Genomic DNA, 288,358 nt, shown 5'->3' on the forward strand with positions numbered 1-288,358 from the left:
ATTAATGATAGACATGGATTTGGTGAATTGTACATCCATGTCCATAGGGGGAGAGATGTACTCTCCACATGATAATCTCTGACTTGGAGATGTTGGGACAACAGGTGAAGCAGAAGGAGATGGCTCAGGTTGGGAAAGGGGAAAAGACATAGGACAACACAATTGGGAAAGGAAAGGAAATTTACATACAAAATTTCTCTAAAAAGCAGAAAATCCTGCAAGCTGGCTAATACGAGTTCTTGCTGAATAAGGCAAATGGGAAGGGCATGGGATGAAAAAGGACAAAGAAAAGTAAGAAATAAGATGGTCTGGCTGGAGTGGCTCAGTTGAGCATCATCCCACACACCGAAAGGTTGCCTGTTCGCTTTCTGGTTAAGGCACATAGCTGGATTTCAGGGTTCGATCCCCAGTTGGGGTATATACAGAAGGCAAATGATTATTGTTTATATTTCTCTCTCTCCCTCTCTCTGTTTTCCCCTGTCCCTCCCATTCTCTAACATGTCCTCAGGCAAGGATTAAAAATAAATATGTAAATAAAGTTAAAGAACATTGAAGATTTAAAAAGAAAAATAAGATGAATAGAAATTATTGAAGGAAGCCCCAGGAATATTCTAAAAGTGATTATATTATTGGCTGAACAACTTTGTAAATGTACTAGATGCCTCTGAATTGTACACTCTAAATGGGTGACTTGTACACCATAAATGGTATGTTAATTATATTTCTGCAAAGTTGTTACTTAAAGAAGAAAAAGGAAAACTCCCTTATAGGATGAAGGGGGCAAAGTGAGGATGGGAAATGTAGTCTCCAACCATACTGCCTTATTCCTAGCCCTGTTACAAAATGGAAGAAGTCAGGATGGATACACAATGACTAGACTCTGCCACCAATCCCACCCCCACCATGCTGTGCTCTCTGATAGCCTTTATGTGCAGCACAGAGCAGAAGTCCTGCCTCAGGATTGGGGGACTCTGCCCACCTGTTAGCAGACAGAACCATTTCCCAGCAGACCTAGCTCCACTCGACTGCAACTCATCTACCACTGAGATGACCTATTTTTCCAAGATGGAATTGTTTTTATTCAAAATGGAAAGGACATGGCCAAATCTAGTGAGACATCTCCTTTAGCCTACACCCAACATCCTGGCCGTTGAATTCTGTGCACTGAAGGCAAGGTAGAGTCTGTCTGGCACTTTGGGTTTAATACTTCTTCGATAGAAAAATTACTCCAAGTTTCTGAGGGCTTCAGCATGCCCTATGGATAACTGTCTGGTGTCAAACTCTGCATTTCTCATCATCCCTCACCCCTCATCTTTAGTGAGCTTCCATCTGGAGGTGAGCTCTCCAGTATTTTTAGTATCCCATGGAGGTTGGGAGGGCCTCCAGCTTAATCACCATCACATTACACCTAGGACACGAATATGAGGGTTCTTCTTTCAGGAAGACATGAAGTCCCTGATTTCAATGATAGATTCTTCTGTAATCCTTGTTATACATGGAAAAGAAGATCTAGTAAGTATCATATAATGCTGGTTAATGTATTGATTCATCCTCAGCATAGAACTGATGAAAATTTAGTTTAAAAAGAAATGAACTAGTGCTGGAGGTCTACAGTAAAGGATAGTTTGGGGTGTCACCACAGTACTTCAGCTTTCCCATCTGTTAAATGAAGATGTTATTTTTGATGTGCCTGAGCATCTTCAGATAAATGTAACACATTGGGGAAATGGATGCAGCATCTGAGTGCCTGACAGTGGCTGGAGTTGGCTAAAAAGCATCTCCTCCTCAGCAGCCCTCTCTACAACACAGGGGAGGTTGTTCTTCAGCAATGTCAGGGGAAACTAAGAGGGAGACTCAACAGACATCCTTTTCCTTCCTTTCTCTCTCTTCTTGCTTGAGCAAAGTTAAAATTAAGTGTCCTGCTGAGTAGGTTTTCCCACAGTATTAGCTAATGTGGACAGTAATTGGGATACATTTGTCCATGTAAGAAGCTAAAATCATAAGTTCAAACTAAAATAAGTCTGATATAGGCCTAGCTGCTTTATCTCAGTGGATAGAGCTTCAGCCTGCAGATTGAAGGGCCCTGGGTTCCATTCCTGTCACGGACATATGCCCAGGCTGTGGCCTCAATCCCCAGGAGGCAGCCAATCAATGATTCTCTCTCATCATTGATGTTTCTATTTCTCTATCCCTCTCCCTTCTTCTCTGAAATCAATAAAATATATTAAAAATAAGTATGCTATAAAAAGGTCTTCAGAGATCTTTAACCCAGACCATACTTAGATTCCTGGAAACCTGAGCATCGGCCTCAGGAATGAAGGAGTAAATATTTACTCCTTCATTCCTGAGGCCGATGCTCAGGTTTCTTCCATGCTGGTTCTCTTTCCAGCACACTCGGTGTTTTGGAAACAACACCATCAAGGCCAGCATCAAAGGAGTACAACGTGCGCAGTCACACAGGGCCCTGTGCTGGAAGGACCCCACACTTAGAAAAGCCCCACACTTGGTTTAATGTTTTGCTGTCATCATCTTGAAATTCTTAATTTTTGAACATGGGCCACATTTTCGTTTTGCACTTGGTCCTGCAAATTATGCAGTGGGACTGAACACAATGCTTGGGGTTTCCAACTTGAGCTTTTGTCCGTATTAGCTTTGTGACCTTGGACAAGTTTCTCAACCTCTCTCAACTTTATTTTCCTCAATTGTCAAACACAGAAAGAACAACATCTGTTCCACAGACTTGCTGTAAGAATTACATGGGATAGAAAACCTATCAGTGCCGGGACATAGAACTAATAACTAACACTCATTAATTTCTTACTCTGTGCCAGAAACTGGGCCAAGCAATTTATAGAGATTAGCTCATTTATTCCCTGCAACCATGCTGATGATCAGCCAGCACACTCTGGTTTGCACTTATAAGTGTTTTATAGCCAGTGTCTGTTTCCACTGGTCCAGCCTTTATTTTGTTTGGTCAGTGTCTGTGAACACCGTGGTTATCACTACTGTTCTCAATCTCTATGTCAATGGTAGGCAAATTCATTAGTCAACAGAGCCAAATATCAACAGTACAACAATTGAAATTTCTTTTGAGGGCCAAATTTTTTAAACTTAAACTATATAGGTAGGTACATTGTTATTAACTTAATTAGGGTACTTCTAAGCTGGTCTTTGCTGAAAACTCAAGGGACCAAAGAGCTGCATGTGGCTCAAGTTTGCTGACCACTGCTCTATATGATCTGTAGTGTTTTATAAATGAGAGAACTGAGGCACAGACATTGAGTAATGTGCCCAAGACCACAGAACTTATAAGTAGACCCTTAACTATAAATGTCATAACCTCTAGTAAAGAGCTAAGACTCTAGTAAAAGTGAGGAATTTTAACTTGAAACTTAATGTTCCTTTCTATGGTCCCAAATTCCTCTACCCTCAAGGGCTTAATAATCAAGTGAAAGTGACAAGGCACATAAGAACATGGCTACTGCACCAGGCCATGTGCTCCTAGCAGCCCAAACTCACCTGCATGCACATATACTCTAAGCAACTTGCAGTTGCCCTTCCAACTTACTTTCCCAGGTCTCCAAGCCTTTTTTTTTTTTTTTTTTTTTTTTTAATATATGTTTTTATTGATCTCAGAGATGAATGGAGAGAGTGAGAGAAATAGAAACATCAATGATGAGAGAGACTCATTGATCAGCTGCTTCCTGCATGTCCCCTACTGGGGATTGAGCCCACAATCGGGCATATGCCCTTTACTGGAATCAAACTGGGGGCACTTCGATCCACAGGCTGACGCTCTATCCACTGAGCAAACTGGTTAGGCAGGTCTGCAAGCCTTTGGTTAAGTTTTCCCTTCTTCTGAAGGCTCTTTTCTACTTTCCAATCCTCATCACTTTCTACCTAATTCCTCATTTTCCTTCAAGACTCAACTGAGGTGCTCCATCCCTCCTCTGAGATACTTAGTGTACTGTGCATGGCTCTATTATAGCACTTCCTATTATACATAACTGCTAATTGCTGCTTTTCTTATCTGACTTCCTTCAGGCCTAAAATATCTCCTTTTCCTTTTTACTTAATTTTTGACTTTTCAATTACAGATGACATACAATATTATAATAGTTTCAGGTGAACAACCCAGTAATTAAGCATTAAATAACTTACTAAGTGATCATCCTGATAAATCTCATACCTGTCTGACACCATAAATAGTTATTACAATATTATTGACTATATTCCCTATGCTGTACTTTACATACCCGTGACTATTCTGTAACTACCAATGTGAACTTCTTGATCACTTTTTCACCCTAGCTGGGCACTCCAGGTGCAACCCCTATTTGAGCTATGTTCATCCTCTTGTAGTTGAGCCTTGATTGCTGTTGGCATGCCAATGGGAGGGATTTACCCCTAGGCTAATTGACAGCAAGGACTGGCCACAACCACTGTGGAGACTCAGCTGTGCAGGGTCCCACCCCATGGAGAAAGATTTACGTTAGCAGGGCTCTGGTGCCTGTTGAGTCTGCCCCCTTGAGTGTGTCACTTGTGGAAGTGGTTGGATGGTGCTTTGACATGATTTGAAGCTGCCCACCAGGTGTGTTGGCTCTGGGGCCTCCCAGGAGGTACAGGCCAAAGTCAGCCACCACCTGCAATCAGTTCTGAGTTGAACACATCTCCTATGTGAAAGGAACTAGGTTAGGCACTGGAAAGAGATCAAGATGACTAATATTTCAAGGCAGTAAAACAAGCATTGAAACACAGCACCAGCATACAAGGCAGAATGAGATACATGTAGAGGAGAAGTACCAACCAACTAGAGTCAAGGGTACACAGAGGAAGAAGGGTAAATTCTGGGAGGAGGTCAGGAAAGACTTTCTGGAAAAGGAGACCTTGAGAGGTAAGGAGGATTTGGGCTGGAGGAGAACAGGAGAAAGTCCCTCTAGCATGAGTCAGCAAAGAGCAGTCCCTATTATTTTATTACTTAATTTATAAATGTTTTATTGAATCAACTTTCTGTCTTCCTCTTTATCTCCCCAAATCATGACTTTGAGCATATACAGTTCTACTTAAAACTCAACCATAGTGCTCCATGTCCCATTGTTGGTTGCATGAATTTCAAACTCTTCATTGGACATTTAAGATTTTTCTCACCCAACCTATCCCTCCTGCTTTGAGCTGACTGATGTCTAATATCAGATGTCACTAAATGAAAGACTATGGACCACATCCACATCCACAACGTTGTTTAAATGTTTGAATTCATTTTCTACATTTTATAGTCAAGATACTTATTCTCCAATAAGAAGAACCAATGTTTCTTGGAGAAATGCTTGATGAGCTTGGAACATCGTGTATATTAGAAAATAAGGGAGTGCACAAAAAAGATGAGGCATGTCAAATGACATAGGAGCCAACCTGGAGAAACTCTCCATGGAGAAATTTGGACAGTTAGAACAACAAAATAATAATGATAAGTATTAGATTATAACCCACAAAATGATTATTCATTACTTCATACTAACATTATATATATAAAAGCCTAAGTGATGTTATGACTGGTCAACCAGTCACTATGACTATGCACTGACTACCAGGGGGGCAGACACTCAATATAGGAGCTGCCCCCTGGTGGTCAATGCACTCCCACAGCCAACCTCCCATGGCCAGCCAACCTACCATGCTCCTTCCCCCCTGGCTGGCCGGATGGCCCTGATTAGCCATGATGACCAACCAGGACAAGCGACCCCACCCATACACAAAATCGTGCACTGGGCCTCTAGTAATTGAGTAAGTAAGTAAATGGAAGGGGTGGGTTAGGCAGAGAGGGCTAGCTTTTCCTTACAGAAGAATTCTAATACAAATAAAATGAATGAAGGACATACAAAATCATCTTTAGGCAACATCACAATAATAATTGATGTAGGCAAGATTAACTGATGGTTGGTAAAAATCAGTGGACAAAAGTTTGAGAAGAAATAGGTTATTTTGGTAGTCTCAAAATAACTCTCCAAATATTTATCACTTACAGAGGTATAAATGGCAACTTTACAGTGAAAAACTCAATAGATACCACCTTAACCAAGTGGCCACAGTGGGCATCAACAGTAAATAAGATGTATTGACATCATGATCTGATGCCCTGAGAAGAACAAAACATCATTTCCATGGTGTTTTGGCCAAAAATGCATAATCTCAAGTTAATCATGAGAAAACATCAAACACAAATGGAGAGATACTCTACAAAATAACTGACCAGTTTTCACCCAAAATGCCAAGATCATAAAAGACAAGGAAAGACTGAGGAACTGAACAGATTAGAGGAGACCAAAGAAATAATTACTAAAAGAAACGTGAGATCCTGGAACAGAAAAGGACATTAGGAGAAAAAAAAAAGTGAAATTTGAATAAACACTAGAGTTTAATTCTCTTATAGCAATGTTAATTTTGTAGTTTTTATCAATCTAGGATGGACACACACACACACACACACACACACCTTGGATTTCCATATTATCTGGGAAATTGAAAGGTCTACATATGACCATATGACATGGAGCAGCAGTGGGGCATGTGTTTTCCAATTTGCTACAGTCCCTTCCTCTCCCTAATGTGCTATATCCAGCCATGCTTTATTTACCTATTGTGCTATAAACCTGGTTCCAAGAAGCATTTGAGTTTTTAATGCATTGCTCAATAAAAAAAGCCAAGTTTCCAGCCAAAAGGTTTACTTGCTCTTCTCTAAACAAGCTTTGTCTTAATCCTTGCCATATTCCTACTTTTTCTCAAGCTGTTTCTTCTGTCTGAACTGATTTCCTGGCTCTATTCCACAATCTTTTTAATTTATTTCAATCTTTCTCATCCTTTAAGAGCTAGCATGGAGATCACTTCCTCCATGAGGGTTCTGTCCTTCATTTAAGTTCATCTTTCTCTCTTTTGAACAAACAGAACACTGGGTATTTCTTAGAAAATAGCATCATTTTTTTTTTTTTTTTTTTTTTGCATCAGTCACTTCTTGAACAATAGCTATGTGTCAAGCATATTTTTTCTTAAGTGCTGAGGACACCCAAATAAGCAATATGTCAACTTCAATCTTCAAATTCTTTCAGGCCTGGGCCTCTGGTCAAGATGGCAGCATAGATAAATTTGGTACTCGCATTCTCCCTTAACCACATCAAAATTACAACTAAACTACAGAACAGCCATCATTCAAAACCACCTGGAATCTAGTTGAACAGAAATCCTATAACTAAAGATTTAAAAAAGAAACCACATTGAGGCTGGTAAAAGGAGAGAAGACTCTGAACAAGCTGGTCCCACACCCACATGTGGGAGAGATATCTCAGCTGTAGAGGTGCCCCTAAGGAGCAGGTGTTCCAGCTCCACACCAGGCCCCACTAGCCCAGGGTTCTGGTGCCAGGAAGAGAAATCCTCATAACTTCTGGCTGTAAAACCAGTAGGTAGTGAGTTTAAGATTGAGGGCTGCTGAAGTCCCAAGCAGTTCTTCTTAAAAGGCCTGTACATGGACTTACTTAAACTCCCTCACTCACTCTGCGCTCCAAGACTGGGGCAGCAGCTCAAAAGGTAGCAGGGACATAGAGGGAAGAACTGAATTGTTTGCATCATGGCAAGAGTTAGAAGGACAGCTTTGTTCCAGACAGAAGTGCTGGTAGAGGCCGTTGTTCCTTTTTGAGCCCTCCCTCCCAGAGATCCAGCAGGCAGACACCAAATCTAAGTCTCCTTCACCTGGCTAACACTAATTGTTCCCCTTGGTGATTCCCTCAGACCCCACCCCACCCAACTTGTGGGCCCACACAAGCTATTTCCAGTGATTTCCCCCCCCCCCCTCCTACAAATAGTCCATCTTGGCTCATGCTTAGGACTTTCCTAAAATTTTTCAGGCCTCAGTGTGCCCTGTCCCACTTACAAAGTGGCCCCAGACCTGGCACTAGTGGCAGCTGGCCTTGGTTCACAGCTTAGACTCTCCTGGGCATGTCCAAGCCAAGCACAAGTAGCAACCATCTGCAGATCACTTTGTAACTCATGCTGGTTACCAGAACCATTTATATCACTTTGAGATGCTGGATAAATGAAAACAAAATGCAACTCTATGCAAATTTCTTTGAAGACATACAATTTTTCAGTAAAAAAAATGTTTGTTTTTTTTCTGACAACTAACTCCAGCTTAACGTATAAGGCAGCACAAGTGTTTGAGAGCACAACAGTAAGAGCATTAAACACACACATACACACACACACACACACACACACACACACAGAGAGAGAGAGAGAGAGAGAGAGAGAGAGAGAGAGAGAGAGACTTTCTGAGCCCTCCAAGTAAACCTATATTTAACATCAAGTAAGTTTCATAATAAAAACAATTTTTCTTATGGGGATACAAGAGTTACATCTTAGAAAGTCCATTTGAAAGGTGTCTCTAGGACCACACTGAGCCTTTTGAAAGCACAGCACACCTCCCTTCCCTTTTTGAATGACAGCTTTCCTCAAGTTCTCAATAGAAATAAACTCCATGGTTATCATGGGTCCTCTTTAGAGTTGTGCTCTTACAGAAATAGCTTTCTCTTCAAAGTATGATTCAAAGCTATGCTTCAAACGTAGAAAATATTTTACAATAAAACTTCACTCCCAAAATTTTAAAGAAGAGAATGATAGTCAATAAGGCAGCTACTCTGCAGAAAATTGGATTCTGTGATAATAAAATTGTCAAGGAGATAGCATGAAGGCTACAGGTTCTGCCAGCCTCCTTTCCCGCACTCCTGCTGAATTTTGCAGTTACCCTTCTGGAAGCAGCTATTTCTGTGATGGTTGGCACCTTGAGTCAGGAAGAAAGGGAGGAAAGGAAAAAAAGAAAGGAGAAGAGAAGGGGGAAGCAAGGACCCCAAGAGAGAAGCCATTAACTTTCATTTTCTACCAGGTACACTCACTGGCCAGCACAGGATCATGCGGAGAGGCAGGACTACAGAGGAAGGGCAAAAGTGCAGAGCAAGAAAAGGCCAAAGAAAAGAGCACAGAAGTAAGGCCTGTGGGGAAAGTAGACCTCTGCAGGGTGGGGAACAGAGCAGATGACTCAGCCCTAGGGATTTGGGATGGGATAACATTTTGTCAAACTAACCCAAGTCCCCTCATCCTGCCACTTGTTGCAATGACTTCCCTCTTCCCTGCCTCCTAAGTCAGCTGCATTCATTTGGATCAGACACACCATTATTGTGGATGAGGTGTATCATTCATTGGCCCCAAAGAAAGGAAAGAATGGGAAAGAACAAGAAAGTCCACTTTCTGCGTTTGAACTTCTAAACACATGTTCTAAACTCATAGCACAGACAATAACTTTGAGGAAGCAGCTAAGGTCCTGGCACCGAAACTGATTTCTAAGAACATGATACTCAAATACAGCCCAGGCAGTGTGCTGCAGGAGCAAGGCAGGAAAGATGGAAACTTTCACAGTCCTCAGACACTCCTGCACACCCACAGGAGGAAGTTTGCTTTGCTCCTGGGAGTGTCAAAGGGGTGACTAAAAAAGTAAAGTGTTATGTTTTAATTCACATAATAACTTGGATTTTAAAAGTCTTACCTGTTGTATAATTATGGAGCTATATTATTACTCATATATCAAACTTGCACTGAATGAGGTTAATTGTATGTCTAAGTTCAGGCTTCTAAGAGCATAAAAGCAGTAGAGCTGTATCAAAGGGCAGAAAAAACTTTTTTTTTTTTTTTTTTTTTTTTGCATTCTCTAGCTGTGCTAACCAAGAGGTGAAGGTCCCTCACTTCTCACCTCAGGCAACCTTATTGAAAGTAATTTGCTCCAATGTGTTGGGTCATGACTCATTAGATAAGAGTTTTCATTAGCCTCATGTGGGTATTAAAAGTCCACATCATCTAAGGTCAAGACTGAGATGAAAAGAACATAGAGGTGATGCAATTATACTGACTTCAGAGCCGAGCTGTTTTCTGGAGGGAAATGATACATAAAACACGCAAACAATGAACAACTTGAGAGGGAAATTCTCCATGGCAATCACGGCTATAAACTTACACAAAGTGACTCAGTCGTAGAACCGGTGCCGTGTTGAGAAGCATTAGGGAAAACAAGAGGCATCTGTGCGGTGATGAGGCATCCTGCCTGGACTCAAAGAAGGAAAGGCATTAGGTGGGTGCAGGTATGCATATTTCTGTATTACCCACGGCCAAGGTTCTGGCACTGACAATCGATTTTTAAGAACATGGTCCTCGAAGACAGCCCAGGAAGTGTGGTGCAGGAGCAATACAGAAGGAAAGATGCAAACAAAAGGGAACTTTTACACAGTCCTCGGGCTCTCTCCTGCGCACACACACAGGAGGAGGTTTGCCTTGTTCCCAGGAGACTAAGGAGGGTGGGAGGAAGGGCCCTGGAACCAAAGAGGCTTTCAGTGGGGTGAAGTAAGTGTCCATGGAGTGTGTGGACAGGATAATCTGAAGCCAGAGAGGGACCAAAGACACTGGGCTGTGACCAGAGATCATGTGGAACATGACGGTACAAGCTACATCTTACTGAACCCTAAGTCATACTGAATCTCAGTTCACAAACTCAGTTGTGGACAAAGTAAATTAACTTTTCTATAAATGAAGTCAATACTTATATTAAAGTATTATCTACTCTTTCTTGCAAACAGTAGAAACTTAATTTTAGTTACTTCTGAGTTCCTACCCTTTCTCTGTGATTGCCTCTCAGTCTGAGGCCCACGAATGAAGGTTAGGGGTGTGAGGAGCACACTGCTTGAGTCAGCTAACTCTCAGGACCCTCTTGGGCACACAAGATATCTGACCCAAGGACACTTTGATATGGCTTATACAAGGGGTGACTTAGTCATGATGAGCAAGGGTCCACATTCCATCTCAGCAGCTGTGCTGGTGAAGAGCGATGCCCACTCTTTGTTGAGAGGCAATCACAGAGAAAGGGTAGGAACTCAGAAGCAACTAAACTAGAGGAAATTTGTCCCAGAATTGATAAATCCACAGTCATTTGTCACTTATGTAGCACCCTTGGGTACAAAAAGAATCATTTCATGCCCTCAGCTATCTCTTTTACCCCTTCCATTCACAGGTCTACTCCAAGGGTTTTTCAAATTCATTAGCCAGGACAGAGTGGACAGCCGTACTTCCCTGGGGATCTTGCCTCTTTCCTAGAGCCTATCTGGAAAAGTAAACCCAAATGTCCTCTGTGGTGTCATTCCCAAATGTACCTGGAGTTTCTGTTGTGGAACCTTCTCCTTGCTTCATCCCAGGAAGGGAGCATGGTACAGAGCTTTTCCATCAAGGAGTCATCACCATCTAAGCTCTCCTCTCTTCTCCTAGCTTCCTTTGTTTTCCTGGGTGGGGGGAGGGGAGGGGGGCACTTTAGCCTAGAGGAGGGGGAGCAGTTTGGATTGGGGGAGCTTCTTTGTTATTACTCATTACTTCTCCCACGTCTCTTATACACACGTCAGTTCTTTCTGTTCTTTTGAGGCCAAGATATTAAAAGCCAAAAAGCTAATAATTGAGTCCTTTTGTGTTATTTGCTGTCTGTGGAGTCATCCCTTCCCTGAGACAGTGATGCTGACTAAGTCGTTGGGAAAAGGATTACAAGGTTAAAGGAGAGCTGAAAAATTAGTTATATATTCCAGCCACATATAGACAAGCGCTCCCCGGCCCAGACCTTGCTAAGATTAGTCACAACCCATAGTGCACTCTGGGAAGAAATCAAACACTGTGGTGTAAGGATTTAGCAGCTAGATTAACTGCTTGCAGAGATCCTGATTCCCAGGAATTGGGATCTGATGCAGGTATGATTCTAGTTGTGGGGATTGGATGCCAAAGGCAAACTCCTATGACTTGGGGCTGAGAGAGAAGAGGCTGTTGAAAACTCAGGCCTTATCAGCCAAAACTGCCCTGGCTCTACCCTACCAGCCAGCTAGGCATTGGTTAGGGCCCAGGCAACATTATTTGTCTTAAAGAATTAACTGGTTTTGTAGCTAAACGGGCAGCAGCAGTGGTACTGCTATCCGGAGCTCTATCAAGGAAGGAACAGAAAAGCTCAGACCACAAGTGTGGGGTCTGAATTTCCAGATATTCACCACAGAAACTGAAAAATTACCCTTCCCTGGCAAACATCAACCAACTCAGACAAATCTGAGCCTTTTGTTAAAGTTAGTCTTGCCTCCTCCTATTCCTTCCTCAGTGAGCCTAATTCACTACCTAGTTCCTTAAAATCAGGACCAGGGACTTTTAGAATTCAAAGCTAAGTGGAAGATCTCTTTGGGTGAGCAGAAAAGTACTATTTTGGGACCCTGTTTATGTTATAATTTTGCATATAAAGAGTAGGCAGATAGAAATACAAACAATCTACTTTTCCCCCCTATTCTATTCTTTTCAACATAATTCACATTAGAGTTAAACAATATTATTTTTAAAATCACTAAGTAGTGGATACAACTAACAAGCAAAGTGATGTGGCATAAACCCCATCACCAACAAATACACAGACTATAAGGCACCCTCACACTGCCCTATATTTCTTTTAAAAATACACTTCCTTTCCCTACCTCACACATGTTCTCATATTCTCTCACTCTCAACTTTGGTATGGTGACCACTTTTTGATTTGGCCAAGATCTTAAGAATCTTACCAAAGATAATCAGTCCTATTTCGACAAGATGCCACTAATAAAGGAACTTGGGAAATTATAAATCTCAACAACGAACAAGAGAAGCAAGCTCGAATTAGTGAGCCACACTACACAGATGGTCTTTGAGGGCTCCATGAAAGGAGGTTCAGGCTCAAGACCTTGGGACCTACAAACTGGCCAAACAAACATCAATTTGTGTCTCAAAGTGCCTCTGAATTACAAATGAGCAAAACCCAGTTGTCTTGGGATCTGAGTAATTTGGCTTTAAATTTAATCAGCAGTACATTAACTATTGACCTGTTACTTATGATGATTTAGAACAAGACTTTGATGGAAGCTACTAGAACCTAGTCAATGTCTTTTATAAAACAATCTTAGCCATGGATTATCCATGTGCTCATTGGCAAGACTTCACTGAGGATAGATCTCATCAGGCTTGAATTCACTGAGTATTCATAGTATTGAAAACCTCCTATGAAACCCAGGTCACTTAAATTTCTACTTATCTGACCATTGCACACATCGCCTTAATACTGAGGACTTGGTACACTGTGACTCTAATATGCTAATAAAAAGAAAGTGTGAATCATTTTCATATGTTCCCTTTTCTGGGAGATGAATCAGTCTCTTGCCCTAGTGCTTGTGTTCAAAGTTTATTTAAAAACCAGAGTAACTGGAACATTTCTCTAGGTGGGAAATGTAAATGTTCTTATGCCAGAGCAGAAACACAAGTCAGTCCCATGGGGCAGGGGTTGGGGACCCTGTTGGCATAGTCAGGACCAAGCGAGGAGAAATGCTATATGCGCTCCTGTATAGCAGGTCCTTAGTGGGTGTTTGGCCTCTCACAACCTTCTCTTCACTTTCATAAGCCTTATTTTTCTTTCACCCAACAGACCCACCAGACTCCCTGCCTCCTTGTTAAGAGACAGAGGTCTAGGTTTCTGTAAGCAAACAGTCCTATCATTGACTTTCATCATTACCATATTTTGGGTAGAAGCCCATCTCATTGGGCTGAAGATACTTTGCAAGCTGAGTGTTTGTATGAAAAGGAGCAACAGGCCTCCTTGGATATCTTTAGACTCAGTCCCAATATGCCCTTAACTGTTCCCTCGATGCCACACCCTGCTCAGTTCAACATGCAAACGATCCTCTTCCACAGCCCACTGCTCTTTGTTTGTGCTTAGCCTCTCCTGGGCATCTCCAAGATGCTCAAGATGGTCAAGATGGCAGCATAGGTAAATGTGGTCAAGATTTATTTGTGTTTTTTAAAAATTTTTATTCCTCACCTGAGGCTATTTTTCCATTGATTTTTAGAGAGAGTGGAAGGAAGAGGGAAAGACAGAGAAAAACATTGATGTGAGAGAAACACTGATTGATTGCCTCCTGCATGAGCCCCAACCAGGGCCTGGGTCAGGAAGGAGCCTGCAACCGAGGTACATGCTCTTGACCAGAATCAAATCCAGGACCTTTACGTTTACAGACCAATGCTCAATCCACTGAGCCATATGGGCTAGAGCATCACTGCTCTTTGAAAAAAAAAAAGTTTCTAGATAAATTAAGAAAAGACAATGCAAATTATTAATAAATAGATTAATAACATGTGATCTCATGAAGGATTAAGGAACAGCAAAATATAAACAAAATAAAGATGCTCTTTTGCATGTGAGTCGATTTGGAAAAGATTTTTATTAATCATAATGCTGGTGTTGCAGTTAGAATGCTTTTAGGCTGCAGAAATGAAACAACCAAATCAAACTTCTTAAATAACATGTATATTAAATAATTTCAAATGAAAAAAGTCCTAAGGAAGGGTGGCTCCTGGGTAGATTAATTCAGGGTTTTAGCAGTTGAATTAAGTTTCCCTCCTTTATTGGTATTGTACCTAGGCTGCTCTGGTTCAATGTCCAGTGAAAGAAGGGACATTATTTCTTTCTTGTCTTTTTTTTTTTAATTAAAAAAAGTTTACCCAGTAAACCTTACTTCTCATCTCATTAGCCAGAAGTGGGTCATATGGCTACTTCTAAACCAGCCACTGGCAAGAGAAATGAGGTTACTAAGATTAATTTAGACTAATCCAGATTTATACCCAGAAGGAGCAGGGACATCTGAACAAAACAAGGCTCTATCAACAGGGAAAATAATGTCTCATGGGTAGGCAACCTGTGGTGTCTTCTCTGACTGCTAAGGGTGTGATGAGACAGGCCACACAAGTGTCTGAATTTTGGAAAGTAATTTGGCTAACTACCTATCGAGATGTGTCAAAGTATCCATACCTTTTGATGTAGTAATTCCACTTCTAGGAATAAAGTCCATAGAAATTATACCTAAATGCAGATAAAGCTTTATGTTTAAAGATGTAGCATCCTTTCTAATACTAAAAAAGGGAGGAAAAAAAACAACCAAAAATACTTCAGGGTCCCAAATAAAGAAATATGTATGTAATTACAGTATATCCTTTTTGATGGACTATTCTCTAGCATTTAAAAATGATGTCAACAGTTTTATAGAACATGGGAAGATGTTTATCCTATATAATAAAAGCCTAGGTGGTGGCATGTGACATTGTCACAAGATGGCCACCATAACACCATCACAAGTTGGTTACCAAAAGATAGCCGCCATCATGTCACAAAATGGCCACCACAAGATGGCTGGCAGGGGAGGGCAGTTGGGTGCAACCAGGCCATCAGGGGAAGGCAGTTGGGGGTGAGATTAAGTCTTCAGGAGAGGGAGTTGGGGACAACCACTCTGCAGGGGAAGATAATTAGGGGTGACCAGGCTGGCAGGGGAGGGCAGTTGGGGGCAACAAGGCTGGCAGGGGAGAGCAGTTGGGGGCGATCAGGCCAGTTAGGCATCAATCGGGCTGGCAGGAGAGCAGTTAGGGGGCGACCAGGATGGCAGGCAGAAGTGGTTAGGAAAAATCAGGTAGGCAGGCAGGCGAGTGATTAAGAGCCGATCCCTGTGGGGATTAAATCTGTAGTCGGACATCCTCCTAGGTGTCCCAGATTGGAGAGGGTGCAGTTTGGGCTGAGGTATACACTCCCACCCCCGTGCACGAATTTTGTGCACCAGGCCTCTATTATTACATATAGGGTTAAATGAGAAAGCAGGATGTCAAATTGTATATATACTACAACTCTATGTAAAATATTTATAGCAGCCCTCTCCTCAACATTTATGATAAGCCAGGAACCTGCGCACTACCTCTAATCCTGCAGCAACCCTGAAATGCCCATTTTAATATCCAGGCAACCAAGGTTTTATCAGAATCACTCAGCTAGCAAAAGGCAGAGCAGGGATCCAAAGTCTAGGTGTTTTGTGTGAACCATGGCCTCACAATTTAGGGGCAATCCTCTTTCTTTTCCCCTTTTCCTGTCTGTCTTCTCCACTGTGGATGGGCAAATTATTCCTGACATCAGCTGCACGAATATTCCATATAGTATAGATAAACACTAGTATTTAGTGAAGTGGAATTGAACAAGGACAATGGGAAATTGTGTGGGACAAACAGACAGCAGGAGCAGGAAAAAAGAGAGGTCACTACAGTGATTATCCAGAGAACCAGGAAGTGACTGTTCACCAAACCAACCAGAATTCCTTGACTTCCTTGTTAGCTGACATTGTTCTCTAATGGCCTCCTTCAGTCCACAGGCCTTGCTGCCATGGATGGTCCTCCTCAATTCACCAAGAGCTTTTCGTGCCCCAGAGGCTTCTCTCAATGTTGGATCCTGGTCTCACTCTTATGCTGATCAGAAATCTCTCCTACCATGGTTGTCCAGCTTAGGAGGGGATGGTGTACATGTTGTGATCATAGGGATAAAGAAAGCAATTGATAAAGCTGTAAAAGATGGCAGAGGGGAACCAATACATTAGAGATCATACATTTTTTCCCCTTAGAACAGTACTTACAGCCCCAAACTGGGGGGTATACTTGTTACTAATAAATGCCAATTATTAATTTAAGGAGAAAAAAAAAAAGAAAGATGATCCTCTGGACATCTATTCCTCACAGCTGTCTTTGCTAATCCATATCTAGATAGAATCCTGTCAGGCACATTGATCAAAGAAAGTCTGTTTAGATTCGATCTAAATACGGACAAGTTTTGCCGAAACAGATTTGGCTCAGTGGATAGAGCATCAGCCTGCGGACTGAAAGGTCCCAGGTTCGATTCTGGTCAAGGGTAGATACCTTGGTTGCGGGCACATCCCCAGTGGGGGGTATGCAGGAGGCAGCTGATCGATGTTTCTTTCTCATCGATGTTTCTAGCTCTCCATCCTTTTCCCTTCCTCTCTGTAATATTTAATAAAATAAAATAAAATAAAATAAAATAAAATAAAATAAAATAAAATAAAATAAAATAAAATAAAATAAAATAAAATACAGACAAGCTTTGTTTAGTGTTTATCTGATGACCTACAGGACCCTCCATCAGGCCTCAGTGCTGTCGTTTTGCTACTGTTTCCACTGGACAAGCCTTGTCACTGTATGAGGGTTATGGAGCGATTAGCATCCCCACGCCCCCTGGTTCCCTTGTTTGTTTAAGAAATGCGAGAATAGATCAACCAGGCAAGAGTAATGAGACTCGTATCTGATTTCAGAAAGCCGATACAATCACATATGAGAAATGTCTCCAATAAAAATGACTGGAGATAAGAATCATGGAAAGATTTTTTTTTTTTTTTAAGGGAATGATGTATACTTTGTGGGTTTTTTTGTTTTGTTTTTTTAATGCTGAGGTTTTTAAAAGCCTGTTTTTGCTTTCATTTAATATTCTTGGGTTTATGTCTGTTATTTCAGAGCTAGTGATGCATTAAAAACTAGAAGAGAAGAAACCCCTCTGTGGTAAAATCCTCCTCTTGGCCATCTTTATACGATATGTCTATGCCAATCTCTCGGTCAGCATTTTACCTCCAGAGCCCTTCACAGTCATCAACCCAGACATCACACAAGCAGCACCGAGTTCCAGGACTCCTCCCACAAGCCCAAAGGAAAGTTCTTGGGAGCTTGGAAAAGTGAGATAACTTCTGGGCTCCAAGCTCCAGAAATGTCCCTCATTCCTACCAGTGAGCAGAACTGTATCAGGGCCAGTGACGTGTGAGGCACGTGGTGGTGACCAGGAGTGCTGGAAGCAGATAGAGCCTGGGACTTCAGGGCAAACCAGCTTTGAGGAGCTTCCCCAAGGAGAGCGGGGAGGCCAGCTCTGCCTTCATGTCCAAGAGCTCATTTCGGGCCAGAAACAGGAAGCAAGTCTGAAAGGTCAGGAGACTGAGTAATCCAGAGATGGAGCGGTAGAGATGGGGAAAGGTGGGAATGAATCTCCAGGGTTCAAGGCTTGAGTCTCCCAAGCTCTTTCTTTTTCTTTCTTTCTTTCTTTCTTTCTTTCTTTCTTTCTTTCTTTCTTTCTTTCTTTCTTTCTTTCTTAAAATATATTTTATTGATTTTTTTACAGAGAGGAAGGGAGAGAGATAGAGAGCTAGAAACGTCGATGAGAGAGAAACATCGACCAGCTGCCTCCTGCACACCCCTTACCGGGGATGTGCCCGTAACCAATGTATATGCCCTTGACCGGAATGGAACCTGGGACTTTTCAGTCTGCAGGGCGATGCTCTACCACTGAGCCAAACAGGCTTCAGCCCAAGCTCTTTCTTATCAAATGTCAACTACAAAGATTTAAAAGCCTCATGTTCTCAGAGGGAACCTTAAAAACCATACACCAAGGGCCAGATGCTGGGTGTTCACACAGAGAATGCTCCAGAGAAGACTGAAATGGCTACTCTCATCCAGAAATTGTAACAATTTGTCCTTACAGTTTCTGTCCCTCTGAGGTTGCTCTGAAATAAAAAATGTGTAGGTAAATAAGTGGGCTTTGTCACAGAAGGCGGCAGTGAGTGACATGTTGAGGGCCCGAGTAGAATAAGTATTCTGTGAATGCTTGCCCATGTAAATTGTCACCACCAGTAATATTTTTGACATTTCCACCTCAGAAAGATATGCTTCCATAAACGACTGCCATTCCTGATGAGTCATTGGCTATGAGGTGAATGGAATTGTCAGGAGTGGAATCTGAGAGCCAGGGCCGCTCCTCAAGGGGGAGAAGCCAGAGGGAGCCCCTACACCAAGTATTTCTATCCCTGTGGGATCTGTTGAATAGATAGATAGACAGCTCCCTCTGCCCCTGGCTGGTCTGCTTTGCACTGCCCTGGTCAGCTCTGCTCTGCTCCAGAGAGACACCTTCTGTGCTTCAGCTCAGCCCATGAAAACCCAGTGTTCAGTGGAAAGGGAAAGTGCCAAGCCACAGGGGAGCTGGCTATATATACAGAAGTCCTACCCCTAGTCCCTGATTGGTCTGACCTCATGCAAATGAGGACTCCAAATCCACACAGTTTGATTGGTCCAAGGGACACTGGTCACAATGGAGCCACTCTGATTGATAGGTGAAGAAGCTGATGGGGATATAGTTGCCTAGCTCCAATTGAATGGGGGAAATCCTCAGCCCTATTGGTTGAATAGAATTTCAGGGACTCCATTATGAAGACTGGCTCAGAGGGCAGAAACATTGCCTCGGTGCAGGCAGGCAGTTCAGAGCAGAGGCAGGGAGTGCTCCCTGAGGTCAAGTTTGTATGAGAGGCCCCTGTGTAGAAAAAGGCTGTGTTTTTGGTTTGTTTGTTTGTTTGTTTTGCTTTTTTTTTTTTTTTTTTTTTAAATGTGAGCCCAAATAGCCATTGGGAGCCATTTTTAGTAGATATCTTCTTTCTCTGGGTCCACATTGTCAAGTGAAGGAGGACTGTCCCCTACGGGCTCAGGAATTCTGCCACCAAGATCCTCATTTACAAGATAACACAAGTGAGCAATGAATAAGACATCACATAAGATGCTGCAGAAGCAGCACTGAGCATTGAAGCTTCTCACAAAAAGAGGGATGAACTCCCATTCCTCTCTCGGTGGGCATCTGCTTGATGCGTAGAAAACCCACCGCAGGAATGCTGAGACCCAGGGACATCAGACTTTCTGGAGTCCAGAATGAGACGCTCACAGGATGATCAATGTAAATGTACTGCGGGGATGTTTATCTCCTGTGGGGCACCACCACTTCCTATCGGCAGATCTAAACAACTCGCGTTATACAAGAAAACAAATCAGGGCACAAGTGGACACATGCTGCTTAATGCTCTTCCGACTGGAGTTTCCTTCCCTTTTAAGGGGTCAATTAGAGGCCACTCCACAAGAAAAAGATAAGCCAGGTCCCTGATGGTTGTTACGGAGTAGTTTTTACTTATACAAGTCCTTGTTATCAAAAGCATTTTTCCCCCCCCTAAAATGCATGTACTATATAGTTTCTCAGTTGTAAAATCTGGCATGATAATCAGACAATTATTCTCTTCATTTGCTCTGCGGAAGATCTCACTTCAAGCATGCGAGGGCCTTGCTGAGCCTGCAGCACAGCAGATACTGTACCCCCCTCATTTGCTGCTTTGCAAACACATGCCCTTAAAAAAAGGACAGCAATTCCATCACAACGTTAAAACAGCAACAGGAGAGCAAAGCCCCGTGGCCGAGACTCCCCCAACCAGAATGCATTGCTATTTTTATCCCCAGAGCAGAGCATATTGAGGGAACACAGAATTACTTTTGTGATTAAACGCAGCCAAAAAACCTCACAAGTGCTAATCTCTGGAAATCTGTTACAGATTGGATGACAAGTGCCAGCAAACTGCTATTTTTTTAAGTCTAAAAATAATTCTCAACACTCATGTGTGTAAGTAATGTAGCTGAAAGGAAATTTAATTTGAGTGGTTAGAGAGGTTTGGTTTTTATTCAATTCCTCAATTCCTAAATAGAATAGTGGGCATGGTTCTGGAAAAGCTCCCAAAAGGAGAGGAGGTCTGAGGCAGAGGTCCTGGCAGTTCTTAGCATTTACAAATCCCAGTCATTCTAGCCCAGGGAGCTGGGCTCTGTAACCTGAAACATTTTAATTCCTTCCTTCCTTCCTTCCTTCCTTCCTTCCTTCCTTCCTTCCTTCCTTCCTTCCTTCCTTCCTTCCTTCCTTCCTCCTTTCTTTCTCCCTTCCTCCCTACCTCCCTTCCTACCTTCTTCCTTCCTTCCTTCCTTCCTTCCTTCCTTCCTTCCTTCCTTCCTTCCTTCCTTCATTTTTTGAGAATTTATGTGATTGTGATGGAAGTAGGGTCAGACATGGGCAAAGCATGTCTGACCTAGTCATTGACCAGGTAGTACTGTTTGAATCAGTGATGAATGGATTGGTCATATAAGGCCAGATGGCCCCATTTTCTCTGGTTAAAACCCTTTGGAAATCAGGTCCTTTTTGTTCTGTCACAGAAGAAAATGGGGTTTTTAATCCATGGGGAGTGGATGGTGCCAAACCAGTTGATTCACAGTCATCTTGAGACCCAAGTGGGATAGCACAATCCTTCAACCATCCACGTGTATGCCCTTCACAAGCACCTTCCTGAACACTCACTCCAGGGCTCAGTCCCGCATTTACTTTTCATTCCTTGTCCACTTTGAGGAGCCCAGCCACACTTTAACAGCTTCCTTTTTGCTTGGGTTGAGACCCTAGACCCTCTCATGTCCATTGATGTTCTTCCTCCCTTATTCAGTAACATCTAGTGTGCCTGTCCATATTCCTGGGGTCTCTGTTCTATTTCCCCGTTACACTCCAGTTCTGTGCTTGCACCTGAAAACCTACCTGAACTTTGGAAGCCCTTTCTTCCTAAAGCCAGGCCCTATGTTTTCACTCCATCTACCAACAGGAATCCTGCTTCAATCTGAATAGACTCTCTTGGGACCTCCTCTGTCTAGAGCTTTCTCATGCCAGGCCTGATCTATCAGATTCCCATCTGGAGGGAAGAGGTATTTTTTCCATGATAGCACAGTGGAAAAACATGGTCTTTACAGCTATCCTGCCTTTTCAGTATTAAATATATTTTAGGGCTTCCAACTCATTGACAAGGGCAAACTTTTCTTTATAGAGTTCCAGCTAATAAATGCATAAGGAACAGTGGAGTTAGAAAATTATCATTTTGGAACACCCAGTTTAATAATGGGTCTATTCTAGACAATGATCAATAACTACTCAAAGTATTGGGTAAAATTTTCATGGGGAATTTTATAAATGGATGTATCAAGTTGACAGCACCTGATCTGACTGATCAGTCTTAAAGGCATTAGTGGAAAAACAGGCAGGCATGATGAGCCTTTTGATGTGATTCAATGGAAAGTCATAGCCCCTCCTACAAGGTATCCTTTAAAAAATGTTGAATTTGAATTTAATCAAGCCTTTAGATGTAAATACTAGTTTACAAATTATGCAGAATAGAGAAATGTCATCAGGTAGACTCATCAGCCAAATCTAGAATGAGATTCTACCACAAAGTGAATGATCCAGTTTAAAAAAAAAAAAAGAAAAAAAAGAGGGTTAATAGTTACAGATTTTAAACGACTTAATACCATATCAACCAAATGAAACATATGGAATGATTGTGCTTAGTAAATGGTCACATTGTTAAACATTAGGACTTATCATAACAACTATTGTCCTGTTCCTCAGTTCCAGACCCCACAATCGCAAATATTCATCATTAAAATAAACTTCAAAAACCTGTACACTTTATTCCCCAAAATTTGTGTTTAGAATATTTGAAGAATCTTAGATTTACGAGGGAAATATAATTTCCTAATGGGCAAGGGGAAGCTCTGGCAAACAGATAATAGCTGCATCGTTAAGCAATGGCAAAACTGAAAATCTAACCAGCTCATAATATGTAAACCTTCACACACTTTTTAAAAGCCTTCTGATCACAGAAAAATATGGATGTCCACATATGCACATCCATATGTACTCACTTCAAACAGTATGGAAATGTTCTATGCTTATATATGTACATACATATGTTGCCAAAATTCACTAACATATGTTTGTATATACACATACCTATAGCCATGAATAGATAATAAACGTTTTGATTTTTTTTCTCTTTCAAATAAAATCTCATATAGTAAAGCACTGGTTATGGTATTCTCATGGGAAATGAGTTCATCTGGACGGTTTTATCTCTTTAATTGCCAATTTTAGTTTTTGTATTTCTAGATGATAATCTTTCTAAAATGTGCTTCACTCTTCCTTGAATCTTAGGAAGAGAATCCCAAGCACTTCCTGGATACCTTTGAGTGGTCAGTGTGGACATGATTACACTAGGATGTAATCTATGCCCTTGAAGTTTATTTGAGGAACTTGAAGTGCTGACTATTTTCCAATATATGAAATAACCGCAGCCCTTTGTGCTCTTTCAATTCTTATTTCTACATTCTATAGCATTTATTTCTACTCCTGTGTTTCAACTTCCATCTGTGGTAGCGACCTGGACATCCCTTCTGATCGCTGTTTCCAATCTGTTTTATAACCAGAAAATCAAGCTTGTTGATTTGTGGGCAAAATAGGGAGGGAAAGGCTCTGCTGAGCATCAGAGATTTTTTTGTAGGTCAAGTACATGACCTTGAGTACCTGGACTTTGTGAACATTACTTTTTGTTTCTTATAAAAAGCTATGCTTCACATAACTTAAAAAGGCTGCCAAAAAACAAAAACAAAACAAAACAAAACAAAAAACACACAATTGTTCAGAAGCACCAGATAGAAATGTATCAGAGTGTCCTTGAAGTGGAGGCTTTTATTAACTCCTTTTAGGAAAACCATGACTTATTTCCCATGGAAAAGTGAATATTGCTTTTCTTAAATTCACAATGAAACTCTATAGCACCATTATGCTGAGACCTCAAACACAGATTAGAAATTATCCTTTTAAAGTGAAAACAGATGTAATATCTTCCTTAGATCTTATTTGTATAAATTCCCTGTACATACCAGACCTCTGACAAATGCAACTTTACAATGACTATATATATATTAAAGTCTCCTTCACATACAAATACCTGGCACTAATACGAGCATCTGATACTCTTGAATGATTTTCTGATTAAAGAAAGAGAATTTTCTTGGCCCCAATTGGAGTGAACCTTAGATATAGTTAGAAGAGGCCTGTGAAATGGATTTTATGAAGTACCTGGTTGAAGTAGATGATTCTAGCCCTTTCAGCCTGTGTGAACCTGGCTCTCTCACTCTCTTCTTCGTCCACTGTATAAATCAATACTGGTCCCCCATACAATACCATATCATGTCCTCAATCCCAACCGCTTTTAATTAGAGCTTGGGTGCCCTCCATTCATCCAGACTAGATAAATAGTTTAAGTGCTTGAAAATAACAACTTGAAATCTTCAGGCTCTCATCTACTGGAGATTGCTACTACATAATACTTGAATGCTCATCCCAGTTACAATGGGCTTACACCGCTCCTTACCATCTGAAGTGGAGCATCTGTGAATTTAGTGTGTGTAGAGCGATGCATGCATGGCTTAAGAACACCAGGTAGGTAATCCCTAGGCTTTTCTAAGCTCCGCAGCTCAGATGCACACAGAAATCATGAGTGTATTACTATAGAACAAAGCATTTCCATCTGAAAAGAGATGTCCATTAGCATGTCCTTACCACACTCTCTTCCTCTCCACAAGACTGGAGAATGCACAGGAGGAAGCTGAGCTGATGTGATGAGATCCAAATCGCTTCTAACTATGGCGAATGACCTAGCTCCTATTAGTATTTGAGTCGAACAAATGTATCATAACCACCACTCATGAGTTCTTTCTTTTAAAATGACAAATATCTTTATAGCAATAAACTGTTCCTAATCTTGGGAAATAGAAATTCTTCAATTGTATTTTCTGTGTTATTGGCCCACCTCTGGGACATTCAGCTTTTACTCACATTGTAATAAAGTGTCAGTGGGTGATGGGAATATGAAAATTGCAAAAGATTTCTGTTTTCAGGATTGAGAGCATTCCCATTATTTTAATTTCAAAAAGAATTTGCAGGCTCCCGCTTCCCTGTCTGCATATATTACACCAAATTAACGGAATTTATTTTTTTAAGATCTATAGAAAATTCAGTGCTGCTAGAGTGAGTTGAAGGGTCTGAGTTACCTCATTCAGACCAAGGCAAAAGTTTAACCTCAGTGAAACCCATGAGTGACCCACTCATCCTAAAAGCGTATGTTTTATTGTTGATGGACCGATCTTAGGTTTACCCTTGAATATTAAGGACTGAAGAGTCTACATTAGTATGAGCTGATTTCAGATGGAGAGCAAGAATCAATAATGTGTAGTTGTTAAGTGCCTAGGCTTTGCAGTCTGGTACATGTGGGTTCAAATTCAGATCACCCCTTAATAGTTGGGTGATCTTGAGTGTGGTACTTAACTTCTTTGAGCCTCAGTGGCCTCATCTACAAAGTGGAAATGTTAGTAGCATACAATAGAAAAAATATTGTTTATTGTTTAATATACAATAGAAAAAAAAATTGCAGGTATTTCAAACAGAGATGACTCTAATACAGGGAAATAGTGCTTATAAAATTGGAGGGTAGGCTAGAGTAGCAGATAAGCCACCAATGGCCCAAAAACTTCAAGGGCACAGCACCATTGCTGATGTCCTTGGGCTATGAGGACATTGTGCTGCTGTCACCACTGTTCTCATCCTTCCAAAGCTGGTGATTTGATGTTGAAATTATGGAATTCCCTATGGTAAATACGCACATTCATCTGACCTTACTTCTCAGCACCAGCAGTAGCAAGTGAATAGTCACCACCTTCCAGATCTTGGGCCATTGCCTCTCACAGGTAGAACTTTCTGGCATCCAGAACCCTAGCTTCATGGGCATCTGGGAAATGTAGCTTTCATGTTTCTCATACCAGCAACACAGGAAGGTACATAGAACAAGATGTGGATGATATGAAATGGCTATACCACATGACATCTACCTCCTTGAGTTGTAACGATTATATGAGACAATATGGATAAAGCACTTAGCACAGTGCCTAGGACATAGAAAACACCTAACAGTTATATGGCTGTTTATATTTATATGATTGCTGTATTATAGAAATTGAGGCAATTCCTGAGCATGAAAAATGTCCCTCACTCCATTGTGTTTTCCTACAAGCAGAATCTCTCTCTCCTTGGACAAGTTTTCCAACATTAATTCCTTGATGCCCAAGGCCCTGTCTAAAAGCCATCTCTTCAGACACTTCAACTTGCCCAGCCTTTTCTCCCCAGTTATACCCTATTTTATTCCTCAACATACCCTAGCTGGCAAAGGCATTCTCTTATTCTTTACCAATAGAGTCAAAATTATCAGCAACCAACCAAACAACCCAACAAAAAGTGACCCCCCCTTCCTTCAAAGCAAAGAGGACTTAATCTTCAAATGTTCCCAGGGTGTGGGAAATTTTTACTCTCTAATGCAGGTAAGAAAGGGGAGAACTATAAAACAATTACCTATGGAAGCACATTGAAGCAGACTGACAAGTAGTTATAGTCAGATCTCAATGGGCAGGTGTTCCTAAGGTTTCTACCTCAGAATTTTAACCGTGTTCCACCTCACCACCTGCCCGAGATTGTAAAGCCCTGAGATCATTGACAGTTCAGGTTGTATCTCCAAATTCAAGATGGTAAATTGAGTGTATATCATTTCCTCTCCTTCCTCTCAAGATTTGATAGAAATGGTGGCAAAATTTAACAGGAAAAAATACCTATGGCAGCCTTGAAAACAGTAAGGATACTATAAGCAGATCAGATTTTTTTTCTGAATTTCCTAAAGAGAAAGTAAACAGGGATTATATGGATGGGTAAATTGAAGTAACAGAAGAGGAAGTTGGAACATGTGTAGAAGGCTTGGCAGAGAGGAGAGCTGTTCGTGGCAGAGAAGGGAGTGGTTTTCTTGACAGAACCAGGCTCCAAATTGGGACAGCCAAGGCAGGGGAGGTACTGCCCACTTCCTGGCTGCCGCTCCCTCCTTCCCACCTGGCAGAAAGTGAGACCTGCAGGAAGTAATAGTAAATAGAATAGGGTGCTGCTTGGAAAAGGGCCGTGGTGAGAGGGGTCTGGGGGAACTCCAGATCTTTGCAACAGAGAAAGAGGGAGATGAAGTCTCTCCAGAAGGAAATACACCCAAGAACTTCCCACACTGTCCACCTAGTGTGAAGTCAGCTTTATTCTGGTTGCAGTGGAGGTATTCTTTACCCTTTCTTCTTGAGAGGAAGCCATTTGTTGACATGACCCCTCCACTTTCATGGAAGCCAGAGTCACTCCAAACACTCAGGTGAGAAGCCAGAGAAGAGACAGAGGGCCCTACATATGAGCATGGCCCTTCACAAGGTGTCAGGCATTTGAGGAAAAATAATAGAATGGATTAAGAAGGAATATTAAGAATACAAAGAAGAAGAGGAGAAGGAAGCGGGGGGGGGGGGGGGGGAGAAGAAAAACACATGTTCTGGAGAAAACAGAGATTCTATCAGATACAGAAAACAGTTTGAAAATTTTGCATCAGTTGAGAATTTTGCATCCATAAACAAGAATATGGAAAAAGCAACATTCTTAAAAATTAGTATCATTACTAAAATAAAATAATTTATTAGAAAATTTGGTAAGATGTCACCTGAAACACAATAAATACCCAAAGGTGTAAAATATAAGAGAAAACAATAAACATGACAGATTACTCTGAGAACGTCAACACTCCACTAATAAGAGTTTAAGATGTAACAGAAAATTAGGGGAGATAATTATTCTTTAAATTATACAAGCAAGTTTCCTAGAGTTGAAGATCTTTGAGTATTTTATATCAGAAACACAGCCAGCTTGCACGGTCAGAAACCAAGAGAAGATGAAATGAGAGATTCTCAGATTCTCATGTTGTAATTTGTTTTATAATACTATTATTCCTATGATGCATGCTTTATATTTTTACTTTTATCCTTACATTTAAGTAAGAGTCAGATGAACCCAGGAGAGTGAGTTTTACTCCTGGATCCTGAAAGACACCCACCCAGTTCTTGCCTCACCATTGGGTGGCCTGGTTGTGAATGAGTCCCAGTCCTCCTGGATTGTCCAAAGGTGGCTTGTGCTTTTGGCTCTGCTGTCTCCCTTCACACAAGGGAGACAGGGATGAAACAGGGATGTCTGAGAAAAAGCACTACATCCCAGCTGGTTGTGAACCTGTGTCTCATCACGGGATTCAGACACATCAGTCCTTCTACTGATGTGTACTTGTCCAGCCAACTGTGTAAAGGATTAACCCTCACTTACTTCCAAACCCCAGTTTTAAGAATTTGCATTAAGCCCAGTAGATGTTGGATGAGTACAATATCTTAGCAAATTTCCAAACAAGTAAGAATAAAGCCATCTTTCCGGGCTGTCTCCGGGAAAGGCCCAAGTTCTTCTTAATGACTCACTTTTCCAGGCCAGTAAGGAGTCGTGGCACTCAAGAGAGCCTGGGTGCTAGGTTTTTGGCCACCTGCACCTCATAGTTAACTGCAGCCTGCAGTTAAGACCTACATTCACCCAAGCCTCGGCTTTGAATAGCCTGTTTGAGAGAGAAATGTGAAGGGAGAGACTGAGACCCAGAACTGCAGCTCCAACAGGCCCGAAGGTTTCTGCCAAGCTATGGGGTTCTTTCTTCAGCTGCTCAGCCTGGCACACTGGCTCAGGGCTCAGACTCTGAGCAGACAGGCCTGAGTTTTAATTCTCACCTGCCCTTTTGAGCTCTGAAATTTTGGTGAGTCACACAGCTTTCCTGAGCCTCATTCTCTCCATCTGTAAAATGGAGACTATGGATAGCATGGATTTCACGAATTTGTTACGAGGATTAAATGGAATGATGTTTATATATGCCTACAACGTGGCTGGCATGTATTCACTGAATGTTAGTTTTTAATATCAATAATGTTGTTTTTGCTGTTATTACATTTGGCATACCGATGCATCCAATTCATTACATTGCCCAGGAGACAGAAGTGCATGCATAAGCCCCTGGGAAATAGGGAGAGTCAAATCCAGAAACTAATCCTTTCAATGGGAAAGTGCCTCCACGCAGAAGGTCTGCAAAGAACCCTGTGCCGTTTGGGTCACACCCAACTCTCCCTAATCATAGCGACTTTGCATGGGTCACACGAAGGGCATCCCAAACGAAAAGCGAGAAGGACCAACTCTAGCAAAAGCCAGGGGAGATGCTCATGGCGCTGAAAGGCCCCGGGAGGGGTTAACCATCCTGGGGCAGAGCAAAGCAGTGCTGGCAACTTCCCAAGCAGCTATTTTTAGCTTGTGTTTTGAGCAGCTGACTCAAACTGGGAAAAAGGGTTTATTTTCTCACTTGGAAAGTTTTCAGAACACCAAAAGGATTAAGTCAAGAGGGAAATACACCCACTCCAGCCAAATCTTTTCCAATGGTCAAAACAAACAAACAAACAAACAAACAAACAAACAAAACCAAACAGCAAAAAATTAATTGCAGATCTGCTTGAGGCAATGTATGGAGGCACTGGGGAAGTCGTCATTTGTTTATCAGTAGCGGACAGCAGCTTCCTGCAACAGCAGCTGCCACCCTGCGAAAGGACATCTTTCCATTTTCATGAAGAGTAGCAAAAACGTCGAGGGAAAGCAAATTACAGAATATTTGACTGCATTTATCTCTTTTGGCTATTTTTACCCCTGTGCCATGCAAACACCTTCCAGACCTCCCTGACTTTTCATCCACATCTTGCTTAGCCGCCCAGGCACAAGTCTGGTCATTTATATTTCACATATGGAGGAGCTGAGACCCTGACGTTTAAGTAACATGAACACAGGAGGGCCAGGCAGAGCTAGAAGCCGCATCATGGTTGGCTTAAAACCACCTAACTCCAAAGGAAGAGACACCAATTCCATGAATGCCAGCTTGGAGCAGGGCAAAGTGGTAAATGTGGTGACCTAGAAAAATGTAGAGCCCGGCCGATGCTTTCTTCCCCAGGGAAGAACTTGATATAGAGCACACAGAGCATCATCTGTTTCCTATGAATTTTGTTTTCCTCAGCTAAGGATAAAGTAAGAGAGCCTTTATTATCAGTGCAATCACTCCCCATAATTCCATTTGAAAAAAATTGTATTGATTGATGACAGAGAGACATCGATTTTGTTATTTGACCCATCTATGGATTCATTGGTTGCTTCCTGCATGTGCCCTGACCAGAGATCGAACTCGCAACCTTGGCATATTGGGATGATGCTATAACCAACTGAGCAATCCAGCCGGGCCCATGATTCTTTTTTTTATATATTCATAATTTGTGTAATTTTTTTTATATGTTTCTGCCAAGCTATGGGGTTCTTTCTTCAAAAGGACTTACCCTAATTATTTTTGCTAAAGTGCCCAAACCCATTCATTCATTTATTGACCTTATACTGAGTCCCTGCTTTTGAACCTAGAGACACACAGATCTGCCATCAAAGGTTCAAAGTCTACCGGGCAAAATGGATGTGGAAGTAAGTAGGAGGGTTTATAAATAAATGTTCTAGGACCTGTGGAAGTGATCATTTCTGATAGGTGAGGAGCACTCTTGCTTGTCTCACTTTGACTCTCACCTCTGCCCAACCCCTTTGGTGTTGATATTTCCTCTCACATCTCCTTTACTGTGCTTCAGATCTCTAGCAACCCTGCAAGGTATTCCAGGCCACTGAGAACAGGTTTGTCCCTACAGTACATATTTTTCCAGATGTCTTCCTCATAAATCCTTTCATTGAGTAAGTCAATGCTAATTATTTAAAGCAAAGAAATGGTAAGGTCTCTTTTTTCCCCTTAAACACATTCCAAAGATTATGATCTACGAGAATACTATATTGAGAAAGAATTCCTGGGCCTAGCTTGTTACTAATTTTTATTTGCTGATTTATAGAGTTGATAGGTGAGGCAATGTCCTTCCTGTCTTTGGAATGAGGATATGCCTGGCAGCTTCATCCATCAAGCAAGCTGTCAGAGCATGATGCTGCCCAGAAGTTGTTCATCAGAGGTCCAGCCGGTGAACACTTCCAGGTGATGAGAAAGAAGGGAGTTAACGTTGGTGCCCATAGAAAACCTCTTCACTCACCAGCAAAGAAATGCACACAGCAGTAAGGTCAGAGGCATTCAAATTTAAAGACAAATCCCAAATGCATCTCTGTAATTCTGCTTCCTTTATTATGAAACACACTGCTAAATAATCAGCCAGTGATGGTAATCTCACTGAAACATGGATCTATCTTCATTAGCAAATTTAAACACATTTATGTCTATCAATATGGGGCAGAGCAAGTGGAGGAGATGTAATTCCAAGGCCACAGGTACCCTGGTCCACGGAAGAGCTGGGCCACAGCCAGGCATCTCTAGCAAGCAGGGGCACAAGGGAAGGATAGTGGCCATTTACACAACCACATTAATCGTTTGGTGGGTGATCATTTTTAGAGTTGTTTAAAGAATTGTAAGCGCATGCAAAATATCAAATGGATGAATTTAGCTACTAGGCTCAGTATATTTTCTTTCTTTCTTCATCTTTAACACCTTTGAACAGTTTTAGATCCTTCTGAGTTTTAGATAATAAAGTTCCTCAAGGACGGAAAAAGGTTCCATGAGGCCATGAGAGAAACTCAGAGAATGACCTCTTCTGAAGTCTAATTCAGGGACACAGCCTCCCTGCACAGTATCCTGTGTTCAGTCTCCAAAGGCCTCAAAGATCCAGGCCATGCTTGGGGCCCAGAGAATAGCTTCTAGAAAAAGGCCAGTACAAGGTAATATAACAACTCAAGTAATAACAAGTGTTGGAGAGATTGGTGAACCTTCATTCACTGGGAACGTAGACTGGTACAGTCACTATGGAAAGAGTCTGGTGGTTCCTCAAAAAATTGTAAATAGAGTTGTTATATCCCTCTCCTGGTATCTGCCCGAAAGACTGGAAAACATTTATTAGCAAAGGTATATGTACCCCTATGTTCATTGTAGCATTTTCATGGTGGCCAACTGTCAAGAACCAATTCTAGCATGTAATAATTACAAGAGTTTCATCAAAAGGTTGATGAGACTTGGGCGGTTCAATAAGAGTGAGCCACACATGTAGTTTTCTTGTTGGAAACAGCTAAAAGCCACTTCCCCCAAACCTGAATAGGATAATAGTTTGCTGCCAGTCAGCTCAGGGCATTTTATTGCCTCCTGTTGGCCAAACACCTGAACTGCTGTAGGCTATTCTCCAAACTGATGCTTCTGTATATCCTTTGATACCTTACCCTTTAAAGTGTATATTTCCACCTTGCCTTGGGACAAATTGTACTAATAAAAGCGTGGGTCCTTGATCAAGGAAGAGTCTTCAGTTCCCTTTAGCTGAAGCTCCTCTAACTCCCAATGCCTTTCAAAACTATCTTTCGTCCTTGGACTCCTTGAATCTATGCACAGCCCCTTTCTCCAGAATGCTGAACCCTTTGTAAAGCTGGGAAAAGAACTCCGGCAGCCAACATATAAAACCAACCAAAGTGTCCTTCAATAGATGATTGGATTAAGGAAATGTGGTACAGATATACTTCAGAATACTACTCAAGCCATAAGAAAAGATGAAATATTGACATTTGTGACAACATGGATGGACCTTGAGAATATTAAGCTAAGTGAAAAAAGTCAGACAGAAAGAGCTAAGAACCATATGATTTCACTCATATGTGGGATATAAAACTGAAACTGAGAGGCACAGACGATAGTATGGTGGTTACCAGAGGGAAGGAGGGTGGGTATTATAAGGGGTAAAGGGAGCCAAATATATGGGACACAAGATGATTTGACTTTGGGTGGTGGTCACACAATGCAATATACAGATCATGTATCATAGTAATATACACTTGAAACGCATATAATCTTATTAACCAATGTCACTCAATAAATTTAATTTAAAAATTACTATATTCTCCACCCCCCAAAACACAATAAAATGCTAATTAGTCTGTACAAAAAAAAAAAGGTAATACAAAAGGGCCCCAGACAACAGGCAACACTGCAAATCTGAGCAATTTCAGCTTTATGGATACACTCTAATAATGACCTCTATTCACTGCTCTAATCAAAAAGTTGTAATTCCCTTTGATTGTCTTCTCTGCCTTCCCTTGACTTTGCTGAGTCATTCCATGCTGTGTCATGGAACTCTGGGATGCAGCAGGAGACTCAAAAGAAGCTCAAAGCCCTTTGTGGCCAGCTTCCAGGCTAACTAGCTCATCTTCTATGGGGCAGGGTGTCAAGTTCAAGAACCACAGAGAGTGGCAGAGGAGAAGGTCTGTGTCCATTCATGGGGATAGTTCAAACCTGATGGTAATGTAGCCTCTCCAAGGGTTTGAGGACTTAAAGTACATTTCCTGTTCTCTCCCAGCTAGCAAAGGCTCTGGGGGTTCTATATTGCATCTACAAGTGCATCTCCACCCCCATCTTCCCAAAAGGTCCCAGAGCACCATACTTCATCCAAGTGGCAGTGGTGATATCATAGCCCATCTGTGATCAACCTTAGAGAACTCAGAAGGAGAAGAAGGAAACTTCCCATTGCCCACCTATGCCTGGGCTAGCCTTGCACGGAGAGAAAAAGAATCTCACTGAGGGGAAAGGTGGACCACAATCTTCCCAAAGACAAATCTCCTCCCCTAAAGAGAATCTCTACCGGAGTTTGTGGCAAGGTGGGGTGAGAGTGGGGAATAGAAAATGATTTTACAACTCTCCTGATTTGTAATGAGAAATTTTCCCAAAGAAAACTCCTTCGTTGCTGGAGGAAGATGGAGGTGCTAGATTGCTTCAGGTCAGAGGATACAAATTGGCGGGTAAGGCACCTGAATTCTTCAGGATTAGCGGAACAGACTAAGAAAAAAAAATGGTGGCAGAAGACAGGATGACAGAGGAGAGAGGGAAACAACAAAGGTGGAGATTTATTAGGAGATGTGTTGCTGTGCAGTGTGTGATATAATCTCTTCTCTGTCTGCCATGAAGCAGCCTGAAAATCAACATTTGCAACTAATGCCTTTGTAGTTCTGTTGAGGGGGCAGGGTTGGAAAGGAGGGGCTCAGTCTTTGAGACAGTGCCTCTGAGGGAGCAAGGACTGCCTATAGAACTAACTAAGCCTGAACCAGACAGCACAGCATGAAGAGCAAAGGGTGTGTGAGGACCAGCTCTCCACTGGCCTGTGATGGCTATGGCCTGGGTGACTTTAAGGGGACAGGGCTACTCTCCAGATGAATTATAGAGAGGCAGCACAAAACATCTGAAGAAACAGTGTCTCTCAAACACCTCTGCTACTCTGTGATCTGAGAACAAAAGACCCTCTCAGGCTGGAAGCAGGAAGTTCATGGGTTTTAATGGAAGCTTTTCTCTTTATAACAAACTGTTTTAAGGCCCAATGTTTGGTATGATGGTGCCATGTGCCTTATGACTTGGGCCCAGATATTTGGTTACTTAGTGGCTCTCTAAGTGTGAGCCCTAGGTGATAAACATCAGAATCACCAGGGAAATTGCTAGAAATCCCAATTCTCAGGTCCCACCCAAATCTACCAAACCAGACACTTGGGAGGTAAACTCAGTGATTTGGTTAAATAAGACCCCTGGTTAATTTCAATGCACGTGACATCCTATATAATAAAAACCTAATATGCTAAGTGATAAGTCATCCAGTGACCGGTCAACTGTTCAACCAATCAAAGCATAATATGTTAATGATATGCTAAGGCTGCTCAACCACTCGCTATGATGTGCACTGACCACCAGGGGACAAATGATCCAACCAGTAGGTTAGCTTGCTGCTGGAGTCTGGCTGATAGGGACTGAGCAAGATGGGCCTGACATGCCCTGGAGCCCTCCTGCAGTCCCTCTCTGGCCCTGATTGTGCGCCAATAGGTCCCTTGACCTGGCCTGCACTCTCTCGCAATCCAGGACCCCTTGGGGGATGTCCCAGAGCTGGGTTTTGGCCCTATCTCACAGGCCACTTCCCTCAGGAGGGTACCAGACGCAGGGCTCATGGCTGGTAAGCACAGCTGTGGAGGCATAAGCCTCTCTTGATCAGGACTGATTGGGTGTGAGCTGGTGGCAGGTGCAGTGGGGCCGGGATGAGCAGGAGCAGCAGGCAGAAACTGCAGATTGAGTTGGACTGCGGGTTTCAGCCAGATTCCTGCAGGTCACCTGAGAGACCCTGCCCATGCACGGATTGGGCCTCTAGTTTGAGAATAACTGGCTTATGTAATGTTTGGTGGCACCTGAAGCCCCAAGAGAGCTTGTGAAATACACAGTTATAGGTTCCCTGGCACAGACACCATGAGTTTTGGCTGCATGGGCCCAGGATGAATATGGCATCCTATGTTTAGAAGCTGTGCTGATGACAGAGTGCCCGTCTAAGTTTGAGGATCAACAGAGCAATAGTTTAAGACGAAACTGAGTCCCACAGTCTGAAATGATGAGCCAGAGTTGCTGGCAAACTAAATAAATATTGAAGAAATTGAGGTCCTCCCGAATAGGTGAAGGAGCTTGATTAATGATCCTAATTAATACACGGTGTCCTGCAGCCCACCAGGAGGAAGCCTCAGAGGTCACACACAGGGAAGAATTCTTCATTTGCAAGCCTACAGCTTCACCCATGAGAACTTACATAGCTCTGGAAGGAACCCCAAGAGTGACCCCAAGTCTTATTCCTGTCTCACAGGTCTTTCAGTGCTCAAAGTGCAGGTCCTCAGAATCACCTCGGAGACTGTTACAGATTCAGATTCCACCCTTATCACACCCCACTCCCTCCCCGCCCTGGGCTGTTGAATCAATTGTGGGATTGGGACTGGAACCTAAATTCTTCATTAGTACCTTGAATGTCTCTTATGCAGATTCGAGTTTGAAAACCACTGGACACTGAGTCTGTACGAAGACTTGTTAGCATCATTCACATTTTCATAAAAGGCAGAGAGAATTAGTGAAGTTCTGGGACCAGGAGCTTTGCCACCTGAATGGAGATGCAAAGAAGGTCCTTGTTTCACATTCCCACCCAGGAAGGGCAAAGAGCCATTGGTTGTGGGTGAGTTCACTTATGAATCACTGGCTTCCATGTGTAGGCAAAGCACTTAAGTGAGGACATATGTACTGTATAGTATTCTAAGTACATTAAATTTAAAATGTCTCTGTGCATGTCTGGTATTTAAAATATTCCCAAGGGTGAATATGAAACAATGCCTAGCCAGCAATATGCCATAAAATTTCCTGGGGGAAATTGCTCTGATAGAAGTAAAAGATTTCCCATAATATTTAATCTCCTCATTTCTTGTTCTTTTTGTTAATCCCATTTCCTTCTGGTGCCCAGTTGAAAAATTCATTAAGTATTTAAAAAGAAATGAGCTATGCACATTTCTGAGAGAAGAAGGGGTGAGGTTAGGGGAGCTGGAGAGTCTGTGTTCCTTCTGGCAGAGTTCGGGGGTGGGGGAGGGACAGGAGGAAGGCCAACAGGTGCAGGAACCAGGAGGGCAGCCCAGGGCAAGGAAGGTGCCCTGTTCCCCCAGTCCCCCAGACGTGACTACTGGGAGAAGCTGCCCAAGTGTCCCATTGCTACCCCAAAGGATTCTTCCTAAAACCGGTGCTGGCTGATCCACAATTTACATTTCTGTCACTATTCTAACAATAGGTGTTGGAATGCATATGGCTGTCAGACCCCAACGTTTTAGGAGTCACCAGACCTCTCCCCTATTTCCCCCCTAAATATTTGCATGTCTGCTTCTATAGAGTATAGACTTGTGATGTCTTTTTAAAAATCTACTCCCTCAAGGGCAGCTTCATTAGAAGTCAGGGGGCCTTCTGACTAGCATTTCGGAGTCTGCTCTTTACACCAAAACCCATTAAACACATAAAATCTCCTTTTGGAACCCCAATTAAACCTCAAGTCTCATAAAAGAGAATGGAGTGATTATGGGAAAGTGGTCTAATACTGTGCCAAGTGTTGGGAGTAATCATGCTGGGGATTTATGCAGAGCCTTCGCCCAAGGAGCTGAAAGCATTTTCTAACCTTTGTCTGCTGGGGTAGGTTTTGATTCCTATTTGGTTAATTATTTGGCCTTGCTTATATCCATGTTTTTCCACCTGTAAAATGGGGATAAGAAAAAACTGCTTAAGCTAAGACACGGAGATAATGGGTGTAAATGTTTTATGAAATGTCAGGGAATAGGCACTGTTGCTGCCATAGAAACCAAGGTACGGCTGTTCCTCCGTCTTTAGGCATCTAGCTTGTGTGGTCCAGCCTATTAGTGTACTGGTCAGCAACCATGCCCAGTAGCACAATGGTTCTCTCAACTGACTGTGTCTAAGAACCATCTGAGGATGCTGATGTTAAAAATGCAGATTCTTGGAATTTGTGTCCAGAGATTTTAATTCAATGGTTTGGACTTGGCTCAAGAAATTAATTTGCCCAGCAATTATGTTTGCTGGCCACTGCTAAAGACACTAGGCAAATGCAAATGAAAAGACAGTCAAAATCCACTCGTGGTCTATCTGAATTTGTAGCAACCCTCAAGGTGATGCTGAGACTGATAGTCTCCCCAAGGTCACACCTTGAAGGCTAGAGCAGCAGCACATGGCAGCTGGCGACAAGTCTAGTCTCTGCCGTACCGATGGCCATGATAATGGAAACTTAAACACATTTCCAAACTCTGATTCTTCTTCTGCATTGGGACCTATTCTTCTTCTTCTTTTTAAAATCCTCACCTGAAGTTACGCTTTTCTTGATTTTGAGAGAGACAGAAGAGAGAGAGAGAGAGAGAGAGAGAGAGAGAGAGAGAGAGAGAGAGAGAGAGAGAGAGAGACATCATCAGTTCCCATACTCACCCCAACTGGGGATCAAACCCACAACCTGGGTATGTGAACCTGCAACCTTTCTGGACACATAAGGTTTGCTGGAGTAAAGCGAATTTTTTTTTTTTTTTTTTTAATACTGGCCTGAGGATATTTTTCCACTAATTTTTAGAGAAAGTGGAAGGGAGGTAAGGAGAGAGAGAGAGGAGAAAGACACATTGATTAGTTGCCTCCCACATGCTCCTCACCCTGGAAGTGGGACCTGCAACTTAGATAAATGGCCTTGACATTGCTCTAACCCAGTGGTCGGTAAACTCATTAGTCAACAGAACCAACTATCAACGGTACAATGATTGAAATTTCTTTTGAGAGCCGAAAACCGACTTCTGTGCATGAGCCACGATGTTTCAATCACACTGTATGTATTTCGTGGAAGAGCTACACTCAAGGGGCCAAAGAGCCGCATGTGGCTCATGAGCCGCGGTTTGCTGACCACTGTTCTAACCAATTGAATCACCCAGCTGGGGCACTGGGACCTATTCTTTGGCCATTATATTCTAGAATCTTTTTACTCAGGAACAGTGGGTTCATTTTGGACCTTCTCAGCGAGTTTGTTTGCTCCGAGTTTGTTGCTCTCTCACTATTTATATTGATTTCTCAAGGGATATCCTTAATACCAAAGTTTTTAAGGAAACACATCACTTAGGGACTCTGGCAACAGGAATGACCCAGAATAGGTTTGGATTTGACCTTGGAAGATAATTAGTTTGTCTAGTTCTAACCTAACCTAAGGGCTTACCTTGAATGGAAATTAGGCTTGGATTCGACTGACTCCAAGCCATATTCATTTTTATATTATAACATTTTGCAATGGGGGGAAAGGAGCTTTTGTTAATGACGCACACATCCTGTGGAATGAAGGCTCCATTCTGGAATGCAGCTGATTAATTTCTCCTAGTCCTTTGATGCTTCGGTCCTAAGGAGGCATTGAACTTGTAGGTGACCCAGGCCAACCGAGCACATGAATTACAGATGCACAAAAGCGTGGCACTTTTTTGAAAGAATACTGTTCTTATGTGCAATATCTTTACAAAAGCAAAAAAAACGTCCTAATAAAAAGAGCTGAATTATAAAAAATACATTTTAGCCCTGGCCGGTGTTCTCAATGGTTAGAGCGTCTGCCCATACACTGAAGGGTGGCAGGTTCAATTCCCTGACAAGGCCATTTATCTAGGTTGCAGATCCCAGTCCCAGGGTGGGGAGCGTGTGGGAGGCAACTAATCAATGTGTCTTTCTCAGATCTCTCTCTCTCTCTCTCTCTCTCTCTCTCTCTCTCTCTCTCTCTCTCTCTCTCTCTCTCCCTCCCTCCCTCTCCCTTTTCCTACCTCTCTTCCACTTTCTCTAAAAATTAGTGGAAAAATATCCACTATCCAGGATTAAAACAAAATTTACTTTACTCCAGCAAACCTTAGGTGTCCAAAGCTGACAAGAAATGGTTCAACAACTAAACTATAGGCAGAGCAAATAAGACTTTCAGTTAGCAAAGAAAATGAAGAACTAAAACATACCTAATAGATTTCATTGAAAAATGTGTCTAGGGAGATTGCTTAAGTAACATTTCATTTAGTCCATATTTTACTTGTTATTTGTGTGCTGTTTCCCTCCTCAAAGGATTGGAGGCTGCCCATTTATTCTCTGTACCCAAGGTGAGATAACATTTTAAAGGGAAAGATCATCTCTTCATCTTCATCTCCTTCCTCCTCTCAAGTTCTCCAGCCACTTAGGAATTTCAAGCAGGATAAGAAAAGCACATTACTTATCCTATAATATGTTTCCTAGCATCCAGCAAATTCTCGGTCATTTTAATAGGTATTTTTATCAATCTTAGCAGCCTTCCCAGCTCTAAGAAACTGAGTCTATGTGTACGTATTGGGTTTATAATTGAAGGCACAGGTAAACATCTTGCTTTCTTTCCTTTTTTTTTTTTTTTTTTTAAGTAACTGCAAAACTTAAAAAGGTGTGTGATTTTTGGAAAGTTTCTTTTCCCAAGTCTCTCAGGGCCTTGACCTCATGAGTCCAAATTTTACAGGCATGCATGTCTAATGGGCAACTGTCATGGAACAGTATATTCTAAATATTTTTCCACATTGTTACACATTTTAACTTGAAAAGTTAAAATTTTTATTTTGTTAATCCTCACCTGGGGACATTTCCCCATTGATTTTTAGGGAGAGTGGGAGAGAGAGGGACATAAAGAGAGAAACATCGATGTGAGAAAAACACATTGCGCCCTGACCAAGGCCCAGGCCAGGGAGGAGCCTGCAACCACGATGTGTGCCCTTGACCGGAATTGAACCCGGGTCCCTTTGGTCTGCAGGCCAATGTTCTATCTACTGAGCCAAGCCGGGGAGGGTGAAAAGTTGCCATTTTTTAAGGCATCATACTAGTCCACATAGTCGATGAGCCATTGTAACACAGGAGAAGGAAGGGAGACATTTGAGCAGATGTCATGATATAGTTCGTGAAGTGAGTCACATTAACATTACAGAGAAAGAGATCAGGTACCAAAAATCTTATTACTGGGGATGTTTATTTATCAGCGATGCTTAAGAGAAGAGCTGCCTTGGTCTCAGTTTTGTTTTGAAACTCCTCTTCCTTTATTTCCTGTATCCTTTAAGGAACAGAAAGTTCTGCAAAAAAAAACAAAACAAACAAAACACAAAAAAACAAAACAGAGAAAAGCTGAAATGAGACAACTCATCCCAGCACAGGAGTGAGAGGTGAGGGCTGGGTGCCCTGTGACACCCCAACACGCACAGGTACCCCACTTCAATCGAGTCACTGAGTAGAGGGAATCCAGGACATGAGGCAGAAGAGCAGTGGCGACGGGCAAGTGCTCCGGAACATGACTGCCCATTTGTAAAAATGGGGACATAACAGCATTCGCTCCAATCTCCACTTGGTGGGATTATAGAAAGTAACATACAAAAATGAAAATAAAGGGACGTGGCACATGGTAAACACCCCAAAAGTCTTTATTGTTCTCCTAGTTTCCCACTCACAGATCAGAGCAGAGGTCAAATGCCAAGGGACTAAGTAGGCAGCCACCCGGTCAATGTCAGGAAAGGGTAAAATTTCCAGTGCAATCCTGGCTCCTTTTACCTGTATGTACTTGCTTTACGATAATTTTAATTCAGGGACAATACCCGAGACTCTGTGTGTGCATTTTAAGCTCAGAACAACTCCTGAAGGTACAAGCTTTGGTTTCAACTTGATGCACCACCTCACCTATCTGAATGAGGCTGGCCTTGGGTTGGGACCAGACTCCATCACCACCATTCCTGCCTGCCACTTGTTCATCACCTACCATATGCCAGGACTCCACCAGACACTTCGTAGAACTGCATAGAGGGTCTCCAACAATCTAACGGAATAGATATTACTGTGATTATTATTCCCATTTCAAAGATGTTGGAACTTGGGTCCAGAGAGATAGTGATTTGCTTAAAGCCAAGTGAACCCAGAGTTTGGAACTGAAATCCATTTCTGTAAGGCTCCCAAGTCCACTCTGTTTCCACGGCTCCCACTCCTGTGCGTGGTGACACTTGCACAAAGATGACGAGCCTTGGTGGGAACGCTGCTGATTAAGGAAACTGGCTAATGCCTGCAGCTGTTTTGCTGAACTTGCTCAGTGCTTCCCACACGACCTGGGCGCTGTGCCAGCCCTACAAACACCCCCTTACCTCCCCATGCCCACACCTGCGACCCAACCACTGCACCCATGCTCCTGGGCCTGACTGCAGTGCTCCCCCTCACCCCCTGCTAATGAACAGCTGACACACAAACCATCAGACACAGCCCTCTGGTTCTGGTCCAACCTGCCTACCACCTCCCCCTCTGTTCTCATGTCTGGTGACCTTCCATCTCACCTTCTCTCCGCCTCAGTATGCTCTCTACTTTCTCCTTCTTGCTGAAAAGCAGGCTCTGGGGTTTGTGAAGGTACAAGACGAAGACCTCTCTATTCTGTCTCCTTTAATCCGCAGTTAGCACTGGGCAGGAGAACCCCTGCTCACACCCCTGGAATGAGAGTGCACACACCACCCAGGGACAGGAGTGGAAAGGAGGGAAGTGAGAGAAGTGCAGAGGGCTCATGCTGAGCTGCTCTCTGCAACCTCAGGCCTACGGGGCTCTCACTCGAAGCCCCTACTTAGAACACAGGGTCAGTGTGAACTGCTGGGTTGGGACCAACTTGTGCCCCCCAATATTCATATGTTGAAATTCCAGCTCCCAGCACCTCAAAATGTGCCCTTAGTTGGAAGCAGGGTGGGTGCAGATGTAATGAGTTAAGATGAGGTCATACTGGGTGGCCCCTAATTTAGTAACTGGTGTCTGTATGAAGAGGGGGAATTTGGACACAGACACGCTCACAGAGAGAACGCCATGTGAAGATGAAGGCAGAGGTCAGGGCGATGCCACAGAAGCCAGGAGCGGCTGGGACAGACTCCTCCTCGCAGCTCTGGGGAGGAGCCAGCCTGCCCCCACCTTGGTTTAAACTTCTGGCCTCCGGGACTGTGGGGAACGAGTGTGACTGTGTAAGCTCCCCAGTGTGCGGTGCTTTGTTATGGCAGCCCCAGGGAACACTGCCCGGAGAGCCGCCCACAGGGCACTGGGAGGTCATGTGATGCTGAGGTGGGGTGCAGATAGAATTGGTTGTAGGAGCATTTTCTGGATGCGCAAAGGGGTCTGTTTCACAGATGGTCCCCATCCCTCCCTGAGGTTCTTCAAAGATGGTTCTAGACCAGGAACATCGCACCCTCCCCAAAGGCCCCATCCACGGTCTGGGCCTGCCTGGGGAGACAGCAGTTCGATTTTAAGCCTAACATAGGGACACATTGTGACTTTCATGGGCTGCCTGCATTGTGTGTGTGTGTGTGTGTGTGTGTGTGTGTGTGTGTGCGCGCGCTCCTTCCCCCAGTTAAAAATAACATTAACATTTTTTGACAACTTCATTAATGCAAAAACAATTATCAGCTCTCCTGGATCCATCATTATTTACAATCTTCATTATTATTATATTCATTTTTATCTTCTGATTGTAAGAGAAACTTAAAACATTTTTGTGGTTCCAGGCACAGCACCTACTGTTCCTATTGAATAAGTCATCCCTGCCCCACAGGAGAAATGAGAGAATGACCAGGGATTCAAACATCTCACCTCCACTGTGTGATAATGCCCCCAGGAAATCGAGTCTTGGCAAGATCTGGAGAGAAGTGTGTTGTATCTCAACTCCTTCCCCATCCTTTAGAAGCTATGTAATCACCACACAGGTTGCATTTATGTCAAAAAGCCCATAGTTTACCTTATACTTTGCCTTCACCTCAGGATGAACCAAAAAATAAATACTCCCAGGTACAGACAGAGAGCTACAACGTATTAGCTGCCACCACCTGCAAGAATGAGACCATAAATCCACACCCTCTCGGCAAGGCAGCCTTCGTACGCTGTCTGGACCATACATAAAACACGCCCCATGCAGGGTATCATCAGCCTTCCTGATTTACTGTATATACAGTCTCCAAGTTAAATACCAGCAGAGGCGCCCGAAAATATTTCTCACCCAGTCCCTGTCTGCAAACCGCATTGCCCCAGTAATGTCCGCGCATTCATCACTGACTTCCCGACACGGACTGTCATCCCCAGAAATACATCCCTACAGCAGCGCTCCGTGAAATCTGAGCACAGGGAAGGGGAAGCGGAGTCTCCGGATTTAAGGCCCAAGCGTTTAAAAAATAGTCTCGTGTTTCAAAAACGAGACTAATAGCAGTTCAAACAGTAGTATCTGACTCCCCTGTAGTGTGGCTTATAGCGCCTTCCCTAATGTAGTATTTGATTCTGTCTTCCTTTGGTGCATGCCTGCTAGCAATAGGAGCAGTGAGACCACATTGTATAAAGGCAGGAAGTGTCTGCATTTATACAGAATTCCAACTGCTTTCTGTGGCAGATCCAGGAGCCCAGATTTCTAGTCGGTAACAACCCACTGGAAGAACACAAGAGTCGGGGGCACAAGGCAGTTCCCAGTTTCAGGTTATCGATACAGAATGGGAGTGTCCCTGTGGGAGTGTGCTGGTTTAGCTGATTAAACTGGGTTTGAATTATTAGCTGTATGGCAGCTGTACAGAGAACATCTTGGCGTGCCTGATTCCTCAAGGACACCGAGGTGGACAATGTTGATTGGGGAATTCAATCTCTACCCCCCTCCTTTCTAACAGGCCCCTGATCTTGTTAGGTCAGTGGTCGGCAAACTGTGGCTCACAAGAGCCACTGTTTGCCACTCTGTTGACTAATGAGTACTGACCACTGGGATAGGGGCTTAATTACAAGGAACAACAACAGCCTGTAATTATTGAAATCGAGAGTCTAGGTCACTGGTAGGCAAACTCACTAGTCAACAGAGCGATCCACTTGGCAATGGCTTCATGGGCATGTACTCCATGGAATATAGAACCTTTAAAAAGATAATGTATAGCCCTGGCTGGTGTGGCTCTGTCAGTTGAGTATCATCCTGGACAATAAATGGTCATGGATCCTATTCCTGGTCAGGGCACAAACCTAGGCTGCAAGTTCCATCCCCAGTCAGGACGCATATGGGAGGCAACCAACCAATGTTTCTCTTCCTCTCCCTTCTTCTCTCTCTAAAATCAATTAAAGAAAAGATAATGTACAGAGGTTCCCATGGTAACTCATCAAGGTGTAATTCTGCTCTTTCCTGGGCAAGAGCCTAGAAAGGAGAAGACAAGCACTCTGGGTAAGACAGCCGCACCAGAAATCAAATTAATCTGTGACGTAAGTTCTCTGTGATTTTGTCTGCTAGCTACTCACCCCGTGGAGGAAAATCAGAGTAAGTAGGCGTAAAAGATTTCCTTTCAAAGCTCCCTAAAATGCCAGCTCCACTCCATAGCTGATTCTCATCAGAGGAGGAAATGGGAGGCAGTGCAGAGAGATGACGCTGTCAGAAAACTCGGAGCCCCAAGGACGAGTGGCATCATTGCTTCTGAATGGCAGCAAGCCGTGCTTCCCCAGGCCAAGGATTCTGCCTGATCCTTAGATTAGAACTCACCTTCAATCCAGTGGCCCAGGATGCTGACAACCTGGAACAAGGCAGAAGCCAGAGCCCAGCCCACAGCCTGCAGGCACTCTCCCTACCTACTGCCTCTTGCATTTGGGACCGGCATTTATCCAACACTGAGGACTCTCACCCTCCTAGGGCTGCTGATCATAGTGTGGAGATCACACAGTGGACATCAACTCCCACTTCCCTGCTTTGTTAAGTTGGGCACAATAGATGGAAACTTTTTTGCCTTTTGGTGTAATTTTTCACTTTTGCCCTCACATTATTCAAACTTCTTTGAATCAGGGTTCTCTGAGATGGTCTTCCCCACCAGTATATCAGTCCCAATTTCTGTTTAAAATATTTGTATGGAAACTGATGGATCAGCCCTAGCTGGTGTGGTGGCTCAGTGGATAGGGCGTAGGCCTGCAGACTGAAAGGCCACAAGTTCGATTCAGGTCAAGGGTACATGCCCGGGTTGTGGGCTCGATCCCCAATAGGGGATCATGCAGGAGGCAGCTGATTAATTATTCTCTCTTCATTGATATTTCTGTCTCTCTCTCCCTCTCTCTTCCTCTCTGAAATCAATAAAAAATATATTTTAGAAAACTTGATGGATCAAATCTATTTTTTTGCACCAACCATGAATGATTTTATTGAAGACTGGCCAGTGAAATGCTGATTATAACATATACACCGAGGCACCCACCTTGAACTTATTAGAAGGTCCCCCAGCCCCTGCTTTAGGCTTCGCAGCAGTGTGCTTTCATCTCACCCAGAACACGTAGCCAGGCCTCAGACCTCAGCCACTGTTCTCAGGCAACTGAGTACAGACCCGTGGCTTTCACTTCCACGATCCCACCAACTCTCTAATGCAGCTGAACCACAAAATGGGCCCTTGCTTCTTTCCTAACCCAGCTCCATTTTCATAAACTGTAACAGATAAACAGGAGTCCCCAAGGGTGCAAAATATTTCCTTCCAGATAATTTTTAAGGAGATGGGGGGAAATGACTACTAGTATGAGCGAATGAAGCTTCTATGGCTGAAACAATGGATCTGCAGATGTGCTGACCAGCCACACAGACGGATGGGTTACTCTACTGTAAGTGAAATTTATAACTGTTTTGAAGGCAGTGAGAAGTGCTGTGTCTACCTAGAGTTGGGGTCAGGGTTGTATCCACTATACTAAGCTGGCCCTAACTGATACTTTTTAGAATTACCCCAATTCAGTGAAATTTCCAACTTTCTGAAATATTTTCTCTCAGACTCTATGCTGGTCTCTAAGATTTGACTAGAAAGAAAAGAAAAATACCACAATTAAAGTTATAATTTAAGAGTTTAGCCTGGCCGGTGTGGCTCAGTGGTTGAGTGTCGACCCATGCACGAAGAGATCATTGGTTGGATTTTAGTCAGGGTACATCTGCAGAAGGGGGCATGCAGGAGGCAACCAATCAATGTTGATGTTTCTCTCATCAGTGTTTCTGTCTCTCTCTACCTCTCCATTCCTCTATCTCTAAAAACAATAAAACAATATATTTTTTTTTTAAAAAAAGAGTTGATTATGAAGAGAAAAAATAGGTTATTCTATATAATAAAGAGGGAATATGCAAATTGACCCTCATGCCCTTTCACAAGATGGCTGCCCCCTGTGGTCAAAGATGACCATCACAAGATAGCTGGCAGGGGGAGGGCAGTTAGGGGGATCAGGCCTGCAGGGGAAGGCAGTTGAGGGAGACCAGGCCTGCAGGGGAAGGCAGTTGAGGGGGACCATGCCTGCAGGGAAGGACAGTTGGGGGCAACCAGGTCAGCAAGGGAGGGCAGTTGGGGTCAACTGGGCTGGCAGGGGAGGACATTTGGGGATGGTTAGGGGGTGTTCAGGCTGACAGGCAGAAGTGGTTAGGGGCAGGTGAGTGGTTGGAAGCCAGCAGTCCCGGATTGTGAGAGGGATGTCTAACTGCCGGTTTAGGCCTGACCCCATATCCCTGAGAGGGTCCCAGATTGGAGAAGGTGAAGGATGGCTGAGGGATATCCACCCCCCCCCCCCCCGTGCATAAATTTTGTGCACCAGGCCTCTAGTTTTTTATAATCCCAAAACTGGGGGTGGGGGGGGGGGAGTTCCAGGGAGAAAATCAGGAGAGGCAAGAGCAGGAAAGCACGCTTTAGTACTCGCCTGTTCTTGGCATTGTGCTAGTAACATCAGCACACATCCAAGCGGGGTCTAGAAGGGTCAGAACACTGAAATGTCATTTGAAATTTGCCTGAGGCTGGTGTTTAGGAGTATCTGGACCTGGGCTAGGATTTTCTAAGGAAGCAAAGCAATAGGGTTAGGTGTAAATTCTGGGAGGTCCAGCCCACATGATAACTAACTCCTGTTCTAGGAAGCCCTGGGGAGAGCAGTCAATGGGTTTTGATCTTCCTTTGAGCTCTGGTGATTCCTGCTGGTTTGGGCTAAAAAGAATATGCTGGAGGGTATGCCCTCCTTTACCCTCATCTTTAAGCCAAGAGAAAGATCTGTGACAATGCTGAGGTACCATTTAAGTGCTTCTAAGAAAGCTTTACCAGAGCTCTGGGCTAGGGGCAGAAAGCCTCAGAGAAACCATACAACACAACCCATAGGGCACCATTATATTCCCTTGTTCCTGGAATCCCACACTCAGACTAAACCACACCTCATGACTACTAAGCAGTTTCTGAGACTGTGCCCTGAGCTCTGAGGGTGTGCCTCAGCCTGGGGGAAGGCGGGAAAGTGGTTGAGCCAACCACAGAAAGTGCTTCACCTCCGTGCCACGGTGAAAGTGGGAAGAGTCCACAGTGGAAACCAGACCTTATTTGTAATGGTCTTATCTGAAAAGCTATGTAGCAAATAGCTGCAATAAGCATGTCAAACTCTTGGGCCGTGGGCCGCAAGCCTCATTTTTTTGGCCCGTGTTAGCCTTTGAGTTTGACATGTTTGCTCTACAAACAAGTCTCAGGTCCTATTGCCTCGATGGTTAAAATACCTGGTAGCATCTAAACTTCGGGCTGTTAGGTTTCTAAAGATGTCAGGAGAAAGAGAGAGTCTCTGAAGATATTTGGCCTAGAGCTGCTGTATCTCTCATGACTCTCTCCTGTGTGGCTGCAAATGTGAACGAGATGAAGTCTTCACCATCAGCAGAGAGAAGGATCTAGAGTCACACAGCATTTCAATAGGAGTGAGGCCGAAAGTCTGCTGACCTGTACTGAGCCTTAGTTTGCCACTGCAGAGAAGTACGTCTCTTTTTTTTGTTTTGTTTTTCAACAACAGATGCTACATAGCGTTTCTGGTAAGAGAGGCAGATCCTGAGAGGGTGGATCCACTGGAGGGGATTTCTTTCAGTCAGTTTCCCAGATAAATTTCCAGTTCCTTAGAGTGCTGATACGTTTCCTTTTACCGTTGTAAGTTCTGTCTTTAAGGGGAGCTGGTGTGCTGCTGGATTTGGGTAGCGTCGCTGACCACTTAACAGACTGGGCATCTGGAGTTTCCAGGGCTGTGGGGTCATCACAGACACCGGATGGAGGCTTTTGAATTCTTGGATAAAGGGCCTTCCAGGCCTTCCACCTTGACCACTGCTATTAGCTGTTTACAAGAGCCCTCTGTTTTGGTGACAGATATCTGGGGAAAGACTTTCAATTCACTTTTTCCTCTCTGCTGTATGTAACAGAGCACTGAAAGCAGAGTAACCACTCTAATTTTCACTCACTGTTATAGGAAATTCCTCCTTCAACATGACTTCTCTAAACATCAAGCCAATGATATACTCATCAGACTTTGAAGAAGGAGAAATGCTGGTAAACAAGTCAGTTTCACTAAAAAAGAGATGTTGACAGGAAGCCAGGAAGGCTGGTCAACAACCTTAATTGCTCTAACCTTTAGTTGAGATATTGTCAGCTGAAGCAGAATCTACCTTGTTTGTCCCGTGAAAGTTTCTGTTATTTCCTGCCTAAGGGCTACATGTAAATTTCTGTTTATGTTGCCTGAGATGTTTCCCCCAAAGCCTCAATAAAAGGGGATGGCAGGGCCAGAGCAGGGGTAGTTCTCCCACTAGAGTTGGACTACTGCCTGGCCCCACATATCACCAAATTGAATTTCTTCAAGTCTCTTTTCATTTGTGTGCGGCCCTTCTCCAGAACCTGAACCCTGAATTGGAACTCTTTCTACGCGGGCCGTGAAAGAGAGTCCTATAAAATTTCTCTGTCAAGAGACAGATACCTCTTGGTCTTTCACTACTCTCTAATTGAATTTGCTGGATGTTTGGCATACATGATGGATTGATAGAATAGATAAAAGTTGTAAGTATTGGAAGCCACTGCTACAACCTTTGCTTTTAGATCAAATGCTATTAGATCAGGAGCCAGATGCCTGAAATGGTGACTCTTTTGGTCCAGGTCACCTCTTTCTCAAAGATCACAAGGACCACGTGTGAAGAACCCAGGTCAGTTCCTGTCAAGTAGTCCTTTTTTCTTAGATCAGTGGTCGGCAAACCACTGAGTGTTCTAACACCACTTCTTCAAAATAGACTTGCTCAGGCCAAAAACCAACTTCTGCTCATGGGCCACGAAGTTTCAATCACACTGTACGTGCACACCCACATGTGGTATTTTGTAGAAGGTCCAATGACCTTTGAATCCCCAAACTTGGCCACTCCACTCTGAAGCTGTACATCAGTCAGTACTAACTGCTTCCCATGGGTCCAGACAAGGCCGTGTGTTAGGTGTATTGCCTGATACAAGGCATTCAGCCCGCTCCTGAGAAGTTTTCCTTTTTCCAGCTCCATCCTTTCTGAGGAAGGTTATTTCACATGGATCCAAAGTCCACAGTGAGTATTGGAAGCATCGACTCCAAGGCCTCTGATAGGCCAGCGAAGCTCTCATAAATCTATTTACTTGCCATATAACTTGTTTTGTGTGGTCAGGAAATGTGAAAAACTAACCGAAAGGACATAATGAACTGCAAGGATCTAAACTATTTAGCTTTTAAAATTCCAAATGTTCCCGACAATGGAATTGATTGCGTGGCAGTTATCAATAGTGTTGCTCCCGTGTTCTTTTATTTGTATGGAGGAAACTTCTCCCAGGCCTGGGAATACTGGGGATGTTGCTCTTTTGCAAAGTCAGTGACATTAGAACTGTGACAAGAGGGGGGTCAGAGGGAGGTTCTCTTCTTAGAGATGTTAAGAGTGATGAAGTCCTAGTTGGTTTGGCTCACTGGATAGAGCATAGGCCTGAAAATTGGAGGATCCCAGGTTCAATTCTGGCTAAGGGCACATGCCTGAGTTGCAGGCACGATGCTCCCGATTCCTAATAGGGGGTGTGAAGAACACAGCCAATTAATGATTCTCTCATCATTGATGTTTCTCTCTCTACCTCTCTCCCTTTCTCTCTGAAATCAATGGGGGGAAAAAAAAAGAGTGATGAATGTGTCTGCAATGCAGTTGCAGACAACACATTGGCAAATACAATAAATAATTTCTCAATTACCAGGACAATGGCAATTTTACTGGAGTTATGTTGGAGACCATTTCATTTAGTAAGAGTTGACTCCTAAGAGGAATTTACTCAACTTTCTAATTTTGCACTGGGGAGTTATTTATGAAACAGCCAATTGGAGCTGGAAAGACACCTCAATGCGAGGTTAATGGGCCACACTGGAGCCAAAGGGCATGGGACGTGCTCATAAGCCACGGTTGTAACAAAAGGCATGCAGCTGCATGAAACACATGTGCCAGCTGCTACCACGGGGCATGAAAGGTGCAGCAGGCATCTTTGCTCGCAATGGATCACTTTCCATCCTGGATTCCACAGAATTACCTCCAGTTCCCTCTGACCACATTCACCAGAGGAAAAACTTAGCTGACGTTAGCTTGATGGTTACACAACATGTGAATGTACTTAATGCCATTGATTTGTACACTTAAACATGATTAAAATGGCAAACTTCATGTGACATATATTTTAACTAAATTAAAATGTACTTATCAAGCTTTTTAAAAAAGGTATTATATGGCCAAAACCGGTTTGGCTCAGTGGATAGAGCGTCGGCCCGGTCAAGGGCATGTACCTTGGTTGTGGGCACATCGCCAGTAGAGGGTGTGCAAGAGGCAGCTGATCGATGATTCTTTCTCATCAATGTTTCTAACTCTCTATCCCTCTCTCTTCCTCTCTATAAAAAATCAATAAAATAATATTAAAAAAGGTATTATATGTATGATATGTAGGAACTATGCATGTATATATATATATGCATATACATACACTAATGGCCTGGTGCACAAAATTCATGCACATTAAAAGGGAATTAATTTAGAGGAAATATTTTAATATTGCTATTTGTCAGGGACACAGGCAGGCAGTGTCATATCCCTGGCCGGGGACACAGGCAGGCAGCTTCACCTCAGGGCTGGGCAGGCCTGGGTGAGCCTCTGCTGGTGGCCACTTGGCTGCTCCACCTCAGCACAGGACTGGGATGCTGCAAGACTGCTCATGACCCCCAGCTGGGCAGCCTCTGGGCTGGGCCTGTGTGCACCCCCACCGATGGCCGCTTCCACCAGAGGCTGCTCCCAGGCCAGGCCTGACTGGTTGTGACTATTACAGCATCCCGGCTAATTAGCATATCCTTCTGTTATTATATAGGATAAGCCATTTATATGTCTTCTTTGGGAAAAAAGTCTAGTCAGTTCCTCTGCCCCCTTTTTAATTGGGTTGTTTGTTTTATGGCTATTGAATTATGTGAGTTCTTTGTATATTTTGAATATTAACTCCTGATCATACATGATTTGCAAATATTTCCTCCCATCCCTTAGTTTGCCTTTTCATTTTGTAGACGATTTCAAGTGGGGATCCTAATTAAATTTGTAGCTATAAATTTTCCTGTTGTCACAAAACCATTCAACCCTGCCAATTTTTAGTCTAGCAGGGGCTCCAATGATTAGGAAAGTATTTCCTTTTCTGTCACAAAACACGAATTCTCGGGAAGCTCAGAAGGAAGGATTTCATGCACTCTGGTTTTTTGTTATGGTTGTTTCAAAGGTTGCAATATAAACTCCCAAGGAAAAGGTTGCCTCTCCCCCTCCCTAAAAACTGTAATAATGAGGGTGTGAGCAGCAGGACGGTCCTTCAGCCAACTCCAGGCTTATTCTTCAAGTGAGACAAACAAGCCCTGGATGACCTAGGATCCAGGCTCCCAAGGCCAAACCACAGAGCCTCACACTGAGAAATGATCTCATTCCCACTCCAGAGTGCTTGGGGATGGTTTCTCTTCTCTCACAAGATCTTCAGTACTTCCTTTAGGTTTATCAACCTCAACACACAAGAGAGTTCTGAGGAAATTGTGGGGGCCGGAAGTGCAGCTTCAGGTGGTTGGTTGACTATGTGCTATTTCTGCTGACTTGTCCTTCACACACACACACCCTCCCCGACTCCTCTCCCCTTCTCCCTCTTCCCCCTCCCCCCTCCCAGGTGCCCTGGTGATTCACCCACACCAGTCAGAAACTAAAGGACGATATATGATTTTCAAAAGCTACATAGTCTACGAGGAGGAGGATTTTAACTGGCCTCTCAGATTCAGTATCAGAATCACTTAGGGTCTTTTTTTTCTTCTGCTAAATTATGGCCATTCACTAACACCCTCCTGCTAACACATGCAGTCCCCCATGTATTGTAGATAAGCACCCACTCCTTATGGAGATGACTGGGGCATGTGTGACAGAACTTCTACGCAATGACCAGTCCCAGGTGCTGGGGCTTATTTCCCGTCCAAGCAGGCCTGGGGCTCCCTGCTCCCCGCGGAAACCAGGAGGTGCGGTCCCTCCCAGCTCTGCCACCTCAAGGCCAGGTCACCCACCACTGCTCAGTCAGTGCCAGCATTGGGGGTGTTGGGAGGGCCTGGGAAACAATAGGGTGAGGGTGGGTTGAGGATGCGAAACACTAAATGTAATTTGTAAGCATTTTGAGTAATAATCTTATCCAATGTGGGCACTGGTGTGGGCACAGGACAGGGTCTGGAGACTGAATGGCAAACAGTGGCAAGTAAATGATGCCCTGCTTTATGAAAAGAAGCTGCTCTTTCTTGCTATAGAAAAGAGAGAACACATGGAAATGAAGAACACCAGTGACTCTGAGGTAAGCTGGCTACTCTCTGAGAAGTTTGAAAACCTAGTGTCAAGGCAGAATCAGCCTACCTTTGCGAAAGGGAGGTGATTGTTTTCTTTCTCAAAGGGACTAGGAGCTCCGGAGTTTTCTGTTTGACTTCCTTGCTGTTTCCTTCTGACTTACTCTACTGAAAACATGTGGGTCTGGAAGAGAAAGAGGACAGGCACGCCACCACTAGGACCGGTGGTGGTCATGGAGAGGAGTAGGATGTAGGCACCTACATGGGGAAGTGTGACCAAGCCAGTTAGATGCCTTCAAGGACTTGGCATTGTCTGTTGTCTAGATGTCACACCCTATTGTCAAAGGCAATCTCATGAGCTTTTCAGGACTTAAAATAACAAATCAAATAATTACACTAATGCCCACACAGACCTGTTGGGGTTGTTTGCTATTCGTGTGATATTTTAAGTTCTTTGCATAATTGGATTAAGCAACGTGGTGAGCACACAACTGCAGAGCTAAAGGCCACGGTCAGACCAGGAGAGACCAGCATTAGCAAACAGATTAATTCCTGGGCGAACCAGAGAGAAAGGAGTTAAGGTTTGATCCAAGGCTGCTTATTTTCAAACCAACTCCCAGTGACGTTGAAGATGGATCTCTTGGAACGAATCACTGGAAACCAGGGTATACGCTGCACCCCCTTCATCGTCGCTAGTGTCCCACTGAAGGAAACATGCTGTTGAGACTGCTGACCTGCCAAGTGAGAAAGCACATTGATGGAGCGTGAGGAGAACCGACAGCCCATTTTGGAAGAGTTTGCCATTGTTTCCTTTGGGTAAATGACTTTAGCTCCTTTGAGCAGGGGCTGCCTTCCCTGCACTATGAAATGGCTGTAACGTCTTATCCATCACGCAGCAGTGCCATGAGGCTTAATTTATTAGTTCATGTTCATGTTAACGTCCTGCGGCTCTCAGGCGGAAGGCCTTATAGAAACACAAAGCAGATGTATATTATCTAAACATCTGTCTCCTGCAATGGATCTCCAGGAAGTGTTCATCGCTTTCGCACAAATGATTCCTCCAGAAGTGGCTGCTTTTGTCCAGGTCTTTCTCGGCCGATGCATCAGTCCCTCTCCTTTCAGTATAGACTGTCCGTGCAGATTGTACTGCGGGGCAGTGCTGTCCATCTTCTCCCTGGGAAGGTCGCTGTGGATGCTGCACCCCTGGGAGTGAGCACTGCTGTTACAGGCCTGCCCTTTTCCTCACCTGTCTGCCCTCTTCACTCTACTCCCCAAAGCTGTTATAAGTTGGCTTTTTTTTTTTGATGCTTAATTTTTCGCGTGGACATGGTACATCCAACCCAAGGGCTTGGTGTTTTTAAATTAGGCAGTAAAAGCAAGAGAAATCACTTAAAAAGTTATTGAAAACTAAGAAGATGAAAAAGAAAAAAAAAAGGACTGGTCCAAGTTTGTTCAAACTTATTGTGATGACATTAACTGATGAATTTTAAAGGTTATATTGAAGGTGATTTTTGCTACTCTTAATGCTGTCCATAATTTTGTTAAAACTCTGGTAAGTACCCGAGAGCACACCAACATTTATTCCTATAGAAATTCCACAGTTCCAATATGTATCTGCTGGAACTTATTTTCTAAACTCAAATAGATAAAATGAATAATAAATTGTCAGCATATTGTGTTCAAAGGTTTTCCTCTTCCCATCTTTTTACTTCCACTTCAATTGTGAGAGTACATTTTTTCTTTGCTTAGTAGTCTTCAGTGCTCTTACTGGTGGTTATAGGGGGTCTTAAACGTACCCAGGATATATTTAATCAGGTATTCTGAGATGCCTATTTCTGACAGACTGAATAGGACCTTTTTGTGAAAAGCCAGACCTTTTGTGTGTCTGGCTTCTTTCACTTCACATGTTTCCAAGTTCATGAATGTTGTAATATTTATCAGTTCATTAATTTTCATAGCCACATAACATTCCATTGTATAGATACATGACATTTTACCTATGCATCAGTTGATGAACTTTTGAGTCATTTCTACTTTTTGGTAACTATAAATACTATTATGAAGATTCGTTTATAAATTTTGTGTCAATACATTTTTAATTCTTCTGGGTATATACCTCAGAGTGAAAATGCTGTCACAAGGTAGCTGTATATTCTTCCTTTTGTGGAACTGCCAACCTGTGTTCCAAAGCAGTTGTAGTTTTATAATCCCACCAACAGTGTAAGGTTCTAATTTTTCAACAAATTGCCAATACTTGTTACTTTTTCATTTTAGCCATCCTAATGGCTATAAAATGAAAATTCATGGTTTGTAGTTCCCTAAAGGCTAATGATATTGAGAATCTTTTTATGTCCTTATTAGTCATTTGTATATTTTCTTTGGAAAAATATCCAAATGTTTTCATCATCTTTAAACGGGGCTTTTTATTGATATGTATTCACATATTTTGGATACAAATCTCTTAACAGGTTTACAAATATCTTCTTCCATTTTGTGGGTGTCTTTTTACTTTGACTGTGTCCTTGGATGTTACAAAACATTTTAATTTTGATGAAGTCAAATTTATCTTTTTCTTTGTTGGTTGTAGGTTTTGGTGTTGTATTTAAGAAATCATTGACTAACCCAAGGTCACAAAGATTTACTCCGCTTTATTCTAAGAATTCTAGTGTTTGCCCTTTGACCTAGTGAGATTTAATTTTGTATATTGTGTAAGGTAGGTAAGTGTCCGACTTCATTCTTTTGCATGTAAATATTTAGTTGTTCCAACTCCATCTGTTGAACACTGCTCTTTCCCCATGAATACTGTACCCCTGTGAATGGGATGCATCTTCTTACAATTATAACTATCTTCATCCATAATAACACATCTTACAACTCATGGTATGATAGATTTGCTCAAGTATGGAACACTTAACTCCTGAAATAAAAGCCCACATAAATGTGCATTTTCTTTGGTGGAAGTGAAAAATCTGTCTCAACAATACTAAGATGCTTTAAATATCAAAGTGATGGAAAAAATTATCATAAATACATATATTTTCTTACGAAAGACATCAGCTTAAGGCCTGAAGGCTTACAAATAATCCTTATGTTGTTAAACGTGAATGAAGATTTTCACAAAAGTAGCAATATGACTTTAATGGTCAGAAAGAGAATCCATTAATCCTACAAGCCAGGTGAAGATCTCCTAAAAGTTAGATTTATTTGAGAGGGATATAATGTCACAAGAAATAGTAATATAAGCACCGATGAAGTTTTTTTCCATAAGAAAATTAAGGGGTTTTTCAGTATCCATGTTTTAATATATCTGCACTGTGTGGAATATAAAACAATAATAAGCTTAAATATAGGAATCAAGTCTGCTTTTGTATTAGCTTCCTAGTGAATGTCCTGATGAACCAGGATAGCCATAGTCTGAAGACAACCACTCAGAAACATACTGAGATCTGTTTAATAGTTTTTGAAGGTTTTTTTTCCTGTAAAATGGCTTGTATTTCCACAGGTACAATAGTGAAGAAATAAATTTTTCAATTTGACATGAAATATAAAAGAACAGTTTTACAAATATAGCCATAAAATTTAACTGCTCATAATACTATACATGGTAAATAGGACCACCCCTTAATTTCTAGACTATTTAATACAGGGAAGCAATTTGTCATTTCCACTAAAAAAAAAAACCAACAAAAACCCCCACAAAAAAACAAAAACCCAGCTTCCTTTTCATTGAGTTTATTTTGTTTAGAAAGTTAAGTAGAACTGGAAAAATATTTGCTTTTCCCTATCTTCCTCTAAGGGTTGTTCATGAGGGCTAACATTTACTTGAGAGGATATAAGTTTTACAAAAATGAAATACTGAGAAGTCCTGTTTTACTGCTTTGATAATTCTTACACTCTTTCCAAAAGATCCTAATCTCCTCACTGGCTTTTGACTGGGTCATAAAGAAGTGATCACAGGGTGGCTCCATTTCCAGCATTGATGACAGACCTTCATACCTTCAGCCCATGGAGGCTGGGCTGTGGGGATGTAAGGTTGACAGGCAAGGGAAGGGAGCTGGGCCTGGCTTAGAATCAAGGTTCCGTGGCTTGTCTATCAGAAATTCCATGTCACAAGGCAGGATCACTCGAAGATAGCTAGGTAGTAGCCAGCATTAACAATGGTGTGATCATAACTCTTTCATGCAAGTCCAAAGAACAGAATGGCTTTTAAAGACAAGATCAAAATCATAGGACAACAGGTGACAATTCTGTGACCTATGTCACACTTAAATCAAATGAGGGAAATGCTTCCCTTACACTCTCAAAAGTGCCCAAACAACAATACTGAGCTCCCACATCACAGGAGTTGGAGTTTTTCTATGTAAGCAAAAATAAAGCATTGAAGCTTTATGAAAGCACTCTCCTCAGCTCTCCTGATACAGTATATGGCAAAACTTAAAAATAATTTCCCTATTGATACTGGAAATAAATTCTACTACAATCATGTGTATGCCAGTTCATGGCATATTTCTGCATCCAGATTCATTAGTCTCCTTAATGGAGCCCATCGTTTTTCCAATGGCTTTCTCCTTTCTCTAAACCCTAACCCTGAAATTCTATAACCAGTTATATCACGTGGCTTCCCTGAGGCACAAAGGTACCAAACTCTATAATTAACTATCGAGGAATGATAAATATGCTCTATTTATATTAAAGGGTTTTAATTCTTTGGGGCCACAGTGGGGGGAAAAAACACAGAAAGCTTAATACTCTGCAGTGTGAACTGTAGCCCTTTTTGCAAAAAGCATAACCAAATAAGGGAAATGTTATGAGTTGCAGCATGCATGACCCAGCAGCACCGATTATTATATAAAAAAATTCCGGACTAGAAAAATATTGAGTTGTAACCCCATTCACTCTTAATTTTTTTTTTTTTTTTTTGATAATAAACAACTGAAAGAAAAATACCAATGGGAATACATCACTGGGGCCAAACTTCTGGAAACCTATTCACAAAAGGCATTTCGGTCAGGCCGAGATGGGGATAATTGGTCAGTAATTTCCTATGAATGCACATAGGGGAGTGAGACTCACCCTTCAATGTGGTGGCAAGCAAGACATAAAAACACAAGTGACCTCCGAGAGGTTACCTTTTCTGAACTAGATTACTCTACTTTGGTGATTAGAGTTCTTTATTCCTACACACTGACACTCTCAACTCTGAGAAAGAAATCTCATAGCCAAGATCATAAGGGGATCTGACTAGACATGGCCCAGATGAACATGGTTTTCTTTTTGCAGACTTGCCCCCGCACTGTGGGGTCCCAGGAAGGTGGGAGGGGCCGTGCGTGGAGGTCAAAGGACAAGATGTAGCGCCTTCCAAGAGTTTGAAATTTATTTTCCAAGTTTCAGCTGCCATTCAGCTATCCAAATTTGCTAAAAGTCAGAAACTTTTCAGGTTGGAATATAATTTTGTTTTGAGGCATATGTTGTATGCAGAACTGCCAGACTTGTAGTTTTTGAAATGGAAAATTATATCAGAGCACAACTTTTCTGGGGGGAAAAAGATTTTTTTTTTTTGATAGGCAAAAATCCAGCCTTTTTGGATGCTAGATTAATTTACCTTACAAGATACCTTTTGGGTATCTAGAGTCCTCAAACCTCCTTCTAGCTCTAAAGCAAGAAGAAGGGCTGTGTGCCTCCTTTACCATTTTGTGGAGCCCAAAGAATCACAGAATGAAAGGACACACTCATCAGTGAAAGCTAATCACCGGAGACTCTGGCTAAATTAGGAGGCATTTGACGTATTAGTTAGGCAGCCCCACTGCTTTCTTTTCTGTCTGCGGGTAGAGTACACTACATAGAACAGGGTAAGCGATCAGTAAGAGGACTGTTGTTGGATTTTCACATCACTTAAAACCTACCGAAACAAAAACATCTCAGCCTACACAATAGTCTCCATGGAAGAGTAAAGCTATTTTATAACAGAGGCTGAACTTCTTACATATTAAGTCAAATTAAGCAGCAGCAATCAAGAGTAATATAGCTTACCACTGTAAGGAAGAGGACATTCAAAAATGGGTCAGAACAATTGAAAATAGGCAAAATATTTGCCAGTAGGCAAAATAAGGAAAAACCAATTCAAGTACAGATATAGTATATTAGAACCATATAAATTAGATATCTTTACAAAGGTTAAAAATGTAGTACGGGTGTGCAGTGGTCAATTGAAGAGGATGTTAGCTTAAATAAATACTTGTCCATGTGGCAGGGACCCACCATCTCAGCCAGTTCTGTCCTGCAGGATTTCCATTCTGGGAGCAGTGATGCTCCTGGTACACACAGAACGGCACCCACAGATTATTATTCCAAGTGGAAGGGAAAAAACAGAGAGGGTTGGAGGGGCTCATCTGAAATTTCAATTTAATTATTCCTCAGTAAACACTCATTTGCTCTCTTGAAATCAAGAATTTCAAATTATCTCTGCAGATGTACTACTTGGTGTTGTGTATATCTAATGATCACATTTAAACGTAGCTTGATTTGCAAACATTTTCAAAACTTCCAGGGCTCTGTAAGCTGCGAGGGAAGGTGACAGATGGCGGAGAGGGAGTAGATAAAAACGCCTGTGTCATTGGGACGTGTTGCTCTTAGGCTCATAGAATTTTGGCTTTCTTTAGGAAGAAAAGTAAACTTATGAAACCCCAACGAGTGGTCTTATAAAGTAAAATCTCACTTTTAATCGCTCTTAAATCTTAAGCAATCCAGTAAGCAAATAAACTTGGTATTATAGTACCTAGGCCATGTTTACTGCTGCAATAATCACCCTCAGTGAATGGATTTTTAAAAGTTGCTACATTTTAATAAACTGAACAGTGCTGGCCATGCATGATGAGTATCGGGGACGAAATATATTAGAAATAACAAAAGGCAAACTAAAAAGTTATGGAAAGTTCTTTGTTTGAAATGCCAAGGTATTTGGTGAATGTGTGTATAAAATAACTATATTCCACCAAAGTTAAAAAGAAAACAGGACAATATATGAATATTCTCTCCCCAAAAAAGTAAGAAAAATAAATCAGGAAAGAGCCCCAGATTTCAAAACCACCACCACCTGTGCCTAAGGTCTCCTGACCATCGGTAACACTTAATAGAGCCACCTTCGGTATCCGGTCAGATTCTAGCCTGATGTGTCAAGTATTTCCAGACATCGTGGGTCATTCAGGTAACACCTACACCCTGCAGCACGGACCATGGCGTATTACGAGCCAACAACTTTTGAATAAATTTCTTCATTTGTAAAATATGATTTAAAGTTTTATCCAACGCTACAAAGGGGAAAAGACTTGTTAAAAACCCAAGGTTGAAATGAAAGCATGGCGCTCTCAGTCCGATCATTACAGAGATCATGTGGTTGGCCAGGCCGATTTCAAGAACGATGCCGCCGTGTGGAGCATGCAACACACCACTGGCCTCCAACTCCCAGCGCGTCTCCTCACCACGCTCCCCCTCCTCCCAGCCTCGGGCCCCCTCCCTTAACAAACAACACTATAAAAAGGTAAAATCGAGAGTTAGTGGCAAAAATCTTCACAGTAACGTGTTAATAAAGTCGTAGATGGCTGCCAAGGGCATCAGTCGACTGGACCCTGGAAAATTAATTTGATGCAGTTCTGCTCCCCAGCCAGCTGCGTGGCACAGAAGGGGCAGGCGGCATGAAACGCGTGAGTTCCGTGGGGCAGCGGGATCTGAGACCAGTACTTGGCAGACTTCTCCGAGCACACGTGTCCACACGGGGTGAACGCGTGTGTTGGCGGTCCTGCGTCCACGTAAAACCCGGCCTCACAGCCGAGCCAGAGAGGCACGTAGGGGCCCACAGTCCTGCACATGGGGCACTCCCGCTCGTTGGCCTCCGTGTCACTGCGGTGGCCCCAGTTGTGGTAGCCGTGCACGTGGCCGCAGCTGAGGTAGGCCCAGGGCTGCTTCTCCTCCACCACCTCCTTCCGGTTGATGCTGGGGAAGGCCAGGGTGTTGAGCCCCACGGGGCACTGCGGCCGCGCCGCGTTGATCTCCTGCCGCAGGGCCTCGATGTGCTTCTGGGTGGGAGCGTGGAAGAGGCCGTCGGCTGTCCGCCAGAGCAGGGTGGCCCCGCACAGGTCGATGAGGGAGCCGTCCTGAAGCACGTTGGTCTCACTTTCCACCTAGAGCAAGTGGACAGACAGGCCTTTGAAAAACAAAATTTGGCAAAGCTCTGACATTCTCTCATTTCAAAATAAACACGTCATCTTTGAAGTAAGCATGGGGAGACAGTTTATTGCACTAAAGAAGGGACTGAGGGAGTAACTTACTCTCCCTGAGCCTTAGTTCCCTCTCTTGAACACTGGATATCCTATATAATAAAGAGGTAATATGCAAATTGACTGTCACGCTCTCACAAAATGGCTGCCTGCAACCAGGCTGGCAGAGGGTTTAGTGAGGGATGACCAAACGACTGAACAAGCAGGATGCATGGGGCAACCAGGCCAGCAGGAGGGGCAGTTAGAGATGACCAGGCAATCAGAGAGGGGCAGTTAGGAGCGACCAGGCCGGCAGGGGTGAGGACAGTTAAGGGTGACCAGGCCGGCAGGGGAGGCAGTTAGGGGTGACCAGGCAGGCAGGTGAGCGATTAGGAGCCAAGGGTCCAGGATTGTGAGAGCAATGTCCAAACCGGGATTGGGCCTAAATCAGCAGTCAGACATCCCGAGGGATCCCTGATTGGAGAGGATGCAGGCTGGATGACACATAAAAATGGGCAACAGTGTGGGGCTAGCCAGAAGGGAAGGTGGGAGGGGGAGGTGGAAATGGGCAAAGGGGGGTTAAATGGGGATGGAAAGAGATTTGACTTTGGGTGATCAGCATGTGATTTGGTGTGCAGATGATATTTTATTGAATTGTACACTTGAAACCAATGTCACCCGAATTAATTCAATTTAAAAAACCTTGCACACTGTGCCCTATAGCTGTGGCAAGATCATTCTCCATAGAAGAAAGGGTTAAAGAACCAACTGCTTTAGGGAATTTAGGATAAGTAATAATAGTTCTAGGAAAATATTAGCATGCCAAGTCAATGCACATATGACTTATTTCAAATAAAAAGCTATAACTACGATTCTGGCGATATATATATATATATATATATATATATATATATATATATATATATATGGAATTATGTATTAATTTTCTTATTACAAACTCAAAAAAAGCTAATTATCTTTTAGTTCCAAAAGGGCTAGTAAATAGTTCTGTAAATCAAAATTTTCACTAATTAGTCTTAGACTGTTTAAGTTTTTTTTTTCCAAATTAGTAAAGTTTTACACTAAAAATAAGTTTATTCTTAGTGAATTTAAGGGGAATTTTGTGGCGAAGGACATAATAAATGATTATGCTCTTAAGGTTGTAAGGAGCAAAAGATAATGTATTCTGCTATGAGGAAAGCTCAATCATTAGAGCAAATGGGGTTATTTCCCTCATGCTTTCAGGGCCTGCAGAATTCTTACCCAACTGGGCCAGTGGTACCCAGCACGCATACCTGTACAAAGCTTCTGAATTTCGGGGAGGAAAATGACAGTCCTCAAGTTAGGTTTTTGCAGCCGGTTGCATTTTTTCAGAGTGAAGTCTACTCACCAGCTTTCCCCTCTGCTGGGCTGACCTGGTTTCTCGCAAGGTGTACACATCTCCACAGACCGAGATCTCACGCCAGACCCCGGGCTGGGACTCCTCCGTGAAGCCCCCTCTGGGGTGCATCACCAGGACCCCGTTTGTAGTGAGCCCGTCCATGTGGCCATCGGGGTTTTTCCATTTTGCTGCCTTTTCCTGGAGAGTGGAGAAAGCATGCTCAATGAAGGGATTCTAGAACCTCTTTAAAATATTGGGTAGGTGTGGAGGGGATGGAAGTAGTGAATTTTCATTTTCAATTTAAAGCCAATCAGAATAAAATATCCAGTTAGTCCAACAGTATGGAAGAAGTGGTAAAATGGATGAATAATTTATCTCCAGAGACACAGTCTATTTATCTCAGGAGCTTAAAAACAAACAACCTGAAGCCTGGGCCTCTCCCTCACAGATTCTTTTTTACAACAAACCCACCTCCCTCCAGGTGATTCCGGAATCTGCAGTTTATTTGTGCAGTGCTTTCATCTCATCAGCTAAAGATGCTTTGTAAGAACTCATTATCATGGAAATGTGCAGAGGAAGGAAAACATTTCTATTAAACATACAAAATTTCAACAAATGTGAAGCCAACCTGCGGCCACTATGTTTTCCGATGACTCGGGACAGGGGCTGTGAGGAAGGCTCAGCAGCTTTTGTAACAGCAGGACAGACACCTGGATGACTGACTGTGCTGCAGGGACTTTGCTCCTCTCTGGAGGCGGATACTGTTCACATGACTTAGGGGTAAACCCTGAGTACGATAAGCCAGGTATGATGATTCCAGTGCCTTGCTAATGGCTGGTTTAGGGGTGGGCATGTGGCGGATCTGGCCAATGGGACCTGACTGAGTCTCCCGGGAGGCTGCCTGGGAAAATTTCTAGTAAGAGACAAGAGACAAGGGATAAGCTGCCTCTGCCGCCTCCTCTTCGGCCAGAAGCTGCCGCGCTGCAGGGGTGTGTGGTAACGCAGAAGCATCTCTCACCCATGGGACGACCGCACCTGAGAAAGCTAATGTGCCCAGAGGGAGAGGGCAAGACAGAAAAAAAAAAAACTGGTTCCTCAGATGTCACAGAAACACTGAACCAAGCAACCCTGCAGTTGGCCTTGCTTGGCACTTGCTGTAGTGTGGGATAATGTATTTTTATTATGGTTTAGGCCATGTTGAGTGTTTTTATTTTCTCTACAAAAATATCCTGATTCAAAAAGGAACTATATGGGCTGGCCGGTTGGCTTAGTGGTTGAGCATCGACCTATGAACCAGGAAGTTACAGTTTGATTCCCAGTCAGGCCATATGCCAGGTGCCCAGGTTGCGGGCTCAATCTCCAGTGTGTGGCCTGCAGGAGGCAGCCAATCAATGATTCTCTCTCATCATTGATGTTTCTATCTCTCTCTCCCTTTTTCTTCCTCTCTAAAATCAATAAAAATATATTTTAAAAAGAACTATAGGAAAACTGGATATTCACTAAACCTTTTAGGTTTAAATTACATGGAACCCTATGAGAGCAGAACTTTTAATAATTTGTTCTTTGTGATATCACATCTATAACCCAATATGGAACACAGCAAACACTCAAATTCTGAAAGAATGAATAATTAACATTTTCCTTTGAACTCTAATTATCTAGTTTTATACATTTATTTTCCCTATAAAATAAACCCCCTTAAAACTATCATAAATACATTATGCACAATGTTGAGATATACTTTAAAATTTAATTACTATACATATTATAATTATTATAGCAAATAAAACAAGTAATGGCAATTATTTTCAGATTTTTAATAACAGCTTTTCGAACTGGCCATCTGAAAATTAAAATCTCAAAATTTAAGTAGAGGCATCACATAAAACACATTTTTTGGTCACAATTATATGTCATATATGATAATAATGGGTGCTTTTTCTTTTTATATTTTTATTGATTTCAGAGAGGAAGGGATAGACAGAGAGAGAGAGAGAGAAACATCAATGACGAGAATCACTGATCGTTATCTCCTATAGGCCCCACACTGGGGATCAAGCCCACAACCTGGGCATGAGCCCTGACTGGGAATCGAACCATGACCTCCTGGTTCATAGGTCAATGCTCAACCACTGAGCAACACTGGCCAGACAGTGGGTGTTTTTCTTGAAACAAGGTACTTAGTAATAGCGCTTACTCCAAGAAATATGTTTTTGGAAGAGTCGAATCCGGCTGCGAATATCCGTGCTGTATAAGGCTCATTTCTGTCACAGACAATCCTGCAGGCAAACCTGGATATGGTGCTTTGTGTGATCTGGGCTTCGTCACTGTTCTGACCGCCAGAAACTGTGTCTGTGACGACAAAGTCGATAGGGCTCTCTGTTGATCTGCCCACCTGAGTAAATAAAAGCACTCATAACTCACTTAAAAAATACGATGTCATCATACTTTGCTCAAATGGAGTGAAAGTTCAGGACCCTTTAACATTCCTTATCTCTGCTCTGAAGGTCAGAATTTAAGGGGGGGAAAAATAGCCCTAACTCAGACCCAAGATAAAAACCTGTTCCTGTTTCTCAGTGTGAGGAGGATGTAAGGGCTATCCAAGTCAGTGAAGTTTGGATGCAGTCACATGAAAGATTAAAAAGCTCGTCTTAATATTTCAATTAGGGGTTTTTAAAAAATTCTCTTGGGGAAGTCTAAAAGTTGCCAATTATATTATATTGGCTTTCTTTCCTTGGTAAGTTTAAATGCTGCCAAAAAGCATATATTCCATTGGCCAGAAATATGAAAAGCTTCTAATAAAGCTTTTCATATTCAATAAATCCAAATAAGATAGGAATTGTTCTGTTCTGTGAACAGAAGTACTTGTTTACAAATAAGGAAATCTCAAGACAAAAGAGTAAAATGTTTATGTAATGATTTTCTATGAATCTCTACTGGAAAACGGTGATGTTATATATGACAAAGAGACTTCTTAATTTAAAATCACTTATATGTAGGTGAATAATTTCTTGCTAAACATATTAACGTTCTAACAATAGTGACTTTGATTCCGAAGCTGCCAATGGGAAGAGCACAGATGTGTACATGTAAGGTCCCCAAAAGGCAATTTCCCAGAAATTTTTATCTGGATCTCAAAATTCTATTTAAAATATAAATGATATAATATACTTTTTATCCAAGTGTATAAAAGGGAAAGTATTAATATATAGTGCATAAATTTAGCTCTGCTTGCTTCCTGAAATAATATTATATTTCTTTTGTAAGTCTTAGATATACATTCTCATACATAGACTATTGCAAACCAACCAACAACAGACATCACTTTTCTCCTGTTTTTTTTTTCTTTTTCCTTTTCTTTTATAAACCTTAATTTCTTGTCCTAATGAAATGTGCCTGGAATAAACTAAACCACTGGGCTCACGGAAACTTATCAACTTAACTAGATGCATATTTCCTAAATGTATGCATTTCAGGTTTAGAAAGCCTGTAACTTGTTTAAAAATGCAACATAAAATGTAAATTAGAGGTATTACAAAATCATATCATCATACAATTCATCTTTCTCAAGAGGCAGACTCTCCTCTCTGCTAGATTCATTTAAAAGCTGGGTATATAACTCAGAAGTTCTGAATCAGACCACTCTAATTTTTTAAAGTCCCTTTAAATCTATTTTCTTAGCTACTTTCAAGTATATAATCAGCATTATTAACTATAATCACTGTGTGGTACATCGAATCCCCAGAACTTATTCATCTTCCATCTGTAAGTTTATATTGTTTGACCAACATCTCTACCCCCAGCCCCTGGAAACCACCATTCTAGTCTCTGTTTCTATGATTTTTATTTTTTTAAAGATTACACATATAAGTGATATTATACTGCCTTTGTCTTTCTCTGATTTATTTCACTTCAAAATACGTTTATTCAATTAAAGTAGTAAAAAAACACTTATGCAAAATATTTCACAAATATAGGGAAGCATAAAGGAGAAAATAAAGCTCAGAAACAAACCCATCATGAACCTCTATTCCAATGAAGCTTAGAAAATGTGAACAATTCTAAAACTGCCTGGTCACAAAACCCAGAGTTCTCAAAACGACACAGTCTCTGACCTCATTTGTCACCTCCATGCCTTTTTAAGTTCTGTCGTAAGTTCAAAGCTAAAACCATGCTCCAATAGAATGTCACACAACTGCTCCTTGTCTACAGAGATTATTCTCTTCAAGAAAGGCCATTCTGATCTCATCCCAAGGTATTAAGTTAGTGTCTTGATGAATTAACTGAAATTGACTGTAATACATGACATTTTATTTCAGCTGGAACATACTGCTAGGATCAATTATTTCAAGTCATGATACTTATCTGACTGGTCATATAAGATTTGTTTATCAATTCACTTCCACTTAAAATTAACCTGCAGAGTGCTAGTATAATTTTACTAGAAGCCTGATGCACAAAATCGGTGCAAGAGTAGGCCTTCCTTCCCCTGGCTGCTGGCACGGGCTTCCCTCTGGCACCCAGGACCGGGGGCTTCCCTCACAGCTCCACTTCATCCCTAAAGAATGTCTGGTCTAATTAGCTTTTATTATTCTAGATACTGTGAACACAAACTTCAGGGGGCTTTTGCCAGGAAAAAAATTGAGCCACTTTCTACTGAAAACTCACCCACTGTGGAAAGACTTGGTCCTGTTTTTTCTTTTGTTTACTGGATCAACTTTACATTATTTTAAGAGCAGTCATGTAGATAAGCCAAGATGTTTCTGTATTTCATCTGATATTCATACAGTGCTGATATTCATACAGTAGCCACATGGAGAACTTTAACCCTTACTACTGATACAGACCCAGCATCACTCAGCACTTTACATTTTAATACATCTGAGAAGAGTCTGGGTTTGCCTGATTGTCAGTCGAAGCCAGTATGGGTAAGATAGTATGGGAGCACCTGAAAGGGCCTCCCTCAGGTTTCCCAGGCCAATCCTTCCCACGCCCCTGCACTTGTAACATCATCTGGCTTCCCTCCTATGGCAAGAATGACATATTGCCGCTGCTGTTCAGCACCAATCTCTTCACTGATGCCTGAGATCCCAATGTTCTCTGCCTCCTAAGGATTTTGCTCCCAATATTTGCTCCTGCCACCCCTCTCTCCTGAATCATCAATTTCTCTCTGGAGCCTGGATCATGCCATCAGCTATCAAACACATGCTGGAGCTTCTCAAACTGTGCCTCTGTGGAGGAAAGAACCAGTTTTTTTTTGTTTTGTTTTGTTTTTGTACAATTCAACTTGTCACAGATACCTTATAAAAATACAATAACATGAGTATTAGAAAAGTGATCACCTATTCCGATGCTTCAGGAATACCAAACTGTTGTAACAGCTTCCAATTTCCTACTCATCTCACTGCACAAACTTCGGTTCTCAAACAGCTCCCATCTTGAACAATTCGGTTCTCCACCAAGTTTTTCATAAAAAAAGTCTTGGTTGACCAAAACCTTCAGTTTGGGACCTGATAACCCTTTCATCCTGATACTTCAGCATGATTAAAAGCATCTCTCAGGCAACAAACTAAAGAGAATGCTTTTGTTGCTGGCCAAATATACTATTAGCACAATTAAAATGAAGAGGCCATCAGGAGTGCTAATGTTCTAAGGGTGTGAAAATGCTCACAAAACAACCACAGGCAATTGAATAGGTAGGAAAACTGCTGTTGACTGGATCAAGGAAAAGCAGTTAGCTGGTGATAGCATTTCTGAGGCAGTGATATATGAAAAATTCACTTAAAGCTAGTAGTGGGTGGTTTGATAAATTTCAGAAGTGTATATTTATAAATTTAAACAGTAAATTAGACATGTAGTATATATAAGGAAGGTTAAAACCGAATCATTTTGGGGTCTGGAACAGATTAATTCAATTTACATGATTTCTAATGGAAAAAACACTTTGCTTCTCAAACAGCCTTCCAAAACAAATTAAGTTTGAGAAACGAGGTCCCAATTACTGTTAACAGACTTTTTGCTGCTCTGCCCAGGAGTTTGAGTAGCCCTGTTCTAGTCTCTCATCTTTAAAAGACACTTTCCTTTGCCTGCAGGCAACCCTCAAACTATTACCTCATTTCTGATTCATTTAACAGCAATAGTTTTTGAAAACCCCCCACTAGTTACTGCTTCCATTTCCTTACTCATTCCCTTAACATCTCTCCTCAGCCCACTGCAACAGAGCTTCTCCCCTCAAGGCTCTTGCTGAGGTTTCCAGGGCTTATAATCAGCCAGCATATGCTGACACATTCGTACCTGGTATTCAAATAATAAAACCCTTCTAGACTATTGGTAAATAGCTCCCTTTCCTACTCTTTTTGTTCTCTCTCTGGGTAATCTAATAAAATCCCAGCTATTAGCCACAAAGCCCTGATCTCTCCCCGAGCTTCAGACTAGCACACCCAATGCACACACTTGGATGTCTAATAAGCATATCAAATGTAACATGTTCCAAACAGAACCTAGATCCCCTTCCACTCCTGGGTTCCCTAAGTCAATGATTGGCATCCAATTTGCTCAAGCTAAAAATCAATACCCAGGAATTATCTTTGATTCCTTCGTCCACACCCATGTTTCATCTTGTTGAAATCCTGTCCACACTACCTTCAAAACACATCTTTCCTCACCTTTGTTCCAGTTACCTCCAACTCTTATTTGGATTGCATTACCTTAGCCTCCAAACTGGTTTTCCAGTTTCACACTGGCCTCCTACATTCTCCTCTATAGAAAGTAGCTGGAGACATCTTTTAAAAACAGAAATCAGATTGTAGCTCTCTCTTACTTAAAATCCTCCAGCAGCTTCTCCCAAACTCCTAGGATAAAACCCAAGTTCTTTACTTGGCTGAAAGGCCCTGCCTCTCCCCACCTCTGCCTACCTTTCCAAGGTCATCTCAGGTCGTTTTCCTCCTCCTTCACTCTGCTCCTACCCCTGAGGCCTTGGCCTTTGGCCTGGAATGCCAGCTTGTTTGTGGTCTATTTGACTCTAGAATGTAAGCTCCATGAGAGGTAGCCTTAGCGGTCTATGTACAGGAACTAGGTGAGCATCTGACACACAGTAGGCACTCATGAAATGAAACTGATGAATGGAGGATTATGACAGTGAGCTTGAGCACTGTGAAATAAACACACTCACATGTTTTAAAAAATAACTGTTGAAAAAATATTGATATTCTTAAACATTTTCCTCAACTATGTAGATACTAATGTTACCATCTAAAACTACTAAGAGATTTTATTCAGTAGAATGAGAAAATAATTGGGAATATTATAAAATAAAATGGCATGAAGAGTAAAACCACTTAATATTTTGTCTGAATTTGGTAAATCTTACTTTTGAGTTCAAACTAGCACTTAAATACTATGTCTATACCTATGACTTTGACTATGATGATGGCTCTATCTACCCATAATTGTTTAGCTTTTTATAAAATAGCTAATACATTAACATCATTCAAGAAATAAAGAAGTATGAAATACTTCCCTGTATATCATCTGCCTAGCCCTCTTCCCCAAAGGCAACTGCTTTACTCTATGCATGTAAGCATTATTTAAACATTTAATAATACTTATTTAATGATTAATATGCTATTTACAATTTAATATATTTAATATTATTTACATCACTAACATTTAACATTAATATTAACTGAATATAATATCAATGATATCTGACTCAGTATAAATATATTTAATAGTATTAGTATTTAATTCTTTAAATGTTTGTAACTCTTTCTGAGTCTTATTCTGTTTTATAGTCTTGGAGGCCCTGACTATGTCCCCAAATTCATGGAACTGGTCCCCTACTAAAGTATATTTAGGTTGTTTGTAATCTTTTGTTAGTAAACCATGCGTCAAAGAGTAACTGGATAAAAATATTATTTTGTAAGTATGCAGGGTTATATCTGAGGTAAATCTCTAGGAATGGAAGAGCTTTAGGAGAAGTGCTGAGTCTAAAAGTGTAAACATTTTGTATTTTTCATAGGTATTTCCAAATCACCGTCCTATAGAGATCATACGAATTTATAGCTTGTAGAAGCCTGTCTCCCAAATCTTTGACAAAACCTTTTGGAGTTCTGCCAGTCTGATAAATTGAGCATATTTTCTTATTTGCAAGAGTTATTTTAATGCTTTTTGATGTATCTATACTTTTTTTGACATTTGTTTCTAACATTTAATAATTTAACTCTCCATATATAAATGTAAAGCCTTATGGCTTCCAATTTGTGTTTGCTTTTTAAAAAATTTTTATTAGCCTTGATTTTAATTTTCTGTTGTTTTAAAGTACCAAATCTTGGATATAGTAATTCTCTTTTAAAATTAATGATGATATTTCTCCCTTAATTACTTCCTTCCTCCTCCTTTCTTTTGATGTATTTCTGGACATTCTAATATATATCATTAATTCCTGAACCTCTACTTTCTTAATGTCATTTTTTTAAACAAAACTTTTTTGAGATAAATATTCAGTTCCCTGGTCCTTTGACCCTCTCTGCTTCCCTCCTCCTCTTCCTTGCTTCCTCCCGTCCAAATAATAAAAGCACTTAAGTTTTTATATTTCTTTTGAGTATGCTGTCAGTCATATCAAATGAGTTTTGCTATATAATGTTCCCAGTTGTTTTTAAAAAGGCCTAAAATTGTATTTTAGATGTCACCTTTCATTCAAATGTTATTTAGGAAGTATTTTAAACATGTTGACTTTTAAAAGTAGCTGGCTATAAAAATTTTATTCTTGTTATTAAAGTCTATGTTTATTACATTGAAATCTGAGAATGTAGCCTTTATAATTCCTTCTGCAGTTTTAGAATTAAGTTTTCTTAGTTTCTCAAAAACAAAATAATTTTTATATTATCCTCACCTCTTTCCCCTTGGGCATAATCAAAAGCTAATATGCTAGAAGGTATGATCACATATCAAAATATAGAACTGAAGGAATAATGTCCTAAAATTTCCACTAAGAAAACAACAACCATGTTACCTGAAACATATCCGTATCTTTATCATGTGTATATTCGACCACCACAGTCTGATTCCTTGACAGAGTGTATGATATACTGTGTTGACCTTTGCAGCTGATTGCCTAATAATGAAATAGAAAAAGTAAAAATTTGTTAAAATTTAATTTCAACAACTTACAATTCAGTCTGTAGTAGAGACATCATTCTACCAGCAAAACCCAAAACAAGTCAGCATTTTTCTAACACTCAGAGCCTGTCCCTGTGCTGTGCTCTGATTACAGAGCAGCCAAAAGTCGAAATTATTACCCAATATTCGATCTTAATATGAAAAATGTTTTAGTTATTTCAATTCAAAGCTAATACACTAGCGTGCAATTCTTGATTTAATCATAGCCCAGAAACACATCCACTTTCTGTTACCTTAATTCAGTGATAAAATTTTAGACTAATATGATTGATTTAAAATTTTAAAACTTATTTTACATTACATAAGTCAATAACATTTTAATGGTATTTTCCTGTCTAATAGAGATTATAATCATAGTAAAAGATTCTCTGAAAAAATTGGTAATGTTCTGTAAAGAATTTCTATATAATGTACTTTCCTAGCTGATAATTATACTGTTCTACATCTTATTTAAATCTTCTATAAGCAGTTGCTTAACCCAGATAGTTATTGAATTAATAAATAAGGTAGCTAAGTTAGTTTTACCTTTATATTTTTAGACTGAAGTTAAAATAGTCTTATTCAAAAAAATCTAGAAATCAATACAATATTGTTCTTATTTCCTCCATAATGATATATTTGCATACATCTTAAGTTGTGATCACATAGTTTTACATTTCCAAATTAACAACAAAGTTTACTTAAGTTGTACTTCAAAATATTTCAATGATATTTTATCCATTCTACTTTATCTTCATTTCCACTCCTTTACATTAAGTACAATAAAACTTTAATAAGCCTACCTATTAGACACTTACTAAAGATGATACTGTCTGAAGATCAAGAAAGCATTTGGAAGTAGCTGGACATACACTGTGCTACTGAAAATGTCTGAACATTTATATTTGGCTCACATAATTGCTTGGAGTAATAAATAGTATAACATTCCAAATCAAGTTAGAAGATAGCCTGGTTTATCTCATGCTTAATCAGCTGCCCTGAGAAACTGCATGAGCAAACTGATGTTCTATCATATGGGCTTCATTAGATAATATTAAGCATTAAAAATAAAAATAAATATATTTTATAAGACCAGGAACCTAAAAAATACTTCTTATACTACTCCACTTTGGCAACAAACATAATCTTAAATTTTTATTGGTACGAATTAGATAAATTCAATGGTATTGATAAAATGACATTTTTAGAAAGTCAAATTAATATAGCACTATTTCCAATTTAAGATGAGTTGATGTTTATCTTTTAGTTAAGTGACAAAAGTCCACTTTAAGAAAAAGAACTTTATTAAACTCAAACTTTCAAAACTAATAACTAGGGAGTATGTATACAATAATTTATTTTAAGGTTTTTTAAAAAGTGTTTATGGCATTTACAAGTATTCAATTTACAAATCAATCAACTCCAACATACTAGGTGTACTGGTTAATAATGGCAGATTTTATAATCAAAGAAAACATTATAATTTTAAGAGAAACATCAAAAGTGCTTTATTCAAAATAATGTCCATTGCTAGCTACACATTTCCCCCATCTTTCAGGTAATGTGTGGATACCGTCCCAATAGAACTTTTCTTGTTTTGAGGCAAACCATTCAAAGATCCAATTTTCCTCTTCTTTATATGTTTTGAAGTGCTGCTCTGAAAGTGTGTGCCATCAATCGGAACAAGTGGTAATCTGAAGGAGCAAGGTCTGGTGAATACAGCAGGTGGGTTAATACTTCGCAGGCAAGATCTTTTAACGTGTCTTCAACTGGTTTTAAAGTGTGTGATGGTGCATCATCATGAAGCAAAATTACTTTGCTGTGTCTTCTGGAACATTCTGGTCATTTCACAATCAAAGCGTGGTTCAAATTGATTATTTGTTGTTGGTAGCCATCAGTATTAATGATTTCACCTGGTTTTAGAAAAGCTCATAATACACCACACCTTCCTGATCCCATCAAACGCAGAGCATTGTCTTCTTTCCAAAACGATTTGGTCTTGCAGTGGATGTTAATGGTGGACCTGTATCAACCTATGATTTTGTGCATTTGGGATTCTCAAAATAAATCCACTTTTCATCGCCAGTCACAATTCGATGCAAAAAAGACTTTCTTTCAAGACACTGAGTAACATTTTACTGATGATTTTTTGGTTTTCCAATTGTCTTTCGTTCAGTTGATGTGGCACCCATTTTCCTTCCTTTAAAATCTTTCCCATTGCTTGTAAACGATCAGAAATTGCTTGTTGAACAACATTTAATATTTCTGCAAGTTGCTTTTGAGTTTGATATGCATCTTCATCCAATAATATTCTTAAAGCATTTAAACCTGCATTCACAGGTATCTTGAGATAAAGCATGTTTAATCATAAGCTTCCCAAGGTATACGAAACTTTTTCTTCAAAAGAATGAAAACTTGCCACAAATGCTCTTTTTTTTGGCATGAAATTTGACATTTTTTAAGCATAAAAATATCTATGATGTTAACACCTTCAGCAAATTTGACATATGAAGTTTTGAAGCTTGCTGTCAATACAACAAAATAGCATATATATCAAATTGCATACATATCAACATTTTGTAACTCCATCTATTGAAAAAAGTCCACATTAACTGGTACATCTAGTAACTTCCTTGGCACACATGCTACATAAAACAAGAATATCTGTAGTTTTCCAAGTATCTGCAGAATAAGGAGTAACCAATGCCATAACATAACACCTTTTACAAGTTACACATCTTTGTATGATGGTACTTTCTTAGGCACAGTGTTTCTCAAACTTCAATCATATTTGCCTTAACTGACCCCCTGGAGCCATCTGGGATAGCAGCCCTGACATGAAACTCTTCATGAGTAAAACATCCTACCTTAAAATTATTATAAACTTTGTAGTCTACTCCATAGCATGCTTGTAGTTTTAACATTTAAACAGGTCTTCCAAATTTGCTGGGACATCGGTGCCCCAGGTAGACTCCTTGTACTCACCCCATGACCTCAGCACCCCACCCCCCCACCCCCCGCACCTCTGTGCTATCCAGCAGGCACCAGAAATAGCCCTTTTATAGGCCCTAAGTTGTTATTGGACCCAATTCTTCTAGGTGTTTTATTCTAAAATTATTCTTCGGATATAAACTATTATATGCTTAAAACATATTAAAAAGTCTATTTATAGGAAGTGGTGCCAAACCTGGGAAATGCCCACAGAAAGAGAAACTCAAAGATGTAAGCGAACCCCTGCTGGCCAACCCCAAACAGGGAAGAAAGCTCAGGGACTCTGGGGCCTTGAATGCCTGACCCAGGACACCCATTAAACAAAGTTTATAATTTCAAACTTCTACCCGTTTTTTTTTTTGTTTGTTTATTTATGTTTTTCTTGTTGTTATTTGTTTTTTTAATATGGCTAAACCTGAATCACCAGGGTTAGGAAAGGTGGATGATTTGGGATTAGAAAAACACTTTTCTGAGACTTTGTGATTAAGGAAGTCCTATCTCAGGGTTACATTCTGGAAGCCTCTGGATGTGGGAAAGACTGGGAAGTAGGAAAAGAGATTCTGCAGGGAGAAGCTAGTCCAGGAAGGTGGTGGGTGGCCCCAGCCAGCAGGCAATGCAGTGCCCTGTAGCAGGGATGGCAGAGGAGCGAGGGGTGCCAGCCACCTCTAACTCACTCTGCAGTGATTTCCCCTGTTAGTGCTGAGCAAGAGAGGAGGCTGGCCATAACAGAGCCCTTAATGCCAGTACCCTAGGGCCCAAACAGGCTGTACCCACAGCGGGGAGAGGCATGGCAATGAGAGTGCCCTAGAAGCCTGGGATTCAATCCAGGATTGAGATTTGGAGCCGAAAGTGGCAGTCAAAACCAGGACACCTAAGGCCACCACTGGGAGAGGTGCCCGATTCCCCTGATGACATGAATTAGGGCTCATGTAATCTTCATTACATATTAAAGTGTAGAGTGGAGCCAGATCTGCATGGTTAGGGGAAGAAAAGGGGAGAAGTTTAGGCTTGACATCAGTTTTTGCTTACTTTCTAGAAGTATATAAGGCATTAAACTTTTTTATTTTGGTTAGAAATATCAAATTTTCAACAATAATTATAACATTTAAAACAGGACTTTTAGAAATACACCTTTTAGTAAATGGCAGAGTCATTGACTTGAGTCAATATTTTCAGGTATTATGGAAATGAAAATTTCTCTAAGGCACCAAGTTGCTTTGAAATCTATTTCTGAAACATCAGAGTGGCTAAGGCCTTCTCTTGGCACTCACTATAATTTAGTTCAAACACAATTACTGTAACATAATGTGATTTTACTATACCAATTCAAATTTGAAAATTAAACACTTTAAAATTATAAGGAAAACCAGCTCAACTATTGATAGCTTGCTGGTAGACACTAGTGACTTCCCACATTCACTTTCTACAGTGATGAGAAGGCAGGGTGGCTGCCAGTGCCTCAGAGGCAGACCTGGTCTGGTCTCTCCTTCCGTGCCCAGCACTGTGCGCTTGTGGACATGCAATGGATGCCAGAGGAAGCATGCACTGCTCCAGATGCAAGACGAGAGTCAGGGCTTCTTTCCTCGGGTCTTCTCCTCCTCCACCTACTGTTCGCCAGCAAAGGTACCATTAGTGACACTCTCAGCCCCAATTTATTATATGTGAATCTTATCCAGTTAAAAATATCACCACTGGACAATTACAGCAGAGACCATTACAATTACAGACCCACAGAATAAAGGACTTCCAACTTTACCCAGCTTAGGAATGTAAGCAATGCTCTGCAATTCCAGGTGCCTACACTATGCCAGTTCTGAGCCCAAACACTTCCTTTCTCTAGCTGAGACCTATGCTTTCTGAGTTTTACTCTGCTTGTGCCACGGGCCTGGCTCAGTCATCCTCTGCCATTCAGGGGAACAGAGAATTGGTTGTCCTCGATTCTGAAACAAACAAGGTTCATAATGTCTATGAAATTCTCTTTCTCTTACAAACTCTCACACACAGAAGGCACTTAGAAAGATGTATAACATGTAATGATACCAGAAAGGCAATCCTGCACAATGCCTAATGGGATGGATATATGTCTTCATGGCAGCCAAAGAGCTTTCATTCATATTTTAAAAGTGTAAGGAAAATAACCAAATCTTTTTATTTGTTAAGAAGCAGTGAGTTAGCTCTCAATCACAAAAAGAGAAAAAGCCCACTGAGAAACTGGTTTCTAAAAAATACTAATTTATCGTAGTTATGATTTAGCCCATTTAGTTCAAGCTCTACTAGAATAAGGCTGCTCAGTGAGCCTAGAGAGAGAAAATGGAACTCATCACTGAGGCAGACGCTAGTTTCCTACCTAATGCCTTTCTCCCTATTAGCAGAGCCAGCTACCCATTAATTAAAAAGCCAAAGCACGCCATGACCAGCTCTCCCAGGCTCCTCTGAAGCCAGCACGTGGGATGTGACCCAATCTTGACCACTGTGGAGCTCTTAGGGATGGGAGACATCAAGAGGGATCCTTTCCTTTCTCTATCAATAAAAAAATTATTGTGATGCTTGGAGCCGAGGTCGCTATCTTGCAATAAGAGAAGAAGGCCAAAGATGCTCAGAAAAGCAGCCTGGGGCCGGACATCTTTGAGTTGAACCAAATCTGAAACTATCTGCCCAGACTTCCATGAGAAAATTGAGGGTTTTAGATTGCCTTTGGTTGGGTATTTTGTTACCTGCAGTAGAAAGTATCATTACATTGCTGGGCCCAAATGTTTTGTCTCCTCCTGGGTTTCCTATTTCAGTCAAAAGTACAAGTACATTCCCAATCACTCCAATTTAAAAGCTTCTTGTCATCTCGGAGCCCTCTCTTGCCACTGCTGTCCATATACAATTAGCACTATTCCCATACTTAAACTAATGGTGAGTCAAAGCCAGGGTCACCAATTTTACTGCATTAAGCAAAAATCAAATACAAAATAGAAGAAACCATATGCAACATTTCACTTTTCTCCTCAAATACGAAGTAGTTGTTGGGCAACCAGTAATTACAAAACTGATTGATTCCCCAAAGGAGATTTACAATCAGCTCCTTGACAGCCCATAATTTCTACTTTGGAGATTAGGTGTCATCTATTTCATCTTCCCTTGAATCTGGGCTGCCCTCAGTAACTTGTTGACCAACAGAAGGCAGCATAAGTGACATCTGGAACTTAGAGGCTAGGTCAGAAGGAGCCTTGCAGCTTCCCCTTGCCACCCTTAAATGCTTGCTCTTGGAGTCCTGAGCCATCGCATAAGAAAGCCAGGCCAGGAGATGAGTCCCTGGAGACTGAAATGACATAGGAGAGAAAGAGCCACCATGGACACAAGTCCTTCAGTTTCAGCTGCCTCAGCATTTGCCATGTGTATCAGAAACAAAAGGCCCACGTGTACCCTTCAAAATTCCCGACCCTCACAAAAATTATGAACAAAATTAAATGTTGTTTTCCTAAACCACTAAGTTTTGCAGTAGTTAGCTACACAACAGAAGATCACTTAACCAAGCAGTTCTCAAGGCCTACTGGTGCCAGGGCATTTATTTATTTATTTATTTATTTGATAAATCACAAAAAACATTATGGTAATCTGTGTGCTCACCTTCCCCATGCCCAAGGACACAGGACAGGTATGGGGAGCAGCGTGCAATTACAAAGGGAGGGGCTGTGTTCCTGAAGGAAGTTTCATGTGCTCCTGAACACAGGAAGGCATCATCTGTGGGATAATCTTCAGTTGTTGGATGAGTGAGATGTGAGGAAAATTTTATATTACGAGTCATATTGTAAAATGAATCTTTATAGATCAACATACAAAAGGAATCTGGAGCGTATTCAAAGAATTTTCAGAGGAAGCAAAAGCATGTTATATGGACAATTTTTAGTCCTTATATATTTGGAACAGGTATAGAAGAGATACAAGAAAGACAGGAGAAGAAAATAACTAGTTATGTCAGATGTTATGAAGCCAAACTTTGCAAACCGCCTATATTAGGTATACAAATGGGGCTTCCTTACCTAGACGCAGTGTGTGTGTGTGAGAGTTTCAAATGAAATGAAATTATTTTTCTTCACATCCACACCTAATTTTCTGTTACTGTGTCTTAGAAGCAAATGACTCAAGGGCTGACCAACCCCTCTTGTCCAGACGTCCTGGATGCTGGCGGCTACAGAAGGGCGGTCCCTGCTCCTGTGTTACACAGCACCTGACTAAATCAAATGAATGCGATTCTGGAAGCACCAGCAACCTGCATACGTTCTTTACTCACGAGTAGATATAATTAGTGTTGTTTTTGTCTCTCAAAAGAGAGGGCCTTGGTGAGGCTTATGTGTTGAAGGACCTTTTCTAGATGAATCTCGTTTTCACAGAGCTGCTCTGAAGAGCTCTGCATCACATGCCAGAATACAGCAGTGTTCTCTGATGCTATTCACTGCACCCCATCCCTCGGTGCCCAGCAGAACCCCTCAGAAAGAAGTCAGAGATGTGCCGATAGCCTATCTGCTGGGGAAAGATCTAGGAAATGTCCTGTACACTCTCCTTGGGGAGCCAGTGACCGCTTTGTCTTTCGAGTTCCACCAAGGAATGTAATCTGAGCTTGTGTTCCCAATAACCTTCAAAAGGATGCCCACAACTTGCTCTCTTAAATAAGGCATGATAGAATAAGTACCGACTCCCTGGACAATTACTCTGCATGTTTTAGGCAGGTTTAATTTCAGCCACTTTAACTGTTCATTTATTTCAGCCCAGTATACTAGTACAGTTTAAAGAAATAACTGCAAAACTATTGCTGTAAGAAAGGAACTGATAAAATGGAATATAATTACATTGGCCTCTCACAGACGTTCTGGTTCCTAAGTACAAGCATTCAATGACAGGGTGCACTGCTGCAGAAACAACATTTTAATCGGTGTGGGAAAACATAATAATGGAATCTGTCTGGGGCAGGACTGAATGAGGCCAATGAATCGAACCTTTTCTGTTCAAAAAGAACTTCTGATGTTTATGTTTATGGCAGAAATGTGCACATTTGTGAGCAAATGAATGTGTTTGTGGTGAACTGTGCAGCAATAACTGCTGAACAATTTTCCTACACAGCACTGTGTACACTGTGGTCTGAACAGTGGCAGGGGGTTGTACTGGAGGCTATCAGCATACGGTCACATGCCAGCTGCCCCAGGCGGTCACTGGCAGTACATGGCTTCACTGCACTACCTACTGATAACCCAGCACATAACTGAACGTTGGGCAAAAGAAAACATTCGTGCCAGATGGTTGTCTCAATATGACTACCTGGTTTGTCCTGCTGAGCTCCAGGTTTATATGTACTGAAGGAAGACAGAATAACACCACGTGTGGACACTGCAGAGATCAACTTGGTTAGTGCAGTTGATGTTGAGAAAAGAACACACTGGGCTCCAGGTCTGAATTCTGGTTGAGTCACTCACCAACTATAATCAAATCACACAATCTCTCTGAGTTTTTACTATAGTAGTTATTATCTTTACATTGTATCAACAGAGGGAGTCGATGTCCATAACATTGATTTCACTGCATTCAGAGAAGAGGAAATAGTTTATAACATGGGATAGTCTCTCCTCTGATACAAGCCTGTTCCGAGACCACTGCCTCACAACCCAAAAGGGCTTACCATAAGTTCCTCATAGTCTGTAACATACACTTGGGAGATTACTACTCTGTTTAGCTTAAAATATATATTCGGTATTGACTACATTAATTAGAGATACTCCCAGTATGACAAACATGTTTTTCCAGAACTAATGACTTTTATGTCAGGCTGACAAGTATAATTAGGCAATAAATCCTCAATCAGTCTGGTTCAAACTGTTATGGGGAAGACAAGGTCTCTGCCATCCTTGTCAATTTATGTATAAAATATGTATGAGTGCTATTTCTAAACAGAGGAACTGGCTAAAGGAATTCCTAATTTATTTTTGCATGAATATGCTCTTTCAAATATTCTATCTTTTCAATAGTTCATATTTCAAACAAGTGTCCAAATCATAGCTATGATTAGAAAGTCACAAAATGTGAACTTGGTTTTCATCAAAACCAAGAGTGTTTTATATGTAAATAAAAAGTGATGTCTATTTGTTAGAGGCAATGACTCTGAACTTGGCATGGGGCCATTCCCATGCCCATCTGGGATCAGCTCCCTGAGCTACTTATTGGATAAACCTTGGCAGAGAACCTATTACTTGCACAGTGCTGGACAGGGGCTAGGGCGGAGGCAGGCAATTTAGCACACATGGATAACAGAGAGGGCAAGAACGTTGGAGGAAACCCTGTTTTTAATTTGGAGTCGCTCCTAATTGCACTGAGGGTGAACTTGGTTGGTGGTGCACCAGTTCACAGGGATGACCTGACTCAGATACGTACAATTCAGGAAACATAACATAGCGAGCATTGCAATTGGAAAGCTGGACAGGAACACAATCACATGCCTGGCGGACATCTATCCCAAGGAATCCCACCATTACATCGGATGGAAAGCCCTTTGAGGGCAGGAGCTCCTGTCTTTTTAAACCAGTCTTCAATGCAGGCAGTATACTGCATGGCTGACAGTACAGGTCAGGCTGGACTCCCACTCCATCAATGACTGGCTGAGGGCTCGGCACCTTACTTAAGCCCCCTGAGCCTCAGTTTTGTCATCTTACAGGTGCTGGTACTGTGTCCAGGAAAGTCATTGCTATCTAAGGGCAAAGATGCTTCAGCTACTTCTATATCCACACAGTTCATCACAAAGTGCTGAACAATGAGAGGCTCACATTCAAGTTTTTATAGATCATGTCTTTGTACTTTTAAAACATATTAAGCTAACCTAATGTACAATCTCCTCTTTCAGTTACTTCATCTCATCTCCTTTGGAAGTAGGGGTGAAGTGCAGTTTTCCCACACAGGGACACACGTCTATATACATAAACATATTACATTACCAACCACATTGGCTGCACTAGTTACCAAAATGACACCTATTACTTAAAAACAAACAAAAAAAACCCTCACCTTTATTGCTGAGAATATTCCAGATGTCCCCCCACTGTCCCTCTTCTACCCAGATCCCACCCCACCCCAGAACTTCAACACCCTTGGTAATGTATGTATGTATGTATGTATGTATACATATAAGTATATATGTATACATACACACATTATGTATACATATAAGTTCTTTATGTATGGGTAATGTATGTATACATATAAGTTCTTTAATCTCTTCCCACCCCATCTCCTTCCTCTGAGATTTGTCACTCTGTTCCATGTTTCTATGCCTCTGGTTCTATTTTATTCATCAGTTTATTTTGTTCATTAGATTCCTTGTTCACTAATTTTGATTTTTAGATTTAATTATTGATAGATATGCATTTATTGCTATTTTATTGTTCATATTTTTTATCTTTTTTTTTCTTCTTCAAGAAGACCCCTCAACATTTCATGTAATATTGGTTTGGTGGTGATGAACTCCTTTAGCTTTTTCTTACCTGTGAAGCTCTTTATCTGACTTTCAATTAAAAATGATAGCTTTGCTGGGAAGAGTAATCTTAGTTGTAGGTCTTTGCTTTTTATTACTTCGAATATTTCTTGTCACTCCCTTCTTGACCTGCAAAGTTTCTGTTGAGAAATCAGCTGACAGTCGTATGGGTGCTCCCTTATAGATAACTGCTTTTCTCTTGCTGCTTTTAAGATTCTCTGTTTTAAAACTTTGGCATTTTAATTATGATGTATCTTGGTTCATCTTGGTTGGGACTTTCTGCACTTCCTGGACTTGTATATGTATTTCTTTCACCAGGTAAGAGAAGTTTCCTGTCATTTTTTTTTTCAAATAGGTTTTCAATTCCTGGCTCCCTCTCTTCCCCTTCTGCTAACCCCATAATGCAAATGTTGGTATGCTTGAAGTTGGCTTCCGGTCAAGCTGGGAGTGTAGATAAATGCAGTACTTGCATACTGCCACAACCACATCAAAATTGCAGCTAAATCAGAACAACCATCATTCAGAACCACCTGAAATCGGGCTGAACAGAAGTCCTTCAACTACAAAATTATAGAAGCCACATTGAGACTGGTATGAGGAGCAGAGGCACAAAACAGGCTAGTCTGACACCCCCATGTGGCATTTTATGTGGGAAGGCTATCTTGGCTGTGGAGGCCTCTTGTGATGAACAAGGGGTCCTAGCCCCACTCAGACTCCTCAGCCCAGGGTTGCAATAATGGGAAGAGAAGTTCCTATAACTTTGGGCTGTAAAAACCAGCAGGAATTGTGGCTGAGTGATAGGGAGAGTTGCTGCAGTCCCAGGCAGTTCCTCTTAAAGGACCAGTGATGAACTTACTTGGACTCACTCTCTCTGAGCTTCAGTACTAGGGCAGCAGCTTAAATGGGAGGAACTAAATTGTCTGGCAACAGAGCAAGAAGTAGGGGGCAGCTTTCTCTCAGACAAAAATGACAGCAGAGGTCATTGTTCCTTTGATGACATTCCCCTGCCACAGTGCCAACAGGCAGTCACTAAATCTGAATCTCCATCAATCTGGCCCATACTGTTTGCCCCACCCTAGTGATTACCTGAGACCCTGCCCCACCCAATTTGCAGCCCCACCCAAGCTGTTTGCAGTAGCTTTTCCATATGAATGGCCTGTCCTAACTCAGGCTTCAGATTTTCCCAAAATCTCTCAAACAAGTAGCAGCTGGCTTCAGTGTGCCCCATACCTCTTGGTAAGTGGCTCTAGGGCCGGAACTAGCACATTCTGCATTAGTTCACAGGTTGGCCTCTCCTGAGCACCTCGAAGCCCAACACAAGTAGCAGCCATCTGCGGATCACTCCGTACCTTGTGTTGGGTCACCCCAGGCAGGGCACAGGCAGTTAGCTGACTTTGTATCTCCCTGGAGACCCCAGAGCTAGTGCACCCAGTGGTCAGCTTCAGACCACACTACCACATCCACAAGCAACACACTCAAGGGGCAGACTTGAAGAGCACCAAAGCCTCATTGAAGCAAATCCTACTCCAAAGGGGAATCTCCTACACAGCAGCCCTTCTGCTGTAGTCACAGCTGGTGTGTAGAGCCAATTGGTGTGGGGCCATCAATCCCTCCCTGTGATGCCAACAGCAATCAATGTCCAACAACAACAGGACAGTGCACACAGCCACACAGGACACACCAAAAGTGCCCAGCTCAGGTGATTGGAGAGGCTGAGCCACTGGGCTCCTTTAGGATTCCTCCTTCAACTTTGTGTCACGGTGAGTCAATAGTAAATGCCCTAATTTGTTGCCATGAGCAGGCAAACTTCCAGATGCTATAAACTGAATCTGACATAAATCGATTTCATACTGAGATACCCAAAGACCTGCCATATAATTATTTTAATATAGGCTGGTTTATCAGCTGTCAAAGTGATCCCTTGAGTACTGAAGAATAAAAAGACTGAAATTTAGCCTTGCTAAAATAAAACAAAATACAAAACCCTATTGATTATTTATAGTGCCAGAAGCAAAAGCCTTCATTTAAAAGAGGGGATGTTTTCAATTCTTCCCCCTCATTTTACTTGGATTTTTATTTTTAAGGATTGGCCTACATTTAAAATTTGTCCATCTGCTAAAGAATCTCATTTTCTTTATGGAATAAAACCAGTTCAAGAAGGCCACATCATAGTTATATAGAAACATGAAAATATTTACTCTCTAAGAAAACATTTATTTGGCACTTGGTATTTTCAAGATGTTGAGCCTGCTGGAATCATACAAGTTCCAATCCTAATAAAAAATTTTAAGTAAGACAATAACTGTCTTTCCTTGCAAGTACAGGAAACTTACATGTAACTGACTTGTGTGGTCTGCCACTGCACATGCCACTCACAAATGTTATGGATAGAAGCTTGGATATATCTTTGGATGTTACTCCTCAAGTCTTAATCAACTGACTTTTAAAAGAGCCTTAGTATCTGTGTGTCCTTGGGTGATATTGTGAATCTATTTCTTAACCTGTAAAGTACCCCAACTATCTTGAAGGTTTATTGGAAAACTGAAATTGTATTTGTAAAGGACCCAGAGTGCAGTGCCTAACATACAATAATTACTGTTATATTTAGCTATTTTTTATTACTAAACATTAATAAGCTTTATCAGATAAGTTAATACTTACTTTTGTAAGGTCCTCCAGGTTCTGGACTGATTTCTAAGGCAAAGAATATTTTTAATTAGTTAATATGTACAGAAAGTATCAAAAGCTCCTTCCAATTCTAGATCTGAATCAGACAGCACTACTATTACTAGATTCATGTGGATTGTTTCAGGGAAAATCTACGTCTATACTAGCACCGAATATGCATAAGAAATGATAACATACTGTACAGGGCATTCTGTTCCCTGCTTCTTTCACTTAACAGAACAGTTTGTAGAGTGGTCAATATCCTTAGCTATTAGTGCTGTCTCATTCTTTTTGGTGCATAGACATAGCCTTATTTATCCAATAAATCTCATTTTTAATTTACGCAATAAAAGATTATTTTTTTCTATTTTACAAACAATGCTGCAAAGAACATCCATGTATTCATTTTGCATATGGGAGGATATATCTATAGGGTAAATTCTTACAAATAAAATTGCTAGATCACATGGTATGTGAACTTTCAATATTAAAAGCTACTATCAATCTACTTTTCACAGAAGTTACACCAAATTAAGTTCCCACCAGATGTGCACAAAAGTGGGTTTCCCCCACACTCAAGTGAATTATTAAGTGTTATGGTCCGTACTGCCTGGTATGTGAAAAATCACATCACTGTGTTTTTAATGAACATTTCTATTGTGACTGAAGCTTAACATGTGTTTTTTTTTTTATTATTATTTTCTTTTATCCTCACCTGAGGATATGTTTTTCTATTAGAGATAAACCCATAGATGCTTCCTCACCGTGCCCTTCCAACCACTTCCTCATGCCTAGGCAGCCAATGATTTCTGGTCTGTCACCATAGGCTAGACTGCATTTCCTAATGTTTCATAGAAATGAAATATTACACTATGTATTTTTTTATTTTTGGTTTGGCTTCTTTTGCTTATCATTACTCTGAGATTTATCCATATTGTTGCATGTATCAATAGACCATTTCTTTTAGTGCTAAGTAATATTCCCTTGGTAAGGGTAAACCGCAATTGTTCATCCATTCACTTGCTGATGGACATCAGGTTAGTTCTGATTCTTGACTATTGCAAATAAGGCTGTTATAAATATTTATGTACAAGTATTTTTTATGAATACACTAGTGTCCTGGTGCACAGATTCGTGCACACTGAAAGGAAATTAATTAGAAGAAATGTTTTAATATTGCTAGTCACCCTTCCTCTATAACAGAAGTGTCAACCAAATTCACAACCAACAATGAAAAATCAACACACACACATTTGATTGGCGCCAGTGAGAGCTTAATATTGTAACATGCTCAGGCATGAGTCAACTTAGCCATATATATATATTAAAGTTGCTTAATTATACCTGCTTTCTGATGCAGCTAAACTTTTTCCAGTGTGAAATTTGAAACAAAAAGGCAGAGCGTTGCCTTGTTCAACCTCAGCTAGCAATTCCAAATTTTTACTAAGCTATTCATGTCCAAAACTGGTTGGGAAAGTGTCACAAGTATTGATTTGAGGGTTACAAATAAATTTTAGTGAGCAGGTGAATTTGCAAATATGGACTCTGCAAATAATGAGGCTCATTACATGTTTGAGTGCTTTAAAAAAGCACTTCTGCAGTGCCTTAAAAAAAGAACAAAACCCTCACATTATGGTCCATGCTAATTTTGCCTTATATTCTATATTTTACATGTTTACTCAGAAGAGCTACATTTCTACTTTTGTTGTTACTTTTATATATACAACTACATAAACATGGTTGCACTCATTTACTCTCTCATAAGAGCAATGATAAATGAGATTTTTTTCATTTCCTCTCTACCATCCTCCTCCATACACTTTTTATTGATTTTATAATGTTGCTTGTAGTTTGCTTTTTTAAACCATTGACTATATCTTTCTATTTTAAATTAAAGGTATTGTCTCCTAGATATAAAATGAGGATATTAACATGCACACACTACCCCTCACCTTTCCCTCTCTTACCTTTTATTTTATTATTTATTATTTCTACATTGTCAGACTTTATAACCTTTATATCCTATTCTGTAGCAATCACTATTGTTTTAGTTCTTCAGAGCACACTGAATTTAATTATTAGATGCTAGTCTCTTTGAGAGTCTCCATTCACCTCCTATTTGGCTGAAATTTGCCTTCTGGTAATTTCTTCAGTAAGAGCTTAAAAAAATTATATGTCCTGAGTTCTTACATGTTCACCAATATTTGTCTGTTGTCTATATATTTAAAAGAAATTTGGGATAAGTAAAGAAAGCTTGGGTCCCTAGATTATTAAATCATTGGGCAAAAGAATCAGAGCATCTAGCATTGTGCAATAACCTTTTGAACAATCCTCAGATGAAGAGTCACTAACAAAAATGAATAGAAGGTGTTATTTACAAAAAAACTTTCTCCTATGCATATTCTATCTTAAAACTTACATTCTAGCTACTGTTGATGAGAAGACGAATGTATTCAAAGGAATAGGGATATCATATAATCAAAAATCCAATGGTGACCAGGATAGCACTGGAACATCTCAGAGAAAACAGTCTGATGTGGAAAATCTGTAGACAATCCATCCTATATAAGCCTAACACATAAGTGTCAGGCCATCTGGCCGTCGTTCAACCAATCAAAGCGCAATATGCTAATGATATGCTAAGGCTGCTCAACCACTCACTATGACATGCACTGACCACCAGGGAGCAGACACTCTGACCAGTAGGTTAGTTTGCTGCTGGGGTCTGGCCGATCGGGACTGAGCGAGATGGGCTAGACATACCCTGGAGCCCTCCCATGGCCCCTCCCTGACCCCGATGGTGCACTGGTGGGGGCCCTCAGCCTGGCTTTCACCCTCTCGCAATCTGGGACCCCTTGGGGGATGTCAGAGAACCAGTTTCAGCTCGATCCTGCAGGCCAAGCCAAGGGACCTCAGTAGTGCACGAATTCATGCATTAGGCCTCTAGTTTATACATAATCAAAAATCACTGGGAAAGTAAAATGGCTTGATATTGAGAATAATGGGATTCAAATCTGAATTGGTTATGAAGTAATAAGATTATTACCACTGATTAGAACATCTATCCAGGCAGTAAAAAGCACAATGTTTACTTCTTGGGTGATGCTGTGGACAAAACTCCTAGAACTGCAGCTAAAAATGACCAAGGCTAATGCTGTAATATTGCTAGCTAAAGGAAGACAAATGAAAGGATGGATTTGCCTTAGGACTTTGCCTGTAGACTGCTGCTTAAAATAAACAGTCCTAACTCTAATTTTTGGGAAGAGACAATGTGAATATATTTGACCCAAAATATGTGTTGCTACCTAGTGGTTAAAGCCTGTGCTGAAGATGCCACCTAAAAGCAACTTTTCAAGAATAAAATTATATAATCAGAGTACACAAGTCTCATTTATAGTACTTGAAAAGCCAACACTCAGCCATATGTTTATGTGTTAAGTTTAATTAGATTATCAATCTACCTGTATAAAATCATCTGCTTGCATACACTCTAGAAATAAGGAACCAAAAACAGATTTATAAAATAAATATTTGTACCCATAACCAAATTAGTAATAATTTCTGCATATATAGTGACTTTTCAAAGTAGAGCATTTTCATGTATATTTTACTTAATAATTCGTGCACACAGCAACCATGACATAGGTATAATTATCCCCATTTTGTAAAATAAGAAAACTGACTTGGTGTGGCTAAGTGATTTCCTAAGTGAATGGGCAAGTCTACATTGCAGTACATACTCTGCTATTATGCTTCATTTTTTTTAAAGAGAAGAATGACAAGTTTTGGGGATAAGGTTTATATAAACTTTCATAATCTAATTTATGAGGTCACAGCTTTTGGCATCACTTTGAAAGCAATGTAGTTCAGTTACCTATCAAACCCTCTTTCCATCATCAAAAACTAAAAAGAAGAAGTGAGGAAGAATCAGGAAAATATGGCATTGTATGCAAGTAAAATTTATGAGAATGAGTTACAAAAAACAAGCAGTAATCAAAACTGTCACCTGGGGCAGAGATTAAGCAGGAGAAATCAGGGAAGCCAATTAATTTAAGTCATTTGTGCAACCACAGTATACAGTTTAAAAATATCAACTCAAGTTAAAATTGAGGCATATTACTAGTGTTCAGTAGTTTCTAGAATTTCCTTGATAGCATACTATCCTGGCCCAAACCATCCAGTCCAAAAATTTGCCCAACATGAACAACTGAAAAACCTTTTTTTTTTTTTTTTTTTTTTTTTTTTTTCTTTTCTCTATAGCAAGAACATTCAGGGGCAGAGGGAATTCCCAACTCCATACAAATGTTTAGAGATAGCTGCTTTGCACATCACCTACAGTGCCTCCTTTCCCCCCTCCCCCCTTTTAAAAAAAATACTTTTACTGATTTCAGAGAGAAAGGGAGATAGATAGAAACATCAATGGTGAGATAGAATCATTGATTGGCTGCCTCCTGCACACCCCCTACTGGGCAGGGGGGGGGGGGGGGGAGGGACTAGCCCACAAACCAGGCATGTGCCCTTGCCCAGAATTGAACCTGGGACCCTTTAGTCCACAGGCTGGCACTCTATCCACTGAGCCAAACTGGCTAGGGCAGTGCCTCCTTTTCTTAGTGAAACCTCTCATTTCTGATTTTCTTGAAAACATACATCTCCCATTTTCTTTACTATCCTGGTTATCCTTTCCTAAACACAGACATGCCTGTCCACATTCATTTTGAAGTCTCCATAACTGAACATCTCAGCCAACTAAATGCTGTACTACCTTGGCATAAGATTATGTGAGCTTCTGGAGGTATTCATCATACTATTTAATCTCACAAAGGTGATCACCAAACCCTCAAATACAGTTTATAAAGACCTGTTTTGCATACTTTAAAATCAATTTTACTTAAATATAATTTACATTTAATAAAATCCACCAATTTTAAGTGCACAATTAGATGAGTTTTGACAAATGAATATCATGTAATTATTTCTTCAATCTAAGATATAGAAAGGATCCATCATCCCATTTCCCCCATGATTTTGACAGCCAATCCCCCTTTCTTTCCTCTTTCCTCTTTCCCAACAACCACTTATTTGCTTTCTATCACTAGAGTTATGTCTTTTCTAAAATATCATATACATGAAAACTTAATGTATAGTCATTTGTATTTGGCTTCTTTAAATTATTAAAACCTTTTGAGATTTATCTATGTTGTGTGTATAGTTATGTAGTTTGTTCCTTTTTCTATTTATTAGTGGTATTCCATTGTATGGATATACTATGACTTGCTTATCCATTCATTAGCTGATAGATATTAACATTACTAGAGGCCCGGTGCACGAAGTTCGTGCACTAGGGAAGGGGTGTCCCTCAGCCAGTCTACATTCTTTCCAGTCTGGGACAATTCAGGACTGCTGGCTCCCAACCACTTGCCTGCCTGCCTAATTGTCCTAACCACTCCCCTGCCAGCCTGATCAATGCCTAACTACTCCCCTGCTAGCCTGATTGCCCACAACTGCCCTCCACTGCTGGCCTGGTCACCCCCACCTGCCCTCCCCTGTTGACCTTGTAGCCCCCAACTGCCCTCTGCTTCCAGCCTGGTCACTCCTAACTTCCCTCCCCTGTATGCCTGGTCATCCCCAACTGCCCTCCCCTGCCAGCCTGATCACCCCCAACTGCCCTCCCCTGCCAGCCTGGTCACCCCTAACAGCCCTCCTCTACCAGCCTGGTTGTCCTCAACTGCCTTCTCCTGCAGGCCTGGTAGCCCCCAACTGCCCATACCTGCTGGCCTGACACCCCACCCCCCAACTTCCCTCCCTCCCCTGCAGGCCTGATCACCCACAACTGCCCTCCCCTGCCGAACATCTTGTGATCACATGGGGGTGGCCATCTTTTGACCACATAGGGTGGCCATCTTGTGCAGGGGCATGATGGTCAATTTGTATATTATCTCTTTATATATATATATAATTTATATTTAATAAAATCCACCAATTTTAAGTGCACAATTAGATGAGTTTTGACAAATGAATTTAGAGTTAGCTGCTTTGCACATCACCTACAGTGCCTCCATATATATATATATATATATATATATATATATATATATATATATATATATATATATATAAACCTGTTTATATAACTATAAACAGGTTTCCAGTTTCTGCCCATTATAAACAAGGCTGTGAATACTATTTCCATTTTTCCTGGGTAAATACCTAAAAGAGTGTTACTGTATTGCATGGTGAGCAGGTGAAAAACTCTTCTGTTATTTCTTTACTAGAGGCCCATTGCACGAAATTCATGCTCGGGGGGAGGGGGTTGTGTCCTTCAGCCCAGTCTGCACCCTCTCCAATCTGGGACAAAGCTCTCACAATCCAGGACTGCTGGCTCCCAAATGCTCATCTGCCTGTCTTCTTGATTGCCCCTAACCACTTCTTCCTGTCAGCCTGATCACCCCCTAACCACTCCCCTGCCAGCCTGATTGATACCTAACTGCTCCTCTGCCAGCTTGTTTGCCCCTAACTGCCCTCCCATGCAGGCCTGGTCCCTCCCAACTGCTCTCCCCTGCAGGCCTGGTCCCCCCAACTGTCCTCCCTTGCAGGCCTGGTCCCTCCCAACTGCCCTTCCCTGCTGGCCTGATTGCCCACAACTGCCCTACCTTGCAGGCCTGGTCACCCCAACTGCCCTCTCCTGCCAACCATCTTATCATGGCCATCTTATGTCCACATGGGGGCAGCCATTTTTGTGTTGGAGTGATGGTCAATTTGCATATTACATTTTTATTAGATAATATTCACACTTTTTATGCATCTATTAAGATGATCATATGGATTGTGTTGTGTGTTTTTTTCTTAGTCAGTGGATACGGTGAATTACATCAACTTTTTAAAAAATGATAAACCAACCTTGCATTCCCAGGATAAACAATGCAAGAATCCTACAATTTCCTCCCTCCTACCCTTAATGTTATTGTCATACAGTTTACTTCTCTATGTGTTATAAGCCCCATACATTATTATTCATTTGCTTTAACTAGCTAATTATCTTTTAAAGAGATAAGAAATAAGAAAGGTCTTTTATATTTAACCTCATCCTTATCATGTCTAAAATACTTTGTGTAAAGTCAAATTTACATCTGGTATCTTTTTTCTTCTGCCTGAAAAACTAACATTTCTTGTGCTGGTTTGCTGGCACTATTTATCACTTTGTTTAAAATAGGATTTTATTTTCCTTTCCTTTTTGATAGATTTTTATGGTAGGTATAGAATTCTAGGTTGACAGTTTCCTTTTTCTGCTCCATCTTTCTGTCCTTCCCTTCCAATACTTTAAAGATGTTGACCCTATGTCTTTTTGCTTGAAGCATTTCTGATAAATATTTTTGGTTTTTCAGTCTTTGTTCTTCTGCACATACTGCCTCATTTTTCTCTAGGTCCTTTCTAGATTTTTTTTTTCATTTTTGTTTTCAGCAATTTGACTGTAATATGTCTTAATGTGGTTTCTCTTATATGTTGCTTCTCTTTGGGGATCATTGACCATGTTAAATCTTGGATTTATCACTTTAATCAAATTTAGGAAAAAAATTATGGCCAATCTGTTCTTTCCTCTTCTAACCCCCATTTTTCTAAGACACAAATTACACATATTTGAGACCACATAATATTCTTCCACAGTTTATAGTGTTTGTCTTCATTTTATTTAATCATTTTCCTCTCTATGCCTTATACTTGATACTTTCTGTTGATGTTTCTTTAAGTCAGTGATCTTTTCTTCTTCAGTTTCCAATGTGTTACTATCTCAACTAGTGCATTTTCTATGGCAGACATTTCATTTTTCACTTTTGGAAGTTTTGGTTGGGTCTTTTTTGTACTTTCATTTCTCTCAACATGTTTGTTTTCCTCTACACTCTTGATCATAACGACTATAAACTTCTACTAATTCCATCTTGAATTTCTGGGTTTGTTTCTATTAATTGATCCCCCCCCCCCCCCCCCCCACACACACACCATCAGTCATATTTTATTGTTTTTTTGCAGTATTGCTTTTTTGCATTTCTAGTAACTTTTTATTGGATTCCAAATACTTAGCTTTGTTTGTGGGTGCTGGATTTGTTAAAGGTAGACTTGTTCTGGCAAGCAGATAAGTTACTTCAGATCAGTTTTCTCTCTCAAGGCTTGCTTTTAAGCTTTGTTGGGACAAGTCCAGAGCAGACTTTGATCTAGGGATAATTCATCCTCATTACTTAGGTGATACTCTTCTGTAGCCTTTATCCTACTTCCCTTGTTTTATGAGGTCTTTCCACACTGCAGGTGGGAACATGAACTAATCCCTTTGTGAGCTGCAGAAAATACTTGACCTATTGCTTTCCAGTGGTTCTTTTTTAAAAATATATTTTTGTTGATTTCAGAGAGGAAGGGGGAGAGAGAGATAGAATCACCAATGATGAAAGAATCATTTATCTGCAGCCTCCTGCACGCCCCTACTGGGGATCAAGCCCACACACAAGTATGTGCCCTTGACCAGAATCGAGCCTGGGACCCTTCAGTCCTCAGGCTCAGTGCTCTATCCACTGAGCCAAACCAGCTAGGGCTTTTTCTACCCTGTGGGGTTTTGTCCTATACATGAGCAAAGTAGTACTTACTTAGCCAAGGGCTTAAGGGGCACGCTCTGAAGGCATGCAGAACTCTTTCTCCCTAGGAAGCCTTCTCACCTCTGGTGCTCTCCCTCACAAAGCCTGGCTGCCTCAGCTGTAATTAGTGAGATCACAGGGCTATCTGGTTCCTCATCCCTGTGCCTGTGCCTGGAAACTGCCTTCAGGCAACAAGATTCGGGAGGACGCTTCACTCCTTTATTTCCCTTCTCTTAGGGATCGCAGCCCTGAGCTGCCTGTTGTGCAGTCCCTGCAAACAGTTATTTAAAATATTTTGTCCAGTGTTCCAATTGTTTGCAGCAGGGGGAGAGGGAGAATTTCTGTAGCAGTTAGTTTTCCATGGGCAGAAACAGAGCCCTGCTTTGTATAGGTTTAGGAAATCTCGAGGAGGGTTTAGGGCAGTGATTCTCAATGCTGCGACCCTTTAATACAGCTCCTCATGTTGTGGTGAACCCCAACCATAAAATTATTTTCGTTGCTACTTCATAACTGTAATTTTGCTACTGTTAATGAATTGTAATGTAAATATCTGTGTTTTCCGATGGTCTTAGGCTCTATAGTCGCGACCCACAGGTTGAGAGCCACTGCTGTAGAGCCTAAGACCATCGGAAAACACAAATTTTTTACATTATGATTCATAACAGTAGAAAAGTTGAGAACCACTGGTTTAGGGGATAGAAATTTTAAGTGATGACAACTTTAACCACAAGCAATTCAACTTCTTGCATGATAACATTCCTAATAACATTAAATATTAATTATACTCTAATAGTAATCTAGTTCTCACTAATACTATTTTATTTTCTTCTGGGCACTTAATAGCCTATATTTATTTTATTGCTTACTGTCTTTCTTCCAGCTTACATTAGAAACTGAGCTCTGAGAAGGTGGGAACTTTTTCTATGTTGTTCACCACTTTTATCTCCAATACTTAGAAAAGTTTCTGGTATACAGACACATATGCAGTATGTGTCTACTTTAACAAGAATTGCATACATCTATAGTAGAAAACATACTTATTTGCTATAAAACTAATTTTGGTTAAGGCATATCCTACTTGTCCTTGATTGTCCACTATACATTTTTAAAATAGGGTCCTATATATGCAGGCAGATATGAAGAAAAAGATAAACACTCAAACTCAGATTCTGAAAGGAAAAATAACTTTGATGCTTGTCAAAGTAAATATTATGTAATAATGCAGAACATCCTAGGGAACTACTATTAGGCACCTGGTACCTTTTAACAGCACACATAGTACAAATCTGAAAATAAAGGCTATGTACAGAAAACAGGACATATGTTCTCAAAAGCTGTCACTTTAAAAGATATGACCTATATTAACATGCTAACAGATTCAGGGACAAATTAAAGTTCATTTTTATTTTCAATAAGGTTTTAATAAATGTTTTCTAGATACCCCCTTTCTCCAGAACCACACCTGGCTTCTGACATTTCTCATTATTTTTTATTTTGAACTGGATGATTTTTGTCGCACCTAACTCAAACTGACTCCATCATGCATATGTTACAGGTTAGATGTCCAGATTAGATATGTTTTCACATAAATAATGTTATGACTGTATTTCCCAAGACTTCTTTCAAAACTGGTTGATGTGGCAAATGACATGATTGGGTTATTCTCACACCATAGCTGTTCTAATAAAGATTGTTGTGTTAATGAATGCAGTGTAGGAGCGAACATATTTTGTTTTGGTCAATCTTACTTTAAAACAGGGATTTACTATCATTGGCTAAAAGCATAATTTTAAAGGCCAAAATTCCCTTTCTTAATATTTACTTGTCCATACACTGTCACATCCTCACTGTCTAGTGAGCACAATGTCGGCACAGAGCACTCAACAGTGCTTGCCAAACTAATCAATTATTGAGCCATAGTACCCTATCCTCTCAAGCATTCTAGATGCCCAAGATATTACCCTGTGCTATTCTCAAATTAAATTAACTAAAACTTCTAAGAGTTCCACCTCACAATCCATTTATGATTCCCTATAAAAAAAAAAAAACAAGATATTATGGTACGCAGTGCCTGAAGTTTCAAGCTGTCATGTCAATCAAGACAGGAATACAAAATGAACATAAATTGAACAACTAAAATATCACAAATGTCACCCTGACTAGTGTGACTCAGTGGATAGAGTGTCGGCCTGCGGACTGAAGGGTCCCAGGATCGATTCCAGTCAAGGGCATGTACCTTGGTTGTGGGCACATCTCCAGTAGGGGGTGTGTAGGAAGCAGCTGATCGATGCTTCTCTCTCATCGATGTTTCTAAACTCTCTATCCCTCTCCCTTCCTCTCTGTAACAAATCAATAAAATATTTTTAAAAAATAAATAAAAATAAAATATCACAAATGTGGCTACTACTGATGTAGCAACCCCAGAGCTTTAACAACTCCGTCCGATATGCTATGCTAGCTTTACCCAATGGAGGCACTTAGAATTTTTTGCTAGATGGACCCTCATTTATGCTTAGCGGCCTCTTTCTAAGAGCTGTAGATGTCAAAAACTTGGGATTGGGACTTGGCTTTGCCTACCCACCGCAGAGGCTGCAAGTTATGGCGGGTCTAACGCAGGTGTGGAGTCAGGCAGGCTCCACTGCACACCAGCTCTGCGAATGCAGGAATGTCACTCACCTCCCTGCATCTCAACTTCTGGGGCTAACAATCCCCACCCCACAGGACTGCTGCAGCGTTAAGCCAAGTACCCAGTGAACACTACTGCTACCTGACCTGAAGTCACTTACCCTTCATATGCTACAACATTTTCATGTGAAACATCGATAATAACTATCCTATTCTCCTTATACAGTTTTGAAGATAAACTTAATTTTTTTAAGTTCAAAGTGCTACACAAATACTATACCATTATCTTCCTAGGAGGGTAACTCCACTTGTAATGGAAGGAGACACACTCAGGGGAACAAGTACAAATGTTGGCTTCTGTTTATAAAGACCGCCTGCATCAGTGGAGGGCTGTGCGCCTATCCCGATCCCTGCAGGTTGTGTGGGCAGCAAGTGTTGGCTACTGATGGTTCACAATGGAGCCCTTTTCTGGGGAAGGTCCCGCGTACCACCTAGTTCAGAAATGACTGGAAGGTAATGCTCTTCCCCCGGGAGCAGCCTGCAGCCCGTGGTAATGAAAAAGGCCAAGCCCCTGCCACACACACAGTGGGCAGCACGTGGCCCCATGTTTCGGAGCTCCCTGGGATCAGGCTGGGGCTACACTTGAGCTAGAAGCACATTTTCTCAGCTTCTTCTCTGGCTCTCTCCTGCTCCCCACACTTCCTTCTGCTTCTTATCAATTCCTCGATAAACCACTTAGAGACATTTGGAGCCCCTGCTCCGCTCCAGGCTGAGGTTATAAAGATGAAGTCAGACACAGTTCTTGCCCCCAGGCCACTCACCTAGGACCTTGTACCTGACAGAATGCTCCGGAAGTATTTGTTGAATTAAAATGACCATGGGTCGGAAAATAAGGATTCTGGGAAGATGTGGTTTTTGAGGGGGATGCTAGATATCAAGGTTTAGACAGAATAAGAAAAGAGTATCTTGAGGGAAGGGAAGGCATTCACAGTGAGACAAGACTTGTAAATACGAACAGCCAAGCACTGTGACAAGGGCTGACAGACAAATACAGAACATAAGTAAATGATGCCAAACAAACAGAGGAACTATAAACTGCCTGAGGACTTGCCTTACTTTTCTCCCCTCCCACTCTGACAGGTGCCTGGAACAGAGTAAATGCTTAATATTGTTTGAATTTTAGTAGACATTAATTCCTTAAGCTTAGACATCACACATGTGAATTTTCAGAAACCAAAAGGTACCCATATCAATCTTTTAAACCAATAAATACATCTGAGCATCAAGTAATCCTCCTCCCATGGCCAACTCACAGAGCTACTACTGCAGGGGGAGCTGATAAAGCACTCACACCTGCATGTGACAGGCACCACAGAAGCATGCAAACAGAAGGCGGGGTAACAACTGGGAGAGAAGACTGTGCACTTTATTTCTGAACTGGCAAGCAACCATGTTTATGAAGTGTTCACTCAGAGGAAAACCTTCTTCTAAAACGGTATGGTGAATACAGACAACTAGCATGTGGTGTCCTTCCCTTGGGCAATAAAATATTTGTAGGTTTTAAACAACTAACCCTAGGAATAGTAAGTAGCAGCAGGTGTCTACTGTGTTCTGGCCCTAACAGAGCCATTCTCCTTCCTTAATCCTCTCAACTGGCTTCTCCCTGTTGCCGATGCAAGCCCAATTCCTGAACAAGGCACTCAGGACTCCTTAGGAAGTGGCCTCACATTACCCTTTGGCCCAATCTCCCAATATGTGGCGGCCACTCTGCTTTCCAACCCCTCCTGGGGTTTTCCATGCTTCCCTGCCTTGGCTCTGCTAGGTCTCACGCCCCCTTTCACAACCAGCCCTTAACAAAATGGTAAGCCCTGGTTCAAAGCTACCTCATGTGTGAAGGTCTCCATGACTTTCCCGATGATCAGAAGGAATCACCTCTTTTTCTGGGCAGTTATTTTATTTCTCTGTGCATCACTCCCTTCAACTTAAAAATGGGAATAATAAGCTGTATTCTGTCACATTAGAGTTCTTTGAAAGGTTCAAATCAGGGGATATATGAGTTCCTAACTTCTAAAACCTAAAAAAGTGCAAGACTGAATAAAATGATGCACAAAACTTAATGTTCTCATCATTGAATATGTTGAATGAAGCCAATGTTCAGTTGGGTCATGTGACATGTTCATTGCATAATAACAGCATAGTAGACACTGAAAATTATTTTTGTGTGCTATTTTACATTCATGAAGCCACTTTTAATGAGATTAAATCAACTCAATATTCTGAAAAAATATATATTTTTTAAATATATTTTATTGATTTTTTACAGAGAGGAAGGGAGAGAGATAGAGAGCCAGAAACGTCGATGAGAGAGAAACATCGACCAGCTGCCTCCTGCACACACCCCACTGGGGATGTGCCTGCAACCATTGTACATGCCCTTGACCGGAATCGAACCTGGGACCTTTCAGTCTGCAGACCGACGCTCTACCACTCAGCCAAACCGATTTCAGCTGAAAAAATATTTTGACTAATTATATTAACAGTGGGGGGCAAGGGCCTGGAGTGAGGTGGGAGCTGGGTGGAGCAGAGCTATGGGGGGTGGGCGGGGGAGAGGAGCATCTTCAATAACCTGAACAATAAAGATTTTTTTTAATTGTATATATTATAAATTCTTAAAAAAATAATAAATTTCAGCTTGAGAAAAAAATTCCAAATAGAAACTTGCAAATGCCTGTGTCAGTTATGTGGCAGGTAGCCTAACAGAATCAAAATAGCACTCATAATCTGTGTGTGTGTGTGTGTGTGTGTGTGTGTGTGTGTAATAAAACTGTGGGCATTTTTAGACATTTTTCAGACACTTGCCAAACTATAGACATCTGTTGTTTATATTTCAAGTTTCCCCAAATTTAGAGTAATTTATCATTCTTCCAGACTGAGTAGCAAAGTCTATTCACTAAATGACTACTTTCTTAACAAGATTTGATGAAGCATCTAATAAGGTCTGCCATGTCATTCTTTTACATACAATGGAGAAATATAGCTAGAAAATGATTAACAATTGGGTGAATAATTACGCCTAAAAGATCAGTTTCAACCTAACAGGAGCCCTCTGACGGCAAATATAGAATTTTATTCTAACCTCTTCTAAATTCAACCTTTTTAATCCACAATTTTCAAGATGTCAAGGAGAGTAAGTTGATCATTAAAAAAAAAGACATAAAACCAAAGACAGTGAATTAATTCACTGGATGTCAGGGTCAAAATCTATCCAATGATGATAAAAACAGGTCAAGTCAACCAAGATAAAATATTTCTAAGAGACAAATGTAAATTTCTCAATGTAGGTTCAGACAATCAAGCCTCATGAATGAAGATATGTATGAAGACTGCTCCCTACATCATTGTTTGTAATAGCATGAAGTCAACCTGAATATCCATCAAGAAGGGAAGAGCTAAATAAATTAACTGAATATACTTCACTATACTAATATATAATGATATGGAAGACTATGATACATTTTAGTTGATTGAAGCAGGTTGGGAGTATTATATACAGACTTCTCCCATTCTTATTTTGATTTTAAAGAATTCCCACATATGTACCTTTTTCATTTTTAAAAAAATATTGGAACATCTACCATGGCATTGAATTCATTATAATTACTTAGATATAATTATATTTTATTTATTTTCTTACTCCTTTCTATTTGTCCTACCTGTGGAAATGTCCTACCTGTGGAAAAGGTAGTTAGTTATTGATAAACAGGAAGAGAGCAAGGGGAGTCAGACATTGTTGAGCCAAATGGTTCTGGGACACTGAGCCTGTTTGCTTCACCAGGAAGTTACAGCTTCCCCCACCCCAGCCCACCCCCATTCTCTGCAGAACACTGGAGGAGTGGAGAGAACAAAAGGGGGAGGCAAACATATGTACAACAGAAATCAAGATGGCAGAGGGGAAGTGCTTAATGATAGAGGCCTGTCGGTCTAACCAGGGAACAAGATCATTGGTTAGGTGGTAGACCCAATGCAAGCCCGCCATAGCTGGGAAGTTGATTGGCTATTTTGAAAAAGCTCCTGATTATAATCCTGTAGGATGGGGGAGGGGGAGGGGAAAGCTCTTCTCTTCCTCACCTAATAAGGCACTTGCCCCATTCAGCTTTCTCTCCCACCCGGAACACTCGATCATGTGGGTCTAGCAGCTACTGAACCCACAGCAGACCAAGTGGGCTTCAAAGGACTAAGATGAAGCAGAAACTCTAGACATTGGCCTTTGTGTTGGCCTTGCTAAAAACAGGGTTGTGCTTTTTCCATGGTGGGATAAACAGAGATGGGACCTTGGGAATCCTGGAGGGGAACTCCTTTGATTTTCCATCACATATAAATTACCTTACCACAATCTCCTGTGTGGATCAGTGAAATGCTTTTCTTATGATCCCATGGAAGAGACTAATTTCAACCTATTTTAATAACTTTTCAAGCTTTATTTTTAATTGATTAAGCAGTTTTTAAATTATTTTATGACTTCTTTTTATTCTGGATATTTTCTTATACTGATTCTAATCTGTCTCTAAATTATTGTTAAACTCTTTCATTCAGGTGTTTCTTTTTTAAAGGAAAAGAGTTCTATTAGCCTGTGTGGGGAAGCCCTTTCTACCCCTCCCTCTCCTGTTTTAAATGAGATATAGTTGACATATAACACTGTGTAAGTTTAAGGTGTACAATGTGTTGATTTGATACACATTTATATTGTGAAATGATTACCACAATAATGCTAGTTAACATATTTATCACCGTCCATAACTACTGTTGTGTTTTGTTTTTTTTAAGTGAGAACATTTAAGACCTACAGTCTCATCAACTCTGAATTATATAATACAGTATTAACTATAGTCACATGCTTTCTAGTATAGTAGACCTCCAGAACTTATTCATCTTACAACTACAAGTTTGTACCCTTTGACCAACATTTCCCCATTTTGCACACCCCAGAAACCACCATTCTGCTGTTTCTATGACATCAGCTTTTTTTTTAGATTGCACATATAAATGATATCATGCAGTATTTGTCTTTCTATCTGATGTACTTTACTTAGCATTACTCCCTCAAGGTTCATTCATGTTGTTTCATATTGAAGAATTTCCTTTTTTATGGCTAAGTAATATCTCACATTTTCCTTATCTGTTCATCCACTGATAATCACTTAGGTTCTTTTTATAACTTGGATATAGTAAATAATGCTTCAGTGAACATGGGTGCAGATATCTCTTCAAGATGGTGATTTCATTTCCTTTGGATATGGATTGCTGGATCATATGGTAGGTTCTATTTTATTTATTTTTTTAGGAACTTCCATACTTTTTTCCATAGTGGAAATCTACATTTCCACCAACAGTGTACAAGGATTCTTTTCTCCATATCCTCACCTCTTACCTCTTGCCTTTTTGATGATAGCAAGTGTGATGACAGCCATACATCTCATTGTAGTTTTGATTTGCATTTCCCTGATAATTAGTGATTTTGAGCATCTTTTCATGTACAAGTTGGCCATTTGTATATTTTCTTTGGAAAAATACCTATTCTGGTTTTCTACCTCTTTTTAAACTGGATTTGAGTTGTATGAGTTCCTCATATATTTTGGAAATTAACTTATCTGACCTGTGGTTTGCAAATACTTCTCCCATTCTGCACACTGCCTCTTCATTTTGTTGTTTCTTTTGTTGCTCAGCACAATTTTAGTCTGCTACAGTCCCATCTATTTGCTTTCATTACTTGGGCTTTGGTATCATATCTAAAAACTCATTGCCAAGAACCAGTGTCAGGGAGCTCTTTCCCTATGTTTTCTCACGGGAGCTTTATGGGTTCAGGCATTATGTGTAAGTCTTTAACACATTTCAAGTTAAATTTTTTATATAAATCTTTATTGTTGAAAGTATTACATATGTCCCTTTCCCCCCCCCCCCCCCCGTTGCCCTCTCCCCTCACAAGCCTTCACCACTCTATTGTCTGTATCTTATCAAGTTAATTTTTATGAGTGATGTATGGCAGGTTCCAATTTCATTCTTTTGCATGTGGTATTCCAGTTTTCCCAACACTGTTTATTTAAAAGACTATCCTTTCTCTATTAGGTATTCTTGGCTTGCTTGTCAAATATTAGTTGACTGTAGTGTATTTATTTTCATATATATATGAATATCCATGTGTTTGTCTAAAAAAGAGAAACTAACATTTGAGCTCTTATATGTTCCAGACACTATTCTATATATCCTTTATATATCAACTTGTTCAATCCTTACAATGAAACAGATACATATTCTTATCTTCATTTTATTTATTACATTCTTGCTCTACCACAGAAATCGAGTGGTAGAGCAAGAATGTAAAAAGCTATCATATTTCACACTACCAGCAGAGTTACTGGGGTGAAATTATATTTCTGTATAATTTCAACATTTTCAGAATCCATGTAATACTTTTAATTCAAAAAGGGTTTCTTATATTTTCTTAAGTGTAAAAAAGGTTGTGCAATATGAGTCAAAATGGTGCAATGAAATAGTAAAAGGGAATAGGAGACAAGGCTCTGTTACTTCCTGGGTAAGTTACCTCGAGCAATTTACTTAATATCTAAGTCTTAGCTACCTTATCAGTGTTGTCTCTAATCAAGACTATAGGCAAAGTTATATGGGTTAAATAACACAGGACTGTGCCAAGCCTACACTTCCTGGCACATAGTTGGCTTGCCTCAGTAAACACTACTTCTTACACAACAAGAAAATCAGTTAAATCAATATAGCTAAAGCACAATTGTCCTGAGGAGCACTCGGATGAAGAGACACAGGAGAAAGAGAACAGAGGAGATGTGAAACAGACAGGAAGAAGGGTTGAAAGAAATAGAGCAATTTGCCTTGGGAGTGATATTTTATAGAAGGGTTAATAGCTGACTTTAAATAATTAAAAGGCTATTAATTTAAATTTTTTTAATGTTTGGCTTTGATGGTCAGAACAAAAGCCAATATATAAAGGTTGCAGGAAAGAGATCAGATTTATATGTAAACTTTCTAAGCATTTCAGCTATTGAAAATGGAACTGAGTTGCCCAGCACTGGACCCACCATCCTTCCCACGTGATGGAAGCTTCACTTGCTGTGCCTCCCCATGAGGGAAAGTTCACAGAAAAAATGCATCAGGTGTGCTACAGGGAGATGTGTGCCTACTGACAAAGGGTGGAAAAGATGCTTTTAAAGTCTCCTGTTACTTTAAGATTCATAGGGTCTGTGACATTCAAAGGAGCTATTCAGTTGGAAAAAATCTATCAGTTTAGTAAGTACTAATATGTTAATGAGTGAAACTGTCTGGCTTATTCCCCCTTTATAGATGAAGAAACAGTTCCCATAGGAAAAAAATTTGCCTGTACAGATTTAATAAGATAGGTCGAATACCAGACCAGAATAATAACCTACTAACCTCTAAGGCAGCATACCTCAAATTTGGCCAGCTATACATTCACTCAGTGGGCATATGGTACACATGCAGATGAATGAGGGTAATCAACAAATTTTATATGTTCATCATAAATATCTGAATATCAATAAAGCACAATATTTAAAAATAAGACATCCAGGTTCAATTACATTATTAGCTTGAGCATTAGTCTGCATCTACATCTAAATCAATTAATATATTTTAATTTAAATAAATTAGAAAATCATAACTCACTGTGACATAGACAGCTGGGAATGGATACAGTGTTTTGTTCCAGTATGTTGTACAGATATTGGCATTAAGGATAAACCCAGGTATCATGGAGAAACTTCTTAAAGATTTTTTTTTTGTATCTCTTAGAAACCTAAGTCATCCTTAAAAGCTGGGAAATGGAATGCTTCACCCTGGGAGGAAGTGGTGAATAGCTTCTTCATTCACTGTTTTGTGTGCACTTGCCTCATATTTTTTGAATGAAAATCAGCATATGCTAGAAATGAGTCAAATTCTTAGTGATCAAGTTGTCAGCATATTCATCCAGTTTTTTAAAATTCTTAGTATTTGATTTCTGTCATTGACAAGGAAGAGAAAGATTAAATTAAAAAAGATAAGACCTGCTGGGTGGCTCAGCTGGTTGAAGCATCATTCTGTACACGAAAGAGTTGCAGGTTTGATTCCCAGTCAAGGCACATGCAGGAGGCAACCAATTAATATTTGTCTCTCACATCAATATTTTTCTCCTCCCCACCCTTCTCTCTTCCTCCCTCTCTCTACCTCTCTCTCCCTTCCTCCTCCTTTTTCTCCCTCTCCTTCCCTCCCTCCCTCCCTTCTTCCCTCTCTCCTTCTCTGTCTCTAAAATTGAGAGGACTTAAAAAAAAATGTGATATACCACCTGACTAAACCAAGTGATATCATAGAAATGGTTTTTACTCACAACAGGACCATGAACACATATATTATTGATATCTAGCAAAATTCAAGGTAGAAAAGCTGAGATATTTATTTGATGAATATATCTTCCTACAGCCCAGTGGAAAATACATATTTAATGATGGAGCCTTCATCATCCTCTTGATGGAAAAAGTGGAATGTGGACAATTATTTGTAGTGACCTCTTCTTGGTTGCTTGCTTATTGGTGCTTTGTCATCAGGAATGTCAAAGAACTTTTTGACTGACATTAGAGCCCACAAAAAGGCAACTAAAAACTCTCTCCTTCTAAAGCAAAGTTTTTCAATGAAAAATCATTGATCACTATTCCCTGATATGTGTTACCAGGCATATGCTAAGAGCTGACTCATATGAGTGAGTTCAACGAACTATAGTAAAATACTCCTTCAATACACGTGGTATGCTCCCATATTACCACACCACAGATATTACGTGACAAGCAAGGGCAGCATTTGATAAAGGGATTTTTCTATAATCTGTTCCTCTTTCCCTTTGAGTATGTTTGCCATCAGCTTTGAGGTTGATGATGCAAACTTCTCAGAAAATCTGCTTTTGCTAGGATGAATGTAACTTTGATGTCTCTGAGGTTTTGTTCTATTCTGGGTTCCTAGTAAAATAATTCATAAACCTCATGCTGGAAAACATTATGTTCTTGATCTGAGAGGATTCAACTGGTTTACTAGAAAGGCCGCTGTACTTTGCCTGAAAATGACTCAAAAGCATGAGGGTTTCCTGCCACTATCTGACAACATCTCATAACAGAGAAGGCTTTGGAGACTATAACAAATAAATCATCTGCCAGTAAATTCAATTTTCAGAGAGCTGCAATTCTTTGTTTACAATTCTTCTCTTTCTGTTACTTGAGTGAAATAATCAACCTGGTAGATCCACTGGTCCCTGGACATTAAGATTCACATTCTATAATTACTGAGTTTCTGTTCACTATGTTTATGATGTTATTTTGAGCTGTAGTGTTTTATTTCTATTTCTGTCATTCTATTTTTTTTTTACTTCAATGAACCACTTCTGAATTAGTGATCCATTTTTTTGTGTGTGAACTGAATAAAGAAAACACAATAGTAACAGCAAAAAATTAAAAAATATTAAAATGTACAATTGTATGTTTGCTATGCACTAGTTGATTTAATATATATTAACTGATTTACTCTTCAAAACCATCTAAGAAGGAGGTAGTATTATTATCCCATTTTATAAATGGAAAACTGAGGTGTGACTTCACTTGCCCAAGGTCACAAAGAACCAGGATTTGGGAGCAGACAGTCCAGCTCAAGAGCCTGTATTCTTCCCACATTATGCTCCCTCTCAAATAGGAAAAAACGCACTTCAGAGATCAGAGCCCTGCTGGGTAAAATGAAACCATTGAGGCAGTCCTTATAACCCAAAGGTACGTATTCCTTAGAAGGACTCTGTTAAAACATGCTTGTCCTAGAAAGTCCTGGAGAGCCCCTTCATGGGCGCAGCTATAAAGCCATTCCTCTGCCCTCACAGATGAAATCTGGTTAGAGAAGTCAACAATCAAGGGGCTGAAAGACAACTTTCTATCCTTTGCATTAAGTCACACAGGGTGGAAATTACAGGCTTCTTTGGCAAGTTAGCTCAGTGTTAAGTGACCTACAAACTTATTCACACATTAGTGTTGACTTCCTATTTTGCAAAGTAAGCATTTAGCTTTCTCACACAGACTCCCCTCCCCCATTGTGCTCCTATATATTTTTTATTAAATTGATAGTCACTTTTCATGGTTATAGCTATGTATGTAATGCTCACAGCTGAGTCTGTAGTATATACCATGAGTGTATTTCCTTTCTTAATAACTTTCTCTCCTGGAATTAATTATAACTTTATGTTCACTTCATTTTCTCTTTTTCTACAACTAATTTACTCCCAAAACTTCTGATATGACTATAAACAGCTAGCAGAAACCCATCTGCGACTCTGCCTGATGTTTACACTCCTCACGTAGAGCCATTCCTTTCAGAGGCTCCTGCCCCTTGGGTGGGCTGGCCTCCGGGACCATGACACAGCCATGTGCCCTGTCACCATCCTGGGAATTCCCTTGGCTTTCTTCTTGCATTAGAGCTCTTGTTTTCTGGATCACATATCTTCCTTTTTTAAAATTTTACTCCCTTATTTTTGTGGAGCACATCCCAAGTACACAATTTTTTTAGTTCTCATATGTCTAAAAATGGCTTAGTTCTCCTCTCACACTTGATGGTTTGGCTGGGCACAGAACTACAGGAGAGAACTCATTGCCCCTCATCAGTAGCATATTGCTTTATTGAGAGGTTCAATGCTATTGGAGTCCTCATCTTTAAAATATAACCAGATTTTGATCTCTCTGGCCATTTTTACTATCTTTCTTTTATCCCTAGTGTTATGAAATTTCACAATAAAGTGCCTTGGTGGAGTCATTTGTATTTTTAAGGGAATTCCAACAGGATGTAAAATCCATGGTGGCACTTTTAATTTTGTAGGCACACGCAGTCTACTGAATCACTTCTTTGTAACTTTCTCCCCACTACATTTTCTGGAACTCACATTAATTGAGTTCCAGGTCACTAGCAGATACAGTACTTACAGAAAAAGTCCTCTCCACAATTTAGAAATGGTATTTCCTATCAAAATCAATGAAAAAAACATTTGTCACCATTTATAAAACATGTTTAATTTGCTGCTTGAGCTGATTTAAGTAATAACTTCAAGAAATTTTCAGCTACCTTCATCACTTATTGCTCTACTAACCAAACCTCTTTTACCTTTAGGCAAAGACTTTTTTTTTCCTTATTCACAGAACAAATCTTTTCATGTGATCCTTAAAATAAATTTAACCTGAACTCCTCCTGGTTAACATCTTTGTCAGAAGTGTTCACAGACACCGAAACTGCCACTCAGCTAGCTTTTGGACACATGCTTTATGTCCTTAACAATTAGTTTCATAAATCATCTTAGTAACTTATGAAATAAACACCAAATTCATTACCTGAAATTTAGAACAAATCTTTTCATAAATGTAATTATAATACGTCTACACAAACTAGTGGGCCCCATGATCAAAATCACAATAGAAAAATGAGAAATCAAGATTTTATTTTGAGAAGAACAAAATAATTGAAGAGATGGATTAAGAAAAATTAAACACCTTTAACTGCTACTACCTCTGCTAGAGCAGCCTTCTCAAATATTTATGACAAGAATCTAAATTATACTTAATAGATTTTTTGATATATTATGTAGTGGAAGACTGAAATCAGCAGGAAACCTAATTAATGCAGTCAGTATAAAATAGCAATTGACATCAAATGTTGGATAAAATGAGATTTTTAAGAACTTTAATCTCTTCACTTAAATTAAAGATAGTAAATGAAACTCCTCTGTAAAATATCTTAAGAGGCACTATAACTGCAAGAGGCATATTAATTCAGTAGATTTAGTTATTTTCAATTATAACTGAGTAACTATCAACTTCTGCAGACAGAATTGATTGGAAAAATATCAAGTCAAAGTTCTAGGCTTTTAAACCAATAATTTAGGTGTTTTTGAGATTGTAGATTATTTTCTATTCAAGTAAATTATTCTGAAGCAAAGATACAAAAAATCATACCAGGGACTTAATATGCTCATTCCTGGAGGAATCAGATAACAGCACATCATTTACCTTTTTAAAATACTTATCCATAATTTCAGGATGAATAAGAGCTGGCTTTAGATAGTTCACATGACAAAGATCAGGGTTGGAGTACAGAGGGGGTATGGGAGTGGGGAGGGAAAAAGTGATTATTAGCTCAGTGAATTGTAATGAACCGTAAAAGCTACTTACCTGACTAATCAACATATCTACAATCAACAAAAAGCCACAAAGGGCACTGAAAGAAGTATTTGGGCCCTCCACATACTCTGACATGGTTGGGCCATATTTGGAATATTTGATGCAATTCTGAATATGCAATGGCCGAGGAGCTGACTAGATATCAAAAAGAGGGAAATCATCTGTGATCCTTATGTCTGGGGATGGAGATTTTAGGGCCTTTAATTCACGAAGCTTAGTGTGATAGGAGAAGAATGAGGAAGAAAAGACCTGAAAAGCTGCCATATGGAGGGGGGAGATTTATCTTGTGTTGTTCAAGGACCAGAATATTCAAGAAATTAAAGGAAACTAGAATTTAGTTCCGTGTAGAAAAAAAGGATCTAGAAATCAGAGTTGTCTGACTAGAATGGGATTCTGAACAAGTAGTGAGCAGTGAATATGACCATGAGGCTGACAGTCCCTTTTACAGAATTCACGTCCGAGAGGTAAGCAGGGGACTAAAAGTGGTTTTGTTTAGCGGCACTGGCTGGACAAGTAGCCTTCAGCTTGTTTTTAGTGTCATGGTGGTGCTTCAAGGCAGGTGCAAAAGGAAAAATACCCAGGGCCTGCCCTAATTGGAGTGTCTGATAAGACATGCCAAAGGGCCACACCCTCAGAGTTTGGGAGAATTAGAATTACACTCACACTTTAGGACTGTAAACACAATGACCTGTCTCACTCTTGGTGCTAAGTGTAGTGGGGAGACCCCTGAACCTATAAGAGCTCATAATCACAAGCTAGATCTTATACAAGTTGTTAGCCTGAAATAAACTGAGGTCCAAAAACCCTCAAATGGAGAGGTGAGCTTCCAGGAGTGGAGGTGGGTGGGGTCAGGTGTGCCTTCAGTCACCAGGGAGAAGCACAGGTAATTCCTGGAGGGGAGGGAGGGGCGTTGGGGGACACCCAACCTTAACTCTGGCCTCAGAAAATTACCACAGATAAAATTCTAAGAAATATGAACTCACAGTAAAAAAAAACAAAATAAAAAAAAGTTAAGATCTAAAAAAACACACACAAAGAAACAAACAAAAGCAAGGCACAATGAAAAGGCAGAAACAATAAAAAGCAGAATCAGAATTATAAAAGCTTTAGCTACTGCCTTTATTCGAAACAGGAGAAGGAGGCAAGCATAAGCATGCATCACACACACAATAGTCAAAGCTGGCTAGGGCTCTGGATACGCTGAAATCACATTCATTCCTCAAAAGCAACTCACTATTCAAGCTGCTGTAAAAGTTAACACAGAAAACGTAATTAAAACCTAAGAATAAGTCTTCTCCTGGTATTCATCATACACACCTTATCTCTGTACAAAGAGCTGTAGTTAAAACAATGCTATGTCAGTACTTGTACATGAATGCCTATGTATGTGTTTTAATACATCAAAAAGGCTTACTTTAAAACACCTTAGCATAGCTAAGAGTGGTCAAATTTATAAACTCTAAAAATTTAATTCTGTCAACTTCACAAAAGAGCTGACTAAAAACAATCACAATGAACATAAATTAGTTGAAGTGATACATGAACTACCAGCAATCACTACTTGGAAACTATTGTGTCTACTCTTAACCCATTTGTCACTTTCTCTGCAAAAAGCAAGCAAGGAAAAGGTGGGAAATAGTCCCATTAGTGTGGCCTCCAAGTCAGTCTTCAGACAATTAGATGTGGGACTAATGCAAAATTAAACATTGGAAAATTTCACTATAAAATGGAGAGGTCAGCCAAAGTTTAAGATAACAAACAGCTTTCTGTATTGTTTTCTTTGATGCTCGATTTTCAAATGTTCTTTCCTTAGCTTCACACTTGAGTGCTAATGTGTATTTCTTTCTTTTTCATTCTTTTTTTTTTTTTTAATGAAAGTGTAGCTGATATACAATATCATATAAGTTTCAGGTGTACAGTATAGTTATTCAACATTTATATGGGGTGGGGGAAAAGTAGTTTTTCAGTTGCGAGGACATGAAACAGTTACTAGAGCTATTGTAATAATCATGCCTTTCTCCATATGAACAACTATAAACCTATTTTTGCCCCACTCTGTATAACTTACAAAGTGATCACTAAAATTAATCTAGCAATCATCTGTTACCATGCAAAGTTATATTACTGACTATATTCCACATGCTATACATTACATCCCTGTGACTTATTTATTTTATAACTAGAAGTTTGCACCTCTAATTCTAATGAGCATTTATACAACATGTGCCAAGCAAATCAGCCAAGGACAGCATTACTCTCCTTCTACTGGGTTTCATGACTTTATGAAATCAGCGGCCTGATGTGACGCTGCTAAACATTCAGGACTCTGGATTGCCTCGTCTGTGTCCTTCTCCAAACAGGTTTGACATGGTCCAGACACTACTACTAGCAGTCTCAAAGTTTATGGTGGTGGATCAGAGAGATGAGTAAAAATAGGTTCATATGACTATCTGTTTGATGCCATACACATACGAACAAATGTTAGTTAAATAAGAGCTTCAAACCTGTCAAAATGTTCAGTCAAATTTATAAAAAGGTTATAAACTTGACAGCGACAGTTCTTAATGCAACCTCCTCTAATATCTCACTAAGTATTTAGAAAGATGCAGCAAAAGAGATGTGAGGGAAAAGAATCCCACTAGCACCGAAACAGAAGCAAAAACAATTGATTCCTTGTAATCACAAAGCTAATGTAACAGAATAAAAATCACACAGTGATGGAGACCTATCCCCACCACCTAGAAACAAGATACTCCTTCCCGCCTGAAACTATGAAGAAATGTCTCTCCCTTCACTGTCTTCCCCCTGGTTTAAAAGCAGGCGTGGTATAAACCAGCAAAAAACTGGGCAGACAGCTCCCTTTTGCAAGGGAGATGTTTATGTATTAGAAATGCCTCAAGGAAATGAAACATTCATCTTCCATCCTTTCATAAAACTGCAAGATTTAGATCTGCCATGAACAGGCTGTCCCACAAACAAGTACTGCTTGCACCACTACTGCCTGCGTGGTCAGCCTTGGGCTGCACTATAGGCAGGACCAATCTCTGCATACGTGACCACGGCAGGGCTGGCAGCCTGTGTCAAGGGCAGTTAGTCCACAAGCTGACCAGTGGCTCAAGGTCTGGCTCTAAAGTAGGGGTGTCGAACTCAATCAGAGAAGGGGCCAAAATCTAAAATCCAGCCTAAATCGCGGGCCGAATGGTTTACTGAACAGTCATAAACTGACAATGTCATAAACTGACAGCGGAGTGCAGTGATGACAGCGCGGTACGGGCCACATTGCAAGGCCTGGCGGGCTGGATTTGGCCCGCGGGCCTTGTGTTTGACACATGTGCTCTAAAGAGTCACCTAAGTGGCATGCCCCTTAGCATAGAGAGAATATGAAAACTGGCAAGTGTACTGGGATTTCAGACACCTAGATGGGCCACATCTAGGCTGATGACACAAGAGTGCAGAACTACATAAGCAGAGACACAGAGGGAGAGAGGAGACTTGAGCAGGTTCCCAAAGAGAATCAGCAAGAACTAGAGCGGCCCTGCTGCATCTGAATTTTCCCCAAACCTCAGTGATCACTTTACAACCCCTTGTCCTCTGCCAACCCGAGCTGACCTAGCACTAATGAGTTTCTTCTGGTATCAAAAGAATCCTAAACACACACAGCAACCATTCCTGGAGTCTCGACCTGGCTTGTCCCCGTCATCCTTATGAAAGGATGGAAGATGAATGTTTCATTTCCTTGTGGCACCAATTGATATATTGATGATTTACAAAGGATTCTATCCAAAGAGGAGAGAGAAGAATCAGACTAAACACTTGTAAGGACTCATTATTAATATTTCATCCAGTGAGCGCAGGAAAGTATCAACTGCTGGGGGAATAAACCAAATAGTCATATTATCTTTCAGCAAAGATACAATAGTTTATTTGGAGAGATTGGAGTTAGGAGTTAATTCAGCTCACTAACCTGACTTTTGAAGCCAGGGGCAGCTTTTCTAACCTGTACTCTGAGCCTTCCCCTGGCAATCTGGCCCAGGGCAGTCGGTTCCTGCACTAGCCAAGGGAGTGTAGACTAGTGTGATAAGCACAGATCCTGAAAGCAGACTGAGTTCAAATCCAGGCTTTATAGTTTGTTAGCTGGATGACCTTGCACCAAGGTCACAACCTCTCTGTGCCTCAGCTTGCACAAGACAAATGGATCCTAAACACCTGAATGGTAACTAGTGAAGCAAGGATCTTCTTTCCCACCCTGGGGAAGTAGGAGAACATAGATGGGCAGCTGTGGCCAAGTGGTTTTGGGGGTTGCCCCAAGTTAGAAGGCTTCTCTGGATGGGTTTCCCCCAGTGGTTCTCTTTGGTAGCTTCTGCCTCCTCTGGGACCAAAACAAGCCACAAAGAGTAGAGAACAACCAAAGCATAGGGCACCTTCCCTTCTCCCTCGCTATACTTCCTGCCTGCCTGCGGGAGGACAGCCCGGCTCCTCACTGCACACAGCTGCCACGGGACCTTATGTTGCCCTGTTATTTTTCAGTTCAAAATGACCTCATCTCACATCACTCAGGGAGCTCCAGAAGAGACCAGCACATCACAAGCTTCCAGGGTGTCTTTATTGGTTCCTTTTCTAGCCCTTATAGCCTTGAGGTCACTATTACTTCTTGAAGTTTACCTCCTTCCTGTGTTCAATTTGACCTCCACAGATAACCTAATTTCTGGAGAAGCCAGCCTCTCTGCCTTGCTTCAAAATTGTTCTCCTCACAGCAGCCTGATGCACAACCTGGATCTCCTGAGTCCCCCAAGTCCATACAACTGCTACTCTGCACTCTTGGGTGGGCCTTTTCCTCCCCCCATTTGCCTGGGTCAGACCTCCATTCTCTTGGTCCTCATTAGCAAACATGATTGTATATGCATGTCTACATGTATTTATTCCCTCTCCACATACAGGCATCCCGCATACACCAAACATACACAGATATGTGCCCATAACCAACACCCTAAGACCTCGGAAAACACAGATATTTACATTACGATTCATAACAGTAGCAAAATTACAGTTATGAAGTAGCAACGAAAATAATTTTATGGTTGGGGGTCACCATAACATGAGGAGCTGTATAAAAGGGTTGCGGCATTAGAAAGGTTGAGAACCACTGTTCTAGAGTCACTTTGAGGACCAAACTGCCTTACTAGCCTTAGCAGAGCCTGGTTGTGGCCATTCTCCCCACACCCCTCCACCACCACCCTCCGCCCCAATGTGAAATAATTTGGTTGTTTCCAGTTTCTAAACTATCATTTTTCCCTTTACCTGTTCTCCTTTCCCACATTTATTCTCTGCACTTTCTCCATCACTATCTTTGCTGCCTTCTCCACTCCTCCTCTCCCCTCCAGGCCCCATACACACATTCACTGTGGTATTGTGTAGAGTCCGGCCAGGCAGCTCCCTGAGCCACATATCCTCTGACAGGCTGTGTCCACCATAGAAAGGGAGGCTTTTTTCTACTTTGCACAAAAGCATCATCCATTCACCAAGCCTTGTGCCCCAATGGCAGGATCTAACCAGAGAGGGCACCATTTTCTCGTTTGTATGGGCTAGCTCTAGCTCTGCCCCTGCCTCTTAGCCTTAGCTGTCATTGTGAACTAAATAGACAGTTCCATCCAAACAAATTCTTTTTGAATTGTTTTAATTAGAATATTTTTAATTTTAAGGCATGATATTACATTAGTCTTTTTCCCATGGACAAAGAGTTCCAATTTAAATCCAATAGAGCTGTTTTAACTGAATAAATGAGTAAATAAATAAAAGGCTTTGAGTAATGCCTGGTACACAGTCATATGGTGAGCTCCCACTAAGTGTAAGATATTGTTACTCTAGCCCTTTAAAGTGTCATTCAAGCTCGCTTTGCCTAGCAACTCAAATGCTTTTAACAGTGATGTGAGGGATAGCTACCTTTGACTAATTAAGTGAACAAATTCTGATCCTTATCAAGCATTGGAATTAAAAAAAAAAAAAAACTATCACAGCTGCAAAATGTATTTAATTAAGCCACACCAATGAAAAAAACATCTTGCTCTGAATTAAATGAGGTGGCATAGATAAAAGCTTCTAGCATAACATAGGAGCTCAGTTAACTTTTTTAGCAAGTTAAGAAAAGGAGGCAGAAAAATTCAAAAGCAGTCCAAAACTAAAAAATAGCAGCCTAGGGCCATTATGTATAGAGGAAATATACCCCAATACAAAACAATTATTATTCCAGTCAGTGACTTCTTGCTCTGTAATCTCTTTGTGGTGGGATGAAGCGGGAGCTAACCTTTATTGAGTTCCTTCCAGGGCTGCCATATCTCCTCAGACATGTATGTAAACTCTTCACTATTCTATTTGCTGAGCACTGTTACCTTCTTTCACAAAAAAGGGAAATAAGAACAACTGATCCCCAGGGAGGACATAACCACCCAAAAATTAAAATAAAATGTGAATGCTTATGCCTATTTATAAAACTATTTATAAAACTATTTATAAAACTCATCTATAGAGAATCACTCATCCACTGATGGCTCCAGATAGCTGAACATGTCCTTCAGTAAATTTTTTTGTTCATCTACACAAATGCAAAAGAGGGTGACTCTTAAAAATGTATCTCTGGCACCCATGGGTTTGTGCTTCAGTCTCACCCTCCAGTTGTTAAAGGTCTTGTTATCTTGGCAGTTAGGGACATTTTAAAGAAGATACTCAATCCCAATTTGGGAAGTGGCAAACATGAGTCCTCTGTAATTTGTTTTATCAAATGAAATGAGTAAGACTGAGCACGTGGGTAGGTAGAGATCAGGGCATTGAAGGATGTGTGCCTATTTCCAAAATTTTGCTTCAACAGATAGCAGACAAAACTGCGGGATCTTTTGCCAACACCACAGGTCCTGGGCCAGCTGAGACTGGAGATATACTTCTCCGCACCCTCCTCTGCTTGTCCTACCTTAACCTGCTCCATCCCTCAGCTAGGGGGGCTCACTGCTCCTTTTAATGTCTCAGGGACTGAGTGATGCTCCTGGGTCCAGATTCTCCTTAGGTAGGCCTTTCCTCTCCTCAGCTGCCTAAAGTAAGGGTTATACCTGGTGTTTGGTCTTTTTAGGATCAGATATTAGTCTCGGGTGTATTCTATGATGCAACTTCAGCTTCCTAGAAAGCATGGCCAGTTGTGAGCATGGCTATGTTCTGGGTCTCTTCAGTGGTTTATGTCACAGAATAGCATAGGGCCCCACTGTCCATCTGATCTACTAGTATAAACTGGGCGAGGTATGCATCCTCTCCTCACAGCACTGCTCTAAGGACAGGATTATATATTTCTGAAAACTGAATAAAAGTACTACCTGTATAGCCTGAACAATGATACTGTATATATTTTCCATAAATCCTTACAGGATCTGGGGTTTTAGTCACTGGGTAGCCTCTCATCCTTCCTGCTACCCATTTCCATGCACATCTCCTTCAGCTCCTCTCACCTTGGTGGTGACTGTCTACCAATTATGTAGAGCACATGTGTCAAACACAAGGCCCGCGGGCCAAATCCAGCCCGCCAGGCCTTGCAATGTGGCCCGCACCGCTCTGTCATCACTGCACTCCGCTGTCAGTTTATGACATTGTCAGTTTATGACTGTTCAGTAAACCATTCGGCCCGCGATTTAGGCTGGATTTTAGATTTTGGCCCCTTCTCTGATTGAGTTCGACACCCCTAATGTAGAGACTTGGATTTTAAGGCTGTGCTCCCAGCGTGTCCTCTGCAATCACAGGACAGATTTCTCCCTCTTTCCCTCCCTCCTTCCTCCCTCCCCTCCCTCGTCCTTTGCATTGTCACACTTAAAATTTTCAGATCAAAAGAACCAACAGACTGATTGTTTAATCTCATGACTCTGGCAAAATTGGCAAGCAGTACTAGAATCACTTTATATAAATGCCAAAACACAAAGAGTACTGCTTGGTTTTTGGGTGTTTTCTGGGGTGAAATGTTGACTTTTCAGAAGAAAAGTTATAAATCCATGCTGTGTCTTATAGCTATTGTTTCAAAACTACCATTTTGTTTTTAGTTAATTTTCCTCCAAACACTAGCTCCCAGCCAGATTGTCATCTGTGTGTCAAACAGTAAAACACTCTCCTGCCCCTGCACCGTTGACAAATGAAATTAATCTGATTTTAAAGCTGCAGCAAGTTAGACCATTATTCTGTGGCGCAGCCCCTGCAGTCACCCTGGCTGGTGGCCCTGCTCTGTCACAGGAGTCAGCAGCTGGGACATGTCTCTGGTGTGCCTCTGGTCTGGTGCCTTATAAAGACAGCGGAGGCAAGGAACAGCTACAGCTAAATGTCTGCAGTCTGCAGATAAGAAACATATTTAGTAAAGAAGGAAATTTTTTAGTGTCTTGTTGGCTTAAGTTTACCTGGATGGCTTGTGATAGCATTCCCATGGCAAGCACTGCTGAGCAACAAAAAGTGTTACAGAACATTTAAGTGATCTGTTCTGTAGCATGGAAAGGACATCCTTATAGAAATATGTTGTGTAATGGGGCAAGGTAGGACACTTAGAAATAAACAAGTGAGTCTAACTGAATAAAATGAATGAAAGTCATGTCACTTTTTAAAATATGTGAGGGAGAGAGAGAAACATCAATGAGAGAGAACATCAATTGGCTGTCTCCTGCATGCCCCTTGCTGGATACTGAGCTCGCAACCGTAGCATGTGCCCTAACAGAGAACTGAAGCGGTGACCTCTTGCTTCCCGGGTCAGTGCTCAACCACTGAGCCACACAGGACAGGTTGTCATGTCACTTTTTAGTTTACCAACCTAAGTATGATTTCCCCCATCTAATTTTCTGCCTTTAAATTGCCTACAGAAATGGAAACGGATTAATTGGTTAAGATTGCCATTAAACAACCAGTGAGCCCTGGGAAGAGGGAGAAGGAACCTGTTATGAGCATTTGGCAGCTCATAGACCTTTGAGTTGACTTCTTAGCTAAAACTGTCTATTCCAGCCTGTTTAAGATGGATGGAGGGTTTGCTGCAGGAGGTGAGGTGAGATAGTAATAGCTGAGTGCTAAGGGGAAAACAAATCATCTTACAGTTACTGGGAGAGGGAAGGATGATAAAGAGTAGGAACTTACACATTAAAAACAACCAGAATGCTAAAAAATAAAAACTTTTTTTTAACTTTAGATAAGTCAATATTAATTTTTAAAAAAACTATTAAGAATTAAGAGACATAATACCAATGGCTCGTATTTGAAGTTACCGGTATCTTCATTTCTTAGGAGTCTGTTTACTATTAGAAAAGGTGAAAGGAAAGGAGGAGAAACTCAACCTACTCATGCCCAAGAAAGTATAAGACTCAGGCATCTTAGAAAGTCCAGGCCAAAGCAGCATAAGAATGTTGTCTGCTGCATCAACATTCATCACAGGACCACCCCTTCATATTTATCACCTTTGAAGACTACACTCTCATCACATATAATGTAGACCATTTTTTTGTGTCTATGAACCACATTGCATGCTACAGACACATCATAGTTTCAGGTAAATCATTTTTTATAGCTTAGTCTGCAATCTTCTTGGAAAATCAAATCCTATCTGACTTTCTTTTCCTTTCTCCTCCTTCACCTCCCCCCCTGCTCTTCTTTTCCTCATCTTCTTCCTCCTCCTCCTCATTCTTTTCCCTCTCTCTCTCTCCCTCTCTCTCTCTCTCTCTCTCTCTCTCTCTCTCTCTCTCTCTCTCTCTCACACACACACACACACACACACACACACACAGTGTCTTGGACCTAGTTTTCTAAATATACTAGTGGCCCGGTGCATGATTCCTGTGGGATCAGGCCTAAACTGGCAGTTGGATATCCCTCTTGCAATCTGGGACCGCTGGGTCCTAATTGCTTACCTGCCTGCCTGCCTGATCACCCCTAACCACTCTGCCTGCCAACCTGATTGCCCCCAAATGCCCACCCGCCAGCCTGCTCACCCCCAACTGCCCCCCTGCTGGCCTGCTCATCCCCAACTGCCCCCACTCCTTGCCAGTCTGCTCACCTCCAACTGCCCTCCCCTGCTGGCCTGGTTGCCCCTAACTGCCTCTGCTTTGGCCCCACCTCCATGGCTTTGTCCAGAAGGACATCCAGGTCTCCCAGAAGGTCTCCTGGTCTAATTAGCATATTACCCTTTTATTAGTATAGATTATCCAGAAAGATAAAACAGTAACATTTCCATTTCTTGGGAAAATAAAGGAAAACTTCTGGGAGACAGAAGAGGAGGCAGCAATAAGGTAGCTTTAAACTTTGGCACAAAACATTAACTTCTATACAAAATGTTTCTACACAATCCTCAAAAATGTCCAAATTGGCAAAGATTAAAGAAATATCTAGTAGTGTTGGTTACAATACCAATAATTTTCTTATTGAAAGATCCACCTGGCATAACTTTTCTGCTTTAGAACCATAGAGATATAAGTAATAATAACATGAAATCCTTGGCTTATATTTTGAACACTAGACTAATTTTATTTGATTGAACATCAGAATATGAAAAAAGCAAAACAAAAACAAAACACCTCTAAGTGCAAAAGCATCTAGTCATTAAAAAACAAAAACACCAGATTACATTTTCTGAAAATAGATGTCCCAGAAAATAATGAGAGAGCATGTGACTAAAGCTGCAAAGGCTGGGACAGAATCAGTCCGCTCATTTATGAGACCACTGGCTATGGAGTCAGACAAAACAGGGCCCAAATTTCAGCTGTCGCCCTCAGCTGTGTAATACTGGGCAGGTATCTTCACTCACTTTTTCATCTATAAAATGAAAAAGTGAGTGTAGTGAGGGATGGTTAGAACCAACTGATGGAGTGGCTGGGAGAAATTATACGAGATACTGTGTGAAACGTGCTTAGAAAGTATTTGCCTGGCAAGTGATCCTTAATAAATAGTAGCTCTTTATTAGCTACCCGAGCATGAGCTTGAGTGTACAAGTATGTGTTGGCTAAATGCTGTGTGAGATGGGCATGATCACCATGGGTAAACGGCGGGCAGAAGGCAGAGGCAAAGCTACAAAGGAGAAACATCACATTGGACCAAAACAGACGAAACAAAAGAGAATAGAGAGATGCCTGCCACAATGTTAAAATCTCCAAGGTTAGACAGTGATCAAACACATGAATAGCCTTTTTTCAGTACATGCAATTTTTTTGTTCTTCCTTTAATGAATTATGTGTCTAGCCTCCAGTACGGAGCAGAATAAAAAGGTATCCAATGTTTTGTTTAATCCAAACCTGTGAAAGGCTCTCTGATGTAGTTAGGGGGGCAAAGAATGATCCTGGCTCGGCTGTCACTCTCAAAGTGGCAGCCCGTGGAGCCCTGGCTCCTTCAAAGCCCGAGGAGTCCTCCTACCGTGACAACACAACACTAGCCTTGCCTGTGAAGTTCACAGGAGCGGAGGGGCTAGCTGGGTGCACACCTGCCTGCAACACCCACAAGCTGTGGTGCGGGGGAAACCCACTGCCCCCTCAAGGGCTCAGTTTCCTCATCTGTGAAAAGGGGAGACACTGCTAATAGTTCTGCCTCCCAGGACTGTTATTACTGTCAAATGGGAGGTGTGGGACACTATAAAGCAGTAAAAGAATATAAGGAAATCTATTATTAGAAACAGCCTATTTGGAAACACATTTCGTAATGTATTTAACACACTATTACAGTGAGGGAGGGGAATAGCAAAGCTTAAAAACACCCAAAAGTTCCAGAACTGAATTGAGATGCTGACAAAGAACTGGATAACTCAGGACATGTTTGAAAATGATTAAATTCTTAAATTATTATATAGATAAGCAAAATTATTCTTAGGGACATTTGAAACATTGCATGCTAATCATCCTCAGGAGAAGCAAGAACTGTCAACAGCTCATGGCAAAGAGCCAACTGTCTGCTGGGTAAGTAAATGCCTAAAGAAACTGAATTAGCTTTTTAAAGGAGCCAGAAGACTGAGCCATGCTGACATGAATCCTGATAGCGAGGCAGCTCTGAACACAGCACGACCCCTGCCTGCAGAATTCTGTCCCTTTTTTCCTTGTGAATTAGATGAAAATGAATGCAATCACAATTGGTTTATAACTGCTTAGCAGTGTTCACTGAAAAACTGCCATCAGATGTATGAAAACCCAGACACTACAAATATGACAGTCACACATTTGACAAAAATGATACAAATTATGTGAAATATCTGCCTTTAGGAGCTACTATGTTTGCAGCAGAAAAAGCCTGTCTTGTTGATATGAATGTGTGCATTTTACAAAATAACAGTCCTACCTGATCATCCAACAATACTACTTCATGCCCTGCTGAACAAGTAGTTTAATATACTGCTATAGTAAACTTGGAAGTGAATCTAGAGAACAAGATTGAACACAGGGCAACGCCACAACTGGCTAAGGCAGAAAACAAAACAGAAAGGAACTGAACAAGCCCAACTTCAAGACCATTAACAGCTCCACCCCACCCTCCAGTCAAGAACCCACACACATACATGAAATCTGAAGCAAATAAAAGGTAAGTACATGGAAAATAAATGCATCAGCAACTGAATACAGGTGTTTTTTTTTTTTTAATTTTTTCATAGTGCTGATTAAACACTGAAGCAAAATTAAATACTACCTTGAAAGTTCAGAGTTGACCTCTTTGCACAAAATACAAAAGCCAGATTAAGCAAAGTCTCAAATGGTGCTGACATGTATTTCCCATATGAAAATAAAATTATAACATTAGCACAAATGGGACATATATTCAACAACATCATAGCAATGTGACATGTGACTACAAAATAAAACTGCATGATTTCTGTAGGCCACTGCAGTGACATTACTTCCCAGTCACATTCCATAAGCTTTAAGCCACTGATGGATACTCACAAACCTCAGGTACATAAATTCCACTGACAGGTGTAATTGACAACCATGAGTTCAATTAAAGTTTTTATTTGCAAAACTGGGCTACATATCAAGACTTGGTTCTTAAGACCCAATTCATTTTGAAAATGAAATGTTCCATAACTCATGTGTGCTGCCACCAAAATATAGACTTCAGTTAAAACATTATTCCAGTTTAACACCAAACATGAATTTTTCAACAATCAGTTTACATTATCTTCTTTTTAAATCAATTATTTTAATTTGGGTTCATGAACTAATGACGTTTTTTAAGCTATAAATACTGCTGAAGCCAGTTTGGCTCAGTGGTCTGCGGACTGAAGGGTCCCAGGTTCGATTCCGGTCAAGGGCATGTACATTGGTGCGGGCACATCCCCAGTAGGGGGTGTGTAGGAAGCAGCTGGTCGATGTATCTCTCTCATCGACGTTTCTAGCTCTCTATCCCTCTCTCCTCCTCTCTGTAAAAAAAAATCAATAAAAATATATTTAAATAAATAAATAAATAAATAAATAAATAAAAGCTATAAATAAGTCAAATCTAGAAAACAAGTATTGTTTCCTTCTATGCACCTATTTGAGGAAACCCAAAAGCATGCGAAAAGAACACAAAAGTATATTCACTAACAATGCAATCAGGAACATTTCCCTTCTGTTGGTTTTTCTGGTGGTTGTTTTGCTACAGCAATATTAAGAGAGGGCATCTGTCCTCAAATGCCCTTTCCCCAATCCCCCGGTGCTCCATGAAAAGGGCTTAGCCTGCAAGACATGTTAAAGTCTATCACTACAGAATATTCATTTCCTACTGGGTACAGTATACTTCTGAGGATAAGAGAAAAATTGTTGAGTCTTAAAAAAAAAAAAAAAAACCCTGATAAAGATCTATTTTGACATCATCTCTATCACCAAGTGAGACAATTACCCAAATAATTACAACTATGTGCTTCATGAATGAGATATGTAGGCATCCTGAAGCTAAGTGAATACCAGATAGTAATTACTGATACGACCTCATCTCAAATTACTGATCAGCTCCAAAATTTTCAAAATATAGGTTTAAGTGAAAGTTACAAAAATTCCCAGTATTCTAAATAATAATAACAATATTAAAAAAAAAAAAAAACACAACAGAAAAAGATAGAGTACTAACCCCAGGCAGTTCCTCCACTTGTGAGTTCCCCTATCAAAGCTGGTAGCACAGCGCTGCCCTGTTTATCTCCTGGGACATCTCCCCAGCTGTGAACCCTGAGAGGAGGAAGTGCCTTAGCCTCGCTATCCCGCCACCTCTCACCCAGGTTCCTGACACACCACAAGTGGTGTCGAATCTGAAGGAATCTGTGGCATTCGACACATTCTTAGTGCCCCTCCATCTGTCTACCCTTCTGACCAATCTCTCCTGCTAACCAAACATAGTATTTCAAAATGCTGGTGTTTTTGCCCCTCAATATATGACAATCTCATAGTTACAAAATATATATTGTTTCATCGAAAAAAGTTGAATATACCTCCCGAACTCTAGAGGTTGCCACGGTCACCGGTCCCCCCAAGACTGTGCCCAATGCATAACCATAGCTGACTCCACCTTCTTTTCCCTTTAGGTAACATGGGTCTGAATTCTCTTCCTACCAAGGCACCAAACCAAGAAGAAACCACTTAAAACATATTCATCCCACTGGACAAGCTAGGAGGAGGGCTGGGAAAAAGAAGAGAGATTAAAAATGAGGCTATTGCCAAAACCGGTTTGGCCCAGTGGATAGAGCGTCGGCCTGCAGACTGAAGGGTCCCGGGTTCGATTCTGGTCAAGGGCATGTACCTTGGTTGTGGGCATATCCCCAGTAGGGGGTGTGCAAGAGGCAGCTGATTGATGACTCTCATCGATGTTTCTAACTATCTCTCTCCCTTCCTCTCTGTTAAAAAATCAATAAAATATAAATTTTAAGAAAATAAAAAAATAAAAAAAATAAAAACGAGGCTATTCTTAAAAAGCAATGATTATTGACATGTTATCATTAGTGGATATTCAAAAAAATACTCCCCAAACCCAATCAGCCCAACTGGGGAATGCCATTATTATCCAAAAATGAATTCAGAGAAAAACTAGAGGCCCAGTGCATGAAATTCGTTCACGGGGGGGAGGGGGGGAGTGTGTGTGTGTGTATCCCTCAGCCCAACCTGCACCCTCTCCAATTTGGGATCCCTCTCACAATCCAGAACTGCTGGCTCCCAACCGCTCCCCTGACTCCCTGCCTGATTGCCCCTAACCGCTTCTGCCTGGCAGCCTGATCATCCCCTAAACACTCCCCTGCCAGCCTGATTGTCGCCTTACTGCTCCCCTGTTGGCCCGATTGCCCCTAACTGCCCCCCACTGCTGGCCTGGTCACCCCTAACTGCCCTCCCTTGCCAGCCTGGTTGCCCCTAACCTGCCAGCTTGGTCACCCCCAACTGCCTTCCACTGCTGGTCTGGTCTCCCCTAACTGCCCTCCCCTGCTTGCCTGGTCTCCCCCAACTGTCCTCCCCTGATGGCAAATCTTGTGGCAACCATCCTGTGTCCACATGGAGGTAGCCATTTTTGACCACATGGGGGCGGCCATCTTGTATCTTGGAGTGACAGTCAATTTGCATATTATACTTTTATTAGATAGGATTATATAGGATATCATAGTGGCATTAGGACCAATCTTGTAAATAAATCCTTAAAAATTACTGCTGCAGGAGGCGCATATTTGTCATTCAGAAAACTAGTATGTCCCCCAGGAGAAAACCAACTAAATAAATAAAACTAAGTTTTTACTGCCATTTTCTTTCTTATTATCAATAATGCTTACTCAGAGCCCCTGTGTTATTACTTCAGGCCCCCTCTCTCTATCACTGGCTTATTAAGCTTCCCACCAAACTCATTTTTTGTCTCCACCATCCTAAAAACACAACACTATAATTAATTCTTCCTTTCATCATCAAACTGCCAAACTCTCGGGGTTTGAATCCTGTTAACTTGAATCCTGGTTCTTTTCCCACTTATTCTTTGCAATCTAGCCTTTGTACCTCTTGCCCTGGGAGCTGCCCCATGCTGTCCTGGCTGCTCTGAGCCTCCCCTGCTATGATCTTGTCCTCTATTCTCTTGAGTATGCTGCTCCAAGACTTGCAATATTCATTCCTTTCTGGACTTCCTTCTGCCTCTACTGTGCAAAACCTACCTTTGCATGGGCCAAAAGATCATATGCAAAACAAGTATCAAAATAATTCATAATGATGCAAACTGTAACTGCACCCACATGTTGGAGGAGAACAGATAGCATTACACAGTCTGCATCTCTACTTCCTGAGTACGCGATAAGGATGTCTCCCAAGGCCAGAGTTTGTGTTCTCTATAACCTGATACTCCAGGCAGTCTGCCGGTAGTCACTTTCTAGCTTAGGAATACTTCTTAAGATGGACCAGAGTCAATAAGAAGAGTGAAGGGCAATGGCTGGCAGATCAGGGAAGAGGCCCCTGCCACCCATGCCAGGGCTCCCAGAAAAAGGCACATGCAGCTTGTGTAGACCAAGTACCTCCTCTGGACTCTGCCTCCCAATCCCTGGTGCCTCTGGCACTGGCCTCAGCTTGATTTCTTAGTCATGGCTCATGCCTCACCTCTCCTGCAAGGCAGGCATGTGCTCAGCCCATGCCACCCTGTCCCCTGGAACATGCGTGTCCAGCCTCAGGGATACTTGCCGGTGAGGAGGTGCTGAAGGAAGAGAGGAGTCGTGGGAGTTTTGCTGCTCTCCACACCAACCCCAGACACTGACTGCATGAGCCCACAATGCAACTACCACAGGGCATTTCAGAATCAGACTCCTCTGCCTCCAAAAGCAGGCCAATAAGACACCACCAAGGAGCTTCACTTGTCTTCAGAATGCCTGTCACCCACTGCCCTTTCTTCATCTCATAGATCATGTCTTCCAACTCCCCTGCTCAGCTAAACCTGGGGGTTAGGGTTGTAGGCCTCAGCCCTCACGGAGATGGGGCCCAGCCTGCCAGGGAAGAGAGGAGGGATGCCTGAGACAAGTGGTATCTGGTCACGGCTTCTTAAGAAGCAGAGACCAAGGATCTGTGGCCTACTGAGAGTTGGTCCTGGCAAGAAAGTTCAGGAGGAAGTAGTAAGAATGTATTCGATGAAAACATAAAAGAAAAAGCTAAGCAATGCAGGCTATAATTTTAAAACTCAGTTATGGTCAGAACCTACCAATGTGAGAGAATAAACTATTGCATGGACTTCAGACACAGGCCCTGGTTTATTTGGACACACATTTAATATCCTAAGAAAACTGTGTCTCTGTCTTGTTTTTCCTCCAGCTAATTTTACTGCCTTGCTCTTCTCTGATGACATCTACAACTGGTTCTCTGTTGTTTTTTGCCCCAAACAGGGACCACCTGGGCTATCCCTAGCACCTAATAGGCAAGTCTTCTTAATATACTAGAGTCCCAGTGCATGAAATTCGTGAATGGGGGTGAGAAAGTTCCTCATCCCAGCCTGCACCCTTTGGCAATCTGGAACCCCTCAAGGGATGTCCTACTGCCAGTTTAGGCCCAATCCTGCAATCCGACAGTTGGACATTGTTCTCACAATCCGGGACTGCTGGCTCCTAACCACTTGCCTGCCTGCCTCATCACCCCAACCACTCACTGCCTGCCTCATTGCCCCTAACCACTCGCCTGCCTGATGCCCTTAACTGCTGCCTGCCTGCCTCATCGACCCTAAGTGCCTCTGCCTACCCGCCTCATTGCCCCTAACCACTCACCTGCCTGCCTAATGCCCTTAACTGCTCATCTGCCTGCCTGATCACTCCTAACTGCTCATCTGCCTGCCTGATCACTCCTAACTGCTCATCTGCCTGCCTGATCACCCCTATGGCCTCTATTTAGCCCCCGCCGTCGCAGCTTCATCCGGAAGGACGTCCAGAATGATGTCCAGAAGGTTGTTCGGCTGTCCAGTCTAATTAGCATATTACACTTTTATTATTATAGATTGTTGCTGAGCAGATGAAGATCCTAATCTTCAAGTTTTTATTTTTTTATTTTTTTTTATTTTTATCTCAATGCTCCACAGAACTACTTCTGGGGAAAGCCAGCATGTATGCATTTGTATGAATTTCTAAATTTTGGTAGCATGGATTTTTCCTCTTACAAAAAGGAAACCACATCTACAACTTCAAAAAATCAAAAAGCCTTTTTAATAGTAATCCCATCCCACCTCTGACTTGGAATTCAGCTGTCTGGCAACATTACCAGCTGGAAATCCCAAATTTGAAAATAACATGTTTGTTTAATACTTCTATTATAAAATTTTTCTAAAATTTTTATATAAGTCAAATGCCTGTCTATTTATATTCACCCATCCATCCATCCCCCCAATCTGTATTTCTCACTAGATGCAATATAATTAAAGCTGAAGAAACAGACATCAATAAAATATGTTCTCTGCCTTAACAAAGTTGTAAAACATACCTGAAAGTACATACCATATAAAATACAAGGTGCCCTGTAAGGAATGTGCACTAAGTACTATGTGAGCATTTACCCCAGCCATGGATGTCAGGGGAAAAACGCTGGCAACTGGAGGACAGGCCTCACAGAACGTGACACACAGGCCATAACAATGCAGTGACATCTCAACTCAGAGGCTACCTACCAACCCAAAAGCCCAATCATATTATCACCCCATGACAACCTTCCTGGTGGAGCCAGCCAGTGACTATGCAACTCACATACCGCGGTATGTGACAGACCTTCTTTATATGCACTTCCCATTTCATCCTGCATAATCAGAGATGTGTGTATTCAGGCTTGAGATTTAATAAAAAATAACGTTTACTGCTTCAACAAGTAAAACCGTTTGTTTCTTTTTAATTGCAGGTGCTTTGTGGCAACGAAGAACAGAATGAGTACAGTTCAGAGCCACTGCCTTGATTTGTGTGAAGGTGCCAGCAGTTTTATCCACCTTTGCTTTTGCACCATTTAAATGCAAATATCAACTCAAAGGGAAAGGCAAATGTAACAGTTTCCTAACAGCCCCTCTCTCTTCTACACCTACATCTTCCTGTCAAGTGGAAATAGTTCTAATTCTGGGAAATTCTGCTGTACCTATCTCATCAGTCATTCCCCCACCTCCAATTCATTTTTCACAACTTGGATGTCATACCCCCGGAAAGCCCTCACACACACTCTTACACCAGACGAGGGTGCCTGCTCACACGTCTACACATCTGTAAACTATGGCAAGTAAGGCTCCTGAGAATCCCTTCCCCACCAGCATCTGCCCTCACTGTGGCAGGCACTCAAGACTGACTCCTCAACTATTATAGCTCTCTCTATAAAGCTGCTCGATACATGACAACACAGCACTTTGGTTGTAGGCATCAATGCCATGCCTAACATGCCAGAGGTGTCTGGCTTTTATTGCCTATGTGTCTGAAAAACTCACAAGGAGTTTGCCTTGTGATCCTAGTCCTGAATTTCTGACAGTCCCCAATGTGCCTGGCATCTGAATAAGGGTCCAGACTTCATCCAGAGAGAAGGCAGGGTGGCTACCTCCCCAGGACAGCATAAGGCAACAGGGTCAACTCCTGGCTGGGGCCACTGCTCTGTAACTAGTGGGCCCTGCTGATGCAGGCACCCTCTATCCTGGCCAGACAAGGAAGGGCTCAGCTGACTGACTGACAGCTTCCCCTCACCCCCTCAGCCATTAGCTGGTGCTGAAGCCCACTGGAGTGCCCACTGAGTGACACATCGAGGCTCCTACAGCCCTCTACTGCTAGCAATAACACCACCCTTTACCCCCAGTGGGTCCAGGTGACATTAAAGTTTAATTGTGCTTTTCACACATTGTGTGAGATTGACTCTATGGAAATACAATCTGCTGTAGGAAAATGAACCTGCTCAAAAATCATTGCCTATTCCTAATGCGCCCCTGCACTATCATGCTCTAATAGAATTTCTGATTTCCTTGCTAGAATCTCCTACTAAATTCTGACCTCCTGAATGATAGTGAGCATAATATCCCCAGTACTTACCGTGTACCTGGAGAATGTAGTAGATGCTCACATACTATCTGCTGAGGCACTTCAATGAGATCATGGATAAAGAGTTCTGAGCCAGGAGTGCAAGCTGTTCTGATTTGCATAGGATGACAACATCAACAATATTAGGGTTCACACAGAGCTTATTCAGTAATTTTTTGCTCTACTGCCCTAACTGGCAATTTGCAAGGAATATTATTTATTAGTATCTAATAATCTTACCATGTGTCTAAGGGCAATAAAAAATGACATAGTTCATGAATCTTCAAACCCAGTTTGCTCTGCTCTTGGATGGCAATTTTTGTTGTTTTTAATTTCCACAGTCATCCCGGGATTTCACTGCAGACTCGCAATCCAATAGCCATGTAATCACTGCAAACTAAGGAACCTCAATTGGTAACCTGTTGAGCACATTTTGATTAGCCACAGCCAACATGCTTTCTGGCACGGCATGTCATCCCCACGTAACATGCAGCCAATCCTTCTGAGGACAGTTCTGACAAGTTTAATAAAAGGAGTGGCAGTGATCGTGGAATTTCAGCAAACCCTTGACAGAGTTCCACATCAAAGGCTAACAGCCAGTGGCAGGGCCACACACTGAGCGGGAAACCGGTGTTGGGTTGATAAAGCACTGGGTAGAAGGAAACAAGGAACCCATTCCTGGAGGAAGGGGCACAGTCTATAGAACACTGCCTGGGCTAGCAACAGATGTCCAGTTTTTATGTTATTTTACAACATCTGAAGGGAAACCACTCTGTGTATTCTAGAAGCGTAGCACCACTAGAGGGAAAGTGGCCTTTAGAGGAATACTGGAAACAGAAATATCTCATCCGGCCCAGCATATGAACAGTCATTTACCGAACTCTGAAATGCCAACGCACTGGAGCACTTGGTGTGACCAGAGCAGTGATGTGAAACGGGAAGGAAGCTCTTAAAAGGCTGACACAGTGTACTGTAATCCACCTGGGGAGGAGAATGCTGTATGATGAGGACAAGCTGAGGGATTTTTAAAAAGAAAAACTTCAAAATTTCCTTGAAAGAGGAAAGGAGGAAAGATATGCAAATCCACTTTCTAATATAATTTGTTTGTCTTCGATTAACTCTGGTAACAAGTCACAACTAATCCGTTCCAGTCAAGTAAAGAGAAGTAATTTGAGGCGCTGACCCTGTAAATCAGAATACCAGAAAGTTCCCGTGGTTACCATTCCTTCTAATCGGGCCACTTCCTCCTGCACCCACCTAGTAAATGAGGTGTGTCACCTCCATATCCAGCCTTGGCAAAGAGAGCAAACTCCAGAATGGTTGCCATGCTTCCTGCTGGGGAACATTTGCTTGCTAGCTAACTACTGTTTGGTAGGTTATCTATGGTCTTTTCATGCATCAAGTAATGGTTACTGATTAGAGAAAAAAATCCAATTCTCCAAGAATTCCCTTAAACACCCATGATGCTTAGAACAGCTTTTTATTTCAACTGCATTTAATTAACCACTCCCTTCCCTCTCCCAACCACTTTCCAACCCCAAGACCCAGCAGCAGTATTGAGGTGCCTGCCAGCAGCCAGCCTCAGTGCTGGGTACATCCCTAAATGGGCATTGCTCCACAAGAGCACATGCCACACCTTGAGCTCCACATGAATACTCTTATACTCTTCGAAGGTACAAAATTTTACTTATTTTCAAAACCACTGAATAGTTTTGCTTTTTAAGTATTCATTTTAAACGTCCATAGAGTCACTACCTTTTTCTATGCTTCCAAGCTTTTCTCCTTCCTCCCTGTTACAATGAAAGAGAATTTCACGCTTGCTCAGGCCAGTTTCCAGCCTTCTCCAAGCCCCTGCTCAATCATTTATTAGCGACCCTTCCCCCTATATTTTCAATCTTCCCTTCCCCATAGGCTCATGACTCCTAGTATTTAAGCACGTTCAAGAATTTTATATTTAAAAATGTATGAACAAACCCTTCCTTGCCTCTATTCCCCCACCCATATCACGCTCGTCTCCCGTGCAAACTGTGTGAGGTTCCTATGCTTGCTCTGTTGCCACCTCCCACCACCTCACAGTCATAGTCCATTTGGTAAGTCTGTCCCAACACCACCCCATGTCTCCATGTGCCAGTGAAATAGCATCCGTTAAGGTCCCCCTGAGCCTCAGAGAAATCTCAAGGGGCTTTTTCAGTCCTCTCGTTGCTTGACCTCTGCCCAGCCTCAGAGCCTGCTGCCCATTCCTCTGTTCTTGAAGCCCCCATTCATTTCCCACCCTCTAAACCTGCCTCTCTGCCAGGCCCTTCCAATACACCCAGTCTTCTTATCAAACAGCTCTCCCCAGGGTGAGCTGTACTCTCTCTCTAAATGCCATCTTTATGCTAACAACTCCCTATTTCTGCCCAAACCTCACTCTAAGCTCTAGACCCACACATTCCACAGTCTTCTTTCTGACTTGTCTCACAAGTGCCCTAAATTCAGCATATCCAAAACTGAAGTCCTTTCGTCCCCTCCTCCCCCAAGAAAGGCAGAAAGACCCTGATCCTCCTCCAGGATCACACCATTCATGTCCTTAAGTCTAAGGCTTGGTAATGAACCTAGCCTTCTCCTACTTTCTCACTCGCCACATCCAACCAAGTCTAAGTATCCATTCAGACTTCTGATTAACCTACTAGGTGCCTGTGTCCACTTCTCTCTTTTTCCATTACCACTACTCAGTCTGAACATCTCATCTCTTGCCCGGATTGCTGCAGCAGCTCCTAACTGACCTCCACCTTTGAAACTTTTCATCATTTCTACAAAGCCAAAGTGATCTCCAATGGGACTGTTCCAAATGGCAATCTACCCCCCTAAACCTCCTGCTGAAGGGCCCTAGTGCCTGCCTGATATTCAAGGCTGGCAGCTCCTTTGGGGAGCTCCAGACCAAACCCTCCAAGCTGCACAAATCGCCATCTTGCTCTCTTGCCACAGGCTTTGCACTGGCTTTCTTCATTTCACACTTTCCCCACCCTCCCATCCTGCTCCTCACTTAACAGAGTGTGGAGTAAACTAACTCTGTCATTCTTCAGAAGACTCGGTTGAAAAGTAAGTCACTTTCTGGAGAAGCTGATTCTCTCTCCTCTCCACATACAGTTACATACAGCCATAATCCCTTTTAGAAACCACACCCATAATATTCAGATAACCTTACACTGACTGCAAGGTCCACTAGGAGGGGGACTGGATCTAACAAAAGCAGGTGCCCAGTGGATCTTTGTTAAATAAATTATAAGTCAGTAAGTGGCCTCACAAATATCATGTTTTCACTATTTCATTGACTTTTTTTTTAACTCTGAGAAATAAGCATTAATGTTTTTATAATAAATCAATTCCCATTGTTTAAAATTTTTCCAAAGTGTTTAAGCATTCCACTTTAATAGCATTTTTGAAAATCCTGCATTTGGCTGTCCCATATCTCTAATCTCCTTTAATAGAGAACAGCTTCCTCACCCTGTGGGGTGTGTGTGTGTGTGTGTGTGTCCAATTTTTCAGTATTCCAGGATAGGGATTTCTTAAGAGTCTAAGCCAGGTATCTTATAAAATGCCCATGACCTATTTGGCTGGCTATTTCTTTATATCAGATTCCGGTTAAAGATATTGTCAAGAATATAACTCAGATGATATGTTGTACACTTCTCATAGCATCACATCAGGAGACACAGGGTCCAAAAGACACAACTGTGTCCCTACGCAGTCATAGTTCAGGTAAGCCCATACTGTAGGAGCCCCTCTCCCTGCACCCAGAGTTCATCCAGCCTTACACTGGAACAGATATCCAATACCGCCAGACAGAGGACAGCCTCCGATGAGACAGAGGGACAGCCAGCAGATTTGAAGGGCAACAAGTTCAGAGTGACATTCAGGAGGGCTGTCTCCACTCATGAAAACAGAAGTGACAGATAACTGATGAGTCAGATGATGCCAAGGAGAGATTTGGAGAGACGGAGAGAGGAGGTATGAAGTCATTACAGAAAAACTGATAACTAAGCCAAAAGGAAAAAGGAAGCAATTATTAACTGCAGGATTATTCTTATATTTCAGGCAAAATTTCCTAATAAAACACACACACACACACACACACACACACACACACACAGGCACGCATGCGTGTGTGTAAATATAAAAGGATGATGTTCTATAATCATTCCCATTGTTATTTGGTGACCATAAGAGAGTATTTCTTTCTAAAGATACCTTATATGGTTCCAGTTGGCTAATTTAAGCTGGTTAAGAGTATGAGCTTTGCTGATCTGGCACTGTTACCTATAACCTGTGTGACATTGGCAGGGTACCTCATCATCTCTGTGCCTCAGTTTTTTCATCTATTAAATAAGGGTAATAGAACTTAACCCCATTGGGCTGTGAGAATAAGATAAGTTGCAACATGTCAAGTGCTTAGAACAATATCTAGCATAGAGTAAATGTTATATGCATTTTAGCAATCATAGTGAATATTATTAGTAATGCTGAAACCCTGTGGTTAAAAAGCCTGTTTCAACTTTAAAATGACTCAGCAATAAGGACTCAGCTTTTGTAGAAAAATAATACATACTGATTGAGCTTAGGCTCTTAGTATTATTGTGAATAATTAGCCAGTGGAATTCTTGGTTAAACATTCCTAACTACATCTTGATAAACCACAGTGCAACTGAGCCACCCACTAAAATAGCAGAGAGACATTTAGCAGCTCAAAAGCACACTTCACTCACCATATGGTTTCTGGTGGAGTTGGACAATACAACGCCACCTAATTATATAGGGAGGAGGTTTTCTTTCTTTTCTTCCATTTCTTAAAAAAAAAATAACATCTATATGATAGACCTTTAATAAATTCTAGTTGAATGCATGCAAAATTCGCTGTACATGGAAGCATGAAATTAAAAGGAGTGCCACTGCTATTCTTTTAACAATCCCTACAACTTTCTGGGATAAATGTCACTGCCGGATGCATTATGGTACAAGGCTCCAGGATGTAAGACTATCTTACATTAAGGAGAAGGCGCCATGCAAGACTACTTAAAGGAAACAGGAAAAGTCTGTCACAGGTTCCAGCTCATCTTTCTCTGTATCTCCTACTTTTCTCCTAAGTAACACTCTCATAGAAAAACCTCCAGCAAATCTAGAGTCATCCTTAGATGGAATGTGTAGGCTGTTTACTTATAACAGTCCAAAAATCTAAATTTCAGCATTTTTGGTTGAATGGTGGTTTTATTGATAATGTCACCACCTTTTAATAAGATTTCTTAGTCATCACTTCCAGTTCTGGGTTACACCTTCGAGGGTAAGAATACAGAGTATGGTTGTTATGAAAACAGGCTTGGGCATCAGACAGATCAGATATTAATCTCCAGGCCACTTCTCTCCTGTGTGACCTTTGTAAAGGTTGTTTAATCACTCTGTGCCCCGGAGTCCTTATCTGAAAAACGGGGATGACAAAAGTCCCACCTCATGAGACTGCTGAGAAGAAAAATAAGGAAATGTATGAAAATATCTTACACACTATCTGGCAGTCAGTAAGCACTTTTTATTTGAGTTCTCACTATTATGGCAGTGTGGTGTGATGGTAGAAAAACGAGTAGTTAAAAAACCAGTCTGTTTTCCTCAAGTAACAACTATAAATATTTGGAAAGTGAATTGTGAACTACATTACAAAGGACATAAAGATTTATACTGAGTCCTTGAATTCTGGCTTTAAATCACTACTCACTGTTTGGATGAACTCTTTGCTAATTACTTAAATGCTGACTGCCAGAAAATCTACTTGATATAGACCTGTGTCTACCAGGTGAGTATGCCACATGTCGCCACACTGTACCCGACGAGGAATCGAACCAACAACCTCCTGGTGCATTGGGAAGACACTCAACCGAAACAATTTTTATGTGTCTATATAACCAGTAGGGTTTGAATTAACGAGATGATTTAAATATAACCTTCCATTTTAATGTTCCTAATAACAAAGAATAGTTTTTAATTAAGTTTGGGTAATCAACATCTGTGATTAGTTGGCCCCTTTCATTCTCATAGTTTTTAGTTCTTTAACTGGATTCCATTTCAGTAGCAACATAGGAAGATGAGAAATGACCCAGACTAAACTGTCTCTTGTATAAACACAAAATGGAATAGAAGTAAATGGCTTCTATTAGAGCCCAAGCAAAAGAGACAACTTCCAAACATGGATATGTGGAGACACTCAAGACAGTCACTAAAGATGACTCAGAATAGCATGCGGATTGCTCCCATGAGAAAAGCAGGAGCAGCAAGACAGAAACTTCTGGCTCACACATGAAGACAATAAAATTGTTTTTGTTTAGAGAATTACTGTAAAAAAAGGAGATAAATTTATGTGCTAAAATTAATAAAATTTAAGAAAATAAGTGACACTGGAAAAAAATAAGTGAAGTCAAAAGTTGGCTCTTTGAAAATACGAGTAAAATAAAGATAATATCTAAGCAGGAAAAGAAGAAAAAAATAAATAAGAATATGCAATATTCAGAAAAGAAAAAGGGATATAATTATAGGTAAAAATGATTAGAAGAAATATCTTACACACTATCTGGCAGTCAGTAAGCAATTTATATTTGAGTTCTCACTATTATGGCAGTATGGTGTGTGTTATGTGTAACTTTGTAAGCAAAGGGAATACATTTAAACAAAATGTTAAATTACTAAGCTTGATCAAAAACTAGGTAGAAAATAAAAACCAACTACTATACAAATATATGTATAGAAATCAATAGCATTCCATTTTATAAACAATAAAACTATAAAATTTAACTTTAAAAATAGATATATTTTATGATAGCAATGAAACTATTTTTTTAAGAGATCAAAGATCCCTATGGAGATAAAATTTAAAAATCATAAAAAGTTACCTAAATAAATAGAAATCATATTAATAGATAGGAAGATTCATTAATGTACAACTTTTACCCAAAATTAATCTATAAATTATATGCAATTCCCATCAAAACTCTACCATGCCTTTTGAGGAGACCTGGCAATCTGATCCTAAAATTCATTTGGAGAGAAAAAGATCAAGTCAAGACACTCCTAAAAAAACAAGGTGAGTGGGATGTATCTTACCAAACATTAGGATTTATCATAAACTTGTAGTAATTAAATGTATGGTGTTGGTTCAGAGATAAACAGACCAAGAAAGAAAATGGAGAGCTATATATGTGGGTCCACGTGTTTATATAAGAATTTCATATACATTGAGATAGTTTATGAGGTAAAGTGCAGAGAAAATTGGGTCAAGCCAGGGAAAAACAAAATTGGATATTTACTTAGCTTACAACCTACACAAAATAAATTCTACATGGCTTAAATATCTAATTATGAAATACAAAACTTTAAAACTTATTAAAAGAGAATATCAAAAACAATGTCTATGACATTAGGGTAGGGAAAGATTGTTTAAATGAGACACATGGAAAAGCTCAACTTCCTGCATGATGAAGAGAGGTCAACCAAATCCTCTCCCAAAATTCAATGATCAAATTTGAAAATCTCAATTATTTGTACAAATGTGGAAAAAAAGAAACTAATATATTACTGGTAGGAATATAAAATGCTACAAGCACCTTGGAGAACAATTTGGCAAGAATGACTGAGGATGAACACATGTCTTACCAAGCAACTCCATTCTAGATGGTAGGTCTGGGGGAGCTAGAGCACATGTGCCTGAAGGACACTGCTCTGCCCCATAGTAAAAAGCAAAAGGCAAAGAGATCTGGGGAACAGAACACAAAGCCAAAGAGGGCCCAAGGAATATACGAAAATTTGATATCTAGGAACAGTGGCAAGAAAAAGTAGACTGATCAATAAAGGGGTGGGGAACAACGCTTCTCCTGAAAAATAATACAGTTGGACCCCTTACCTCAGACGACCCCCTAATTTTATAGTTAAAACATAGGTTTAGGCCTATATTCGCTGTATAAGACTACCCCCCACTTGAAAGAAAAAACTTACTTTGCCATCAAGATCTGCAGGTAATTTTTGTGCAATTTTGGTCTTTTGCCCCCGATTTTCGGTTGACTTTTTTCCGTTTCAAAAGTCATCTTATACGCCGGAAAATACGGTAACCTCTCATCCACACAGATTACGGGCTCAAATCTCTTCATCACAGTTCTTAGATGTCTAATTACTCACCAGTACCCTTTTCATCAAACAGAAATTCCATCTATTACTTTAACCCCTCCTGTTAAAATTCTTCCCTCTTTGTCCTGCTTGTCAGACTCTAACCCAATTTCCTTCTTTTTCCATAGCTGCAGTCAAGCAGCAAAATATTTACACTGGGAAAACAGACAAACTAGTGTCACTTTTAATCACTCTCAGACCTCCAATGGGCTCTCAACACTACCTTAGCAATTCTGCTTCTTGAATTTGCTTTCCCAGTCCTCCTTCTTCAAACTTCCTTCCTAGTCCATTCCTTCCTAGTACCTCTTTCTTCAAACTTCTTTCCTAGTACATTCCCTTTCATCGTGGTGAGAACAAAAACCCATCAGATGGAGTTCTTTCATCCTCACAGCAAATATGCACAGCTGCCTAAAGCTGTGCCATTTTCCTTCCCTCTCCTCCTTAAGACTCCAACCTACACAGACAACTACATATTTTCTAAGACACATCTGTTTCATTTTCCCCAGGTCCTGTTCCTTCAGTTACATCCTCTCTCTCCTGTCATCAATCTTCCACTTTACTGGATCATCTCCATCAGCATATGCACCTGCCCTCCTATCATCTATCTTAAGAGGTAAAAAAGAAATAACTCTCTTGATCCCAAACCCTGAACTACCCACCTGTTTTTCTGTTCCCTATCACTGTGCATCCTGGCCAAAGAGTTGCCAAAGGTGGGCTCTTCCTCATCTCCCGTTCACTCCTTAGCCCATTCTCAACATTGTTCCCACAATCTATCAACTTTGCTTTAAAAATTTGTGAGCACTCATTTGTGAGCTGTCAAGTCTAACACTTGCTTCTTTTTTTATCTCCATCTTACTGAACCATTCAGTAGCATTTGATGTTATCAGCCACTATGCTCTACTTCTGGAGACACTCTAACCCACTTCTACTCTAGAGCCACTCCTCTCTTGTCTTCCAGGTGCCACACTCTTTTGGTTCCCCTGCTAGTTTTCTGCTCACTCCTTATTGGTCATTTTCTAAAGGTTGGGTTCTTTAGCCTTAAATCTGTTGCCCTTTTTTCTACACTGCTGAGTTCCAGAAACTTATCTCCAATTTGTGTCCTCAACCCTCCCACTCAGATCTCATTGGCACCTCAAACTACACAGGTCCTTCCTAAACCAAACTCTTGAATTTCTCTTGAATTGGCTCTTTTCTGTTGCCTTCCCTTCAGTCAATGGTATTACCATCCATTCAGTTATAATTTATTCCTCTTAGTAAGTCCTGCTGTATCTTCCTAAAAAATATGCTCACTTCTCTGATTTCTACTGCCACTACCTCTGTTGTATTCATCAGGGTTCTTCCCCATGGAAACAGAGATAATATGTGTGTGTGTGTGTGTGTGTGTGTGTGTGTGTGTGTGTGTAAAGACCTTTTCCCCCTTAGGAATTGGCTCGTGTGAATATGGAGGCTGGCAAGTCCAAAATCTGCAGAGTAGGCCAGAAGGCTGGAGACCAGGGAAGAGCTGAAACTGATATTCAAGTCAGAACACCATCTGCTGAATTCCCTCTTTTTTAGGGGAGGTCAGTCTTTCATTCTTTTCATGCTTTTAAGTGACTGGATATGGCCCACAAGCATTATGAAGAGCAATCTGCTTTAATCAGAGTCTCTGATTAAAATGCTAATCTTACTCAAAAACTACCCTCAGAGAAACATCCAGAATAATATTTGACCACATATCTGGACTCCATAGCCTAGACAAACTGACACATAAAATTAACCATCTCATTTGTCTAAGCCACCTCATCTTTGGTCAAAGCCACCTCATCTGTGGTCAAACATTCTGGATATGTGGCCTAACACATAATTATTATGTATTTTTCTAAATCTTTCTTATATTCTGTATTCTTAGATTGTTTTATCCCACCTCATGGTAGCTTAATCCCTCTCTGCTAATCAACTCTGACATCTGCAGCTGGTTATATTTTTCTCTCTTTGCAAGGCTAAATTCTATATACTGTACCTCCCCCTTCATAATCAGCATAACATAAACCTGTATCCCTGGCCTGCACAGTATTCTTTGTCATTGTTTGTTTCATGAGCACATATAAAAATTAAATATTTATTTGTTTGGTTACTTATTTTTTGCCTGATTCTGCTACTATAATCTCCACTTGTGCATGGACCATGTCTGTTTTATCATCCCAGGACCTGACAAATGGGAGGTGCTCAATAAATATCAATTTTAAAACATTCAAATGGAAGAAATATCTAAATATAAAAATAAAAGTATTTAAAAATAGGAGAATATATGAATCTTGGGATAATAAATATTTCTTAAGCAAAACAGGAAACTTACAAATCATAAGTGAAAAAAAAAAATCCCAGATATAATTACATCAAGGTTAAAAAGCAAACCTCAATTATGGGATTAGACTCCATGAATAAAGTTAAAACATAAGGAAAATATATGCAATATGTAACAAAGAGGTCTTAATTTTTTTAAACAATATAATTCAAAAATAGTAAGGATTTTTAAACATTAGATATTTAATGCCATGAAATTAAGCAAATTTCCTATCTTAACTGACAAAAATTAAAATTTATTTTCAAAAATGAAAATCTTTCTAAAAGGTTGAAAATAACGACTTAGAAATGGTTCACGTGGGCAGTAGTATAATTACAGCAATAGGCCCCACAGCATCAGCAAGAGAAAGGAATGCAGGAAAGCAAGGGCTTTAAGTGTGTTTTTTTACAGCCACATCTGCAATGAATCTAGTTTGTTTGAAGTACAGGATTACACAGTTTCCAAAGCAAAGATTACCAACCAGAGACAGTGACATAATTACAGTCTCTTCACCAGATAGCAAGTTATAATATCAAGGACTAAAATTTTTCTGAGGCTCAAATTTCTCAGTAAACACAGACTCCGAAGTACCTTCTTCCGAAATGAATGCCAAACCCATTAGTTTTAGGATTCATAATTAGTATGCCCTTAAATGCTTTGGGAGAAACAGATACAGATATTTTTAAAAAAAGAAATTACTCCTAAGGAATCTTTTGCTTCTCTCTAGCTTTAAATTTCACTTGGTATCAATTTTATTTGCAGAGTACTAGTATAACTTCTGCCATCCTGGAAATTGTGATTAAAAATCACAGCTAATATTTTAAGCATTTCTGTGTTCTATTTCACTCATCTATTAAGATGAGTAATTACCTAATTCTATCCCAACCTATCCCCTACTCCCACACTGGGTAATCATAAACTGACATCTTGAAGTCACATAAAAGATATATTCCACCAACTGAGAAGACATCTGTAGAAGTGGCCCTCTGTCAGGAACACCATTCACATTCTGCCTGACGACACATGCAGAGCGCAGCTCGTATTGGTCCTCAGCCTCCAATAATGACATCAAAACTTCCAGCTGGACAGATTAGGCTTTTTGACATGTAATTCACATTTCTCCCAACTTTATTAAGATATGATTGACATATAAATTGTATAAATTTAAGGTGTACAACATGTTGGCTTGATACTCTTATATATTGCAAAATGATTAGAACCATACCATTAGCTAACACCTTCATCATGTCACATAATTGCCATTTCTTTTTTTGTGGTGAGAATACTTAAGATCTACTCTCTTAGTAACTTTATACAATCACCATGCTGTACACTAGATCCCTAGAACTTATAACCATAAGTTTGTACTCTTTGACAAACATCTCCCCATTTCCCCACCCTCTATCCCCGGGAACTATCACTCTGGTCTGTTTCTATGAGTTTGGCTTATTTATATTCCACATAGAAATAATATAGATTACTTGTTTTTATCTGACTTATTTCACCTTGCTGTGGCAAATGGCAAGATGTTCTTTTTTCTCATGATTGAATGATATTCCATCGTATATACATACACACCCCATCTTTATCCATTCATCTACTAACAGACATTTAGGTTGTTTCCATATCTTGGCTATTGTAAATGCTGCTGCAATGAACACAGGAGTGCCGATATCTATTAGAGATCCTTGAAATATATACCCAAAAATGGGATTGTTGGATCACGTGGCAGTTTTATTTGACATTTTTAAAGAAAAATCCACAATGTTTTCCAGTGGCTGCACTAATTTACAATCTCACCAACAGTGAACAAGTGTTCTGTTCTCCACATCCTTGCCTCTTATCTTTTTTTTATTATTATTATTGTCTAAAGTTTTACAAATGTCTCATTTTTCCCCATTTAACACCCCATCCCCAGTCATTCCCACCCTGGGCAAGCCCCCACCACCTCAATGTCTATGTCCATTGGTTATGCTAATATGCATGCATACAAGTCATTTGGTTGCTCTCTAACCTTCCCTCCCCTTCTATTCTTGTTCATTAAATTATGTCCATCATTATATCCCACATATGAGTGAGATCATGGGATATTTATCTTTCTCTGACTAGCTTATTTTGCTTAGCATAATGTTCTCCAGTTCCATCCATGTTATTGCAAATGTTAAAAGTGCCTTGCTTTTTATAGCGGCATAGTATTTATTCCATTGTGTAGATGTACCACCGTTTTTTAATCCACTTATCTGCTGATGGGAACTTAGGCTGTTTCTAAATCTTAGCTATGGTAAATTGTGCTACTATGAACATAGGGGTGCATATGTCCTTTTCTGATTGGTGTTTCTGGTTTTGGGGGATATAGTCCTAGGAGTGGGATTACTGGGTCAAATGGGAGTACCATTTTAACTTTTTGAAAAAACTTCCACAGTGGCTGTACCAGCCTGCTTTCCCACAGGAAGGCTCCTTCTTCTCCATATCCTTGCCAGTACTTGTTGATGATAGGCATTCTGAAAGGTGTGACATGGTATCTCGTTGTTTTGATTTGCATTTCTCAGATGATTAGTGTCTTTTGGCCTTCTGTATGTCCTCTTTCAAAAAGTGTCTATTTACATCCTTTGACTATTTTTTACTGGATCGTTTATCTTCCTTTTATTAAGTTGTATGAGTTCTCTGTAAATTTTGGAGATTAAGCCCTATCGGAAATATTATTGGCAAATATGTTTTCCCATGGCCTCTTATCTTCTTAATAGCCATTTTAAGAGGTGTGAGGTGATATCTCACTGTGGTTTTTATTTGTATTTATCTGATGATCAGTGATGATGATCACCTTTTCATTTACTATTGGCCATTTGGATGTCTTCTTTGGGAAAATGTCTACAGTTCCTCTACCCATTTTTTTTTTTTATTAGATGGACCTGTTGCCATTATTGCTCTTGCATTGTATAAGTTTCTTATACATTTTGAATATAAGCCCTTTATCAGATATATGATTTGTAAATATTTTCTTTCATTCCACAGGTTGACTCTTCATTTTGTTGATAGTTTCCTTTGCTGTGCAGAAGATTTTTAATTTTATATAATCCCACTTATTGTCTTTATTTTTGGTGTCAAATCCAAGAAATCATTGCTGAGACTCACAGCAAGGAGCTTACTTACCCCCCTTGTATTTCCTCCTAAAAACTTTATGACTTTTAAATTTTACATTTAAGTATTTAATTCATTTTGAGTTGATTTTTATGTATGGTATAAGATAGGAAACCAGTTACATCCTGTTGCATGTGGCTGGCCAGTTTTCCCAACACTATTTACTGAAGAGACTATCCTTTCTCAAGTACTTTCTTCATTGTGAATTAATTAGTCACATATGCATGGGTTTATTTCTAATCTGGGCTTTCATTCTGTTCAGTTGATCTTTTTTTCTTCTTCTTTTTGTTTTGTTAATCTTCACTGGGAGACTTTCCCATTGCTTTTTGAGAGACGGGGGGAGGGGAAAGAAGAGAGAGCAAAAAGCAATGATGTGAGAGAGCCCACATCAATCAATTGCATCCCACATGCACCCCAAACAGAGTGGGGAGCCTGCAACCCAGGTATGTGCCCTTGACCAGAATCGAACTTGTGACCCTTCGGTTCTCAGGCTGACGTGCTAACCACTTAGCCACACTGGCCAGTGCTGTGCCTGTTTTTATGTCAATACCATCTGTTCTGATTACTGCAGCTTTGTAATACAGTTTGCAATCAGGATGTGTAATGCCTCCAACTTTGTTCTTTCTTCTCAAAATTGCTTTGGCTCTTCAAAGTCTTTTGTGATTTCATATGAATTTTAGGATTGTTTTCCTATTTCTGTAAAAAATGCCTTTGGAATTTTGATTAGGGGTTGCACTAAATCGGTAGGTCACTTTTGAATCTGATTCACATTTAAACAACCAAAATGATCCCTGTGGAACCACTCCACCTAAGAAATGGTGGACTATAAACCAAAACAACAAAGGTGGGACGTTTGATGAGTGGTTTGCAGTATTCTAATGTAGAAGGTGGTGGCATTCAGAGGAAAGGTATACTCGCATGTTTCATGAGTGCCAATTTTCATAAACGAAAGTATCTCCACTGACACTAAAGCCTTTAGCTAAATTGCCAAAAGGTCTTTCACACTGTAATTGTTTTATGGTGGTTAAAATGCCCAAGCAGCTTTATAACTGCCTTAGCGAACAAATGCTGTTGAAACCTGCTTCAGCTTCAAACCAGCTGTGAGGTGACAATGGCTGATGCCACGGGAGTGCCAAAGACAAAAAAGAGAAGTGGCGCCCTCAGCAGAGCGCTGCCCACGGGAAGGTGGGTAGGTGAAGCACAGCCCTCCCTCGGCATCCCCACATTTGTCTCTCCGCACCATGGCCCTAACCAGAAGATGAGGGGATGGGGAAAGGGTAGAAGCAAACACAAAGACACAACATTACAAGTAGACAATGAGAAAACTGAGTCCCAACAGATATTTAGAAACGTCTATTTTCTAGGCGTGGGATCTCCTTTACAGGGATTGTTACCAAAAATACCAGAAAGGAATTATGTTCATTTTCTAGACTTATTTACATCTGGCTTGCATGCATCCTCCCACCTGCATGGATGCCTAAAAACATTTTTATAGAAAGCTATAGATATATATCAAGGGAAAGCATTAAATTAATGAGCATCCAGTTTGTAGCTTTAGGTTTCTCATCAGTGAGAAGTAAATCTCCTGCTTTCATTAGGACCATCACACCACACACTGAGTGCCGGGATATCTGAACTCCACACAGCTGGTCCCTGAATTCCAATAACAGAACTAAGAGTAAGTCCTTATTTTCACATATGTGAAGGACAAGATCATAAACACACTAAACCTCTACAATTCCCCACTGGCCGAATTTTGAATGCCAGAAATACTGTCTTTGGCGTTCACATGGCTAGTGGAGGAAGGGATGCTGGGAAGGTATGGGGGCCACTCTGTGAAAAATGTCACGTGCCAGTGTCTGGACTTGGGGCCATATCTCATACATGACAAAGAATGATTCAACCTTTCAACTGGATGAAGTGATGTCCCTGAGCAGACGTGGCAATATGAAGGAGAGGGCGCTTCACATTACCTTAAAAGCATATGTAACACCTGAGTTACATCTAATAGGCATGAAGAGACTGTGACCTGAACTGCTGTGGGAAATCTACGGATGGGTTTATCCATCTGTCCTTTCAAAAACCACTGCAAGTGTCTGCAAGAGGGACTGCAATGGAGTTGGGGAGGATGGGACATGGGGTCAATGCATATGTAGATTTCACAGGATGAGAACTCTCTGGAGGTGGAGATGCATTAAGGAAAAGGGAAGTTAAGCATAACAACAAGGTTCTTACTTAAGACTACAAGGCAGGCGGTGGTGGGACTATGAGGAAAGACAAAAAGTACAGGAGAGTGGGCTGGAGAGAAGCAGGTTTGGGAACAGGGTGCGGAGACAGCAACAAATTCTGCTCTGGGAGGGAGAGAGGCAGGACACATTGGAAATGCCACCACTGCAGTGGGGATGCTCATGGTCAGGGAGGCAATAAAAACATCTTCACTCAGCTGTGTTTTTATAAGTGCTTTTTGCAACATAAGAGTCCACAAAGTTCAGAAACAGTGACACTTTGACCAAAAAAAAAAAAAAAAAAAAAAAAAAAAAGTGGTAAAGACTTTTATCAACTCTAGACCTCAGTTTTATTTTTAAAAAACATATTTTATTGATTTTTTACAGATGAAGGGAGAGGGAGAGAGAGTTAGAAGCATGGATCAGAGAGAAACATCAATCATCTGCCTTCTGCATACTCCCTACTGGGGATGTGTTTGCAACCAAGGTCCATTGCCTTGTCAGGAATTGAACCTGGGACCCTTGAGTCCGCAGGCTGACGTTTTATCCACTGAGCCAAACCAGTCAGAGCCTCAGTTTTATTTTTTTAAATAACTTTCATTTTTCAATTATAAAAGATAAAAATATGAATAAATTGGCAACAAATAAGTATCTATCATCACAACAATGGAATCTAAAAAGAAACCATATTCACTCATAGATGCAGAGAACACTCTGAGGATGGCCAGATGGCAGGGCGTTGGGGGACGGCTGGAAGAGGTGAAGGGATTAAGTACAAATTGGCAGCTATAGGGTAGTCAGGGGGAGGAAAAGCAGGCCTCGGTTTTCATACTGGGAAAAGTAACCAGGTGGAACTAGAGTCTTCCTAATGTAACACAGAAAAACCAGGCCAAACTTCACACCTTTTCATTCTAATAAAAACGGGAAGCTGACTTACCTTTTAAAAGCTTATATTAATTTAAAATATATTTTGAAACTGGAAATCCCTATTCTTTATCAAAAGTGTGTTTTAAAATTCAGAAGCTCAATATAATGTTCAAAGAATACCTGTCATTAATCTATTTGGGATTAACTCATATGCACTTTTAACCTAGAAACTAAATGTAATTCAATTGCATGTATCATCACAGGAAATGTTTTGCTGATTTAAATGGTTTCCAGTCTGTTCTGGTATGTATGATTACAGATTTGTTTACAACTCCTTCTTTCCTCGTCCTTTTCCATTCTTAGATTTGAGAGAATTTTTTTTTCCTCTTCAGAAATAACTTTGTTGCTCCTTCTCTTTCTCCCCCACCCAAGCTCCTGCCCCCTCCCCCAACACTTTTTTTTTTTTTATCATATAAAATTAGTAATGACTGCAGAAATCAAGGCTTTGGCAGAATGAATTCCTTTCAGATTAGATAAATGGGTTAAATTAAAAAAAGAAAGTTCCAACTGACTAGGGCCGTGGTCGGCAAACGGCGGCTCCCGAGCCACATATAGCTCTTTGGCCCCTTGAGTGTGGCTCTTCCACACACACACAAAAAAAGGGCCTGGACGAGTCTATTTTGAAGTGGCATTAGAAGAAGTTTAAGTTTAAAAAATTTGGCTCTTAAAATAAATTTCAATTGTTGATATTTGGCTCTGTTGACTAATGAGTTTGCTGACCAATGGCATATCCCAATGGAGATGGCTTCTTCCAACAAGACAATGGGCCATGCCACGGTGCTGGTTTTGTGCAGGAGTGGTTTCAAGAACATAAGGGAGACTTTACCTTGCTTAGGTGGCCCCACAAACATCAGATCTCAATCCAATTGAACATTTGTGGGACGAAGTTAAAAGAGCCATTAGGTAGTTGGTTCCACAACCATCAAATATCACAGAACTGAACAGTGCTATTCATCAGGCATGGTGTCAGATTCCTCGTATCACCTTTCAACATCTCGTGGAGTCAATGTCAAGAAGAATCGCCACAGTACTGAAGGCTAAAGGCGGCCCAACGAAGTACTGATGGGGTTGTCATAATAATCTGGCCACTCAGTGTATATTTTCTATAACATAATATTGTTCAAGGTATATCTCCTATTACCATTTACTAAACTAATGTAAATTAAACTCTATTTTTGAGATAATATTGAGATTTTAATATTCACTATTACCACCTAAAACCATGGAAATCCCTTATTGGACTGTCATATTTAATTACCTAGCTTAATTTTACAAAATTGTGTTTACCTTCAATCTGCCTTGAAAATATCAACTGGCTAAATTCCAAGAATCAACACATTAACAAGATGTTATTACAAGTTAATGATATTCTTCAAATTTACCATCAAATAAGTATATTTTCATGTAATTTTTTGGATAATTTAATAGTTTTTCTCTTAGGATATTAAGTGAATATTCAAGTATTTATATGATATTTGACCCGTCTGCATTACTAATACCATAGCTGCCCATCCAAAGGCAAATACTTCATTAATTTAATTCTAATTTCTTAGTTATGTTATTCAACTTGGTGAAATAGATTTGATATAAGATAAATATAAAAATATCAAGGACAAATGTTAAGTAGCTTACTTGATTTTTTTTATGGCATTATACAGCAATAACTAAATATAGTAAGACAGTAGCAAATGAAAATATCCAAAAGTTTTTCTAGAATTTCAACTGAGGCAACTTTTTTCTCTCTAACACTAAACTTGCACCATCTGTACAAAATTCATAGTTTTCAGATAAATATTTCTCATTGAGACAATATTTATTAATTATGACAATAAAGTTTAATATGTCTCATATGTTGTTCCTTCCAACTCTATAAATTCAACAAAACCCATTATCTATCCTCAAGGTCTTAAATATTGCACGTTAAGTAAATTATTAAAGCATTTATTTGTGAAATGGTTGGAACTATGTCAATAATGCCGGAAATTTCACAGCCTTGATTTATGTTTTTTAAAAGTTGTTTTCTAATCTCAATAGATATGTTTTGCAACAATCAGGACTAGAACATTAAATGCCATATTCACATAAAAGTAGTATTTTTAAAATCTTAATACCTACTTTAAGTCAGAAAATTATTTTAAATTTAAATTTAAGAATATCCTTACTAACAATTGGTCTGCTCAGTTTTTCTATTTCTTCATGATTTAGTCTTGGTAACTTGTATGTTTCTAGGAATTTATCCATTTCTTCTAGGTTTACTATTTTGTTGGCATATAATTGTTCATAAACGTCTCTTATAATCCTTTGTACTTTTGTGGTATCAGTTATGTCTCCTCTTTCATTTCTAATTTGATTTATTTGAGTCCTCTCTTATTTTCTTGGGGAGTCTCTCTATAGGTTTGTCTACTTTTGTTTATCTTGGTTTCATTTATCTTTTCTATTTTTTTTTTAAATCTTATTTCTGCTCTTTGTTATTTCCTTCCTTCCACTAACTTTGGGCTTCCTTTTCTCATTTTTCTTTTTTCCTTCTCATTCCTTAAGGTACAAAGTTAGGTCATTCATACTTATATTTTTTGTTGAAGTAAGTTGTGCTCTAGTTTAGAAATAAAAATTATTTGTTTTAGGTTTGTATTCCTGTATACTATCAAAAGATGTGCTGGGCTGCAGTTTATTACTGATATTTCCTTTTTTTCTTCTAAGATTCAGAATATCACGTTTATGATACCTAAAAGGATAAAATGTATCCAAATGGGGGCTATGTCATCCATTACCACCAAGATCCAGGCTGGATAAACAGATAGGCAGTGAGTGCTTCAAAGGTAAACCTGACTACAGCCTACAAAATTAGCTTGAACTAAAGAGCTTACATTGAAATTTATATATTAATTCTATCACTTTGCACAGTTGCCATTACCTTATTCACTGACTGATAAGGAAGACTTTCAATATCTTATCGACCGGGAGAGCCATTCCAGTACAAAGAGCTAAAGAGTAGTCCTGGTTGTACCAATCACACTAAATAGCTCTCATTTTCCTCTAAATTGTCCTTTTAAGACCACTGATATTTTCCACCCTGAAATATGCCTACTGGAACCAAGTGATTCTAATAGTAATTTAGAAGTAAAAATAACCCAAAAAAGGAGATTTCCATACAGCACAATCTAAAAAGGGAAAATCATGATGAAGAGCTTTCCACAGTAATGTTGCTAAATTTAAACCATGTTGTTCCCTGAATATTTACCTATCAGGCACCATCACTACTACCATCATCATACCACTTACTGGTTATGTAAGAGCAAAATAGTTGCCCTGCATCATTAAAGCATAAATAAACTTAAACTCTCCGTCATATCATGCCATTCTCTCCCCTGAGAAAAAAATCCAAATTCTCCAACCACACTCACAAGAACTCCAGATCTGGGTTCTTTTGGCCAGTTCCTCCTTACACCTTACAGCTAACAGCTTACAAGCCACTTCCTCAGATTTCCCCCTGCCTATCCAACCTCAGCTCTGCACCACCTTTTCTCACAGCACCTTATTCGTTTCCATCACTGTTTTTTCACAATGTGCAGTTAAACATGTATTCACATGACTATTTACTGTTTATAGACAATTAGTTCCATGCAGGCATGTTTTCTTAACTGTAGTATATCTAATAGCTAGCATGATGCCTGGCCATAGAAAGAGCTAGCTAGACAAATATTTGGTGAGTAAATGAACAAATGAATAAATTGCTAAATACCCTATGGCAGTGGTCGGCAAACGGGCTCGCAAGCCACACGTGGCTCTTTGATCCCTTGAGTATGGCTCTTCCACAAAATACCATGGCCTGGGCGAGTCTATTTTGAAGTGGCATTAGAAGAAGTTTAAAATATTTGGCTCTCAAAAGAAATTTCAATCGTTGTACTGTTGATATTTGGCTCTGTTGACTAATGAGTTTGCCGACCACTGCCCTATGTATGTGTAATAGAAATGTCAAAAGTAAAACAGGACTTAAGGATTCTGTCTTTTAAAACACATTATGTAATAGGAGAAGTATCTTTGAGCAAATATATATACAACTAAAGATTATACACAACAGTACACAACAGTACACAACAGTAGCACATACTTGCCATCTTCCTCTAACTTAGCTAGGACACTCACATGCATGGAAAACTAAGAGGTCCCCTTTCCCAACTGCCACTACAAGCAGCAAAGGGGTACTCCCTGTTTTGCCCCAGACTGTGGGACAGAGGAAATAATTATGGCAGAGGGAGGAAACAACACAGTCACAGGCCAACGGTTAAAATTCTAGTAACGGTAACCACATCCTTTTATCTAGCTCTCACTTTTGTAACTCCAATAAAAAATGACCCTTTCATTACCAATATCAGAACTTTCAGAACTGACAAACCACTCTTGATAAGGTCACTCTGATGGGAAATGGGTGAACAAGAAAAATACAAGAAAAACAATCCAGCAGAGATTGGGAAGGGCCCAGAGCCACGGACTCACAAAGAGCAGGTGCCTAAAGGTACAGAGAAAGGGAATCTGGGGTGAAGTCAACAACATAAATGAAAAAGCCACGTGAGCTAACAACTGAGGCAATTAAGGACAAGCAAAGGGGCCAGATGTCTTGATGGAATAAGAAGTGTAAAAACATGTGGAATGAACTGGAGATTATGGTCATTTTCAAGGATCAATGGGAAAAGTCGAATGAAAGGAGCAGTCACTGTTAAAGCACTTTATGAACCTTGGATGCCAATGTACGTCTAAACAGGGATTGGGAAGAAAAAGAGATTGGCCTGCCCAGGCACTGAATCACTGAAATATGCAGGAGAGTGAACTGTAGGTCAGGGATGTCAGGAGTAGGGTTAGGGCAGCTAAAGTTAATAATGTAGAGTTAAAAAGAAAAGATTGAACTGGAAACAGAATAAGATTATTTCTAAAATCCACGAATGGGAAAAGATATATATATATATATATACACACACACACACACACACACATACATATATACATACACATACACACACACACACACACACACACATATATATGACTGAAAAGAATATATTGATAAAGATTCAGTTAAAGTGAGGCAGTAGGAAGAGCATCTGAAGAAAAAATTAAATAGATAAGAGATTGTGTCAAGGGGGCCAACAGAGAAGGTGACAGCTGAAGTGACAGGGCAAAACTGCTCAGAAATAGGAATCTGAGAGGGAACTGTGGGGAGGGATATGTGACTAAGATGCTAGGTTCAGGTAGGATGGAATACTAGGTTTGAGGCCCTCAATCTATAGGCATCAAGTTGAATAAGATGCATGAGGGAAATGCAACGGGGTGTTTGATGGGTTCACAATAAATATCTCTGGTCTACTCATCTCCCTTGGTCATGGTTAACTGCCCTAGACTGGGCCTATCAGATTCTCTTCCTTGAAAGTTTAAAACCTTTAAAAGAGATAGAAGGTATTTGGAGCCAAGTCACTTTATAACACCCTTGAAAGAATATCCATGTTTACTCCTGTTGATACTCTAGTTTGAGAAAAGCCTAGTCAACTTTTCCCCAAATTATTAAAGGATAATTTTCCCAAACTATCCTTTAATAATTTTTCCATTTTTACTTTTTTTCTTTTTAAGCTAGAATCATTGGTGTTTCCTATCACCAAAGTACCTTATCTGATTCAACATGGATTCTGCCTAGAGCCAACTCTCATTTTCTAAATGAGGAAACTGAGGTCCTGAGAATATATTTTTCCCAAGTTACAAAATGCGAAAGGGTTAAGACCAAAACCCAATTTGCCTTACTACTAATAATGTGGGTGATACTTTTAAACACAGATTTAGAAAGACAACTACCAAAAGATTTATAATCTACAAGACTTCAGGTAAAATGTAGGTAAAGATATGAAACATAACAGCTAAACTGAGCAGATGGAGGTGAGTACTAAGAAAGAATTGCCAATGATCTACCAATAGAACCTAATTTTGATATTCTATCATAATAGGAAGCCTGAACAAAGATTTATATAAAAATTTACGAAAAATATCTGAAACTATTTTATTAATATAAAACCTGAGATTTAAAAAGGTAAATATAATAAAAAGGTACAGAGTCAGAGGAAGGAAAGATTAATGTCAACACAGAGAAAAAAATTATAATGACCACATCTATAATACAGAATATTTTTGGCACTTATCCCATGCTTTAAAACATCTGTTTTGGTGTCCTGCACCAAATATTTTTGGATTATAAAATGCTTCTCATATTTCCTTGTCTTTTTTTAATTCTGTTGCTATTTCACCTCCTCGATTTCTCAGAATCTCTGTAAGCTGATTTCCTTTGTTTTTCCTACAAAGTGTCCTTCCCTTCTCAAAATTTTTACTTTATTCCCCCTTCCCTAGCAAAAAATCTTGCCACTAAATATTCATCTTTCCTTTCCTGTTTCCTTGGTGCTTGATACTTCTTGTCTAAACATCACTCATTAATATAAGACTATATTAATTGGTACATTATAGCAAACTCTTCCAAGGAACTGCTTCAGAAACAATCACAGGAGCTTTTTAAATAAAAACATTAACAAAAATGATCTGTTTCTAAGACTGAGTATAAATACCACATGTTCTTCTATGAAACCATTCATTCCTCTCTGAACAGTAAAAATGAGAATCAAGTCTCTTATTTGTTCCAGATGGTCCAAACCCACGATGATAAATGTGTACAACCAGTGACCCATATGAAATACTTCAGGTAAATATAATTGTTTTCTAGAAAAGGAAACTATATTATACATTAAAAATTTTATTTAATTAAAAGGAAAACAGTCATAAACCTAACAGGTAGAATATGTCAACCAAAATGGAAACTGAGATTTTGTCCCACTTATATATCAGAGAACATATAAAATAATCCTAAAAATTAACACTTTATTGACTTGAAATTTATAAGAAGACATATGTGTATAGACTTCTTTCAGCACTTAGCTCTATGTACTTCCAATCTTTCTAAAAATTACACAAATTCAATTTCACATACACATAGATTACATGAAAATACCCCCTACTCTATAGAAGAAAAAAAAAATCTTGATGTTGTTTATACCAAGATTTAACAAAAAAACACTCTTAAGAATATCTTTTAACTTTCAACCACAACTACTCTAAATTGACATATGCTAGCTTCACTATAACCTAAAGCAGAAATCTTTAGGTTGTAGTGAAAATCTTGCCACTAAATATTCATCTTTCCTTTCCTGTTTCCTTGGTGCTTGATACTTCTTGGGCAGGAGGCTTTTCTCAACCCACACCCAGAGGACATGTGTCAAATCTGGAGGATTTTCGGTTGTCACAACATTGGTGGCAGTTGGTGGTGGCTTGGGACTGATGTGCTACGAACATCTAGTGGATCAAGGGATGCTGCTAAATATTATACAATGCACAGGACAGCCCTTCACAACCAAAAATTATCCAGTCTCAAATGGTTGAGAAACACTGTCCTACAGAGAAATAAAATGGAAAGGACAAGGAATAACAAGGAATCACCATGAGGCACTGTCTGCTGAGCTCTTCCTGGCGGTGCAGGAGCCACCACCTACCTTGGATGCCTGTGGCGTGGATATCACGTGGACCGTGCTGGGTTTGACTCCATTAGCTTTGACTCGTTTATAGAGAGCAAATCTACTTTTCCTCCGGCCTCTGTCTCCACTAGGTAAAGCACCATTGTACCTGTAAACGAAGATGAAAGAGTTCACTTATTCAAAAATTATTTTTAAAGTTTTAAGAAGAAAAGTTAGATGGAATCCAAGGGAAAAGACAAGAATGGTCATGAAGAACTGCCCATTAAACACCCCACAAAAGGAAAGGGCAGCAAAACAGACATCAGCTGTAATGAAATTCAAATCACTTCCAGAAACTTAATTTAGGAGTGATGTACAATGTAATTATAGGTTTTCTATCCTATAAAGTCAGACTCTTCAAATCTTTTTGTAAGGAGACAGAGTATAAATAAGAAAGATAAGCCTACAGAGACAATATTAGTGCTGGCTCAATTCAGCCAGCATCGTTGAATGGACCCCAGAGAAACACTCAAGAAATATTTCTAAATGAACTAGTTAGAAAATAGCATACTAATTAAACCTCACCTCTCACTCCCAAAACATGTTAATGTCTGTAAGATCTTTATTTGTAAGAAGACCAAATTTAGTTACTTGCATTCTTGTATGTTCTAAATTCTCTACCCTCATTCCCATTTCTATTTGAACCTTATGCTATCAGGTTAGCCAAGAAATAGCTTGCAAAAATTAAACATAAAATATGACTCTACCAGAAGATGGGCCATAAAGTAATCCAAAGTAAAAAAAAGATTGTGTTTTAGTCCACAAACTATCCAGTAACTTTAAAAGTCACTGGGAAAATATCTGATATCCTTAAACAGTTTTCCTATATTAACTAGAGGCCTGGTACATTGAGGTAGTTTCCCTCAGCCCAGCCTGCACTCTCTCATAGTCTGGGAGGTCCTACTGATGGCCTAGGCCCGCTTCTGCAGGAGGTGACCAGGAGTTCAATCAGGGGATGATGCCAGCTGGTGTGGCCCTGCCCCACCTCCCCATCACCCCACCCCCACCACTGCTGGTTGGTGCTACCTGCGCTCCCATCCTCATCCCCTCTCTCTACCCTTGGCTGGCCTGGCGCTGCCTGCTCATCAGCCTCACCCCTGCTGATTGGTTGTTCAGCAGTTCAGTTGATTTGCATATTATGCTTTTATTATATAGGATACCTTAAGATAATACCAGTGTTTACTCTTCCTCTCCCTTCCTCTGAAATCAATGAAAATATATTTTTTAAAAAGACAACAGCCAACACAATAACTGTCCAGTGTGAGTAAATAAAAATACATACATACATACATACATACATACACACACACACATACATACATACATACATAAATAAATAAATAAATAAATAAATATAAATGCAGGATTGCAGGCAGCTTTCTGTTTTCAACAGTATTCTCTAACTCTAAATTAACTGCCCCTCATGTGTTCCAATCACTGTCTCAAGTTGCCACACTGATATGATGATTCTCTACCTCTCTCTTGGAAATTCTTTTTAAGAAGAGAATCCAAAGAAGGTCATATTTACATGAATAAATATGACAGCTCCAAGGTTCCTTCCAAACCACAAAGGCAGGGACAGCACATCTGGTGGCCTGCCTCTGTCTTAACTCTTTTGCCTTTGCCATTGTCCACTCACACCCAGAAGAAGGGTATGGTGGCCAGTATGGCAGAGGGGGGATATGGGGTCCACTGAGAACAGTAAAGGTTGAAATCAAGTGGTTTTGTATGTATGTTTTACAATTGGGTAGCTAAAGTATGACAATAGATCTTGATTTTCACCAGAAGTTATTCCTGCTGTATTTTAATATTACCATTTCCATCACAAAAGAAAGTCAGCTATATAAAAGTCTCTAGAATACAGAGATAATTTATTTCAAGTCTGTTCATATCCTTTTTCTGATGCAAGATCAGAATAGCATACATTATTTTTAAAACATATGTGTGATTAGTAGAATGAACATATCCATGAGTAAACAACCATTAAAAACCCACTTTAATATTTTTTCGTATCACTTAAATCAAGATGAACATTCTGTATTAAGAGGAAAGTATGAATCAATTACAGCCAGGACTCTAAATAAAACAGAAGAAATTTTCACCACTGTAGCCTAGAGGCAACTGGTACCAGATCTGGTCAGATTTCACAAACACACACACACACACACACACACACACACACACACGACTCTACCAGAAGATTGCCCATAAAGTGATCGAAAGTAAAAAAAGATGAGTTTTAATCCTCAAACTGTCCAATAACTTTAAAAGTCACCAGGAAAATATCTGATGTCCTTAAGCATATTTCCTATATTAACTAGATCCTTGGCTCTCTGATGCATCTTCCTCTCAACTATCATCTGGTCAAAAGAATCTAACCTAGTAAGAGTATGGCACACACATTTTAGGGATCTACTCGCATCAACACTATCCCTTCACTGCCCAAGGTGAGCCCTAACACCTGTGAATGAAATGGACGGGTCAGCACTCTCCGCCCTGCCTTGGCTAGAAGCCGACATCTGGCCCAAGCTGGTCAATGACATCCTTATCCTGGAAAATACAAAAATGAGACAGGCAACCTGCCCTCTGTGTGGATGGCTAGAGCTATAAAATGTAAGCAGGGGTCTGTGGGGATGTCACAATCTTTATGTCCACGACGAAGCAGAGGAAGTGAAGGATGAAGCAGGTGAACAGACAAGTAGCAAATAGAGATGAAGAGAGAGGATCCTCAAAGGCTTCCATTGGCCCAGATACACTCTAACCCTTGTTCATGAAATTCTTTTTAGTTCCAGCTAACTCAAGTGGATTCTGCTACTTACAAGTCGTACCTATTATAAAGGGAAAAAACAAAAACCAGAAATGTCAACCTTAACCTACGCAGAGATATTTTAACCGATGCAGATGATATTGCAGGTTAAGTGATATGCCCGTCTACTTATACTGACTACTTAATACAATTAGATCAGTGAAAAATCTTATTGGAAGTAACTAAGATAGCAGTGAAAATCCGAGTTAAGATGAGACAAGTTTCTAATTAGGTTAAGCGACATGGTCATTCATTTTTATAATGCCAAATAGTAGGGCTACAGCAATGAACACTGAATTATACTTGTTGAATCTTCAATCCACTACTGCTTGATCTTTGCCTCCAAATCTGAAAGAGCATCTGGTCATGTGTCATGCATCTACCATTCCATCTGACTGTCTCCCTGAATACACCAATGGCTCTCTCATCAAGGAATACAGTGTGGTAAATCAAAGATAAGTAATTCCCATTACTTATCCCACTGAGAAGTGAGTCTAAGCCCCCTCCTTAAACCAGGGCTGGCCATAATGACTTGTTTTCCACCAGGATGGGGAGGAAGTAAAGGTCGGAGACTTCCAAAGCCAGGTCTGGAAAAACTTGCAGTTTCTGCCTGGGTCTCCTGGGAGCTATGAGCTGCCATGGAAGAAACCTAGGACCGCCATGCTGAGAAGGGCATGCATGGGCATTCCAGTTGGAAGCCCCAGCTGCGCCCAGCCACCCAACTACCCTAAGGTACCAGTTGTGCGCATGAAGCCATCTTGGACCCACTAGACTAGCCATTCCATCAGCTGACTTCCACCAAGTGACATCAGTTGACACCATGTGGGACAGAAGAATTGCCCAGCTGAATATTGTCCAAATTCCTTACCCAGAGAATCAATAAATAAAATTGTTGTTGTTTCAAGCCACTCAGCTTGGCGTAGCTGGTTACACAGTAATAGATGTCTGGAACAAGCCCAACCCTTCAGCACAGTATCCCTCTCCCTGCTTCAGTCTCTCCTTCAGTCCCTGACCTAATTCAAGTGAAGCACTGTCTCTGCCCGAACACTATCACAGAGTCTTCCCTCCCACTTCCAGCCTTCCCACTGTTGCAGCCGCTTCCGGCTGCCTGCCCTCAGCCCTCACAGCCACTGCGGCTTGGTCCAGGAAGGACGTTTTGCTGTCCTGTCTAATTAGCATATTATGCTTTTATTATTATACATTATTATAGGTCATTGAACTGCATGCTCGCTGAGTTTTCTATTTCTCTGCATTCCCCCTTCACTCTGCATGGTACCTTAAAACTGAGGAAAAGCTCAATAAAACAGTCACCATATTTGTATGGAAATGATAGTGGTATAAGGATCAAGACAGGAATTCTAGCTCCAATGCTTTTCCTAGCTAGTGCTGCAAGCTTACCTTAAGTGGGCCTCAGTTTCCTCAGCTACAAAGATAAACACAAACTTACAAATTCAGTTTTAAAGAGAGATTCCAAAACCTCTTGTAAACATTTCCATTCAAATTGGACACAGAAGGCGTTTCATCCAACTAATTATCTGCATCCAGTGCAAGAAAGGTGAAGGCTGCGGTTGTTATTTTAACTACTGGCTACAGTTCCAAAAGACTCTCACATCCTTGTGGCAGTTGATATGTGACCAGTATACCTCCAGATTGCCTTGCTCTTATCTCACGGTTTTCTAGTTTCCCCATACAAAATATTTCCCAAGGTGAAATATAAAAAACTTGTTTTATATCAGGAACATAGTACTACCCCTATGCTCAAGATTTTAAGCTGTTCTTCTGCACAAGGATTTATACCCCTCATCCCCACCCACACTCATCCAGCCCCCTGCTGCACAAGGTAAAGTGTGAAGGCAAGAGGGAGACTGTATCCTGGCTCTGCGTCTAATCTCATGTGTGACTTTGCACAAGTCCCTGAACTACTCAGAACCTCTTTCCATCCCCATAGAGTCAGAAGGCATAACATTCTACCATTTGGATTCAGGAGCAGTGTATTGTTAGAGATGAGGGCAAAGCTATCTAGCTCAGGAGAGACCTGGAGGCTGATCCCAGTCTCAACAGCACCACAGCTGCCCTGACCCCTGGGCAATCACTGGTCTTTCTTATTTAGAATCTATAGACTCAGGAGGGTCACATTTCCCTACTTGCTTCTTCCTCCCGAAGGCCAACAAAGGAACATGCTCTCTAATCTACCTAAAAAAAAAATAAATTGTTTATGAAAAGAATATTATCCAATAGTTAGCCATTTGCTCCTTTGAAGTTTTCTCCATTTCAAATTGGTACTATCACCAAATCGCACAAGATCTAGTTTTTCTTTACTGTATTGAAGCTTTGATTTTTGAGCATTGCTAGCGGGCCAACAGCTTTTTTCATTGAATACTTGGAGGTACGCAATGAGTCAGGAATATGAAAGGCTATTTCTGTTACTCTTAAAACATGTAAGACTACTTCTTTTATTCTGCCGTTGGCTCCAACAGTCCAAAACACTTCTGATTAAGTATTTATTAATATCATATGAATGCTTTGTGTCAAAGAATCTACTTTTTACCTTATGGGCAAAAATTATTTTTTAAATATTACCCTGCAGTAATTTTTAATTCCTAAAAAAAGGGAAAATATCACATGAAGGGAAAAGCCCAAGAAATGAATCTGATACAGTACAAGATTTGTACAAGTCAAGAACAACTAGGTCAAGATTTATCAGATCTTATTTTTGAGTTAGTAGTACTATCTTACTCCATACTTCTTTACACATTTTATCAATTATAAATGTGAAAAAAATAAGTCCCACATATTCCTTTTCCATCTGTGCTTTCCACTTTAACCTGTGCTTACTTTAGCCTCTTATCACCTAAATTAAAATGGTCAGGTGTATATACTGAATGTTGTAGATTGAACTACTGGTCCCAACTCTACTCCTCACTGAAGACTTGCCCCCTTAGCCATGACTTAATCTTTACAGTTAATTTCCCTGCCCTGGACTTTGGGTGGGGCCTTGTGAGTTGCTTTGCCCAGTAGGATGTTAACAAATGTGGTCCAAACAGGGCCTTGAAATGTGCTTGGCAGTTGGGATTATCCTCTGCCTGGCACCTGTGCCACAGCCATAGAAAAATGTGTCCCAGCCAGCCTGCCAAGGAGGGTAAGAGGCACGTGGAGGAGGCCCAAACCACTTCACTGCAGCGGGAAGCAAAAACACTAAAGCAGACAGACACATCAACCAACCCACAGATTCATGAGAATAAATGATTATTGTTTTAAGTCATTGAATCTGGAGATGATTTGTTACACAGCATCATATGACAAAAATTAAATGATACCCTGCATTTCAAAAGCAAATTAACTTAAGAGACTTCCTCAGTACCCAAAGACTTGGGGCTAAAGACATACATACAGTATCAAATATATACCCATCAAAATATTATATAGAAGACTACTATTTCATTCTAAAGGAAGAAGTCTAAAATTAGAGATAATTTCAAATGTGTCTCTTTTTAAATTGGCTATGAGAAAATAGGATTTGCAAAAGAAATTGTATACTTCTTCAAAGAGGGAAGTGAAATATAAAGTTTCACATTGCATTTTTCCCGTTCAATAAATCATTATGCCAATTAAAATTTGTCATCCCTCAAATCTATATAATGTATGTGAAAAGGTCTTATTCTCCAAAAACCAAATTTAGACATAAAAGAATTAGGATAAAATTAGTAAATATTTGGTAAAGCATTGATTCTAAACAACTTCTACTACAGTAAGAGGCCTCTAAAAAGTGAGCATCTCAGAGGCTGCCTAAAAAAGAAAGCACCTTAAACTAGCATTCAGGCCATCATCTAATACGTATTAAGCTATGGGCATAGAAAATAAAGAACTTGATCATACAAAAAAATTTTGATTATTAGCCCAAAGTCTGAGTATTAAATCCAGAAATAAAAACTAGCATTGAAATTTTTTCTGCATCATAACTTACTCTAATTAATCCTAACTACTTCTAATAATTATTTCCTAATCTCCTTTCCTTTTAAAAAATTTCATGGCATGCCTCTCTTACTACTCCAAAAAAAAAAAAAGGCACTAAATATATGCTTTACTAATGTTTATTTACTTTAAACTTTTAGAGTATGCATAGAGAATTTTTAGAAATTCCTAGAAATATGGACTTGCCAGAGCAAGCAAAATCAACTTTTGAACAGTACTGGCCAATGCCCTAACAGATTCCCTACTAAAAAGATATATAATTTATATTGTATACAACAATTGAGTCTTCAAGACAATTTAAAATATAAAACACATTTGCTTTATTCAATTACCTGTACCAGAATTTGGGGGACAGGAGGAGTAATTTTATACCAAATATAAATATTTTTTAATGAGCTACGAAGCATGAAGACATTCATGGCTGTATGTCATGTCTAATGATGTTATATAGATCTACTCCCTTTCATATTAACTTTTCTAAAGAAGATTTTTCAATTTCTACGACACCTACATATAACTAATAGCTTAAAACACAAGATTTTAAAAATATCTGAAATAAAAAGGTTGCTTTGTATAAGAACTGGTCCTTCAGTGCTACAATCCATATTATCAAGAAGTTAATTTGGGTTTGAAGCATTAAATCTCCAGCTGCAGAGAAAAAAAAAACACAAAAGAACACACACCTTCATATTCACCCTGAAAATACATTAACTTGTCAATAACCATAAATAATATCATGTTTACATGGATATGAGAATAAGTCAATAGCCATGTATGTTAGTACAATATGAATTCAGGGGCATATTATCAATAATTTAAGAATCAGAACACATCAGAGCCTCCCCACCCTGCCACAATCTCCAAATTTACAAATTCTTAAAATATTATTTAAATTTTAATGAAATTAAACTTATATGATTCATTTCAACAGCCACAGGTGGACAGTGTCTACATGCTGTGTGCTAAGCTACGGAACATTTCCACCATCACAAAAAGTCTACTGCACAATGCTGGTACAGATGGTCAAGCAAGTCAATGAAGAGGCACCTTCAAGGTCACACAGCCTATCAGTAGAAGGATTCTGAATCCTAGTGCAATTCTATCCTAAAGATTTCTAGAATTTGATGTGAATTAAATGTAGTAGTTGGTTAGCCCAAAACTTGGGTTACAGCAGAATGCATAGGCCAGGGCAGTTATTGCTATGTATGTTACAGACCTTGGTTCTCATTAAAGAATTTATTAAAAGAAAAAAGAAAAAAGATTTCTAGAATTTGATAGTTTTTGGTTACTGTAGCTCCTCTGAATAATGCCAAGGACTAAGAGACATTCTCAAACTCCATCTCTTGCTTAGAGATGTTTTTCTATCTGGTAATTAAGAAAATGTTCTACTACTGCCTTTTGAGGGAAAGGAAACATGCTGGAATCAAAAAATGTATTTTGCTCAAGGCCAAAGCATTTTCTCTAGGGAACATTTTGGAATTCATAGTGCAAGTTCTGGTAAAATGTGATTCACTTAGAAAAACTCACTTTATAAACAACTTCTAATTCTAAATTCAGGCTTAATACAGTAAAATTCATCTGTTCCAGATTAATGTTTTTAGGAGCCAAGAATAAAAGAATATTTCTTTCCCATAAATTATTTAAAGGTAAAACATTAAAAAATCAGGAACAAAACAAAAATGTTTCACCTGTTACATTTGTACTGAACACTAGTCTAAAAGTCCTAGCTTAACCAAAAACATTAAACCAGAAATAAAGGATATACACTACAGAAAAAGAATACACAAAACCAGTGTTATTGCTATAATAATTAAAATAACACATTACTTGAGAATAAAAGCCACAAATCAATGGACAGAAATAGACCTTAAGTATATAAAAAAGTAACAGAAGATGAAGGACCAGCAGTCAGTGGGAAAGAAATTGGATTATTCAATTAATTGTGTGCAGAAACTGACCAGTTTCTTTGAAGGAAAAAAACACCACCAAAAGCAACTATTGAGAGCTGCATCTTATATTCTACCACAACACAAAATCTAAAATACTCAAAAGATAAATGTGAACAACAGTCATAAAACCAAAGAAAACAAAGTTGAATATTTATACTATTCCAGAATTAGAAATAAAGTTTAAAACATAAAAGCAATGAGAAAAAAATTACAAAGAAAAAGATCTTAAACACATAAAAGTCTGAGACTTCTTCATACTGAAAATTATAAAATTACACATGTAACAAAACTAGAAAAAATATTGCAAATATATGAGAAAAGCTTATTATCTTTAATAGATAAATGTTTTTACAAATGAAAGGAAAAACACAGACATCCCCATGAATACACAAAAGAAAATTAGGTAAGGAACGTGAATAGAAAATCGGGGGAGAAAATAATAGTAGCTATTAGGTTTTTATAATGTTCAATCTAATCAGGAATAAAAAACATGCATATGAAAGCAAAATATCATTATTTTCCAATATAATTACCAATTTTTTAAAGTGCAACAGTACTCTATTATACAACTGGTGAGAATCTTAATTGGTAATAATCTCCCTGCAACATAATTTAGCAACATACACCAACAACCTTATAAAAGTACTCATGTTCTTTGACCTGTAATTCTAATTTTAAGGTTCTATGCTCAGCACATAGTATTGAAATGCAAGTCAAGTTTTATGCATAAAGATGTTAAATTCTGTCATTATACAAAACAGTAAAAAACTGAAAATAACATAAATATTCAATAATAATGGATTAAGTAGATAATGTAACACTACATGTGAAATCACATTTACCACAAATTCTTAGCAATGAAAAAGGATTAACAAAACAATAGTACAACAAAATCTACATATGATATTGCTAATATGTTCAAAATATTAAATATTCATAGGAAAAATTGAAATATATAAGCCAAAATATTAACAATGGTTGTTGATAGTATAATTATGTGATTTAATTCTTTTTTTATATTTTTTGCATCTTCTAAATGTCTATGTTGAGTATTTTAAAATGAGAATTAAACATTTTAAAAGCATGTATTTTGTTAAATATAATAATAAGGTGGCCTCATTTCTATAATTTCTAATGGTATAGTAGTACTCATTTCTGAAATAAGACCCAGAAAGAAAATCAACCCTTAGGGTGAGAAGAAAATATAAATTTATACACAATAAAAGGCCACAATATGTCTAAATTGTTAAATGGCTACATTCACAAATACCATTTATGCATGGATTATCTCTGGCAGACAAGCAGAACTAAGTTTTTCACAGCTGTCACTCTACAAAAAAACACTTTGGATGCATCATAGCTAGTATTTTTTTAAATTTAAAAAAAAAATCCCCAATTTTCTACCTCTACCACCGATGTTCTTGATATGGATATAATTACTTCTTTTATGTAGAACCTTAGTCTAATTTTAAACTCATGTAATTTATCATTAGAGTACAAACAGACTTCTGAAAAGTGTAAATTTAAAATATCTCATCCTCACCGGTTTGGCTGAGAGCATCGTCCTGAGGACTGAAAGATCCCAGGTTCAATTCTAGTCAAGGGCATGTACCTTGGTTGTGGACACATTCCCAATAGGAGGTGTGCAAAAGGCAGCTGATTGATAATTTTCTCACATCGATGTTCCTAACTATCCCTCTTCCTTCCTCTCTGTAAAAAAATCAATAAAATATATTTTTAAAAAATAAAATAAAATATCTCTTTCTGGATTAATTCCTAGAAGAGAATTCTCAACACCACCCATCAGGCAATGTCAAACTTCTAATGCCCTCACATGGGACCATCTTCCTGATACCTTTTCTCCAGATGAACATGTTACTGGGCTTTATATTTACACCTTGACTCTAACGACAAATAAGAGCAGAAATTTCAGTCACCTCACAGAATTAGCAGCCTAATATGTTAAACCTTGAGGTGGGTCAGGACTCTTCAAATGCCCAAACCTGAATATATAGAACCCTGTTTTCTAGAATAGTTATAGTAGTAGTGTTCACAAACCCAATAAACAAAAATAAAGAAGTTCATCTTCAAGAGTTTGTCAGGTGAGCTAAAGAAAATTAAACAGGTTTTTCTGCTATCACCTTTCTCGAAAATTTAATATGCTAATATGCCCTATGAATCTCCAAGTGGCAGATACAGCATGCAGTATTTCCCAATCTATTTGATCTACTATTCTATCATGGCATGTGCAGAACCATTTCCTAGAATAGTGCCCAAAGCAGCAAAGTTTGAGGACTGCCACGGTTGCTGTATATAGACCATGCAGTCCACTGTGTTACTAAAAGATATGGGATAATAATGGCTTAAAGAAAAAAAGCAGTGGAGTGTTAGAAATAACTGGACTGTATACTGCCTTTCCCATTAACACACAAATTCTCTAATTGACATCAATAGGAAATGGATTTCAAGAAATGAAACCTCACTTTACTTTTTACTATTATATATAAGGAAGAATGAATGTTATAATGATAAATCAATATAGTTATAAATAGAATGTTTCCTTTATTTCCTTAGTATATACATGACAAGCTACAGTGAAAGAAGATCTGGAAAGGAAAATTTGAGAGGTAAAAATACTAAACACAGCTCATAAACCTTCCTCACAATGACCCAAGGAGGCCTATACATGACCTGTGCAAGACAGGGGCCCCAAAGTTCCTGGGACTTACAGCAATTACAACAAAGCTGCAGCCACTCAGAAACCGCAGGTAGTGAGGTGAGCTAGGGAGCCTGGGTCTGGTTTTCCTCTCATGGAAGACTTTCATTGTCCCCCAGTCCTCTCTCCACCTGCTTCCTTTTAATAAAATAATAGTCATAATCACTGATGTTTCAATAAGCTTCCTTTGTACCAGGTACTGTCCTGAATGCTTTACATGTATTAGCTTACTGTAATCATCACCATATCTTATTATTCCATTTTAAAGATAAAAAATAGACACAAAAAGGTTAAGCAATTTTCCCAATGTCTTACAGTTATTCGGTGGCAGAACTCTTAACTAGTCCCTAAGAGGGAGTCCTGTAAATTCCCCTTGCAGCTAGGTGTGACTCTTTAGGACAGTGGCACAGCGGACAACGGAACAGCACCACAAGTGATGCATACAACTTCTGGCTCCTTTCCTTAAAAATAAAACCACTTACCCTGACCTTGCTCTTCCCGGAGCGCTGGAACACATACAGGAGACCGAAGAGCTTATACTATGTGAGTGAGACCAACTTTCTGAGAGTAACAACATGAAAGAAACCTGGATTCCTGAATGACCCTGTGGACTACAGCAATCGTGGATTGCTCAATGTTGGATATTCCATGAGAAAGGAAATGTCTATTAAATTTCAGCCTTATTTTTTGGATTATTTGGAGAAGACCTTTGTTAAAAGAAACTTAACATCATTTTATTTAAGCCCCAAACTTGCTTTGTCTTCTAAAATAAACTCTACTAATACCGGTAATTTGTTTGTTAATGCTTCTTAGCTTCAGTCCAGATAATAACTAAAACTTATTAAATGCCTACTTAACACCGTTCTAAGCACTTTACATGTATTAACTCACATGATCTTCTTAATTCTATGAGGAAGGCCCTATGAATATCTTTATCTAATAGATGAGAAAATGAGGCATTGGTTAAGCTATCTGTCCACAATCACAGAGCTGAGATGAAAACCCAAACACCGACTTAATGTCCTCACTGAACAGGTACATTCCAATAGTTGAAGTATTATCAAATGCATGTAACATGTTCAGCAAGTTCAGTCCCTTGAGAAATGAATAACGCTTACATACAAACAGATCAGTGTAAATAACAAAGCACCAGGGATGAAATGCCTGGGGCCAGTTAAGTATAGGGTAAACAACAGTCTAAAGAGAGTTTAGAAAGAAATGCATTGGATAGGAAATAAAAATTCACAGTAGGTGGGGAGGGGGCAAGGAGAAGCAGAGAGGCCGTATATGCAAAGGCCATGTGACATGTGAGCTCTCAGGGTGGACAAAGATGTGTCAAAGGGGCTCCTCAGAGTACTGTGCTGGGAGTGGGCAGACAACACCCCCAGAAAACTGGTCAGCAGCACCCAGTTACCCTCAACCTCATTTTCACTTTTTCTTTCTAAGCTCCAGCTGTAAACACAAAAAGATGAGCTCATCTGTCATTTCCTTAAGTTCTAAACATCCAAGAGGCAAAATCATTTTATCTTTTAGACTTCAGTCTTCTTATGTATAAAGTTCTATCAGATTTCTCAGGATCTAGGGTTGAGGAACCTTGGACATCACCTGGTCCAGACTCTCCACTGCCATTAAGAGTCCACTCTGTTATCCCTGATACAGAGGCCTCATTAGCCATCCATACTGAAACTTGGCCACAGAGAAGGCAAGTATCTAATTCCAAAATTCATTAATAAATAATCCACTATGCAGTATTACATCAGATATAGAGTAATCTGGAAAAATACTTAAAATAGGGAAAGAACGAAAGGGTAAGAGATAATTAATGGGATCAATTATAAGATTATATTGGATCAATCAATATAATATGGCACTCATTAAAATCCATCTTCATTCTTAAACTCTGTTTAAATTAATTTCTTTACTTTGGTTATCCATGGGGAAATGGTTTCTTTCAAGTTGGCATTTTGGCACTTAACACCGAATCTTAATGTTAACCACCACACACACTTGACAGTTACATAGTGCTTTCTGCCAGGGACATAATCCCCATAATATTTCCTCCTTAAACTGTTTTGCTTTTGAGGAGATCAAAGCATTTACGATATTTACCCTTACACCTGCCTTCAGAAGGAAAATAGCAAGCATAATTATAAAGGTCTGTTTTAAAGTTTCTTCTTAATAACAATATTGGCAATGACTATCCCATAGATTTCTCAAAAAAAATCAATCCTGCCCAGAATGCAGCTGTGACAAGCATAGAAAATTATGGGGAAGCAAGACCTGTTAAAGTCGCCCACCATCACCAAAAATGGAAGAGGGCAGGAGAAATGTGTCTTCTGTACATGTGACAAAAGACAGTAAATGCCCTTTAAAAATAAAAGAAAAAGACAAAATATTTGCATTATCCCTGACAGACACGGGCTCTTGGGCCAAGTATAAAAATATAAGATATGCAATATTTTATGCGCACTCGTTTTTTAAACTGGCCTTTTTGCTTCTCATGAGCACAGAAACCCCTGATGCATTATGAATTTGTAAAAGCTTTAACTCACTAGCTGGAAAAAGAAAGATGGCGAATATGAGGCCTCTTATGGTGGCTTTCTTGGGGTGTGGCGTCCATATTGAATCGCCACGTGTCTTCCTTTCCCCCACATCCTGCTTACTTTAGGGGAAGTTTCAGCGATGGTCTTTCATCTACATTTTTTTTTTTAACTTTTTCCATTTTTTATTTTTTTATTTTTTTATTTTTAAGGAAAGAAAGATTTTAAGATAAAGAATTATTGGCAGTTGCTGAGAAATTCCTTTAATCCTTTCTACCTGGTTACAAGTAGTTTACACATGGAGGCGGAGGTGGTGCAGATGGTATTCTTAAAGATTTGCACCCTTCCACTCCGGGCTGTAAGGCCATGGCTGCACCCCACTTAGACATTCTTAAACTCTCCTGTGCTGAATCAAGATCATCACCAATTAAAACAGGAATTTTCTCTAGACTTTCTGCTGACTATTGGTCATGCAACTGCTTTCTGAGTTTTTCCCAGGTTTCATCAACAAAACTTAAGAAAGAAATCAAGAATTTGACTACACTCAACAAAGCATCTATGAACTTTGAGCACAGTCTTAACTTATAAAGATTACCCAATTTAAGTTTAATTCAAGTGAATTCACAATTCACAATACATAATACACTTCCCAATGTTACGCCCAGACTTCTTGATCCCCAAGGACCACCAGGGAGCCGAGTCCGATGCAATAAACAAAAGATTCTTCCATGCTAGCATGGGCTCTGTCCCACTCATGCTGACAGCATGGCGGAAGAGAGGTCGAATTTCTCCAAGTCCTAGGGTTTTACACTGTGGTGATGTCACTGCTTTGGCTGACCCTGATTGGTTGGGTGAGGGCTAGGGTCCAGTTATATATAACTCCGCCCTGCCCCACAGTGGAGTCCCGAGTTTATCCTCGCCCTGCTCTGCCATCTCACCCAAAAACTTACCTTAATCTATGCACACATCGTGGAAGCGACCCCCTCGCTTTTTCCTCCCAAGGTATGCAATATTTTAAATAGAGATCTTAAAACCTATGCACAGATGCCTCAAAGGTATGAGAAGTGATACAATCTGGAAATGAACTGAGGCAATGCAACTCCTGAAATTCAGGTAAAAATTAATTGAGCAGAACCACAGAAAGATTCTTCCCAACTGTGATGTAGTTTTTACAAAAAAGTAAAAGGTGAGCTCCCATCTCCAAGGAAACTGGAACTATTGAAACCGAATGGAGAACTACTTGGTGATGTGATACAGTCTTACATTTTTTCCTTCCTAGCATTGTGTTCATGGAGTCCCATGCTCCTTCAGGCAGGCATTCTTTTATAAAGCACAATTCCACATGTGATCATGTTTGGCAAGTTGTAGATAGAAAAAAGGACAAAGAATGAGCTGCTGCATCCAGAATATCTAACCAGAATAAAGCAGAGCTATGCATAAAGAGAAAGTTAAACGGGAAAAGAGACACTATGCAAAGTCCTCACTTTTCAATAATCATGAGTATGTGGTTTAAGGCTTACCTAACAGGTTCCCACATATTGGCATCCAAATTCACAATCCTCATTTCATTTTTATTACAACCCTAGTGTAAAGGGATTGGATAAAATATAAGTCTACACTTTCTGAGCATGAGAGCTTTTGATTACTGAAACAAGTCACATAAGGAAGTGGTATCTGATGAAGCTCTATCAATTAGCAGTGTTTTAGGTCTAATCCTGAAAGAGGCAGAGTGCCCCAACATGCCTCCTCCAATGGCCTCTTATCTCTCACAAGTATCTGTCATCCACCCCCCCCCCATTCCCGCCCCCTCTAGCTCAGACTCCTCAGCTCACTCATATGCAAGTCCTTATTCAGTGCATACTTGGTGCCACACACTGAACTAGATGTCTGGGTCACAAACATATGAGAAAAGGAGCACACAGTCCTGCAAGGAGGCAAAAGAGCAAGCACACTGTTACAGCACCCTGGGACAAAGTCCAATACATAGAGAGGTTTGTAAAAGTGTTGTGAGGCGACAGGAAGAGAGGGGTGGGGAGGGAAAGGTGTCGGTGAAGGTGTCAGGTATCCTGGGCACCATCACTAAGTCTTGGAAGGGTGAATGTATTTGTTCAGAGTGGACAAGGGTGGTGAAGGACAGAGTCTCCGAGTCAACCAGAGCAGGATCTGCAAAGGCTGCCCGCTCCAGAGAGCCAGGGACACCTGAGCAGCCACAAGCAGTTCCAAAAAGCTGCAGGCTGTATGCAGGGGACCAAGGGAGACAGGCAGGCAGGCAGGCCCTGCACTATGACGGCCTTTATGCCATGGAAAGTTTATGTTTTATACAGTCAACACACATGCACGTACCTTTTAACATAAATCCTAATAGGGTCACATAAATTGCCTTTTATTGTTAACCTATCTCTCTAGTAGCATAGGGAAGGATGGACTGGAATGGAGGAAAGATGAAAAGAAATTAGGTGACAGACATGGAAGTAAGGAAAAAAGTTTTTAAAAATTTAGTAACCCATACGATGTGGGAAGTGAGGCTGACTTCCTGGTTCTGGGTAGTATGGCTTGTAGTATAATACCAACACCCAGAGAAGGAATCAGTTTGAAGAGGGAAGAGAGATTCTGATCTTGGTGCTAAACTTCATACTGTGACCAAAAGGCATGAAGTAATCTGTACTTCCCATCTACTGCTGTTAAAACATTAAACCTCAACCTGTCTGTTCCCAGGCTATTTACATGTAGAACAAATCTCGTACAAATCTGATTTCAAGACAACTTGTCACACTGATAAGTTATGGTCAAAATGCTGCCCGGTTTAATAATGACATAACAATACGCTAGTTTGCCTTTCAACACACACCGAAACCACACACTTACAAAGATACCCACTCATCCTCCTACACATTTCTCACTTTTCCCTCACTTCCTAAAGTATAAGGAAGCTGGGGAGAGGTCTCCATCACAGGACAGTTATGGAGTGCTATCTTGCCCAGTTGAAGATTATTACAGGGGCATTCTTCAACATCCCAGTGTCAAATAGTTCACATAAAACCAGATTTCATAAAGAGAAAAAATAACTATATTAACATTAAACAGAAAAAAGCAATATCCTCAGAATGCCACCCTATGCACTTTGGTGCTGGTATAGGAATTCAGATCAAGTGGGAGACCAAGAAACAACCCATCCTACCACAGTGACTATCTTCTCCTTCCCTTTGCCTTCCCTTTGTGCATGTGCTGCTGTCCCCATACCTGTAAGTGACAACATTCTTGCCAATAAGTCTATACACCCAGTAAGATAGTACAGCATCTTTGGAAACAGTCTGGCAGTTTCTTAAAAAGTTAAATGTAAGATCCAGTAATTCTACTAAGTATCTACCAAAGAAAAACTAAAACACATATGCCCATACAAAGACATGCATGCAAATGTCCATAACAATATTATTCACAAAATCCAAAAACTAGAAACAATCCAAGTGTCCATCAACTGGAGAATGGATACACAACTATCCATAGATGGAATATTATTTTGTCATAAAAAGGAGTTAAATATTGACACATGCATGGATGAAGCTTGAAAACATTAGGTTAAATGAAATAAGCCAGACACAAAAGACTACATACTGTATGATCTTATTTATATGAAACTTCTAAAAAAGGCAAAATCATATGGTCAGAAAGTGAATCAGCAGTTGCCTAGAGATGGAGGGTGGGAGCAGGAATTTACAATAAATTCTAGGTGATGAAAGTGTTATAAACTGCATTGTGGTGATTAATTTAAAAAAATGGATGGTATACAAATTTACTAAGCCATTCGACTGTATGCTGAAATAGGTAAATGGTATAGCATATACATTATACCTCAATAACCCTGTGAAAAAGAAAAACAGACTATTCAATGACTGAAAAATGAAGGCTTTTCTCTTATAGTGCTATGAAACAAGCAAAATTTATCTCTTAGCTTGTAAACACCAGAATTCCATAGTAAGGAGTGTGTGAGAATGCTACTATCAACTTCAAAAGTTCTCCTTTGTAGTATAGCCCATCAATACCAAAATATCACCAGCCCTCATGATCTTCTACAGGTTGTTAGTTCACTAAAGTCTTTCTCACCCTTCAAGTTTCACCCTAAACGCTGACACCTTCTCTCGCCATCCCAATGTACCTGTACATACCTCCAGTACTACACTCAGTCATATGATGACTCTCTCTTTATGTAGTAGTCATATGAGTACTACACTCAGTCATATGATGAACCAATGTGTTTGCACACCTCTCTCTTTACTCAATGTTTCTCAGATGGGGATTCATGGACATATTCTTGGGGGCCTATAATGTATCAAAAAGTATGTTTTCTATCTTCCTTCTCAGTGTCCCAGTTGCACTGTATTTCGAATCAGGATGGAGCTAACTATTACCATTTTAATTGTCTGGTACTAACAAGAAGCCAACAGAGGCAGGTGATGTATATGGATCAACAGAAGGCTGATTGGAATCACACTGCACTGGAGAAGAACAAAGACCGAGTCACCCCCTGGCAGGAGAGGCATGCTGAACTCAAACACCTTAGCCTTTATAAGTCAATGCAGTATTTCGTGCCATAAACAGTGCTTTGTTTTAGCAAAACAATATCATCATGTTAAACTGATAATTAATCTGGATTCCAGTGACTTTGTAGTTTTATATTTCAGTGCAAAATGATTTACAGTTGTAAAATAGATATAAGCATACGGTGTTTATTCCTAGTTATGTGTTTGTATATCCCTAAGTAACATTATTATAAAAGTATGTAAATCAACACTAGGGATGCCAGATAATTTTTTCCCTTTGAAACAGAACCATGTTAGAAAGTTAGAAAAACAGTGTACTAGAACAGCGGTCACCAACCTTTCGGCTCACAGACCACCAGTGGTTCATGGACCACCGTTTGGTGACTGCTGCACTAGAACATAAATGTTTTACTAGTAGAATCCATATCTTTCTCTCTCTAAAGCCCAAATGCACAGCATAGGAAAACACTCACAAAATTTGGTTGAGTAAATGACAATTTGCATTATGCTGCTACTAATCCAAAACAGCAAAAATATTCAGTGCTACTGTCTGGGAATGCCCTCAAGGAACCTATTTTTAAGCTTTACACTATGGGAAGTTATCCTTTTCTTAAAGGTAGAAAAACAAACCAAGCAGAAGGTACAGAAAAAGTGGGGATGGGGGAGTGAGAGGAGAAAGGAGGCTGGCAGGGATTCTGTGAAAGGAAAGGGTTTCTGACTTTCACTAGTATTTCAGTACTAACTCAGAGTAAAGAGCATTTGTAAAATATTTCCTTGGAATCCAGGATTTAACCTAACACCCATCTTTTGCTCTTTTTCTACCCCTTCCAAACAGGGGTCTTCTACTTCACTCTTCTCTCCAAATGCAAACACTGGCAGAAAAGAAGGTTGGGGAAAAAAAAAAAAAAAAAAAAAAGAATAGAAGGACTGGGGCAGGGGTGGAGGGCAGGCTAGAAGGGGTCAATGGGGGAAACAGGAAAATGCCATATTTTTCAGTGTGTAAGTTGCTATTTTTTTCTAAAATCGTTAGGTTGAAATTGAGAGACATAATAATACATGGAAATCAGCTGAGGAGGGAGCCTCGGAGGTAGTAACTGCTCATATCTTGTCAAACACGATTCTTCCAATTATGAGCCTTATTGTTAGTGACATCAGCTGATGCCATAATTGGAGGTGGAGGTGGAGAGTGCACAGATGCAACAGGGACTGGAGCATTCTGAGTCCATAAAGATGTCAAAAATAAAAAGACAAATACCTGTAAGCGACTGCCTTACTCTGCAAAATTCAAACAGTGTAATCAGCTATGCAAAAGAGCATGGAAATAGAGCCGCAAAGAGACCATTTGGACCTTCTCCCACTGAGTGTATGACCAGACAGTCGAGAAAACAGGAAAAACAACTTAAGATGCCAAAAAAGAAGGCCTTAAGAGGAAAATCAGCAAAATGTTTAAAATTTTGATATTTTAATTTTGGGTTGGAAAAGTGGGGGGCGCCTTGTATATAGGAGTATCTTATATACAGGAAAATATGGTATGTAATACTTTCAACAATGAAGAGTTAATTAAAAAAAGAAATAATAGGATGGATAATCTTGTTCATTTTATTAATTCAACAGCTATTCACTGTACCAGACACGGTAACAAATCTTGGGGATACTGGGAAAAGTCTGAACAGGGATTCGGTGACGGGAAATTGGCGATTCTGACAAGTACTATTCTATATTCACTGTCACATCTATAATTTTACATAGAAAACAGTGCTTAAAATCCAAAATGGAGTATTTTATTTGTTTCTCACAGAAACAAACTTGTAACTACTTCATGCACACATGAAGTATGATAGTCAATTTGGCTAGATTAGAATCCTCAAGTAGCCAATCAAACACGAATCAGGTGTTTCTGTGAAGGGATTTTGCAGATGTGATTAAAGTCCTTAATCAGGTCATTTTAAGTAAGGGAGATTATCCCAGATTATCTGTGTGGGCCTCGTTTGATCCATTGAAAGGCCAGAAGAGCAAAGCCAAGGCTTGCCTGAAGAAGCGATTCCACCTTGGACGGCAGCTTCACCCCGTGCCTGGGAGTCCCAGACTGCCCTGCCTGATGGCATACTCTTAAGGATTTCTGACTTGCCTGGCCAGCATCCAGAATGACCTGAGACAATTCCTTATAATTAATCTTTTAATGTATCCAGTTCCATTTCTCTGTTTGAAACCTCAATAATACAACAGAATTGAACAAATAACTAAATAGATAATGAGAACCAGGTTTCTCATTGTCTAAGAAAGAAGGTATAAATAAGAAAAGAGGGAAGGACTAGAAGGAACCATGAGGTGTTGGTTTGCAATCAGAGATATCCATCAAATTAATAATTTTAATATATATATAGCTAATATGCTAAGTGTCCATCCAGGTAATGACATCACATAGCAAAGCCCAGTTTCCTCTCCCTAGCAACAACTAGCCTCCTTGCAATTTCTTCAGCCCAGGAACATGACTTGCTTTATAGCCAGGTGGAAACATTTCACACTGTAACCAAATATCCATGAAGCATTTTCCCATGCCTCATCTCATTTGATCCTCAGAGAGTCCTGGAGTAGGTAGATACGAGGTTTGGTGGAATCCTATTTTCTTTTCATTAGTCAGAAAACAGGGATTTCAAAAGTTTAGAAACTTGATCCAACTGAAAAGAAGTAAGAAATGGTGGACCCAGAAAATGACTTCAAGTTTTCTCACTGCCCAGAATATAGTCAAACACTGTTGCAGTTAAATATTTTACCCTTTGTTCTCCCTGAGTAATCTACAATAATAATCTGTTTCATGTTGATATTTACTGCTGTGTTGTTGACAATTACCTGAAAGAGAAGTTGGGGGTGCTTCACTAGGCTGGAAAAAGTTTAGCTAAATCAGAAAGCAGGTCTAATTAAGCAAGTTTATTCTATATATATAAAAGTCTAAGTTGACTCATGCATGCACAATAAATATAAAGCTCTCACTGGTGCCACTCACAGGCATGTGTTTTGATCTGTCATTCTGAATTTAATACTTCTGTTATAAAAGGAAAATAGTGATATTAAAATATTTCTTCTAATTAATTTCTTTTCAATGTGCACGAATTTGTGCACCGGGCTACCAGTATATTTATATAAATAGATATAAAAATAAATATAGATGTGCATGCAATCATAGGTTAGTAAATATCTGGGGTTTTGACAAGCTTTGTCCACTGAGAGAGGGCCTAGGAGCAATGAACTCCAGCTCCCTTACATCCAGATATGGGTTTCTAAATATCATTCTCCAATAAAATGAACCAAAGCTTCTTGGAAAAATGGTTGATTTCAGGGCTGGAGCAGGAAAAATACAAGATGAGTCTGAACATCTTCTGGTGCCAAAACAAGGAAGTGCTCTACAAAAAAATGGAGACAACATGAAAGGGCTCCCAATGACCAGGAAGCTGAACAATGTGAGCAAAAAATAAATAGTAACACTTTTGGATTGTAACCAAAAATAAATATCTTTAACTTCATTTTTATATGAATAATAAATATTATGAAACAGAAGAGAGAGCTTTCTTTATGGAACAATTTCAATTAATAAATGTAAGAGAAATGAAGGAAATAAAATAATCACCATTAGGCAAAATTACAGTAATAACTATTACAGGCAAGATCGATCCACTGATTAATGCCAAACTAAGGTAAGTTATCCTTTTCTCAGAGTCAGGAAAGTTTAAATAAAGACACAAAAAAAATCAGTTTCAAAGTGTCTCCCCCAAGATATCTAGCAATTATAAAGGAAAACAAATACCTTTACAGAAGAGAAATTAAGCAAACATCACCTTAGCCAAGTGATCAAATTAAGACCGTGGTCGGCAAACTCTGGCTCTTTGACCCCTTGAATGTGGCTCTTCCACAAAACACCATGGCCTGGGCGAGTCTATTTTGAAGAAGTGGCGTTAGAAGAAGTTTAAGTTTTAAAAATTTGTCTCTCAAAAGAAATTTCAATCGTTGTATTGTTGATATTTGGCTCTGTTGACTAATGAGTTTGCCAACTAATGAGTTTGCCAACCACTGAGTTAAGACATTCATGTCTGTGTACTCCTGATAATACACTAAAAAGAGAACATAACTTCTGTGGACTACTTAATAAAACTGCATAGAGAACACATTAGACCAACTCCAAATGAATGACAACCTACAGGACAACTGACCAGTACTTATCAAAAGAGTCATGGTCATTAAAGGTTGATTGGAGAAGACTAAGGAGACATGATGGCCAATGCAATCAATGTGAGATTTGGGGCTGGATCCTAGAACAGAAAAAAAGACATTACAGGATAATCTAGAGAATTCATATAAGATCTGTGATTTTCACATGATTTCACTCATCTAGGGAAATAATGAACATAAACTGATGAACAAAAATAGACCTGGAAACAGGGAAGCATCGATCAGACTATCAAACCTCAGAGGGAAGGTAGGGGAGGGTGGGGGTAAAGAGGAGAGATCAACCAAAGGACTTGTGTGCATGCATATAAGCCTAACCAGTAGTCATGGACAACAGGGGGTGGAGGCATTCATGGGGAGGGGGGTTTGGGATGGGAATGGAGGGATGAGGACAAATATGTGATACCTTAACCAATAAAGAAATTTTAAAAAAAGATCTGTGATTTAAGTACTAGTAGTCTATCAGTGTTAATTTCCTAGCTTGGATCATTGTTCTGTGTTTATGCAAGCTGAAAACACTAGAGGAAGCAGGGTAAAAGGTATACATGAACTCTGTACTATTTTTACAATTTTTATGTAATATTAAAGTTATAAATCATAAAAAGCAAAAATAAAAGACCTACAGTTTTTTAAAAAAAGATCTAAATCTGGTCCTACATTTTTTTAAAGTTTTAAATATAGTGCAGTAGTCTGGATCATTCTAATTTAAAATAGGAAGACCATGTACTCCTATTTCTACTAAAAATAAATATCAATCTCTCATGATATTTTTTTTTTAGAAGCATCATTATAATCACATCCTCTATGTTTAAAATGAAAAGGAAGCCTGTCTGGTGTGGCTCAGCAGTTGAGCATCAACTCATAAACCAGGAGGTCACCATTCGATTCTTGGTCAGGGCACATGCCCCAGTTGTGGCTCAATCCCCAGTAGAAGGCATGCAGGAGGCAGCCCATCAAAGATGCTCTCATATCATAGATGTTTCTATCTCTCTCTTCCTCTCCCTCCTTCTCTCTGAAATCAATAAAAACACATTTTTTTTAAAATGAAAAGGGAAAAAGAAATGAGAATTTTGTAAGGAATTTGGTTAAGAATAAATGAATTAGTATAGGTAATTATGTGTGCATGAGTATGCAAAGAGAAGGGCCTGAAAGATTCATTCATTCATTGCTTAAGAAATTTCTACTAAGTCCCTACAATATTGCAGGCATTTGCCAGGTACAACATGGTCCTCAGGCTCGAAGAGCACACATTCTAGTGTGAAAGAGACAAAAGCCAAATAAACAAATATAAAATAACACTAGAATTTAGTTGATTAAACACAGGATGCTATGATAGAGACTAAAGAGTGAGGAGAGGAAAACACATAAGCACATGCCCTGGCAGCCATTCATGTTGGCCCTCCACTACTGTGGGGTCTGCCCAGCAGAGCAGCAGAAAGGGACTTAGGAGTGTCAGGGAAGCACTGCACTGGTGTGAACTGTCTCCTCCAAGTGGTGGGCCCTGTGAGGTGCCTCACAGGTTATTTCCCCCTTCGCACATTTCTGTATTTCCTGCATCGCCAACAATGAGTGCACTGAAGCCTACTTAGGAACAGACAATTACTTGTAAGAAGAAATTAGGAAGTGTTTCAATTTGCCACTGCTGTATCTGTAGATTCCTGGTAACCCTGAGGTTTCCTATTGTAACTCTTTCTTCTAATAACAGTGTTCAGGGAAATGATAGAACAGAAAGTAATTTTATTTTCAAATTTGAGAAGACATGGCTCTCTCTGTATGAAGCATACTCAAAAGTTTCTGAAATCTAATATCTTCTGGCTAAGAAGCTCAGGATTAGTGGAGAAGTTATCAGTTCTAAGCATTAAATTCCTAACTCTGAAAATTTGCTGACTGTGAGATGTCTGAGGACAACCACTGTAAATGGGAGCAAATTCCTGGTGTGAGCTTTATGTATTCTCTGATAGCGCTGTGGGTGGAACAAAACCTCCTGAGAAAGAACAACAGTGAAGACATATCATGTCCCAGTTTTGCTCCACAGACTTATAAATATGTAATATAAGTATTGTTTATTTACTTGAAGAAAACTTGAGGTTGTTTTAATTTTAAAGGATGAGCAAATATTTTAAAGGTAGAACGGAGACCACTGTTAATAACTGTGTGCCCACAGCTAGTATCTTTTTCAGAAGCCAGTAAAGTTACAGTAAATTAGATATCACTGCTCATGAAAGAACTCTAGAATGGAAAAAGGAAAGAACTATGCTGTTACTATACTGAATGGTCATGTGCAATGAACCTGAATTTGTTTAAGCTTTGCCAATATCCTTTGTACAATGCTACAAAATATTTTCCTTGTAATAAAATACTTCAAATCCATTAATATGGTCCATGAAACAAATTACATACTAAAAACTATGAGGCAAATTCCACTCAGAAGAAAATGTATGTATTTGCCTACCTGGCCATTGAAAGGCCAGCCAGTCCTCTACATATATTCCTGAAGAGCACTTAAGACACAGGCAATATTCTGGTCCAACATCTATGCCTGCACTTGATTTCCGAGCTCAATACATACAGTACACTGAATAATGCCCAAAAAGCATTAAACGTTTTCACTGTTAATCAAATTATTACCGTCTTCAACTGATTAAAACAAGTTATTACTTTTATGAGCGTTGACAGATGTTTAACTAAACTTGTGACAATCATTTTGCAACATATGTTAAGTCCTTATGGTGTACACTCCTTAAACTTACGAGTGCTGTAGTGAATTATCCTATATAATAAAAGCCTAGGTGGCGTCACACCCTTGTGCGAAGTCGCCACAAGATGGCCAGCAGGGGAGGGCAGCTGGGGGCAAACAGGCCTGTAGGGGAGGGCAGTTGGGGGCAATCAGGCCAGCAGTTGAGCAGTTAGGCATCAATCAGGCCAGCAGGGGAGTGGTTAGGGGGCGATCAGGCTGGCAGGCAGAAGCTGTTAGGAGCCAACAGTCCCAGATTGTGAGAGGGATGTATGACTGCTGGTTTAGGCCCGTTCCCTAATTTAGGGGATATCTAATTTACATAAATTCCACAGGGATCTAACTGAACTAGACAAGGTTACTGAATTAATGCTCTCTTCAGCTGATAGGGCAACTAAATAATAATGGATGAGGGAGAAGAGGATAGACATAAGCTCTCAGCTGCTGTGTCAACTTCCACGTGCTCTGGCCAGCAAACCTGCCAAGCTACATGTACCCACCCCATATCAGGAACCATCTTCCTGATAACAAGTCAACGGCCCACTTATCCACTAGAACTCACTGGCTCTATTTGATGGATCATCAATGTTTCCCTATCTTGTGGTTGAACTAAAATTTTAAACTGAAAACACAATTAAGTCCTTGGCATCAAATTTAAAACTAAATATGATTTTAAGCCTTGGACATTCTCTTTTCCTGTTGTCATTCCATAAGGAGATGTTGACAAAGACCCTCTTAAAGAGGGTTAGTGACTTGCTGAAGGCTATGCTATGTCTGCACATGACCCTCCACTGTAAGTCTTCACTTAGGAACTCCAAAAGGAACTCATTTTCAAAAACAGGAGTCATTTTAAAAGGTTTGCTTAAATTTAATGTCCTTTTCTCTTTAGAACCCATGTAAAGGTAAAATAAAAATAAAGGATTCATTACTGTTGCATTTACTGCTGCTGTTACTACTTCTGAAAAATTAGATTAATTTGCACCTAACAAGAATATATTCAAATGGTTCATTTAAAGTAAACATTGGCACTGTTTTAAATAATTTAAAATGGGTATCTGGCATTAGAGAAAGGAATTTGTTTAAACTGTTTGTGTTTTGGGAGTAGGGGTTTGTTGCTATTCTTTACTACTCCTAAATACATTAATGGAAAAGATGCATCAGTTCTGTCAAATTACAAACTTTTCAGATGTAAGTATACTCAACTGAGATACTCCTGTCTGAATTACATGTTGGGCTATAATGCATGACTTAACTATAAAGCACAGGACTGCATTTTTCATTTCATTCATATATGCGCTAAGATGTTAACAAGGGAAGAACTGAAGGGAGGAAGGAAGAAAAACTCATTTTCAGACAATCACTGATTTCTGATGGAAGCCAATTTAAACAACAATGAAATGTCCTAACAATGACAGTCTCAAATATTAAAATCTCACCTCGCCCTTTTAATAATGAAGTTGGTTTGCACCACCTTCTCCAAAGGAAGGAGCTCAATTTTACCAACCAGAAGCTTGCTAAATGGAATGGGTGTGATAGGATTATTGTCAGGGCTCCTCCTGGCCCTAGGTTTTCTATTCTTCATCTGTACTGGTGGAGTCTCACTGGTTACCAGAATTACTATTTTTAGAAAATTAACTTTAAAAAGTTTTTTGCAACATGGAAGAACAGCAATAACAAAAAAAGGGAAGTTGAAACATAAAAGGCAGTAAACATTTTAAAAAGATCCTAAGCACTTGACTCAAAAATAAATCTAAGATTTAAAAAATAAACCAAAATATAAACATACTCAAAGAGAGAAGAGAAGGTAAACAATGGTAAAAGAAGAAAAAGATAGGGGAAAGAGGAGTCAGTTCAGTAAGAAATAAACTTTAAAAGCACTAAACAAAAAGCTATAGTACACTCTTACTTAGAAAACAAGCAATCAAATACAAAATACAGATATACCTATTTTTAATAGTTTCATATTTAACCTAAGACAGTGGTCGGCAAACTCATTAGTCAATAGAGCCAAACATCAACGGTACAACAATTGAAATTTCTTTTGAGACCCAAATTTTTTAAACTTAAACTATATAGGTAGGTACATTGTTATTAACTTAATTAGTGTACTCCTAAGCTGGCTGTTGCTAAAAACTCAAGGGGCCAAAGAGCCACATGTGGCCCATGAGCCACAGTTTGCAGACCACTGTCCTAAGACAATTAAATCTTGAAACTACCAAACACAAAGAAGACCCAAAATTTTTCATCCCCACTCTATTGACAGCCCCACAATTCCTCTCATCTCATCCTCTCTCCCACAGTTCCACCTTCACTGGCCCATCTGTCTCCTTTTCCATCCTTCCCCCTCTTCTTCCCCCTGCCAAAACCAAACCAAGGAAAACGATTGGGTATGTGACGTCCTATCATTAGGGTATCCAAGAAGCAAGGCATGCAGTTAGAGAATTAAGGATTCTGTGGCTTATCCAGTGAGTCCACCTCCACCCAGCTGTCCCTGAAACTGTGTGGCCTACATTCTGAAAATCCCTCCAGCTCTTGGTGAGTGGACCAGCTTGAATCACTTGTAACCCCCACTTTTTCCCAATGCTTCCCCATATGTTCATCAACTTTGTCAGCAGGAAGCATGCGAAAGCCAAACTGAGAAAAGGCACCTGAGAAAACACACCAAAAACACAAGAAAAATAACTGTTTCAACATGAAATAAGTATTTCCATAATCATGCTACTGAGATCTCAAACTCATTAAATGAATGAACAACAGACATTACTAGACTGACAATATAACAATATACTGAAAACAATTTGTTCACTCTATCTTTTAGTTATGCCACAAATGAACTAGTCAGAAATAAAATAAATTATATTATTAATTGGGTGGATTAAATCTTTAAAACTTTAATATTCCATCATTATTCATATATCTCTAATAAAATCTGACTTTTTCATAAATGTGCCAAATAGATCATTTTACAAAGTTTCTAAAGTCAGAGCTATAGAAATTCAAATTTTGCAAATACCCTATTAGATAATATCCCCCTTGGGAAGTTGAATTTCATAGTATTTTCCTGTACAGATATTATAAAAACAATAATTCATAAATACTTTAGTATTTGAAAGACAAAAGGCATCACATTTTGACTTGATGAAAAAGTTGCAGGGGATTCCAAAGAGAGGAAATGCTCAAATCCTGGAAAGTGCCTTTTCCAATTCCACAGTAGGACTAAAACTCCAAATGTAAAGTGCTGTGTCAAAGTCTATGTAAAAACTCACTACCTGTTTTGGGACTCAGCACATTTTACTAATAATTACATGTACAATTTTCAAAGACTACTCCTTAAGTTATTTTTACCTCATAAAAAATAACTACTCTCAACAAAAACAACCAGTCCTCAGAGAAAGCAATTTTCTGAGCACTGTAATGCCCTGGTGAACATGTAACAGATGCATATGCAGGCTGCCCTGGTTGGGAGGGGAGGAGCAGAGGAGAGGCAGGACACGTGGCCTGGCCCCTCCACACATCTGAGCTGACAGCACCCAGGGCAGCTTCCTCAGGTGGGTATCTGCACTGAAGGAACAGGGGGAGGCACCCTGGAGCCTCCCAGACATGCCACCCAGACCAGATTGGCTCATTGTCCCCACTTCAAACAGAAATATCTAGAATAAAGTAACATTTCCATATGAATGATCACTCTTACAGGTTCTGAACTCTTCTGAAAAGATGACTCCATGTTTGACTTCCTAAATAAAGCACATAAGCAACTTAAATTAACTCAGAACAGTTTAAGGTCTTAAAACCAAACCGCCAGCCTCCATTTGATCAACACAATCTTGTTTTTTAAATGCCTGATGAAAATGTTAGCGACCACACATTAATGTGAATAGTTATCTTTCTTACACTAACTATACTCCCAAATGCCCTAAAAAGGGGAAACTTGTACAAAACCACCTTGTCTACACGTGCCTAATCATTGCAGAAGAATCAAACCTAAAATACTAGATCAGCAATATTCTGGAGGTGACAAGGAATTAGGCTACCGTGAGGGGAACCTGGAAAAGTGCTGTACTGGCCACAGAACAGGAGCTACCCACTGATCTCTGGGTAGGTTAGGTTTTCATTCTTTTCCTCCACTTTAAACCAAATATGAAGCAATTACTTGTTAACGTGACCACAAAAAGCCCTTTTTTCTCTTATTACCCTTTCCAATAGCTGAAAAGAAATTCTTAAATTTCACTTGAGAAAATCATCTTACTGGCATCTCCCAAGAAAAGAGAAGTTAATTTAGAACTCTTATTCTAAAGAAGACGTAAACCACTTTCTAAAAGAGATTACAGACCCTATCTTGGTCTCCTCCCAGTAAACTTGATGCCCTCATTTTCAGTATAATAAGCAAATGAAACAAAGTTTCTAGGGGGTGGGTGAAATTCACTTTGCTATGCTAACACCCAACCAAACCTTACCAATTCCTTAGGACCAGACACGGACACTAATAACAGTCACCTCAAGCCAGAGGAGAAAATGTGTGAAGTGGCTTTTCAAGCGGGAGCTGGAAAACAGACTAATTCTATACTGGCAGGTTCTGCTCCAGGTGAAACTCCCACAAGAAGCTGCCAAAGGCAAACTGCCAGTCTTCAGAAAAGGAATAGTCCCAGAGTGCACAGGGAGGAGGAGGAGGAGGAGAAGACTGATGAATGGAGAAGGAGAAGAGAGAAGAAAGACACCCATTCACTTTAAAGTGAGACCATTGGCTGGTGTCCCATATAAACTCCATGCTTTGAACATAATTTTAAAAGTTGGCATTCAATAAATTACATCAGATGATGCCACAATTACCAAGGTCAGTGGGCTGAAGGAGTCATCTGTTATTTTTGTTCTTGTTTAAACAAAGGCATCACTCCAAATGAACAGCCCTGCAGAATGATATCTCACACATGGCAATCTATAGCTTTGCTTTCTGGTACCAATTCTCCTTGGCTGAAACCCTGATTTAATCTCATTTTCAACAGCCCAATGCATTAAGAGAAACCACCAGTTAAAAGGTTAAAAATATAATCTGGCCGCTAACAGTGATACTTCTAAATTATATGCTCCCCAAAAGCAAATATGTTTGTTTTGCTGGCAAACTACCTAAATCCAGTGCCTCTGGGCACGACCAAAGAAGGTGTGGACCACAGCACTCCACCACACCACGGGAGATACTGAAAACCACAAGTATGCAGCATGGAGGTGAACCATTGCAACCCTCAACCAGCACATGTGCCTTCCCTACAATCCACTCTTACAGAGAGCTAAGTTACCTTTAACAGATAATTTTTATTTACAAAATTTTATTTATAGGAATAAATGTTTAAAAAAGATTTTCAGAGGATTCCCTTGGGCCCCAGTTTTCTACCTTTAAAATGTACAGTGTTACTCAATGACTAATGTTCAGAAGGATCAAGAAGGCAAGCCTAAGCCATGAAAGACAGACTCAAATAGACTCCACATATTGTATTTTAACAAAATCCTCTACAGATCTTCAAAGTTCTCATCACAAGAAAAAATACATTTATAATTATATATCATGATGAATATTAACTAGACTTACTGTAGTGATCATATCAAAGCACACACAAATATTAAATCATTACGTTGTACACCTGAAATTAATGTTACATGTCAATTATATTTCCTGGGGGAGAAGGAGAAGATCCTCTATAGCAGCGGTACTCAACCTGTGGGTGGCAACCCCTTTGGGGGTCGAACAACCCTTTCACAGGGGTCGCCTAAGACACCCTGCATATCCGATATTTACATTACGATTCATAACAGTAGCAAAAATACAGTTATGAAGTAGCAACAAAAATAATTTTATGGTTGGAGGTCACCACAACATGAGGAACTGTATTAAAGGGTCGCAGCGTTAGGAAGATTGAAAACCACTGCTCTATAGAGATTTCTACTTAATCATCAGTTAACCTAAAACTTCAACAGTCCATAAGTATGCCACACCTGAAACATTTTGGTTAACAGAAATCCTTAACATTTAAAGCTGAGCTTGTTACCTACTTGTTTAAATTTTCTTAATAAGCAGGAAAATGCAGCATATTTTTAGCCTTTTTTTACCCAGTTACTTCTGGTCCAGAGGAGACAAGAGATCCATCTTTCAGGATGTTTTCTGACAGAAAAATAAAGCTGTTCTTAATTTAATAATAGTCACCAGGTGTAGCTAATCTATAATAATAAAAGCATAATATGCTAATTAGACCAGACAGCCAAATGACCTTCTGGACATCATTCCAGATGACCTTCCGGACTAAGCCACAGCTGCAAGGGCTGAAGCAAGCTGCTGAGGCTGGAAGGGCAGAGCCCCTTGCATGAATTTCCTGCACCGAGCCTCTAATAGATTTATAACAGAAAGCCAAAAATGTCAGTTTGGAAAAAAATCTCACTTTGGTCAGATTTTCAGTAATAAACTGACTCATCAACCACCAACACTCCACCAAAATCTCTGGGCTAACCATCCCTGAACATTATTTCTCATTTTGAGAAAATACCTGCAATTTCTGGATCTTTTTTTTAATTGAGAGCAGGTGGCCATAATTCATCAGAAAGAAAATCTACAAGGCAAAAACAATCACCCCAGTACTCACCATAAGACATTCTCTTACGATACAATCAAAACTAAATGAACAAGCCACTTTGCAAAACCACAGTTCACAAATAAAATGGGCCACAGCACACTCCCAAAGGCTTGTGCACCCACTGAGAGCAACCATTTTCCTTCTACTTGTGGGTAAGTCATGAGGCAGCACACTTGCTTACAGAACTAGATTTGTGCAGATTTGATGCTCAGAATGCAGCGTTGGGGCTGCAGAGACAACACAAAGGAAAAGGACTTAATTCAGACTAATTTATACCACCACATACTGCTTTCCACTGTGTACCTCATCATTTTATATCACATTTCCAGTTTTATTCATTTTATATCACATTTCCAGTTTTATTTGTTATAAATCCCATGAATAACCTGCATTTTAGACATTTCATATCTCTTATGGTTCCTGTAAGAACTGGTGTGGGAATAAAGAAAGGAGACAAGCATTCACTGGCAAATTTTACAAACTGAAGGCAGGGTTGGGAGGAAGGGGGAGTAAGAAGAAAAGAAAACCAGGGGAAAATATGGTTTATATTCCTCTCTCCAGCAAAAGAGAAACAAAATTTAATGGCAAGATTCCGGATCTTCGGGATAATGATTTAAAAAAAGAAAATAAATGAAAAAATAAACTCAAGTAAGCTTCCAGAGTATCCCAGCTGTTTTGCTTCAAATATATAACAAGCTGTACTTAACATGGTCTGAAGGAAGAGAAAAGTCAACAAACAAGTATGTTTGTAGGGACCTAAAAAAAGAACACATGAAAACTGGCTAAACAGTAAAAACATCATATATATTGTACATTATAAGCACAAAGCTGTCTAAAAATCAAAGGAAAGGACTTGGAAAAAAAAGATGCAGCGTGAAAAAGCACAGACCCAGCCAGCATAGGAACACAAAAGCCAGCTGTGATAAGCACCAGGAAAAAATAATGGAAAGAATATTTATCTGTGAATGCAGAGTGAAAAGATAAGACACCAGAGCAACTAATTTTGAGTAAAAATAAAGATTTATCACTGTCAAAACATGTTTGGGTTTGTTGATTTTTCTAGGGAGATTTTTAATACTACACACTAAGATCATTTAAAGCTGAAATTACTGTCAGCTTCAGACCACAGACCCCTTCTCTTTCTTCAAGTTTAAAAGGAAAATTAAAAATTCACCACCATCACATTTTAAGGCCAAACAGACAATTGTCAGGGAGCAACCATCATGCAACTTGGAAGACACAAACAGAACTATACTTTTAGGAAGCTAATTAAAGTAATATAAGTAAACCAAATACCTATTTAAGAGTTAATGATCCTTCTTTAAAACCAGAGCAGGGAGGGGGATAAAGAGGTGGGGTGGGGATGGGGTAAAAGCCATCCATATAAGAATGTTTACATTTCTTGGGTAGCATCTCTTGATCTGCTGGATAAATATCCTTGATTTACACGAGGTGCTGGGATAGAGTGCAGGTGAGTGAAACTGCACTGGCCTGAAGGGGCCCTTTAAGAAGGGGACATTTCCAAGGCACGGAGAGCTCATTAGAAATAACTGCTCAGGGCTGGAGGGAAAAGGAGGAAGTGTCAGGAAGGGCATCATGCTGGAAGTACACCTGCGCTAACTCCTAGCATGTGAGCAGGACCGGAGCAGAGGGAACTGTGGTGCTAGCACGGAAGATGACGAGGAAGGCAGGTCTATGAAGGTGTAATGGGGAGCAGGGAGGTAGGCCCAAGGGCAATAAGTTATCTTGGGCTGGACTGGGTGAGACAGGTTTGGAATTTAGTGTCTTTCAAAGCGTCCTTTCCTCTAAATGCCTAAGAAACTTATTTTCAGGAGCCAGGCCCTTAGTGCACCTACTAGTCTTTCAGAGATCTTTTAAAGATCTCTAACAGTGGATGTAATAAACCTGTATTTCCAGATAAGAACCTTAGAAATCACATAGCAATTCCTGATACTCCACCCCAACCCCCCAAAAAGCAGAATTTGTGTTAGATAACCTATAAAAACATAGTTGCTCTGATCAAGAAAAAATATCTTTGGCTTACTTGAAATGTTTTTCTAGCATTTATCAAATTCTTAAAATGAAGGCCAGTTAGCTAACACTATAAAAAGCAGGACATACACTATGTATACAATGATGTATATAAAATATTTTTGTACATAGACAATAAGTAAAAGTGTACATTAAAAAAATAAAAACATTAGCATTGTGGGTGACTTTTCCTTCTAACAAATTTTTATATGTCATCTTTTTAGCATATAGCTTTTTAAATTAATTTTGTATTAGCTGAATAAAAACTGTTTGCTTTAAAAAAAATTCCATTTACAAGTCTGTCAGTGGAGGAAAGCAAAATGATTAGTGTTAATGATTAGTGCTGACACCTAAAACTTACCAGAGTCTATGACACATAAGTTAAAAGTGATTTAACCCTAGGAGAAATTGGGGTGAAATTACTACACAAGCAAACTCCAAGAGTACGTGATTTATGGTAACTAGCATAATGAGTCTTCAAGTGGATTAAAGAAAACAATACAATGAGATCAGAAAGAAATTCACTTCAACTGAGTTTTAGGGGTCCCTGGAGTGCCCTTCTCCTGAGGGAGTCGAGTGCTATTGTCCACATTTGATCTGAATGGAGGTAACAGGAAAAACTAGAGCAGGCAACCTCTGACCCTTCTGTGGGCCTGAAGGAGAAGAACATAAAGGGAAGTGTTAGCAGGCAGAGCCATCAAGCAGAGAGGAGGGGCCGGCTCCCCACAGGGCTATTGCCTCATTGTCCAAACCATCCCAGCCAGTCCAGCGGGGATATTGCCAGCATTTCTATTGTTATATACACACTTCAGAACCTAATGCCAAACACTAAGCACTACACCTTTCAGATCATTATCAAAAGTTATTACTGACAGTGATGTATGATGTATAGACTTTGAGAAGTACAATATGTGTAAGTTTTAGAATCTGAGACCTGGATTCAAATTCCTAAACTTCAAAATCCTTTACAAACAGCTATGCAGGCTCATAGGAGTCACTCAAATCTCCGGGCATCTATGCTTCCCCATTTCTCCAATGGGGATGACATCACATCCTCTGAAGCCTGCCGAGATGGAGCAACTAGCACACACATGGCAGGGGCTAGGGCTAACTTGCAAACCTCTCACACCATGCAAGGGACCCCAAGTTCTTACCGCCTCCTGCAGTAAGTAAAGTGTCCAGGAGCCAGGTGAACACAGTAAGGGGAAAGACTCCCTGCTCAGACCTCATTAGCTATAGAAGGAGAAGCATCCCTACCAGCTGCCCCTGAAAAACAGGTTAACGAAAGAACCATGCTCTTCTCTTCAGGGAGCGACAGGACAGGGGTAGTGGGGTGGGAGAGGGTATCGGGGTGCTCCCCTTCGAGCTAAAGAAGCCTGCAGGCTTGCCACCATGGCTAAACTGTATTCAGCACAATCGAGAAGCAGTTTGATTTCCCCTGCAATACAGAGTCTATATGCTTAATTACCCAGAACAGGATTTTCAATCAACAAACACAAAGCATGAGCTTTGACAGTCATGGGAGGAGGGGAGCAGGAGGAGATGGGCACACAGATTATTAAGGTGATGAAGATTTGTGGGGGTTTTTTCTCTCCCATCGGGGGAAAAGGTGAGTTGTTATTATATATATATATATATATATATATATATATATATATATATATATATATATATATATTTAAAACAGTAGTACCTAAGCAATCATTATAAAACCATAATTCAATTGAAGGGTATTCTAGGGTGTGTAAACCTCTCAAGTTTCACTCTTGTGTAGTTTATTACATTATCAGAACCTCCAGATTGAATTACTTCCCTGCAGTGCTTCCAAGTCTCTGTTTTTTCTCCATATAATATCTAATATTGCTTATCAAGATACTATATTTGTCCTTTGGTATTTTGCCATCTGATATCTTAGGATGCATGTTTATTAAGATTTCCCCCCAGAAATTCTGGGTCCACATCTGTAACGGAAAAGGCTTAACTGCCTTCACAGGAAGGCCGAAACTGCACAGCATGAATCCACGCCAGCTTCCAAAAGGGTCCAAGTCAACACTTCCATCAAAGCCTTAAAGTTGGCATCTGGTCTAAGTTAACACTTAGGATAAACAAATAAAAGGCACTTTTCCTGACCTGTGCTTTTCGGATTAGCTGAACTAGTACCGCTGCCGAACAAGTTGTGTCAAGAACTGTTAGGGAGGAGACCAAGAGAAGATGTGAAGGTTTTTTTTTCCTTAATCAATACTAACAGGAAGATCAAGAAATAGGAAAGGAAAAATCAACATGCAGAGACACCAGTATCCAGGAAAAGACAGACCTTGACTTGAGAAGACAGTGCTTGAAGCTCCTTTTCCAAGCTAGGAAACAAATGCTAGCCTACATTATCACCAACAGCAGCAAATAAGAAAAGGAAGGTTTCAGGGGTGCGTGCCACAATTAATGAGATTAGAAAGCTGTTCTCCAGGAAGGACACCTCAATGAACAGCTTGAAAACCAGAGAAATAAATCTTAAATTATTTTGGATAATAAAAGTAGGTCTTCCTTGAAACATTCATTTAACTGTAATATATTCAGGTAAATAAGGCAGCTAAGAGGAGAATTCATATTTTTACTCCCTTGATATCATATATAAATCTATTTTTTAAAATACATTAGGAACATAATACATAAGTGGGGAAAAGTACATATGTAGGTAATTTCCCCCCAAAAAAGTACATGTAAGTTGTAAACATTAAAAAAATGTTAACCTTACTGGTAACTTCATTAAATGAGTTTAACTTCATTAAAAGGTTTGTCACTGTGTTTAATGAGAATATCCAGTAGAGAAAGAATTTGGTTAAAAAAAATAAAGTACAAGACCACACACACAGTAGAGACAGGATTTATGAACAAGGGTGTTGGAGTCAGAAAGGCCTGGGTTCGAATCAGAGCTCTGTCCATCACAATCCAGTGAACCTGGCAGAGTTTCTCCACAGCTGCACATGCGTGAAGGTTCCCACCTCCCTTGGCCAGAGCATAAGGAGGCCAAGCATGAGCAGCACTTCGCACAGGACCTAAGAGTAAGGACTCAGTACAAGATACTAAAACATCATCCTGTGCTCCTCCCCAAGTGAAAAAGAACCAGGCCACTAGGTAGCAACAACCTGGCCAGAATTTCTTCCTTCTTGCAGGAAAAAAGAGAGAAAGCTCAAATCCTGATGCTCCCTCATTAATGATGATTTTAAACTGTAGGCTTCTGACCAGGGACCTGCAATTCAAATCAAAAGGTGTTGAAAACCCTGAAGGTGAGACAGAGGTTGATATGGGAGCAATGGGCAAGCAGGGCGAGCAAACAGGACAGTGATTGGAGGCCCTGTACCTGCTGCAAACATCACAAGAACACAAATCTGTTCTGCTCTCCTGGTAACAGGATCTACAAGCAAAACAGTCCCACCTGCCCACACACTTCTGCTGCTGGCACAACTGAGTTCGAGACAAACAAGATGCTGGGCTGAAAAAAAAATGGCCTACCTGGGAGGAAGAGCACCCAGTTATTCCTCCCCAAGGGGGATTCATAGACAGTTTGCACACAACCTCCTCAGTCTGGGGAGGAGGGCCCATAGGGCTGCAGATCCTCTCTGTCGGTGGACAATGCACACGGGACACCATCTCTTGGGCATTCAGGGAAAGCAAGGCACCAGAGGACAGCTGGCTAAGAGCATAAAGATTCTTTTATCCTCGATTGTTCTGCTGGGTGGAGTTGGACCCCAAAGCATTCAGAGGTTCCAGCACCAGTTTCCGAAACACATTACTGAGTGAAAGAATTGATGGCTTTCTTCCACCATTGCCATCTCTCCGGGGAGGGTAGGACCAGCATGAGTCACTGTCCAGTGGCAGAGGAAGGGAGGCAAAAGTAGGAGGAAATGAATGACAAAACAGAAAATGCAGACCATTTTGGAGATTTCAAATAAGATGCATCCTGCTCTGGCTGGGTGGCACAGTTGGTTGGAGAGTTATCCTGTACAACCAAAGGCTACAGGTTCGATTCCTAGGTTGGGGGTTCAATCCCTGGTCAGGATGTGTATGGGAGGCAACTCACCAGTGTTTTTCTCACCTGGATGTTTCTCCCTCCCTCTGCCTGCTACCCGCCCCCCCTCCGCCACACCTATTTCTCTTTCTCTAAGAAGAAATCAACAAAAACATAGCCTAGGGTTATGATATATAAAAAAAGAAAAAAGATGTGCTTGACTTAATCTTCTCAGAAAAAGGAAACTGTGCCTGCTACTTCCACGTGGAATAACCAATGTAAGTGAGCTTTTCATCTATTATTTCCCCACCCCGATGCAGTGTTAAAACATTCTTCTGGCCCATTTGCCACCCTGTGCCTGCAAAGATGGCCTCCCATTCTCAAACCTGTGAGTTATATTATTTCATGTCAGGAGGCCTTAAAGCCTGAAAACATGTCGCACATTAGCCATTCTCAATTAAAACTGCTCATGTTCAAGTCTACCAGGAGCATGGTTCTCAGCTAAGCCAGGCCATTCTTCAACTGCCATCCTCTCAGAGAATTTCATGAGATATTGATTATGGAGATTAACAAATGCAAAGAGAATCGTAGATGACTTATACATAAATTTATTAAATAAATGCTTTCATTAGCTCAGATTTTCATACCATATAGTACTTAACATTTGAAATAACTCATCTAAAAGGCTAAAAATTTGCATATTAAAATAATCAATAACCTGAAGGAAACAGAAAACTCAACAAAAACTCAGGGAATTATTTTGTATTTGTCTGTCCTCTCTGACAACTGTGGGATCCGAGTTGTCTATTGTTGTGTAACAAACATCCCAATATAGTGGCTTAAAACAACTGGCAGTCACAGTTCTTTATTTTGTCAGAGGTTGGTGCAAACAGCTCATCTCTGCTCCTGTGGACAGGACTAGGGCAGCTTGCTGGGCCCAAGGATCCAGATGGCTTCACTCACAGGTCTGCTGCCTCAGCTGGATGGGCTGGGGGTTGGCAGGTCTCTGCTTTTATAATCTCGCACCCACCAGAGCCACTCTCTCCAGCAGGGCAGTCAGACTTTTTACGGCAATTGCCTTCTAAGAGGGTATTACAACCTGAATTTATATGTTGAAGTCCTAACCCCCGTATACCTCAGAAGGTGACAATATTTGGAGACAGGGTCTTTAAAGAGGTAATTAAAGTTAAATTAGGTCCTATGGGCAGGCCCTAATCCAATATGACTAGTGTCCTAATAAGAAAAGGAATTGCCACCAGGGATGGGCACACAAAGAGAACACATGTGCAGAGAGAAGCCATGTGCAGGCCAAGCAGAGGCCTCAAGAGAAACCAAACTAGCCTTGGTTGGTTTGGATAAATGGATAGAGCACCAGCCTGTGGACTGAAGGGTCCCAGATTTGATTCTGGCCAAGGCACGTTCCTGGGTGGCGGCCTCGGTCCCTAGTAGGGGGCATGCAAGAGGCAGCCAATCAATGATTCTCTCTCATCATTGATATTTCTATCTCTCCCTCTTCCTTCTTATCTAAAATAAATAAAATATTAAAAAAAAAAAAGAAAGAAAAAGAAAAGAAAAAAGAGACAGACACCAAACTTGCTGATGCCTTGTTCCTGGACCTTCAGCCTCCAAAACTATAAGAAAATTAATTTCTGTTGTCTAAGCCACCCCATCTGTGGCATTTTGTTATGGCCATTGAAGCAAATTAATACAAAGGACAAAAACAGAAGCTTACAACACCCATTAAGGCAACATCCCAATGTCACAAAGCTTCACTTCCTTTATGTGGCATGGTCAAAGTGAATCACAAAACTAGCCGAGCTTCAAGAGGGGGGATTCCCCTCTTTCTGGCAGGCCCAGCATGCATATCTGAGGAACTGTTTATGAACGAATTTGAAGATAACAGAAAAAGAACTTGGGATAAAGTCAAAACCCTGAGTTCCCGTATCTGGTCTCCAACTGGCTGTAAGACCAACTCGGGAATTTAGGTAATGTCCCCTTTAATAACTTGGCCATTAAAGCTTGTAAGTGAAAATAGATCAAGTATGTGAAAAATTATGCTGAGAAACATAAATGACTAACAAACACAGGGAGGAAAAATACAGATTCCATTCTGAAGTCTATCCAAGAGCTTATAATAGCAAAAGCACCCAAACTATAAAGTAATCTCATGTACTACTGACTCATTTTCTAGGATCTGGTGTGAAGCATACTCCTTTGTGTCTATGGTACAGAAAGGGCCTTTCCTTGAGGTATTCAAACAATCAAATTGCTCCAGAAAACCCTAACTGCTCACCCATCACAAGTTCCATGTCCTGTAACTGTGCGGCAGGAAGCACATGCAGGCCAGGAAAGGCCAGGAAAGGAGGAGGGACTTCCAAGGCTCCTCTGAGGGGTTTGGTAATAAGGAAACAACCGTTTTATACTGAAAGCCTAGAAGCAAAACATGCAACTGCCTGCTTTGGCTGGATTCTGTTAAACCAGCATTAATTAGAATAAAAGTACAAAGCTTGAAATAATGATTCTTGTCCTGCAAATAGATTCTGCACAAGCAGAAAACCAGGGAACAAACAGAGTTAAGTGTCTGAGAGTGAGAAGCATTAAGTGAATGGCTGGAACTAAAACCTCAATAGAGAAAGACTTGCAATAGTCTTAAAACCTGCCACTGAAAAGACCCCTGATGCATATTTATTAGGTTTGCCATCCAAGAGGCTGAATCCCATAGTATCTCCAGCCATCATTAACAGGCACTAATGACCACAACCTTTCAACGCCACCACCGCCACCGCCACCGCCACCGCCACCGCCACCATGGTGCACTGCAATGCAGCTCCGAGCAGCTGGTGGAGTCAGAACAGATGGCCTGCTTCCCTTCAAAGCAGAACTTTCTGCAGGTGACAAAATGACTGTTAGGCGACTGACAAAAAGGACAACAAACAAAGGTTGAAACTGGAGCATCTGATGTCAGTAAAGGAGGGGGTTAGTACTGCAGGGAGCCTGCAACGTGGGCCCCTCGGATTGGGAGGATTGTTTAGAAAGCTGCAGCTGTGCTACAGAATCGAGTTCCTTTGCTCCAGAGATACCTCCGTGCGGTGCGGAGCAGAGCCCTGGAGTGTGCCACTGAAATCCATTCCTTCCAGACATTTGGTAAGTACCTACCATGCACCTGGAAAGAATCCCACACTGTAAGGGTCCCTGCCCCAAAGGGCCCACTTCAAAGGGAAGCCTGGACAGCTTCAGGGAACTCCGGTGGGATGCAGTTCCCTCTCCCGGCACGTGGCGAGCAGCACAGCGGCGGAACCCTGTTTGTACGTGGAGATATTAAATACATGTCCCACGTTTGCTCACACTTCCACTTCCCCTTTGGTGAACTGGGTACATATTTGCCTCCTTAACTAATGGAAAACTTGGAATTCCTTGGCTGTAGGAGCAGAACCCATGCAGAGTGGCTTAAGCAGAAAAAATTAAATCAAACTTTTAAAAAGGTGGGTGCTCCCAGAGGACATAGGGCTATTTTCTCAAAAAAGCGTTTCCTGAGTATTCTGTGTATAAGCCCCCTCCCACTACCTTATCCCTAGCACTTTACCCCATTAATCCCACTCCTGCCTGCCCAATCACTTCTCCTTTATCCAGCTTTGTTTTCCTCACAGCACTCTCTGAGATTAAATGTTTTATCTACCCGTTTGCTGGCTCAACTGTCACCATCTACACAGGCAGGGTCATAGTCTATCTCATTTGCTGCTGTATGTGGTCCAGTGCCTAGGGCAGTGCTGGTCACTGAGTGACCAAATGGCCCATCACACAGAACTCTGGGAAGGGGCAGTAACAAGGTCTCACAGGGGACCAGAACCAGAAACTGGAACCAGGACAGCTGCCTGCCGGCTCACATTCTGGTTCTCTCTTTGCATGCCTCTGGGCCCCAGCCTCGGCTTCTCCCTTCACTTCTCATTGCATCCCTCTTTGCTTTTCCCACCAGCTAGTCTCCCATGGCCTTAAGATAAAATCCCAAATCCTTCCAATAACGTTTAAGCCTTTCATGACCTGTCCCCCCATTCTCATTCTCTTAGTTCATTCTGCCACTCTTCTCTGGTCCTCAGAGGAGCATTAGAAGCACTCACCTCTAGGCCTTAGAATAATAAGGTGTCTCCTCCTCCTACAGCACCATCTCCCTCTCACCTCCACAGGCCACTGTCTTCTTATCCTGGCACAGGGTTAGATGGTCCTGCTAATGTGTCCCCCATCATAGTTTATGTTCTAAATTGCTTTCTATCTTCCTCACTGAAATGTAGGCTCCACAGAAAACAACCAGCCCTGCCTTACTCACCACTGCATTGAACACAGAATGTAGATGCTCATATATTATAAAGGAAGACATTAATGAACTGTATATCAGTAATGGCTCTTCACTAAGGGGCTGTGACAAGAATGAGATAGCAATTAACAATTGACGAGGGCAGGAAACATAGGCTTGTCTAGCTATACTAGTATTCCCCGTGTGCGGAAGAGTAGACGCGCAATAAATATTTGTTGAATGAATAAATTCCTGGCTTGCTTAATGTAACAACCCTTTCTCTCCCACTTGAGAAAACATATCAGAATACAAGTGGGTAAAAAAAAGTGACATTATTAAAAGGACATCTCTGAATCATTTGAAAGATCCCACAGTTTATTATTTATTACTTATCATAAATTACTGGTAACAACCTCAAAATTGATCATCACATGAGGTAGTTGGGACAGTGGTTGAAAATAGCTGATTTAGATAAAACTAGGAAATATGAAGCACTTTCTGCTCTCATTTTATTTTCCAGAAGATGAAGGTGGCCATAAGCCTAATAAGAACTAATAATGAAATAATTCTTATCCTCACTTTTCTTTTTATAAAACAGATTCTGCACACCCCCGGAGAACCTTTAATTAAGCTGAAAGAGGTTAAAAATACCTTTTTCTCCCATACCAATGAAGTTCACAAAGTTGCTGTGGTCTCCATTCAAAAGCCCATCTACAGCCTCACACACATACTTTGGGGAGGCCACTGCTGCTACAAAACCACTGCCCCAAGTGGCAATGTTAGTCTCCCTCAAATATAGCAACTGGTATGTTTTTCAGTTTGCTGGTGTTTTCTGTATACGAGCTTTATCTTTTGCATAAAACATGTTTGGTAAAGTTGCTGGGACCTGAATCAACCTGGTTTTATTTTTGTTTACATAAAATATCCCCCAATGTTGATTGCATGATAAAATACAACCAAAAATGAAAAGTCCTAGTGAAGGTTTCAGTTTTGGTGTGTCAGAGAAACAAATCAGAGCAAGCCAGACTTGAAATCATACAGACAGCCACATACCCCAAACAAGGCTAAAGTTAGTAAAGGAATATATAGCAACCCAAAGTTGGAACATCATGACCCATAATAGCCTACAGAATTAGACACTCCATCCACACCGACAGATCTGAGCTCTTCAGATCACCCCACAGCCCAGACACTGAGTGACAGTAAAGGTTTTGTTTTATTAAAAATATTTTTTTTCAAAGGCCTCTTTTAGTTTAGCAAAGATACTAGTGTCTGATGTCTTCAGGCCCAAATTAGAGAGGATGAGAAAAGGGAAAGTGTTAGAGAATATTTTAAGGTTTCTTATTACTCCAAGGGGAGGGGGAGTCGAAGCAAAGTACCAAGGTTAAAACAAAACCAGCTCCTAGAAATCAGGAGCTGCTTATTAAAAGAAGTGAAGACCATAAACTCTTCAAGCAACAGTCCTCTTTGTCTCCTCTGATAGGATGCTGCACCATCCAAAGAAAAAAAGGCAGGTACTCCCTGACTTTTATGCGGGCCTTGGTCAGTTTCTACTAAAATTCATTTTCTGTCATATTTATAAGCCTTCATTTGTAGAGGTTTTTAACCCTTTTTTTTGTGCCAAGGATCCCACTGGCAGTCTGGTAAAACCTGCTGAGCCCTTCTAAGAAAAATGTTTTTAAAGGCATAAAGTAAAATATGAAGGATAACAAGTGAAGTTGATTATATTCAGTTATCAAGATAGTTTTAAATTGTGGTAAAATAGTATATGTACTCTGTATCAATGCAGTAAGTGACAAATCTAGCAGCAAGTCTGTTTGTTGCCTATTCCCGTAATTTAGTGAAATGCTAAATTTCAGTTTGAGTTATAGTGAAAACAGAGGTGCCATTTTCCCCCATCCATGTTCAAGGACTCCCTGGATTGCATCTGTGGACCCTAGGTTAAAAACCCTCGGTTGAAAGAGCCAATAAAAATACATTTGTGAAGCATCAAATGAAAAGTAAAGCCCTGCAAAAATACACTATCCATTCAACTGTGAGGTTAGAAAACTAAAAGTATAAGCAACATCTTCCCAAAAACGAGGAAGGGCCATTAGTCAGCAAGAGCATATATGCTTCAAGCTGAATCCAATAGGAATTCAGTTCCCCTTGTGCAATTTACAATAAAACCCTGAAACTCTGAGGAACTGAGAGCACTGAAGTGACCTGGCAGTGTAGTGCCCTCAATCAGCTATGAACTTGAAAAAAATCTTCCTTCCTAGAGCCTCAGTTTCTCCGTCAGCAAAATAAAAGGGCAGAACATGTATCATTTCTTTGGCTCCTTCCAGTTTTAAAATTCTATCAGGTAGTCTCTTCCTTATTCTAGCTATTTCAGCCTACTTAATTTCAAAACATCAATGCCTTTCGTAAACATGGAACAGAAAATTTTACAAAATTTAAATGCCCTTGTGTATAAACTAGCACCAATGAGCCATATATACCTGGTATGTATACCACTACAACTTAAAAAAAAAAAAAAAAAAAAAGGCCTATCTTGTATATCTACTTCATAAAAAAAAAACATTCGCAGTATTGGTCTTTTCTACTTTTTAAAGGAAGTTCCCATTCAAATTCTAGCACTGTCAGCTCACAAATATACAGAATCAACACAAGCCCAGTTACCCAGAATATGTTAATTACACATTTTCCACCTTTCAGACAATGAACAATATTACAGGTTACAGACCAGGAAGACTATTGATCTTGATCATATGTCATTAGTGCCCCAGAGAAACAGAGACAAAGTGGGGGGCTAAGCCAAAGTCACAAAACCTTTCTGCAAGAATGGAGTTATAAAACCTAGGTCTCCTAGATGTTCTTTTCAATACACCGAACTGCCTCTCAAATTCTGACACACTTCCCCAACTGTCACAGCGTAGTTTGGTTTAAACCAATGACAGACCAATCATTTTCTCTACCTCTAATTCCATCATGGACACAACAAAGAGTTGTAACTATGATACATTTACTGGTTGGAGTCATGAAATAAGTCAATTCCACTTACCTGCCAAGAAAGTAATGACTATACTAAAATCCTACCTACCTGGAAATTCCCTTAATATTGTGTAACACATGAAAAGATACAGAACTATTTCTACGTGGACACAGACATATACATAATATAGCTCCTCACAGATACACACACACACACACACACACACACACACTGCATAGACATACACAATTCCTCAGTCTGCACTCCAGGATTTCTCAGTGACATTTTACTATGAAATTTAGAAGAGAACAAAAAAAGGAGTGTCCCACAACAGTTTCCAAAAAGAAGGTACTGCATGTTATAAGCAAAAGCTTCTATCAAGGTAAATGTTATCGATAAGAAAATCTACTAGAAATTCTCTATTTACCAGTATGTATGTCCTCCCTGCTCAGGCATGCAAAGTTGATACTAATGTTTATTTGACTGTTTTTGTTTTAAGAGGGAAGGCACTGTTTCAAGTCCTAAGGGTCTTTTAAAACTCTTACCCATGGTCCCCCGCCCAGCATTCTTCAATGTGTTCAATACTGCTAGAAAGTCACAAACCTACTCTCACAAAAGAAAAGACCACAATTCTTTTCAAGTATTCAAAAACCAAACTAGCATCTTCTTAGCAGTCTGGTCTCAACTCACAGTTCACTTCCTCAGAGACCTGCCCTGACCTCCTAGCTAAAGAATGCAGTACCTGCCTAGAGCATAAATTTCCTAAGTTAACCCACTTCTTTTTCTTTTCTTTTTTTAAATATGTTTTATTGATTTTTAACAGAGAGAAAGGGAGAGAGATAGAGAGCTAGAAACATCAATGAGAGAGAAACATCAACCAGCTGCCTCTTGCACACCCCCTACCCGGGATGTGCCCACAACCAAGGTACATGCCCCTAACCGGAATCGAACCCTGGACCTTTCAGTCCGCAGACCAACGCTCTAACACTGTGCCAAACCAGCTTCGGCAGTTAACCCACTTCTGTTGACCATTTGGCAACCCCTGAGTTGTCATTTATTATTCATTTGTTTACATGTGCGGTTTTTGTCCTGTTTATGCCTGCCACACCACACTATCATGAAAGCTCCTTGTTCACTGCTAATCCTCAGCGCCTGCACAGTGCTGGCACACAGTGGGTGTGTACATAACTGCTGAGTGTCTGCTAAATGGCAATTATATCATACTCAGGGTCTCCTGGAAAAGCATCAGTAAAGGACAGAGCACAGGCAATTGACCATGCATGCATTTACAGAGCCTACGTTAGCATAAGCCTGTGATACCAGGACAATCCAGGTTATAAATCCTTTTCAGGGCTTTGAAATGCCCTGCACTTCCAGCTATGAACACAAAACCTCTCCAGGCCCACTCACACACTGCTTTTCTAAAAGATCTCAGCAACGATTTCCTCAAAAGGAAATAATGAAATAAAAGTTCTGGCATAAGTTAATCTTTCCTGTCAGGTTCACAATGTTAAACATACTTTGAAGCCAGCCACAGAAACAAAACCAAACTCCACAAAATTAGGTTGGGCTGGAGGTTACATAAGACAAGCTAAACTCTGGCTCCGCTCCCCCCCCCCCCCCCCCCCCCGTCATCCCTCCCTCCTTCCAGGGAACCCTAACATCTGTCTTTTAAGTGCAATTGGATGCAGGTGAGAAAAAAAGAAAAAAAGAAAAGAAAAGAAAACGCTTCGCTGCGCACAGCTTCAAAAGAGGCAGAGACATTTCCAATAAGAATGCACTTAAACCTGTAGCAACCAAAGTGAGGAGGACTAGGCAACTTTGGGCTGTTACTGTATCTGGAAGCTTCTCTTAAAAATTCTCTCTGCAATTATGTTTCAGTCGGCACTTACTTCAAGCTCTTCGGTTATCAAACACTTTTGTCAGAGTTCTGAGTTTTCCCATACCCTTGGTCTCTCTCACATGTGTGCTAAGCCTGCTCATCACACCCAGGATGTTCTGAATACTGGTCTTTCAACGGAGCAGGACAAAAGCTCGAGTTCCCAGGAGTGACACATCCAAAGGAAAAAATGAAAATAAGATAAAAATCCTTCCTGCCCCGGTACTAAACCCAAGTGGCCCCTTCCCCGAGTTCTTGCATGGACTTCCCCGTCTCCATCCCGCTCCCCTTGCACTGCCCATGGGACCCGGCTTCCGCGGGGCAGAGCCTCCCTCCCGGCGGGTTCGGGGTAAACAATAGAAATGTCACAAGGAAACTCAGGAAGTAGCTGAAGTCTCTAATCGCGGCCGTTTAACGAGGGCAGATAATTACTATCTTCGTATGCGGTTTCCACCCGCGGAGAGGGGGGCGAGGCGGGCGAGCTCCCCGCCGCCCGGAGGAGTTCGGCGGGGCCGCGGCCCGGGCGGGAGGCGGAGGGGGTGCGGCCCGGCCGCCGCGTCCCTCCCTCCGGCCGCCCCGGCGCGGACAGCCCGGGCCCGCCCGCCCGCCCGCCGCCCGCCGTCGCCGGGTCACAGACAGTTCACTGCCCGCGGCGGGGCGGCCCGCGGACACCGCAACCATCACACTCCGCCCCGGGCAGCGCCAGGCCGGGCCCGGCCGCGGAGAGCGGGACCCGGGACCTGGGCCGGGCCTCCCGGCCTCCCCGTTCCGCCAATGGCGGGGGGGGGGGGGGAGGGTCTCGAGTGCGACGCGGCGAAGAGCCCGACACGGTGGCCGTTCAGCCCCGGCCCCAACCGACCCCCGCGGCCCGGCGCGCTCGGGGAAGTCGAGCTCCTGCCCCGCAGTTGGACCGCAGATTCCGGCCCCGCGTCCCGGGGAGCGTGGGGGCGCCCCGCTCCCCGCCGCCGCCTCCGGGGCGGCCCCGCTCCCCCCATCCCTCCCGCTGCCGCCGTCCCCCGCGCGGAGAGCGCATCCCCGCTCCCGCCTTAGCGGCCGCCGTCCCAGCCCTCCGAGCCGCTCCCGCCGCTCCCAGCGCCCGGGGGTCCCCGGGGAGTGCCCGGGGGGTCCCCGGAGAGCGCCCCCGAGGACCCGGGAGAGCGCCCCAGGGGGGTCCCCGGAGAGCGCCCCGGGGGGATCCCCAGAGAGCGCCCCCGGGGGTCCCCAGAGCGCGCCCGAGCCCCCCACACCGGCCCCGCTCGGGGAATGCGGGCGCCCAGCCGGCCCGGAGCGCTCGCCAACCGCCCCCGGCTCCCCCAGGTCGGGGATGCCCAGACTCACCCCAGGACCACCAGCTCCCCGTATTTCACCGGCTCCTTGCCGGGGGCGCAGTGCTCCTCCTGGCCGGGGGAAAACATGGAGCCCCGCTCGGCCGCCGCCGCCGCCTCCTCCGCCGCCGCGATCCCCGCCGCCGAGTCGGCGCCCCCGCTACCATCCCATCCCGAGAAGGGGGTGAGCGCGCCGGGGAAGGGCACGGCGGCCAAGGGGGCGCGGGGCGGCCAGTCCCGAGGCTGCTCCGTCGTGGCTGCGCGGCTGCCCCGCCGGGCGCCCGAGAGCTCCGCGAGCCGCGGCCGCCCCGAGCCAGACCAGGCGACGAATGGGACCGAATGGGACCGGGCGGCAGGGGAACCTGCCCGCGCAGAGCGCCGCCGCCGGAGCCCCGCGGGAGGGAGGAGGGCGAGCGGGCGGGAGGGAGCCGCGAGGGCGGAGGGCGGGGGCAGCGGCGGGGGAGGGGCGGGGGCCGGGCCGCGGAGCCGCCCCGCCGCGCGGGCAGGTGGGAGCCGCCCCGCCCCCGCCGGCACCGGCTTCCCCGGCCCGCGCGGCGCTCCCGCCCCCGGTGCGTGGGGCCACCCGCGCCCGCTCTCCGCCGCCCCCGCCGGGCCCCGCGGCGGGCCGGCCCCCGTGTTATGTAAACAGAGAGTAAAAGGGAAAGGAAGTTCTTAAAGGAGCAGTTCTGTTTTTCCCTCCGCGCTTCCCTCCCGAACTTACAGCTCTGCGGGGTCCCCGGCCGGTCCGGCGGCGCGGGCTCCCGGAGGCGGCGGGCCGGGCTCCTAGGCAACCGCGTCCGCGGCCGGGACGTCACAAAGAACGTCCTCTGGGGGCGCGAGGGCACGTGTCTCCCCGGGGTCACTGTGTCCTGGCTTCCATCTGGGGGTGTCGCGCACACAGGCACCCGCGTGCTTCCTCTTCCCAAACCAAACTCCTTCAAAACTTGAAGGTGTCTACCAAGGGGGAGCGCTTTGCCAATGGGTGCTGGATTGGAGGGAGTTTTGAAGGCGCTTGGAGCACCCCGACACTGTACAGGATGTAGCTGTACGGGTTCCTCCATAGCAGGTTTCCATATGGTACAAAAAAAAAAGTTTGTTGTGTTTTTGTTTTATTTTCAAATCCATGCTCTGTCCACTTTTCCCATGCTTTCCCTGGATTCCTTAAGGAATTTAAGAGGAAATTTGAACTTTTTAGTGACTATAAATGTTTCTTTATTGCTATTATGAAGTCAAAGCACTATGTTTGCTTTTTATACTTTTCTAAATACCGTGTTTCCCCGAAAATAAGACATCCTCCGAAAATAAGACCTAGTGCATGGAAAGATAAGACATCCCCTGAAAATAAGACCTAGCGCAACTTTGGGAGAAAAAAATTAATATAAGACACTATCTTATTTTCAGGGAAACAGGGTAGTTCTTTCTGTGGCTTTAAAACATTTTAGAGTGTAATAGGTGTACTGGCTGCTGTTTTCATCATGCAGGGTTTTATCGTTGCTAGTTATTAAGCATTCAAAACATGCTAGAAACTCTACATAGCACTGCCAGTCACTGTCTCTCAAGACTATTAAATATTTAAAGAAATAAATACTGCAAAAGCTACCCTATGCATAAACAGTGACTGGTTGGCTGTGACCCTAAGAAAGGGCTGGGAAGAAAAGAATCGCATCTATAACCTTCCATCCAGCATTCAACACCCTTTGTCTAACATTCTCTGACAGGTCATTACTGTAGTGACACGATGCTTCAGGAAACTGTACTTCACTTAGTAACGATTGTTTTAAATTGAGGCTTTAGGAATAAATTATTCCAAAGTAACTAAAGCTTCACCAAAGGTAAGCCCAAAACGATACAAAACCTAATTTTAAACAACTTATTTCAGCTAAGCATAGAAATTCTGTTCTTCAACTAAACATAGCTATTCTGCAAAATGTACCTAGTCTCTGTATTTTTATACATATGGTTATAGTTTTCATCAACAATCTTTCATTAAAGGGTTGAATTCTTTCCCATGACCAGCGTCTTAGTGTGAATTTCTGTCTGGTTTTCTGCTTGCTTCGTGCTGTTTTCATCTATCTCCTCTGTGCTCCTGCTTACCATATGGATGTGTGGCTAGCAAAGATCTGTCAGAATCATGTCACAATCATGCAGTCCCCATTATTACAGTACCTGGCTCTGTCATTCTAACTTCTCTAGGCTTGTTCTGTTGCTTCTACTGCTCTCTGGGTTACAATTACTTCTTCCCTCCTTCGCTCTTGGCATGCTGTGCTTTTGTGCATTGCATTACACTATTTTGGCTCCATTTCCTCCTCGCTGTGCTCTGCATCTGCTCTTAGGAGGATGGAAACAAATATTTATTAACCTCCTACTAAGTTCCAAACACTAGGCTGCGAGTTTCCCATAAGATGTCCTAGTCTTTTAAGGCCCTTTATTTTACTGTCTGCCCATGGCTCCCCTGACTTCCAGAGGAGTATTCTTTCTACTTTCCCAGCATATCTTTGAGCGAGCTCGTTTATAAGTGTCTTTATCAGAGTTACTTACCGAAAGGATTGCTTTGAATGACTTTTGTATCAGAGGAAGCTTTTTAAACGAGGCAGCTCAGGGGTGGCGCACCAGTTTTGTAAATCACTGAGACATGAAAACCTCAGGAATGTGTGCAGGGGCCAAGAATGAGAATCCAAATGGGCTAAGTGAGGACTGTGGCAAATTGGTGAGCCCATGCCACCTAAAAGGGGCATATGTCACCCTCTCCAGCTAATTGTTGTCATTTGACAATATCAACGCACCAATGCTACATTTAATTTTTAAAAAGCCCCAGATCTTTCTTTTTATGACAAATCTCTCCATTTTTAACTGTTGTCAACTTAGTCAAGATTTTTGTTTTGTGATTTGTGGTGGTTTTTTTTTGTTTGTTTTTGTTTTTTTAAATATATCTACACAACATGGCCCGCCAAAATCATATATATTTTCTAGATTCAACCCAAATTCCCTAAATTTGCTTTCTTTGATTTCAAGGAAACATATATAAGTGAAGGTAAAAGAACACATCTCATCTGAGATTAAATGCCAGGGCAGGAAGAAGAGCAGAGTGGTGGGACATAAATTTGATTTTTTCAAAGAATCAGTTTCTGTGTCCTTATGGATGCCAGCTTATACCTTTCTCTGCCCAACCCTGACTAGAGTTTTTCCCCATCACAACTTAAGCCAATTATAATATCGCCCCATCATCCTCAGCTAATATTAGGAATCTAATTGTAGCATACATTTATCTCTTCTTGAATGTAATTGTTTTAGTTAGTAGCTCCAGGCTGGTGGGACAATCTGGCTGTGCCATCTGCCAACCCACGGAAAGCCAGAGAGGGTTTGGCTGACCTGGCTGCCAGGGCAGACCCCCTTTCTTCCTCTCTGCTTGCCATTCCATTTCTGCCTCCCCTAAACCGCTCTCCTGAATCAGATTACCCACCCATATGTTTACTACACAGATAAATAATGCAATGTGTTCTCTTGATTTCGCTCCCTGTTATGTCTACCCCTTGTAAGAATTAAAAGATTTTGTGAAAGAGTTTATGTTTATTTTGCCATACATTAAAAAAAATCAATCAAATACCTTTCAGTATTTCTGGGCTGAAGAGTCTAATTTTTGGTCACTCTTCATTCCACCTTAGATGTTTGTTTATGTTTGCAAAGACTAAAGAGTAATTTAGTCTTGCAATATGTGAAAATATATATTTTTGGACAAACTGATCATCTTTTTCATGAAACCTAGGTCACATTTCATTTTTAAATTATACCTGTTTTTGTTGATTGGGAGAATAATATGAGCTCTTTGTCAGAAATTTGGAAAATGTGGGGGTGGGAGTTAAAAAAACTTATTTCGAATATCTATAATCTCATTACCCAGAAACAATCCCATATAACATTTTTTTGTGTGTTTTCTTAAACTTTTTTTATTTTAAATTCTTGATGTAGTAGTGATAAAACTGTCTATAACCACCATTCACAGTTTTTTATCCTGTATTTTTTTCACTTAATATTCTGAGCAGTTTTCTCTTGTCACTAAGACTTCATAGCATTTTTGTTGTTTCATCATATCTATCAACATTTATTAAGTATTCCCTTATGGAATGTCTGGAAGATTTCTAATATTTGGTCTTATAAATAATAAACATATTTACATTTGTTATTACTGCATGAGAGCAGATTCCTACAAGTAACGTTATTACATCAAAGGGTATAAGCATTTCTAAGACCCTTTGATGCATATTTCCAAAGCATTTTTAAAAACATTTGTGCCTGCTAATTTATACTGTAACTAGCAGTAAGTGGGAGAGCCTGCCTCGGGGATCACCAGCATTTTAAAATCTTTACTAATTTGACAGGTGGTAATTTTTTATTTGCATTTCTTTGATTGCTACTGTGAGGTGCACTCAGTTTTTTTATTGTAGTAAAAAAAAAATGAGATCAAACTTCACCAAATTTTTAACAGAGCACAGTATTGTTAACTTCAAGCATAACATTGTACAATGGATATCTAGAACTTTTTCATCTTGCATGACTGAAACTTTGTACCCATTGCACAGCAACTCCCATTTATCCCTTTCCCCAGCCCCTAGCAACCAACATTGTACTTTCTACTTCCATGAATTTGACTATTTTAGATAACTCATATAAATGGAATCATGCAATATTTGCCCTGCTGTCTTCTTCAGCAAATTGTCCTCAAGTTCTTCCATATTGTAGCAAATTGGAAGATTTTATTCTTTTTATGGATGAACAAGATTTTATTCTTTTTATGGATGAACTAGATGCCCCCTTGCAGGAAGATTCCTGCAATAGGGCTTCCTGTTGCAGTCTCCACTGCCCAGCCAGCTTCTCTCCCTTCTCCCCACCCCGCCTGCTTCCCTGCCTTCTCCCCTGCCCTGCTTGCTTGCTTCTCAGCAAAGTTCTTTTCTACACTGTCTACAGTCTTCACTCTAGCCTGGGTATGCAAATTAGCCACCATCTTGGCTGGGTTGATTTGCATACTTGCCCTGATTGGCTGGTGGGTGTGGCTTATGGGTGTAGCGAATGTATGGTCAATTTGCATGTTTCTCTTTTATTAGAGAGGATAATATTTCATTGCATGTAAATGCCATCTTTTTTTTACCCATTCCTGTTTTGTTGATTTTTCTAGTCTTTTTCTATTTTCTATATTTCTGCTCTAAGCTTTATTTCTTCCTTCTGCTAACTTTGGGCTTAGTTTGTTCTTGTTCCTTGAGGGGAAGAGTTAGGTTATTTGAGATCCTACTTTTTGTTGTTCTTGTTATTAATCCTCACCCAAGGATACTTTCCCATTGATTTTTAGGGGGAGTGGAAGAGAGAAACATCAATGTGAGAGAAGCACATCGATTGGTTGCCTCCTGTATAGGCGCTGACCAGGCCCGGGGCAGGGGAGAAGCCTGCAACCAAAGTACATGTCCTTGACCAGCATCGAACCCGGGACCCTTTGATCCACAGGCCAATGCTCTAGCGACTGAGCCAAACCAGCTAGAGCTCCTACTTCTTTTTTAATATAGGAATTTATCACTACCAAGTTTCCTCTTAGTTCGGCTTTCGCTGCTTCCCATAAGGTACATTGTATTTTCATTGGTCTCAAGATATTTTCTAATTTCCTTTTCATTTTTTCTTTGATCCATTGATTGTTCCAGAGTGTGGGTTTAATTTCTGCATACAGCACTTTTCAGGTTTCTAATTTTCCTTGCTATTGATTTCTAGTTTCATTGAATTGTGATCAGAAAAAATACTTGGTATGATTTCAGTCTTCTCATATTTGTTAAGACTTGTTTTGTGACCAAACATGTGATGTATCCTGAAGAACGTTACCTGTGCGAGTGAGAAGGGTGTGTATTCTGCTGTGTTGGGTGTATGCAGTTACTTTTTTAAATAGCCACATGGTTGGGTCGTATTGAACTTGTGGTCAATAAAATCTTATGTTTTTCTCAGATGAACTGCTTTTAAGTGGGGCCCATTTCACCAGGACCTGTGCAATTGAATTATTGAATCTAAGTGAAATATTAAATATTTATTCTTGTTGCATTTTCAGTTTGTAAAGTTTGAATAATTCAATGAGTTCTTTTTCTCATTCTTTGAAAGAGGCTCTAGTTATTTTAATAGGTATTAACACAGACGATAAGCAATTCAAATAATACAAAAGAGTGAAAAGTCTCTTAATCCCACTTTCATCCTGCAGTTCTCCCGAGAGGAAACCACTGCTATCAATTTCTTGTGAGTGTTTCCCATGCTCGTCTCTGTGTATGTGTTTGTTTGTATAAATAATCTCAAACAGAAATGCCGCACACTGTAGGCACTATCCTATACTTGGCTTTTTTGCCTTAACAAGGAGTCCAGGAAAACACCCGTCAAGAAGCCCTTGAGCAGATGACTAACTGGCAGTCACCTGTGCAAGATTGGAGGGATTTGACGCTATTCCACCCAGCAGGTTTAACAAGTACAAATGCCCTAAGGTAGCAAAGAGTTTGGCATATGTTAGGAACAAAAAGAACTCCATGTTGCTGGAGTTTACTAAGTGAGCAGGAAAGGAGTACAAGATAAGGTTGGGGAGGTCGGTAGGAGCCAGATCATACAGGGCATCAGGGTAAAGCTGTGAACATCTGATGTTCTTCTCCCTGAGAGTGGAAGTCACTGGAGAGTTGGGTATAGGTATTGAAACAATAATAAAACAAAAATAGTCTAGCAACTTCATCTACATAGATATCATAAGATCATAAAACCCTTTGCTGAAATCAAGATACACATTTTAGAAGCTACAGGATTAGTGATTTTTTTTAAAATAAAAGAATTTATTTTTACATTCTTAGCCCAAGGTCAGAGTCACTGCAAACAGTGAAGAGAATTTGTAGCAGAGATAGTGGTAGACGAGGCCTCCCTACGCTCATTCACCACTGAGATGGGGATTCAAGGAAGGAGGTTAACCAGGCAGGAGAAAGGCATCCTAAAAAGTGGAGGAAAGGCTAGTTTAGGAGACAGAGAGGCCTTAGTTCTACATCCCAATCTCTTTACACCTGCATCAGTTATCTCATCTCTGAAACTGGGAAGTTAATATCCTGCCTATACATCCCACAAGGATTTTGAGAAATTAAATGAAATAATGCATGTGACAGTAACTTGTGTACTCTGAAGTATTGAAACACTTCAAGTATTGTCATTTTTGAGTAAACTACAGAAGCTATATTGTGGGAGGGAAGATGTACAAATACTAAATAATAATGAATTAATAAATATGTGTTGAAAGCTCTTGTACTTATGTTGTGCAGCCCAGTGATAATAAATCAATTTGATAAATGCTTATTTAGGACCTGCTCTGTTACAGCACGGTGATAGATAGAGCAAGTGGCACAGCTGCAAGTAAGGCAGCAGGAGACCAGGAGGCCCAGAGACTCCCACTCAGGAGGTAAAATCCTGCTGCGGAATGAGGGACCGTGAGGGAGGGTGTGGGGCTCTGGCTGCAGAGTCTGCACAATCTGTAATTTTCCTATTGGTTGTGAAATGTCCCAGTTGTAGCAACTAGGACCGGGGAATCGAAATAAGAAGGGAACCCACATGAAAGCGCTTTCTAAACTGGCAAGGGTATACAATAGCATGGTTGGATGAGGGAAGTACTAAAAGATGAGCTGATATCAGGGAGCTAGGTCTCAATTTTTGATCTAATGTTTCATCCATCTCCAAGTTGCTTATGAATGTCCATTTGCCTTAAAATGATACTGAATGCGCTCATTTTATTCTTACCTTTGCTGAACCTTTTCCCCTCAGCCATTGCAACTACACAGGTGATCAGGTATGTTTTGCTACAAAGCCAACACATGCCTCAGAGTGACCTCATCTCCATTGCCACATGCCAGTTCACTCAGGACATTCAAGGGTACGCTAATACACACGGCTCAGCACAGATGGAACTGACCTCCCGGTCCACAATTAAAGTAGGAATGAACACCAGATAGGTAGAAGTTATAACTACTCCCCTAAGTGAAATAATAGGACAAAATGACATTTTTCATTCCTTAGGAAGGACTTTAACCCAAGGTTGTAGCTTCATCGCAGTAATGGGGGAATTATACGCATTGAACCCACAAAAATCAGAACTGCTAACTCACAAAAGTTCACCTGCCTGCAAATTATATTCCTATTAGCCTTTCTCTTTTCTTGGTGACCCGGTCAATTATATTAGGGGTCTTTCCTCTTCTGTGTTCAGTCCTTATGCTGTGACTGGCTAAAGTCAAAATGCCAGAAAGAACTTCTTGCTGTTGACCAAAAACAAGCCACCAACACACCAAAGAATCTTAACTGAATGAACCAAATTTATTTCCTCTAAGAAATTACGAACATTTTCTCAATGTTAAGCATTTTTAACTGTATCTTCTTCTATGTCCAGACCAGCAGATGCTAAAAACTAGTAAAAAAAAAAAAAATCTTAAAAATCAAATTGCTTGTCCTCTCCCTCCTTCTTGGGGCATTTTAAAATTTATAATCTCTTTGGCATTTATCATAGACTTACCATATGTTACGTCCCATACATCATCTTCAATCTATTCCTTATGGAAGTTTCTTGCATTCCATAGTTTTGTAGTAAAATCCTATGTATATTCAGTTGAAATGTCCATAGCTCTAAGTATATTTTTCATGCGCAATTAGATATTTTATAAAGCAATTTTTGAGGATAATGATAAAATCACTTATTACTGCAAACGAAAACACACCCAAAAACTTAGTGACTTAAAACTTAAAAAAAAAACAAACAAACAAACAAAAAAAAAACCAAAACTGTGATCTGTCAGCTGGGTTAAAGGCAGGGTCATGAAGTTCAAACACAGCTACTATGGAGCAAGTTTTGGAAGAGAGGGGATGTGGGTTGTGAAATACCTCTAAATTGTCAACTACAACTGTAATTCCAAGGAAGAGAAAACAGGGCAATTTGAGTGTAAACGAAATGTTCAAGTAAAGAAGGAGTTATATTTAGTACTGTGTGTGGGATAAAAACAGCAAGAAGAGCACAGCCAAAGAAGATACATGAACTGAAGTAAGCGAGGAACAGAGAAAGGGACAAGGAGATACAAGGAGATAAGGAAGTTCACCCTAGGGGAGGTCACTGAAAGGTTTGAAATATTGGATACATAATTTAAACTTGGAAAAGAGAAGTCTTGTTGAAAATTTGGAGACAGGAGGCGATGAGGTCAAAAAGGCAGGAGAGAAGCTGACAGTCAATCACTTAGAATAAGTGAATAAACAGTGAGTGTTTCCTCTGTGCCAGACCCTGTGCTGAGCCCTGGGATGCTTTAATGGTGTGCTTCTAGAGCATCTGAAGGGCATGCACTGCCTGGAGTTCGGCCAATGGACTCTACTCCTGCATGTTATTGCAGGAAGAATGACAGCAAAGTCAGACAGCTCAGTGACTGAAGGGGGGGGGGGGGGGGGAGGCAGATGAGAGAGCAACATCACCTTTAGGGTGAAATTTTACTTTTCATTCTTTGGTTTTCTCCACTTATAATTAAGGATAAAATATGGGTAATGCTTTACTTCATTTGCAGAGGCATGAGGCATGCAAGGTTTAGTTTTATTTTAGAATGTTAAAAAAAAAAAAAAAAAAAAAAAAAAAAAAAGCCCGGCTGGTGTGGCTCAAGAGGTTCCAATTCCAATTCAATTCCCAATCAGGGCACATGCCCAGGTTGGGGGCTCAATTCCCAAGGTGGAGAATGCAGGAGGCAGCCAATCAATGATTCTCTCTCATCATTGATGTTTCTGTCTCTCATTCCCTCTTCCTTCCTCTCCGAAATCAATAAAATATATATTAAAAAAAAAAAAAAAGAAGAAGAACCAGTGTCAAACATAAACTGTGGCATGGCCTCCGATAATTTCCATGGAGTGAGAGCCTTATGCATGGAGTGCAGTAGACAATAATAACACTGACTGGATATTTATTATGTGCCAGACACTATTGTACAGGCTTCACACAAATTAACGCATTTAATCCTCACAGTAACCAAATGAGGTAGATACTCTGCTCATCATCCCCTTTATACAGATGAAAAAATTGAGGCATAGAGAATTTAAGTCCCTTGACCAAGGTTACACAGTTAGTAAGCAGTGGAACTGTTCTTTAGACCCAGAATATCTGTTTCCAGAATCCATGCAATATAGTGCCTCTTAATTGCTGTTTAATTTTTAATTTATACCTATTGGCAATATTGGCTGACTGTCCTTTTATATGTCTATCATCAGCAGCACTTCTAGCTCGTAGGATAAAAGCCAAAGATGCCTATTCTCACTACACTGTGGGGTGTGTGTGTGTGTGTGTGTGTGTGTGTGTGTGTGCAGGGAGGGAATCAGAACCTGTCCTGGGTGACCCTTCAGTGAGAGCTTAAACATAAAGCTTAAAGCTCAGGCCATCTAAGGGATCTAACACTCTCCCTGAGATGCGAGATAGCCATTTCACTCTTAGCAGATGCCAGGCTCATCTCTGCTTACTGCTCTGCTGCCTCAGCGCCACACACACACACAACACACACACACACACACAACACACACACACACACACTCCACTCAGTGAACCAGCCTATTGAGTCTCCTCATTGTTACAGGTGGCTGGCACATCCAGCTCTCCCCAAAATCCCCCCACCCCCACCCCAGATCACTTCCATCCTAGCTACCAAAAGCTTACTTCAACTTCTGTGCCCTTCTGATGCCTCACTCTTAGGATGGGAGTTCATGGTTTTGTTAAGGAACTGCCTGCTTGTTCAGGAACTGGGCAGGCATCTCACCTCTGGACTGGAGTGGCCAAACTTGGGCCACCTTTGTTGGTGGCTGTTTTTACTGTAGCTGAGCCCTCAGCCAGATGCTAACATCAGCATGGGTGGGGGAGTCGAAGCTCATTGCTCTGGGAAAACAGGCCAAGTCCAAATTTTTTCAAATTTCCATTTTCAAAGGTTCAATGTCAGTATTATGAATATCAAAGTTTCAAGTTTCACTGTCCCATGTAAGTTGGCAACCCTTGGCCTTTGTACATGAATCACGGATAAGATGGTGTTGAATGTAGGCCTTCTGAGTTACAAGTAACAGAGAGAGCCACTCATGATACTTTTAAGAAAAGAGGGGTTTTGCTATAAGTCTCCATATGGATTGAAAATGGAACTGAGGCAGATCTAGGGACCAGTGGGCCATCAATCCCTCAGAAGATGCCTGATTTCTAATGTGTTGCCATGTTTCTCTTTCTCTCTCTAGGCGAGTTTCCTCTGCTATTATTTTATTTTCTCTTTGACTTTTGCAGAACACATTGAAAATTAAGTTCCTCTGAGTCATAGTGGGTCAGCTTCTGCTCCAAATAATACTTCCCGAGTTCCTTCTCTTGGCATTTCTTCCTTCACATTTCTGAAGAGGGAATACACCTCTTTTGAACATCAGGTGTTACAAGTCAATCTTGGGCTGGGTTCTCTCTCCTGTTTTCTTTCTCCCTCTCCCTTTCCCTCTTCCTTTCCTTCTCTGTCTTTCAAGTACAGATTGCCTCACTAGAAGCTACTATGGGCTGGTAGATACTATAAACATATTTAATGTAGATGGGATATTTGAGGCTGAATAAAACAAGCTCTTGGTAACATGGTATTAACATTATAAATCTCCACAATTAAATTAAAGTGACACAATTTTTAAAAGTTTAATGTTCAAATTTACAATCATTTCTAGTCAGCCTTTATTTTAATCTTTAAGATGTAAGATTATCCATATTTTTCAAAGTTAATTCTTCAATAAAATCATGTACTATTTTGGAAGAAAGCAGATTTTTAAATGAGTAAATTATCAAAGAAATATTCAGTACTACTTACAATCTCTTTCATCTTCTTAAGCTTCAAAAGTATCCTAAGCTTTTTCAATTTTTTTCCCTGGAGTTTGAGTTCCACTATCTCTAACCTTGCTTTAATTTAGCCCAAATGATCATTACAAATGAAACTGCCAGAAGCAACAAGAAATATTCGAAGGACTTATTCTTATTATTTGGTTTCTAACTTAGGAAGGATCTACAAGGCCAAGGTTCAAAAAAAAATACCCTCTAAAGATAATTTGTGGAAGAGAAATACAAATTCAGAGATGAAGATATATTTTAGCAATAAAAGGTGAAGTAGCATTAGCTACAAAGAATAAGAATGAGTTTTCATGATTTTAATTTAAAATGTTCTTACCAAAATCTAATCCAAAGTATCTCCTTCTTCCAAAGACAGATTTCCATGGCAATTTTTGAAATTTCTTGTTCTAGATACATCATTTCTTCTTGCCCACAGCCCCCTTATGGAGAACCTTTCCTACTAATATCTCTGAAGGATAGGACTCATCCCTTTGGTAATTGGACCAATAGTGAGATGTGAGTCAAGTTAGGTCATTCATATTCTCCTAGAAATTTGGGAAATTGAAACATAGAGACCTGATCAATCGACATGTTAGGCTCCATAGATTGAATATAATTAACTGGTAATTGAATATAATTAATTGAATATAATTAACTTTATAGCCAAATTAAACATGTAGCTAAATGCAAAGTTAAAAGTAGCTGAAATTATGATGAAACAGACCTAAAAAACCTGTGGAAGAAGCTGGTTTCCCCAGGAAAGTGAAGCCAACATGCAAGGAGAAGTGAAGAGAATATTCTGAGGAAGAGCAAGAGAAATGATCTTTCTGAAGATGAGATCCTAGAGGTCCCCAGCTGTGTCATTAATCATAGGATTTCTTCAGACCGTTATAATAAATTCCTCCTTATTTCACCTCACTTGAGTATGTGTGTGGGTGTTTTTTGCTTTTTGTTTTTCTGTAATGAGATTAAGATAATTCTGTTTTTATGTTAGAGCACTAAGTTAGGTATGCAATTTTACCTATATGTTCCCAAAAATTCTAGTTTAGCACTTCTTAGTTGGGATTCAGGAATCTGTGTTTTAACAACTCCACCAGGTGATTCTCATCATGAGAGAAGGTTGGGAAACACTGCCTTAGACCACTGAATGCTAAGGATGAGTTCAAATGGAGAGCACTGGGCTGGAGGTTTGAGAGGTTTGGACCACATATAAAAAAATCAGCCCTTTCTTGCTTTGAACAAAGCCCCCTGAGCAAGTTTCTGAGATAATTCCAAACAAGTCAATGAACATCTATTAAAAATGAACTATTGTTGGGTACTAAACATACTCTAAGATGAAAACAGCTTTTAGGACTAGAAAGCCAACAATAACAACAACAACAAAACACACCACACACACATCCAAATGTTATATCTTGATAAGAAATACCATTTACTCATTAGATCCCTGTTTATATTGATGCCTGAATGTTGTGTTGATAGATTCTGTAAAAGTCTAAGACCCTTGTGACTTCTTGATCTCCTGTCATTAGTTTAAATTTGATCCTGTTAGGAACAGATGTGATCCCAAATAATGTCATTGTAATTTGAGAAGAGCATTGGTAATTAAAAACCCTCAACTTGCTTTATGGATTAAGTCCTAGCCCTGGAAACATAGTGTCAGTCTTTAAGCAATTATATATTTGGGCCATTTTTGCTGTTGAAGAAAGGGGCCAACAGTATAACTTTCTGAATCCACAGCTCATGAGTAATAACACATCAGCTGTCAGCACAGCAAGCAAGTCAAAGAGAGCAGTCCGGCCAAGAGCTGAAGCTGTCCATCACACCAACAGAATACAGAAGAACATACAAATATCTTTGGATTCCTAAATAAAATTGCCTCTTTATTCCATGACAGCTCAAGAAACCCTCTTAGAATCAATTAAGGGTCCCAGCACAGTTGGGAATTGGAGTCTGAGAGGGGAAAGCACAAAATAAGAAAGTATTTGGAGAGCATCTTGTCCTCCCTAAGTGCTTCATAATCATAATGTTATGGTTGAGTGCCTATCAAATAATAGCTGAAGATCAAGCAAAACACAGACATTTTCAGAGCAGTTACTGCTCACTTAATGGTCTGGTAGGGCAAAAGACAAATTCTTTGAAAATGTCAGGTATTCAATAAGTCATATTCTTAGAGAGAAGGAAAAAAAAAATCCTTCCAGAATCCAGGCTCATTACCTAAGATAAAAGTCATGGGTCATGTCCAGCAGGAATTTACAAAAGAAACACAAATGTTGCAACATTAGTCCCAAAAGCTCCATAATCAACCCAGGGGATTTTGGCTGTTCTGATTTATTCAGGTACGTGCTTCCAAATGTCATCCTATCAAGCAAAAGCTCCAGCGGGGCCTTTTGGGGACGCCTGCAGCCCAAGGAGTGTGGGCCAGGCACAGGCATTGGGGCACCACGGGACTCAGCCAGGGAAGGCGGGCTGGAGCTCCATGAGAGCTCCCGATCATAAGCCACAGAACGTCACGCAGCAGAACCTGTGTTGCCGGATTCTGGGCAAGAGCAAAGCTGCTGTAGCCTAGCAGTTCCTGGATGGCACGCAGGTTACTGCCAGCAACTGCGCCTTGACTGTTGAAAGAGATGAAATTCTAGTAACTGAAAAAAATAAAGACAGAACTCACTCGACAAAGAAGAGAAGCAAATACTGCATTGTCTGCAAAAAATCCATAGAAACTTCATTCACAAGTTTTGAAAAATAGTCATCGCTACCTCTTGCTGAGCCTTAGTGAAAAGCCATGCAAGCAGCCAAACAAGGTTTCTAGCTATGCCATGTTATTTGCTCTCACATAACCGAGAGATGCCTACTCACCTCCCTGCTCCTCTGCCAGGCCTCGGACTCTCCCAGTGAACCACCAGGATCGCAGCCCCGAGTCAGCACAGGGCTCTCTGGCCCCATGGGAAGCAGCAGACCCACAGTCTCACCAAGGCCGCTGGCATAGAAGACTGTTTTCCACAGCAGGTGGGGGTCATATCTTGCATGGATTTTAACTACAAACCAGCCTTCTTTGCAACCCGCTCCCTCAAAAGGCTTTCCCAACACTGTTTTTCGCAATGTGACAAGGTCAAGGAGTCATGTGGAAATTGCTGAGGCAGCCCTTGTCAGAGACATTTTGTATGCATTGCAGGGCATAGATGGCAAAATCATCAAGATGAGCAACACTGAGCATTGTTACAAAGTAGAGGGAAAGGCAACCCTAAATACATCTCTGAGGGATATAATCGTCAGGCTGGCTAAGTTGGGATAGTTACACCATAAAATCAGGAACTACACAGGCCAGAGGAGTCTAGACTGTTCATTTGGACTTGTAGGGCAGAGCTTTTGTGCTGTTTTGCATCAAGAATGCAAAGAATATAAGCTATTACTCTGTTTTACCTTCCCAGCTGCAGTCAGAGGATGATCAGGGTGTGGATTTGGACTTTGAGAATAGCCCAACACTCCGGTGCCTTCTGGTTTGGACATCGGATCCCAAGATAAGACTGAAGACTCTTGCAGCCCTGGGGGATCACTGCCAACAAAGGAAAGGGGGTGAGCTAGCCTCCGCCGTCCACACTACATGGAAATGGGAGACCATGAGGTCCCTGGAGCATCACCTTCTCGGCTTAGGGTTGCGTCCTGTCCTAAGCCTCCTTCACCGTTGGATATAGGACAGGGAACGTGAGGACATACTGTGAAGGAAGGACGGCTACTCTGTCAGACTCGGATTTAAGAAGCAGGGGACTCAATTACTCATTTCACTAAGGTCACCACACTTCATTTGAATGCTGCACATATTTTGTTCAGTGATTTGAAAGCCAATTACCTTGTTTATGGGCAGAGCTGGATTTGGTTAATGGAAAACTGTTCTCCCACTTTTAATGGGAAATTCAGCAAGGGCAACTCGTCCAAATTTACTAGCAATAGCAAGTTTATGTCAAAGATAGGTTGAGGACTCCTAAGCCTTAGTCCAGTTTTTCTTGCAGAACAATATGATACGTTCTCTTGCTTTGCGTGATTACATGAAGTTAAACTAATTGTGGTGCGAACAACTTTAATGAAACAAGTTACTTGCATTTGTACCCATTGTATTAGTTATTGATAGTTCTGCTGTAATGTCATGTGTGTTCCCAAAAAAATCACTGTGCTAAAATCTCAGAGTAAAAACCACAGGAATTCTGACAAGTGAGATGAATGGGAGCATCACACTAAAAACCATTGCCCGTGATGTGAAATTTTAAAAGTCTAGCATCTTATTAGAAGTTGTAGCACAGTTTTAGGCACATAGTAAATTGCTAAGAAATATGTAATTTCTAGAATAAAAATGGCTTTTACCTTGAAATGGCTTGAAGACATAGGCCGAAGGAGGCTTGTCTGAAGTGGAACAGAAAGTTGTGGCTGCCAACACACACACAGCAGACTGAGGTGGCTGCTGGGTTTGAGATGTGTCTGTGTGATTTGTGGATTCCCTTGTATCTGGGTTGCTGTTTTCACCTAGTTTCTCGTGGGTGAAATTGCCCTTAAGCAATCATGAAATTTGTGTTATGCTCACATAGTTTCCTAATGATCAGTTGTGTCATAACAAGTTGTTTTAAAAACAAGAACAATAGCAGAACCAACTGTATGTGGTATTTTGTGGGTGTTTTGGAAACATGTACACAGCATTCTGTCTGTGCATATGCATTGTGCAAGCCGCTCAATACCTCCCGTGATGGTATTATAGCTGTACTTTATTACTGCATATTATTTCACTGTATTGACGTATATTTATTTAGCAACTCTGTTGGTGGAGGTCATGTTCTCTGTAGTTTTTAACCTTATGAACATTATTAAAGTGAACACCATTTTAAAATAGAAGAAGCAAAAGACTACAGAGTGAATGATTTTGAATGGACCCCTGACACAAAACCCCTCGAGAGTAGGCAAACTGTAGCTATGGAAAGATGAGAGAAGCAGGTAAGTTGAACAAATATATAAGAAAATCTGGTTTTGAATCCAAGGGCCATCATTTGCCATTTCTGTGACTTTGGGCAAGTTACTTAACAGTTCTGAACCTAAATTCTCTCTTCTGTAAGATGGCTGTAATAGTACCTACCTCATAGGATTATTATAACATGTAGAGCATAGAACCTGGCATGTAGAAGGCAATCAAGAAAGATCAATCTTTCCTGGCCAGTGAAGCTCAGTTCGTTGAGCATCGTCCCATGTACCAGGAGGTCGCTGGTTCAATTCCCAGTCAGCACATGCCCTGGGTCTGATCACAAGCTGGTCAATGTTTCTCTCTCATTGATGTTTCTATTTCTCTCCCCCTACCTCAATCACTAAAATTAATAAAAACATATAAAAACATACTTAAATTAAGGAAGGAAGGAAGGAAGGAAGGAAGGAAGGAAGGAAGGAAGGAAGAAAGAAAGAAAGAAAGAAAGAAAGAAAGAAAGAAAGAAAGAAAGAAAGAAGGAAAGAAGAAAAGAAAGAAAGAAAGGAAGGAAGGAAGGAAAGAAGGAAGGAAGGAAGGAAGGAAGGAAGGAAGGAAGGAAGGAAGGAAGGAAGGAAGGAGAATAAGGAAGGAAGGGAAGAAGGAAGAAAGGAAGATGAGTTTCTATTCCCTAGCATTTCCAGAAATAATAAATGTCAATTTATAGATTGTTTTTCATTATACTTTACCTATTTCTCCCATTGGATTGGAAAGACAATATTTTGGAATGGTTAAGCACACAGAAAATGGAGTTGAATTACCGGGGCTCAAAGCCTGGTTTTATTGATTTCCAGCTGTGTAACTTCAGGCTTGTTACTTAACCTCTTTGCAACTCGGTTCCCACTGAGGATGAACTGAATTAATACAGACACTTGGAACAGGGTCTGGCACAGAGTGAACACTATAAAATTTAGGTACTGTCATTATTCCTACTGTTGATAACTATATCCTGGATAAAATATGTACATATCCCTTCAAGGAACTTCTTCCAATTAAGTTGTTCCCTTCAGTTGTCAACTCGTGTCTTGGATAATGTTCATCTTGAACCACTTTGGTACTTTCTATTTTTATGGCAGATTGTATTTTTCCAAAAACAACTGCCACTCCCATCTCACATGCTCTTCTGCAAAGTGACCTGTCACTTCTCTACAAATGGGTGGTGTGTCCCGCTCCCCTGGAATCTGGGTGAGTTTCTGGCTGCTTTAGCCAATAGAGCGTGGTGGAGCAGAATCAATGCATCTCTTTTGTGCTTTATCCAAGTGATGCTATGGGTCCTAACAGGTGATTCAGCTTCTGCCTTGTTTGTATAAGGAAGTCAAACCACACGGAATGGCCACACATAGGTGCTCAGGCCAACAATACTATAGCTCAGTGGTTGGCAAACTCATTAGTCAACAGAGACAAGTATCAACAGTACAACGATTGAAATTTCTTTTGAGAGCCAAATTTTTTAAACTTAAACTTCTTCTAACACCACTTCTTCTAAATAGGCCGTGGTATTTTGTGGAAGAACCACACACAAGGGGCCAAAGAGCTGCATGTGGCTCGTGAGCCGCAATTTGCCGACCACGGCTGTAGCTTAACCCAGGTGCCAGATATGGGTGTGAGGCAGCCCCCATAGGACTGTAGCCCCAGTATTTGAATCTCCCTTAGCTTTTAGCAAGTCTTCCTAGCCAAGATCTCAGCTATCATGGAGCAGAATCAATGTATTCCTTTTTGTGCTTTATCCAAACTCCTGACCCGTAGAATCCAGGAGCATATTAAAAATGGTGGTTGTTTTAGGCTGCTCTATTTTGAGGTTGTTTGTTATGCACCAACAGTAACTGGAGAAAGTTCCATTATTTTAAACTTTTCTGAAGTGAACATGTGAAAAAAATTATTTTTCAATGAACAGAAAATATAGCCTTCCTCATAATAATTCATGGGAGTCACTGGAAAAACAGACATTTTAAATCATATTTTTTTCCTTCAGGAGTTGATGGGCAGGGCCTGGGACTGATGTTTATATATTGCATGTCACAAAGGTCTGCATGGTTTTCCTCCTCCAACACGTGCACAATTATTTTTCTAGAGCTAGAGTTCCCAAGAAAAACGTCTTTTTTTCTTCCTTTTTTTTTTTTTTTTGTAACTGGAGCAACACAAGTCTCTCTGGTGTTTTCTAACTCTGAACTAGAAATCATTTAGAAATGGTCAAACAGCTGTATCCAATTATCACTGAGCATTTAAAACAGCGAGTGGTCTCAGGTTCAGAATTATTCACCGCCACTTGTGAAAACGGTGAAAGGGTCTCTGTCAGCTAACATGTATGCGCCTTTGAATTCCTGGGAGCCAGCTGGGCTGCTTTCTGCACAGCATCTCTGTGGAGAGGCCAGGCCTGCGTTTGGAAAGTTGGAATACTTGTAACGAGGTTGGAGACACAAGACACCCGAGGACAGGGTTTGCACTACGTTAAATAGGACAAGGAATCCCACTCCTATTATAAAAGAAGTTTTCCTGAGAACAACCATCTGTCCTGTTTTAAGGTGACCAGATGTCACTTTAAAACGCCGCGGAACAAATTGTTAGAAATCGGGACTGTCCGCCAAAAGTGGGACGTCTGGTCACCTTAGTTTTGCTGCTGTTTTTCCAGGCTTCCCTGCTTTCGAACCAGAAGTTTTGGGAAGGGCTGACCTGAAACTCGACCACTCCTTCTTCCAGCACCTTCTTGCAGAGGCCCCATTCTGTCTCATCGGTGCTTGCGAAAGGGTGTGTGCCAGCAGCCGAGGACAAGGAGGCCCCGTGCTGAGCAGGACAGGACCGTATCTGCCACGAGGCCTGAAAATACGCCGGGCTAACTCTCTGAGAGTCTTGTTCCTGGTAAAAAGCTTCCTTTTGGTTGGCTCCCTCCCCAGTTCCTCCCGTTGTGCAAACTGCTTGCCCCAGTACCACCCCTCCCCATCCCCGGGCAGCTGTGATTTATAGTTAGGGGCTTTGGAGTTGAGACACCTGGATTTGATTTCTGGATCCTCTACCTACATACTAGCTATGTGACTGCAGGCAAGTTTCTTAAATTCTCTGGTCCTTAGTTTCCTAACCTTAAGAGCAGAGACAAGAATACGCCTAACTTGCAAGAGTCTCATGAAAATTAAAGAAATAATGCTTTGTAACCACCTGGAAGAGTGCTCACCCTATAACTGCATATTAGCTATTATGGAGAACAAATGAGTGTAAGTAATAGATATTAGCAAGGAAGAGCTTTAGAGTCTAGATCCTTCTTCTTAAGATGCCCGTTAGACTTTGAAGTTATTCCAGGAATGGTAGGAATAGGCAAAATTGTGGAAGTCAATACAAAATGCCCCCAGAGATCACCCACAGCCCCACTGTGGATCAGGCCCCTAACGAGGTCATGCATTACTTACTGGTTTAACAAGTGGTATGTATTAGTGCTGATCCAACAGGATTAGACATGATGAGACTAACAGAAAGTACCCTCTCCAGGCTCCAGACTCTAGGTAAACCTTGGCTTTCTCAGTGAGAACATACACTCCCACCTGCCACAGGAGCTGGCTACTCAATTCAAAAGTTCATTAGCACCGAAACTGGTTCGGCTCAATGGATAGAGCGTTGGCCTGCGGACTGAAAGGTCCCGGGTTCCATTCTGGTCAAGGGCATGTACCTTGGTTGCGGGCACATCCCCAGTAGGGGTTGTGCAAGAGGCAGCTGATCGATGATTCTCTCTCACCGATGTTTCTAACTCTCCTTCTCTCTTCCTCTCTGTAAAAAAATCAATAATATATATATTTTAAAAGTACATTAGCTCTTTAGGGAGACAGTGTACTCACTTCAGGCGTCTGTAACAGGTCAGACCTAACATCCAGGTGACATAAGTGTGCCAAGCAGCACTGACTGAAGTGATTTTCTGTGCCACACATAGATACTGTGTTTCCCAGAAAATAAGACATCCTCCAAAAATAAGACCTAGCACATGGAAAGATAAGACATGCCCTAAAAATAAGACCTAGTGCAACTTTGGGAGAAAAAATTAATATAAGACACTGTCTTATTTTCAGGGAAACAGGGTAGCAGCAAGCTCCGGGGCTCGGGGGATGAACGTAAGGTCTGAAAATACTCTGGGCTCACTCATTAGGTCTTTGAGTCCTTCTTCCTTGTAAGAAGCGTCAGCAAGCTCTTGGGCTCTGGGAGTGTCGTTTGTCTTGAACTTCCCGTTCCCCTTTTCTCCCCTGCATCCCGCTCTCAATGCCAGGACAGGGTGGCCCAGCCTCTACCAGGACCCCCGATGCACCACCAGTGGCACTCCACCCTCATCTGCCCTCCTGCAAAACACCTGGACTCCAAGACAGCTCCCCCTCAGCTCTCAGTGCAGCAGCTCTCTCCTTATTCTTCACACACATGTGTTACCTGGTTAGGCTGATTCACAGTAAGTTGTGAATGACAGACAAGTCTTGGGACTTGCACAGCGGGTTGAATAGTGACCCCCAAAAGATATGTCCAAGTCCTAACCCCTAGTAGCTGTGCATGAAGGGTCTCTGCAGATGTGATTAAGTAAGTGATCTTAAGATGGGATCATCTCGTATTAACTGAGTGGGCCCTAAATCGAAACCTAAGTGTCCTTATAAGAAAGGGAGAAGCCAGGGATACAAAGAGAAAGACATGTGAAGACAGAGACAGAGATTCTAGCAAAGCAGCCACAAGCTAAAAAATGCCTGTAGTCCCCAGAAGCTGGGCAGGCAGGAAGGACTCCCTCTTCCTCCACTCCCCATCCCTCCCCCCTGCCCCCCCCCCAAAAAAAAAACCCAAAAAACAAAAAACAAAAAAACCTTTGGGGGGACCCTGGCCTGCTGTCATCTAGATTTGGGACTTCTGCCTCCAAAACTGAGAGACAATAAACTTCTGTTATTTGAAGCCACCCAGTTTGTGTTAATCTCTTACAGCAGCTCCAGGGGATGAGTGAGGCAACAACCCAGGCCCCACAGCCCCAGGCTTGCTGAGCACCTGAAATTCAGAAAACTTCAGTCACGGCCCCTGCCCCAATGCTGGGACTCAGTTCGGGCCCCTTCTGTTCTGCCAGTTCCCTAAAGACCGATTGCTGTGGGTTTGAGTTTTAAAGAGCCCATGGTTCCAAACGCTGTTCCCCAGTTCCTTCCACGCCCCCATTCTGCACTTCATCTCCAGTGCTCGAGTCCCGTAGGTCCCCGTTTTCACACCATGACTGACTCAGAGAGAAGAGGGAGGAGGCAAGGCTGCCTGCAGTACCGTTCGATATGAAATCCTAAATTTTTTGCAGTTTTTTTTTTTTTTCCATTTATCTTTCCATTCTCTTTTGTCCAAGCTCAACCGATATCACAACCTAGCCCTTCTCCAAATTGTGAATGGACACTTTAGCAGTGCTATTAATTCCATCCTTGTCATCCGTGCTTCAGCATAATTTTTAATTGAATGATATTATCAAGTTTGGGTCACAGTTCCTCATCCTCTAATTTTCAATAGCAATTATGCTTTCAGTTATACATTTCCATATGTTTCAGAAATGTTTTCTTTCTGGTGGGTTTACTGGGATCCCCCTTAAATTTCCCATAGCAATCAGCAGCTGACATCAGCTCACACCCCCATCACTCACAGAGGATGCAGGCAGCTTGGATATCAGCGACAACCTACCCATCACTCTTACCTTCTTGGGCTCATCATTCTCATCCGCCCCTCTGAAGCTGCTCAAACGTTCCAGCATCTATATGAGACGGGGAGGTGCGGCTGGCATATATTTATCGAGTGGTTTCCCTCGTATATAGTTCTGTACTCCAGTTGCTATAGAAATAAGCCAGAAAATCTAACTCTGGATTCTTATGTTTCACATATTCAAATTTAGACGAAATGTGACGTGGCTACCAAAGTAAAAATAAAAAAAATGCTATCTTCCACGAGACCAAAGTGCAACCCTGCAGTTTCATTGGCTCTTTAAACAGATAAAACCATCATGTAAAGACAGACGAAATAATCTGTCTGCTCCATGTTATTTCCTCTAGACCTGAGGGAGCTTCGTTGGCAGTGAAAACTTCATCTTGGGTATTCTAACTGCCTTGAAACATCATGGGGCAGGGGATAAATACAGAAGAAAGAGGATTATCATAGAGTGGTATGGCATACTTTCCAAGGGCTGCGATGACAAACTACCTTTGTTTTTTTCTAGTAGATATAGAATTCACTTGGAGACTGGCCAAGGCTTACTGGTAGGCCTAAGGGGGTAGTACAGGTGAGGCTGTAGTCCAAAATATGTACTAAGATTCAAAACAGAGAGAAAAATAAGGAGCCAAAACCCCTCACTGAGTGTTGAGAAATAGGCAGAATGCTCTATGTGTAGATTGCCCTTCTTTTGAGCCAAGCTTTCTGAGTTTTTCTTGAAAAGAAATTGAAAATCAATCTGGTACACGCACCACTCTTTAGCCTTTGATACTGTAAAGCATGTGTTCAATTTAAAAGTTGTATTGCTGAGAATAAAGCCATTGGGAAATGGGAAATGGGATGGAGAGGGGGAGAGAAGAGAAGCATAAAAAGTTTTTTTTCGTTCTCACAAAAATATCTTTAAAATAGCATTTTCCCTTTAACCCATGAGGTCTAGGAAAAACTGTACCCGAAAAAACTCTTGAATAAACCCTTCCTCAGTTGAATTATAAATCCCATGTTGCAATATTTGGGAGGGACATTGATTTACATGAGAGCAGTGAGAAGGGGCTTACTCACATTACTTCTCAGTGATGTATGCTTTAGCAGTGCCGGGTCCTTGGTGGATGGGTCCAGGCTCTTGAGTACCACAGGTCACACAGGTCAACCATGAGTTGCCCGAATATGAGGGTCTCATTGAGAGTTGGATGGCAACTTGGACATGTTAACTATGGAGTGTAGAGACCACAGCACTTACCTCTGCTTTTGTTTCCTTGGAAGAAGGCAGAGGATCACATTGACTGAGCTTCTGGTTGCATAGGGGGATGTCTGTGACAGCTAAGAGTTTGAAAGGACAGTATTGAGTTTGAAAGGAATTTCATCTGATTGTGAAACCGGAGAATGTTTCCCACAAGAAGCTAGAGATGCTATTTAAATGTCTGACGAAAGCCTTGACCATAGTCAGTCATTTAGATAACGTGGCTCTCCCTTCCCATCTTGGCTCTCCAATCCCAGGCATGGGATTCAATAACACAGAGCAGCAGTGTTCTACACAGAGGCAATGAGAGATAGTGACTAAATGTTGTTACTTTAAAATCAAGTAGATGGAGGTTCAACCCTTATACCTACCACTTGACAGCTCATTAAGCTATGGAAGTCATTGCTAAGTTTTAGTTTTTTCAATTGGAAAAGGGGGACAATAATAATACTGTGTACCACTAAGGGCTCTGGCGAGAACTAAGTGAAATAACGTGCAATAAACGCTAAGCCTTGCATCTGGGACATACCAAATACTCAAAAAATACTAGCTAGTATTGCTGCTACCATTATTATGATTTCAACAGAAGCAAGACAATAATGACTGCCTTCTCTTTTTCATTCAGATCTCATGTCAGTAGGATATAATAACTAATAGTTATAACAAGTATAATCATATGGCCACTGGCCTGTTACTATTTCAAGTTCTTCAGGAATTGCAAGTGAATGTCTTCTAAACTTGCCTACACATTTCATGTCTGGGTTGACCTTTAACCTAGTGCTACGGTATTAACCCAACCGCTGCATTCTGCAACACTTCACTGGACTAATATCAGCTTTGCTCCACATCACCAGGAGCGCACTACCTTTTCTCTGCTAATTTGCAGTTTCTCTCGGATCTTAGGGCTTTCAAAATTGGATATGGTCAATTTCATTACTAGTGGTCTGTAGAGTCAATTTTAAAATCATTAATCTTTGTAAACGCAAAGGTGCACTCATCAGCAAAGGTTCTTACAGAGCTTTCACTATTTTGGGCTACAGAGTGGAGGGTTGTACAAGCAAAATCCCTTTTCTAGAAATAAGATCAAAATAACTTAGTTAGCAGAGAAATAGTTATATGCTGCAAGTGGTACATGCCTCTTGCATTCTTACTGGACTGTTTTGTTTTGTTTTAAATTCTCACCCAGGGATATTTTTCCATTGATTTCTAGTGAGGGTGGGAAGGAAGGAGGAGGGAGGGAGGGAGGGAGGGAGGGAGAGAGGGAGAGAGAGAAAGAGAAACATCGATGTGAGAGAGATACATTGATTGGTTGCCTCCCACATGTGCCCCTACCAGGGCTGGGGAATCTGCAACTGAGATATCTACCCCTGACCAGGAATCAAACCCATAACCCTTCAGTCCAAGGGCTGACACTCTAACCACAGAGAAAACGAGCCAGGGCTTTACTGGACTTTTAAAATAAATGTGGCCAAAAACGAGTTGATGGGAGTTATTAGAAGCATCAAGCTAATGAGGGATAAGTATGAAAGCTCCCAGGAAAACAAGGAATAGATTTGATGACAAAAGAACAAAAGCAACATCAAAGGAGCAGAGGGCAGCTTCCCTGCTCAGTCTTTGGGAAAAGGGACAAAAAATGGAACCGGTCTGACAGGTCCATACCTTTGCTTACTGACTTGTTTTTTTAAGAAAAAGCCACACTTTTTTTCTGTTTTCTTGTGTATGTTTTTCTGTTTCTCTCTTTTTGTCCCCCCCTCCCCCCCCCCTTTTTTTTTAATCACAGGTACAGATGATTAAACATAAGCAATGCTGCCTGGAAAAACAAACAAACAAATAAACACACAGAAACAAGAAGAGAAGTTTCCCAGTTCAGAAACCACAGGGAGTGTCTCCTGACAGTTTCTCCAAGAAAAGTCAACTCCCCAATAAATCCTCCAGTCCCTGCGCCCCTGCAGCAGGAAAAGATGCAGAGAGGTGGAGGGAATAAAGGGAAGCTATTGTACCCGGCAGAGCTAAGTTTAGATCTTCTTTGCTAACACTTCCTGCACGGTTCAGGGTTTGAGGAAGAATCAGCCAACAAAGGAACAGAATGTAGCCATACCCAGGTCCTGCCGCCTGCCGCCTGCCGCCACAAAAGCCAAACTCCTGAGACAGGTACTTCCATAACTCCGATCACTGGATTGATAATGTTAAATCATGGTTAAGAAACTCCTCGAATCCGGAGCTCTTTAACCAGCCCCGGGGAAAAAACACCATGGAGGAACAGCCCTTACACAGTGAACCAAAAGAAGAAAGGAAAACTGACATGGCAAGAATCAAAATCTCCATAGATGGTTTTCCTGTGAGAGACGGAAGAGGAGTTCCCTGGGAAAGAAAACCCTTCGCATAAAACATTTTGGTCATCATTATTTTTTCAGCAGATGGGGCCGGAGTCCGTTGGGGCATCACACACACGGGCACCAGCCAAACTGGCCACTAATGAGCATCGCGCCACACTGATCAATGGCCTTCTCCTTGCATTTCCAGGCCGAAGGCCCGGTGACCTGCGAGGCACCACCTGAGACCACCATGCAACGGTCACCGCGTATAAATCGTCCTGCAGTGGCCACTCCGTGGCTGTGAATGTGCACGTAACAAAGGAAGCCAGAGGAGGCTTTCGGTTTTTCCTCATTACTTTTCTGTTTTGACTGCTCCAAAGAAAATTCCAACTTCTCAAAGGTCATCGGCCAAGGAACTATAAGTATTTTGTGTCTCGCCACCTATTTTCCCTACATAATATTCCTTATGCCTCTTCTTCACAGAAAGGAAATGTGTGAGGAATGTTTTTCTCTTAACATCAGGGCAAGGAAAAGCTTTCATTTATTTTTCTTCTGCGTCCATATGATAATTTTCCAGAGTGTGTGGATGTGTTTGTACTTGGTTTTACACCATTTAAGGGAAAGGCGGTCTGATTAACCCTCTGCTGGGCAAAACGGGCACACGTGGCCCGCAGCAGCTGCCTGGCTCTCCTGGCCTTCCCTTCTACAGTGGCTGCGGGCACTGACTGATGGATCGGTCAATAGGAACGGGCGCTTTCGGGGTTGCATCTCAGCCCCCAGGCCCTCCCTGTGTCGCCAGGTTATGCCTGGCTCTGTCAAGTCCAGGAAGACAAAACTTTTATGTTTTTAAATCCCTTTCACAGATGTACCACTGTTAAGAGAAACATTTCAGCCAATTCAGAAGGAGCACAAAGAAGGAGCTGTTCTGGTTGGAGGAAAATCCATTCTCCTTTAGTGTGTGTGTGTGTGTGTGTGTGTGTGTGTGTGTGTGTTATACTGGGGAAATTTTACACTTATACTAACTTACCTTTACAGCAGCATCTGGCACTTTTTAAAAGTTGGGTTTTTTTGGGTGTGTTTTTTTCTGCAATGGTATATTCAAAGTAAAAGTAAATAACTAATGAAGTGTTTCATTAGGGTAATCCTAGAACAAGACTAATGTTATCTCCCAAATTAAAATCCCTCACTACGGCTAATTGGCTCGTCATATTAAAACTTTGATTTTCTAATAATTTTTTTTATTTTAAAGAAGAATAGATTGGTCATCTTCATTGCTGAAAACATGGAGACAAGCATCTTCCAACATTTTTACACGTTTCCCACTGTCTTTATAGTTTTCAACGCATAGGACCAAAAGCAAATATTTAAGATAAATTCGGTAATAATAATGATACTTCATACAAGTGTGAAATTATACTAAAGAACTGCATGCCCATTGCCTTATTTAATTCTCAAGACAATACTATGTTAGACACTGGTATTATCCTCACGTTAGAAATGATAGAAAAGGAGATCAGAGAGATTTAGTACCTTGCAGAAGGCCATGCAGCTGGTACATGGCTTAGGCAGGCCTATCTGTTCCCAGCATCTGAACACTTTACCACGACACTCGCCTGCCTGCACTTGACAAATGGCAAATGATTATCTCCCTAGAAATTTCTGAGAAAAAGCTCGTTCTGGATGTGTTTGCCAATCCCACTCGAAAGAAAGGCTTCCCTGGCGTGCCTCAGCCCATCCCTCCCGCATGTTTTGTAAACAGGAGTGTAGACAGGGCCTGAGATGAGTCTCCTATGGAGAGAAGCTGGTTCTGGCGGCTGGAAACATTGGAGTGAGCTGGAGCAGTTGCTTTTGAGACTTCGCTGTTAGCCACACTTTCCTGTAGTAGTTCTGGCGACAAATATATGGGGACAAAATTTAGCAATCACACAAGCCAAAAGCAAGCAACATTTTTAGGCAGGTAAACAGTTTGCAAGGGAAATGGCATGAATCTTAAACCTTATGGGTTTTTTTTTTTAATTCTTTCTGGCTTTTTAATCTTGCCTTTACGGGTGGGATAATAGTGTCATAGTAAATCAAGATGCATGATAATCAAGGTAGGAAAAAGACAAGATTGCTTTGAAACTATAGACTTTGACTTCTATTCCAGTACAAATTATGGTGAGAAAGACCCTGATTTGGCTACAAAGAGCTGGCATATAATAGTTTAACATATGCAGCGATCCCCACCCCGAATCTTCAGAAGCAACTTTCTTAACCGTTTTCTCCTCGCTGTTCAGAAAAATAAAGTCCCTGAAATGAGATAAAGGTCAGCCACCAGCGTAGATGCCGTAATCTGCTTTCCATCTCCCTTCAGGCAGTTAAAAGTTTCCTCCTTTATTGAAATGTCCTGCTCAGTAGAGGTATAAACAAATTGTAAGAGACGATTGATTTAACAGTCTGACAGCTTAACCAAATCTCCTTGCAGCAAGGCCTCCACGGTTAGATTCTGCTCTCACAGGCCACGGAGGGGAATTTCATATTGGTAGGGGAGTGTAATCTCATGTGAAAACCTGTCACGCTGATGGTCCTTCCTCCACAGTTAAATCGTTTACAGGGTTTGTAGTGGCCCGGCTACATTACCATATTCATGCTGCGATACCACCATCTCCTTCATCTTGGGAAATCTTGGCATTATTAAATGGAATAATAGAGCTGATCCTTTATGCAAATGCTACCAGTGACTACGGGCCCCTTAGCATACATAGATGCCTTTTCTTGCTATGAAGGAGCATTCGTGTTAGAAAGAATGCTTTCTGCCAAGAACTCTGCAAAGTCATCCTGTCATGACCTGTTAATTCAGAGATCAGTCTTCTTGCTGGCAGCTAACCACAAAACCCACAGAGTTGTGTTTAATTTGCTCTGGGACAATAGACTGAGTTCTCCCCGCGAACTGTGCGCCTGGAAAACGTGGTCCCAATGCTTGGGGTGGACATGCCCTTTTCCTGGCTGCTGGTGGCATGGCTGGGCTCTCCCAGGCAGCGTTACCTGACAGCAAGGACAAGACAAACACAGCTGACTGCACAGGCTTTTAAGGGAGATTTGGCTCTATTCTGCAAACTCAGCGTTCTTATTAACAAAAGTTAATGCGGGCTCCCGCAGTGTGCATGTTGGCACAGTAAAAATAAATAAATAAATAAATAAAATAAAAAATGCCACTTTCTTGGCAACTGGAGAGCGTGTACAGCAGTCATGGCAAGAGCAGATGCTTGTGTTTTTCTTATGAAATACACACACAGGGCCTGCTTCCACAGCGGCTCTCTTCTTGAGGTAATGGCCAGTTTGCTTAGGCCGTGGCCTTAGGGTAGAACTTATGCCCAGGCCTAAACCAATCAGCATATTGTATTTTTTCTGGCCATAGACATTGATTCAGAAAGTGTATGTGTGAATTGCAGGATGTACTAAATGTACAAAGGCTTTTCTATTTCCTGTTGCATTCCAACTCAGAAGAATGTAGCCCTGGGAACTGGTGGAAGACACTTTATGAGTACATAAGGTCTGAGATTAGACCTGCTAGGAAAGAAGCTGATGTGATATAAGAAGAACAATCAGTTTATGTTGATATTATTTAAGCCCAATAAAGCTACAACTGAAGGTGATTTTCTTGGGATGCTCCAGTTTTTATTCAAGTTTTTACAAAAATGACTTGAGTTAGCAGTCACTTACCACCAAAACAATAAAAAAATGGATACAGCTCTAAAAATTACTTCACTTTTTAAAAAACCCTCAAAGGATAATCATTAAGTATTTTAAGGATGAGCACTGTCAAATTTGCTCTTCACTAGAGTTGTATCTTTTCCTAAAAATATTTTGGGGACAATAACATTATAAACACATCTTATCAAACTCATAGAAGATAGTAATAATAAATGCTTTGCATGGGAAAAGTGTTTTAGTTTACCAAGAGCTTTCAAAAACATTATCTCATTTGATCCTTATAAGTAAAATATGAGCTACACAGGACAAATTTTATTCTTTTGTTTTATAGAAAAAAAGGTTAGATGATGTCATGTCAAAATAATATAAGAGTAGAACATTGACCTTAGTAATCCTATTGCCTACCCTACAGATGCAGACACTCCAGTTTCAGAAAGCCAAAGACTTACCTAACATCACACAACTAATCATTGCATTAATTTTTGGGGGAGGGGAGAGGGAATTTTTAAAATTTCTTTGTGAGTTCAGGTGCTACATGGTATTTCTTATCCACCAATCTCTCATACCTGGGTGCTTAAAGCACAGTTTCCTTCCTCTAAAGAAGGAACCATATTTCACTCATACAAAATAAACATTAACTCTAATTCAATTCACGTTCTTGAGCCCTGGAAATGTGACTGGGCCACAAACTCGACAGAACAAATTTTCCCATCCCTATCCATGACCATCACTAAGTCCATAACACGGCGCTGTTCCTCATCATATCACTTTCACACAATAAATCATTAAGGAGTGTCTCCGCTCTGTCCAGGATTCCTTACTTGATATTTGTGACCATCACAGTTTTATTCTTTTTTTCCCTTCCTCCTCCTTTTTCTTCTCCTCCTCCTCCTCTTCCTCCTTCTTCTCTTCCTTTTTCTTCTTCTTTTTTTTAAATCCTTATCCAAGGATATGCTTAGAGAGAGGAAGGGAGAGAGAGAAAGACAGAGAGAGAAAGAGACACTGAGAGAGAAACATTGATTGGTTGCCTTCCATACGTACTCCAACTGGGAATCAAAGCTGAAACCCAGGCATCTGCCCTGACCAGGAATCAATCTAGCAACCTTTCAGTGCACAGGACCACCCTCAACCTACTGAGCCACTCTAGCTGGGCTATTCTTAATGGTAGAACCATCCAGTTGGGTTTTTTTTTTTTTTTTATTGGCAGCAGGGAGCTTTCTGGCCGGCGGCCTGCCATCAGCATGCAACTAAGAAAATACTATCCCTGATAATCTAATTCTTGATTGCCACGGGTAAGGTTACTATTGGGTGATATCTCTGGCATATATTTAAATACCCCAGATCACTAGATTTTTCCATGCCTATCCCCCACCAAATACCTTTCTAAAAATTTGATGACAATCTCTTTAGCTTTTCACATAAATTCAATTAACAAAATTCATTCATTCAATCAATCTTTCAATAGATACTATGTGCCAGGCACTGTTCTTGGTGCTGGCATAAAGTTGTGAACAAAATAGAGAAAAATCTCCATTCCTGTGGGACATACATTCTAGTGAGGAAGACAATAAACAAGATAAGTAAAATACATAGTTAGGTAGAGAGAAGTGTTAAGGAGAGAAAAAAAATGAAGCAGACATTAGAATAGACTTTCCTGAGATGATTTTATTTGAGCAAATAAGGAAGTGAGGGATGTGGCCATAAGTGTTTCTGGGAGATGAACAATTCAGGTGGAAGGAACAGCAAATTCAAAGGCCCTGGGGCAGAAAGATGCCTCAGGTGTATTTAAGGAACAGCAAGGAGGCCAGTGTGGCATCATTTAGATACCTGAGAGGGAGATCAGTAGGAAATGGGGTCAAGAGATGACAGGGAATCACTGTGTGGATTTGAATGAGATGGGAAACCCTCAGGTTTTGAGGAAGGAGTGTCATGATTGACTTTGTGTTTTAATAGGATACCTCTGGTTGCTGGAGTGAGAAGAAACTTGAGGGAGGCAAGGGTGGAAGCAGGCAGACTACTGAAGTAGTAAGAGATGATGGAGAGCTGGATCAGGACAGTAACAGGAAGGTGATGTAAAGGCTGAATGCTGTTGCATTTGCTGCAAGATCATATATAGGGCATGAGAGAAAAGAAAGAGGCAAAGGTGCCCATAGGGTCTTTGGGCTGATATGACTGGCAGTATCCATCCTACTCAGGTAACTGGAGAAGCTGGTTTCAGGGAGAATGCTAGGGAGCTCAGTTTGGGACACGTTAAGTTTGAGATGCTAAGTAGATATCCAATTAAAGATGTCAACAGGCAGGTGGTTTATGAGTTTAAAGAAAGGTCTCGAGTGAAGATACCATTATGGGAGTCATCAGCTCAGAGATGGTAAATAAAGTCATAAAACTGCAACATTAACCAAGAGAGTAAATGTAATTAGAAAGGTAAAACAACCAAGGATTGAGCTCTGGGAAGCCCAAAATTTACAGTTTGAAGAGATGAAGACTTTGAGCAGTGAGGTAGGAGGAATACCAAGAGAGCCTGAAAGCCAAGAGAAGGAACTATTTCAAAGAGGAAAGGGGCATTGACCTGGTTAAATGCTGTTTGTAGGTCAATTAAAATGAAGTTCGAGAAGTTACAGCTAGTAGATTTAGCAATACTGTAACTCATTGGTGACCTTGAGCAATGTCAGTGGTGTGGGGCGGAGGGAAGGTTCAGAGGGAGGGAGAAAGAACTGGAGGTTGCAAGAACAGATGCCTTTGAAGGGGCTTTTGTCTAAAGAGAAGGTGAAGACTGGGGTATAACTAAAAGTGGAAATGGGGTCAGAGAGGGTTATTTCTAAGATGACAGGCATAGCAGCATGTTTGTATATTGATGGGGATGATCCTATAGAGAAGAAAAATTTGAAGGTGCAGGAGAGCGGGGACAATAGCTGGAGCAAATGTTTTGGGGTAGGACTGAGGGATGGGATAGTGCCCCAGGGGAGACATTGGTCACAGGCAGGAGCAAGGCCAGATCATCATAATGACAGGAGAAAAGACAGAGACTAGGCCAGAGAGTCAGGGGGTCAGTAGAGGTCAGGTAGAACCTTGTGACAGTTCTCTGATCACTCCCACTCTCTTGCTGAAGTAGTGTGTGTACTTCCCAAGATTGTTGCAAAGCTAAAGAATGTCAGTGTCAAGAATTTTGTGACTGGGAAACCTAAGAGTTGTGCTTAGTTGAGATAGTCTTAGTTTTACACCTAATGATCATGTTCTGAAGAGTATAAGGCTCTACTATCCTAGAATGAGGCCCGTCTTTCTAGAAACAAATTCCTGATGTTTTGAGGAAGTCTCACATACCCAATTCTGTCATTCCTGCGTGAAGAGAAACCAAGCCTTCCATTATCTCGATTTCACGAGTGCCTGCTTTTCCTCTCTTCCACGAGGTTGCCCTCTCTGTTAAGTCTCTTTTCAGATGTTCAGGAGAGCATGCCATAAAGATAGTGGTAGTGACTACAGACCAATAGAGACCCCGGAGGAATTCCACAAAAGTTCCTGCATCTTAGTGGTTTTCCCAGATATACACTGGACTTGTCCTTGATCATTTCTTTCTCTGCTTAACCAATATAAAATAATTTCTGTCATTAAAAAAACAAACAAACAAACAAACAAACAAACAAAAAACTGCCTAAGTCTTTGAGAGGGGACTGTAGAGAACTATGATGGATGCAATGAATACATGCTCCCATCACTTAGAATTTAAGATTTTCAGTGTCCAGGCAGGTAGGGAAAGAATAGGAATCGGAATTGTTACCTCATTAAATTCTGACATCTCTAAGTAGTAGGTATTATTATCTGAATTCTATAAGTAAGGTTCAGAGAGAATAAGTACCTTGCCCAAAGCCCTACACTAGGAAGTAAAGGACTCAGACTTGGATGTTAGATTCTTAGGGCTCATGGTTATGTTCTTTGTCCCACTATCAATCAGAAAGGCTAATGCTATGTCAGCAGGTGATGCAGGATTTTTCTCCCTATCCTTAAGCTGGCTCTCCAGGTACTTCAGAAACTCCTCCTTTAAGCCCTTGTTCTGTGGGTTTATGCTACAAAAGACCTTTTGTTATACCATGGGCATTCAGAATATTGCTTTTTGCCAAGGTGACTTTTAATTTATCAGAGGTCGCTCTGGTAGATGCCCAAACTATTTGGTTACTGTTTTCTTAGCCAAAAACCCTGGAAGGGAAGAGGCACTCAACTGGAATGTGAATCTGCTTTTTTTGTCTTTCAAAAACAACTTTCAAAGCTACAGTGGTGTTGTTTTCTTGCTCTGCATTCTGTGTCCCAAATAGACTTCTTAGGCATTCCAAGTAGACATTTACCACTTTGCGCAGATCAACTTTACCAAGCATATGATCTACAGTGGCCATTCCATTTTCTATTTTCAGCGTTCCCAGCCCCTTTCATTAGGATTCTTTAGTGAAGAGATGGAGGACATCCTAGCTGAACTTCCTCAATTCCTCTATCTTTGTAGCAGATTTGCTTCACACTCATCCTGTCCTCCTTTCTCTTATCTCAAAGGCAGGAAGCAGTGTCCCTCATCGTTCCCATGATAAACTTTTTATGAGTGTCCTTGATCCCACTTCCTCCCCTCGCTTTGGGAATCTACAGTATCTCCTCTCACATTTTCAAGCTTATGTTCAGCCTAATGTTTAAGTAGCTCCCCTCTAAAAAAATGTCATTCTATTTTCTTAAGTTTCTGTCCCATTTCTTAAGTTTCACTGCTAAATCTTTTGAAAGATCCAAACTGTTGATTCCTTTACTTCCTTTTATTGCAATCTGTCCTGACCATTCTACCGAAATCTCTCACATGGGACGTCACCAGTGGGTTCCTAATCGCCATGGTAAATGGCGTGGTTAGGTCTTTGTTCCCTTTAGCATCTGCAGAGTTAACATCGGTCAGGCCCGGGTACAAGTCCTAACTCCATCGTCCCTCCTTAACTTTGTTAGGATCTTTAAGCCTGGCACAGAGTAAGTAGTCCACAAGTGTTAGTTGTTATTCTCCTCACAACTATTATTAGCCATCCCTCCTTTTGGAAATTCCTTCATCCCTTTCTTCCCTGCCACTGAACTCTTAGCCAGTCTCCAATGGTTTTCTCTAAGACCCCTCACTATCCCCGCTTCTCTTCTCTTCCTTAAATATGGGCAGTCTTCAAGCTTTGGCCTTTTGCTTTCTCCTTTTTCCTGTGTTCTTTTCCTCAGAGCTCCAACTCACTCCCACAGCCCTCCCTCTCCCCAGGGTGATAGGGACATCTCTAGCCCAACCCCCTGCCATGACTGTTCTGATTGGCTGGAGGTCCCCCTGCTCTCCTCTGGTGGAGGCCCATCCTCAATGCCATCTCCTTCATGAAGCCTTCTAATCTCCTCCACCCTTAGTCAGAATTCAGCTCTATCTTGGAAGGCCTCACTTTATAAAGATTCCCATTTCTGCAATTATTATGGATAGTATTACTTTGAACAATGACTGGGTGTATGCATTTCTAGCTCCCTCATTAGATTGTAAATTCCATAGGGCAGGGACCATATTTTAATCACCCCTTTACTCCCCACATGCTGAGTATGGTGTATTTCTCATGGTAGGCTGAACCCATGTGGACAGATGGGAAGGGCAGGGTAGTGAGGATGGGGGATGAGTATTCAGATTGCTAAGCACCTCCCAACTAGACTCCAAATGATGGGATGGCTCAGGAAAGGCAGAAAATGTGAGCATTAAAGAGAAATCAATATAGGAAAGCATATAGCCAAAATCAGTTTGGCTCAGTGGATAGAGCGTTGGCCTGTGGACTGAAAGGTTCCAGGTTTGATTCCGGTCAAGGGCATGTACCTTGGTTGCAGGCACATCCCCTGTGGGGGGAGGGGTGGGGAGTGTAAGAGGCAGCTGGTCGATGTTTCTCTGTCATCATCAACATTTCTAACTCTCTATCCGTCTCCCTTCCTCTCTGTATAAAATAGATAAAATATATTAAAAAAAGAGGAAAGCATATAAATAAACTATGTTGGGGGGACACAGGGATTATAAAACCATGAGAGAAGACTGAGACAAGAGACCAAAAGGAAGGTGGGGCATGCTTAGGGAAACAGGGAGCAAGGAGAGCCAGCAAGAGGGCAGGGGTGCAGGTAACAGTAAAGGGGGAGCCCTGTGTCCTGTCCCATGGCTTTGAGCTTTTGTTTTCTCATTATTTCTTTGGCCCAGGGAGAATAAAACCAAGTTTTACAAGAGTTCTTGGGAACTTATAATTTATAAAGGCTTGCAAGATCTTTAAACATGAAGTATAGAAAAGAGAGGGGGTTTTATTATTTCATATGTAGTCTTTAAATATTAAAGTGAGACAAATGTCCTTAAACACAAGTAGAAAATATCTCATAAGACTTTCTTTTAGTTTTCCTGATGAAACTCTGTAAATAAGATACGCTGACCACAATGACTATAAACATCTATTGAATAAAAATTTAAATGACCAGATGAGAAATAGTGGTAAGTTATAGAGAAAGGATTCATGTTTACATCTCTTTGTTTTGCTTATCCTTGTACCCAAAGGAAGGGAAGAAGCAATACATTAAATTCATTTTTAATATTATTTTCTCTCATTTCCCCCCATTCTTCTTTGCATTAACAGTCCATATTTCAATTGATCTGAAATCTCACAGGCTTCTCTCCTAACGTGATCATTTAAACACAGGTCAGATGCCAAAACACACCCTATTAGGACCAGACCTTCACCACTCTTTAGAGGCCTTCTAGAATGCTCCATGGGCATTTTTAGAATTTTTATTTTTGAAAACTAGCACACAAAACATTCTCTACAATAGAAAAATACCAGCAACATCCTATTTCCAGCAGAAGAAAACACCATTGGGATGACGCCTTAAACACATATTTGGGAGATGGCAGATCACAAGACACTTGGCTCTGAAGTCAAGATATCGCGTTTCAAACAAAAATATATAGACTGGATATGAATAAACTCTCCCAAGAGCTCAGGCTTCTCTACTGGCTGGGGATTCAGATGAGGGATCAGTAATACTGGCAGATGACTCCAGAGAAACAAGGATCCCATCTGCAGATAGATGAAAAGAAGGAGGAAATTTTCTTTGTGTGCTTTGCTTGAGACTTGTGAGAAACAAGATAGTCTATCACATCTCTCTAACAACATCGGCTGGTGTTTTCTTGCCAACAATTCAATTGGTTTAGAATGTTAAACTTGGAGAATTGCATCATCCATCTCAGAGGTCTACAGGCTCACGCCTGCCTAAGTGGTGGGAAATGAAGACGTAAAAAGCTCAATGACATCCTAACATCAGCAGCCTGGCCTGTTTTGTCTTTGCACACATATATAGAAGACAGTATAATAAAGTAGCTCTAAATGGCAACATGCCTTCAATCTGGTCTCAGTCAGATATATTCTATTGTCCATCCAGATCTACTCTCTAATCTTCTCCATTCCGCTCCATGAAACAGGGGTCTGACCGATACAGAGGGTACAAACTGGACGTGATTAATGGAACACACTGGCAGGAGACTGGAGGGTGAGAGAGTGTGAGGCTCGGGTATTTATTTCCCCAGCTGCCTCCCTGCCTGATTGCAATGGTTTGGCTGCTTTACCATCAACAGTCAATCTCCTGTCAAATGCTCTCTCTCTACAGCCCTTCCTTTTGGGTTGTCCAACTCACTTGTCCCTTCAGGCCTAGGAGTGGCAAGGGTTGGCAAAAGTCCTTGCAGTAAACACTCTAAAACTTACCATTTGAGTGTTCCATCTGCTTCCTGTTGCATTCCTGACTGAAATTTGAGTCAAACATGATGGGTTATTAGTGGCTCCCCCAATAACGTTGTATTGAAGATCTAAAGACTGGCAAACAGACCACAATAACAAGTGCTGTGATTCTTTGTTGGCACTGACATTGGGCATGGGAGAAAGGGGAAAAACCAGCAAGAATTCCATATATTTCTTACTCCTGTCTTAGATCTTTATCATAGTGGGTAAAGACTGAGCCATAAGTAACTTCATTCTAGAGTTGTCTTTGATCTGGTAATTTAGCTGAGGCTTACGGATGGTTTTCATTTTCATGTTGCAGATACTCAGATGTTAATGCCAATACCAAGAAAGGGAATTATTTATAACTAGGATGACATTTTAAACTCTAAAACTATATTGTTCTATAGAATTTACAACTGACAGATGAGATTTTGGGAAAAACTCCAGTTTGATATAATTTTAGTTCCATAGTCTATCCTTGGTTCTGTGCTTTAGTTTTTCTCCTTAAGTCTTCCTATTTTCATAACAAGATCCGTATATCTTTAGTAATCAGTTCTCTTCATTTACCACTTGAAGTTATTTAGCCTTATTAAGAAGGCAAGTATGGCCCTAGCTGGATTGGCTCAGTGGATAGAGCATGGGCCTGCGGGCTGAAGGGTCCTAGGTTTGATTCTGGTCAAGGGCACATGCCCATGGTTGGGTTTGATCCCTAGTAGTGGGTGTGCAGAAGGCAGCTGATCAATGATTCTCTCTCATCATTGACGTTTCTATCTCTCTCTCTCGTTCTTCCTTCCTCTCTGAAATCAATGAAAGTATATTTTAAAGAAAATAAGTGTGTCCTAGAAACTGGAGCGAAGAATAGAAGCACACTGATCAAATTCTTTTCCTTTAAGTCAAACGTGACTTTTTTGAACCCAACTTTGTCTTTTGGCAAAGTGAGAGACAATGAGAGTTAATGCCTCTGCATTTGAATGGACTGAGTCACACAAAAGCTGACAGTGCTGCAGGATTCATGGTGATGCCAGCCCTACTGCAAAGAGATTTCATTTTAGTGCTGTGCTGCCTTATAGACAGAAGGCAATCTCAAAAATAATTAGTTAATATTCAAATATATCTGACTATAAATGAAATAAAAGAAAAGGCAGTCGCCTTCCTCATTCCAGGAGTTGAATCCAAGAGGGCTGCTCGGGTAGGCAACTAGCCGCAGCCGCACACAACAATTTTAATAAAATACAACTAAAATATAAACTGGACATTACCCAGAACTACAGGAAAGTCGACTGACTGGAGATCCTACAACAAGAAGCAAGGAGAAAACCAGAAGGAAGCGCGGAGGAGCTGTAAAAGCCTAAGGTACGGAGACACGCGGCGCGCGCGCGGAGAGGACGGAGCCGGAGAGGAGGGAGGCCGAGTGCCTGGCGGGCGTTCCCTAGCGGAAAGGAGATAAAACTCTGACTGTGCTGGGCCCCTGACTGCTCTAAACCTCAGTTCTGGGCCAGACCCCGGGGACTCAGGCTCAGCCATAGGGAGCTGGGCTGTAAGTCGGAACCCCGGGGTAGCGGAGAAAGGAGGTCCCGGAGGCGCGGACACTGCCCCCAGAGAAGGGACGGTCGGCTGTGCCGCGGGATTGCCCTGACGGGAAGGAGACAGGGGCTCCAGACTGCTGTGAACGCCACCTCCAACTCCACTTCCAACTGAACTGAACCCCAATACCGGACTCATTGGGGGAGAGCATAGACAGTTTGGCAGCAGGCGAAAATCGAGGGCACCTTTCTCTCAGAGGCGCCGGCAGCGAGCACTGAAGGACCCGCATAGGGCGGGGCTGACGGAAGCCAAAGCTGCAGGCTCCACCCTGAAACCCTGTCCCATCTGTAACTGCGAAATGCGACAACAAAATAGATCACAAACGAAAGAAATGGAGGACAAAAAGCGTCTGGATATAGAGTTCAAATCTACGTTTATAAGGTTTTTCAAGAATTTCCTAGAAAAGATGGATAAGGCCTATGAGGATATGAAAAGAGATCAACTAGAATTAATAAGGAGTCAACAAGAAATGATAAGGGATCAACAAGAAATAAAGAATACATTGTCTGAAATAAAAAATATTCTACAGAGTCCTAAAAACAGAAGGGAAGATCGCAAGAATCAAGTCAAAGATTTGGAACATAAAGAGCCAGAAGACACTCCTCCACAGAAGCTAGAAGGCAAGAGAATCCAGAAAATTGAAGATAATGTAAGAAACCTCTGGGACAACTTCAAGCGAACCAACATCAGAATTATGGGGGTTCCAGAAGATGAGAGAGAGCAAGATATCGAAAACATACTGAAAGAAATAGTGACAGAAAACTTCCCCCACCTGGTGAAAGAATTTGAATTACAAGTCCAGGAAGCGCACAGAACTCCAAACAAAAGGAATCCAAAGAGGACCACACCGAGACACATCATTATTAAAATTCCAAGAGCAAAAGATAAAGAGAGAATATTAAAAGAAGCAAGAGCAAAGAAGGTAGTAACTTATAAAGGAGCACCTATACGATTGTCAGCTGACTTCTCAACAGAAACCATGCAGGCCAGAAGGGAATGGCAAGAAATATTCAAGGTGATGAATAGCAAGAACCTACAGCCAAAAATAAGCTACCCAGCAAAGCTATCACTCAGAATCGAAGGCCAGATAAAGAGCTTCACTAATAAAAAAAAGCTAAAGGAGTTCATCACCACCAAACCAGAAATATATGAATTGCTGAAGGGGGTTCTTTCAGAAGAGAAAGTAAACAAAGATAAAAATTATGAACAACAAATACGTAATTATCAACAAGTGAATCTAAAAACCAAGGAAATTAAAAAAATCTGATGAACAATATTAACTGTTGAATATAATAGAATCAGAGGTATGGAAGGGGAGTGAACTGACGATTCTTGGGGAAAAGGGGAGAGGGGGGCGTGGGAAGAGACTGAACATAAACTGTGCACCTATGGATGAGGACAATGGGGAGAGGGGAAAGGGCAGAGGGTGGGGTGGGAACCTGGTGGAGGAGAGCAATGGTGGTGGTGGGGGGAAGGAACATTTGTAATAATATGAAAAATAAAAACTTATTAAAAAAAAAAAAAAAAAGAAAGAAAAGGCAGTCATCTGGACATGAGATGCAAATACGCATTTAAAAAAAAAAAAAAAAGGAAATGTGTTCTTAAACTGTCAATATCATTCAGCCAATTGTCTGATGAGCTTATGGCCCTAACTGTCAAGTCTCTGCCCAGGTGATTTATTATTATTATTAACACTAAAATAGAAGTCTTAGTGTCTCTGAGGCAGAATAAGGGTTTGGATCTCTGAAATAAAGACCAGAACTATAGAGCATGGTGGGTATGATCCATATGCCTTTCCCATTTGATATTTATCTAGAATTTATTTACTCAACATATTTATTAATATTCTTCTAACTATAATACAGTGTAAGGATTATTCTTAAGGTTTGACCCACGAGCTGTGGGAGCACAGACAGTGTAACAATTTGTTCTAGAGCTGAGGGTGGGCAGTGAAGATGACTCACAGTCAAGCAAGTGGGTGAGGAAGGATTTCTAGGCAGAAAGAACACCCATGTGAAGGCCCAGGAGTGCGAGATGCCCAGTGTAACCGGGGGATGAGATTGGATACATAGTCATGTTATGCCCAGACTTCGTGATCCCCCAAGGACCACCAGGGAGCCAAGTCCGATGCAATAAACAAAAGAGCCTTCACCATGCTAGCATGGGCCCTTCCCACCAACGCCGGCAGCATGGCGGAAGAGAGCGAATTTCTCCCAGTCCAGGGGTTTTGAGGGCTAGGGATAACTCCGCCCTGCGGGGTGGAGTCGGGAGCTCATCCTTGCCCCGCCCTGCCCTCTCATTCCCCCCTTGTCTAATGTGCCTAGTCAAATCATTGACTCAGCCTACTTCCTTTCAGCATAAACAACAAATACAGTTAACAAGACCCTTAGTACCACAGTTCCCATCAGTATTGTCCTCACTGAAGTCCAGTTCCCCTCCTGCAGGTATCAGTTCTCCTCCTGGCCTGTAGTTGCCAGGATCCAGGCCATGCAGGAGCTGGGAGTCATGTAGTCAGGTCTGGGTGCCATCTACTTCAACAGCAGTAGGCGTGCTCAGGATAACAGTGCAGCATCCCTTTGAGTCCTTGGGCAGTGAATTTCTTTACCCACATTGAGTTCCGGGGCTACAGGGTCTGCGGTGGGCACTGGCAGTGCATCTGGAACAAGCAAACTGCAGAGCCTGTAAGGACTTGAGCAAGAAAATGGTTACCATACATGATCCCCTCCCAAAAAGGGGAAACTTGTCCCAGTAAGGGGTATACCTGGCCCTCAAGAGGGCAAAGGACAGGGGGTTGGTCCAATTTTCACCGATTTTAAGACACATTTAGTTAAACCCCCTTCCTCCCGAGTCGCCCTACCTGTCCTAAGGCTATTGCCATACTCTGAGATACCTTAGCTACCAAGGTGGGGCTGTTATCTGACAGTGGGGTATACCTCAACCTAATCTGAAGTGTCTATAAAAACTAGACCTTAATGCTGGTGGTTTAATCTCTGAAATCCACCTACCAATGCTCTCCTGGGGAGGTTCCCTGGGACCTGAATTCCCAGGGGGGATCCCCTTACCTTGCTTAGCATTTACCTGTGCACAGACAGTACTTCTAGCAACTTTGCCTCACAGAAGTTCAGAAGTTGGTGACACTTAACCTGGTGTCACCGGGCAACTCTGACCTAGAGCCTCTGGGACCAACAGTCTTGTCATCTGGAGGGTCCATCAACCATCTGGTCCTTCAGTGGCTTGCTTCTGTTCAGCCAATTCCTTCTGGTTGCAGTTGGTAACCCTCTTTCCTCTGTGGATGGCACAGTGTCTCCATCAAAGGGCCTGGATTAAGGCCAAACTGGAACTGTGCCCAAATGGTGTGGTCCAAGGTGACTACCACTGCCCCTGCATATCAGGTCCCATCCTGAACGTAACTGCTCCCATCCGTGAACAGTACCTTGTCGTCTGTTATCTCTGTGCAGTCATGAATGGGTTCCCTCATCATCATCTGGAAGCAGGCCGGCAGGGTTGTTGGCCAGAGTCTTATACCTCCTTCACCAGCAATGCTGTGGTGGCCACTGCCTGGCCACCCTGCTGCCACAGGGTCCAGTCTCTTAGACAGATAGGCAACAGGTCTCTTCCAGGGACTTAGAGTCTGAGTGAGAACCCCTTTGGCAATGTCTCTTACCTCATGTAGAGGTGGAAGGGCTCCGCGTCGTCCGGCAAGGCTAGGGCAGCTGCTGAGATGAGAGCCTTCTTTAGCTCCTCAAAGATCCGTTGTTCCACTTTGGACCAGTTCAACAGCTGCATTCCCCCAGTACGTGTTCCTTCCGAGGACCACAGTCCTTCTTGATGTCCAAGGAAAACAGGCAGTTTGTCCGGTGGCTTCCTGGGCTGATGTACGGGTCCTATTGGCTCTCTCAAGACTAAATAGGGTGCCCCAATGCCCATCAGGAAACTAACAGGCTTGCCTCTCCTAGCTAACCTGCCAGGACATAATCTTTATAATTTTTATAAAAATCTTATCTTCCAAAAATACATAACCATGCCTCAAGTTTTAAAGAAAAGGCAAGGGAGGAGGGAGCAGGTCCAGTACCTGTTCCCAGGCCTCTAACAGCTTGAATTTTAAAATGTCACATTTTTCCTACAGATACAGATCTATCTGCATTTCTAAGCCCCATCTACTCCCCCCCGCAGAACATCGGTGAAAATTGTCCAAGCAGTCTCGGGGGGTTAAATCATACAAATAATTGTTTTCACATTGTTTTAACACAATTCTAAATAAATTATAAACCTTTGTGATGAAGTCTACTTAAACCTATAAAGTAGATACACATGACTGAAAGTAAAAATGATTCCCAAAGTTTAAACAAAATACAAGATGCAGGTACAAGCCCAAATTCAACAACAATGGCATATGAGAAAAGCAAAACAAAACAAATCAAATATAAAAGTTTCATGTTACATTAAACATTACTTCAGAAAAACTGACTTAAAATAATTTTTTAAGTGTAAGCATTACATACTTTTTCATCTGACAAATGAGAATAAATTAACCCTTGAGATCTTTGATCATTACTGCTTATTCTTAACACATATAATACAGTTTAGTCTGCCATATTCTAGGCATCTAGTTACTGCAATTAACTTTTCCTAATTCAATTTATACTTTGAGCTTTTAAAGCTGGCAAGTCAAATATAACATTACATTTCTAATACATCCTGCTTATGTAGGGTAAAGTTTCAGCAACAGATCTAATCATACAGTTTTTTTTTTCAGATCTCAAAATTTTTTTTCTGAAGTTCAAACAAAACACTGAATAATCTCTTTGTAGGAGAGCTAATAGTCTTGCGCTCTCCGGCCTCCCCTAGACCTCTCCACACCAGAGGCAGTTTACTAGGATTTAAGACAATGTCAGGAAATCATAGGTCAATCACAATTCATACTTAAGTAGCTATTTGACTCTGCTTAGTTGATACCAATGACAAGGAAGAGGAACCATTGTGGGCTGCTTCACCACCAATCACCTGCCACTCCCTGAAGCTGGAGCAGCATTCAAATGCAAATGAACACATTCTTTACCTGAAGACTCTCAGCCATTATCGTCTAGTTTCTGCCTCAAGGCTGGGAATTTCAAAAGCTGCTTACAATGACTTGGGAAACTAGTTTTAATTTATCTCCCGGTTATCTTCACCATTTTTAAACCTCATTCTGGCTCATTCTGTACACAGAAAAGTTTTAAGCACAGCCCAAAACTATGCGCACTCGTTTTGAACTGGCCTTTTCACTTTACTGAGCACAGAGATTCACCCTTGAGCTCTTCTCCAGTACCCGATGTCACCAGGGACCAGATGCCTCCATGCCGGCCCAGGCCACCAGAGCCCAGGCCCCCGGAGCGAGGCTGCTGCCACTGCAGCCCCAGCCACGCTACTCAGGCGGCCCCCAGAGAGAAAGCGCCGGTCGCCCCAGCGGCTTCCCGGCTCCACTTCCCCTTCTCCGGGCAGCCAGCAAATTAACCCAGGTGCCTGCTCCCCGAGCCAGGCCACCACTGCCCAGCCGCGCTCCACCGCGCAGACTGAGCCCAGCGGGAGCACCCCCTCCGACCCAACGCCGCCAGGGGGCCCCGCACCACCACTCCGGCCACACTTCACCGGCTCCATCCTGGGGCGCCATGTCGCCCACAGATACCAAACTCAGACCTGGGAAAGGCTCACTTTCCACAGGTGAGGCAACGGCTCACGCCACTCACCTTGTCCTGGAGAGGATTCATTCCTCTCCCCATGAGGGTCCCTCTAGGGCCCTCCAGGGAGGTCAGAACGTCTTCTGATCCTCCTGCCCGTGGCCTTCATGGTGCGTCCACCAGGCGTTTTCAGGCACCAATTCCATGAGGGGTTTTACGTCCCTCCAGAGCGCTCACACACCTACCGCGGCCAGTCAGACTCTCCGGATTGGGGTCCCTCATGGTCCTGGGTGGGGATTCCGGATGAGTTCCCCCATATGTTATGCCCAGACTTCGTGATCCCCCAAGGACCACCAGGGAGCCAAGTCCTATGCAAGAAACAAAAGAGCCTTCACCATGCTAGCATGGGCCCTTCCCACCAATGCCGGCAGCATGGCGGAAGAGAGCGAATTTCTCCCAGTCCAGGGGTTTTGAGGGCTAGGGATAACTCCGCCCTGCGGGGTGGAGTCGGGAGCTCATCCTTGCCCCGCCCTGCCCTCTCAGTCAGAGGCCAAGGAGTCTGGACTGTCATTGGGCCTTTCAGTGAGTCAGGCCCAAGAATAAGCCACAATCATATCCACATGTTTAAAAGATTACATTGTTTGAAATTTGAATGGATGGGACGGGACATGGAAACCAGGTAGGAGATCACTGTAAGAGTCAAGGTGTGTGTGTTTGGGACTAGCAGGGGGAGAAAAGGGTTAAAGGCACACATGAATAAAACTGGGGTTCATGCACCAGACTGCAGGGGCGGGGACACAAGGAAGGAGGGAGAGTGAAATGCTTCAGAGATGATTTTGAAGTTTGTAACTAGTGAATCAAGGAAACATGTTTGTGTGGAGAGAGGATGAATTCAATTATGGATGTGCACAGTTTGTGGTTGCTAGGGCCATCCAGATGGAGAATGTCAACTGATGAAATGTGAGGCTGGAACTCAGAAGGCAGCTCTGGGAAGAATATGTAGATTTTGGAAATTATTGATTCATCAGCATCGATGCAATGGGGATGGATGAGATCACGCAGAGCATACCCAGAATGAGAAGAGGAAAGGAGAAGGGAAAAGGAAATAAAAAACAGAGTCCAGTTGGTATGTGCTGTTTTCAACTGTACAGTTTTCATTTATTTTTTCTGGTGCATTTTCTTCGTTCATCCTTTAACCAGCCAACCTTCCCACTTTGTGCGATTCTGGTGAAGGAAATCTTCATGGTGCCTTATTAAAACTATACTTGCCCTTTGCCGCAAGAAGGAAACAGTACGCATCTAATCACTCTGGCCACACTGATTTTATCAGGAATGTGGAAGTGATGTGCTAGAGCCGGCTCCTTCCAGCTCACAAGTGGCATCATGTTGGTAGGTTAAAATCAGCAATGGTGCCGAAACCGGTTTGGCTCGGTGGTAGAGCGTCGGTCTGTGGACTGAAAGGTCCCAGGTTTGATTCCGGTCAAGGGCATGTACATTGGTTGCGGGCACATCCCCGGTAGGGGGTGTGCAAGAGGCAGCTGGTCGATATTTCTCTCTCATCGACGTTTCTAGCTCTCTCTCCTCCTCTCTGTAAAAAATCAATAAAATATATATATTTTTTTAAAAAATCAGCAATGGTGAGAAGTACCAAGTTGGAGGGATCACAATACCAGATATGAAGCTATGTTACAAAGCTGTTGTTTTCAAAACTGCTGTTTTCAAAACTGCCTGGTAGTAGCACAAGAACAGACATATAGATCAATGGAATAGAATAGAGAACCCAGAAATCGGTCCAAATTGCTATGCTCAATTAATATTTAACAAAGGAGGCAAGAGCATACAATGGAGTCAAGACAGTCTCTTCAATAGATGGTGTTGGGAAAATTGAGCAGATACATGCAAAAAAAAAAAATAGAAAGAAAGAAAAAGAAAGAAAGAAACTAGAACACCAACTTACACCATACAAAAAAATAAACTCAAAAAAATGGAAAAGGACTTAAACATAAGAGGGGAAACCATTAAAATCTTAGAAGAATCTATAGGCAGCAAAATATCAGACATATGTTGTAGCAATATTTTCACTGATACAGCTCCTAGGGAAATGGAAATTAAGGAGAAAATAAACAAATGGAACTACATCAAAATAAAAAGCTTCTGCACAGCAAAAGAACCCATCAACAAAACAACAAGAAAGCCCACTGCATGGGAGAACATATTTGCGAATGTTATTTTTGGTAAGGGTTTAATCTCCAAATTTTACAGGGAACTCAAACAACTTAACAAAAGGAAGATAAACAACCCAAACAAAAAATGGGCAAAGGACTTAAGTAGACACATTTTGAAAGAGGACATATAGAAAGCCAAGAGACATATGAAAGCATGCTCAAAGTCACTAATCATCTGAAAGATGGAAATCAAAACAACAGTGATGTACCATCTCATATCTGTCAGAATGGCTATTATCACCAAATCAATAAATGACAAGTGCTGGTGAGGATATAGAGAAAATGGAACCCTCTTGCACTGTTGGTGGAAATGCAGACTGGTGTAGCCACTGTGGAAAACAGTATGAAGTTTCCTCAAAAAATTAAAAAATGGAACTCCCATTTGGCCCAGTAATTTCACTTCTACAAATATATTTCAAGAAATCAGAAACACCAATCAGAAAGGATATATGCACCCTTATGATCATAGCAGCACAAATTTACAATAGCTAAGATTTGGAAACAGCCCAACTGCCCATCAGCAGATGAGTGGATTAAAAAACTGTGATACATCTGCACAATGGAATACAACACTGCTGTAAAAAAAGAAGGAACCCTTACCGTTTGCAACAGCATGCATGAACCTGGAGAGCATTATGCTAAGTCAAATAAGCCAGTCAGAGAAAGATAAATATCACATGATCTCACTCATTTGTGGAATATAATGAACAACACAAACTGATGAACAAAAATAGAGCCAGAGGAAAAAAATATTTTATAATATAATAGAAATAATCTTGTTTTCAGATTTTTAATATTTCGTACAACTTTTGTGATATTATACTATGTTAGTACAGTTTGGGTAATATTATTATATTTAAAATTATTTTTCTTGAAATATTAATGTTTATTTCATGTAACATTATTATATTTAAAATCATTTTTCTTGAAAAAACAAAAACATAAAACAAATAAATAAGCAAAAATTAGCAATGGTGAAGGTATTTAAACCACAGAAGTGGGCAGACACTACACACAACCGCTGACCCACGCCCCACCGAAAGTCAGCTTATCGCACATTACTGGATATGGGTGTGAACCAATGCAAAGCAATGAACGCTGACCAGAGATTTGATATATAGGTCTCAGAGGACTAGTATTCTTTCTCAATCTGGATTGTAAACTGTGAGGTAATGTTCAACTTTCTTGCTGTGTGCAGAATCTGCCTGAGAAGAAAACCAACCCACACAAGGAGAGAAGAATAAGAGGTGACAAAGGGATAGACCCAAAGCACAAAATATGTTGCTGTTTTATTTTTTTCAATTTAAAAAAATTCTTAAAAATTTAAGATGTCATACAGTTGTAGAAAATCCCATATACGTGTTTAGTTAACAAATAATAGGAAAATAAACACACAATACTATCAGTTTCCCAGAAAGCAGTACTGTAAGATCTCTCCCTCCCCTCTATATTGACTTTTATAATAATCATTTCCTAGCTTTTAAAAAGTTTTACAACCTACACACACTTTCTTAAACAGAAACCTGTCTCCTTCCTTCCTTCCTTCCTTCTTTTCTTCCTTCCTTCCTTCCTTCCTTCCTTCCTTCCTTCCTTCCTTCCTTCCTTCCTTCTTTTATTCTTTCCTTCCTTCATTCTATCATTCCTTCTTATTTTATTACTTACTAGTACAGCAAAGCCAGAATTTAGGAAGCATTTTTTTCTCCTGTGGTGAGAAAAAATGGAATAGGTTTATAAATTAATAGGAAAGAGCCACTGGAGAGAGACCGAGGAACCAGAGACAGAATGATTCACAGCATGGTTGTAGGGTGGGACATGGAATCCAGTATAGCTGCAGAGGCCTTTGCTCTGGAATCTAAGATGGAGAGATGCCTCTTTGTGATACAGGAAAGAGGACTGTTGTCTACTTTTGAAAGCCCTTGACTACTTTAATACACACATGGTGCAGCTCAAAAAGAGTAAACTCCCCAATTTTGTCTTAGCTCATGAGCTGTGCTCTGAGTGTCTCCTGGCTTTCCATCACTGAACTTTGGGGTTAGTGGCTGAGATCTCCTCTCTCTTCCTCCTCCAGGCATCTCTGGACACAGCTCTGTGTGCTTGGCTCTGGCCTCTGGGTCCTGGTGCTCCCTGACTTTCTCCCTGGAACAGGGTTCTGGCATTGACCTGACTCCATGGAGCCTCAGCCGATGGAGTTGGCACTTTTTTCTGCTTTCTTTAGAGGATACAACACTCCGGCCCAGTAGACACTTCCTTTCTCTTGCCCTAGTTCTGTCGCTAAGACAACCAGCCCTTGTGGCGGGGTTGAGTGCGGGGAGGTTGACAAAGGGGAGCAAAGTAGACAAATGTGAAGGTGGTGATACAGGCAGAAGTTGGTGGGGTCGCTCCTGTGATATCCCTTGCTAGAGCTGCATCCTTCTCCCAAGAGACCGTGTCCAAACAAGGATCTTTAGATCTTCCAAAGGCTGCTGCTCAAGAATCTCTGAGGCCATAGATCCCATTCCCAACATCTTTCCTGTTTCTGACAAAGTATGTGTTTAAATTGCCTTGGCTAGCCCAGCCAATGTGGTTGAGTGGTTGAGCGTTGACCTGCGAACCAGGAGGTCATGGTTCCATTCCTGATCAGGGTACGTACCCAGGTTGTAAGTTCAATCCCTAGTATGGGGCATGCAGGAGGCAGCCGATCAATGATTCTCTCTCATCATGGATGTTTCTGTCTCTCTCTCCCTCTCCCTTCCTTTCTGAAATCAATAAAAATATTTTAAAATGTTAAAAAAATTTAAAAACAATAAATTTCCTTGGCTATATAAAAAACAAATTTCAACAAATTATAAAGTTGTGTTTTTTTTTTGTTTTTTTTTTTTTTTATTCTTTGCCTTATCTCTGAGCTTGCTTTTGAAACACCAATTAGCCAGAGAAATAGATGTTTTGTCTTTCCAAAAAAAGAGGAAGGGAAGACCCTGCTAAAGATAGCCACCTCTGGTGGAGATTTTTTTTTTTTTTTTTAATATACTTCATTGATTTTTTACAGAGGGGAAGAGAGAGGGATAGAGAGTTAGAAACACCGATTAGCTGCCTCCTGGACACCCCCCATGGGGGATGTGCCGGCAACCAAGGTACATGCTCTTGACCAGAATCAAACCCGGGACCTTTCAGTCTGCAGGCTGACGCTCTATCCACTGAGCTAAACCGGTTTCGGCTGGTGGGAGATTTTTTTTTTTAAATTTAAGAAGCTGCAGCCAAATGTCTATGGATTCCAACAACATTTAGCAAAAGCTGCCTCTCATCCTTAAAAAAAATTTTAAGTTAAAAGTATGGAAGGCACTGAATGAGAAGTGTCTCACAGGGCAGGTGACAATGAAAGGCTTTGGACTTACAGAACTTGGGAGTGGGTCATAAAATACCCCTCTGTGCAGCTCAGTCCCATGACTTAGAGTAGTGCTCTTCAACTCTGAATTTGAAAGAGGAGGCATGGGCACGTACACCATTTTAACTGAGCTAACACCAAAGCTTTCATCTCACCTAATGGATGGCAAAGGTTGCTCTCTCCCTTCCTTTGATGAATGGCTCTGGCACCACCACATTTGTCTTAGAACTGGGAGCAGTTCTCAAGTTAGTGATATGAGGGTCTTCCTAACAAGGAAGTAAAATGCTCTAGTGACTTCACTGAAGGCCACTGCTTCTGCCCACCTACTTTACACACAGTTTATAGCCAAAGGAGAATCCTGCTAGCCAGAGACACACAATAGGATATTCGTACAAAACTGTTTCCAAAGATCGCAACCCCCCAAAAAATATAATAGAAACACATATTTTCTTTATCAATCCTTAGAATAATGTCATACTGAGCACAGAGCAGGACAAAGTTAAAAGGTAAATTTTGCCCCCTCCTTTAAAAGAATTATAGAAAATGGAAAATGTCCCCATCCCAACTTTACTGCACTCATTTGGGGATACATTGTACAGAACAAGTAGATAATTTCATGGGTATATGAGTACTGTCTAGTGGCTATTTACACATTTATGGAGTGAATGAGAATAACAACACATTTTTAAAGAAGAAATAGATTTCAAGAGTGAGGGACCAGGTCATTGAAGAAGAATTTTGGGCATTTGGTGTCAGAAAACAGAAAACATAGACCGAATAGAGGAGAAAGCCAAAATTCTAGTTTTATTCTTTCAGACATTATGAAACTTGTTCTCAATGACCTCCAAACCTGGAATTTATTTCAAATAGGAATGGGAACGCTCCCTCACTGGCAGGATAACATGAGTTTCTGGGGTCAGCAATGGCTGTACTCAGAACATATTTCATATAGAAGGTAGCAGCTGCACCAAAGATGCAGTCCTGAAGTGTCCCTCTCAAACTTCAGACGAAAAGCAGCCTCCTCCATCCCTTGGTCCCTCCATCTCTGAGGCACATGCTTAATAGAGGGCTGAAAAGTAAATGAGATTATGGAAAGAACAGAAATGAGATCACCAAGGTTCTGTTTTTAGCTTCATGATAATCTTTATTATAATTCAGTGCCACAATAGACACTTTATTTAACTGCAAGAAATGATAGGTGCATCTTTTGCTTCTCACTATGAATTCACTCCTTCTTCAGTTATTTATCTTTTTGAAAAAAAGCCCATAAGTTTATTAAGCTATTCTACACGCTAGATACTATGCTAGATGTTAACAAATCCAAGAGAAAATAAGCAAAACTAAAAGCATGGTACCTGCCCTTGGAGGGCTTCTAGTGTCTAGAAAAGCAAGATAAGAAAAGGGTAGGTTAAAAAAAGAGAGAGAGAAAATGTTATAGTTGCTATTAATGGATGTGGTGAAGACATGAAGGAGAAAATGGTCCATCAACTGTGTCTGTGTGTGTGTGTGTGGGGGGTGCATAGACACATAATAGACACGTAACAGGTTGGGATAGAAGCTGATGAGTCAACATGAGTTGCACCAACCAGGAGCCTTGGTTGGAGAGGGGCATTGTAGGGAGGAGCACTGGACACACACAGTTTCCTGAAACATGAGTTCCAGGAGTGTAAGCCTTTTCTTGCATTTGGGACCTGGAGTGTGGAGGGAATTAAGTGACAGGGGTGAAAAAAGATGGCGGGGTCAGATTTCAGAAGGCCTTCTGTGCTACGCTGGGAAGAGGGATTCTATCTTGTGGTCATGGCAGGGTTCAGCACAGTAAGAATATGAGCATATTGGTGTTCTGAAGCAGTCACTCCCGCAGCAGGGTGGAGGATAGGCTGGTGGGCAGGAGGCCGAATCAGACAAAACAGCAGGCAGACTACATGTGCAGGCAGCAAACACAATAGTCTTAGCAGTACCTCTGATGTTGTCACTAGCAGGAATCACAGATATATTTATATCTTTTTTTTTTCAGTTATTGCAAACACCTTTAAATAGTGTTTATGCTTAACACTTCTTAAAAATGATAGCCATTATTAGACTTATTATTTAACAGTAACGAGAAAGCGTACATATCACATAACATTTGTTTTTTTTAACATTTTAACAACTGTATTTCCACACGACTTGCCTTATTTGTAGCCCCCTTCATCTCATTAGTATTTAAAAACCTCCAGGAAGGAGTCCCTGGCCTCCAGCGGACTGCTGAATATATCCATGGATCACAGAAAGGTCAAGGACCTCTGGCCCAGCGTTTGAAGTCTTAGGACTGGTCAATAATTCACGGACTTCTGCTGAGCAACAATATGCTGAGAAGGATGTGACCTATTCCAGGGGCTCCATAAATAGACCGGGACCGAGAGGAAACAGTTGACTGCAAAAGAAAACGAAGTTTGTTCTTGTTTGGTTAGGGAGCCTCCGGCTTCCTTCCCAAAATAGCTGGCCTTTATGGATCCAGCCTCTCCGTCAAAATGCGCTCTGGGCTGGTTTCCCCTGTTGCTCTTGGGGAATCTGTCCACTGGGGACCACGAGCCAAGGTGACGGTGTCAACAGACCCCTGGGCACTCTGAAAACGAGCAGCACTCAGCAGCGAGCTTGAGTTGTTTGTAAAAGTTGGTTAGGAAGGGAAGAATGTAAAGCAAATGACAGAATTGCACAATTGTCCCCAAGAAGGTCTTTTCCTTTCCTGAATCCGAATCCTGATGCCCAATAAGCCACTAAGGATAATTTGTGCATTTGGGTGGAGGAAAAAACCTTGGGGGTGATCAGCTCAGCAACCTCAAGGCCAGATGTGACACCTCCCCCCAACTTTGTCCTTGCGCTGGAGTCACAGGCCGTCTCCCTGTACATGAAGCTGCTTATTTTTGAGCCTCCTAAGGCTGAGAAGGACAGAGGGTGAGACTCTTGCCTTCTTGCTATCCCTCTCTCAGCCATTTAGTTCTGCATCTTATAGACACTCTTGGGAGGTAAGACAATGAACGCTCCATGTGACTTTCAATCCTTATGAAATGTAAAAATTGACTTCAGGAGGTCAAAATCCTTCTAGGAATTCACTTCTGGAAATATATCCTATCAAAATCTCACTTATGGCCCTGGCCAGTTTGGCTCAGTGAATAGAGCATTGGCCTGCAGACTGAAGAGTCTCAGGTTCAATTTTAGTCAAGGGCATGCCGAGGTTACTGGTTCAGTCCCCAGTAGGGGGTGTGCAGGAGGCAACCGATTGATGCTGTTTCTCTCTCATGGATGTTTCTCTCTCTCTATCCCTCCACCTCCCTCTCTCTAAAAGTCACTAAAACATATTTTTTTAAATTGTATGTGACATTATCATATATGTTTGTATGTGGCCAGATAAGGAACTAAAGGGGAATCCCTGAAATTAACAGTCCTATTTTGGAGGCTGAGAGTAGAATTTAGGGGAAAAGGAAGGAGGGAGCTTCAAAAAAAATTTTACTTTTAACTGAAATATTTTTATATTGTTTGAACTACAAATTGCGTTTGAGTTTTAAAATATAATTGCAAGAAACATCCTATCAGCTCTTATCATGTAAAATGGTAATCATCTGGTCATCGGTTTTCACATTTTAATTTGTTACAACAACCATGCTGTATCGGAAAAATGACTGTCTCAGGCAGGATGAGCTTTAACTGTGAGTAACAGATACCCAAAATAACGGTGTCTCAGACAGGCGAGGACTATATTTCTTTGGAGGTAGGCAATCCAGAGCTATTTCCCTGCAACTCTGCCTCTCGAGCATGTGTCCTCATCCTTGTGGTGTAAGTTGGTGCAAGAGTGATGGTCACCTCACCCTTGTTCACCGACTGCCTTTCTTCCTGAATCCCTGGCCTCTGTGTTCTCTGAGAGTGTCATATGGGGGTGCAATACACAGATGAACACCCCCAGATGCCTCCTCTGCTGACAGGACCGAGCAGAAACACCTGAAGCCTTTTTCTTGGGGATTTCTCTTCTTTTCCTTCCTTCACTCCACCTCCCTCTTCTCCTCTGCTTTCCCTTTCCTCATTCTTCCCACCTGGGCACCACACATTGCCAGCCAACCAGGCACCACTCAGAACTGAAGAGTTTGCTGCAGCTTAGGTTGCTTAGGATTGCTAGATCCCATAATAGGATGGCAGGGTCACAACAACAGGAAGGTTGCTGTTTCTGAGTAGCATTTGGAGAAATCAGGGTATGAGAAAGATACCAAGGAGAAAAGGTACAGTTGTTTAGTCAAATATGTGTTCTGCTCCTGGCTCTGTGTGTGTGTGTGTGTGTGTGTGTGTGTGTGTGTGTGTGTGTGTGTGCTGGTTACGTGAAATTTTAGCTACTTGATCTCTCAGCATCTCTCTCATTCACACCCCCTTGAAATGTTTACCAACACCTCTCTTAGGTTATTTTACTTTCTTTTTTCCCCTACCTTTGAGATAGAATTGATGTGAACATTGTATTCATTTAAGGTGCATGACATAATAATTTGGTATATGCATATTTTGTGAAATAGTCACAATACATTTAGTTAGCATTCATCACCTCACATAGTTACAAATGGTTTTTTCTTATGATGAGAACTTTTAAGACCTACTCTCTTTGCAGCTTTTGAATGTACAATACACTACTGCTAACTATAGTCACCATGCTATACATTAGATCCTATTTCCCTCCACTCCTCCCCCACTCCCTGACTGGCAATCACCAATCTGTTCTGTGTTTCAATATGTTTAATTTTTTTTTTTTGGATTTTACATATAAGTAAGATCATATCATATTGGTCTTTCTCTGCCTAACTTATATCACTTAGCATAATACCCTCAAGGTTCATCCATGTTTCATAAATGACAGAATTTTCTTTTTTATGGCTGAGTAATAATCCATTGTATATATTTACAACATTTTAAAATCCATTCATCTGTTGATGGACACTTAGGCTGTTTCCATGTCTTGGCTATGGTAAGTAATGCTGTAGTGAAATGGGGGTATAGGTAGCTTGTCAAGGCAGTGATTTTTTTTTCTTTTGTCTAAATATCAGAAGTGAAATTACTGGATCTTACTTTCTCTTGTAGTTTGTGCATCCATTTTCTCTGTCCTACTAGTAGGAAAGGAACACTGCAGCATTTAAGACCCCACCTCAGGACCATTAATTACATGTCCCTGGGCCACAAGACCCAAAGATCTCAACAGCCTTTTCTGTGTCTTACTAATCATGGAAGGTCTCTGTTTTATTCAAGTTGTATTGGGGGGGGGGGAGGGTGTTAAGAAACTGGGCAAAGGGAAGAGAAAGGAGAGCTCAGTCAACAGGGATCTGAATTTTCCTCGCTTGTTCAGAACCTAGTTGCTTTTTCATCTGCACTACAGCCCATTTGGCACAAAATGAAGTGAGGACTAGACTGACCTCCAGTACAATGACCAGTTTATTTGATTTCCCAGGAATGCTGAGACAATAAGCTCTGGGCCCCCAGCAAAGATCCCCTTACTGCCTATGCACGGAGCTTATGGCCACTGTCACTGACCCAGGATCAGAGAACTCTCACAACACAGCCTGAGTCCAAAAGCAGCTTCTCTGAGCCTGAAAAAATGACCCTTTCCTTTCCCTGGCTGCCTCCGCTATTACCTGTATGGCTATTAGAGCAAGAATATAGCCCTGGACAGGTGGCTCAGTTGTTGGAGCATCATCCTGTACACCAAAAGGCCACAGGTTTGATTCTCAATCAGAGTACTTCAGTGTTTCTCTCTCTCCATTTTCCTTCTTCTTTATAAAACAAATAAAAGCATGTCTTTGGGTGAGAAATTTTAAAAAATAAAAGAATATGGTTTTCCTCTTCCATGGTCACAACCCCGTTCCCATGATTCTCACCTGTCTCTTAATGAAGCTGAATGTGAAGCATTCCAGTGGTGGTATAAGAGCACAGACCTCAGAAGCTCCCAACCCCTAATTAGCTAGGTTATCCTGAGACAGGTACTTATTCAACTTCTCAGCCTCTGTTTTCACATATTCCTGCTTAACCAGGGGCTACAAACAAAACATGGATAGAAATAAATAGGATTAATTAGGATACAAAACCAGATTTTGTGCCTGCACTCACTCAGCAAATATCTACTGAGCAACTAATTAGGTCCTGCAGGTAATGGGGACACTGTGATGAACAAAATACATGAAACCCTGCCCTATGGAGCTCCTGTTCTTTTTTCTAACCTTTGAAAATTGTGGCATAGCATATATACAGAGAGATACACAAATATTAAGGGCTCCGCTTGATGAGTTGTTGCATATGTGTACACCAGTGTAACCAGGTAGAGAAATAGAACATTTCCCAAATCCCAGGAGGTTTTTCATAATTCTACCCAATCAATTTACCCGACTCACCTACCCAGAGATAACCACTGTTTTGACTCCGTGCTTCAGTTTAAAAGAATGAGAGCCGTTGCTGTGTGAACCAAAGAGGTAGTGTGTGTAGAGCACTTAACACATTGCCTGGTCCAGAACCACTCAACATATACTAGTTATCGTTGCTTTGCTAGTTATCTGGTTCTTGGCTTGAATCCTGCAAAGAGAGGAGAGGTTTAAGAGTGATGAGGGTCCAGGAAGTGGTAGCCTTTGAGTGTCTTGAACTAGAATCTGTACGTGGTCTTGAGGGTTACTGGCAACTAAGAGGAAGCTACACTGCACTCTCAAGGGCACCCCAAGGTCAACATGCAAGAGGACACCTGGAACAATAGACTCTGGGCTTCCTCTTCTTCTTTCATCAGTGAATGGCACCGATTCTTTACTTTTTTGTTTTTAAAAAGGTTTATTTTATTAGCAGGAAATTTGTCAGTTTATAAAAATGTGATCTATAGAAAAGCTTTTAGGGACAGTAGCATCACCTGTACTATTTTTTTTAATTGAGATATAATTGACATATAACATCATATTAGTTTCAGATATGCAACTTACTAATGTGATTTTGTATGTATTACAAAATGATTCATCATCACATACATCACTGTATATAGTTATATCTTGCTCTTGAGATAAAAACTCTTGAGATCTACTCTTTTAGCAACTTTCAAGCATACCATACAGTATTATTAACTATAGTCACCATGCAGTACATTAGGCACTGGTTCTTGAGGGTAGCAGCCCCCAAGACTCTTCCTGTTCTCTCCTGACTCTCTACCTAGATCCCGGTAGAGAAATGATGCCAAACCTGAGAAATGATGGTCCAATACCAGCTCAGCAAGCAACCACTACCCCTGCTCCATCCAGAGCTGCCTCTCATTCAAGTTTACTTTTCACCCAGCAACCTAGTTCAATACAGCACTCCTCCCACACCGATAGGAGATGCTATCAGAAACCTGTCCTCATTCATAACACTGACATGACTTCTGCTCTGCAGATCACTTTTTAATGAAAACTCGCTTGAGATTAAAGCACAGCTGAGGAAGGAACAGAAGATGATAAATGTCCTAAAGCAAAACAAGATACAGTTCAGAGATAGTTGGGATGCAGTTAGATTTTTTTAGACAAATATTTTCTGGAAATATTTGTCTAAAAGTGTCGAAAGCCTTCAGCTGAGTTCCAACCATCTGCATAGGATATTTCCTTCTGGCCATGAGCAGAGGCAGAAATGCATTCCCACTTAGGGCCCCTGTGGAGCTCAGCCTTCCCCTCCACTACAGCAACTTTTGGAAACTGGTTTCAGGTTGTAGAATGAGGAAGTTGATGCAAAGAAGCCTGCAGAGAGATCAAAATGTGGTTGGATGGTACTTTCAGAATCTCATTAGTTGAAAGCATGAATTTACAAAATAATTCACCTGTCAAAAGGATTCACTATCAAATATATACAAAAATTTTCTTTTCTTATTTCCCCCACCAGTTTTCTCTGTAACGGCCTTTTCAATTCTCCTGAATAGATTCCTCCTCATCCCACTCCTGTTCTCAGTTATTTATCCAAGTTTGAATTTCCCCAAACCTGGTAACCTAAGGAAGTCAGGAAATCTACAAACATCTAAAATATAAGCATCCTCTCCTATTCAGAATAATCAGTTTACCTATCCTGATTATATATACTTGAACTGGTTGGATGGTCTCTTACCTTGACCTATCATTAATAATTTACTATAAAATTTTTCTTAGGCATAAGCTTTAATACTATTTAATTTGTCAAAAAAAAAAAGTACTTGTGCATAACATTTCAGGACTGTGAAATTTGGAACAGAAGGTCCTAAGTTATGAGCCAGCCCCAAGTCTTCATTTTACAGATGAAGAAATCAAGAGCAACAAGATGAAGATAATCTTTCCAAGGTCACAAGAAAATTCTTCCAAGGTTAGAAGCAGGGTTAGAATTAGAAACCAGGACTCCTGACTCCTGGTTGATCATAAATACATACATATATGCATACATACATACATACAATAGTTATTACATATTTACATGTGCATATATATAATAGTTACTACATACATACATACATACATACATACATACATACAAAAGACAATAGTTATTGAGCAATTACTATATGTCAAACTCTAGCAAGATACTAGAGCAAATAAACCAATCAAAAAGATACATTCCTGTGTAGGAGAGGAGCAGATCCACAAGTACAAACTCAAATGTTATGAAAAGAAGATAATATGCTTGACTTGATCTGGAGGTCAGGGAACTATGTCCTTGATGAAATGGCATTTGAGCTGAAAACTGACAGACGGATGAGTAGGAGTTAACTAGATGAAGGAGTGTGGTCTAGGGGAGTAGGAGAAGATTTCAGGTAGATGGGGCCACATGTGCAAAGAGCCTACATATATTCCAGTATACATCACATTTGACTATTGAATCACACAAAATGCAGGGTTTTTTTCAGTCACCTTGTTACTATCTTTACTTTGATTTAGGTAGGTGTAATTGAACAATATAACATCCAGTCATCAAACCCTTCTGGTGACATGAATCAGCAGGCACTGTGCTTGGGAGGATTATAAAACTGGAGTGATGTGTTTGGAATGATTTAAAAATTATGAAAATAAAGAATTGATTGGAACTCATTCTCGACTCATCAAAGCTTTGGTTTTTGGTCTTCTTTCATATTATTCCAGATTGGAATATATCTCAAATATCTTGATTTTTACCTAATTCCCATTAAACTCAATCTCATTTACATTTTCCTACTTTCTTTTCCTGAAATACAAGGGAAAAAGTGCATAACTTGGGAAGCATAGAGATCATGAAGCCAGATGGGAAATAAGGACTTAAGAATTACTAGGGAGACTTCAATATCTTGCTTTCATCTTAAAAGCAAGGAAATTTGAAACGCATAAGTGAGCTCAGCATATAGAAGGAGGTGGGAAAGGGTAATTAGGAAAGGAGACACCCGGTAAGTAATGCTGTAGGGCTTTTAGTGGTTTTCAGTCCGCTTTTCTAGATGTGAACTGCTGCAAATTGATTTGAGCACCTCTCTCGTGTGGTCTTTTCATCTTTTTTTTAATAAGCCAACCCTCTATACTTTTTGAATTGCAAGGTCTATAGTAGTTAAAAGTTGTAATGAGACACAAGATGCAAATGAGCGAGTTCGCACATCAACTTGATCCATGGATATGGATGGAGTTCATGGAAATGGAGAGAATAAGGGCACTGGAGCTGTGACAGATAGAGAACACCTCTCATTGGGGAGGGGGTGTGAAGGGAGAGCATGGGCAGTCATATAGATTTATTATCTAATGTGTATGCTTCTGTGTTTGCATTAAGTGTATATGCTCTTGAGTCTTTTAACATGCTGAATCTCAGTGGGAAACTATGATTCATGTGGGCATTAAGTGTTACTGTTTTAAGAGAATTAAAGCATTCTTAAGGTTCTTTCTGGTTTGAGTCTTCGAAATGCATATAACTATAAATACTGAAAGGATTCAGGATGCAGGCTACAAGGCTACATGGGAACATTGCCTTTAGAAGTCTTGAATCCACAAAAATATCAGACTACCAGTGATAATATATAGAAGAACCACACAAGATAATGATATGATTATTAGTCATTGCAGATTATTTCAAACAATGGGTATAGTGAAAGGATTTTCTTCATTGTGACCACTAACTTCAAGAATAAGTAAGCCATGATAACCTATCAATATGGCTTCACAATCACTCTTCAGTTTCCTCTTCTCTCAGTTTTTATCTGTCAGTAGGACCAGCCTCTCATCTTCTCCAGGACAGAAGCCTGGAGTTAGCCTTTTCCATTCCCCATTGTCAGTCATATGTGCACACTCCATCTCCAAGGCTGTTTCTTCCTTCACTAATCTCTTGGGTTAGTTCTTTGAGGTTCTTTTTCTTTGTCACCATTGAACTCCATACCCTCATCACCTCAGCTGGAATTCTGCAATCATCTAGCTAGTCCATGATTAACCAACCTCTCTTCTGTATTTAGAAAACTCTCCACAGTATAAATCTGGATGGGAGGTTGTGATATGTGCATAAAGGTGTCTTTTAAAAAAAAAAAAAAAAAAAAAATATATATATATATATATATATATATATATATATATATATATATTTTATTGATTTTTTACAGAGAGAAAGGGAGAGAGATAGAGAGCTAGAAATGTCGATGAGAGAGGAACATTGACCAGCTGCCTCTTGCACACCCCCTAACGGGGATGTGCCCACAACCAATGTACATGCCCCTGACCGGAATTGAACCCTGGACCTTTCAGTCCGCAGACCGATGCTCTACCACTGAGCCAAACTGGTTTTGGCAAAGGTGTCTTTTTATGTTAATGAATTGACTTTTCAAAAACCCCTCGGTAACCAAAGGATGGGGGTGGTTGCCAGAGGACCCAACCATGTGTGATTTAGAGATTAGATCATTCAATCCACTCACCCTACACTACACCCCTTCCCCCCCCCCCCCCCAACACACACACACACTCTACTCTCTGCCATACCAACAACCTTCAAGGAGGGGAGAAGGGCTGAAAGTTGAATCAATTGCCAATGGCCGATGATTTAATCAATCATGTCTATGTAATGAAGCCTCCATAAACACAGACACACACACACACACACACACACACACCACAAGGATGGGGTTCAGATACATTCTGGGTTGGTGAACACCTGGAGAGTTAGTGAGAGAGGCATCCTCAGAGAAGGCATGGAAACTCTGCGCCCTTTCCCTATACCTTGCCCTACGCATTCCTTCCATCTGGCTATCCCTGAGTTGTATCCTTTTATAGTAAACCAGTAATCTAATAAGCAACATGTTGTTGTTTTTTTAATTCTATGAGTTGCTGTAGCAAAGTAATCTGACCCAAGGAAGGAGGGGATCAAGGGAACCTCTGATTTATAGCAAGTTAGTCAGAAGTGCAGGTGACAACCTGGACTTTCTATTGATACCTGAAGTGGAGGGCAGTCTGTGGGACTGAGTCCTTAACCTATGGAATCTAATACAAAGTCTGGGTAGACAGTTTCAGAATTGAGTTGAATTGTAGGATATCCACATGGTGTCGGAGAACTTCTGGGTGGTGTGTGGGAATTCCTCCCTTACCACCACTTCTTGGAATTAGGTTCAGAATGACTAGTGGCAGAGACTGCTTCCTTCCATAGAAGCCAAAGCAGCAGATGATTTGTCTCTTAGCCGCTCCTGCAGCTAGAGCTCAGGTACTGCACCGGGGCTTGTCCAAGCAGAAGCACTCATCCCAGATACTTTGCCTGGTGCTATGGTGTGCAGGGGTGGACACAGTTGAGAATTCTTTTGCTGCAGTGGCAATAGCGGCAGTGGCAGTGCTACACAGGGGCCAAGCAGGATCAGCTATAGCTATAGTGCTCAGGGTTCAGCCACTATGCTGGTACTGTGATTTCAACAGGGCTCTGGCTATATAACCCCCTCAATTCTTCTCATTTCCTTAGCCTGGTTCTCTAAACTTCTTAGCATTTCTGTGAATTATATAATAAGCCACTTGAAAAATTCCTTTCATGCTTAAGGTAACAAGAATTGGCTTCTGTCAGTCCAATCTGTATATCTGCCCCTTCCCCTAAGTTATCACTCATACATACCACTGCCAAACTCTTATGAAAACTTCGCCTTTATCGTATAATTTCTTACTATATTCTTAAGAGGATATGATGGATTCTACATGAAGTCAAGCTCCTAGGCTTGATTTTCAGCATCCTGAGTAATCCAGCAACTCTCAATAAAAGAGAAATTGCCATTTTCTTTGCTATCTGTCTAACCTATAATTTTTAAACTTTTAAATGAGATTCATAGAAATAAAGTTAAAAATCAACACACACACACAACTAAAACAAACACTTTATACAAAAATACCACATGTGACTACCTCTGATATTTTCTGCTTCACTTTTTCAATTTTAGACATTGCTGGTTGACACTTACCAAATTGATTTATAAAACACAGATTTAGCCTATACTTGTGGTTTTCAGGCCACCCACATTGTTGCCAATTTATGACATGGACAGAAAGAACATAAAAAAATTAACTTAAAATCTTCAATTAATCCCACTTTTCCTATTACGGTAGGGTTTCTTATATTTATACAAATCTTTCAAAAAAATTGGCATAAAAAAAAGGCCCATGAAAAATATAATTCAAAGGACTACTGAATAACACTTGCATCTATAATTAAGTCAAGTACCAAATAATTTTTCTTCTTACTTTTTTTATTTTATTTTGTATATTACTATGGAAGAACAGTTTGCTTCCCACACTCACATAGCCTTCTCTCTCTCTCTCTCTCTCTCTCTCTCTCTCTCTCTCTCTCTCTCTCTCAGTTGGTCTCTTGGAAAAAGTCCTGCTTTGTTTCAAAGGTTAGGACACTGACTCCCCTGATTTGACATAGGATGTTTCTCTACAGAAACTCTAATCAAATAGATGAGTAACAACTCATTGCTGAGAGTTTTCAAATAAATGAGGTAGATTTATATATTAGTAAAATGATTAGGCTAAAATGATTAGAAAAAGTCATGTCTGCAAGGACACAAAGGGTTCCACTGAGCTGTTAAAACTATAAATGGCTCCTTACTGAAATCCGAAGGTTAATTTGGGAAATGGCAATGGGACTGAGGATGGAGGTTGGAGTTGGAGTGTGGAAACAGAGTTGGGTGGAAATTTACAAAGAATGACAACTCAGGGCTGCTGGTAGCACATCTGAGCTCCTGCCCTGGGGGCGTCCCCTCCCCAGCTGCTGCCCTTTCACAAACACTTCATACATCAGGCTTCTGATGTTGGCTATTTGGTCCTTATGTTTGACGGCCTGTATCCTTTGTGCTTTATAGTCATAATAATCTGTTTACCTTTTTAATATCTAATAGACACTAGATATGCTATCTTGAGATTAGACTATATACTGAAGAAAGAAAGAAAAGATTTTTTTTTTTCCAGTTCATTCCACAATGGTTCATATTCCAACACATCACTTTGTATTCATCTACCTCTGGTCTGGAAAGCCAGCCATATGGAAGCAGATACACAGAGAAGATTCTCTCCCAAGAGCTTGGAAGAGCATAAATAATGGCCTTCTCTCCCTTCCTCCTATTGGCTAAAAGCTCTTGGACCCTGGCTATTTTCAATCACTTGCGAGTTTTCTGCAGCTCTCTGCTTCACAGCTCCCTTTCTGTACATTGGAGAAGCACAGAAGAGCTTCAGAATAAAACTAAATAGAAAAATGCATCCTGAATCCTGCATCCTGTTGGCCCCATTTCTGATCCTTCTAATTGCCCCTCCCACTTCATCCTCACATGGGTTTCCAGAGCTACAGGCTTTTGTTGAAGTGAATAGCTGCTGGTATTTGGGTAGATTGACATTTATTTATTTTTTTCTTTGTCTAATCCACACAACATCTTTCCCTTTCCCTATACTACCATTTGAGGTGGGGGTAAAGTAAGAGAAGTTGACTAATGAATCATGGAAAAGATTTTGTAAACTGAAAATAATGAATAATACATATTCCCAGTGCTGCCCTCTCCTCATGCGGTGGGAGACAGTGTGGAATAGGCAGATGACTTGGGTTTAAATCCTGCTTTGTTATATCTCATTATCTGACCTTAACACAGTATTTAACCTCCAAATTCTCTCTCTCTCTCTCTCTCTCTCTCTCTCTCTTTGTACTTTAGTTACTATGGTTTTCCCTTGTGGGGACAAAGGTGTGTGCTCTAGCCTCTAGGAGCTTACAATAAAATGAAAGAGTTACTCAAGCCACATGTTCTAAATCATTGTCATCTCCCATGTTTCACCAACTGTGGATGCCAGGGCCATTAAGTCCCTGGTGAGAATATGGGTCAAACACTTTCCTTAATGTGATTGAGCGCTGTGGGCCAAGGAGCTCACCCTTTGCTCTGTGGTTCATCTAATCTGTAAAGACAAATGACACCCTTGGACCATCAGGTTGTTTGATTTCCTGGTGATATGACACCAACCAGAGGTTTAAAAGCAGAATCTTTCATTGTCAACAGCATGCATGGCACACAGCTGGCATCCTGTTCAGAAGCAGTGACCCATGTGCTGAAAGCTCATGCTTCTGGTGGCAGATGAATGGATTTCATTTTCTAGTAAAGTTTCTTTCTTTTTTTTTTTTTTCAAAATGAATGGGAGTTCCATTCCTTTCCTTTCTCCATTCTCTCCTTCCTTCTCTCCTTTTCTTTCCTTCCTTCCTTCCTTCCTTCCTTCCTTCCTTCCTTCCTTCCTTCCTTCTTCTTTCCTTCCTTCCTTCCTTCCTTCCTTCCTTCCTTCCTTCCTTCCTTCCTTCCTTCCTTCCTTCTTTCCTCCTTCCTTTTTCCCTGCCTGCCTTCCTTCCTTCTTCCCTCCTTTCCTTTCTCCCTCCCCCCCCCCCCCTATTTTTCTTTTCCTGTTTGCTGCCAGGAACCATGAAATTATTTGGGACATCTTAATTTTTATTTTTAAATAAGAGTTGTTGAAATCATCTGGATATTGTGGATTCTTGCAAAATATCTAGATAGTGTATCTCATTAAATCCTGGCATTGTTAACAACTCATCGGTCCAATTTTTCCTTCTTTTTAAAACAAATCTGGAGGATATCAGAGTGGACTAAAATAATTTCACCATCTGCAAAAGATTTCACAGACAAATAGCACTTAAGCTGAGAAATCCCTTGATAAATTTGCCAGTAGACCAGTTCTCCTTATTGGTATCAGGGAGGTTTATAACAGGAATTCTTTGTGCATTGTGGAAGGCACATGCATTTTACATGAGCAAATTCTAAACCAACCAATCATGATATTTTTTTCAATTACACTTTCCCCAAAATAACTCCCTTTAGAACAAGTTCTCAAAGGTTTTCTCTCCATGATTGTAAGCTGCTCGTGGAGCTCTGGAATGATGAAGAGGGAAAAAAATCTAAGAGTCAAAGGTTTCCATGTAACCACAGTTATTTCTTGCATTGGAAACTGCCTATTTTTGTCTCTCTAGGGAGAGAATTTCAGAAGATTTTTATGTCTGTCTCAAAACTGATTATGTGTATTTAGTTTTACAAAGTTCAGACTTTAAAACAATCCAAACAAAAGAAACACATAAATAACACATCTTTTTCTGCACGTGTCAGCAACCTTGCTCAACACTGTGCATTCTTGGATTAACATTGCTTGTTAGTATTTACTATGAAACCACAAACTTAAAAGTCTCAACAGGAGGACACTACAAGGACAGTTGTGTTCTTTGAGTGAATTGATTCAAGGCTCTCATTCATAAATTAGCTAGATCTTTGTTTAGTTTCATGTTTTTCAGGTGATAATTCAGTAAAGTATAGATTCCATCCACTCTGATTGGTGCTACCATTTAAACCAATTGTTTCAAGTTTGAATTTCACTTTTTGGGAGGTAAAATAGTACTTCATGATGTAAAAGCAATCTTAATTAAGTGTTTATACTTGCATAGTTACTGGCCCTTTTACCAAAGGGAGAAATACTTTACATAAAATAATATTGAAGTTATAAGAAGGTAGAAAAGATATAAATAAATGGAAAATAAGGGGAAGATTAAAAAGAAAGGGAAGGAGGGTGTGGGCAGAGGAGGGAGAGCAAGCAAAAGTGGGGATATTGGTTGTGTAAGCCTTTACAAAGAGCAGGAAAATAGAATTTAATGACTGAACTTATATCATTACTGGATCTCATTGTTGAGTACATCAGTGATGATGAGAGTTTATACAAAACAAATTTTCAAGCTCTAATACAAAGTTTCAAATTGTTATCCAAACCCAGCCAGCCATATCAGAATGGCCTGGGTGAAGGTTATTTGTAATATAATCCACATGGAAGCTGGACTATCCCTCCCTCTCAATATCTAGACAAGTGTGGCTTGAACATAAATGTGGGTTCACATCTCTGAATCCATTCTGTGGCTGTTCTAGTCACTTTTTTAATGCTGACCTTTGAAGAGCAGAAGTTTTTATTTTTGAAGTTAAATTTATCGGTTTTTCTTTTGTGGTTTATACATTTTCAGTCCTACCTGACAAATATTTGTATATTCCAAAGAGGAGGTGTTTTTAACAGCAGAGATCTCAAGTAATTTTAAATTGAACATAAGACATCCTGGCTGGTCTCTCCTCCATCATGGCTTCACACTGGTGACTCCATGCAGAGATGTTTCAAACCCCATCCCTGGCCCTTCACTCCCACACACTCCAGATGCTACCTGCTCTAAGCCCTGAACTCCAAATTCTTCTCGCTCTAATGCAGAGCCATTTAAACTTCTGAAGTTCCAGGATTAGCTTTGCTGTATTAAAGCCTATAAGCTGTCCAGCAAGTTAAAATGGTTTTCCAGAACTCAATCATAACTACATAGCAATTTTCCTCTTTACATTATTGAATACACTCAATTTTTGCCCCAAGTTTCCCATCAAATTTTTGGGATTTTCTCTAAACTCTGTCTTTTACTGAAATTATATGCAAAGCCTTCAACATCTAGAGACGTCAGGCACTTGTTCTCTTTATCCACGTGTGCGTACTTCTGCGTATGAGGTAATGTGGTTGAACAAGAAAGGAATAAGCTAATTCTCAGGTAACACCTGTGTCTTCTGGTCTTAGTGACATTCAACAGAATCATCCCACAGTTCAGAATGTTATCCCAATGCCTGTTCCTCTTATTTCTAATTCCTGAGACCATTTTGCTCTGTCTACCTGTGGAAATTTCCTAGCACTGCAGTTACTTTATAATATAGGGACTACATCTTAAATTGTTCCTCTCAGACATTGGAGTTCAAATTCATAATTAATAGACTCTTTAACAATTTATCTTTTGTTGGATTTCAGACTGTTTTGTCACCTCAAGTTCAGCATGTCCCAAAGAGAATTTGTCCTTCCCTCCAAAATGGCTCTTCCTTTCAATTGTCCTATCCATAGCAGGGTTCAAATCACGTTGGGATCTTACATTCTGATTACCTATCCTCTATGAGTTACTATGAGTTATACTTTTGAAATACCTAAGATTTGTTCTTTCTTTTCCATTCCAACCTTAAACCAAATAGTCCCTGCTTTAGTTTCTATTCTTCTTACATTTTTTCTCTCCTCTCACTCTTTTGACCCTGTCTTCAACCCCCACATTATTTTTATACCAAGCCGCTCTTTCTGTATTTAGTGGATATAACTGACACTGGATTTTTTTGGCCTCCCACACCTGCCTGGCTTTGAAAGCTCTTGGAGACTCATATTATTTCAGTAATCTCCCATCATGAGCTCTGATCCAGGAGGCCAGTCTCTCCACTCACTCCCCGTGTGCACCAAGCCCATTCATTCTTGAGTTTTTTGCTTGCCCTATTGACCCTCTCTGAAGACTAACATCTTAAAATGCCACGTTTCATAGTCACTTTTTAAATCCTCTTTTTCCAGCCTTAGCCCATTTTATTTTTTCCAAGTCCTCTCTTCTCTGCCCTATTGCTTCACTTATAATTCACAGAGCATAGTTTGAAATATCTGGATAATATCATCCAGGTCACAGAGTTCATGTGAAAATCAGATGGAAACACATGACAAAGTCAATAAGCTTACAAAACAAAGTCTCCACTAGACAGGAACTGGTAAGGATATTTAGACTCTGACTCTCCTCTTAACATTTCCTTTTATGGCCACTAATTTACACAGAGATGGAAAGTCTCCTGGGAGAAAACCAAAGACTTGAATGTTGAACACTACTGGGAATCACACCATACAGCCCTGTCCAATGAACTGGGTTGGCCCTAATGGGAGCCAGAGGACAACAGAGTCTTTAGAGAGAAGTTATCACAGAGAAGGAGGAGTCTAGCCCAGTGAGCCAAAATGGAGAGGTGATTGCAGGAATGGCCTAACAGGTGATACCGGAGTCTTCCTGACCTAGTCCAGGTGACAGCATTTACCATTGTAGAAAAAAGGGCTTAATTGTGTGCAATGGAATGAGCTGTATATTAAGCACCATAGCACTTTGGGGCTCAATAAAACTCACTGACAACTTTCCTTCTCTTTCCCACCTCCTTCCTGGGCTAAATACAGAAGAGCATTCTTCTCTCTTTGCCAAAATGGTGACAAGATCTCTGGCCTCAAGGCATAGTGGCATTGCTCCAATTTCCCGAACAATGGGCGCAATGGATGCCCACCTCTGCAGGTGGCGAGAGGGACAGGAGCCAAGATCCACCCCTAGAGGGGCCATTCTGGGGACCTGCCAGGGCCCTGGGCTGCAGGTTTTGGCCCAGCTTGACACTGACCACAGCGGCGGTGTGAGTGAGTGAAAGGCTGGATCACATTTTGAGGCTCACCCATGATCACTGCGGGGGCCCTGCACACATCTGGATCTCTCGGGACTATTTTAGTCCTGGAAATGAAGTGTGATCTTTTTTCCTCTACACAAAAGCAGAGACCCAGAATACACACCGAGCACAAGCACACTTCAGTGAGACCTTCTGTCCTCCCATGACCAAGTGGCGAGAAAAAAGCTGGATTCATATAAAATAAAAGGACTAAAGTTTCTCATTCATTCAGGCAGGGCACTGTGCAACCTGACAGGAAAGAGGGGGTTGTTCTGATGGCCTCTGGGTTCTTAGAAGCTGGATTCTTCTTCATTCACTCGGGGAAGAAACAGCCTAGGTGTTTGAAGGTCTCAGTAGCTGCAATAGCAGTAGCACAGAGCAGGTGACAGCCCTCACTCCCCAGACTGCTCTGGGGCCCCTCCTTTCGGAGGCCAGCTCGAGTGGGCCTGTCTCTGAAAGACAGTAGCCAGGCTTGACGGCTGAGCTGTCTTGTCACATCATAGGCAACAGAGGAAAATAACTCACCCTTCAAAATCTTGGCTACCGCTATTCCCACACTTACACTTCAAGCACAGCATTGCCACCAACATTCAAAATATTATATGATAATCAAGTTGCAGCAGCCATATGCATCTATCCCACAGACTCTAACTACAAGAAGGCACAATCTGATGCCAAAAGAAAGAAAGCCTCATTACAAAGTGATATTTGCTTAGGGAGACTAAGTTCATAAACATAAAAATAAAAAGGGGGGAGGGGTGGGCGGTAGAGTCTCTACCAAGATACTTCACATAACCAAAGGGGATTCAGCCTCATTCTGTGAGGCCTTAGTGAGGCTCTCTGGCCTCAGAACCCCACGACCACACAGTCATTTCAGCATTAGGTGTGTAGATTTCTAGCACTATTATTATTATGGAAGTTGAACTGTGTAATAGATTATACTTGGTTATTAATCTCTTTATGTGTTTGTTTTTATAAGCTTAAAATATGCCAAAGCTCTCAGAATCCTATAAAGCATTGTGTATACCAAGCATGTCAAACTCGCGGCCCATGGGTTGCATGGGGCCCAGAACAAGTATTTTTGTGGCCCAGCCAATATAACGGCATGTAAGAAACGTTTTAAACTGGTGGCCCACAAAGAAACTCACTACAGACTGATTCATATGCCTTTCAGAAAAAAAAAAGAAAAAGAAAAAAGAAAAAGAAATGTTGTAGTAAAAGTTTTGTAACTTACTTTTTACAATAACCTGTTATGCGTAATTGTTAATAATGAACTACAATGTTTACTAATGACTGATTACTATAATCGTGTTGCATTCATTTCTCTTACATGCCTTATGCGCAGGCGCACCATTTCTCTCCACTAATACCAAGCAGTGAATATTTTAGCAGCTAATAGCCACATCATTAGTCTTGGACTGACTTGTTTGATGTGAGCAACAGGAAGAATTTCACTTTCAGAGAATAATAAAAATAGGCTTTTTGTATTATACTTATTAATTTATCCAGTGTCTGGTAAGTTAATATTTAAGAAAAATATTAATTTGTATTAAAATGTTCTATTATTTTATGTTAACAATTACTCATTTATTTCAGCCCTTTGTATTCAGCATGTCTCTATCAAAATAAACCTATGTTTCTATGAAAATTAAAGCTTTATTATTTTTTTTTTTGCTGTCCACATAAACTTAAACCTTGTTTATTTGGCCCGCGTTAGCCTTTTAGTTTGACATGCTTGGTGTATACATTCAACAAGGGAAAATGTTAATTTTAGATTTTATTTTCAATTTTCTTAAATATAAACAAAATAAAATATTGTGGTTAAAGTGGAGGATTTTGTTTCCCTCTCCAGCACTATTCCCTTTTCTCCCCACCTACACCTCCTCTATGTCCATGTTTTTAATATATTTTTTAATCTCATGTCCATTCACATCCATGGCTAATATGTAGTACTGCTTTGTATTTTTAAACTTGGACACCAAAGCTATCATACTGTACAAATATTGTTTTGCAACTTGCTTTCCCCCCCTCTATTTTTGACTATCTATGTTAAAATATATACCCTGTTTCCCTGAAAATAAGACAGTGTCTTATATTAATTTTTTCTCCCAAAGTTGCGCTAGGTCTTATTTTCAGGGGGTGTCTTATCTTTCCATGCGCTAGGTCTTATTTTTGGAGGATGTCTTATTTTCGGGGACACACGGTATATATTTCATTCATGCAGTCTTGCTTGCTACACAAAATTACCTCGAACCAGAAGTACCAACATCACCATAGGTTTCTTTATAAGGCAGAACCTTCAGCTACATCTCAAATCTAAAGATCCCCAGAACCCCTGGTGGTTCCTTTTCATATAAATGTCAGGACAGAAAAAGCAACCTACTTTATTGAATTTTACTATAAGATGACACCATACTTGTGCTTTGTAATACACAAATATATTATAATAAATGTGTAAAATATTTATGGTTCCCTATTGATGGGAATTAAAGTTGTGTCTAGTTTTTATACTACTAGAAACAATACTGCAATAAATACATTTTATGCATGTTTTAAAGTGCATGTGTAAGTGTTTTTAGGGTATTTACCTGAAATTTGACATACAAAGTTAAATGTATGTTCATCTGTTTGTCAGCTTTATACTGCCAAATTTCTTTCCAATGAGGTTGCACAAATGTCATACTTCCTTTTGCAGTGTACAATTATATCCTTGACTTGATATTGTTAAGAACTTTTTGAATTTCCTAAGTCTGGTGACTGTAAAATTATACAGGGATGGGCAAAATGAGGTTTATAGTTGTGAGAATGCAAAACAGTTTATTCTTATATTATGATTTATTAATTATTATATTATTTTCCATATGAACTGTAAACCTACTTTTTCCCACCCCTGTATTGCATGCATTTTTTTTCTTATTACAGCTTTATTGTTGTATAATTGGCATGCATAAAGTTGTGCAAAAAGTGCACAATTTGCTGTTTTGACATAGCTATACTCCTATAAAACTATCACCATGGTGAAGATAATGAATATGTCTGTCACCCTCCAAATTTTCTCATGTCTTTCCACAATCCCTCCCTCCTGCTGCCCTCCTTACCTCAGTCTAATGTCGAGTGGCTTTATACCTCTTCACATGTAGCATAAGAACCTCATACCAACATGCTTGCATAGCCTTTCTCCGAGAATGTACTGTCCGTTCTAATGCATTGTATTTCTACATATGTTACAGTAGTATACCTCAGAACACATTATTATGACTTGAGTTTTAGATGGTCAGTTATCTTTTCAAATGATTAAAAAGAAGAAAGAATTTTCTTGTATGAGATGTACCTCATACGTTTGTGTAGATTCAAATTTCCATCTGGTATTGGCTCTCTTCTGCCAGGTCTTCCTTTAATACCTCCAGAAATGCTGACTTCCTGGTGAGGCATTCTCAGCTTTTGAATGTTTGAAAGTCTCTTTTTCACCATGGTTTTGATAATATATTTTTGCAGGCTACAGAATACTAAATTTTGTGTTTTTACCTTTAGTGCTTTAATAATGTTGCTCCACTGTGTCTTGGCTTTCACTGTTTCTAGTGATTACATCTGCTATAATTTTTCATCTTTGGTTTTCTGAAAATAATAGGTCTTTTTGCTATTATTATTTTAAGATTTTATCTTCATTACCAGTTTTAAGCAAGTTGCTTACTTCATTTTTTGTGTGCTTGTTTGGGGTTAATTTGGCTTCTTGAAATGGTAGGATTATAAATTGTAATAAATTTGAAAACAATTTTGTTATTTTCTTCAAATATATATCTATACTAATAAAAGGGTAATATGCTAATTAGATTGAGTCAACTGGACATCTTCCAGACATCCAACTTCCAGACAAAGCCATAGTGGCAGAGCCTGGGCAGAGGTGGTTAGGGGCAATCAGGCTGGCAGGGGAGAGCAGTTAGGGGACAATCAGGCCAGCAGGGCAGGGCAGTTAGGGGTGATCAGGCAGGCATGCAGAAGTGGGTAGGGGTGATTAGGCATGCAAGCAGGCAAGCAGTTAAGAGCCAGCAGTCCCGGATTGTGAGAGGGATGTCTGACTGCCAGTTTAGGCCCGATCCCTGCAGGATCACTATATTCCTCTATGATTGCTCCTAAACTGGCAGTCAAACATCCCCTGAGGGGTCCCAGATTGGAAAGGTGCAGGCCAGGCTTAGGAACAACCCCCACCCCTCACCCTGTGCACGAATTTTGTGCACCAGGCCTCTAGTATCTATCTTTCTAATCTAATAAAAGGGTAACATGTAAATTAACCATCACTCTGACACAAAAATGATGGCACCGTAACAACTAGGGTGGGACGTGGAGGGAGGGCTGCAGACACAACACAGGGCTTCTGGGATGGGGGTGTGCTCCCAGCTGCTGCTGTGTGGCTCAGGGCACGCCCCCAGCTCAGCAGACACAAAGCAGGGGGTCCTCTGTGTATGAGCTGCAGAGGAAACACCTTTTCTGGCCACTCATTGGCTAAGCTCCCTGTACACCTCCACTTGCAGTGTTCTTGGTAACTTGGGTAATAAGAATCCAAGAAGGTGACCTAGGGTTTTTCCACCACACTCCTAGAGGAAAAAACTAAGGTCCACTGCTAAAGGAGCTAAGAAATGTCATATCCTGTTCTAGCCGGTTTTGCTCAGCCTGCCGACCACAGGGTCTGGGTTTGATTCTTATCAAGAGCATGTACCTAGGTTGCAGGCTCCTCCCTGGCTGGGGCCCAGATCAGGGCTCATGCAGGAGGCAACCAATCAAAGTGTCCTTCTCACATTGATGTTTCTCTCTGTCTTTCCCTCTCTCTTCCAAGCTCTCTAAAAATCAATGGAAACATATCTTCAGGTGAGGATGAAAAAAAAAGAAAGAAATGGCATATCCTATAAAAGACACATCTTGAAAATGCTTAAAGAAAGTTGTCATTTTTTCGTGGTGAAGGCACTGGAATCTGTGTTGATGAAAACACCTTGGCAGCTGTGGCAGTGGCAGCAGCAACGGGGTGATGGAGCTGGCACCATCCCCTGATCAGCCTGACAACCTCCCACTGCATGGACTACTGCAGCTTAGGCCCACTCCCCATGGGGAGTAAGCCTAGGTCATCACTAGGACATCCCCTGAGGGCTCCCACTCTGTGAGAGGGGGCAGACTGGGCTGAGGGACACCATCCCCCTGTATGAATTTCGTGCATTGGGAGAGTGTCCCTCAGCCTGACCTGCACCTTCTCCAATCCAGGAGCCCTCAGGGGATATCCTACTGACAGCTTAGGCCCACTCCCGGGGTTCTCTGATTTCTGTGGGGCCTGCTTGCTCCATACTGTAGCTACTGCCAAACAGGCCATACTGGGTGCTGCCTGCAGGCTGCACTTTACTGCTCCTGGGTCGCTGAGACCATGCTGGGAGCTGCCTGTGGGCTCGCTTGCCTGCTCCCGGTCACCGTGGTGACAACCAAGTAGGCCATGCTGGGAGCTGCCTCCTCCCTGCTGTCAGTCTCCTTGGAGGCTATAAGGTTAATTTGCATACTCACTCTTGATTGGTTGGTGTCACAAAGTGATGGTCAATTTGCATATTTCTCTTTTATTAGTGTAGTTATGCATTTTTAAGAAATCACTCCTTATACTCAGCATATATATTAGGTTACAGCTCACTGATGCTCTGTTTATTTATTTTTTTGTCTTTTTCTGTGTTTTATTTTAGTTAGTTTCAATTGCTATATCTTTAAATTTACTAATTTTTTTCTTTGTTAGTGACTAATCTGCTATTATCTCACTTCATGTAGTTTTCACCTCAGACATTACAGTTTTCATCTCTAGAAGTTCTATTTGGGTACTTTTAAAAAAAGAATATCTGTTATGCTGCTACTTAATATGCTCCATGTTTCCTCAACATTCTTTATCACATTTATGCAGTTAAAATAATTATTTTAATGTCCTTACCTACTACTTCTATTATCTGTGTCATTTCTGGGTTGGTTTTAATTGGTTGGTTTTTCTTCTCATTATAGGTCATATTTTCATGTTTCTTTGCATACCTGATAATTATTTTATTGGGTTCTAAAACATTGAGAGTTTTACTTTATTGAATGCCAAAATTTTGTATTCTTTTAACTGTTTTTTAATTTGTTCTGAGACACAGTTAATTGGAAACAATTTGGTCTTCTCAAAATTTACAAAGGCTCAGACCCATCTTTTGTCTAGGGATACTTTTCCTCACTACTGCGTTCTTCAACCAATTTCCAGGTGATGATGCCTGTACTATGGTGTGTGGACCGTATTTTGGGCAGCCAAGCTGTATAAGTAGTCCATCATAAAACAAGTCCAGTTAATCTGAGATCTGTGTCCTGAAGAGGCCACATGGAGGCATTCAGCTGATGGTGCCAGTGGAGCCCAGCCTTTCTAGCTTCAGTGAAGCCATCCTGGGTCCTTCAGATCAGTCCATCTGTCATCTTAATACCAGCAAGTGACCTCAGTTGATATAGAGCAAGAGATTGCTTGAGAAAGTTCTCTCTGAAATCACAATTCATGAAACTATGAAATATAATAACATGGTGGTTGTTTTAAGCCACTAAGTTTTTGAGCAACTAAGTTGTGTTGTGTAGCAAATAGTTAACCATAAGAGAATTTGATCTGATCTAATATGCACTGGATGCATATTAAAATCAATTGGGGGGCTTTTAAAAAACATTGATTCCAAAACCCTATCCCAAGAGATTCTGATTCACTTGATCTGAAGTGGAGCTCAGTTATTGATAGTTATTAAAACTCCAAGATATGTTTTATAACATACTTCATGTAGAATTTAATGTGCTGCCAGATTGCAAGGCAATTGTAATGGGTAATGAAGAACCATGGAAGAGGTTTAAGCAGGGAGCTGATGTGATCATGTCTGTGTTAAACACAATTATTGTCAACTATATGGAGGATAGACTTCAGGGGTTGAAGATTGGTCCTAGAGAAAGTAAATTAGGAAGCTGTTGCAGAAATCCAGGTGAGAAATGATGGAGACTTAAACTAGAATAGCGAAAGCTGGGCTGGAGAGGACAGGATGATTAAGAAAGTTTCAGAAGACAAACAGATAATTCTAGGAGATTTGATATGGGAATGATGCAAAGGAAGGAGCCCAGCATATAATTTCAGAACTATATGGGTGTCTGGGTGAATAAGGGTGACATTCACAGTAATTGAAGGCATAAGAAGAAAGGCAAGTGTAACAAGTGAAATGAGTTCATTTGAGGATATGTTGACTTTGCATTACCTGGAATATCTAGGTGGAGTTGTCTGGCAGCTAGTTGGATATATAAATCTGAAGCTCATGGGAAAGGTGTTAGGTATAGATATTGATCTGAGTGGCATCATCATTTATATAGTAATTGAAACCAAGAGAATGGATGTGATTGATCTCCTGGGGATGGCTGTGAGATACACTGAGATTGTCTAACTCAGCCCCATTTCATCTTCCTTGTATAGTGTCTTCCTATTCTGCAAAAGTGAAAAGGACTCAAATGACACTTCCATGAGATTTAGAGGCAGATGTGAATCAGAGGCCATCATCTTTGAGTTCTTTCCATTGGTAAGTAGAATCAACTATTCATGAGTGGAGAGGCAACTGCAGGGCCAAACTCAGATGGCTAGATGATGGCTTCTTGGCCTCTGTGCCAACCTGCATCCCTGTATACACACACCTTTTTTTCCTATGGCCTCACAGACTTAGATTCCTCCATCTTCTTGCTACAACTCTGTATCCATACCCTTAAAGTTAAATTTAAAAAAAAAAATTTTTTTGCTTATGTCAACAGTTCTTAACACTTTAAAATAATCTAAAGCACTTGATAAATGAATGCAAAGGTCTTAGGCAGAGATATTCTAATCTCACAGGTCTAGGGTGGGGTTCAGGAATCACTGTGTATTTGAAAACATTCCAAGTGACTCTAATATACAGCCAGGCTTAAACTACTGATTTGCTAATATGTGTTTAATTTTGGTTATTTTTGTGCAAACCATAAAAACTTAAAATTTGTCTGTTGCATCTTCACACATGGATCATGAAATATGGTGGTTATCTGGTTTACAGAGGAGACAGTGAAGTACAGTTATTTACCTTGGTTTATAAACTGATTGAAGTAAAACTTAGGCCAACCAAAGCTTCCTGAATTCCATGGCTTTGTTATTCATGTTTATATACCTACTAGTGGCCTAGTCCGCCACCATGGCTCTGTCTGGAAGGACATCTGGAAGGTCTCCCGGTCTAATGCATGGGGGGTGGGGGGTGTCCCTCAGCCTGGTCTGCACCTTCTCCAATCTGGGATCCCTTGGGGGATGTGCGACTACTGGCTTAGCAGGCCTAAACTGGCAGTTGGACACCCTTCTCGCAATCCAGGACTGCTGGCTCCTGCCTGCCTGCCTGCCTGATTACCCCAACCACTCTGCCTACTGTCCTGCTCGCCACCTACTGCCTCCCCCCGCCTGCCTTCTCACCCTCAATTTCCCCTTCCTGCCAGCTTGATCACCCTCAACTTCCCCCCTGCCAGCCTCTTCATCCCTAACTCCCCCCCACCCCCTGCAGGCCAGATTGCCCCCAACTCCCTCCCCCGCTGGCCTGATCGCCCCCAACTGCCCTCCCTTCCTGGCCTGATTAACCCTAACCATCTCTGCTTTGGCCCCGCCACCATGGCTCTGTCTGGAAGGACATCTGGAAGGTCTCCCGGTCTAATTAGCATATTATTACCCTTTTATTAGTATAGACTAGAGGCCCAGTGCACAAAATTTATGCACTGGAGCGGGGAGGGTGTCCCTCAGCCCAGCCTGAACCCTCTCACAATCCAAGACTGCTGGCTCCTAACCACTCACCTGCCTGGCTGCCTGATTGCCCCTAACCACTCTGCCTGCTAGCCTCATAGCCCCCTAGCCACTCCCCTGATAGCCTGATTGACACCTAACTGCTCCCCTGCCAGCCCGATCATCCCCAATTGCCCTCCCCTGCAGGCCTGGTTGCCCCCAAATGCCCTCCCCTGCCAGCCATCTTATGACAACATGGGGACAGCCATCTTGTGATAATATGGGGGCAGCCATCTTATGAAGACATGGGGTGGCCATCTTTTGACACAAGGGTGTGAGGGTCAATTTGCATATTACCTCTTTATTATATAGGATGAGAAACTTTCTTGCACCAAATAGAGACATAATAAAAAATTATAGACTTAATATTGTTGATCTAAGTATTCTGTTATTCTAAACATATTAAGTTACTAGAAGGCATTTTAATCTACTTATTTATAAAATATTCATTGACAAGCTAGATTTGTATTTGCTCTGGACTTATGGTATGAACATAGCACATGAATGAGATGAACTAGGAGTTGAATCTTTTTTATGCCAATAGCATCTAATCAGGCTAAAGTCTTTCAAGTCAGTATTCTGATTAAATGCCCCAATTACCAGTTAATTGCTAGAGAGTAGATGCAAGTGCCTCATTTATCTTACAAATTTCAACGTGGAAGCCTCAAATGCACAAGAATAACTAGCTCTACAGTTAGTTACATGCAAGACTAAACCTTGCCAATGTCATTGTAATATATGCCCTCAGGAATCAGAACCTTAGCACATAGCACCAAAGAGATTTAACATTAATAGGGTGTTTAGAAAGAGTGCAATCATAACAGAGAGCTAAAATCCAATAGTGCAAACCACATGGATCCACATTTTCCAAGATAAATACCTTGCATGACTCCTTAATTAAAGTCATTAATGATAATTAACCACATGGGGAAAATGACTCATCCGACTGGTAAAAATATACTTGATTGCATTTTGGTCTATTGTCTTCTTTTAAATGTTACAGATGGACTGTTTTTCCTTGTATACATGTGTACTCACCTAAGGAGAAAGAAGACAGAAAACTGTAGATGGTGCTTCTACTGAGTTTTTTGAAAAGTTCAGAGTAAAAATCTGATGTATCTTGATCTCTTCCAAATCAGCCTGCTACTTTTCCTGAGGAGACACAGAGAGCACACCAGTTCCATTGACTTAAACATTACATTGGATGGCCAATGATAAATAATGCAAAGTTTACTCACTTTATTGGCTTGCTCAGAAGAAAAAATATCAATCTGGGGACTCAAATTTATTGTTCACCAAAATGCATGGATCAGTTCATATGCATTGTTTACTCTTGGGTTTTAAACAAATGCCCTGTATTGTGACACCTCCAGGGAGCAAGATGTGCCCAACTCCCCAGTACAAAGGCATAATCCTTCTATTTTCTTATTTTCAGTGTAGATCTGATGGTGAGAAAGACTACCTATGAATCTCATTGTTCACATAATTGCCAGATTGACACCTCTCCTCCATTCTTATCCATGAAGAATCAAGGCAGATTCACTAGGCAAGGGAAGGATGAGCTGTTCTTTTGGCCTTAAGGGAAAAAAATCATAACGACTTGGGAACCTGTTTGATTAGAACAGCATACGTCTTGATAATGGCTGTTCATGAATATTCTATTTAAAACAGATCATGTGACTCTTTTCTTCTAAGAGCCTGCCTGTCACTCCTCATCTAGCATCTCCAACTTCTATATAAGAACCCTAAGTAATAAAGATGCAGTACTGAAATTTGGGTCCACTAGTAGGATCTATGTCACCTCCTTTATTAACTAGGACTTTGAAATCAAGTAATATGGATTGTTGTCTCTTTTTGTGGGTTGTATTATAGCAGATACTACAATGTGTCACCCAGATCCCAGTTTCAGGATCTGGACACACATTCCCTCAGTTTTCTGGAGTGTTGGCTAATAAAGGGTCACAGTTACCCTCTAGGAATTGTCAATGTAATGTCCCTCCTTTGCCAGCTGTATATGTGTGTGTGCATATGTGTGTGTATGTGTATGTGTGTGTGTGTTGATAGCAGTAGTCATACAAAGGCTAAACCCTTGCATAAATTTGGGGTAACTCTGAAGAGCCAGTGCTCCCTCTAAGATCAAAAAATATTTCTGTCCAGTTAAGCTCCCCTTTCTTCTTACCAGGTATTGTTCCCCAGAGCATTCCCCCCAACTCTCCTAAAAATGAATCTCTATCTCAAATGGTTTCCGAGGGAAATCAATCTAAGCTACATCTCTACCATCCTTTGAAAAATCGGGTACAGCTCAGTCTTAGTAGCATTCTAAGTTATTTGTATTTGGTAGATGCAGATAAATAATTACAAACTTGAAAAACCTCATTGATTTGGGTCAAGTTAGTGTTTCTCATTCTTTATACATTGCTTAACTGGGCTCATTTTAAGTAATATGGTGACTTCTTTGGTTAAATGTAGAATCATACCCTTATTCATTTGGTTTGTGAAATGTTGTCCATATATCTAGTATTCAAGACTTAAAGCAGATTACGTCTGTTAGGGCTCAACAGACCAAGTAGTTTACAACACTCAGACACTTTAGAAGCACTCTTTGCAAAAATTGACATGCTAACTATAGATTATTTTTCTCTTTAAAGCAGACCACCAAAAGGCCTTGTTTAGAAAACACTTTATCAATTTAGTTCAGACTATTGTGTATGTTCAATCAGTGATTTCTTTTAAACATTCATTTTTAATAGTATATGTTTCTTTTCCTTTAATTTATCCCAAGTTCTTATCATTTACTACTGTGATTAGGTATGTCTAAATTAACACTAAAATATCATAAGTCAAATCAGTATATATTAAGGCCCTGGCTGGGTAGCTCAGTTGATTAGAGTGTCATCCAGATACCCCCAAAGTAGTGGGTTTGATCTCCAATCAGGACACATACAAGAATCAATCAATGAATGCATAGATAAGTAGAACAACAAAACAATGTTCCTCTCTCTCTAAAAATCAATTAAAAAAATAATTCAGCATGTATTAATAGCTACTCTGTCCCAAGTGCTTTGTGTATAAACTCACATAATTCATAGATAAGATGGGTACCATTATTATCACTATTTTCCTAATGAGAAAACCTACCCAGAGGCACAAACCTAGGAAACCTAGGCACAAAATTAACTAAATTTTGGACCCAAACAATTTGGTTTCATAATCCATGCTCTTGGTCACTCCACACCATTACCTCCTTGAGAATTGGAAATCAATTATTCCTTACATTGCCAGGCACACATGATTTATTTCACTGCCTCATCCCTTTACTCAAAGGCACCAGGGGTCTTACATAATATAGCATCATGCCTTTTGTCTTCTGGGCCCTGAAAAACTCAATCCCAATCTAGTCTTAATTCTTTCTGCATCCTGGATCCCTATCTCATTTTCACCTCTACATCTCCAAATACTTTCTAGTAAACTTTCCCCCTTTGGCAAATCCCATGTAATTGTCAATTAATTGTCTCTGAGAAGGCTGGGGCTCTAGAGCATAGGACATGGCCCCCCCTTAACATCACTCTGCCATTTCTTCATGGGTATGCCCATCCAACAGGAAGCCATAAAGGTTAAGTCTTAAAAATCCTGGGCCCTGAAAAACTCAATCCAAATCTAGTCTCTAATTTTTTCTATAAATTCCTCAAATATTTAAACGCTTACAAGAAAAGTTTACAAAAGGAAAGAAAAGGGTTTAAATATTTGAGGAATTTATAGAGGAAAAAAAAAAAGATTACTCTTATTTAGAAAACTCAAGGAAAGGCTTCATGGATGGGGTGGTGGTTGAATCAGATCCTAACATATAAATAGCAGGTAGAAATTATAGTGAATTTCTTTCACATTTAAACAAAAAGCCCTACCAAAAAAACTTCACTTACTAGCAGTTTAAACAAAGAGAAAATGAGTAGGAAAAAGAGCCACCTAGCTGACTGCTTCTCTCCATCTATAAATAAAAATAAATCATGTGTGCCTGGCAATGTAAGGAATATAAAGACTTCTGATGTATGGTCAGTGTCTTAAAACAAAAACAAAAACAAACAAACTTACAATCTAGCTGGGTAGATGAGACATTGAATTTATAAAGCTCTATTTGGTAAATGCTAAATGAGTGTATAATTAGGTGAGTAGATAGAAAGAACTGTTCAACGCCTGTAATCCTGCCGCCGCCCCCCCCCCCTCCCCCGCCCCCCCATTCTCAGGAAGTGTTTCTGGAAGGCTCATTGAAAGACAATTACATGGGATTAGCCAGAGGGGGGAGAGTTTACTAGAAAGTATTTGGAGATGTAGAGGTGGAAATGAGATAGGGATCCAGGATGCAGAAAGAATTGAGACTAGATTGGGATTGAGTTTTTCAGGGCCCAGGGTTTTCAAGACTTAACCTTGATGGCTTCCTGTTGGATGGGCATACCATGAGGAAATGGCAGAGTGATGTGAAGGGAGGGCCATGTCCTATGCTCTAGAGCCGCAGCCTTTTCAGAGACCCCCATGCCCCAGGTGGCAGAATTGACTGCTATAAAAGATTGTGTAGTTTTAGTTAAGGAGCATCTCAGAAATACCCAGGAGACAAAGGCACAATGCTATATTATGTAAGATCCCTGGTGCCTTTGAGTAAAGGGATGGGGCAGTGAATCACAATAAGCACCAAGAATGATTTTTTTTTTTTTTTGGGGGGGGGTGTTATTCTGGCCAGTGGGATTCCAACTAATTTAATTTAATATAAAAAATACAGTGAGGGCATCCTGGTACTGGAATGAATTCATTACTTGGTCCCTTTCCCCCATCCCTGTCAAACCAGTATTGTAGTTGAGCAAAATTCATATTAGTTATGGGCAATATAAGCATGGAGTTTTATGGGGTTATATCAAAATCATCACTGTCTGGGCATGACAAGAAATTTCATGGAGGAAAAAAATGAATTTAATAGAATCTTGAAGATTGAATAAAATTGAGAAGGGTGAAGGAGGGAGTGGGCAGCATACCAAAGGTTTGTGTAAAGACATGAAGGTGGGATACACCTTTCCTAGGAGACAGGATACTTTAGATGCTCCTCAAGAACCAATAAAGGCACATTTACAGTATAACCGTATCTTTGAGATGGCGCTGAAGCACTAAGCAAGATCTGTCCACCTCTGTTCCTAGAGTCTCCAGCACTTCACAACACATATGCTGGAGCTGCAAATTTTATTTGTCATCATGTATCACCCCTCATCCCCCTGAGATGTCTCCTCAGGTGTCAGTGATGGGAGCAGCAGCTCCTCCTCCATTTATTTCCACAATGGACTTTGCCAAATTCTTCAGAAGGAATCTGGGTGAACCTAGTGCCTCCAAATTTCCTCTGGCCCTCTCAGAGTCCACTGAGGTCAAAACCAGAAAATGCGCACGTGTCTGAAATGAATTGTGCGTCCATCCTTTAATAACAGCTTTGGACAGCAGTCCTCATGCATGTATATTTTCTTGCTACTAAACAACTTTTCCTTCTCACCAGTTAGTGAAAAATGCTGAAATTGCTCTTTTCCAAGCCATCCATTTTTTTTCCATTAGCAAGTTGTTAACCTATATCAGTTTGGTACAGGACCTGGAAAACTCAAGTGTTTCTATGTAAAGTATTTTTTATTTTATAAAAGACAAAGAACAATGGACCTATATTCTATATAAATGCTATTTTAAATATACCATTTAATCTAGTATTTAGCTATAGAAATTGGTGGGTATTTAGATAAAGCCTGGTATTTAATTTTATCTGTTCATGCACCATCAGGAGAAAATATATGCGGACACATAACACCCTTTACTCTTTTTCTATGTCTTCAAACTTTGCTAATGTCCACTCTTCATCTCCATCTTCCTCTCCCTCACTCCCCCTCCCTCTGTCTGATTGCATGGTTGGAATCTGTTCTATCATTTCAGGAGAACAGGAAAAGCAGGATCTAACTCCTTAGAGTGTTTTTTCTGGTCACTTTAATAACAATGACTTTGCTCATTTGTCCTACATTTTGTTCCTATCTTGTCATCTTGTTCTTTGTTTCTAATGACAATTGACATTATTTTCTGTGCAATTCATTTTCTGTATTACAGAGCTACCAGTCCTTGACTTTTCTGAGTATAAAAACTCACTCTGATAAATTATAGATGGTAAAATATTTTGGGATGGTAAATAATTTTAACAATGAACAGGTAAGACATAAATTAGTGTCTTAAAACATTTTTGCTCCTTACAGATGCTAAGTTTAAAGCTACAAAGTTCAGAATGGGGGCATAATATCCCTGGAAAATGAAATGTTCCTTTAAAAAAAAAAGTACATTAGGAATGATTTAGAAAGAGTTAGAGAATGGTTTTTATAGGCTTCTTGAAACATCAGCAACAATTAAAGAGAAAATGATAATCTAACAAGTTTCCTCTCTTTGCGGGAGATGTCAGCTGTCCACAAATGACATGAACAGAAAATTCCAACCTGAATCCAATAGTAACTGAGTATTATAACTACTACCACTTAGGTTCCTCCAAACAATTCCAATACGGGGGGCACACGCATATCTATTCAACCAGGATGAGCTCTATAACCCAATTCTAGTCCCCAGAAAAATTAGGGACCACCACAAATCAATATTTATTTTTAAAATATATTTTTATTGATTTCAGAGAGGAAGGGAGAGGGAGAGAGAGATAGAAACATCAATGATGAGAGAGAATCATTGATTGGTTGCCTCCTGCACACCCCCTGCTAGGGATCAAGCCCTCAACCCAGGCATGTGCCCTTGACCAAGAATCGAACCTGGGACCCTTCAATACACAGGCAAACACTCTATCCACTGAGCCAAACCAGCTAGGGCCAAATTAATATCAAATAAACTCTAAGAGGTTTATTCAGAGTACTAGAGTCCCGGACAAGAGTATTTTCCCAAATAACTGAGACAACAGATGTCAAACTACTAACTTTTTCACTCTGGACAGAGAGCCAGCTGGGCATGAGACTGACTTGGAAGTTTTTACTCCTTCCCTTGAATGGGAGCCCATGGAAAGCCCTGGAGGAAACGGGTCGCCCCCCACAGAGAGTGTGCAGCTTGACTTAAACAGTTTGCCACAAGGGAGCAGCTGGAGGAAGAGGAGGCTGAGTTTGAGAGCCTCATAGTCCCAGAGAGAGCCAGCCACAGACAGTTGCCCATGCCAGAGATGTGATGAGTCACACCTTACAGGAGAGGAGAAAGGAGCAGAAGTCCTCTGGCCTGGAGAGTGGAGCAGAAGTCCCTCTCTTTTGGGGGATTCAAATTCCACAAGAGGAGCCCCCACAGACTATTAGAGATGGTTTCTTTCTGTATTGGTTTTCTAGGACTGCTATAACCAAGTCTTTCAGACTGGGTACCTTATGCAACAGAAATTGATCCTCTCACAATTCTGGAGGCCAGAAGTCCCAAATCAAGGTGATGGCAGGGGGCCGGGAGGGAAGGAGCTATTCTAGGCCTTTCTCAATGGATGTATTATAGATGACCGTTTCTCTCTGTGTCTCTTTACCTGCTCTCCCTCTACACATGTCTCTGTGTCCAAATACTGGGTTAAGGCCCGCCCCATGACCTCATTTTAACTCGATCACCTCTGTAAAGGCCCTCTTTCCGAATAAGAGCACATCGAGTATGGTTTCTTTTTTGAATCAAGTGTTCCAGAGAAAGCCAGCTTAACACACATGGTGATTTATCATCTTGCATAGCACTAGCCAGATGGCAAGATGCCTTCCTCGAAGGTCTATGTGCCTTTTCGGAAAGCACGGCTCACGCGGGAGAGCCCTGCCACACTCCTGCAATTGCTGCTAATTCGGAACCAAATTCCTGGGAAAGCTCTCCCTGGCTCCCTGGACGCTCTTGGTCCCGACACCTCAGAGTCTGTCAGGAACAAGCGTAACGAGCGCGTCTGTACATGTTCCCCCTCGGAAGTGTGCAGCGATCCAGCGCTTTCGTCTCCAAATATTTACCAAGTTCTATTTATCAGAACGAAAGAGAATGTTTCTGCTCCACAAGGTCAGGCATATGGTAGCAGCGTGAACTAGAAGATAAACGGAACTGGGCAATTCCAATTGGATTTAATGCCAGCAATCATTATTTTTAATCAGATGGAAAGTTCCCTCAGTGGTACCAGGCCATCTAACACTGGCAAATAATTTTGTCAGTTCACATTGTCTGATGCTGTTTGTATAAGTAATCTCCTAGGGCCTTTTGAAGTCTACATTTTTTTTATATTCTTTCTCATTCTTTTTTTTTTTTTTTTCCCCCTATGGGGATGTATTATAGATGACCTATCACACCCCTGCATCCTGGCTGTTGATTATAGGATGCCTTTATAAAATGGTATAAAGCATTTGGTGCTTAGCAAACCCTCCAACAACTACATAGAATTTTAGTAAATGTCTTGAATCTCTCTGTACTTCTTGCTTCCCCACCTTCCCAGAACAACAGTGCAACAAAATATAACTAATAATCCAGAACAGCCAGGATCAGATGGTACATAATTGGGGTTTGTATGGGCTGGTGGTGTGAGGTTAGATATGTTACCAGACCTCAAATGGGTACCTCACTGCAAGGGCTGTGTGGGCCCACACACCACCCACCCACCCACCCTCATGAAAGCATCTGGCATTTTCTAGCCAGCTATGATCTGGAATTATTAAAATAATGGTAATTTTAAAAATAACTGGCAATTTGACTGCATTTACTTGTGGGTGTAAAACATATGGGGAAGGCTACAGCTAAATATCCTATTTTCAAGAAATACAAAAAGGAGTTTCATATATACAAAAATTTTACATCAAAAGATAAATGGGAGAAAGCCATTTCTCTGACATAAGACCCACCATCCATGAAGGCCGATGAATCCCCTGCCATCGTGGGACTTTTCCTTCCTGGATCGTTGACTGCTGGGAGGTAACACTGAGAACCCACATGCCTCGCCAGGAGAGGTACGCCAAGCTCAGGAACCCGTTTTCTGTTCTCCCCAGGCCACTGCCTGTGAGCCTAGGACTTGGACAAACCCCCAATCCTACAGTAAACAGCAGAGTGTTTGCTAACAGACAAAAGCCAACTTCCTGCAGGTAAGAGGCGGCTTCTCGAGAACCTGTAGGAGTATTACAATTACTATAAGGTTACCAGATTTTAACATTGGTAAAGCGGGACACCATTGACCGGGGGCAGGAGGGGGGGTGTGGGTGGGGAGAGAAGAGAGGTCTTGATTAAAAATTTGGTCTATATACAGCAACAACAATTTTCATAGAACGCAAAAATAGTATTATATTTTT

General features: G+C 40.8%; 1 protein-coding gene across 2 annotated transcripts; it reads right to left on the bottom strand.

The window, feature by feature from the left end:
- Window positions 1-56,067: 56,067 nt before the first annotated feature.
- Window positions 56,068-201,485, bottom strand: PELI2 (pellino E3 ubiquitin protein ligase family member 2). Of its 2 annotated transcripts, XM_084893907.1 has the most exons (7): window positions 201,053-201,477; window positions 152,426-152,555; window positions 84,580-84,612; window positions 71,281-71,382; window positions 64,465-64,662; window positions 62,277-62,465; window positions 56,068-60,811 (listed from the first exon to the last, which is right to left on the bottom strand). In XM_084893907.1, exons 1-7 carry the CDS (start codon window positions 201,127-201,129, stop codon window positions 60,245-60,247), a joined length of 1,296 nt encoding a protein of 431 aa, XP_084750033.1. In that variant the 5' UTR covers window positions 201,130-201,477; the 3' UTR covers window positions 56,068-60,244. The 2 variants fall into 2 exon arrangements, with proteins under 2 accessions (XP_084750033.1, XP_084750034.1); XM_084893908.1 differs by lacking the exon at window positions 84,580-84,612 and having other exon boundaries at window positions 201,053-201,485.
- Window positions 201,486-288,358: the final 86,873 nt, after the last annotated feature.

The sequence above is a fragment of the Pipistrellus hanaki genome, assembly GCF_964339955.1.
Source record: "Pipistrellus hanaki genome assembly, chromosome: 1".
NCBI lineage: Eukaryota > Metazoa > Chordata > Mammalia > Chiroptera > Vespertilionidae > Pipistrellus > Pipistrellus hanaki.

Coding starts and splice junctions, on each gene's coding strand:
- PELI2 (XM_084893907.1), bottom strand. CDS start 201,129: ATGTTTTCCCCCGGCCAGGAGGAGCACTGCGCCCCCGGCAAGGAGCCG. Junction 152,556..201,052: donor GGGGAGCTGGTGGTCCTGGG/GTGAGTCTGGGC, acceptor CTTCGTTTACAG/GTACAATGGTGCTTTACCTA. Junction 62,466..64,464: donor CCAAAAACATATTTCTTGGA/GTAAGCGCTATT, acceptor TCCACTCTCCAG/GAAAAGGCAGCAAAATGGAA.